General features: G+C 35.2%; 1 pseudogene; it reads left to right on the top strand.

The window, feature by feature from the left end:
• The first annotated feature begins 95,602 nt into the window (after window positions 1–95,602).
• Window positions 95,603–215,512, top strand: LOC123583462 (annotated as a pseudogene).
• The last annotated feature ends 72,846 nt before the right edge of the window (window positions 215,513–288,358 follow it).

Here is a 288,358-nt window from a genome sequence, read left to right as displayed (position 1 = left end):
CCCCTCAGCCCAGGGCAGCCTGTTCTAGCATCTTCAAATATAGGGAAATGAGATCGGTTCTGTGAGATGGCAGGGGAAAGAGGAAATTGGAATGAACAAGTACTGAACACAGCTGCCACTGTCAGGGTAAAGAACATTAGCTTGGGTAATGCTGAAAGAAATAGACAGCAAAGAGCCCTCTGTTCCTAGTATTGCCTCCTATTGGAAGAACCTTTGGTTGAGTCAGTTGACATAGGACAAACACGATATGGAAAGTCCCAGGCTGACCATCACAAAACAGTATAAAAAGGTGATTTGCAGGTTAGAGAAAGTTGCTGTCGAACCTGCACACTAATCAAGCTTTCAACATATCAGGGAAATTCATGCTGAGTTGTATACTGCATATATATTTGAAATGTTATTCTTGCTTAGAAACACAGCAGACAATGCCAAGTACATTTTGATTAAACCCATGTATTTGTAAAAATTTACAAAATCAAAAGATGACTTATAAAAATAATTACATTTTCCATATAAGCTGCTGATTAACAAATTGACTTACATGCGTCATATATCTTTCAGGCTGTTTAGTGGGTATTCGTCAAGATCAATCACTCCCTAAACTAACTCTCTATGTTATTTAGATTTATATATACCTTGATTATCTTGATTTCGTGTTTGAATAGATGATGCAATTGTGTTAACATTTACATTTGAAATCAAGTTTTTAAAATTACTCCAAGAGTACATATATCACTAATTATTGTCCCACCCTTACTGGAGATTTCCAGACGTACCATCTAAACTACTCTCAGCAAATTGTAACATTTTGCATTACTGCATATTCAGCATTTTAAGCATATCAGCAGCACATGCCCATAGGGACTATATATTTTAAGATGCAATATTAAATCATTCAAGGCAATAAAATTATATTAATGTTTTAATTAGAGCATTAAATGGCTTCATTTGGTATTCCTGCTGTCACAAGGTCATTTAATCATCCTCTAACAACCTGACATTATGTCATTTTAGTCTATCTACTATGTGTAGTCTAAAATAAACACTTCCAAATTTTGGATTTCACCCCAAATCTAAGTGGATAAACCAAGGTAAGAATTATAGCTCTTTGTATGACTCAGAGATCTCTAAAGCAACAGAACCAGTAGGATATAGAAAAAGATTTATTATAATGAATCAGCTTATGCAGTTATAGAGGCCAAGAAGGCCTAATATCTGCTGTCTGCAAGCTAGAGACCTTGGAGAGCTAGTGATATACATGCTGGTCTGAAAGGCAGCAGGCTCTAGACCTAAGAGCTGATGTTTCAGTTTAAGTCCAAAGGCCAGAAAAGATCAATGTCCAGATCATGCAGTCAGATAGGAGGAGTTTCCTCTTATTGCAGAGCCATCCTTTTTGTTCTATTCAGGCTTCAAATGATTGGATGAGCTCTTCCCCCATTATTGAGGGCAATTTTCTTTCTTTCTTTCTTTCTTTCTTTCTTTCTTTCTTTCTTTCTTTCTTTTTAAGTTTATTTATTTATTTTGACAGAGAGACAGCATGCCAGCTGAGGAGGGGTAGAGAGAGAGAATGCCAAGCAGGCTCTGTGCTGTCAGCATGGAGCCTCATGTGGGGCTTGATTCCATAAATCCCGAGATCATGACCTGAGCCAAAATCCAGAGTCAGAAGCCCCCCCAGGCACCCCTTGAGGGCAATTTTCTTTACTCAGTCTAATTCAAATGTTAATTTCATCTAGAAACACCTTCACAGAGGATGTTTCCCAAATACCTGGGCACCCTGTGGCCTAATCAGGTTGACACATGATATGGACTGAATGTTTGTGTCCCTTAAAAATTAATATACTGAAGACTTAATTTCCAAGGTAACCACATTTTGAGGTGTGGCTTTGGGAAATTAATTAAGTTAGATGAGATCATGAGAGTGGGGACCTCATGATAGGGTTAGTGCTCTAATTAGAAGAGACACCAGAGAACTTTCTCTCTCTCTTCCATGTGTGGACACAGCAAGAAGGCAGCCATCTGCAATAGGAACTAGGTCAGCCAGCTCTTTGACATTGGACTTCACAGCCTCCAACCTGTGAGAAATAAATTTCTGTCGTTTAGTCCATCTGGTCTATGGTACTTTGTTAATACAGCCTGAGCAAACTAACACAAAAATTAACCATCAAAATATGTAATCGTATGTAAATAAGAAGAGGAAGAGGGGAGCCTGGGTGGCTCAGTCGGTTAAGTGTCGAACTTTGGCTTAGGTCATGATCTCACACTTCATGGGTTCGAGCCCTGTGTCGGGCTCTGTGCTGACATTTTGGAGCCTAGAGCCTGCTTCATATTCTATGTCTCCCTCTCTTTCTGCCCCTCCCCTGCTCACGTGTTGTCACTCTCTCTCTCTCAAGAATGAATAAAACATTGAAAATTAAAAAAAAAAAAAAAGAAGAGGAAGAAAATGCTGAAAACAGAAACGCTAGTGGGTTCCATAGAAAGGGTACTTACTGGGTAATCTAAACTGCAAAATAAGATTGCTTGAAGGATTTTAAAGGAGGAATTTAGAAGCTGCCTTTAGAAGGCAGGTGCTCTTTCCTGCCTCAACATCAAAGCTGCAAGCAGTAGATGAAAAGTTACAGGTTCTGTTGGTTATAGACTCAACACAATCAAAACTTTAATCATATGGAGTTGTTGATTCAGATATGTTCTGGGCTTACCGCAACAGATACACTGAAACTGATGGTGTGGTGCCGTCGTGAAAACGGGATCTACACATAGAAATGAATGCAGTTTGCCCTAGTCTAGTTCCCAGGATGTCTGCAAATAGCTCTATGCCCTAGCTACATTTCCCAAGGCAAGAGATTGGAAGATATTTTTCTGTAAAATTTTATTGGCCAATGGGAAATAACTCCAAAAAATGGCATTTGGGCCCCTCTGTTAAAACAGTAAATCCAGGGCGCCTGGATGGCTTAGTTAGTTGAGTGCCAGATTCTTGATTTCCCAGGGTCATGAGATCGAGCTGCATCAGGCTCCTTGCTGAGCTTGGAGCCTGCTTGAGAGTCTCTCTCTCTCTCTCTCTCTCTCTCTCTCTCTCTCTCTCTGCCTCTTCTCCTGCTTGCACGCTCTCTCTTTCTAAAATAAAATAAATAAATAAAAAAGAAAACGCTCCTGCTGGGTTCTCATATTGCCCGATTAGCATCTTTGTGTTACATTATTAACTGTGAAGGCACAACTATGCAATTTTTAATGTTTTCATGAACTTCTTAGTTTTTTCCCTGCTTGGTACAAGGCAGGGTTGTATTTTCCTACTGATTGAATTTAGGCATGGAGCAGGACTGCTTTGGTTAGTAGACTGTGAGTCGAGTAGATTTTTTTCTTTCTGGACTGAAACATTAAGAGCTTATTTCTGTCATAGTCACTGGCCATGATCTATAACTGCCACCCCATCAGCCAGGTCACTGAGTGAACATAATGATAACACAGAGCAGATCCCCAAAGCCAACTTTGATGAACAGATAGTAAGAGACCTAAATTAAACTTTACCTTATTGCTAAGAATGTGGAGACATTTTTTTATTTCAATATAATGTACTTATCCTTACTGACATAACAATGAAAATTCCCAAAGACATTAGAGGAAAGCCTTTAATGAAAGACATATATCAAAGCAAATAAAAGGGAAAAGAAATAATTTACAGAAAAAGCAGATATACTTTGAGAAAAAGAAATTTCAAAATAGAAATCTTAGAGTCATAGAAAAATACAAAACATGTTGGGCATTAAAATAAAGAATATTTAGATAACGAGTATCTCTTTGAAAATTAAAATAAAAAAGGAGACATACAAAATATGCTAAGATGTAAGTTGGGAAATTCTCAATGGACTAGGGAAAAGTAAAGATTCTTTTAAAGGTAAGAATAAACTTACAATGTTAGCATTCTGCAACATTCTCATGAGTTGCACAATACAATTAAAGAAAGAGGAAATATAAATAAAATAAATAAGAAAACTTTCCAAAATTAAATAATACAAATGATTCCATATTGAAATGAAATGGCAATTGAAACATAAATAGTTTATCCTGAATAAACAAAGGATAAAAAAAACAATTTACAACCTCATATCAAGACACATCAGTGCGAAATTTGAAATTATCGAGGCAGGAAAATTTAACTGGCTTCAAACTTCTTAAGAGCACAACTGAAGTATACAATGTCAAAGAAAAGAAGCCTGTATACAACTCTGAGAGAATATTCTTTACAATTCTAATGTGGTAAAGCCATCAGTCATGGGAAAGTGTTAACTACCTCCAGTGTAAGTATTCTCAGGAAGTTACTGGAGATGGTGTTTGATCCACTTGAGGGAATAAATTAAGAAAGAGGAAGATAAGGAATACTGTCTTTGGGGACAGGTGATCCAGCAAAGGTGGAGGCAAATGAACTTTCAGAGAGATGGACAATGAAAATGCTCAGGAAGAAAGCTGTATAGAATGACAAAGGAAGACACCAGGAGATATAGCGCAAGGGGGAGTAAAAAAGAAAAAAAAGGAGGGAGGAATATAAGGACAGAAGGAAGAAGAAAAGCTTTAAAACATTGTCTTTGAAAGTAATGAGATTTTTCATATCTACCCATGTTTTAAAGTTGATTCATAATAAGTACATAAAATTAGCAAATGAAAGAAATGAAACAATTATAAACTTTATTGAAGAAAATAGATCAATAGGAACAATGTAATCATAGCATTCCCTGTGACTAAAATTCGAATATTTACTCAGAAAAGATAATAAAAACATTGAACATTGATATCAAAAAGGTGGTATAATTTTGGGGGGAAGAATTAGAAAAATGAAATAAATACATGCATGTAGGCAATACATCTTTAATACATCTTTTAAAATTTTTAAAAAAATGTTTATTCATTTTTTGAGAGAGAGAGAGGGAGAGAGAGAGAGAGGGACTGCAAATGGTTGAGGGGCAGAGACAGAGGGAGACACAGAATCCAAAGCAGGCTGAGCTGAAGTCAGACACTTAACAGACTGAGCCACCCAGGCGTCCCGAGAATTTAATACATCTTAAACCTCATTACATATTAATATCAATATGTAACATGTAAACATGTGATGAAAAGCGAGAAATAGTAGTAAATTTAGAAGTATGGAAGCACATAGCAGGAAAAGGAAGTTGGTGATTTTAAAGTGATTGTGGGGAAAATGAATTTAAAATGAGATCAAAAGTGAGTGGGGAAAATGAATTTAAAATGAGACAGAAAGAAAAAAAAAAAAAAGAAAAAAAAATTAAAAATAAATAAATAAATAAAATGAGACAGAAAGTGAGTGGTGGATTCTTATAATTTTAAGCAAAAAAGTATTGTTTTTGATTTTTTATATTCTGAATATTCATTCCTCTAATAAAAATGCCATATGATAATTGAAATAACTAAACAGCCTAAAAGTTTTTTGAATATATAAATAAAAATATACTTATTATTCACCTTTGGGAAGAGATTTTGATAGAATTTGAATAAAATAAAAATAATGGTATTACTTAATGGAATAAATCAATCAATCATGAATTTATTTGTGCATGCTTATAATATATTATTTTAATTTTTTTTTTACTTTTCATTTACTGGAAAAATAATATGCACAAAGTCCAATAAAATAAAACTCTGTCAAAAAATTATATTATAGCGACAATTTTAGGATATTTAGGACAATTTAGGACATTTATAGGATATTTTACTTAAAATATTTTTTGAATGTTGTTATACAACTATTTTAGTAATGGAGTCAAACTGAAAACCATTTTAAGAAAAATAGAGATAGAATTATTGAACAAAAGTCATAAAAGTATCTATACAGAATATCCGTAATTTGGTTAATTCACAGACAAAAGATCTGAAAATGTGGGCTCCAACTATTCATGTTTACCAGCGCTTGAAGTTCACACTTACTATTCTATACAGTTCTTAATATTGTATATTTCTTTACAAAGAAGTTTTACACCTCAAGAAATCATATTAAATCTTTTAAGGATCAAAATGAAAACCATAAACAAAAAGTTTAATTTTCACATTTTGGAGGATCTTGTGCCCACATTAAAGGCTCAAAATTCAGGAAAACATAGTGGCCTTGAAAAGAGCAATGGGCATCCCAATAATTACGACTAAAGTCTCTGACTAAAGTCTTAGATGTAGCCTCAGTCCTTCCTCTGAATTTCTGATGGTCTGTAGTAACTCCTCTGAATTTCTGATGGTCTGTAGTAACTCCAGAGGATAGACACATCCCTGTGGAATACAAATTTTACCACAATGGAATAGAAATATGTTTCTGTTGTGTCCAAAAGAAACTAAACGGCTATAGTATAATAAAATATAATAAATTATACATTTACCTTTTGCGATATAGAATCTTACTTGATAAATATTATTAAATTTGATCTGTAATTATTCATCTGAGTGTATAAACAATGAATACATTCAGATTGTGTATAAATAAAACTATAGATGATTACAATAAAATATTCTGGATATAAATTCATACAGTGTCTGTGTTATGTTAAAATTTGCCTGCATGTACGTACTTATAAAAGCAAATATGGTTTATCATTTGCATACTAGCAATTAAATCGTAAAATGCATGTCAGTGTTGTATATGAAGGATTGTCTCTAAGGACTACTACTGGTTAGCCTGGTTTCATAATTATATATGCTTAATGTGACAATACAATAATTAGCACACTTGGTAATTTAGCTAATATTTCCCCTGGTCAGCCTGATTAAGGACATATACCATATATATTAGTTGTACTATGTCCAGTAATTATAATTTATGCAATGTGTAAATACACATAGTTTAAAGGATGCAATGCAGAGTTACATAATGAGTTATAGAAGAGAAGGGTAATAGAAATCAGAACCCAACAAGGAACTATACTTAATTCTGCCCTAATAATATTTTTTGCTGCAGATATTGAGTTCTAGTAAATCTTTTGCATGCCATTATACTATTACAAATATGAAATTAAATACTTCTAGTATTTGTAAATGCAATATATTTACATTTATTCATCTTAATGTTAATGAGAAACACATATATATTTTAGATCTGTTTCTAACAAGCCTTAATAAAAATTTAGTACAGAAATACCTTGAGATTATTTTTCCAAGCTCAACAGGCAAATTTGCAAGTTTTATGAATCTGTTCAGACACAGCACTGGTAATGCAGATGTTTTATACAAAAGATATCCTGATCTTTCATTTATATTTTTCTTTTTCATCAATATCTATAAATATATTTCTTCCACTTACGATTCTGTTTTTGAAGCTAAACTTTTTTAAAAGTGTGTTTTACTTTTTGTGTTGTATGTTTTGTTTGTTTGTTTACTTATTTATTTTTTTAATTTGAAAGCGAGAGAGCACATCTGGGTAAAAGGGCAGAGGAAGAGAGAGAGAATCTTAAGCCAGCTCTACACTATGCGGAGCCTGACGCGGGGTCTGATCTCAAAGACCCTGGGATCCTGACCTGAACTGTAATCAAGAGTCAGATGCTTACCTGACTGAGCCATCCAGACACCCTTGTGTTGCATTTTAATAGTATATTTATTATCACCAGCTCAGGACTCGTTCTTCAGGATCCCAGAGGGCCCTATTTTAGGGATGTAATCTACCCCAGGACAGTTACTGAAGCTACAGAATTTGGCATAACTCTAACCTATGTGGAAGAACAAGGATCAGTTTCATATATTTCCTAACTAATTAGTAGTGTAAAAATATCAAATGAGTGGTTAGATGAAGACTATTTTGCATACCGTTAAGAAATACTCATAGCCCATTGCTTGGGACCAGCAAAGAATAATTAGGTAAAGTCCTACCATTGACCTCTATTAGCCTTAGAATGTATAATGATGCATATCTTTTTTAATGAATTAGGGGAGTATTGTGTTTCAGAAATGATCAAGAGGTTTCTGATAAGAAGTTGATAAGAGGTCCAGGAAGATGATGGCTTACGATTGTTTGTAACTGCATTTAATTACAATTATTTGTAACTGCAATTAGATTTGACAGTATGGATATGATTGGTAGTCTCAGCTAAAACTTTGTAAAGGAAACATGGCTATAAAAAAAATCACCCACCCAAAAAGATGGTTAAAGAAAATAATGACAAATTTAATACAATATTCTAGGTAGAATTCTAAGATGACCCCTCACATTTCGTTCAGTGCTGAGGTGTACCTTTAATGTATAATCACTTCCCTTTAAGTGTGAATGAGGTCTTCAAATATGATGCAGTAGTCACTCTCATACTTAGGTTATATTATATAACAATAAAGGATAATCAGATCTATAATTACATTTTGGTATATAAGACTACTTAGCAGCAGACTAGAGAGAATTGCAACACTGCCAGTCTTGAAAAGGTAAACTATCATATCGTGAGTGGTTCTATGGAGAAGGGCACATGGCAAAGACTTCACTGCAGTCTTTAGGAGTTGAGGACATCTAGGAAGAAAATGGGACTTCGGTCATGCAGACACAGAAACTGAACTCTGCCAACAATTGCATGAACTTGGAAGAGGATCCCAGGCCTCAGGTGAGATCTCAACCCAGTTACTCACCACTTGGATTCCTAAACCCTAGAAATTGAGAAATAGCAAATCTGTGGTTTTATTCAAGCTCTGAAATCTGTAATAATTTGTTACGCAGAAATGGAAAACTTTGAAGTATCCAATATAAACAATGGACACTCAAAGGATAAGTTTCCTGAGAAGAGAATCACCCATTGCTCAGGTGGAAATATTTTCTTTGAGTAGAAAAAAGGATAAAATTTCTATTATTAAATGAGTAAAGGAAGACAAAGCGGGTGCTATGACTTTGTCTACTTGAGATATGGAATGGAGAAAGGCAGGGTAAAGTTAGAGAAAGCTCTTTTGAAAAGCTTCAAAGACTTACTTATAGCAACTTTGAGAAATTAAACCAACTATCTAATTGGAGCATCAGAACCATAGCAAGAATCATAAAAGAAAATATCCTATAACGTTGAAGCAGACTTTTGGGACCCTGATTATTTTCTCCATAGCACAAAAAGAGAAATACCTATGTGTGCCAAAATAGTGGACACTGTAATATATCATTCAAATTCTACTTCAGCGTGGAAGCAACTTTCTCCCAGTTGCTGGGAGTGAAACCGGATGACATGTCTAGGCTTTCAGCCCTCTTTTTGAATTGTCATTTGCTAAAGAAATTTACTTTGCTCAATTGACCCCTCATTTCTGCATCCAGTGATTGATCTTTATGGAAGGACAAGATCTAGTCTCTTGTTCCACGCAACACATGTCTCCCTGAAGTGCTATCCATTTTCAGTATCCCTGCACAGTCAGCTAAAATATCTCTACTGCATTGACATCAAGTTTCTCCCTCTGTCCAATCATGTTTTTTTTTCTTCCCCATACATGTTGATATTTAAAGCACTGGCTAATAAATATACTGGATGCTTATTTTCATCTCAGATTGTTCTTTCTACAGAAACAGATAGATTGTGAGATTGTTCCAGAAGTGGGCCGAGAAATCATACACCATGATAGGATATTGGAACTGGATCACTATTTGTTGGCTGGTAATAAGGGCATCACTAGGTGGTTAAACATGGACAGTGCTTGTTCCTGATGTATGTTAGCAGTGTACTTGTTAAAATTTTCACCAGTATCAAAATATGATGTTATGCCATTGGAAAGACATGCACTAACAATTGTACTGTATCGGTGATTTGAGAAATATTGCAGAGATAGTAATTATAAGGACAATGGAAATGGATGGCTAATGAAGAGAGAGAAAAAAAAAACAGACTGAGGATGCTTAATCATTACTTGAAGTCTTTATGTAATTGCCAATGATAAATTTGGCAGCTTATTAAGAGACATTCATCTCCATCAGCTAGAGAGCAAACAAAGTTCAGGACTAGGCTCACAGAAAAAGCTGAGTTTTAGAGAAGTTTAAATTCTCAACCTAAACATACATGTTATGCTAAGGTCCAGGCTTGAATGGGAAAGAATGAGACCCTGTGACAAGAAATGGGGACATCTGTGATAATGCATTCGATATTCTTGAATCCCCAGAATAGCTTGAGTCTTCTGAATCTCAAGAAATGGCTCATCCCTTCCTTTGAATGCACAGTAGTCTCTCCTTGCTGGAAGAAAACACAAATGCCTCTTTCCTGAGAGTCAAAATGTTCTCCTCAAGATCTACCCTCCCAGTCATATGCTCCATAATTGGATTAAGCCAAAACTTAACCTGTCTGCTGAAGTTCTGGGTCTACTAAGGGCACAAGGGACTCTGAAGGAAATATTAATATAGATATATAGAAACATAATTTACAAAATATACCACCAGGAGAGGACCTTAGACACAGTACAAATATGCTGCTAAGTGTTGTCAAAACTCAGGCAGGCAATGGCCCAGACTAAGTGAAGTAGATGTATGAGATATTCCAGTGCAAAAATTGGAAGTATAGACCAAAATGTTCAGAGATAGGATATAGCAGAATGATTACGTTACGAAAGACTGGACCACCTACCAGATGACTCTGTCCTGAAGGGTGGCCCAGGAGATATTATAGTGACCAAATTAATACAGAATGCCCTGGTGAGAGGGTCCCCAGTGTCACTGAGAAGTTGAGTGATCAATCTGCAACTGGATTCCTTGTGTGGGTGGTATACTCTGTAAATTCAATATTTATATACCTGTATCTATGTCTCTATCTGTATCTCCTTTGATCAACTTTATGTTTCATTTGTCCCTTTTCAGACCTACATTTGCTCTCTTGGATCCTACCAGCACATATTGGATGGAGAGAAAGTAAGAGATGCCATTTCAAAACTTGGCTTACTGATCGCAGTAAGGAAGATACAATTAATTACAGAAGCCAGGTGGTAGTTCTTAACTGACAAAATCAAGGAGAGCGCAATCATTACTAGTGACAAGATTGGAGTGACAACCAAGGGCATCTGACCCTCCAAGAAACAGTAGAGGTAATCAAAAAACCAGCATCCCTGGAAGGAAGATAGGAAGCCAACAAGGAAACTGGTCAATCTATACAACCAACAGCTGCTAGTGATTGACAGCTTGCACTGAGCCATACTAATAAAAAGTCATAATCTCTTGAGAAGGTAAGGGAAGCCAGCAAAAGCAGATAAAAATAAAATAAAATAAAATAAAAAAGCCAGATGTCCGAGGCCAGATACTGCCCTTGCATGCTTTTGGTACTTCTATAATCTTGCTTGCCTCTTGCATCAGCAGACTACCAGAGTAGCACAACCGATAAGTGCCCCCCGCCCCCGTTTTTCCTTGAACCCCTGCAATCCCGCCCACCTACCCAGAAGCTGGCCAGGCATAAAAGTAGGCCAGCGCCAGGGCTCGGAGCTCAGCCTTTGGAGATGATCCGCTGGGCCGACACCGGTGCAGAATAAACAGTCTTTTCTGATTCCCAGAGTGCGTGTCGCTTGTCTCTTCCTGGGCACCGAGTATTTGCTGAAACAACTAGTTTACAGATCTGAGACAAAAATAATTCAGTTCCTTCCAAAAGAATGGCCCTGAAACTTTAAAGTCAGTGGATATAACCATGATTTCCTTAGTTCTTCCCCAGTTGGAGTTAGGGTCATTTTGTCAGGAATATACTGGCGGCAATATACTGCGAAAGGAAGACATTTGAAACATTGATGGACTATTATACAATTTTAATTGATACTGATAGCAGAAAAATGGAGCTTCCTCAAAATCCTTTGTTAGAAAGAGAAATATATGGAAACTGAATAATAAATAGAATCTGCCTAGCCCTACCTCATCCTTGGTTCACTGGGTCCATAGACCCACCTGTTGATTTTTTTTTTTCTCTCAGCCCCTAAAGGACAACTTTAGTAGGTAGCACAACCTACATATTGGTTTCTTGGATGGTGGGATAAGGGTGGGGAAGACCAAAGCAGCAGTCCTGTTAAGATTGTAAATTAAAAACAAATAAAAGATACTACACACAAATAAAAGATATTTGTGCTACCCTGAAAGACTTGAGAAGGATGCAAAGGTAATTCTCCTTAACATACCTTGATTTAGTTCATCAGAGGTGTCTTCAAAAGCCAAACACAAGAGAAAATGACAGTACATTACTAAAGATTCAACTAATTAGTATCCCTAGTTGCAGTTTCTATGCTAAATATATGGTATCTTTGCTACAGAATAGTATCTTAACCTCAGATACATGGTGTGCGAACATTTTACTTGTTAGATGCAAACTTTTTCATCTCTATCAAAAAGGGGGATCAAAAACAGCTCAAATTTATGCAGGTAGGAAAATGGCGTATATATCCAATCTTGCACCAGAGCAATGCTAACTCTCCTACTCTGTCTAAAGAGAATTGTTCTGTGTGGACATTCCAAAGCATATCAAAATGATCCACTATATCGATGACATTTTGCAAATAAGGTGGGATGTGTAGGAAACAAGTGGATTGTAGGTCTTTGCAGGACAAATACACTGCAAAATCCTCTGAAGTTTCAAGGCTGCCATACCAGTGAAATGTTTAGAAAGCCAGTGGTCTGGGTCATGTAGTCCCATGTAAAGGAAGAATCACTGTGGCTCACATTTGCACCAGATGAAAGTCACAATGCTCTGGGGTACACGCTGGGTTTTAAAGACTATATATTTTACACTTGGGATTTTGTCCTAATCCATATGTATGGTGTAATAAGAGCTGCCATGCTTGATGTATGTACATATATATCTTTTTCAGAAAACAGAAAAGTGTTGGAAACAGTAGGTTGTACACCAAGCTAGCACAAGTTTCTGCTATTTATCTTTGTCTTTGTCAGTCTCTCTTCCTGTCCTGTCTGGTGCTCGCTTTTCCTTTCCTCTTCCTTCTCTCTTTTTCAAACAGGCGGGGTGGGGGTTGGGGGTAGAGGTGCCTTGAAAAAACTCCCTGGGAGTTTCATGGGAGCTTTGAAAACTCCATGGGAAGAGTTAATCTAACGTTGATATTGTTTAGAATTGCCATTGCTTAGGTGGAAATGTAAACAAGGGTTAGCATTTTAAACTGTTTTCATTGTTGTTTTGTTTACTGTTTGCAAATAATCTTTTAAGTAGTCCATCTACCAGTCATTCTGGAAGTGTGGGTGGTAACTGCATCACCTGGAAACCTTTGGGAAATGCAAATTCTTGGGTGCCACCCTAGAGCTACTGAATCAACACTGTGTGGACGGGGCCTAACAATCTCTTTTAAATAAGGCCTCCAGGTGGTTTGATGCAATACCAAAATTTGAGAGGATTGACATATTAACACAAAACTTTCCTCATTGTTTCTTATTATTTTAAAAGTAACCTGCTTTTTCCTATTAAGATAGAAATAACATTAGTCCAAATTATTAAATTCTCATTGTAGATTGTTAATCTAAAAGTTTAATACTGATTTATGCCCAACATGAGATTTTATTTTCCTGAACAAAAGCAATATCAGGATCATTATATTTTCGTGTAATTGAGAACGTTATTTGAGTTTCCTCAAATACATTCCAAATCATTGCGCAATACTTGTTTTTTTTTTTTTTTTTCTATCATTCTATAATTAGCTCATTCCAGAGACTAAGTTTTTTAATGGTTCATAAAAATAAATGTAATTACACTCAGGTAAAGAAACAGGTTCAATTACTATCAATATTACCTTGACTTACAAAAAAATAAAGAATAGTAATTAAAGGAAAGCAATTTAGATTTTTAGTTTATGAGTTTAAATATCTTGGAAACAAAGTGGGAATGAAAATACCTTATAGAGAAATTGAGGTTGAAAACAAAGAAAGTGCCTTTCAGTTCCACAACACAGATCCTGCAGAAGTAGTGTATATAACCACCACCACCACCAACAACAACACCACCAACAACAACAAAAAACCAGGAAAAAAAGTCACCTTTGTTATCCACTGGAAAAAGTTCATGCTGTGTCACATCAAGACAAGCCGCTATTACTGCACAGTAATTGGCAGCCGGTAGTGTGATCCTACTGTTTGTAATCCTTGTTATTTTATAGGCACTTTTGTGAGCTTTCAAATTATTTAAAAAAAAGTTTTAAATCTTAACATGTTGTGTAAAATGCTCTTATTGGACCATTGTATGATTTAAGGTTTTTTTTTTTTTTTTTTTTATTTCTGTAGTTGCATTAGAAGACATCATAATTCCTTTTATTTTCCTTTTCACAATAGCCAAAGGAGCTCATATTTCCTCAAGACTCCGTTTCTTTCAATTCAAATCCACCCTACATACATTTTGGGAAACCGTAGGGGGATATTCTTTTTGATCCCATGTTTTTATACTTTTGTCAACCCTTACTTCATATTTTAAAATATTTAAAGAAGCTCATGTGTCTTTCAGCCCAGTTAAAAGGTGAACTACTTTTATGGAGAACCCATGTCTTTGACTGTGTTTTTCATTTTTTGTGCACTTGGTTATTGATAAGCACGATTATTTGCATAAGAAGAATTGATTAAAAGTTGGGTTTACCTGCAGTCTCTCCAACAGTCTTCCCTTCTTGAAATATAGATACTCTTATTCATGGGAAGGTGACAGGATTCAAAGTTCCCCACATTTGCTCCCAGAAACCCACTGATCTAGCCAAAGAGCAGTAAGAACATTGAGAAGATTCATCAGCATCACAGTGATAGCCGGGCTCAGGAGAGGCTGTGGTATAATTAAGTAGTATATTCTGGTGCTCAGACCACCAGAAGGTATGCTACATGCTGAGATTTACCTCTAATGAATCTACAGGGAACTGGAGGTTCTCTGTGCCATTCTAAATAAGCCTCCTCAGATTTGCACGTACATTTACGACAAAGGTTGAAAAACATCATGCTGACAATTATAACTACGCAAATATTATTAAAATTCAGGGCTAAAATTGCGTGCTTCTTTTTTTCTTTTTTTTCTTTTTTCTTTTTTGCCCCCAAATACAATAAAATTTAGCTGGTCCATGTGCAGAGTTTTTTTTCATAGTAACAGAACAACAACCTATATTAAGAAGGCTTAATATTAAATTCACACATTTGGGAAAATTAGACACATCAAAGAGAAAATCTTCGTAATAAAATAACACATCCAATCTTTCATGGATTGGACTGGATCTCTGGACAGTTTTTATCTGTAGATGAAAACTTTTTCAAAAATTCCACAGAGATTCTGGTAGGCCTGGGCTTTATAAGGGGTTGAGGCCGAATCTGTATTGAGGCATGTTGTGGGACATAGTAATTGCCAGACAGTACAACTAGGAGTCGGGTTTCGTAAACTGTTAAATCTATAGTGTTTGAGATAATAAAATCGATATTTCACAGTCTGTATAAGCAAACAAGAAACAGCAAAGGTAGCTATTAGAACGTGAAGCTGATGTCATAGCTGTTTTTTTTTTTCCTGCCTTATTGAGATATTATTGATATATAACATGGTGTGAGTCTGAAGTGTTCAACCTGTTGATTTGTTACACCTATATATTGCAGTATGATTAACCGCTTTTATTTTTAATTTTTATTCATTTTTTGAGAGAGAGAATGTAAGTGGGGGAGGGCAGAGAGAGACACACACACACACACACAATCCGAAGCAGGCTCCTGGCTCTGAGCTGTCAGCCCAGAGCGCAATACAGGGCTCCAACTCCCAAACCATGAGACCATGACCTGAGTCAAAGTCAGACGCTTAACAGACTGAGCCACCCAGGTGCCCCTGATTAGCTACTTTTAAAAAGACAATAGCTTCTTTTGATGAGTGTAGGGAAAATTTTATTCAGTATATGTTTCATATTTATGGTTTGGATGAATCTTTGAACATTTACCAACAAACTTAAAATGGGGAAGGGCTTTGCAGGTTGCCCTTTTTCAGGCAGGCCAGCTGTTGCAGAGAGCAAGCCTCTTTTTCGGATTTCTGTGTCACACTCCCTGTTCTCATGTCTCCTTTGGAAAGCTACCGTGTGGGTCATAAGCTGCCTACTTCTCAACTGCAACCACTGTGGGCAGAGACCTTTGAGGCTCTTTTCTGAGGTTACAATTGGGTTTATTGGGTTCATTCCTTTTAAGCACTGGTCCTCATCTTGAGATCTTGTGACCGTATCAACAATCCTGAAAGTCTCTGGAGATTAACCTGTAGTTTTCACCCCAGATCCTGGGGGTAGCACCTCTACTGCTTCTGTGGGTAGCTTCATTAACTATGAATTCCATGTAACAGTAATCTTATATTAATCACCTATTTGATTTTACTGCTATAGCAAACTTATTCTATAGCATCATTTTAAATCTGAATCATTTTAAATGAAGTAAAGTATAATTATTTTCAGACCCTATAAATCACTTGCTTTTCTGTCACTTGGATTTGTGTACACAGGGTACCCAGAAGTCATAAAAAATCTTGGGATTCAAATAAGACAAAATCCCTTTAGTGACTGCGGTGATCAAAAAAATAAGCATGCTTCAAGTGCTTTTAGGGAGAGAAACAGAGATATTCAATGAGTTACTGAAGGTCATCTGTAACACAGCACAAAAACTGATAGACTATTACCTGGAAATTGTTGTGAAGGGGTTAAAATGCATATATATACTGTCAACTAAGCATATAATGTGATTCAAATAAAAAATAGTCTTTTATTAATACAGCAATCTCACTTTTCACACTGAAATGCTTCCTATTATATGCACATCTATTTCACCTGTTTTATGTCTATGCTCCATTGAAAAATAGGTATGGAAATGGGGTCAGATATTTATAATTACATATGTTTTTTTATTGTTATAATACTAAATGGGTTTTTCTATAACACTAATAATTCCTGAAGATAGCTTGATTTCCTCTACTTATAAATATTTTTCAATGTTATTTATATTATGAATATGTACATATCTTTATGTAAAAATTCCAAATCAGTAACATACGAGACAGACATATAATGCAGTTGCTTTCATTAGATAATTAAGAGCTTTCTAATGAAAATATTATCTCATTTGTTAGCATACTTTCAGTTTAAGAATCCACTGTCGTCATAGCTGAAAATACAAGAGAATTTGAAAATGTGTTTTAAGGAAAAAAATAAAAACTGTCAATGTACCACTTAAATTAAATACAGATGTCAATAGATTTTATACGTATGATACAGTCAACTTATCTTGAAAGTTATTTATTCAACAGATAAAGCGGAGAAACGTGGTAGCAACATACTTAAAAAAAAAACTTAATGAGTTAAAATTTATTGCTCATAAAGAGTAAGGCAAAAATATTATTTCCATGAAGTGGTTCATACTCTGTAGAGTAAGGATCCAAAAGATACACTTTATTGTGTCTAGTGCCATAGCTGGAATTCCAATAAAATGAAAACATCTTTAGAATGATGAACATTTACACCCTGAATGAGGTTTTATTCAAGAGCAGTCACCATTGCAACACAAGGACCAATAATGCATTGCAGTTATTTCCTTCCAGAAGGACTTTTGTGTGAAGGCACAGTAAACATAATTGACCACAATGGTCACACCAAAAACAATATTAAAATAAGAACTGCTGGGAATGATAAATGGCAACTTAAAAAAAAAAAAAAAAACTTATAATTTCATTATGCAATGTGTTCCTGAATAGATAAACACTGAGAAAGAGAACATAATATTTGGCAATGACTTTTTGTGTCTTTTTTATATAGTACTAACTCTCCAATGTAATTTAATTTTAAGGCTTTAACCATTAATTTTTTTAATGTTTTTATTTTACTTTTGAGAGAGAGACAGAATGTAAGCAGGGGAGGGACAGAGAGAGAAGGAGACATAGAATCTGAAGCAGACTCCAGGCTCCTAGCTGACGGCATAGAGCCAGATGCGGGGTTTGAACTCACAGAGTGTGAGATCATGACCTGAGCTGAAATCGGAAGCTAACTAGACTGAGCCATCCAGGCGCTCCAAGTCTCTAATCATTTTAACACAATGTCAACCTCAATGGGCCGTGGACCTGGGGCGGTGAAGGAACTGAAAAAAAGAGAAGACAGTATAGCGAGGCACAGGGGACCCCGAGCCAACAGCCCGAGGTACCGAGGTTTATTGTACATCTTCTTACCTACATTTGCAAGAAAAACAGACCAGCAATGATCAACAACAGAAGCTTAGCAAAGCATGTCAACAATGTACATCTGATTCAGCTATGGTATGTATCTTGCCCACGAGTCTTGTAGATACATATGTTCCGATAAGAATCTTTACAACAGAAGCAAAGACAAAGAAGGGAGTGAATGCACTGAGCTATATACAGCTGGCTTCCTTTAAGCAAAACATCCCTATCTGTGTACTAAAGAACAGGCCACATTTCCCAAGGGCAATTCACTCAAATCCTTTGAGGTTATTTTTAACCTTATGGTCTTGAGTTTTCTAAGAGATCTTGGAGCCTGAACGAATATGCACCTGTGGTCATTGTGGTGTTCTGTTTCCCACGAATGTTGTTGGTTTAATTGAAGTGTCTATTTTAGTATGCTTATTTTTACTTCATAACCCCACATAGATAAGCAGGACCTTAAGCCATTCATTTAAACAAGTATGCCTACTTTAGATGATTGTTTTTATTCAGAAACATAAATGTAAATAATGTTTAAATGAATGCAAAACTTAAAATAGTTATTATAGTTGTATAGTACTCACCTCCTGACCCACAGGGGATACTTCCCAAAACCTCAAGATGCCTAAAGTCATGGAGAGTTCCAAACCCTACATATACTGTTTTTTCCTATACATACAAACCTATGATAAAGTTTAATTTATAAATTAGGCATGGCAGAAATGAACAACAATAACCACTGATAAAATAGAACAATTATAACAATATACTATAACAAAAATTATGTGAATGTGGTCTCTCTCAAAATATCTTATTGTACTGGATACACTCTTGTTCTTATGAAGATGTAAGATAATAAAATGCTTATGTGATGAGATGAAGTGAAGTAAACGAGGTAGGCACCGTGACATAACATTATGCTACTCTTGACATTTTGATGTAAGTCACAAGGAGGATCATCTGTTTCTGGACTGTGATTGACCATGGAAAACAAAACTGTGAATAAAGGAGGACTATCATATGGGCAATTTCATGGGTTGCCATATTTTTTTAAACACAGTTATTCCTAATAGAATCCGTTCTACACCTCACAGAAACTTCGTTATACTAGAATTAAAGGGCTAAAAGGATTGTCTGTCTTGTCTTCATTTTGACAGATGATATTAAAACTGGATTAAAGACAAATTAGGCTGCCAAATATGCTATTTGTAACCTTGTTGAGAGATGGGCGCAGGAATCCTGAATCACAGTGAGTGCCATTTTTTTCTAGCCATTGTAGATGTTATTATTTGAAAAGTCTAAAGACAACTAAGGACAGAATGATAGAATCCCTATGGGTAGGCCAAGATTTATATTAGCATAATAATGTTGAAAGCTTTCTCAGAAATCTCCTTCCTAAGTACAACTCATTTGTTACAAAGTGTTGATAGACTGACCCAAGGATGGAAATCCCTTCAGGAAGCTCAGTGAGTGTCAAGTTCCAGACAGAGCTAATGGATTACAGAATGAGATCTAAGTCCAGAATTTTAAGCCCCTACTTTTTGAAAATGTCTTATTAATCATTTTTAGACTTTAACAGTTTCATCACTGTCGAAAACAAGTTATACTAAAATTAAATGGAAGGCTGGAATCATCAGCAGAATGTAGAATTCATCCAGTTCATAAACAATGGAGAGTCAATTTCAAGACAGCCAGCTAGACTAATTCTTGAGAAACCTTTAGAAAGCTGTGGCTAACGTATCCGCCAAATGGTGATTTTAAAACTTAATTAAGTATAAACATTCACCAGGGTAGTCTGAATAATGCAGATCCTCAGGATCCAATCCCCCTCATTCAGTTTTGCAGTGAGGGCCAGGGAGTCTGCATGTTTCATAATCATCACAGGTAATTATGGTGCAAGTGTCCAGTAGGTCACAGCTTGAGGAATGCTTTGTGACATGTCTATTTAAGTTTAAACAATTGACTTATATATAATCTTGTCTGTACTATGACCCACAGATACTACCTATCTCTCCACCTATCACTTCTGGTAACCCTTTCCTAACTAATTTTCTTGCTCAGGATTTTTGAAAGCAAGATTGTTATTTTCTGTAGAAGTTTTCTTGCTAATTGACATGACTAGTGAAAGTGATAATAGTTTATGATATTTATAAGGGGATGTTTTGGTCTCACTTAGAACATAGTTGAGACAGGCCTAGGAAAAGAGATGAGAAGCATAATGGATCCTGAATCCATAATATGAAGGGAAATAAGTTCAGAAAACGTTAAATGTACTTAACAAAGAGATTTGCATATGTGAGTTGAGATGATGAAGAGAAAAAGGAGAGAATTCTATCAGCTTACCTAGTATAATGGATTTACTGGTGTTTGTTAGAAATCAAGTAGATCTGGGGAGAAAGAGAAATTAGTAATTTGTTTTCAGAGTCTTCAATTGAGGCCATTAGCCTAAACATATTTTTTTTTCATAAATTTGAAAACTAGTTATGGAAAGTGCATAAGGAATATATATATATATATATAGGGAGAGAGAGAGAGAGAGAGATTCTCTCTGAGAATATATATATATATATTCAGAATGTTATAAACCTATGCTTGTTTAGAATTTGTTTTCTTTGAAAAAATCAATAATGCTCAATTTCAGGTGAGTTTAAATGCCTTAGTATTATGTGTCACTTTGTATTTTACAAAGTATTTTATATTTTATAACAGGTGCATGTTATGCACAGTGATAAATATAAACACACACACGGACAGAGATACAACATAGATATAAGTCAAATCCCAGGCATAAAGTACTTCCAATTAAGCTAATTAGCTATTGAATAAGACTGTTTAATTATCACAATGTAATGAAATTAGTAGAGGAGATATTTAAAGTATTTAACAGCCAGTGGGTATTGACCAGTCAGAATAAACGCCCATCATCACTTAGAATTCAAATATTAATTGGCTGCATGTTACTATAAAGATGTAAAGAAAATTTTCTGCAAATAAAAGGATTTAGTTTGTTTGTATAATGTGGAGAAAATGGAGAAAGCTAGAACAAAAAGAAAAGGACAATACCAAATAGGAATAATGAGAGAACAATGTGAACAAAACCAAAATTATTGAGGGGCGCCTGGGTGGCTCAGTCGATTAAGTGTCCCGACTCTTTATTTTGGCTCAGGTCATGATCTCACAGTTTCATGGGTTTGAGCCCTGCCTCTGTATGGCTTTGAACACTGACTACAGGGAGCCTGCTTGGGATTCTCCCTCTCCTCTCTCTCTCTCTCTCTCTCTCTGTCCCTCCCCCACCCAGACTCTCTCTGTCTCTCTGAAAACAAAGAAATAAACTGTAAAAAAAAATTATTGAAGGACAATGCACATTTTAGAAATGTATATTTGGTGGATTTCTGTCATCAGTTTTATGTGGTTTGTAATGAATGGCGAGAGGGCAAACTAACAGCTTATTGGATCCTCACCTTAACCTCAGAGGCAGGAGTAGCAAATCCTACAGGAGGAAGATGCTTATAGCTCGTGTTTCATATTTCCATGGAAAGGAAGTAAAAGAAATGAGAAAAAGGGCAAGTGTGGGAGTTATACTTCCAGCTCCTCCAAACTCTGTCATTGACCCCCAAAGAGGGTTATCTGGTAGGGGAGACCGATTGAGAGAAAAACTCCATTCTCTGGCAGGTGGTTTCCAGCTTCTCTCTTTTATGCCTGCCAACTTTACAACAGGGTGTGTTCTACTCTTTTTTGAAGATGTAAACTTGCTGCGTCAGGTTTGCCTTGGAGAGACCTGTACGATGTGATACGGTTGACTTTAATTCAGGAAAAGTTATTAGCACATCCACTTGACAGAGTTTCTAAACATCTTTTATCCAGTTAGTTTTCCTATTATAAGTACATATTCATCAACATTTCCCCCCAACTCATATTTTTTATTGAATTACAACTGGAGGATGAGGTTACAGTTTGAACCCTGAAAACTTATACGTTATCCCTAGTTTATTAATCAAGAAATAAAGACCCAAGATCATATCTCCTATATTCCATAAAAACTGAACTTGAGCTTATGTCTTCAACTTATGGTTGGTATTCAAAGAGATGAAAGGTTTGTAAAGCAATAAATCCATACAAATCACTGAAGTGAAGATGAACTTCATATTACATAAATGCTTCTTTCAGAAAAAAAAAAGTCAGATTTACAAGTATCATCCAAAAAAAGTACTTTTAATATGTGGTCAAAGCGGGACATGATCTTGGACTCTCACTGTGCGGTATTTTTGTTGAACTAACAAACGAATTGCAAATAGCCACAATAGGGTCTCTGATTTTCAAAGAGATCCTAAAAAATTAGGATACATTTACAGAGAATTAAGTTGTAGGGACTAATATATCTCAAGGCAAATGAAATATCCCAAGGCAAATGAAAATTTCTGTTTCTAGTCTTTTCTTGTGGTTTTATTGTGACTGTGTTTGTGCCTACAAAGCATAATATGCTATGTAAATGTTTAAGAAAATGAATAAAATAAGTGTAGTGAATGATGCTGAAGATATACAGCCATTCGATAATTTATAACATATCATTCCAAAAGTAAGTCACAGTAATCTGAGAACATTTGGAAAACGTAAAGGGAAACACAAAGGAAAAAAGATAAACATATAATCCTCACTGCCTTGAGATCACCCATATTACTATCATTTCTTTGTATTGCTTTCCAATAATTTATATATAAAGTACTTACTGCATAATATATGCACACATATCCAAAACAACTCCACAGTGTACTTATAATCTATGTGCTTTTTTAGTGGACTATTCTACAATACATGCATTCCCTTATTGTTAATACTACTCAGAACCTTTAAAACCTGTATTATATTGTACTGGTAAAGATTGAATAACAGCCCCCAAAATATATGTCCTGTGAATGTGGCATTATTTGAAAAGGAGCCTTTGCGGATATAATTTATGTAAGGGTCTTGAGATGAGATTATTATGGAATAACTGGGTGGGCTCTAAATCCAGAGGCACAGGTCCTAGGAGAAAGAAGACAAGGAAAAACACAAAAGGGGAAGAATTGCAAAGATTGGAGTTGAGTTTGGAGTCAGGCAGGTAGAAATCAAGAACACTAAGGATTGCAGATTCCCCTAGAAGCTAAGAGAGAGGCCTGGGACAAGTTCTTCCTCTGAGCCATTGGGAGGAACTAAGCCTGCCAATGTCTTGATTTTGGAACTCTGGGTTCTAGAAACATTAGAGAATAAACTTCTGTGTTGAGCCATACAGTTTGTGATGATTTGTTAGAGCAGCCCCAGTGAACTAATATACATGCTATGGTATTGTTGTACCAGTATTTGTTGTACCTAAATTTATTTTCAACATGTTATCTGTTAACCTTACAATGTTGCCACACAAAAAGCTTTGTGAGCATTTCTGATCGTGCCTATAAATTACGTATCTAAACACTGAATTTGAATACTTTTTGACAATAATAGAGATTCCCAAATTGCTCCTCAGGACATGACAGCATTTGTACTCCAGCTCGTAGTTAATTATGACAGATCTTTTTTTTTTTTTTTTCAACGTTTATTTATTTTTGGGACAGAGAGAGACAGAGCATGAACGGGGGAGGGGCAGAGAGAGAGGGAGACACAGAATCAGAAACAGGCTCCAGGCTCCGAGCCATCAGCCCAGAGCCTGACGCGGGGCTCGAACTCAAGGACCGCGAGATCGTGACCTGGCTGAAGTCGGACGCTTAACCGACTGCGCCACCCAGGCGCCCCATGACAGATCTTTGTAAAAGACCAGGTGATGCTTCTTCAAATAGCACAGATTAGAAATATGAAAGGGGCGGAGCACCTGGGTGGTTTGGTGGGTTGAGTGCCTGACTCTTGATTTCGGCTCAGGTCATGACCTCATAAAGATTTGTGGGTTCGAGATCTGCGTCGGGCCCAATGCTGACAGCTCAGCCTGCTGGGGATTCTTTCTCTCTCTCCCTCTCTCTCTGTCCCTCTTCCACTCTTGCCCGCTCCCTCTCTCTCAAAAATAAATAAATAAAAACTTTTAAAAAAGGAAGTATGAAAGGGGTGCTTTTGGAAATGAAAGTTATTATATAATTTATGTCTGTACTTCTATCAAGATCTTACTATTTAAAAAAAATTTCCTATTCCTATATCTTATAATGTAGTCTGAGAATCAGTGAAAACTTACTCCTCAGTATATATAATTCCCACTAACACTTCTCATCATTAGTGTAAACAGAAATTAAAAATAAAATGTATGTATCTTTGATTAATCTCATAAGTGTGTAGAGATAATACAATTTAAACATGTTTCTCATAACTTCCCTTGAACATTGACCTCTGAGATTTCAGTAAGAAAAAGGATTGTATGATAAGATATGATAATTGTATTTTCATCAAACCCATTTAAATAATTCACAATAAGATTATCAAGTTAAATTTTTAAAATTCAAATATTTATTCTAGATGTCACTCAGTAATCGTAAAAAAGCAATTTATGAAAATCTTATTTCTTTTTTTTTTTTTTTTTTTAATTTTTTTTTTTTAACGTTTATTTATTTTGGGGACAGAGAGAGACAGAGCATGAACGGGGGAGGGACAGAGAGAGAGTGGGAGACACAGAATCGGAAACAGGCTCCAGGCTCTGAGCCATCAGCCCAGAGCCTGACGCGGGGCTCGAACTCACGGACCGCGAGATCGTGACCTGGCTGAAGTCGGACGCTTAACCGACTGCGCCACCCAGGCGCCCTATGAAAATCTTATTTCTAAGCAAATACTATCTCTGCTTTTTTGTATTGGATCTTCAAGGTGAAATAAAATAATGAATATAAGTAGTTTAAGAGATAAAATTGTTAATGTTCTGATTTAAGAAATGATCAATATGGTTGCATTCACACAATAGGGAATAATAGCACGGACATATTTTGGTTATTTTTGACTTTTAATTTCATTTTTAATGACACCTCGTCAGTTCACATAAAATATCTAATCTCAAATTCTTTTAAGAATGTATAAAAATTTGCTTCTTAAAGGAAAGCCAATTCTGAAAGACAATTGCTAGGCTTACAAATCCATAAGAAATTGGGATTTTGCCCATATGACAGAATGCAATATAAGAACAATCTCAGAATTGTCCTACTTCTGTCACTTTTGTAAAGGAAAATGGGAAAATACACTGTGGCCAATTACAGAATTAGACCCTTTAGGACGGCTGTCATTTATGCAGCCCAAGTCACTTTTAATTGTGTTGTAAGCCGTGTCAAAAAATGTAAACATACATTTTTCAAGTAAAAAAAAAATCAGTGTAGTCTGTGGTGATTTCTAAGAAATTTAATCTTTATTAAAAGACTTTTCTTTGGAAGCGCCTGGGTGGCTGAGTCAGTTAAGCGACCAACTCTTGATTTCAGCTCAGGTTATGATCTCATGTTTCCTGGGATCAAGCCCTGCATCCTGCTTTGTGCTGGCTACATGGAGCTTGCTTGGGATCTTCTCTCTCCTCTCTCTGCCCCTCTTTGACTCACATGCGTGCTCTCTCTTTCTTTCTCAAAATAAATAAAACTGAAAAAAAAAAGTTTTTCTTATGAGGAAAATATTTCAGCCCTATAGGCAAGACAATCACTCAAAACCAAAGTGGCACGAAACTATAAGCATTAGTACTATAACTTCAGGACACATAATACCAGTTATCTCTTGTTTTTTGGATTTACCTTGTTACAATAGCTTGATGGGTATGAAGACCAGGTAGGATGTATTTAAGGAAAAGGTCATATATTCTATTTGGTAAAAATGATACCAAATGATTACTTTCATAGTTCAAAAAAATTTTTAAAATACATTATATATAAGTCAATACATAACTCATGATTTTAAGAATACCTGAAATGTCCTAAGAATTAAATTTGATTAATATTGGATATTAATTGCTTGATCTTGCAAAAAAAGGAAATAGATGAAGATATTCCTATCCACCAAACAAGCATAATATTTACAAAAAAGGTATAACTATGAAAAATCTTATATTTGTATAACTAATACATACACACTACACGTACAGAATATCTCTTTGAGCTCATCAGGGAACTTTGAAGATAATGAAGACTTCAGGGAGCAAGAGACTCAAAAGATGGAAAGTAAAAGATAAGTTCAACCTTTGTTTCCTCTGGGGAACTTCACTGATTTACAAAATGACCTGAGTGGTTGGCAAGTTGAACACAACTTCCAAGAGGGACATAGGGATAAGAAATAACAAATTAAAGTTTAGGATTCCCCCAAAATAATATGCCTGCATAAACAACTGCCAATTAAAAGTAGGTAAATTAGAGCTAGGTAAATTAGAAATAGACAAGCTCTCATGAAGACTGAAATCCAAATCCAAATTATATCTCTTGCTCAGTGAACCTGAGCAACCTAATAACCTAATTTCCTGGCTTTTATCCTAAACTTCCTAACAGAGTCAAACACAAACACAAAAATTTTGTGGAGGAAGATACCATCATCAGTGTCTCAATATTATTCTTTTTCATATTTAATCCCAGAATTAGATTAAAAAATCAATAGGTTAATATTATTAACATTACTCTTATTTTGTTAAATACTAGACATGTTGCATGAGCTAGTACATTCCTACCTGAGTGGATCAGGACCCCATTTGCCTCAAGGTAGCTTTAAATTCGCCACATGGGAGAGATACAGTCATTGTTGCTATAGAATGTGACACCTAACTCACTACCAGCAATATGTCCTTGTTGTTATTTGGCTGGCAAGAAATTCAATTCCAAAATTTTATCATGATATTACGATTTCTTGGATCACTTCCTATACCAACCATAGTCTGGAATTTCCCAGAAGCAGACTTTGATAAAAAGATTGAAGTAGTTTACTAGGATGGTGTTCCCAGGAAATACTAACAGGGGAATAAGTGGGATATGTAAGGAAAGAAGCAAGTACAGGTTTATCAAATGAGGAAAATTACAACTGGAGCTTAGTCCCATTGAAGAAACCTGAGAAATGTTGTTCAACATACTCTTCAGACTCATTCATCCTGAGAGTCAAGGAATTGGAACATTAGCACCCAGGCCACTATACGTTGTAGCATGCAGGTTGCTCTCAGAAAAGGTTAAGTCTCCCACATCTGGTCTGACTCACACAGGGACCGCGTGGGTTCCAGGGCCTCCCATAAGGTGCTGGCAAGTGAAAGATGAGCCAAGGTGTATTAACATAGTAATGGCAAAGGGGATGTGGGTAGAATATTGGTAGAATCTGTTCCATACTCCCAAATGCCCATTGTTTCAAACTGTTTCTTTCATATTATACCTGACACAAGGATATAGTCAGCTATATTTAGTCAGATATATTTAAAAAGAGAGAGAGAGAGAGAAAAAAACTTACTGAAAATAATCAATCCATTCCAAAGTTTTATCAGTGGGTATCATGGCCATATGATTTTTGGATCCTGTGATAAGACTTAGTCATAAGGCTCAAAGACATTCTCAGTTTAATTTTTTACTGACTGAGATTAAGAATTGGTCTTTTTGTTCAATCCTATATATCTAGAATGTCTCTACTTCCTTTCCATCATCTATTTCCAAACTATTCTTTCTTCCTTTCTCTTTCTTTCTGTCTCTCTCCCCCTCTTTCTCTCTCTCTCCCTCTTTTTCTCTTTCTTTCTTCTTTCTTTCTTTCTTTCTTTCTTTCTTTCTTTCTTTCTTTCTTTCTCAGAGTCCCTCTTTCTTATTATACCTTGTATTATAAACTGACTGAAGTTGCCAATGATGCTAAAATTCTGCTTTCCACCTTTTACCCCCAAATCTACAAGTTCTTCTTAGTTTAAGATTTAGTATTTGCCTCTCAATTTAACACAGGTAAGAATATATCCAAATATTTCACCATGGCATAAAATTAATTACCATTCTTCTACCCCCAAATATTATCATGTTTGTATCTGACACTTATCAATACAGCCAATTAAACATTTAATTTATTTTTTGTTTATTATTTTTTTTTTTTGCTGAAACCATGCTACTGCATACAAAAGGGTGGAACAGATGCAACAGGTACTAAGACACTGCAACAGTGCCCACTGGGTACAATGAAGGATTGGATTAAAGAAAAAAACAGGGAAAGATGAGACATTGTCATGTGGGAGGTTTTCAGTAGGAAATGTTGACTAACTGGATTGTAGCAAAAAGGGAAAAGGGGTATTAAAAGTGAATGTTGGGTTTTTCTTTGTCACCTTGGAAGCCAATGGCGCCAATTACCATAATGGGAAGATTGGGAGAAGAGTGGAGGTTGAAGGTGTGGAAAAATGTAGACGCCTTTAAGGAGTCCTCAATTTTGGCATCTAAGTAGATATTTCAAATAGGTAGAGATAGGTACTTATAGATCAAAAGAGGTATAAATATAGACACATAAGTTTGGGGAGCTGTCATCCATCAGTAGAGATCTTTTAAAACCATTTCACTTTATGAGACCTTATAGAAAGAAACTATAGATGAAGAAGTGTGGTAAACCAATCCCAAATCCTAGCCCTTCAAAATTACAAGTTCTAGCAGAGAAGGAAGGAATAGAAAAAAACAACAACAAAAAAGTTATAATAAATAGTCATTGAAACTAAGGAAAAATAGGGTGCTGAGAAATGTTTTTGTTTTGTTTTATTTTCTCAAAATAGCTGTATAGGAATGTCTCCTTTACATTCAGAAAAATGAGGTATTTCATATTAGATGTAAAATTTTAAAGTTCGTCACAATACCCCTTTAAGTAAAAGTGCAAATCCTTTAAACCATTAATTGCTATCCATTTCCTTCGAACATAATATTATTTTTAAATGAACTATGGAATTAATATGAAGAGATTAAAAACAGATAAAAAAGAAAGAAGAAAAAAACAGATAAAAGAACAAAAGAGTTAATCAACAGAAATTGTATAAGGGAAAATTTGTGCAATTGCTTGCCTGTGACATAGAAACACCAGTATTTATGTTTTAGATTAGAATTTAGTGTACAAATTTCAAAGACGTGAAAATTGTACCTAATTTTTACATACTCAGAAACTGCAAAGTTTTAGGTAAATATAAATATCGTAAATTTTATCATATGTGGAGAAGATGAATAAAATTTTGTTCCAGTACACATGACACAAGGATTATAAACCGATTTGTATGTGTGCACGTATGTTTGCATATACATAAACATGAACACACACACAGTTTCGTTTCTCTCTGCGTGACCTTTCTTGCCACAACTTCAAAATCCACATGAAAAACTCTGCCTTTAAATTCTCTGACTATCCTGACTTTTCCTGTTGCTTATGGTGCCAAGTTTTCTACTTTACAACTCCCTTCAGAATCCAGATATCTAATATACAACTATGGCTAGTGGTGGTAAGTGCAACGAATTGTTCTCTGTTAATTCATTAGCCAGATAATGTGTTACCTCTCTAAGGAAATGTAATGCCTAACTCTCTCTATACTTCTCCTACAAAAAGACCACAGGGAAAACTACTAATGCTGGAAATTTAAAAGATCCAACGGGGAGTTAATTTATTCATGGGAGACTTCCTTAGATTTCTTTAAATTACATTAATAGAGCAGCTGCCTGCTCCAATAATGCATAAATCAATCCCTTAAGCTACAAGTTGCTCAAGGAATGGAAATATTTTCAGTTCAATTTCTTCTAAGAAAGATAGCAAACAAAATACTTTTTGTCATTATTGGTGGTGGTGTTTTCACTGGCAAGGTTGTAATAAATAGAATTAGATTTGAAATTTAAGTGATGTGCGAGACTTCTAAATAGACTCCTTCCCTTTTATAATCATGCATACTGATCTATGCATAATGGTTTATGTGGCAAATATGAAATGGAAGAGAAAATCATCCCTAATTGACTCTTGATTAATAGGTAATATATAACCATCCTCATGGTGGCAAAATCTGACTATAATAACTATTATTTGTGAAGAATGAATGAATACAAGGAGTATGGTTATATTGATATTCTGGTTTTACTATTTATTCTCTAATTTCAGTATTTCCCCCACTCTCAAAACTTCAATAACCATCTCTATGCAAATGATCTCTAATCTGAATTCAGGTTTGTTGTTGTTGTTTTGTTTTGTTTTTTCAAATTGTGCCTGGACAATCCTACTTATGCTATACACCAGAACTTATAGACAATATACATAAAACTTACCATGTCATTAAGCATTTTAAAATCAACTTTACTCTTTTGCTATACTAATCTTAAAGTTACTCACTGCTGACTTTTTTTGCACTTCTGCTCCTGTCCTATATCTGGAGAGTTCTTAAATCAGATTGGAATTGTGGTTTAAATACATAGCCTCCCTCTTTCCACTCTATCTCACTCCAATTACCATCATGCTCTGTGTTCTGTGGGTGATGTCCCCTACTTGTGTGCTTTTTCAATTAGATCTACCCTTCAGACTGTACTTTGTGACATAATTAAATGTGAGTTCTTAAACCAACATTCTCCAACTCTAAAGAAGAGGACTATATATGTCAGTCCCGATTAATGATATAAGTGACAGTGTAGTGCTATAAGGAAATGATGGTGTTTTCAGTAAATAGAGCTGAGTCAATCAGATATCTATCAGGCAAAAATCAAAAAAATCAATCTTGGCCACTACTTCATACCAGACGCAAAAAATTAATTTCAGATGGATTTAGACCTAGACGTGAAAAGCAAACAATGATGACTTGGAGGAAAAGATAATATTTTTGTGGTCTTGGAGTAGGCAAAATGTTCTTTTTCTTTTCTTTTTTTTTTTAATATTTTTTTTTCAACGTTTATTTTATTTTTGGGACAGAGAGAGACAGAGCATGAATGGGGGAGGGGCAGAGAGAGAGGGAGACACAGAATCGGAAACAGGCTCCAGGCTCTGAGCCATCAGCCCAGAGCCCGACGCGGGGCTCGAACTCACGGACCGCGAGATCGTGACCTGGCTGAAGTCGGACGCTTAACCGACTGCGCCACCCAGGCGCCCCAAAATGTTCTTTTTCTTAAGTAGGCTTCATGCCCAGTGAGGAGCCCAATGTGGAACTTGAACTCACAACCATGAGATCAAGACCTGAGATGATATCAAGAGTTCTATGTTTAACCAAATGAGCCACCCAGGCGCCCAGTAGGCAAAATGTTCTTAAACAAGAAACAAAATGCGTTGACCTGGATAGAAAAAGGATTGATAAATTGCATTGCATTAAGGTTACAAACTTCTTGTATCAAAAGACACAACTAAAAGAGTAATAGGTAAGGTACAGTTTAGGGACAATGACACTGTTCACGTTTCCTGTAAAGTATCCAGACCATACAAACAATTGGAAAAAGTGAATGAGAAAGAAAATCCAATATGGACACGGGCAAAAGACGAAAATGGTTAACAGAGTTGTGAGGAAAGGGAAAATTTCAACTACAACAATGTACTCATCAGAATGGCAAAAACGAAAAAGAAAGCCAATGCCAAGTAAGGTGATGAGGTGGAAAAGCCAAAATTCTACTTTGGTGGTGGGAGTATCTAAAACAACATGGAAAGTCTCCCTGGCTGCATCTATTAAAGCAGAACATATGACACAAAATTCCACATGGAGATAGAGATCCACAAGAAAAATGTGTTTACAATTAGGTATATTTTAGAATGTCCATAGTGGCCAAAGCATTGCAAATTCTCCAAATGCCCGCCAGTAAAAGACACTAATTATTCCTAGAATGGGATGCTATACATCAATCAAATAAATGACCTATTACTACATATGTCAATAGAAGTAGATATCCCAAATATAACACTGAACAAAATGAACCAGACATGAAAGAGAAAATGAGTATGGTTTCATTTATGTAAAGACGATATCCTGTGTTTGAGGCACTGTTTGTCCATTACGTGAGAATTGAGGCCTAAAAACAAACAAAAATTTACCAACAGCAACATGAAAATCCAAACAACAAAATAGAAGCTAAAAAGACTCATAGATCAAGGAGAGATAGAAAAAAACAACATCAAGAAAGAAGAGAAGTGGCTAAAGAGGTAAGAGGCCAATTGAAAGAGATGTTGTCATAGAAACTGAAAGAACACTGTGGTTTAAGATGCTGCTGCCTTATGGATAGTTAAGTGTGCATATATATCAGTTGGCAAACCGACATGTGCATCCTGAAACAAAAAACACAAAGTCACCCTATTTATATAGGTCTTTCAGTCAATGCAACTTGGCACCTTTGATTGAGGATCGAGGTTAGACTCCATAAACCAACTTTATTCTTACTTTTGTGATGTTGATGTCTAAAATTTGTTGAACACCGATACAGATGTGATACAATGTCAGAAATCCTTATTTTCATCATGAACAATTCTTACAAACCTGCTAACTTTGGAAATCTTGTGACTGCTATTTTAAATAAAAATTGAATTTTTGGGGCGCCTGGGTGGCGCAGTCGGTTGAGCGTCCGACTTCAGCCAGGTCGCGATCTCGCGGTCCGGGAGTTCGAGCCCCGCGTCAGGCTCTGGGCTGATGGCTCAGAGCCTGGAGCCTGTTTCTGATTCTGTGTCTCCCTCTCTCTCTGCCCCTCCCCCGTTCATGCTCTGTCTCTCTCTGTCCCAAAAATAAACGTTGAAAAAAAAAAAAAAAATTTTAAAAAATTGAATTTTTAAGAATTTGATTGGGGCCATCTTGTTCGCTTCTCAGCCTTTCTTTGCAAGCAAATTGCTACCCAACGTACTCTTCCCCAATGATCACCCTATTCTTCCACAGGTGTTCTGAAATCCCCAGGTGCACACAACTACCGGAGCTGATTAGCTTCTGTTTTCTCATCAGGGCCACTAAAAAGCTGCTCCCCCCACAGCTGTGTGCTTCACATGGCTTTCTTGTGACAAAAGAGCTCTTACACTCCTGAACTGAATTTCGTACTATTCAAAAATGGCCCCTTCACTAAAATAAACAACTCCGTTTATTTTAATGTGAATATTTATATCCAAGAAGTATTGTTAATATTTTAAGTGGTTGCAAAAATGTTTGTTGGTGACTGAAAATAGACAACATTGGAATTTTGCAGAAAGTCACTTGACTGGCTTTAAGATACTTTGAAATGTAATTATTTGCAAAGTTGAAAGATTTCATATTCATCGACACAAATTATTTTCATTTTTTTATTAAACAAACATTTCATTAAATGTGCTGATAAATATTTATAAAAGCAATCTGTTTTCAAATTTTTAATTTGTTTTTAGTAATGGTACTTAACTCTGTGTGGTTAGAAATACTGTAGTATTTTTTCCACAAAAATTACTACTCATTACTCTTAAATGTTTTATTTTTTGTCTAATTTGAAAGACAAGATCTTATTTAAAAGATCTCTCCTTAAAATTAATATTCAAAGATATACTGAACACTGTGGGGTAATATTTTCATTCTGTCTTATAAATTATGTACTACATTTTTTATTTTAAATGTGTAAGTAATAAAAATAGTCTAAAATCTTCACTACAAGAAATGAATATGTTGCAAACAATAGTCTTCATATTAAATACATATTTTCTCACCACCCCATATACACCGTTGTCTGGATGGGAAGTCTTTTACCAATTTCAATCAGGAAAAAGTAATATTCCCTGCTATTTCCTTTCACTTGTCAAAAAATTTTCTGAAAGTAAGTTGTTTTTGGCTAAATTGAAGATTAAGTTCCAGAAAAAATAGAATGGATGCCCAAAACACCACATTATCAGTGCTTTAAAACCCTAAGCCTCCTTAACATGAATGAATGAATGAATGAATGAATGAATGAATGAATATGTGAATAAATGACTCTTCCAATTATTATTCCCAAGGTCTTGTTTGAAAGAAACAACAGAATGAAAAAAATGAAAATACTTTAAATGAGTTTTACAGGGTATCACATACAATTTGACCTGAAAAGTGTCTTTAAGTTTCAGGTGTGATTTGCACAGGAACCTAATCATAGTTACTAAAATTTTACATTAGATTATGAGATACAGTACATAAATCACTCTATACTGTAATTAATATGAAATGAAACTATGCAATTTCTATTCGAATATTTCAGGTTCTATTGGTTATAAAGCTTTACTTATATAAGATGCTGATACTAATAATATTATTTTTAATGTTAATACAACAATAATAAAGTAATTAGATGGAGGAACATTTTTCTGGTAAAGGGAGGTGATGCGTACAACATCTTTTCCTTTTTAAAGTGACTCTCTATTGTACAAAAATTGTCTCCTGAGACACTTATTTATAGATCTGTGCACCTAGTTTTAGGAAATGCAATCTGTTTTTTATTATGTGGATTTCAGAAGACACCGAGTTTATATTAGGGCTGCCAAAAAAGAATGAAAACAGAAATATTCTGAGGCATAATTTTTCACCTAAGATCACCTGCATTACAAAACAATTTGGCCTGCAGTGTATTAATTTCTCAAAGTCTTCCTCCTCACACGGTAAGTATGCAGTAGCTCCATACATTTCTAAGCACAAGTGCCAAAGGAGGAGAGAGCATGGAGACCACTGAAACACATGCGGCAACAACAAAAGCCTCAGCTCTTTCTCCTTTCAGGGATACGAATTATGAGCTATTATGTGTCATTGGAAATATCCTGTGGTGATTTGTTAGGGCCATCATGGCTTGTAACTACCAGAAAGTTTAATGTTTCAATTTCCTGTGGTTTAACACCACCTTAAAGTTGTCAGATATCAAATGGTTCACCTGATTCGATGAGTTACTGTCATTTAGAACCTTCATTGTGAGTTCCGATACTGGTCTTGTGCTTAAAGCTGATGTCTTTTTACATTTTCTCTGCATTGAACATTATAGAAGCAACTGCTCTTGATATTGAATAGTGAAATCCTTTCTACCTATTTCACCAGTAATAAGGGTCACACTGCCTGGCTAGGGATATATATATATATATATATATATCCATTAAAAACCCCATGAAGCACAGATGTCTATGTCTATTTGGGTCTGATGATGGCAAGCATGTGATAGCATTGTCCAGTAAGAGAATTCGAAAATGTGATTTCACATGTGAGCTCTGCACACATTTAATAGAAAATAAAACATTTCATCTTGATGGATCTATGCTGCAGAATTTTCTCTCTGCCTAAAACTATATAGTGCTAATGTGTGAACATGATATTTATAATGCAAGGTGTTTTGGTAGACTGCACCTCCCATTAGAAAAGAGTTCAGAGGCCTCACTCAGTAACCAGAGTAAGTGTCAGTACTAGTGAGTTAAACAATACTAGTAATAAATGCTAATTTAAGTATATTTAAGTATTAAATTATACAGTTGAATTATATGATAATTAAATATTAAGTTAAATATTTAACTTAGCTCTGGTAATTTAGTATGTCCTTACTACTACAGCAAACCTTAGGCAGCTTAAAAATATTATTTCATTTAATTCATTGTACAGTTCTATAGTGTAAGTTTTATCACTATTAACATTTTATAGATGAGGAATATAAGGCTTAAGGAAATTAAGTAGTATTTTTGAAAAGTTTTAGGAGTTTATTTATGTTGAGAGAGAGATAGAGAGAGAGGGGGAGGAAGAGAGGGAGGGTGAGAGCAGGGTAGGGGCAGAGAAAGAGAGAGGGAAAGAGAGAATCCCAAGCAGGTTCTACCTGTCAGCACAGAGCCTGATGCGGGGATCCATTCCACAAACCATGAAATCATGGCCTGAGCTGATTTCAAAGTCAGATGCTTAACCAACTGAGCCACCCATGTGCCCCTTAAGTAGTATTCCAATAGTTACATATCTGATAAATTATGATTTCCAGGTTCCAGTTACACTATATCACCTCTAGAACAAATAGATTGTTTTCAGTACTCCTCAGAATACTCTTTTAAGATATAATTTTATTTATCTATTCTATTAATTACCAGACAGATTTTCATGGCACATATATTCAAGAAAACACTCCATGTGACTTAACTGTAAATGGTTTAAGGCTACTATTTTTTAAGTGTTTATTTATTTTTAGAGGGAGAGAGAGAGAGAGCGAGCTTGAGTAGGGGAGGGGCAGAGGGCAGGGGAGAGAGAATCCCAAGCAGGCACTGTACTGTCAGCACAGAGCCCAATGTGGGGCTCAAACTCACAAACTGTGAGATCATGACCTGAGCTGAAATCAAGAGACTGATGGACGCTTAACTGACTGAACCACTGAGGTGCTCCTTAATGCTACTATTACGTTGGAATAAAGCTTATTATCATATACAAAAATAATTCGAATTTAAAGAGAATAATGTAATGAAGATCGTGTACCTGAACATGTTGACTAGAATACGCAGAATTACCTTTGGGAGATAATCACATTATGATGATGGAGCCCTCAGGAATGAAACCAATGCCCTTTTATTTTATTTTTAATGTTTTATTTATTTTTGAGAGAGAAAGAGAGAAAGAGAGAGCAGGGGAGGGGCTGAGAGAGAGAGGGAAACACAGAATCTGAAGCTGGCTCCAGGATCTGAGCTGTGAGCACAGAGCCTGATGTGGGGCTCACACCCATGGGAGTCATGAGATCATCACCTGAGCTGAAGTTGGATGCTTAAGTGACTGAGCCCCTAAATCAGTGCCCTTTTAAAAGAGACCCGAGGGAGCTTCCTCAGCCTTTCCCCTGTGTGAGGATCCAGTGAGAAGTTGGCAACCCTGGAGAGGGCTCTCATCACAAACAGACCATGCTGGTGCCATGTTTTTGTACCTCCACCCTCTAGAATTGTGAGAACTAAATTTCTGTTCTTTTTAAGTCACCTGGATAGTCTATGGCACTTTGTCATGAAACAGGCAGAATTGACCAAGACAACGGTTATGTATATACAGATATACCAACTCCATAATAACCTATTACTGAGTTTCAGTACAATACATATAACAGCACGTATGACAGTTAAATCACATGACTCAATCGGGTATGGTCAGATTCTGTCCCTCTCTCCTGGGAATCCTGAGTTGGGCTGAACATGAGTTCAGATGGTAGATGAAGGTGAGTCACGCTGACCCCAGTACCAAAAAGAAATTAATTCCTTTCTCACACAGTTTATACGTCCTTCCTGAAACGATGTGTAATACAATTTACCTACTTTTTTTGGAAGGGTTTCCTATTCTCTGTCATTCCAATGTTTTGTTTTTAGGAAGCCTTGTTTTCTTTTACTTAAATCCAAAGCATCTTACTACAACATACCTTAGAACACAGTCTTATTATTTTCACTTAAATTATCCTCAAGTTCCTTTAATCAACACTTACTAAGCACTTCCTATAGGCAAAAAGATAAAATAAAAACTAAGCTTAAATCTATAAATTGAAAATAAGGCATGAAACAAACAATTACTAAGCCTTTACTTTGGGCCAGTAATATATTTAACCTATACTTTTGGGCAAAGCAATTTGTAAAACAGATGTTCGGTGTTAGAGATAGTATGGAAATAAATGACTATGAAATCAGTTTAGTATGCTTTGAGTTAAAATTACTCTATTCCAACAAACATTCATTAAATATCTATGGTATAGTCCAGAATTGTAAATTAGCTTATGTTAAAAGCGCACTCTAAGTCGTGTATTTTATTATGAATTTAATTTTATAAGGGAAGGGAATGTTACTTCCACAATACTCTGTAATGAACTTTTCACCAAAATGTAGGAACTGTGTGCCTATCATTATCTTACCTCTGTGTTATAATTTTATGCCTTTTGAATTTGTTTTGCATGCTCAAAGCTAAAGGGAAATGAGGAATGGAACAGACGTCTAAGCAGAAACAACTGAAAAATAACATATACTGTTAAGCACACTCATCGTGAAGTTCACATCCCTGAAGTCCTACGGGTCCACTCTCCCGGAGGGAAGGGAAGCCCAGATTGCTGAGGCAGCCTCCTGACTCCACTTTTCCAATCAAGGATTCACTCTAAGGAGGATGGGACTCTGAGAAGCTGAAGTCACCCGAAGTGGGGAGACTGAGGAACTTGACAGAGTTTTGAACAGTTGCACAGTGTTGATGAGAGAAGAGAAATTGGAATTCAAGGCCAGTCTAAGAGAAGGGTCCTGGATTACATACCAAAATTTTGATTGGGACCCTCCAGTGATATGCGTTAGATTGGATGAATGGAAAGGAGCCCAGGACTCTGTAATTGACGCCAGCTTCAGATCGTGTCAGTGTCAGTTCAGGTTAACTGCAGATGCTTAATTGACTCTTTAAACAAACATTTTTAAAGGAAAAAACAATTAGAGTTTTAAATTGTCATGCAATGTTTCAAATGTAATTTCTTGGTCTTAGGCAAAAATAGGCAGGCATGCAACAAGAAAATAACCAAAAGCAAACCGAAAGGGAGGGAAAAAACCCAGAAACCAAAATATCATAGTGAAACTGCCAGAAACAAAGACAAAGGAAAATTATAAAGGCATCCAGAAAATAAAATAAAGAAGCCAGTAAAAAGGCAATTACCTTCAAAGACTCCCCCAAAGAAACAATAGAAGCGGCACACAATGGACTGGCATCTTTGAAATGCCGACCTCGAATTCAATACCCCGTGAAAACATCATTCATAAATGAAGACAAAGTAAATTCTCAGGAAGACAAAAGCTGGGAGAAGTCAGCCGTGTAAGGCTCTGATGAAAGGAAATGCTGCTGGAAGATTTTCTAGCATTGGAAAACAATGACAGAGAGAACCGTGGGGATAGAGAAAGACATGAGGAATGATATTCTGAGTAGATAAGAGGGTGGGTCAAAAAATTAGCAAGAAATATTCATGTCTTATGGAGCTTTATATACACTTATGCATACACTATATGCATACACTATATATACAGTGGACCCTTGAACAACTTAGATTTGAACTGTGAGTCCACGTGTATGCAGATTTTCTTTCAATAAACACCGTTCAGTAGTGTAAATGTATTTTCTCGTTCTTTTGGTTAATATTTTTTCTGTTGCTTACCTTATTGTAAGAATACAGCATGTAATACATATAATGTACAAAATATGTGTCAGTCGACTGTTTACGTTACTGGTAAAGCTCTGGTCAACACTAGGCTGTTAGTAAAGTTTTTCAGGAGTCAAATGTTATATGCACATTTTCAACTGCACTGCAGTCAACACCCCTAACCCCCACATTGTTCAAGGATCAACTGTATATGTATGTATATACAGACACACATTAATTAAAGTACATATATAAGAACAAAAGGTATGGGGAAATATTTGGAAATAAAGTGTTCTAAGAATTCTAATACACCTGCATTGTCTGCAATGTGGAAACATTTTAATTTTATTTTACTTTAAATGACTCAAGGTTGTATCTTATAAGTTTTAGGTAAATAATTAAGTAAAAATAAAACAATCAATAACTAACAAGTTATCAGAAAGGAAAATGGAAAACTTTTAAAAAATAGTACATCTGAAAGAATGGAGGGAAGGAGGGGAAAATCATAAAAATAAAAGTGTATTTGAACACAAGTGTATCAGTAATTAGAATAATTATAAATGAATTAAACCACTAACTAAAATAAAAAAGGTTGCCATAGTGGATTTTAAAAACAAAGCAATTTTATGCTGCCTATAACGATTACAACTTCCATATAAATCTAAAATATGTTAAATGGGGTGGAAAAAAAGATATGTAATAAAAACACTAATCAAAATAGATCATGCTTAGCTATATATAAAAGCACTTTAAATTACATTGGCATATGGCAAGCATTCAGTAAATAATAACAATTATATGTATTACATGTCATGATCGACCTTGAGACATTTTTTATTTGGATTTTTTTTTCTTTCTGTACTCTTCACAGTGTTCAATTTTTTCCCCACATTGTTTATCACAGAATTTCCTCATTGCAGAATTATCTAACACTGATGTTATTGTTGACGTATTTTTTTAGGTGTGTACAATGATAATGTTTCACAACAAATCCCAAATCTCAATGGCACACAACTACAAGCATTTATATTTCTCACTTATGGTTACATATTCGGTTTAGGTGTGCTCCATAAGTCACCCATTTTGGGATTCGCAGCCCCTTGGGTTATATTCTTTTCAAGGTAGTTGGTGGAAAGATAAGAGCTAAGCCAAAGCAAAAAATAAAAGCTACAAAAGCATATTTTAAGCAGAAGTTCATGCCATGTCTCCGAACATCCTATAATTGGCCACAGTAATCATCTGGCCAGGCCCTCATCAATGTGATGTGGTTTTAATATTTGCATTCTCTCCTGGAGGCACTTTAAAGTCATAAGGCAAATGTTAAGAATTTTATTACAAAAAGGGAGTGAAGACTTGGGGCAATAATTTAATCTATCACGCCAGGCAAACTCACATTATTATTGGACTCATTGTCACTTTCATAAGGAATCCTACCCATGATTCCACTGTCTAGATACTACATTGCAATATGTTCAAGAAGAATAACATTTTATCCTCTATTAAAACCATGCGCCATTTTATCACAGCTGGTTTATTATCTTTCTTGCCTATTAATATATGCTTGTTCGAGACAAGCTCTGAAAATATGCATAAATTGTATGTAATTTACGTATAAATTTGTATAAATTACATATTTTTAAATTTTAGTCGAATATATGATTCATAATAAGTGCTCATTAAATATTTGTAGAAGGAATGAATAGAAGAATCCTGGGCTATTTCAATATGCTTTTCGTCTGGATGGACAGCTCTAGAAAACCACACTCTTCTATAAATCATTTTCTTTAACTTACAGAAATATCTATACAGAAATGCCAGCTACATTTGATTTCGCAGATTTCAGGTAAAACACGGAAGGTCTGAACAGGTGATCCAAACACATAAAATAATAAATATAATATCCAAAATTAGAGAGAGAGGGATTTTCTTAAAACGAATTATCTCATACTTTTCATAGCTTATGGGGCATCTGGAAAAAATTATAGTGTAGTGTAATGTACATATAATTTCCCTCAACTTCAAAAATAAAATCTAAAAATCCTCATCAGAAGACTAACAATATAGAATAACAAAATTGACATGTCCACTATTTAAAAAAAAAAATAAAAAGAATTTAAATATTTGTGATTTAATGGAATGCTCTCGTACATCTATACACTCAGGGTTTTGCTGTTGTTTATTAATTGATTAAAAGAAGGGATGAAATTCTTGGAGCATAAAACTTTACCACGGTATCCTGATGTTATGCATTATACTTTTTTTTATTTAAAATATTTTGTTTTATCTTTCGCTCTTTTTTGTCCTTATGATTTAATGCAGTGGTACCTAGAAGACTATATATAATTGATTATTCCTACAAAGATCTCTACACTTTAGTATATGTGCTGCCGAAGCAAGCACTTACACTTCATTTTTTAAATCCTTATTATTTATTTATTTAAACAATTTTTAATGTTTTTATTTATTTTTGAGACAGAGAGAGACAGAGCATGAACAGGGGAGGGGCAGAGAGTGGGGGAGGCACAGAATCCAAAGCAGGCTCCAGTCTCCGAGCTGGTAGCACAGAGCCCAATGCCAGGCTCGAACCCACCAACCCCGAGATCATGACCTGAGCTGAAGTCCGGCGCTCAACCGAGTCACCCAGGCACCCCAGCACTATACACTTTAAAGAGTGACAATTCCTTGGGCATCTGGGTAGCTCAGGCTGTAGAGCACAGGGAACTTCCGCTCAGGTCAGGATCTCAAGGTTTGTGAGTTCAAATCCTGCATCTGGCTGGCTATAGTCAACATGGGGCCTGCTTCAGCTACTCTGTCCCCTCTGCCTCTGCCCGTCCGCTGCTTGCACACTCTACGTAAAAATAAACATTTAAAAAAGAATGAAGATCGTTCTGTCTGTGATTTAGTATTTTTTTATATTTGAATTTGAAGATTGCATTGAAAACATGGTGAAAAATAAACGAGATCTCATATTACCTATAGGTTTTTATAGACCTCTCAGTTTATATATATATATAAATATATATACTATATATATATATATATTTTGTATATTTTTGTATATTTTTATATATATATTTGTTTTCTTTTGTTTTGTTTTGTTTTGTTTTGTTTTTTTGATGTTAATTTTTGAGAGAGAGAGAGAGAGAGTGAGCGGGCTAGGGGCGGAGAGAGCTGGAGACACAGAATCTGAAACAGTCTCTGGGCTCTGAGCTGTCAGCACAAAGCCTGACATGGGGCTTGAACCCATGAACTGTGAGATCATGACCTGAGCTGAAGTCTGACACTTAACCGACTGAGCCACCCAGGCACGCCCCTCAGTTTATATATTTTTTTTTTTTTAATTTTTTTTTTTTCAACGTTTATTTATTTTTGGGACAGAGAGAGACAGAGCATGAACGGGGGAGGGGCAGAGAGAAAGGGAAACACAGAATCGGAAACAGGCTCCAGGCTCTGAGCCATCAGCCCAGAGCCCGACGCGGGGCTCGAACTCACGGACCGCGAGATCGTGACCTGGCTGAAGTCGGACGCTTAACCAACTGCGCCACCCAGGCGCCCCCCCTCAGTTTATATTTTTATACTTCTGAGATTAGTCATTAATATCTCATGCTATCTCATTAGGCTATCTCTTAGACTCTTAGCTTCATGAGGACAGGGACAGGGAACTCTTGGGAACTCAATGACCAGCACTGAAACAGCTTCACAAGAGGGGCTCAGTATTAGCCTTCATAAGAGGGCTTCATAAGAGGGGCCCCTTCATAAGAAGGGCTCAGGGGCTCATATATTAATCAGGTGATTAAACCTGGGGACTTGTTTCAGGATGAATCTAAAAATGCTGACTGGGATGCCTGGGTGGCTTAGTCAAGTAAGTGTGATTAAATGTCTGACCCTAGTTTCAGCTCAGGTCATGATCTTATGGTTCTTGGGTTGGAGCCCTGCATTGGACTCCGTGCTGGCAGTGCAGAGGCTGCTTGGGATTCTCTCTCTCTCTCTCCCTGTCTCTCTCTGCCCCTCCCCCTCTCTAAATAAATAAATAAACTTTTAAAAAAATAATAAAAAGTGGGTGCCTGAGTGGTTCAGTCGGTTGAGCCTCTGACTTCTGTCTAGGTCATGCTCTCACGGTTTGTGGGTTCGAGCCCTATGTAGAGCTCTGTACTGACAGATGAAAGGCTGGAGCCTGCTTCAGATTCTGGGTCTCCTTCTCTCTCTGCCCCTCCCCTGCTCATGCTCTGTCTCTCGAAAATGAATAAACACTTACAAAAATTAACAAAAAATAAAAGTCCTGATACATTCAACACTTTTATGTGTAAAATGAATTTTTAAAATTCAGAGAATCAGTTTAGTAAAAAAAAATATTCCATTTATATCTTCCTTAAATATTTTCATTTTATAAAAATCAGTTTCTATCTTTTAAGGTTTTTACTGCACTTTTTTTTTTTTTTTTTTTTTTGCAGCTGCCAATGATGTGTCAGGTCATTTTTCAGTATATTGGTGGTGAGATCCCTGACTGACCAATCAGAATAGTCTTGAACTTGACACCATAATCACAGAAAACAGACCAGCACAAAAGCAGAAAGATATTTTTAAAATATATAGCTAGCAAAAGCTGAGCCTCCATAATTTATAAATAGCTCCTCAAAGTGATTAGAAAAATAAAAACTAACAAAAAATTGGAAGGACATTTTTAAAAAGCTTATATACATAGAAACCTGAATTTCTAATAAACACATAATTTTATCAGTAATCAGCATAATGTCGCTTAAAAATGAGGTATTATTCCACATCAGTATCCCAAAACTTAAAAGTCAGCCAAAATAAAATTTTCATGAGACTGTAGTAATGTGAACTGTCATATGCTGCTGAGGGAAGCATAAATATGTATAATTTTGGAGGCCTATCACCAACATTTAGTAAAGTTGAATTGTGCACATTTGTGAAACAGCAAATCCATAACTATGTATATAGCCAGATATATCTGATACACAAAATGTCCACTGTCTCAATGTCCATAGCAATCAAAGGTGGAAGCAACTTTAAATTCCTCACATAAAGCATTGACCAGTATGTTGTGATTTTTGAATATAAAGGTAGTATAAAGCCATTAAAAGGAGTGAACAGAAGCTCTTTGTATGAACAAAGATACAGAAAACACAGTAATGAACCACAGCACGTTGACCCATGCTGATACTATTCACATCAAGTTTGATACATTGTGGATGAATTGGTATGAATTAGCCTTATTGAAATACTCATGGAAACCATAGAGATGAAACAGAATAGTTCTGTCCTGAATCTTGGAAAGGCGAAAGGCAGTGGGATGAAAAGAAGAGCTTAAACTCTCGACCATCAGTAGCAAGTGTGGTAAGGGGCTGCAACTCAATAAATTTATGTCACATACATCAGATGGTTCCCCTCCTTCTCATAATTTGAATAGCTTATTAAAATATAAGAAAAATGTAGATGCACATATGGATTGTATGTGGCAGGGAAAGATCAGTAAGGAAGATAGGATCCAGTTTTGAAAAGTATGGGTGGCTTAGTTGGTTAGGCAACTCTTGATTTTAGCTCTGGTCATGATCTCATGGTTTGTGAGATTGAGTCTCATATCAGTCTCTGCACTGACAGTGTCGAGCCTGATTGGGACTCTCTCTCTATCCCCCCCAAAATAAATTAATTAAAAAAATAAAAGTGGGGGCGCCTGGGTGGCTCGGTCGGTTAAGCGTCCGACTTCGGCTCAGGTAATGATCTCACGGTCCGTGAGTTCGAGCCCCGCGTCAGGCTCTGTGCTGACAGCTCAGAGCCTGGAGCCTGTTTCAGATTCTGTGTCTCCCCCTCTCTCTTCCCCTCCCCTGTTCATGCTCTGTCTCTCTCTGCCTCAAAAATAAATAAACGTTAAAAAAAATTAAAAAAAAATTAAAAATAAAAGTGTAATTCTAAATAGATTGATTAAATGAGAGAAATGGGTGAAAATAGATTAATGCATTTTCTTTCAGACACTTTGTTCAAAAAGATAATATAATACCATCACACCCACAATCACCATCACCGCTGGCAACAATAACCACTTTTTCAATAAATTTTTATGATAAAAGCTATAAGAAAAATGCATCACTAAGCAGAAATCCTCCAACTGAAGTGTGCAGTAGGCAGCTGTGGTGAACATCTGAGGATTTTATCTTCCTTTTGTCCTTGCTACCAAGAACTACAGTTCCTAGTTCTCTAGAGGTGTACGTTTTTCTCTGTGTGCTTTGTAATTTTTGCAGTCCTCTCTCTTTCTCTCTTCCCCTCCCTCCCTCTTGCTCTCTGAATGGATCTCTCTCCTCACTCCCCTCTCCCAAGCTTTCTATATCATTTATCCTCTATCAACTAAACTTTTATTTCTCTAATAGGCAATTTACAGTTTGTAGATAAAACCTACCAACTTCTATTTTCAAGAATTTAAAACTTAACTAGTTCATTTCTTTTATTTTCATCATAAAAATAATTTTATAATCAATCCTTCTGTATTACTACAGATAGCATTACAATTCTATTTATTTGTGGTCAATAATATGATAGCAGGTTTTCATTCTTACCAGCAAGGATTGGAAATGTTATATTAATTTTGTGTGCATTTGAGTAGTATTAAATTTACAGCTGTTTTCTTCCAACCTCTCTGGTCGGTGTTGAACAAAAATGGTCCTCCAGTGTTGTTTTCTAGAGTATTTTGAGACATGTACTCCTATAATCAAGTTTCTTAGCTCCCATTTTGGGGTATATGAATCAGAATCTCTGAAGAATGCGTTTCCTTTTCCTCCATTTGAAAGCAGCATCCACAAAGATCCCTGTGTACGCTGAAGTGTGAGACAATTGTTTTAAGTCTTGAATTTAAATTTTTATAATACCGTGTTTATTCTTTCAAAGTTATATTCGCCAACTTTATTGATTATTTTCCTTGCCATTCTGCCACATTCACTGAGGTATTCACATCATTTGCTATTGCTAGAACTATAAATGCAATTTCCTCAACATTTTGAAGAGATAATATTTTCAAGAAGATTGTTATTTCCTGTGCTTTCTCAATTTTCATAATATTCTTATTATACTAAGGTGGCGAGAATTCAAATAGCTTTTCAGATGTGGCTTCAATTACTTGTCACCTATGTGGCTTTGAGTGAATTTTCAATAAAGTAGATTTACTGTTTGCATTTTTAAAATCTATCATCAAATTAACTCGATTATGTTTTTTTTTTTTTAAAGAAAATAAAGACAGTGGCCTTAAAGTGGAAATATACAACATATAGATGCAATCCTAAATTAGCCTATCAGGATCATAGCAGAGAAGGTGCGGTATTCAGAAAATTATTGCTTAAAATAGCCTGCAGAAAGAATAGGGAAAATCATAGAATCGTTGGACACAGAAACTATATTGGCCTCTGTGTGTGTATGTGTGTGAAAACACATGTTTTAATTATTTGTACATTTTTCTTGAAGTTATGGAAGGTTGTAAACAAACATCACAATAACCAAGAGAATTGACAAAGATCATCCGCATTTAAAAGTTATTTAAAAAATCTAAAATAAAAAATTATGTAAGATTAAAAATATTCAATTTTCCAATATTAACAATAAATATGTTAATTTTTTGTGAATTTTAAAGTTTTGGTGACTGGCCTGTCCTCTTTAGTCAATAAAATAATTTTCTTTTTCCCTTCTTTACCAAGCATATGATGTAAATGATACCAAATTGTATTTCACATTTGAATGCCCAAAAAAATAATTTAATTTTGTGTCCCTGTGGCAGGTTGAGCACATTTTGCTTTGATGGCATCTTCTTGGCTAAAAGTTAAAGTTCTCTTGTTAGATCTTGGCAATAAGCCCTTTTCTTATTTAGCCACAAACTGTTCCCAGCCCTTCTCATCCACTGCTAATTAAATGTATCCACATCAACGCCAAAAAACAGGAATAGCTTCTGCTGGTGAACCACTATTAGGAAGAATCGTGAAAGTGAGAGAACACAGTAGGTTAGTGTAATAGGCTGATTGCTATTTTATTTTATTTTATTAATTTGGGAGAGAGAGAGATAGCATGAGTGGGGGGGAGGGGCAGAGAGAGAGAGAGAGAAAGAGAGATAGAATCTTAGGCAGGCTCCATGCTCAGCCCGGATCCCAATATGGGGCTCAATTCTATGACCCTGGGATCATAACCTGAGTTAAAATCAAGAGTAGGTTGGGTTCGGGCAACCAGCTGAGCCACTGAGCCTCCCCGAGAGGCGGAATTTCTAATTTTTTTTTTTTTTCAACGTTTATTTATTTTTGGGACAGAGAGAGACAGAGCATGAACGGGGGAGGGGCAGAGAGAGAGGGAGACACAGAATCGGAAGCAGGCTCCAGGCTCTGAGCCATCAGCCCAGAGCCCGACGCGGGGCTCGAACTCACGGGCCGCGAGATCGTGACCTGGCTGAAGTCGGACGCTTAACCGACTGCGCCACCCAGGCGCCCCGAGGCGGAATTTCTAAATTGCCCACTCAAAGATGCCCCATCATAATCTCCAGCATCTATGAATAAGATATCATCCCCATAATTGTGTCATTATGCTGTATGATGCAGTTGATCAGAAATAAAAAGGATTATCCTGGGTGCATCCATGGCAATTTTCTGAACCCTTAAAAGCAGTAAACTTTCTCTTTCTTGTGGCAGAAGACAGTGTCTAGGCGATTGGGAGCACACAAAAGATTCGAGGTACCATTAGTGATTTTGAAGATGAACAGAGTCATGATTCAAAGAAAATAGGTGATTTCTTAAGGCTGAGAATGACCATGAATGGTTTACAGAGAGTGAATGGGGGCCTCAGTCCTAAACCTCATGGAATCATATTTTGCCAACTGCCTGAATGAGTTGGGAAGGGGATTCTTCCTCAGAAAGAAAGAACATGACTTAGCTGACACGTTGATTTTAGCCTTGCAAGACCCAAAGCTGAGTATCCAGTCAGACCTAGTCAGACTTCTGAACAATAAAATTTTGAGATAATAAATGGTTGGTTTTTAAGTGACGAAGTATATGGCAATCTGTTATGTAGCCTTAGAAAACAGTATAATCCAATCCATGGAGGAAGTCCCTCTATAAGGCATGCACAGCTGAAGAAAGAGAGAGAGGGATGCTGAGTTCCAAAGGCACACAGCTTGTTTAATAGTGGATATAAGATCAGAACAGTGCCCTGGGGCAACTATCAATATTTATGTGGGCCTTTATGGGCAGATAGGTTATTTGGCCTTATTTTAGACACTATTCCCATTGCTACAATACCAGAATATAGATCATACTTGTCCTATTTCTGAGAAACCAACACGAATCTTGAGATAAAGAGGGATCCTGGCCTGTGAATGCCTGGAAACAAGCAGGAAAAATGAGGTACCTGCACCAAATGAATAATCAGTCATGATCATGCTCTTCTTGGCAATATAGGATATCCCTATTTCTGTAAGCAGAAATAGAGACCAAGTCGAGCAATCTCTAACCATAAATTCAGAGTGAACAATCATGTTCAAAGAAAAGCTATAATTTTCCCTTCAATATCCAACAAAACTAAGGTTAAAGAAAATTTCAATTGTGTTATTTTCTTGAATAAACAATATCTTTACAAGCATACTAGAGAATGTAGGAGTGTAACAGGTTATAAGAAAGATAACTAATTAAACACACAAAATGATTTTTGGATTGAAAGTCAAAACAAAACAAGATAAACAAATAAAACCTACAAGCATGTAGGTTGACTGACAATGTTTTCAGAAAGAAGACTAAGAATCAGTACAATAATTTTCCGTACAGCCAAATTATGCTGCAATTACAAGAGTAACAGCATGAGGGCAGCAGATGGAGAGAATTCACATGAGGAGAGGTAGGAAGGAAAGAGGTGAAGAGGGTGTCATTTCTTTTGTGGGGGTCTTCATGGGTGCAGTCCTGGAGAATGTTTAATGAAATGTTTATAACTGAACGGTAAACAGCCACCTAGAGAATCTTCTCCCAGCATATATCTGAAAAATGCCTCACTTGGCATGGACAAAGTTAACTGACAGCCAGTACCACTCTCTTGATGTACATTAATTCCCTAAAGCTGGAAAAGTATCAAGGTGAAGTTTCTTTGAAATTTCACAGTCAGGTTGAGGATTCCACTAAATCATGTCACTTCCAAATTAGCCTTGAAAAATGCCTCTGCTTCCATGTAATTCTTTCGCCCATTATTCTTCACATGATAGATATTTGGTCAATGCACAATGTGCTAAAAGACATGAGCAGCTTTCTCTTATCTTTGACAGGAGTCTTCGTGCTGGGACATTTCTGCCATGGGCTCCCACCCAATTGATGTCTTCTATATGATGAATACAGTGTGTGTTTGATATGAAACTGTATTTTCTAAAATTGATTTCTACTATAGATCTAGTAGAAAACTTTGGGGTATAATTTTGCATTTTTTTCCTAGTTTTAACTATGATGTAATAAAGTTGACTTCATTTCCATTCAACTCAACCATTAGGCTTGTGTTATATATCTCTTAATCACTTTGTTGTGCTTTAGCTATAGGTTAACTGAAGGGGCTCAAGGTAGATAATAATATCCTGGCTACCACTTTTATGGTAATGAGCTGAACATCTCATGTAATAAGGATAACTATAACATGTGAATAAAAATACGGCAGGACATAATAAGAATAACTATAATATGTGAATAATAATACGGCAGGAAAAGAGAGAGATATAAGGATTCAAATTTACCAAATATAAATCTCTGAAAAATTATTACAGGACGTACTCCAGCAAAATAAAACAAAATGTGAAAACTGAGTCCAAGATGAATCATGAGGTAAAAGAAATGGTACTGAACAGGGGCGCCTGGGTGGCGCAGTCGGTTGAGCGTCCGACTTCAGCTAGGTCACGATCTCGCGGTCCGTGAGTTCGAGCCCCGCGTCGGGCTCTGGGCTGATGGCTCAGAGCCTGGAGCCTGTTTCCGATTCTGTGTCTCCCTCTCTCTCTGCCCCTCCCCCGTTCATGCTCTGTCTCTCTCTGTCCCAAAAATAAATAAACATTGAAAAAAAAAAAAAAAAGAAATGGTACTGAACAAACAGTACCAAACTAACAGTACTAAAATGATTAATGTTAATATATCATCAGGAAATAATGCCCTAAAAACTTCCCAGCCAAGGAGAAAGGATGCTGATAAGCCTTCCTTGGTTTATTATTTTGCTCAATTAAAAGATGCAGATGTTGATTCTCTTTCAATTTGACTTGTAAATTTTCATATCTGTCTTATAAGCAAATAAATCTATACAATTTACACCTATTTTAGTTTTTCTGGGTGTTTACAGTTATAAATAAAGTTTTGATGTATTCTAGAATGATTTAGTTGAGGTTATTTATACAAGATACATATTTTAAAATGTTAGGTGAGAGAATACGTGTATATTACATGATTATGAATGTGGAGGTATTCTGAAGGCATAGCTGTTTGCCTGTATCCAAATGTTACTATGAGTATGGTCATATATTGGCCTTTTGTCCACTCCATCTTTCTCCACTGGCTTTTTTAAAATAAAGAGGAAAATTGTGTTCCAAAGTAATTTTCCAAAACATAAGAATATTCTCAATTGTATGTTTGATTAAAATAGTGGGCAATAAAGTTGACAGTTTGGTAACATAAAACATTGAAAAACAGTTTTTAAAAAACCTACTATAGGGGTGCCTGGGTGGCTCAGTCAGTTGAGCATCCCACTTCAGCTCAGGTCATGATCTCACGGTTCGTGGGTTAGAACCCCATGTTGGGCTCTGTGATGACAGCTGGGAGCTCGGAGCCTGGAGCCTGCTTCAGATTCTGTGTCTCCCTCTCTCTCTGCCCCTCCCCCACTCATGCTCTGTCTCTCTCTCTCTCTCTCTCTTTCTCTCTCCCTCTGTCAAAAATAAACATTAAATTTTTTTAAATACTACTATATAATGAAAGACATTTTTCAAGATGAAATATTAGAGTCTGAAAGAAAATATTGACAATATTTTTGAAGGCAAAATTGATGAACCTGAATATATAAAAAGCTAATATAAAGCAAAGCCCAAATATGAGTTATGAAGAAATCAGTTTATCAAAGAAGGAAGACATGTGGCAAATGAATTTATAACAAAGATCCTCAATTTCTCCATAATCAGAGAAGTGTAAATGAGGACGAAACAGACAACATTGTTCTATTGGATCATCAAATATTATAAAGTTGGATAACATCAAGACATTGATGATAAACAGTCACCCTGAGATCATGACCTGAGCCAAAGTCAGATGCTTAATCGACAGAGTCACTCAGGTGCCCCTCTACTGATTTAGAATTCTTTAGAAAACAGTATAAACCAATTCTTCAAAAAATATCTATTAGATTACATGGTTTATCATACAGTGAACTATAACATTGCATGTTTCTTTTTTTAAAATGTTTTATTTATTCTTGAGAGAGAGAGAAAGAAAGAGAGCATGAGCAAAGGGTGGGGGGGGGGGGGTTGAAGAGCAAGCAAGGGACACAGAATCTGAAGCAGACTCTAGGCTCTGAGTCACAAACCATGAGATCATGACCTGAGCCAAAGTCAGATGCTCAACTGACTGAGCCACACAGGAGCCCCATAACATTGCATGTTTCTTTTGCTTCTCCACTTACATCACAAACAAGTTTTGCAGAGTAATGGTCTGTTTTGACTCAAGAACTATGTAAATGCTTAGAGAAGAAAAGTTATTTCAAGGAGAAAGGAAAAAGAAAAAGAAAAACGGAAGTAGATTTGATTGACAAATTCAAACTCTATTGAGGAAATATTTTCTTTAAAAGAAAATTAAGTTCAGGGGTTTATAGCTTCACTTCAGGTTCAATAGAACTTAAATTTAGACTATTAAATCTCCATCAACTTGGAGAAAAAAATATATAAACCTTGGTTAGGTCATGTAGTAGCCTATGAATCTCTCAGGATCAAAAGAAAGTTTAAAATTAGGTACAGATAAATTTGAGTTGCACATATAGTTATTAGAGAAAATAAACCATATGCTTGAACATATAATTTTTTCAAGCATATTTCCAGATAATTTATATAATAGCAGTTGAAGAGAAAACAGAAATTGAAAGGAAAAAAAAGGGGCAAAATGTAGCCAAATTAGCTTTCGCCAGTTCAAAGCATCTATGCACTTTGCAACTTATGTAAAATAATTAAATTAGCTTGTTTGAAAGACTGACCTTCTGATATTTTAAGTTTGACTTTGGGTTTGTTTTAACTTTCTAAGTCACTAAAAATATAATTTCTTGTAAGGTGTTTATTTACAAAAAGCCAAATTGTTATGGGATTCCTTCATTTAAAGTCAAGCAAAATACATAGCCAGCATACAAATGTGGGTATCTCCTGGTCCTACAATAAAAGAGTCAACCACAACTTCACTAAAACATTGTTTTTCTGTTTTAAAGGGGTAAACTTAATTCTTGCTCCTTGTGTGAATACATTCCAGAAATAAAATTAGTTTTTGAGATTTACTGTAGTTTATTTTCTTATCTTTAATATAAAAAAAGTTATTAGACTGATAAGCTTACTTGACTGCAAAGGCATGTGTGAAAGAGAGACAGAGAGATAGAGAAACAGAGAGACAGTGAGACAGAGACAGAGAGAAGGATAACTCTGTTAAAGCAAAGAACTGAACATCTCAACATAATTTTATAGCATTTTAGCAAGGAGACCATTTCCATTATTAGCAAGGAGACCATTTCTCCTCCTACCTGAAATCTTTATTTAGAAATTGTGTAAAGTTCAGTTTATCCTTTTCCCAATGCCATTGCTTTGATTAGTCTTTGTCATCTCACCTTCATTTCTGATTCTGGTTCTGGAACTTTCAGATCACTTTCAGAATCAGCCTGTTTGATGTCTGTTCCTAGCCAAACTGTCTTGCCACTTTCATTTGACTTCTGTTAGTCTTTTTGGGGGGTGGATTTTGATGCTAAAGTTGCTTTTATGTCTCTTAGAGGAGTCATACCCACTAGTTTATCCTTTTCATTTTTATTTTGAATCATAGTCATGGTCTTTTGGCAGTCCCTGCTGCTATAGCTTGATCACCATATCGTTTATTCCTTTATTCCTCTTTTTAACTGAATCTTGATTTTCTACAAAGCTTTCATCATATATGTCCTTTTACTTGTTCCAGAATCATTCAATGGAGCTAAAGTTGATATATATATATATATATATATATATATATATATATATATGTGTGTGTGTGTGTGTGTGTGTGTGTATACACATATATATGTGTGTGTGTGTGTGTGTGTGTGTGTGTGTGTATAAACACACACACAGGAGACAGAGGCACATGCATATGTATATATTAATAACTACAAATGAATTATACATTATAATTCAAATTTCTTAAATTGTGGGGTTAATCTTTATTATTACCTTATGGTTGGTGCCGTAATCTCCCATGGAAGATGAGCAATTGGTCTTATGTTTTAAAATAACGGTTTTAGCAATGAAAAAGTACTATAATTTTGTTTCTGCTGGTATCTCTGGTTGTATTCAAATAGTCCAATTCTTGTCACTAGTTTTCCTGTCATCAATGCTTACTTTTTTTAGATTTTCACTTTGAAATAAACTCAGATGTACAAAAAGGAACAAAAGGATTACAAAGAATTTCCATTTAGTCCTTCATTTAATTTCTTCAAAATTTAACGTTATGTTACCAATTATCAACACTTAAATTAATATAATAGTAATAATAATAATAACTAATCTGCTGATATTATTCAAATGAATTTAATTGTCCAACTAACTCATTTTTTCTGATTCAGGATTTGAACCAGGATCAAATAAAGCATTTAGTTTTATGTCTCCTTAGTGTCTTTCAACACAGTTCCTCATTGTTTCTTTGCTTTTCATGACCTTAAAACTTTTGAAGAGTATTTTGTGAACTGTTCTTTAATGAAGGCTTATGTTGTGTTTTCTCCTTATCATGTTAGGAATCTTTAAATAAGAATACAGCAGAAGTAACAGTGCGCCTTTTTTCGTACATCACTTCAGCAGGTAGATGATGTCGTTGCTGGTCATGGTAACTTTGTATGCTTAATTAAGTTGATGTATGACAGGTTTTTCAACTGCATTTATGGTTTTCCTTCATAATTAGTAAATATCATGTAGCAAGAAACTTTGAGAGTCTACAAACAGACTGCTTTTTTGTCATACTTATGCTAACTAATTTTAGCAACCATTGATCTGAAATTGTTTTTGTTTTTCCTTTTAATAAAAAAATAGTAATTTAGCTTTCCTCGTTGGATCGCCTGTGATAATCAAATTATCACTTTTATTTTTCTTGAGTATGTTGGGATATTTAATCCATATTTTATAATAAATAATAAGTTCAATAAATTAGAGTCTAAGATCAGTGGGATGAAGGATACAGCTTTTGGTTTTAGACAGCGGCAATGTGCATGGCTTCTAGGGACGTTTTGAGAACATGTTCAAAACAGACAATAAAAAGTCTTGATGAGAATGAAAATGAATATTGGTACCCATGTGATATAAAAGAAATAAACATAATAGCTTACTATATTTTTCTACTGCCCAATGGAACATTAACAAAACTGAATTACTCTATAAAGAGAATAATGATTTGGAAATGTCTATGGAAAATAAGATGTTCAGTAATTTTTGTTATATAAAAACTTTTTTCCTAATAATAAATATAAAAATTTTATTTATAAATAAAAAGATGCCAAATTTTCCATATACTTCTGCAATATTAGTAAAGGGAAAAGTTTTTAAATTTATTTCAAATCTTAAGATCTAGATTTATGCTTTAAGGCTATGATCACACATTAAAGATGGGTGCCAGTATAACTTAAAATTAGCCGAACAGCTGAAAATTATCCACTACCTGAATGCCCTAAGTGATAATGATATCCTTATAGAGAGCAAATCTAATTGCAAATTTTAACATTTCTCATAGTTATGAAAAGGCATGCCAACATACAATTCAATCACTTTAATTACTATCAGTTTTTTCATTCATTTTCCATTTTATTGAAAGCAACTGAGAAAGTTAAGCTGCTCTTGACTTCTTTATGATCATTGGAAATCTGATCCATGTTTTGCTTTTTTAATCAAGATTTGAGGAAATTAAATGGGGCCAGTTCCTGAACTATCCAAGTCTGGAAGAGTGAAGGAGCATACATCATAGGCAGTGCATAGGTAACATATGGCTGTTACAAATTATTTATATTTTTGTTTTCAAACCAAAAGCAACTCCCACCATCTCATTTCAGGTTAATGGCTTGAAGCAATCATAGCCAAATATAAGGGACATACTTTTGGATAAATTGTGTTCCATTGCATAGTTTAATACCCAGGCAGGTGAGAGTAACTGTTTTGCCTATATAGAGAAGTGTTTCTTGGTATACTCCTAATTTTGGGCTTTCTCCATGAAAGCGCAGATCTTAATACTTAGTGCTGTGAAATGAACATAGTCTGTAAGAAAGAAAATGTCATAGAAAAAAAGACTGAAAAAAAAGATTGCATGTGGACCAGAATTAAGATCGATTAGGGTAAGATCAGTCACACTAGAGAGAATTCACAGCAATGAGGATGGAAAATCAACTATGTTACTTTAAAACATAATATGACATTTTATAATAAGGAATTTCATGGTTGTTTCCTTAAAATAATTTTCTATAATTTTGTAACAGTTTGAGTAGTGTCCTCCTGAAAATTCATGTCCATCCAGAACCTCAGAATGTTACCTTATTTGGAAATGGATTCTTTGCAGATCTAATTAGTTAAGGAATTTGAGATAAAATCATCCCGGATCTAGAATGGGCCCTAAATCCAATGACTGGTGTTCTTATAAGAAAGGGAAAATACACAAAAAGACAGTTTGAAGATGTAGACAATTTGAAGATGGAGGAAAACATTGAAGTTTTGCTGCCACAGGCCAAAGAATGCCAGGGATCATTAGAAGCCGAGAGAGGCAAAGATTCTTCCTAAAACCCTCAGAGAGAGCAGGTCACTGCTGACATCTTGATTTTGGATTTTAAGCCTCCAGAACTGTGGGAGCACATATTGTTTTTGTTTTAAACACCCAGATTTTGATATTTTGTTACAGTAGCCCTAAGGATATCTTCCTAAGGAATGGATAGAGATTTTATATTGTGACTGGGGCTCTGCTGAAACAAACACTTAAAAATGTGGAAATGAGGTAGGAATTGAGCAATGGGGAGAGGCTAGAGGAATTGTGAGGCACTCAGAATAAGCCTAGATTTCCTTGAAGAGTCAGTTGGTAGAAATGTGTATGCGCAATGTAATATTGGTGAGGGCTCATGCGTTGTGAGCAGCATGGTAGAGTTTGATTCCATTATCTTAGATATATATGTATATACAGATATAGAGATATCTATATATCTCTATATATCTATATCTCTATATATCTATATCTATATATCTATATATAGATATCTGTATATGTAGATATATAGATATCTATATATCTATATGTAGATATACAGATATCTATATCTATCTATCTATCTATATATATATATAATCATCAAGAGTATGTTGGTAAAAAATTCTTGTGAGGTCAAAAGAAAATGAAATACATGCTGTGGGAGTTGGAGGAAAGGAAGTTCTTATTGTAAAATGGCAGAAACCTTGGCTATATTGGATTCTATCATGGGTGGAAAGCAGAACTTGTAAGCAATAAACTGGGATATTTAGCTAAGGAGATTTCCAAGCAAAGTGTGAAAGATATGGCCTGATTTCTCCTTGCTGTCACAGATGGCCTTGGAACCCCAGATGAGAGTTTTAATAATTTCAGTGTAAATTCCTATAATGATGTATAACAGCCAAGTCTCTGATGGCTAATCAAGACCATAACATATCTATCATTTTAAGATCTAAAAAGCAAAGTTATTGTGTTTACTTTTAGGTCTGCTTTGATACAAGATGAATGCCAAGTCAGACAAATGATCTGTTGAACAAAATCATTTCTGAGAATTATTCCATTTTACTTTGTCACAAAAAGATTTTGTTAGCTTGAATTTTATACATGATTGACATACCTTCAGCATGAATTGTCAAGATTTCTATTTTTTTCCCTCCAACATACTATATATTTGCCAGGCTGAATAAATCATTTGAGGAATAGCTATCCATATGAAAAATGTAAACTGAAGATCATTTTCAATCTTCTCACTTGCTTTAGTGTAATAATGCCAGCGTAGAAACTTACCTACACTCTTAACTATGACAAATATGTTTGTACATGCAGGCCACAACCAACATATTCAAACTGTATGTGTAGAATGTATGGCATACTGAATACACTAAAGAATATAATTTTACAATTTCTCAACTTTCTCAGTTATTATTCATCGACTGAGAAGAAATTGGCTGTCTAAGAGAATACAGAAAAATAAGAGGCAGTATTTGTCAAAATCAGGTAATATAGGAGAAAATTATTTTACATATTAAGTTTGGATTGACTTAATCTATCTCTTTAAATGGAATAATCATAGAAGTACTATAATTCCAAAATATATGCATCTCTTATCCAATTATTTCTGCAGTACGATGTCATTCAGATTTATTAAATTATTTGCTCACGTTAATATATCTCAAACATCTTTCTTTCACCTTTACTTTAGAATGTTAGCTTAGTCATCTTCAGATTTCCTGTTAGACCAATCTGTAATTTGCTCTCTTTAACCATATTATTCTATTGATCTCTGCCATTTGTTGTTCTGGATTAGAAATCTGTGTTTGTCATTCTATCATAGATAATCTCTATATATGTTTTGTCATTTAGCACTTTTTTCTATTGTTTTTGATATTGTTTTCTTATAGGATTTATTTTCAATTATGTAAGTTTGTTCATTTATTTTTTTAAAGTTTATTTATATTGAGAGAGAGAGGGAGAGAGAGAGGACAAGTGGGGGAGGGGCCCAGAGAGAGAGGAAGAGAGAGAATCCCAAGCAGGCTCAAAGTCATGAACTAAGAGATCATGACCTGAGCCAAAGTCAGACTCTCAACTGTCTGAGCCACCCCGACACCCCTGGAATTTTAAAAAATTCCACTATAAGAATAGTTTTACCTGCTATGGCACACATCCTTTACATTTGCATCCATTACACCTTTACCACCGTGAACTATGTGGTGATTTTTCTGTTCATTTCATCATTAAGACTAATAAGAAATTGTTCATATATAGCATATAGGCGTAAATATTTCACTTAGTAGAAAGGGCATATTTTATTTTTCTTGTCACGTAGTTAGAAAAAGTAAAGTAGCATTATTGACAGAGAGTCAAACATGAACACAGATATTAACGTGCCACAGCATATAATGAAGAGGTAGTTCTTATAAATATTAGTTTTTTCCCTCTATTTGTTAGGACATGACAAGAAAGCATTTCCAACTCCCTTACATCTAGGTGGTGATACGTGAAGTGTTCTCACCATTGGAATGTGTGCAGGAATGACAGGGGTTACTGCAAGGTCAAAGGAGTTAAAAGCAGGGGTGCCTTTTTCCTCACATTCTTCCCCACCTGCCTGTTTCCAACAGTGAAAACTGTTGTTAGAACATAACAAAGCCTTCAGATAGAAGAATTTTAGGCTGAATTATTACATTGAGCAGTAATCCATCACTGACCCTCACTGGACTGTAACATGAGCAAAAACTAAAATCTTTACTTGGTGAACCCACTGAGATGTTGGAATGTGCTTATTTTAGTACCTAGAATCCCTTAAGCTATCAATTACAGAGTGCTTAGCGACAATGTCGCTATTCAAAGATTAATATTGAATGTTCTTACAGGACTTTTAAAAATTAAAATCTAATGAAAACAGAAAAGTTTTAATTTTGTAGATAGATTCCATATATGGAAGAAACTGATAAAATTAAAAAAAAACAAATGAGACTAGACCGACTAATGAGGAATTAGATTTGTAGAAAATGGAAACCTGTGTCAGATTTTGCGAATAAAATGACTAAAAATGATTTAATTATGGTATACAAGAAGAGGAGATGAGACCCAGAGAAATAGACTGAACAAATTACTGAAAAATTAATAAGTATTTAATGCACATAATGCATTTAAGAGTCAAATGTCAAATGTCAAAGAGTCTTTGACAAAGAGTCAAAGAGTGGGGGAGGGGCAGAGAGAGAGGGAGACACAGAATCTGAAGTAGGCTCCAGATCCGAGCTGTCAGCACAGAGCCCCACGCGGAGGTCAAACTCACAGATCTCGAGATCATGACCTGAGCTGAAGTCGGACACTTAACCAACTGAGCCACCCAGGCGCCCTGAAGAGTCAAATTTAAGAAATGTGATAAGGGGAGCTTCCAGGCTGGTGTACACCTCAAGGTGCCGGGAGGGTGGTCTGCCTGCAAAGGGCATGGGCACCACTCCCCCTTCCCTAATACCTTGCCTTTTGCATCTACTCCATTTGGCTCTTCCTGGGTTGTATCTTTTGTATCATACAAGTAACTTGATCAAGGACCAAGGCTGCACTTCCAAGTGCCGGACGCAGAAATGATTGCTAAGCCAGAAATAGTTTTTTTTTTTTAATTTTTATAACGTTTTTTTAAATTTATTTTTGAGACAGAGAGAGACAGAGCATGAACGGGAGACAGAGCATTCTCTCTCCTCAGAGAGGGAGACACAGAATCTGAAACAGGCTCCAGGCTCTGAGCTGTCAGCACAGAGCCCCACGCAGGGCTCAAGCTCATGGACCGGGAGATCATGACCTGAGCCGAAGGCCCACGCTCAACCGACTGAGTCACCCAGGCGCCCCCAGAAATAGTTTTTAAGTCAATCCTCACACATGTATGACTTTTTGGTTGCTCGTGTGGGCCATTCTATTCACAAATGTTGCTATTTCAGCCCGGCAATATTTTTCAGGAACTTCATGGGGAAGGCAGGTTGCACATACACACGCTTGCATTGGGGTACCTCTCACATTCTCGGGCTTCTTTTTAATCATAGGTAACAGGAAGGCCATTCCTTTGAGCCTTACATTTCCATGGATGGAATATCAGGTATGCAAAATATGCATGACAAGGGGATATGGAAAACAATGTCAATATTTCTACAGAGTTATGGAAAACAATGTCAATATTTCTGAAATACATGCTCCTGGTACACTGCTCACCATTCAAGAAGCCCATGGCTGCAGAAGAGCCTCTGGGGTTCCTTACACATTCCTGAAATATAGCAAGAAGGAACTAGGCACCTTGTCTCATCTTCCCTCCATTTACAATTGTTCAAGGTCTGCCTACAGTGATTCAACCCTGAATCCTAAAACTTGCCTTTCAAGTGTAACTTTTTCTTTAAACTGAGAACTTTTAGATGCAGATCTTGAAAAGTTTTGCTTTTGGAGAAGGTATCATTATATTGCTCTTGGACATTTCAAATGATGAGGGTGGTGAGATGGGGGGATAAAAGCAATGTTCCTGGTCGGTGGTGTAAAATTTAGTCTCTGCTTGTAGCCCAGCAGGATTTAAGGAAGTTCTTGATCATCCTTGAGGTTGGTAACTGAGTTTCCCTAATCAATGACAGAAGGTGGCCACATTCTTCAGACCTAAATCAAGGCAGAGATTCTGCTCTTACTTTTCAAATGCAGTGGAAAGCTGGAGAGCTTTAAATCTAGTATTCTCCTCTTCAATGCATGCCTGATTTTTACCCATCTCACTCACACTTCGGTGTTAGTTGGTAACATTCCTGTCACCATTATGGTGCATCATGCCAGCCCTGGATGAGACGTGTATATCTGTCTTCCCACTGTCTGTGCCTTTCTGATAAAGTTGTGTTTGATATGCTTACACTGGGTCTACTTTGAAAACTAATTTGATTTTTGTTTGTGAACTACTTGATTGGTACTCCTAGGAACCGGGAAGTAAAAGAAGAAGAGGGAACATAAAAAGGCTAGGGACCGAGGTGATGATGGTAACTTCTGCCCACAGAGCAAAATAAATCTTTTAATCTCACAAAAGGTGATTGTGTCACTTATAAAAGAACAGGAAAAAAAAAAAGAGAGAGAGAGAGAGAGAGAGAGAGAGAGAGATGCAATAAAGGCAGAATATTTAGGATATGTGACGTATTTAGTTAAACTACTGTATTACAAATCAGGAAAATAGGTTTTTATCAAATTCTTTAAGATGTTACAGTAAAACACATTTTCAATTAAAAAAAAATTCAATATGGAACTTCAGAGTTACTGTCTCTAAAATAAATGAAAATAAAGCTTTGGGAGGAAAAACTGATACAAATTTTAACAAATTTCCTAAAACTTGTAATTATAGCATTAGAATTATAACAGCAAAAATAATGAGCTTGTTTATACTAGCAACAAAAAACAACAACAACAAAAAGAAAAGAGCTATTTATTATTATCTTTTAAGCTTAATATAAAAGGAAATGTGTAGGACCTATGTGAATAAAATAATAAAAATAATGAAAACCTTTATAAAATAAAATAAAATAAAATGAAAACATATTTCATGCTCCTTTATGGAAAACCAAAAATAAAACATTTAAGTTCTGTCCCAATTAAAATGTTTTAATAAATTTTAACAAAAATTATATTGAAAATGAATTTTTGAAGTTGTCAATCAAATAAACTTCATCTGGAATGTATACATTGTTATAAATAGCTTGGGAGTCTTAAAAATATAGAAAAAGTCTTGCATTAGCAGATAATAAAAATATTATAAAATCATAAAAATTTATATACCTTGATGCTAGCAAAAGAATGGAAGAAACAAATAACAAGAAAAAAATGAGTGTATATTGAAATCAGTGGGAAAAGAATGTATTTTAAAAAGAAAGAGCGAAAGAGTGGTGGGGTGCCTGGGTACCTCGGCCAATTAAGCATCAGACTTCAAGTCAGGTCATGATCTCATGGTTCATGGGTTCAAGCCCTGCATTGGGCTCTCAGATGTCAGCATAGATTCTCTGTTTCCTTTTCTCTCTGCCCTTCCCCCCTCTCAAAAGTAAATAAACATTTAAAAATGTATTAAAAACAGAGAGGTCATCTCTCTTTAAATATAAATAGTAAACTTGAAGCCATAGTTCCCCCCAACACCAACATAAATTCCAAATGAGTTAGCCTACAGTACAACCAATTTCCATACTTTCTTCCATATTATAATGTAACCACCTGTGATCGTGAAGAATGTGGTACATTTAAATCTGGACAACAACTACCAATTTATTTTTAGAGAAGACATTTAAGAAGTCATTTAACTTAAAAGGATAAGTGGGGTGGAGTACAGTGCCAAAAGCACACATATTTTTTTTTTAAGGTTTAAAGAAACTTCAATAAAAATGTTCTTTCAGGTACAAGGCATTCCTGATACTATTCAAATCCAACCCCTGTCTCCATTCCCAGAGTTCTAGAATAAAAGGTTTAGTTTCCTACACTATTACTGACAGATCAGTTGAAAATACTGAGAAGAACTGACAAAGGTCAAAATTAGATCAAATGTGGAGTGAATAAAATTCAAATTGGGACACAAAGCAGAAAAGATGACAAGAGACATGTTTGAAACATTTGCCTTAACAAAAATTAAAGACAACCGTGTATCAACAATCACATGCAACAAATAAAAAATGAAATGGTATACTGAAAGAAAAATTCAACAAAATTCAATAAGAAGAAATTAAAATAAGAAACAGAAAAATAGAGTACTTGGAAAGAAAAAAAAATAGTATTTGTAATTATTTCTGGACAAGGGAAACAATAAGAAAATTGCTACGCAAGGAAAAAAGCACATTCACACAATTCATATATATTTTCCATCAATTTCGTAAAACATTTTAGTGACAATACTAAACATTTTCATATATGTAGAAAATAGTGATTCTTCCTAAAGAAGTGAAAATGTATAAGGTATCTTATGGAAAGATGTATTGCATTCTTTTAAGATGAAAACTATATCAATTGAGCAATCATTGCCATTCATTATGAATGAATGAATTTAACACAAAGTTAAATAAGTAGTTTCATGAAAGTGAAATTCCAAGTTTCAAATAAATTGACTTAACCACACTATAATTGGAGTTCAGTTAAATACATAGTCTGCAACTATATATGAGAATGCACCTTGTAGTAATGAGAAATTATGATTTAATTTAATGAATAATATGCAGGCAGCACTTAGAATAATGTTAGAAAATGTGAAATACTACATATTGATACCAATATGTGAATAGTATATATTTATATAGTTATATGTAATTATATATATAACTTGTATATGTATATAGTTTATATATAAATACATATATACATATATATACATACATATATACATATATATACAATATATAATGATATAATGATATATATATATATATATATCACTGGCTATATACATGCATAGGTAGAAATAAAGTCTGATCATATAATGGTATAAGAGTAAGTGATATAACCTTTCTGGATATACATGTCCCAATCTATATCACATCTTAAAATTAATGTGATTATTTAGTTTAGTATCCATTTTTAGTGTTCTTCCAAGAGAAATAAACATATATTTTTAAATGTGTGATTCTTATTGCAATGTTATATGCAAAATAAAAAACAAAAACAATAAATAAATTAGTTAAATAAATGATAAGAGAAATGTTACATTATGGTCCAACCTTACAATAAAATTAAAGAGCAAATTAGACTACATGGAGACTAATGTCATAAAATATTTTAATAAGGAAATGCTCATTATATAAATCTGTATTTCAAAACCAAGATTAAAAATTGCATATACATAATTTATAATTGCACATATTTAAATACACACAAAGAATTGGGAAGGTGACATTTCTTTAAAGAAGATAATAATGATCAACAGGAATATATTAAAAAAAAAAAAAAGATGCTCCATATCACCAATCACCAGAGAGTGCAAACAAAAAACAGGGGTTGTTATCTCAGACCTGTTAAGATGATCTTTATTTAAAAAAAGAAAGTATTGGCAGGGATGTGGAGGAATTGGAACCTTTTTGTGCTATTTGCAGCAGTGTAAATTGATCCAGCCACTATGGAAAACAGTATGGAGGCTCTTCAAATAATAATAATAATAATAATAATAATAATAATAACCTAAAAATAGAACTACCCTGTGATTCAGCAATCCTATTTCTTTGTGTTTATGCAGAAGAATTGAAGTCAGAATCTCAACGAGATATTTGCAATGCCATGTTTATTGAGCATTACCCATAAAAACCAAGAGGTGAAAAAATCTAAATGTACACTCATGGATGAATGGATAAAAAAAATATGGTATACACACACAATGGAATATCATTCAGCTGTAAAAAAGAAGGAAATCCTGTCATATGCTGCAACATGGATGTAATTTGAAGACATTATGCTACATGAGACAAGAAAATTACATAAACGTATACAGTAAATATGGAAGTATTTACTTACATGCATTTTCTAAAGAAGTCAAACTCAAAAGTAGAATGATCATTTTCAAGGGATTGTGGGAGGGGGAAATGGGGAGTTGTACAGTTTTAATTATGCAAGATAAGGAAGTTCTAGAGATCTGCTGTACAACATTGCACTTAGAGTTAACAATATTGTACTGCACTCTTAGAATTTGTTGAAAATGTAGATCTCATACTATGTGTTTGTACCACCAGAAAGAAGGAATGAAAGAAGGAAAGGAAGGAAGGAAGGAAAGAAAGGATGGAGAGAGAAAGAGAGTGAAGAAAACAAGAAAGAAAGAAAGAAAGAAAGAAAGAAAGAAAGAAAGAAAGAAAGAAAGAAAGAAAGAAAGAAGGAAAGAAAGAAAGAAAGGAAGGAAGGAAGGAAGGAAGGAAGGAAGGAAGGAAGGAAGAAAGAAAAGAAGGAAAGAAAGAACTTAATACGAAAGTTAGGCAGTATTAAGATACTGTGTCTGGAAAGAAACTCTCTGGGTTGTTAGTCTAGAAATATTCAGCAGAAGAGCAGTCATATCTTCTCCAATCCACTTAATCATGGCTCATGTGCCTTTACTTTAATTGGATTCTTCAGAATCACCTTCACATTTTTATTCTCACTAAAAAATAGTGTTTTTGGTTGTTGTCAGGCTTTGCCGATTCCTGCTACATGAAAATTGTGGGTTTTGTTTTTGCTTGGTTTTTCTGTTAACTGTTGTTTGAGCCTGAAAACATTTCTCATTATTTTCTTTAACATTCAATTGAGATTTTCATACAAGTTCACTGAACTCAAGATGAAATCTCGTGTTCTTTTTGCTGTGCCAAAACAAATGTTTTGTCTCTTTTCTGGTAGATGACCTGTTAAAACTTTTTATTTAAAAATAAAAGCATATAAATTATTTGTCAAAATAAGCTTTACTTTCCAAATAAATTAGCATGATACCCACAGAAGCTTGAGGATTTGGGGGGCATTTTTACTGTTTCATCTTGATGATATTATTTATAAAGAAATAGGCACTCATTTAGTATGTATAATTTTATTTAAAGAAAGAATATTTTTTGCTGAACTAAGAAGTATAGCAGAAAACTAAAAGAAAAAAATATTAACTAACTAAACTAAAACTAAAAGAAAAAAATATTAACTAATATTAACTAAAAGAAAAAAACATTAAAATATTAATGTTAATACATTACAGATATTGTCATAAATATTTACGATATTCTTTATCTTTACACAGTAACCTCAAATCACTTTGAAAATAATTCTTTTTTTTGATATAACAATAATAGAATATTGGGTACTGAAACGAAATGGCAACATGGTTTAGCTACTTAATTTTACATGGAAGTTAAAGCTTCATAATGAATTTGAGAGCCAGATTTTTAAAATATTTTTTTCAGTTTTCATAGTATTTAAACCAATGCAATAATATATTCACATTTCCAAAACATAATACAATAAACATTTGATTTTATATTTGTAAGATTGTGCCACAAAAAAAAATAGCATCCCATTATCTTGTATTTTGAAAGTAAAAATAATTAACATTATTGTGGTATAATTTCCATAAAAAATACATAAATTTTAGGTGTCCACTTTGATGAAGGGTAAAAACAGCTATAACCTTGGAACTATCATCTTAGTTATTATTATAACCATTTCTGTAACCCATAGAGTTTTCTTTCCAATTATCCTCATCCTTCACATCTCATTCTTCAGCCTAGGCAACCCACTGCTCTGGTTTCTCTAATTAAAGGTTAGTTTTTTTCTGTCCTAAAATTTCATATAAAGCCTTAGAGGTTGTGTTCTTTTGTATCTGGCTTCTTTCACTCAGCAGGCTGTTTTTCAGTTTCATCTTTGCTTTCATGATTATTAGGAGTTCATTCTTTCACATTACCAAGTAGTATTCCTGCATATACATCACAATGTTTATTCATTTGCTTGATAGATACTTGTATTTTTTCCAGTTTGGATTTTTTTTTATAAATAAAACCACTATGAACATTCATATGCAAGTCACGCTTTATATGTCGGCTTGTTTCCCTCGGTTAAATACATAGAAATGAAATTAATTCACTATACAGGCAGTGTATACCTAAAGTTTATACAAAACTTCCAATCTGTTATACACTCTGACCAGCAATATATGAGAGATTATATCCCCACCAACACCTGATGAGTCTCGATATTCGCCATTCCAGTGGTTATGTAGTGGTATTCCACTGTGGCTTTAATTCGCATTTTTCTGGTGACTGTTGATGTTGAGTTTCTTCGTGATGATGTGATATTCATACATCTTCTTTGGAGAAGTATGTGTTCAAATATTTGCCCATGTTTTATTGGACTGTTGACCTTGAAGTTGAAGAGATCTTGTAAAGTGTGTACCCAAGCCCTTTATCTAATAATGTATGTCAATTATGTTCTCTCCATCTCAGGCTTACTTTGCATTTAAAAAAAGTGTCTTACAGGAATGAATAATAAGGTTAGATAAATTGTATCATATTTTTGAATGTTTAGTGCTTTTGCATCCTATCTAGAAATTGCACCCTATCTAGAATATTTGCTCAACCTAAGTTCACAACGTTTTTGTTTTTGTTTACTTATTCTTCATGGACATCTTTCTTATGTTTTCCTATATATTTCCTCTTCTCTATGTTTATGGTCTCCGTGTTTTATACCACTGATCTTTTTTTAAAAAAAATTTAATGTTTATTTTTGAGAGAGAGAGATAGGGAGAGACAGAGACAGAGAGAGAGAATGAGCAGGACAGGGGCAGAGAGAGGGAGACACAGAATCTGAAGGAGGCTCCAGGCTCTGAGCTATAAGCACAGAGCCTAATGTGGGGCTCGAACTCATAAACCACCAGATCGTGACCTGAGCTGAAGTCAGTTGCCTAACTGACCAAACCACCCAGGTGCCCCAACACCACTGATGTTTATGTCGCTCCTTACACAGATAACACTTTATTTAGATTAATGTGGTTTAAGAGGAAGTCTTAAAATCAAGCAGTGTAAATGCTTCAAACTTGCTTATTATTAAAAAAAATCATCTAAGTATTCTCTATCATTTATATCTAACTATAAGTTTTAGAATTAGTGTCAATTTCCTAAATAAAAAAGCGTGCTGTGGTTTTCCTTGAGATTGTGTTGGATTCATGTAAGTCAGTTTGGAGGAACTGACATCTTAATATTGAGGGTTGCAGTCTTTGAAAATGACACATCCCTCCATTTATAGTATTTAGTTCAATTTTAATTTCTCCCAGCCATGTTATTTAGTTTTATATATATAGTATTTGAATAAATTTTGTTAACTTTATTCCTATGTACCTATTATTTCTGGATGGTGTTGCCAATGACATTGATACTTATTTTCTATTTGTTTAGGGCTATTGTCTACAAACTACCTTTGATTTTGGTATATTGACCAATATCTTATGGAGTCATTAAATGAAATATATCCTAATACATTTTTAGATCCTTTATGATATTTTATCCCTACATCATATCCTCATAAACAAAGAAAATTTAGCATTTTACTTTTAGTTTTTATGTGTATTCTTCTATGTCTTTCTTTCTTGTAGTTGCTAGGACTTCAACAGAATGATTTAAAGTGATGGAGGCACCCATCTTTGCCTTGTTATTGATCTTAGGTAAAAAAAAAAGTTATTTTTTTTTTTTTACGATTAAGTGTGATCTTAGATCTAGGATTTTGATAGATGCCATTTATCTAGCTTAAGGAATTTATCTTACATTCCTATGCATTTTTTAAATATGAATGGTTCATTTTGTTAAAAATTTTAAAGGTGATTTTGGGGAAACTATATGGATTTTCTTCTTCCTTCTGTTAACACAATGAAATCCATTATATAATGTTTAAATGTTAACCAACTTTATCTTCTTAGGATAAACCACAGTTGTTTATTTTGGCAGTCAAATACATTGCTCAAATCTCCTTCAAGAGGGACCTGTTTCCAGGGGCTCAGCTGAATGAAAGGCCACACTCACTCTGGCCCACTCCAAGCTGATCAATGAACGCTGGAAAGGTTCTAGCACAGGCACATTCTGACCTGGTGTAGAAATCTTTTCATGGCCAACTCTTGTTCAGTAAATTCTTACCCAATTCATCAAGATTTTGTAAAAGTTTTGCTGTAGTTTGAAGTTCTTACCATCCAAATTTCCCCTCCGTTTCTTCTTTAATAGATGATAGACTGTCTTAATAATTTTCCTGTTTATTCCTTTTTCCTTCACTTTTATTCTTAGTGGCTGGTGTTCCTAAATAAATGTCTTGCATGCTTAATATATTTCATTACTCTATTATTGTAATATTTTATATTATATATGATTATATTAATATAATAGGCATGCATATATGTATGTATATATATGAAATTTCATTTTTATTTCATTTTTAATTTATGATAATAATATAACAATGTGTTTGTATATATATGTATGTATATATATGAAATACCTGTTTCATTTTTGTTGTAGTGTTTGCTATGTCCAGAATGGATTGCATAACCTTTTCTGAAAGAATTTGTACAGAATTAATGTTTATTGCTCTTAGAATATTTGATAGAATTCACCAAAGAAGACATTTAGGCAAAGAGTTTTCTTTACAATAAAGTTTTATGTTTTCTAATGTTTGTTTGTTTTTGAAAGAGAGAGAGACAGAGACAAAGTGTGAGTGAGGGAGCGGCAGAGAGAGAGGGAGACACAGAATCTGAAGAAGGCTCCAGGCTCTGAGCTGTCAGCACAGAGCCGGACATGGGGCTCAAACCCACGAACCACAAGATCATGACCTGAGCCGAAGTCGGACGCTTCACCGACTGAGCCACCCAGGAGCCCCAATAATAAAGTTCTAAATGTAAATTCAATACATAATAAATATGGGTATATTCAGAATTTCTATTTCTTTTTGTTCAATTTTGGTGACTGTGACATCAACAAATCTGCACAGTATATTGGCATACATTTGTTCATAATGCTTTTGTTCTTTCAGTGTTGTTAGGACCTACAGTTATGACTCTTTGTTCATTCCTTATACTTGCAGTTTGTGGTTTTTTTTGTTTTTTTTTGTTTTTTTGCTCGGTCCACTATAGGTTTATCAATTTTGTTTATTATTTTAATACAATGTTTTTTTTTTGTTTCAATAGTTGTTTTCTATTGTTTGTTCTCTAGTTTATATATTTTATCATTTACCTTTACTATTTCCTTTCTTTTACTTATACTGGATTTAATTTGCTTTGTTTTTATTCAGCTTTTTACAGAAGAGCTTATACAGTTGACGTTGAGTATATATTCTCTTAACATTTTAACACGATAGTTTCACCTAATCACTTCTTTAGCTGCATTACAAGTATTTTGATTGTATGTGTTATTGTAATTATTATTCAACTAGAATATTTTCCCATTGCTATTGTGATTTTTTTCCTTTGATCAGTAAGTTGTCGATAATTATGTTGGCTTAATTTCCAACTGTTTCCTTATAGTCTAGATAACTTTTTAATTATATTTAATTATATTTTGGTCAGAAAGCATGTACTCTGCTTTCTGATTTCAATCATTTTAATGTTTGGAGACTTATATGATAGCCCATAATATAGCCAAATAAACATGCATAACACCTGTGATTGAAAGGAGTGCACACTTTCCTATAATTTGGTGGAGCATTCTCCGAATGTCAGTCGGGTCAAGTTAAATGATAGTGTGGCTTGCATTTTCTATATGCATATTTATTTTCTCTATGTTTATTCTAGTCATAAGTAGGAGGGGCCTGTGGAAATCTCTAACCAAAATTATAAACCTGTCTACTTTTATTTCTTTTTTTCAGCAGGTTCAGTTGATGTTTTGTGCATTTTAAAGCTCTATTAATAGGTATAAAAATTTTAGGATTCTTGTAATTTCTTGCTGAATTCATCCTGTTTTAATAATGACATCCTCTCACCTCCACTTTTCTTATAATTAGATTTCTCATTGTGTATCTCTTTATATCCTTTTACTTTGTAGATTAAGTGAGTTTAATGTAGATAAAATTCTGACAACTTTTGTCTTTTACTAGCTTTTAAATATAAAATCATTTATATTTAATGCAATCATTGATACATATGGGGTAGGTCTACCATCCTATTCATTTTAAATTTAGTCAATTTCTTCTTTGTTCTCTTTTATCTTTTTCTGCCTTTTTAAAAAGTAATTGAGCCAGTTGAATCTCTTATATTGGTTTATATTATATACTCTGGGTATTTTTTGACTTACGGTTTATGATATATATTTTTAACGTATTACAGTCTCCCTAAAAACTATACTTTAACACTCTATATGTAATGTAAGAAACTTAAAAAAAATTTCATTTGTTCCTTATTATTCTATGTGCTATTGTTCTTTAATGTTTGTAATTTTTTCTCATGATTATGGATCACATGTTTTCTATGCATGTTTTATAATTTTTTATTGGATGCAGAGAACACTGATGCTATAATGTTGAGAGCCTGAATTTTGTTTCTTTCTTTTATTTTTTAATTTATTTGTATTTTTACAGTTTTTCGTTTCTTTCTTTTAAAAACTGATAAAGTTTTTGGCAAGCAATTAAGATAATTGTGAGTGACCCTAGTTTTTTTCAAGGATTTCATTTAAGTTTTATTAAGGCAAATCTAAAGTAATTTTTTTTCTTTAAAGCTTGTTTTGCTCAACTGATAAACTATGACTTTTCTGGGATCTTATCTGAATTGTCCTGGTTTCCAAAAAACATTTTTTAGTCCTGCTTAGTCTTCAGCAAATTCCTGAAGAGCTTTCATTCTCTGTTTAGCTTGCTTTTCTGCAATACTGTACCCCTCACATTTAGCTTCCTCAACATCAAAACTCATATATTATTCTCCTCAACTCAACAAGACTGCTGTCTTCTCGCTTGTATTTTCCTTGAAATATGTTTGTTGAGAAAACCAGATACAGAGCTTCCTTCACTCTGTTTTGCAAATTGCATCTCAGAATATAGTTTAACATATTTCTCTGGTCATTATTTTTACCTATAAATTGATAGATTTTTTTCCTAAAATTATTTAATGTTTTTTTTTAATTTTTTTTTATATTTGAGAGAAGACAGACACGAGTGGCGGGGGGGGGGGGGGGCGGGCAGAGAGAGAGGGAGACACAGAATCCGAAGCAGGCTCCAGGCTCTGAGCTGTCAGCACAAAGCCCGACGCGGGGCTCTAACTCGTGAACCTGTGAGATCATGACCAGAGCCAAAGTCTGACGTTTAACCGACTGAGCCACCCAGGCGCCCCTAAATTGATAGTTTTGACTAGAGACTCAATCATATTCATGTATTATATTTTGACAATACTACTTCATCGGTGGTATTGTTTTCTTTTAATGGAAGTGATCTGAGGCTCACTCTACCTCTTCTTGTGATATTAACTGATTCCCAATGGCTAGATCCATTAATTCATTAATTATTTCTATTACAAAATGATCTTACATTAATTGAAATTTATAATGAATCTTCCTTCATTATAAATTATAAATTATATTATATTATACTATTTATATTATTTTATATTTATTATATTATTATAAATTAATACTCACATAGCGAGAACTTTCACCTTACAGACCTGGAGTTACCTTATGGTTTAATTCACATAAACTTTTTTTGATGCTTACTTTTCCATTTTTCTCCAGTGAACGTTGCTTCATTTTCTCCTTAGTTTACTTGATAAATCCCTAATAGCTATTATAACTTCTGTGCTAATTGGTAATAAAAATAGTCGAGGCTCACTTTGTTCAAATTATGCCCTAAACATAGAATAAACTGTTTGTTTGGGGAGCCCTGTTTATGTGTTTCTGGTATTTCAAGACCACAATTTCCACACTAGTAGTGATCTTTAACACTGAGTATTTGCTAGAAGAGGCTTCTTTCACTTTTCTAAGGCTTTCCAGGGCTGTGATAAGAAAAATATTACACAAAACGATTCATAAATTCCAAATAAAATTCAGTATTACCAAAAAATTAACTAATTGTGTATAATATCTGTATTCCCTTTCTTACCACATCAAGAATCTTGGTGGTCAAAGACTAATGATTAAATTAAAATATTTCATGATTTTAAATTTTCATTTTCCCACATTTAACATAAATATCCTTAGGTAAACAATACTGACATTCTTACTAACAGGCCTCACTGAATTTTTTTCTTCATGGTACCCCTCTTTGAGAAGTCCTTTGTTCTAAGGTAAGTTTCTGACTGCTATGCCTGGGATATATAGGGAAGATCAATTTGGGGGGAAATTTCCTAAAAGCTTATGTTAGCTTTGCCCCATAGCATTTAGCAATCTGTACTTGTCCATAAATGAAATTAACAATATAGATAGGACTCCTGTGTTGATTTTTCAAATACATCACAAAACAGAGGATAGTGGTATAACTAGCAACTCAAGACTTCCAAATATATAGTAGCTCTAAAACTGAAATATATTCAAATAATAGTAAGGTTAAAAAACAAAGACTAGGAGCCAGATGTTATTTTCTTTGTTATATACATATTTGCTTTATTCTTATAAACAACCTGCTTAATTCTGCACAGTTTTCAGAGAAGAAAGCAATCTGCTGAAATATATCGTTAGTAAACTGAGGTTTGTATCTGCAGGCACATTGCCCTGCATTCTTTATGCTTCACAAGCTACAAGATTAATCTTCATGGAGCACATATCTTGTCAAAGGTTGCCAATTGTCTGCAAACAAATGAGAATTGCTACCTACAATCTGCCTTGCGTTCTCACCGCTCTCCCATTTATACTCTATGCCCAGTTTCTCCTGAATCTCAGCCTTCATACACTGTGCTCCCACCGCCTGATAATGCTCCTCCCAGCTCTGTTTTTTTCTTTACTTTTATTTTTCTTTCCTTATTCTTAATATTTTTATTTATTTATTTTGAGAGAGCACATGCAGCTGAGTGGGGGAGAGGCAGAGAGAGAGAGAGAGAGAGAGACTGAGAATCCCAAGCAGGTTCTGTGTTGTCAGTGTAGAGTCTGACATGGGGCTTGATCTCATAAACTGTGAGACAATGACCTGAGCTGAAATCAAGAGTTGGATGCTGAGCCTACCCAGGTGCCCCCCCACCCAAGTCCTGTTTTGAGCTAACTTCTGCTTGACTTTCAGGATTCAGTTTTATGCCACTTTTTCCAAAGTGATTGGGGGTCTCTCTTATGTCATCCCGTAACATTCTGAATGTGCACCTATCTTAGCATTTATTCTACTCTAGGAAAATCACTAGTTAAGCTTTCTGTACCTAGCATTATAATGTAAATTCCTTAAAGAAAGGATCATGTTTTATTTATTCTGTATCCAGATTGCTTGGAACACAGTGAGGTTTTGACAAATATTTCTCAATTCAATGGAAAAGTATTTTTGGATTAGAAGCTAACATTGGGCAGCAAACTTCATGTTGTCAATAGTCTTATCTTTATTTGTCTAACTCCAACTTTTTATTTCAGACCCCACCAGCCCTATCCCCGTCATGAAGTAAGCAGTGCTTATATGATGCAAAATCTCCTGAATTTATAGCACTTTCCTGAGAGCAGTTCCAGTTCACCTTTCCCTGTTTGCTCTTCAAAACTCACCTGTCAATTATATAGTTTTCACCAAATCCTAAGATTTATTGCCAAAAATGTATTTCTATAATTATTGAGAATTTCTGTAGGCACAACATATCTATATTTCAATGGGCATTTAGCATGTTATAGAATGTACAGCTTGATATTATTTTATACTCTGAATTTACATAATGCACTTATCCTGGGTGCAAGAGAGAATAAAAATGGTAAAATAATCTGTATTTATCCGTAAAAATCATCTTATCAATATAAATGATAATATAGCCATCATGACACTTTGTAGGTGAAAATCCAATGGAACAATTTTATGTGTCTTCGGTATGAAAATAAGGGAAGTATTATTTCCTGGACAAATGCCAAGAAATGAACAAAACAAATAACACTTTTCCACAAAGTGATTCACCAGAATGTACTCTTTCAAAAAATTTTCCACTAAGAACATATCCTGCATTAAAAAATGCATATCCCGTGTGTGTAGCCAGAAGCAAAATCTGTAGTGGGAAAGAAATCCCTGCATTCTAATGAGAGCACATATTAACACTGACTCAGGCTTCTTTCTGTGTCATTTCATTCAATCATCAGAGGGCATCTTTGCAGCTGACTGAAAAACTTACAGAAACGTTAACATATTTCACCTTTTTGAATGAATATCTGTGTGACATGAATCATACACCAAAGAAGGAGACTGAAGGAGACGAACATGTTAAAATACTTCACACATCTAATCTTAGATCTGGATCTCATTGGATTAATATCCTGTGCATTGAAGAGAGTAATATAAATGTTCTAAGTTGAGCTTCTCGATGTGACCCCAAACAACAAGGTTTCCTCTCTTTTTCATATTCTCAGACATAGGGTTCCCAACTTCCCCCCAGAATCCCCTGACGTTGTGGGACAGTGGTTCCAGTTGGGAGAAACTACCAGGACACTTATTTCTATGTTTATTATTTCATCATTTTAGATTATATTTTGTGAAATTTAAAATTTACGTCATTGGTTGGTTCATTATTCCATGCATATAATTCATACACAAAAATATATACATACATTAGAGATAAATGTGTGTCTTTTTTCTAATAGCATACCTGTCCACAAAGTATGAGGAGACTTCTGCTGAAGAAGTGTCCATCAGGAATATCCAATTAATTTTATAACGGGTAGACTCTCTCAAAAGATCCACATAGCAGATTTTGCCAAACCTATGTACGAAAATAAAGTATTACAGGGATGCCTGGGTGGCTTAGTTGGTTAAGCATCCGACTTTGGCTCAGGTCATGATCTCATGGTTCTTGAGTTCAAGTCCTGCATCAGGCTCTCTGCTGTCAGCACAGAGCCCGCTTTAGATCCTCTGTCTCCCTCTCTCTGTGCTCCTTCCCCACTGATGCATGCTTTCTCTCTTTATCAAAAATAAATAAATATTTTAAAAAATTTAAAAAAAAGAAAGTATTACAATTAATGAGTGAATTAAACTTGCTTAGAGTAAGATGTACTGTTTATCTGGTCTGTTCTACACCAAAATCTTAAAATAATATTTACATTAACTTAAGATTATTCATTCAACAGATATTTATGGGGTGCCCAGTATGAATAAAGCACTACATATGCACTGAACATACATGTAGATAAGATTGTCCCTCCTCTTACTCTAATGGAGCATAATAATCATACTTAGAAAGATTTTTACCTTGTGGATTTCTGAATAAAACAAAAAGAATTAGTTGAGGATGCTTCAAACTATGTTATCTAAAGGTAAATGGATACCTAGGAATTATTATTTTATTACATATTAGTTAGTATTCAAGAGGTTTCCAATAGAATTAAAATTTTTTTTAATGTTTATTTCCGGGGCAGAGAGAGACAGAACATGAGTGGGAGAGGGGCAGAGATCAAGACACACACAGATCCGAAGCAGGCTCTAGGCAGAGCCTGACACAGGGCTCGAACTCACAAACCGTGAGATCATGATCTGAGCTGAAGTAGGTCGCTCAACCGACTGAGCCACCCAGGCACCCCTCTAATAGAATTATATACCATTAGTAGCTACTGCCATGACACAGATGAGAATATCTCTACAGCTGGATCCCAGTATATAAAAAGGTTAGGGCTAGGGTTAGGGTTAGGGTTACGGTTAGGGCTCGAAAAAAGACTTGGATTCAACTTCTAATGAACACATGATGTCAGAGAGGAACTAAAATATGTGACTACAAATCGCTGAGAATTTTGTCTCCATGATTACTTTACCATTGTTTAACCTCAGCTGAGTGTTGTAGAAATGATTTGTATCTCCCTGAAATTTACCCATTTACATTATCATTTCTACAGGTTAACTTTTATTCTTGCAGCATATGAATATATTGGGAAAGATCTTGAGTCGTATTTTATATCTAATTAGAAGTCAGTGGAGAATTTTATTTGGAGACTATGACAGGATATCTTCACATTTTACAGCAATCTTTCCGACTCCTGTGTCAGAAGACATGGTAGAAGGACATGAGTGTAAACAATGAATTTGTTAAGGTCAACCCAATGAGCCCTGATGGGAGCCTGGTTTGCCGTAACTCTAGTGGGTGTTGTGGGTGTATTAGAGAAATAGATAAATTAGAAACATGTTTTAGAAATAAAACGGACAAAAATTGCTGTTGTATTATGCAAAAGTTCTTCTGCTAATACTCCCTGAGGCAGAGTCCTGATATCTAAAGATTGCATGTACAGAGAGTGAATATATTTTGTCTTGATTTCTTATTCCTGAACTCTTACCAATTGTAAAGAGAACCTAGACATCCAGACGTCTTAGGATCATTTTTTTTTTTTTTTACTAACCAGGATTATTTTTATTTTTATAAAATCCTACAGAATACTACTATTTTTAAATAAGGCCCTTAGCTTTTGACTCATATTTTTTAAAGTGTCCTCTTTTGTTAGCATAAATACTGCCAGGCATGATTTACAGCCATGGAAAGCTGAGTTCACTTGAATTTCTGAGACCTGTCTTCACGGTTAAATCTATTCAAATTCTATTAAAAATTTTCTAGCAGCAGGACTCTAGTTTCATTTGGTCTTTAATTAGTAAAACTTAAGTACTATGGTGAGCAGCGAGGGCAAAATTAGAGAAAAGAAACTATTTTCAGATGCTGGAATGCTTGACATTGCAAGCGGTTTTGTATGTCAGGCCAAACACTATGCGGTAGAACTTAGAGCTTCAACATTATTGGATTTACATGTTTCATTCCTTATTAAAAGATGAAGATCATTAATAAAGTGAGTCTTTTAACTGGGGAGTTCTACCTCTGATGAAAGAGTTGATTTGGTATTTTGAAAGCTACATGCTCATTTCAAAAGACAAACTTCCTAAATGTGACTTTTAAAACAGCAAAGGGAAAGCTGAGCAGTGTGTGTTCAAGGTTCCGAATAAGAATTGGTCTTACTGTTCTATGTCAAAGTCTTGACATAGAAAAGATAGCTCACTGTGGAGGATTACAAAATAAGGGCTTGTATCAGTGGAGGAAGGAGGGGGTATTTGTGGCGGGGTGTGATAAAAGTCAAAAAAGACCAGGAGTTATGGGAAGAGTCATAGAGGGTCATCTTCGAAGGGACATGTGGTTATCCTTTGTAGCAAAGATTTTATTTTTATGTTTTAAAATTATACAAGGATTGCGTGAATACGTTTTGTACTTAATTATTCTAACTGTCCTAAGTGGGAATTTTTTGGGGGGAGGGAGCTTGGGCAGTGAAATTGAAACTTTAGCCCTCTACTCAATCATCCTCTTCTATCCTGAGATGATTTTCATAAACAGTTTGGTAAATATCTTTGCAGACCTTTTTTTTTTAATTCATTAAAGAGAGAATAATAAAATCAAAACTTACAGCCCTTTCCAAAAAAAAAAAGAATCGGTCTTACTGAGACACTTGATTTCTTCATTTAATTTGCTAACAGCAGTGTGCTGCATATCTTGGTACACACTAATGTAATTTGTTTGCTTTTGTTAGTAGCATACTTTCTTAAATAAAATCACTTTGCCCTTGTATCATTATTTTCTCTTTGAAATAATTTAACTCACTGGACATTGATTTAATAATTATCACACTGTTAGTACTTTAAAAAAGAACGGGAAAACTTGAAAATTATACTTCAAATATGTTCCGCAACGAGGGTAGAAATTAAATATCTGCTAACCAAGAGAAAGGTTTTACTAAATGAATGAGTATCCTTTCTAAATATTTTAATTGGTTCATAAAAATATGCTGAATAAGGAAAAAATGAGGGTCATCCTGAAAATTCTAAAGGGTTTCTTTGCACCGATTTGGATCCAAGTTCTCCTTATTTTACTCCTCTTCCTCCTTCCTTTTCCATGTAGATAGGTTATTCTACAAATAATAACCCATGATTTGATTCATTTTCCTAAAGTATATGAAAGTGTTTGACATAGATGCATCCTTAAAAGTGGTAGTTTCTAGCAAAAGTTAGAATTCCTATAAAAATGTATATACTCATATATTTATTAGCAAAACATTTCTGGAGGACTTCACATGAGCTAAGGACTGTGTGGATCAGTAACAACAGTGTTATCCGTTTCTGTATCTGGGCATGGGCATTTAAATTTTTTTCAACATTTATTTATTTTGAGAGACAGAGACAGAACATGAGCAGGGGAGGAGCAGAAGAGAGGGAAACACAGGATTCAAACCAGGCTCCAGGCTTCTAGCTGTCAGCAGTAAGCATGATTTTAAAATAAAAAAAAAAAAGACGTTAAAATAAATTGCTTATGCTGAAAATCTGATTTAAACATATGGTTTCATTAGACCATTGGGGAGTTGTGATTCCAAGAATGTAAATCAAACACTAATAAATATTCAATTGTAAATAAAGCAGGAAAGGAAAAATTCCCACATAATAGACACATGAGATCAAAATCTAACATAAATAAAACACATAACTGAAGATGTCAATAACTTCAATATTCTTAATAATAATCAAATTTAAAATTGTAAGATAGAAAGCTGTTCTCTTTCTTCAAAATACAGGTTTTTATTCAGTATTAATGTTTGTCGGAGGTGATATTCGGATGAAACATTAAATTGAAGTTCCCTCTGCCTGAATTTGGAAGTTATTAACAATGCTAAAATTTCTTATTGCTCTGATTTAGAAAAAGCCGAAGTATATACATGTGTCCTGGCTGACATTGCTTTTTTTTTCTGAAATAAAATTATGGGTGAATTGTCACTAATAGAAATGTTCACTGCAGAAAACAGAATGTTGCTGAATGCACCAAGGCATTCACAACTGCCTATCAGAAATGTAAAATATCACTCTAGAAAATGCCATTTTAATGTAGCATAAAATAGCGCAATTTAATCTCTAAGCAGGTGTGACACTAATGGGAAGTGAGCATAGTTACTTCTCGATCTCATTTAGTTGACAATCTCTATAATATTTACTTTATTGTGAAATTGTTATTTTATTACACAAACTGACTTATTCATTTTTAAGCCTTGCCTTTTCATTTCCCTATAAACTGTACAGCATATTTACAATTAAGGGAAAAAGGGTTTGATGAATAAGCCTTTTTTTATACATTAAAATTTTGAAATGGAAAATAAGAATATCCTATACCAGATGGTGAAAGTGGCCAAAAAAGCCTTCTCTGAGCTACACTAGGGATGCAGTTATGAAGGGGAGATCTACAGTCAGCTGGCAGTCCAATATCATATTTCAATACATAAAACTTCAGATTGGCAAATTGTTTTCTTTAATATCCGGCATACTTTTATACATTTTGGGACATATTTTTTTCCAACCAAGAAGTCAACACACACTTAAAGCTGGTATTTTTGTCAAATACCTTCACATAATAATTTTAGTTTAACGTTTGTGTATGTCAAATTTATCGTAGAGGAAGCACATGTTAACACAACAGATTTTTAAAACTGTATTTATTGTTTGAAAAATATAAATGGATTGCATTTATTTATGTCATTAATAACTTTCTGTATTTCATAAAAATGAAAATGACCTCAAACATATTTGGAATTTTACATTTTAACAAGTATTTATACTTTGCGTATATCTATATCTGTATCTATATCTATATCTATCTATCTATATATATGTATTAACATTTAAAATACAATACTTTATGGGGCGCCTGGGTGGCTCAGTCAGTTAAACGTCCAGCTACATCTTGAGTCATGATCTCATGGTTCATGGGTTCGATCCCCATGTTGGACTCTGTGCTGACTGCTCAAAGCCTGGAGCCTGCTTTGGATTCTGTGTCTCCCTCTCTCTCTGCTCCTCCCCCACTCACCCTTTCTCTCTCTCTTTCAAAAATAAACATTAAAAGAAATTTAAAAAATACTTTAGAAAACTAATATATATATATATATATATATATATATATATATATATGTATACACACACACACACACACACACACACATTTTTGATACAAAAAAAATTAGATGAGAATGCCCAGAATTAACAAATTCTTACATTTATAAAAATAGGGATCAAATATACCATAGCATTGAAATACCAATATAAGAATTTTTAAAAAATTAAAAAAAATTGAGATAATATTTTAAGATATGTACTCCTCTTACCAAACACTTTTTAATAACAGAAAAAGAGTACTTTGGGTAAGACTATTTTTTCCCTTTATTCCCTACATATATATATATATATATATATATATATGTGTATGTGTATGTGTACATATATATATATATATGTATGTATATATATATGTATGTATATATATATGTATGTATATATATATATACACATACATATATATATATATATATACACACACACACACACACACACACACACACACACACACATATCTGTTTTGGGGAGATAATTCTCTATTAATGTCCTGCATTTCTGCATGTCTTGTGAGCACAGACATTGTCTGAACTTCATTCTAAATTGCCTTTCAAGAATGTTCACAGAATAATCAGCTTTGGGAGACAGACACCCTCTCCTTTCAGAACAAAGGGCAGGGGTCTTTATAGTCCAGTATAGTAAAGTTTATATCTCTCCCTAGGGCAAAATGCAGACATGCTTATTACCCATTATAAAGGATTCAGATAGTCCAAACTCTGGGTTTCTGTCTCTTAATGCAACCCAGTGTTTATGTTGGCATTTATATAGGTCTATCTGCATCTCTACCTTGGGACTTGGGAGGCAAGGGAAACTGATGCAACTATGTCATGTTCATGATGCTTGTTGTACCCTGAGTAATAAAGGCCTTTTTTTGCCTCTGACCTCAAAGTTTTGTCTCTCATACCAGCATCCATGAAGCTGTTTCAGACTAAATTGCTAGATTGAAAATAGATAAGATATCAGATCCTTCACAGAATTGACTTTGTCAATGAGGATGAGATGCCGGTAGAGGCGTGACTTTCAGGAAGAGAACAACTTTTTGGAATCTGCTAGTGAATACTCTCACCTAAATGAAAGGTGCATGTAGGGGGAGGGGCGGGGGACTCCATTGTCTTATTTGTTAATGAATAAGCATTAAATTCGTGTACACAGGTTGAGCAGTGAGAAGTATGATTGAAATGTGCTGCCCAGATGGTATCTTTGGTTCTGTTTACTCTTCTCTAAGTAGACAGAAAAAGTATGTTATCATGAAACTAGGTTAGCAAGTTCAGTGGCCCAAACTAAAAGGTATTACGACTATGGCTGCTGACCCAAGGAATCTCCAAAACTGGAATAAATATGGAAAGCTATTAGTATTCAATACAGAGTTTGAGTGGATACAAAACTTTACAAGTTTATTTGGTTGAGATGTAGGCAGTGTACATGCAAATAAAAACTGGAAAAAAATGTGCCATGCCAATTTGCATGAAGCCTCATCTTTTTGTTATTATATGTTACTGTTCTAATGCCCATCGCTGAATATACCACTAGTGTTGATGTGGTATATCAGGGAATATACCCCCATTCAGGGAATGCCACTTACAGAGGGGTGCTGGTGAAGTGTCACCCTTTGCTCCCCACCACCACCTTCTACCTGTTCCCTCCCCAGTGGTCAGAAAGAATCAATGGTGTATCTAAGAAACAGAGATATGAATTAGGTTTATTTAAATTCTTAATGGCTGCTGGAGTATTGAGGGCCATTTCCCGATGCAACATTGCCACCTATTGGACGCAGCCACCATTTACTCTATCACCCATAAAAAAAAAAAAAAAAAAAAAAAAAGTTAGGCCTGGCCTCAGTGACTCCTTAATTTACATGAAAAAGACACAGCTATCTCTGGGAGAAATGTTTACCCCCACTGCACTACAAGAATCAGTAGAGCCCTTGATTCACAGTTTCCCTTAACTGCCTGTGCCTGGTTCACAGGTGGTTTAGCTTAGCTGAGACCCAAGGTCATCAATGGGACTGTCAGAGCAATTTAACTTCCACTCCACGTATACAGAGCCACAAACTGATTTGGGTTCACTGCTCAGTCAGCAAAACTTAAGGTTGTTCTCCTAACCCTGGTCCGTACTCCATCTGGCAAACCTTGTTATGGTTTGACTCACTCTTGCATATCACCATTCTGCCACTTGAAAAACTATAGACTGGCCAATTAAACATTCCCCTGTTTGGAGCTGCAGACTGAAAACAGATCATTGCTACTGATTAGATTGTCCGTGTTACTTCTGTAGATGCCCACAAAAAAGGTCGCTTTCCAATGAAACTGACTAGAATCAAGTTGCTCTTGGAGTCTGCACCACCCAGATTGTTTCCGTGGCTGACTAGATCCATCATCATAAAGGACATGGCAGCACATCAATCATAGCAAAGACTCTATGATTCAGAGGCAGAGGCCATGACTGCATGCCAGCCTTGCAACTCCTGCCAAAAGCTGACCAGCTGCCTTGCAGTGAACGATGACACATTACATGAGGAATTATGCTCTTCCACTTTGGCAGTCTCTGACCTCCTCTTGGGACTCTCACTGGTACCTTTCCAATATGAATACTGTTCCAGGTTGCAGTGTTATTATTTTTTTTCCCCTATTCAACCAGCTAATTTCAGCCAATCCTCTGGTTCTTCACATTTATCTGTATTTTGATTTTGACTCTCTGGATCACTTTCAGCCTCACTATTGTATGTGTTTTATCATAAATGCCCCTGAAAAATGGGCTGATAGTGAAAGGTAAGGAAGAGATACAAACATCTGATATTGTTGAAGGTTGGAAGGATCTCAAAATTTGACCCAAAATGATTACTGACTCTATCACCCTCAGATCCTCCTTTCCCCCACATCACAGAAGGACTGCTTTGTCAGTGAACGCACTATCCCCAGATAAGGATGGCCTGCTCTTAATTAGTAAATGTGTTATCGTTTTTCCTCATTCTACTCTCTCACTTTCTCCCACTTTTTGTACTCCTGGGTCTGCCAGGCAGGAGGGACTCTGGTAAGTACCCTAGATTTTCTGTAGGGAATCCAAAAGATTACACATTTAGAAAAGAGTACAGCAGAACTAAAACAATCTCACTGGCTCTGAGGTCCATGTTCAAATCATTTCCATATGTGTTTGGATTAAAGTGGCCTTAATATAATATCATGTCTTCAACAAAATTACTTTAAATAGATAAAACAGATGAAGAATTATTATCTAGACTATATAAAGACCTCCTACATATCAATAAGAAAAATCTAGACAAATAGAAGAAATAACAAAAAACTTCTACAAATATTTCTCAAAAGATGGCCACTTAGCCAATAAAAATATGAAAAGGTAATTAACCAATGGTTAAGAGAAAAGAAAATTAAATATCTAAATACTATCACAAAGTAGAATTAGAAGAAGGAGGAGGAGGAGAAGCAACAAAAGGGGAAGAAAAAGGAGGAATAGGGAAAAGGAAAAGGAAGAGGAAGAAGAAGAAAGAGGAGGAGGAGGAGGAGGAGGAGGAGGAGAAGAGGAAGAAGAAGAAGAAGAAGAAGAAGAAGAAGAAGAAGAAGAAGGCGGAGGAGGAGGAGAAGGAGAAGGAGAAGGAGAAGAAGAAGGAGAAGGAGAAGAAGGAGAAGAAATAAGACTTAATACCAGTCTGGAAAGGATAAATTATTAGAAAGGTAAATTCAAAACCACCTTAGAAAAATGTTTGAAATTACCTACTAAAGTTCAACATATGCATATTCGTTACCTACTAAAGTTCAACATATGCAAATAATTTCATCTTGGCTATATTCTCCAAAGATATGTGACATATATGTACATATGTATTTCACAAAAGATATGCATATTAGCATTCATACCATAATTATTCATAATTGTCAAAACTGGAACAATATTTCCATCAAACAAAATCAATATGGCGTATACATAAAATAAAATTGCATGCAGCAGTGAAAATGGACACACTATTGCTGCTTACGACAACATGAATGACCTTCAGACACATAAAATGAAGTGAAAGAAAGCACGCACACACCAAGGAATGCTTACTGTGTGATTTCACTTATCTATGGTTCAAAAAGTGGAAGAACCCATGCATGATTTTTGAAGGTCAGCATACTTGTGTTTGGGGTGAAAGGAGAAGTAGATTTTTGGAAAGAAAATAAGGGTTGATTGCTGAGATCCCAATAATAGTCTAAGTGTGGATGTGGGCAGTAGTTACAAAAGTGTGTTTGTTCTGTGATTATCGAGCTGTCATTTATGATTTCTGCAATTACTTTTTACAAGTTATCCAGGAATTAAATAATGCACATTAAAGGCGAAAACTGTCAGAAGTTTCAGAAAGTAGCTAAGGCCTGAATTTTATGTAGGGCACACAATAGAGATCTTAATGCATAGTCTCAGATTTGAGCTTTCACAGAAATCACACTTTATAAAAACAATATGGGAGAGTCAAAATGTATGAAAAGTGGATGTATCTGCAAGTGGATGTATCTGGAATGCACTTGGTGTGATGGTTCAGAAGGAGACTGTCTCTGACCTGCTATTGTCACAGGAAAAGATTGTAAAGTATGTAAAATCCTGAAAGGCCAATTAAAAATTGAGAAGACTGTTGAGCTCTGGAGACTTCTTCCATGGCTATATGAGGCTGACCTATTTGTCAAGTGCTAAATAAGCATATCAGATTTATAGTGATACTAACACTAATGTTAGCGTTTATTAAGTCCTTACTATGTGACAAACATATTAATAGAGAATAAATTACAAATTCTATGTGGCTGGCTACCTTATAAAGCAGTTATTAGTAATATTCCCATTTTATTGATAAATAAGGGCACAATGACAGTAAACAAAAAAAAATTACTGGGTAAAAATAGTGGAAAAGAAAAACAAAGGGTACATTAATTATGTCAAGAAGTTTTGGCAATATTTAAATGTTTTTTAAAAATTGTGTTGTATTGCAGCCCAGTGTAGCCCAGCATGCCAAATGACAGAAAATTACCCAAGGCAGTCTTTTGACTAATTTCATCGCTTTTAGTTTTAAAGTTATATAATTCTGGTTGAACAATAAAATGTCAATATTTTCTATTTGTTTTACAATACCAAAATATCAAATAAAGTTAAATTAATATTCACATAATAAAAAAAATTACTGGTAAATAAGTAAAAAGAAAATAATTACTGTAATATTCTTGAAGGCAAAAGTAATGCCACCATTATTGTCAACAAATACAAACTTAGCAAAAAAAAAAAAGCTGATACTTTTTTCCTTTCTATATTCTCGATCATTTTCTAAATGCCATTGTACTTTTAAGCAGATAGGTTGCTTTATTCTTTCTCTTGAGCTAGTATTGTTACTTGTAATTAACTCTGTTGTACATCCTTAACATTAATAAACCAGTGTCCTTTTGGATAGGATATTACTTAATAAATAGTTTCGTGAGAAGGCCAAGTGAGGTTGGACTCATTGCTTTCACATATTGTTCATATGTAGCATAAATATTAAATACTATTATATATGTGAAAATAGGGGTAAATCAGCATCGAGTGGAATTACACACATGAACACACGGACCAGTTTTTATCTTTCTTAATAGCAGAATTTTGGTAAGGACAGCTAGTTTTTCTTGAATATTATGCAGACTACATCATTTGGAATAGCACTTCTATGGGCTGCGTAGGTTTGGGGGCACAGGGACCCGAGGGCAGAGTAACCTAAAAATGGAGAGAAGGATTTTACACAGTACTATTGTCCAGATAATTGTGGGCAAGTTATTTAGGTGTTAATATAAGCCATGTGCATAATAGATACAACCTTTTTTTCTCTTTTGCACTATAATTAATCAGTAATGTGGCTTATCACAAAAATGCAATAATTTCCCCAGTAACTTTGTTTATTGCAAGAATAATCAGATTAAAGCACACCACTTGCTATTGCAGGGTAGTCGGGCTTTATTTCTGTATCAAAGTAAATTTATGTCTTTTTATCCTTTTCCATTATTCAGTTTCCAACAGAATTAAGAAAAAGGAAATCTTTGTTATTGTCCTGCTGCTTCTGCTGGGTGATGGGGATGTTTATTTTAAAAGTGTACTTTCTTCCAAGTGGGTCATTATTTATCAGACTTTGCCATTCAGTGGAGAGTGACTCACTGGAGAGCTAAAACTTTAAGACTGTTTTGAAACCATTTCATCTCAAGCCAAATATGACTGAAAATCATGCATCTTTGATCCCAGTAGAAGACCTGAACTTGTGTGTGTTCAGTGCCCTTGAAATGACTACTTGGGTGTTTAAGGACCACCCACCTGGTTGTACAACATGGATAGAGTGAGAAAAAGGCTAATTGTGCACTTAAACCACCATGCGGTGGCTAATACATTTCCTTAAGGGAGCATAGAGAGCTGCAATTGAAAATTATTTCTGACTTACAAGAATGAAAACAACTTGCCTAAGATTCAAACATAGTCTGCAGTAAAAATGTGTTTGATAGAAATACAGCAGGAAGAAGAAAACAACTCTGTTGTTTTGCCCCCTCGAGCAAAAAAAAAAAAAAATCAATTTGCTTCTGTGCTAATTGAGTAGAGACATCAGCAATCAGGCAGCAGTGTTTTTATTGTGTATTTTTATCTGCAAGGAAAAACACAGATAAATAATACAGCTTCATTCCATCTCAACATAGTTTGCATCATGTTTACAAAATGACTGATGAAACCAGATGTCACCATACCATAATATTCTCTAATTGTTCACATTATATAAATATGTGTGTGTGTGTGTGTGTGTGTGTATGTGCGTGTGCCTTTGTAGCTTGCTTTTTCAAGTAAAATGAGCAATACTTTCTATGAAATTAAAATATAATGTCAGTATAGAAACAAGTAGCCTATCTACCTTATGTAAAATTTTTCATGTTGTTTTTGGAGGCAGTAAAGTGAGAAAACATACTCTTTTCTTCTTTGACCACCTATTTGTTTTCTTTTATCACCTCACCTATATCCCTATAATAGTTAAAACATATTTATTTTAACATCTGAGGTGTTTAAGCAGGTTCAAATTAATGGGTGATTTGTAATTCATGTTTACAAGGAACGAGTTGATCATCCTCAATATTCTAATCAAACTTTGGATTTAGCACTGCATAAATATGTTTTGCTCATTATTTTATTAGTTTTAGAATTTTAGGTAGAAAAATGGAAGATGATCATTGGCAGTTACCATAAAATTGTAGATATATGTGAAAAAAAATCAGGAATGATTCTGAATGCCTACTTAGACCCTTACTGCAGGCTGCTTTGAAGTTAAATCTGGTAAAATATTTTGAGGTATTTAACTTTGCTTTTCTTACATAGCTTTGAGTATATTTTTAAAAAAATTATCTCAGTCTGAGGTCTATCAATAGTTTTATTAAGTCTTAATGAGCTACAACAATATCTTACATGCTTTCTAAGTTTCTTTTTGTTTTAATAACCAACAAAAAAACCAGAGTGGAGAACACTACAAACCAACCAAGCAAAAAAGAAAAACTGTAATAAACATTACCCACTGTAGCACTTATCCTTTCTTCCTATTGAATTTTGCATGCTTTTTAAAAAAATCATGGCCACTTAACCACAATACACATGAGCAGTATATAAAATGGGTAATATCCCAATTCATAGGGTGACAAAGATGTCCAATGCATTCCTAGAAATTATGTTTTCAGATGGGTCTTTATAAGATGAATTTCAGACTCGCTGGTACTTTCCTTCCCTCAGAGATTTGTCACTCAAAAATGTAGATGAAGAGCTGGAAGCTTCTAGTGAACAGAAAAACAAAATAAAACTTCTGAAATGGAAAGTAGTGGAAGATAGAGTCTGCATATGTGTTTCTTCCTTTAAAGTTTATTTTTATTATTTTTCATTAAAATTTTAAAAATATTTATTTATTTTTGAGAGAGAGAGAGGGGTGAGAGAGAGAGAGAGAGAAAGAGAGAGAGAAGACGGAGCGTGAGCAGGAGAGGGGCAGAGAGAGAGGGAGAAACAGAATTGGAAGCAGGCTCCAGGCTCTGAACTGTCAGCACAAAGCCTGAAGTGGAGCTCGAACTCGTGAACCCTGAGATCATGACCTGAGCCAAAGTCAGACTCTTAACCAACTGAGACACCCAGGCGCCCACATATATGTGTTTTTTTTTTCATATATGTGTTTTTAAATAGTGTTCCTCTTTAGTTAATTTGGGCAAGCACCAAAGTTTAATGCCATAATAAATGTCTGACTTATTTTTAGATTTGCTTTTGGCCTTTATTCCAGTAAAGATCTTTCTTAGTCCTTCATATTTTTTTCCTTTTCTTTTTTTTCCCTAATGGCTTTCATCTAGTATAGCTTTTACAATATGATTTGATAACAAATGCTAACCTTTCAATGTATCGTCCTTTTTACTCCAAGTCAACCTCAGAAATGATGACATTTCCAAACAATCAGATCTTTCTACCAATCCCAGGATCTAATAATTGTTTCTCTTTCTATTAAGCACCAAAAGAAGAAAACCCAAAACTTTCAGAGATAATTTGTTGAAAATTATTGGTACTCTCATTTAGTCTTATTAATGTTTGTTGTACATAAAGTAACATGCATTGTTCTGTGTATTTCATACTGATAGGGTGTACTTCATTTCTCTTATTCCTTGTTTTTATGAGGGACCTTTTGCTAGATTCCAACTTTTCTATGTCTTAATTTTTTCCGCATTGGGAAGAAGGAACTAAGCATCCTTGGCTGAGATTCTCTTGTTCCCTCTCTGTGGTTTGACTGTTCACAAAGAGGGGGCTTAAGGTTTGCTCACCACCATTTGGTAACTATTGGACTTAAGATTTCTATCTTTCTGCCTGTGACTTAATAAGAAAGTTTAATGTTGCGATGGGACAAAGAAGGTCATCTTGACTTCATATATAGGTCATTCCCCACACTCTGATTTTGTCATAATGAAACTAATATTTTGGGGGCAGCTGGGGGGCTCAGTCGGTTGAGCATCCTACTCTTGATTTTGGCTCAGGTCATGATCTTGCAGTTCATGAGTTCGAGCCCAGCATCCGGTTCCATAATGACAGCACCAGAGCCTGCTTTGGATTCTCTGTCTCCCTCTCTCTCTGCCCCTCCTCTACTTGTGGTTTCTCTCTCTTTTTCAAAAATAAATAAACATTGAAAAAAAACACTAGTATTTTGAACTGATTTCTCTGCCTGTTTCTCAGATAGTTCTAAACATGATGGATGAATCAATCACTAGGTAGCATTCCCTCTACATGCATTATTAAAAGTAGTTCAAAGCATGCAATAAATGGTGTTGATGTAATAAATCACCTTTAGGCCAAAATGGTAGCACAAATTTTAAGGTTAATTATATTTATTTATATGTCTTGTTCATTTATTCATGATTTATCTCATTTTGGTAAATGATTCTTTTGTGAGAAAATTTGAAGCTATGAACCAAAAGTGGTATTTTGTGCGTTGATGATATTTTATTTCCAAATTATAACTATTTATCATCATCAACTTTATGAAAATATATATTGTACTGAAAAGATCTTCAAAAAGAGATTTTAATAAGTCAGGGCATAAAATGTGTTATATATAGTAAAAGAAGTTTGTGGAACAGGATCAGTCTATTCTCCTTATTACAGATTTTGCATTAGTTTCCTATGACTGCTATAACAAATCACCACAAATATAGTGGCTTAAAATAACACGACCTGATTATTTTACAGTGCTAATGGTCAGAAGTCCAAAATGGGTTTCGCTGGGCTAAAGTCAAGGTAGGTAGTACCGAGCTCCTTCTCGAGTCGCTAGGGGAAAATCCATTCATTTGTCTTTTCCACTTACCATAAGCCACTTGCGTTATTTTGCGCCTGGCCTCCTCCTCAACCTTCAAAACCAACAATGGTCAGTTGAGTCTGTTTCAGATGACATCCCTTTGACTTTGCTTTCTTTGCCTGATTTTTTCACTTATAAGGAGTCAAGTGATCACACTGGGCTTATCCAGATAATCCGGGCACTCTTCCCTTTGAAAATCCTTAATTAGGGGCGCCTGGGTGGCTCAGTGGGTAAGTGTCCCAGGTCAGGTCATGATCTCCAGGTCCATGGGTTTGTGTCTCCCTCTCTCTCTGACCCTCCCCCACTGATGCTCTGTCTCTTTCTGTCTCTCAAAAATAAATAAACATAAAAAAAAATAAGTAAAAAAAAAGAAAAAAAGAAAAATAACATTCTTGATCACATCTGCAAAGGTTTTTGTTGTGGTTTTAGGTTTTTTTTCATATAAAATAACATATTCACAGCACAGGTTTTGGGTATCAGGATATGGACAAACTATGGGGAAGTGCACTTTCTTGCGGACAATGTTTATAATACGTACTCTCAAATTTCCTCTACCCCAAATCCATTGTTCCTTACATATCCTCCATTACAGAAGCCAGAAAAGCGAACACTGCCTTGCCTGATCTTTAACCATTGAACTGGTAGTGTGACCCACTTCTGGTCCATACAAAGCACATGAGAACTAGCTTTGAGAAGGATTATATTCTCCCAATACGAAAGAAGAATATAAAGCAAGGGTCCACCTTGGATTGGCTCCTATATCCTGCCTTTGACTCACCCTGAGGGCAGGACACTTCCAGGATGTAAGCATACATAAGAAACCCAGAGACATGGCTACTGAGCCCTGACCTTCAGTCTGAATTGACATCAGCAACCATATACATTTGTACCTGCTATTGTTGGAAACAGACAAAAACTTATTTTTTTCTCCAGTGTGGTCAATTTTTGCTGTCATTTTCAGCCTACATATTTTCAAAATTAATTTTTACTGTTCTAATATGCACAGTGATTTTTCACGATGGAAAGGGTTAGCAGACTAGGAAGGTAAGAATATTTGATTCCAATATAGTTGATAGTGGAATACATTTATTTGACTTACCCCTACAGAAAAGAGACACATGTTGGGAAATGCTGTATCAGATTCAGACAAGGAGATTGAGAGTTTATCTTGTTATACCATTTATGACATATTCAAAATTGTAACCTTCATTTTTCTAAATTGTAAGCTAAGAACTCAATGAGCTAATCTATTATCATAGAATTGTTATAGAGCTCATCGATGTCACTCAAAGTTAAACATGTTTTAAATCATTGCAATTTTTCAACACACTTTAAAAACTGATGTATTTTGTTGGTTGGGTTAATAGATTTTTCTCTTTTGTTTCATTCATTGGCAATATATACCTACCTTGTAGCCTGTGATGAACACATACCATTTGAATTAGAAGCATAAATAAGAAATAAGTCAATAAATAAAATAAAATGCACTTTCATATGCAAGGAGATTGGCAAATTTAGGCATTGTATGGTTTTAAATCCAATACCAAATACTTTAACATTCATCACACTAAGACTGAAAGGCTTCTGGGGACTCCATTAATGAAACATCCGTTTAAATGATGCTGTGTGTCTTCTGAAGCTGTTGTTAAAGCCCATACAGCTTCTGACTCAGTCTGATGAAATCCTTGCCCTTAAGGACTGTCCTCAATTGGCTCTCTCTCAGAATACAGTTGTCCTATTATAATAGCCCAAACCTCGCAGCTGCAATGTCATGTACACACAGATGAGCTGAATGCAGAAGCCTGACATGTGAGTGGGAGAAGCCAAGATTGAAACAGATTCACTAGCTTCAAATTTTCCTTCCCTACATGTTCACATTCTCCTAGTAGAAGTCCCAGATATCATGGCACCCAGACAAACCATCCCTGTTATATCCTTTTGGAAATCCTCTTGGAATGTGTGACCATATTAAAATGGTTCCTGCTGTGTGCCATTAAGTTGTGGGCTGGTTTGTTATGGAGCGATTTATAACTAAAATATACATATAATATATAATATTAAATACAGATGCCTTTATCGAAGTGAAGTTTTAAATTCTGCCCTTTAAATTTTGAAATAAATTATTTTAGTTTAAAAATGTAGTGTGATTGGGGCGCCTGGGTGGCGCAGTCGGTTGAGCGTCCGACTTCAGCCAGGTCACAGTCTCGCGGTCCGTGAGTTCGAGCCCCGCGTCGGGCTCTGGGCTGATGGCTCAGAGCCTGGAGCCTGTTTCCGATTCTGTGTCTCCCTCTCTCTCTGCCCCTCCCCCGCTCATGCTCTGTCTCTCTCTGTCCCAAAAATAAATAAACGTTGAAAAAAAAAAAAAAATTTAAAAATGTAGTGTGATTACCAAAATATATAATTGCCTTGATTTCTTCCTGTTACTCAGCACATCTGTGCTTTCAATGTTGTTTATAGGATAATTCGGATTTTTTTCAAATAAGCATGGTGTTTTAGTCATCTTTGCAGTCCCATTGTCTAACATGCTGATGTGCACAAAACAGGTCCCAAAGATGTGTTTGGTAATGCCAGTAAAAGATACTTGCATGTAAAATAGTGGTAATAGTTTACCAATAGTGACTTGTGCCAATCAAGTTACTAAGTGGATGTATTCCTGCTTTCAAGAAATAGTAGTAAATAACATAAAAACATAAGAAAATAAGCATGCACATAATTGTATACCCTAACTCTAGCCACTAAATGTATGTGGGACTTCTAGGGCATCTGGATGGCTCATTTGATTAAGCAACTGACTTTGGCTCAGGTTCATGAGTTCAAGCCGCATATCGGGCTCTGCTCTCTGAGTGTGGAGTCTGCTTGGGATTCCTGCTCTCTCCCCTCTCTCTGTTCCTCCCCATCTTGTACTTTCTGTCTCTCAAAATAAATAAACTTAAAAAAAATAATAAAAGAAATATGTGTGGGACTTCTAAGCCAGATTCTGAAGACCACATCCACACATACACTCACTCTCTATTAAGGTGCAGAGACAACCTACCCTGAGTGACAACGTTATCATTTGCTCCTTGTTTTACATTAAGCTATCCTGTTGAAGGAAGTCAGAAATGACCTGGTTAAATAATGGGATTTCAAATGAAATCCATAGTTTGGGAATGAAGATAAAGTATATGCAAGAAATCTAAGAAGAATTCTGAGATGAAGTTTATGTGTGTGTGTGTGTGTGTGTGTGTGTGTGTGTGTTTGCGTGGTCTTCTACAGAATTCTATTTAAGGGAAGCCCCATGTATATATTTTATCCTCACCAAAAAACTGTGGATTTTATTTGAAATTGTGGCCAGTGACCCAGATGTCTCATTCTTTAACCCAGGCAGCTTCTGTTTTCCTTCAACAGGACAGCTTAGTGTAACACAAAGAGCAAATGAATTACAGGGTCACTCTGAAGATAGGTCACCTCTCCATCTTAGTGGCAGTAAAATGATTACTTGCTCAGTCAATGAAGAGCAGCAGCTGATCAAGACCAAGCGTCAGGGAGAGTTTTCAGACTCATTCCAGCTGGCAAAATGAAAATCTATATTGGGACCCCCGGGACTTGAAGAGAGAACAAAATTGCTTTGAGCCACTGTGGTGGCTGATAAATGGCACACTAAGAGAAAAACATTAGTCTCTTGACCCACCTGCCTAAGTCTAGCTAAATTCAAAGGAAATATGCACCTCTCTGGTATGCAATTGAGTACCTAATTTATTCCCTTTCACCAGCACAAATATTCTTGTGTTCATAATTCATTGTGCACGAAGGGATAAAATAATGTGATTTGACAATGTTGAGTATGGATAAATTCTCAAAAAAATTACATGTTGAACAAGAACATAACATGAAAAATTATGTGTGAATATAATTAATTTTTAAAGGGCAAGTTGCATATAAAGGAAATATCTTTGAGATTACAAAAAAGAAACAGAGGGATACTTTATCTTTCCAGACTTTTCAGAGGTATGAGATTCAAAGAAGACATAATCAGGAAAATACCCAAGGTTGTATTCAATGAAAGTTTTTTAAAAGATATATTCAGTATGTGCAATGAATCATTCAGTGCAATTGTTAAATAAGTCTAAATCAGCCAGAAACAGTAAAATCAATCTAAGTTTTGGGCTAATTTAGATGTTTTTAGGGACTAAATCAGCTTTGATAGAGACAATAAGTCTCTTTGATTATTATTTTTCATATAAAATATTGTCCCAATCTAATATTAATATAAAACAATAGTTAAAATTGTCTACCTGCATGTAAACTTAAAGAAGTAACAGGTGCTCCAGGGTGGCTCAGTTGGTTAAACATCCGATTTCAGCTCAGGTCATGATCCCCCAGTTCTCAGGTTCAAACCCTGCTTTGGGTTCACTGCTCTCAGCGTGGAGCCCACTTCGGATTCCCCTGTCCCTCCTCTCTCTGCCTGTCACCTGCTTGCACTCTCCCTCTCTCTCAAAAATAAATAAACATTTAAAAATAAAAAAATAAGCGACCTAAGGTTACTATTTTCTTTTTCTATTGAGCACTCCCTTTCTCTAACTTTTAGAAGAAATATGTAGTTTAATGATTAATGATTGCATAAAGAAAACATTGTTGCTGGAGTTTAAAACTTTTTCACGTAAAGTACATTAGATACTTTACAAAAACCCTCAATATGTTTTTATTGTTGTAAAACTTTTTTTATATACTTTATTTAATATTTGAGAGAGACAGAGAGAGAGAGAGACAGAGACAGAGCATGAGCAGGGGAGAGGCAGAGAGAGAGAGGGAGACAAAGAATCCGAAGCAGGCTCCAGGCTCCAAGCTGTCAGCACAGAGCCTGACGCAGGGATGCAACTCTCCAACTGCGAGATTCTGACCTGAGCGGAAGTCAGATGCTTAACCTACAGAGCCACCCAGGTGCCCCTGTTTTTATTGTTATAGAGCCAGAAAGCATATTTCATAAGCACTGATGAAATGCGTCAGGAGAATGAAGATGTGACCCCTGCTTTCCTTCTTTTTGAAGAATGTTTGTAGCAGTTAGGCGTTTCTTAACTTCAAATATTGGCTGAGGGGACAGGAGATGAGCTAATTTTTCTCTTTATTTATTACTTTATTATTTTTTTTAATTTACTTTATTCTCTATATATTTACCTTATTCACTATTTACCCACAGATCAACAAAGCTATACTTGAGAAGTTGTACTTCAGGTATGACAACAGAGGAAACTTGCTCACACTTGGACTTCATTTAGATGATGAGATTCTAGATTTTGAGCTCCTGTCGCCATGAGGCGCTTCGAGAATGGGCGAGTGTGCTTTGTGTGTGGGAAGAACATAGAGCATTTGGAGCAGGTGGAGGATAATAGCAGCCACCTTTCACCTCCAAAACTCCCCGGCTTCCCGTACTCACACCCTCGCCTCCTGTCACTTCGGCGATAGTCTCAGGAGAGACCAAAACCACAATCCCAAATGAATCATTCCGGGACTCCTGACCCTTAGTAATTATGTGACATAATAAATATTTGTTAGTTTAAGCTGTTGTGTTTCAGAGAAATTTATCATAAAACAACAATCAAGCAACTTTGCTTCCAACTCCATTCTGTCTTCCAGATAAAGTTTGGCTGAATTAATTCTGATGCCCACCTATATCTGTGGTCACAGAGAAGAGTTCAGTGAGAACAATGCAATTCTAGAAACATAAAATCCTCCAAATTGTGAAGTACGGCAGTATGTGACCCTTTGCTTTTTCAAAATTTCATTCCTTGAGGGAAAATAAAGTCTCAGGAGGAAATTAAAAATTTCTATAAATGAAAACATTTTCTTTTTCTTAAAGAAAAACAAAATAAAACAAAGAATGAAAACTCTCCTCGGTCTCAGATATACTAAAGTTACAAAAAAGAAAAAAAAAAAAAAGAAAGAAAGAAAAACATCTACTCCTCCATTTCTAATTCTACCCTGGACCTGATGAATTTCATTCATTCCTCCGCAGTCTCACATATTCCAACTCAAATCTCTCATGTGTCATATTTTTTCCCCAAATTATTGGACTGTTGATAGGATAAAAAACAGTTCCATAGACAAGCCTTACAGTCATAACATTTAGAAAGAACGAACAAATCCCAGAACCACTATTGTAGCTTAAAACCAAAGCAACATTGCCCTTAATCAATTACCATTTCACAAGATAAAGCAGTAACCCTGGAATGTTATACATGTTATAACCCACATCCACATTGCTTTTGCTCAACTTTCGCTTGAACTTATAAATAATATTATTCAAGGAAAGGGAATAGACTAATAGAGGTAAAGCAACTATAGCAAAAAAAGCAAGAGAAAGGCATTTTGTTTTAACTTTGTAAGGAGGCAGGTCAATCTGTTTTGTTTGTTTGTTTGTTTGTTTGTTTTGTTGGTTTTGGTTTTTGACCGATGCTTTTAAGATTCCTTAGATAAGAATCTTTTATAAAACAAACAAGAGGGCTTTTTCCCCCAACAAATTAGGGTAACTCTAGTTGCTGTAACCAACCCCAAATTTCAGTGAATTAATGTGATAGGGTTTATTTCCCATCAGATTATAGTCCAACGTGGTGCCTTCCAATTCACAGGTGACTTTTCTGCACATAATGATTTGGGAATCAAGGCTTCTTCCTTGTATCTTGTAGCTCCCCCACCCCATAGGAACCTCAGGGTCACCAGTCAAAAAGAAAATATGATTATGTAGAGGGAGAACTCATTATTTACCTGTCTTAGCATCAATAAATATACTTCATTTGTACTCACATGACCACTTCTAGATGCTTTGAAAGTCTGAAGGAAAATATGCTCTTCTACTTGCTGGGGAACTTTTGCTCAATGACAGTGCCTAATTGTGGAAGCACTAATGTTAATGAATATTGGCCTCTCTCAGCTTCACTATGTTTCTTGTATTATAGTAGTGGTGGTGTTTGTTGAATGCTTACATTTTCCACTTATATTATAGATATTAACAAAATTAATCTTCAGGACAATCTTATCAGTTCAGTATTAGTTTGCCCCACTTTATATGTATGAATGCACTAAGGCATTGAGAAATTAGCTTTCCCCAGGCACCTTTCTAAAGATGAAAAAGCTGGGAGTCAAAATCTTGCAGTCTAGTTCCAACAACAACAACAACAACAACAACAAACAACAACAACACCTTCTCTTGATGTCTATTATATATAATTAAAATATGGTGTATAATTCTCTTTATACCATTGCCTTTCCAGATGCCCAAGGATGAATTAAGACTCCTCTCACATTTGCAGACTACATGCTCTGTATTTGCAATTATAAACTCTGTAAGCCAAGTTCAAGTTCATAGACCCACAATAACATTTTCAACCTACTCATTATGATTTTCTACATCCTTTGCTAGATTACAGGGTCCTTATGGATTTTGCTATGGTGACTATTTCTGACTAACTCCTCCCCTGGGGAGAATCTCTCCTAATTTCTGAACATGAACAGCCCTTAAGTTTGCTTCCAAATTCAAAGGCTTTGGGAGTCTAGTAAGGACAAATGGGCCTTAGCTTTGAATCTCTTGGTCCTTAACCAATCCTCTGTCTTTCAGTGGCTTCAGAAATAATGCTTTTCTTTGCATTGAATCCAAGACTGGGTTTATATTTTGAATTTCTGTCAGAAATTGTCTACTGTCAGATTTTTGTCTACTTATTTATTGTAGGTCCATGAGAATTGTTAAGTGTCAAACATTTACGTTGTTCCTTTCTGCTGCATATAAACACAGGTCTGTGGTTTTTGCTAAATATTGAGTTCCCCCCTCTTTTTTTAACTTGCTGTTATTCTGCATCACATTTTTTCCTGTGTATTTCTCTCTAAAATTTGACTTGTATGTTTACATTTTTAGACACAGCAAGTCAATGGATTTGCTTTTTAAAAATACATTGTTGGGGCGCCTGGGTGGCGCAGTCGGTTAAGCTTCCGACTTCAGCCAGGTCACGATCTCGCGGTCCGTGAGTTCGAGCCCCGCGTCAGGCTCTGGGCTGATGGCTCAGAGCCTGGAGTCTGTTTCTGATTCTGTGTCTCCCTCTCTCTCTGCCCCTCCCCCATTCATGCTCTGTCTCTCTCTGTCCCAAAAATAAATAAACGTTGAAAAAAAATTATAAAAAAAAATAAAAATACATTGTTGTAGCAAACTTTGCCCATTTGCAAACTCCTGTCTAGGGTGAATTGACCACAGAGGGATTTTTTAAACAGCAGAAATCTTTTCAAAATGTAAACCTGATCACATGAATCTCTGCTTCCCCTTGTCTTTAATAATTTTCACACAGGTTTAAAACCCACATGATTAGCTCTCTGTCTACTTCACCAACAACAAACTCTCACTGAGGAGTAACACATAGGGAAATATCAAAATCAAGGTAGAAGACAAAAAACAAAGATGCTACAGAAATTTGAAGATTCTGGTACCTGTAACTAGAAAAATATTAGGTGTGACCCATTTTCTGAGATAATGGGGATGAGATCTTTAACATATCTTCTTAGGGGAGACCCAAGTTAATCCATAACACTCTCAGACCATATGAAATCAAATTAGATAGTAATAACAGAAAGACAGCTAGAAAGTTTGCAAATATTTGGAACTTACAAAATATACTGAAAATATAGCTTTATAAAATGTAAGAGCATGCAGCAAAAACTGGGCTTAGCAGAAAATTTATGTGATTAAAATGCATATATTAGAAAATAAAAAATCTATAATCAATAAACTAAGCTTCCACATTCAGCAACTAGAGAAGGAAAAATAATTTAAGCCTCAAGCAAGAAGGAAAACAAAAGAAACTAAAATGGAAATCAATGAAATTAAAAATGGGAAAACAAGAGAAAATTGATGTAACCAGAGGCTGGTTCTCAAAACGCAAAATATCAAAATTCAATTGTATTTCTCTCTATCGAAAGATATCAAGACTCTCCAAACTGATCCATAGGGTCAATGTAATCCCAGCATCATTGTTTCTTAATTGAAATGCTTTTATATTTATAAGACCATGGCTTAACACACCCTTCTGAAAAACCAAGGTGAGAACACATTACTGGATACTATGCTAAATGAGACAGTGAGAATTTGTACAAATATGAAAACAGTGACCAATGAAACATAATAAAGATTCAGAAATAAATAATACACCTAGAAATGATTGACTTATGATAGAGCTGCCTTGAAGAGAGATGGGAAAGAATGGTATTTTTTAAAGAATTATTTTTTTAATAAAATGCAATGTGTAGAATAATCATAAATGGGCACTGGGAATTGCCAAACCGGTTAAAAGAATATCTGCGTGTGAATTAAAGAGCATCCTTTTAGATCCGCTTGAAGATGCTGGTAAGCCATGCTAGGTACCTGTTAACATTTTGCCCACTTATTTCCTTTGTAAACTGGCCTTTACTCATATAAACCACAATGATTTTGGTCTGTTGGCTTTCAGTCTATAAAACAAACTCAGTTTTCTAAAACTGATCTTCAAAAACATACAGAAAATCAATTCAAATCTGGAAAACTTTCATTAAAGGCATGAATTTTGGAAGTGTTACATTTTCTAAGGGATATTTCTAGCATCTTTTGGGTAATATAATAAATACGTCACAGTGGCTCTTCTGTTTTGTTGTTTTGTTTTGCCTATTTAAATAACCTTTCAGATGAATTCTGTATCATTGTAATAGCAATTTCCTGGCTAAAGTTTTCAAATGTAAGAAGGTGAAGCAAATGGCTAAAGGCCATGTCTTAAACTAGCAAATAAAATAGTCTGGCAGCTGCCTAAATTATTTTCAAGCATTTTGGCACATCTCTATGTAAAAAAATGGTTATGGTTCCAAGGGTTTTCTGCAGACAGAATCGTTTGTCAAACTGTAACAAAACTTTTTCAATTTTTATTAGGAAAGTTATGAAGCTGAACTACCGAAGTCACTTGCACTATCTGGCGGTTAAAAAATATCTAGGGAGAGTGAATGCTTTCATATCTCTGTACAAGTGTAAGCATATGTGTATGCTCACGAATGCATTTTAAGCACCATTAATGCCGATAAAGGGTGGCACTGCAGTCATTTTTCATGAGTGGTGGTTTCATTGATGCGGTCTCTCTTGAACAACCCTCCTTAGCTCATGTGCCTTGCAGAAATAGCTCAGTATGTTCATTCATCATTTGAATGATGGTGGTAAAACCTCCACTCTTTTTTTCCCCTATAGAACTAGTGTATTTTCATGGGCTGTGCTTTTTAAGCTCATTAATAGCAATGATGTTGTATGGTTGTCTCCAATTCTTTCCATGGGCCATTGCTCACATCATAGGAAGCAATAAAAGGCAGGAGGTAGAATATGGAAAAGGAGGGGACCCCTGGTGTGTTGGAGTGGTTGAGGTGACAACCAACCACTTTACATTATCATTAAGAAGCCAAGGAATATACAAAGGGAAGATGAAAGGTGAGTAAAATGAAGCAATAGAATAGATCTCTCTCTCTCTCTCTCTCTCTCTCTCTCTCTCAATTTAGACTACTGTGTAGCTACCACATTTTCTGTGGCAGAGCAATCACTGCAGGTGGGACATTACTTTCAGCACTCCAGACTAGATCGCTGCAATATGCTCTATTTGGAGTTCCCTTGGAAGACCTCCCAGAAGCCTCAGATAATGCAGAGTGCAGCTGTTGGAGATCGTTAGCATAAATAGATTTGGCTTAGCTGGAAGCCTAAGGCTTGGAACCAAAAATATATGTTTGAACTCAAATGTTAGCTCAAAAGCTGGGAAATTAAAAATAAATAAAATAATAAAAAATTAAAACATTCAGATTGTACATTTGGCAGATAAAAGACTTAGGGGCCATTCACTTTGCTTTATTCCTAAAATAAAAAGTAGAATTCTTAGGGAAAGGTGGAAATTGTATGCAGTGTTTTTAGTCAGATAATCGTGAGCTTTTCTGTCACGATTTTGAGTTTGAGTGTGTGTGTGTGTGTGTGTGTATTATAAGATTTATGTAAAATATGTATAGAAATTGACAAGTAATAGTAATTCAAAGTCATTCTTATTAGAAATACAATAAGCAATGTTCTTATTTAAATTATACTAAAATCAATAACACTTATGTTTTTAAAAATGATTCACCAAAGAACACCTTATTCCTTAAAATCTTAGTTTTTTTTAAAAGGAGGTCATATTAAATCAATTGGTTTTACAGTAAAAATAACATTTAAAAAATTTTAAGCCTTTAAAAGATCTTAGTGCCATTGATTCACTTACATTAAATCGACAAAGACAAACATTATTTAAGTACTATATAGTGCTAGGTATGTATCACTAAGGTGACTAACGGCAGGAATTTAAGAGCACAGACAAAACAAAGTACAAGAATACATCCTGGTCCTCTTTTCGAAATTGCTGAGATAAGAAAAGAAAATAAATTTTTAAAAATTTTATTATAAAATGTGTAAGGCTTGATTTGAAACATTTATAATTATATAACATACAGAACACTAAAATCTTCAGACTGCAGTATTTGTACTCAAGGTTTTCTGTTGTCTACAGCTGAACACTTATTTTAATTGAGATTTTACTGGTGTATCTTTCAATTTGACAGTGACTATTTTGTGAGTAGGCATTATTATTTTTTTCATAAATATGTAATGGATGACACTTATAATTAAAAATAAAAAAATGGGTAAGTCAGCCTCAAAATTGAGGTTCTGTATTTATAAATCTAAGTTGTAGAAAACTAAAAATGTCTCCAGAAATCTGAATTAATCTTATCTGATTAGACATAACTGTGAAAAAGTTTCCAATTAATCCTATGTGGATTATAAATTGAAGAACACAGTAGCAGTGACAGGGACTTGTTATTAATTGAAATATTTATGATATTTACATTATAATAAATCCAATCATAATATTGTTTCTGACTCACCACCACCACCACCAATATAAAGACAAAGCAAAAATTGACTAGAATATTCATTTTTAGGAATTATCAAAATTAATATATTTTGTTTGCATTGAAAGCCTTTGGGTAACTTTAATGATTGTTTTCCTTTCCAGGGTTCTTTTTCCCCTGCCCTTTCCAATGTTCGTAAGACCTCCACATGGTTCTTATCTAATAGCTCACCACCATAAGTCAATATATATTAAGGACAAAGAGATGCCCTAAAGGGCTATTAATTACTTACTATTTTGACATTGACATTTCAATAATTTTTGAAAAAATGTTTCTATTCAGTTAAAATTTATCTTTTTTTCCACTTCCTTAAATATTAAACTATATCCTAAATACTTTAACCTATCATCAAAAAGTACAATTATTATGCATATGAAGAATTAAATATTTCAGTTTTAATTATGAACAACATAAAGGTCTTAATTTCATTTTTCTTCAAATTTTACTAATATGTTTCAAATTATCTTTAAAATGCTCTGGTTAGCGATGTGGTAAAGAATCTGTACCCTAAAAGCTATAAAACACTGATGGAAGAAATTGAAGAAGACATAAAGAAATGGAAAAACTTTCCATGTTCATGGATTGGAAGAACAGATATTGTTAAAGTGTCTATATTACCAAAATCAATCTACATATTTAATGCATCTCCATCAAAATACCACCAGCATTTTTTTCACAGAGCAACGCAAAGCTGGAAGGATCACAATTCTGGACTTTGAGTTATATTACAAAGCTATAGTAATCAAAACAGTATGGTTCTGCCACAAAAATGACACATAGCTTAATAGAACAAAAGAGAAAACCCAGAAATGAACCCACAACGATATAGTAAACTACTCTTTGACAAAGTAGGAAAAAGTATTCAATGGAAAAATGGCAGTCTTTACAACAAATGGTGTTAGGAAAACTGGACAGCAACCTGCAAAAGAATGAAACTGGACCACTCTCTTACATCATATCAAAAAATAAACTCAAAGTGCTTTAAAGACCTTGAGACAGGGGTGCCTGGGTGGCTCAGTCGGTTAAGCTTCCGACTTCGGCTCAGGTCATGATCTCGCGGTCCGTGAGTTCAAGCCCTGTGTCGGGCTCTGGGCCGATGGCTCAGAGCCTGGAGCCTGCTTCCGATTCTGTGTCTCCCTCTCTCTCTGCCCCTCCCCCATTCATGCTCTGTCTCTGTCTGTCTCAAAAAAATAAATAAATGTTAAAAAAAATTAATAAAAAAAAAGACCTTGAGACAGAAAATCATCAAAATCCTAGGAGAGAGCACCAAGAAGAGACCTTAGCCATAGTGACATCTTACTTGATATGTCTCCTGAGGCAAGAGAAACAAAAGGAAACATAAACTAATGGGACTTCATCAAGAAAGAAAGCCTTTGCACAGCGAAGGAAATAATCAACAAAACTAAAAGGCAACCTATGGAATGAGAGAAGATATTCACAAATGACATAATGGACAAATGGTTAGTATCCAAAATATATAAAGAACTTATAAAACTCAACACCCAAAAAACAAATAATCCCGTTAAAAGTGGGCAGAATACATGAATAGCCATTTTTCCAAAGAAGACTTACCAGTGGCCAACAAACACAAGAAAAGATTCTCAACATCACTGATCATCTGGGAAATACAAACCAAAACTACAGTGAGTGATGTGTATACAATCAACTATTATTCAGCCATAAAAAAATGAAATCTCACCATTTGCGACGATGTGGATGGAGCTGCAGAGTAATATGCAAGACAAAATATGTCAGAGAAAGACAAATACCATATGATTTTACTCATAGGTGCAATTTCTGACACAAAACAAATGCTCATGGGGATAAAAAGAGAGAAGCAAACCAAGAAGTAGATGCTTAACTATAGAGAACAAACTAATGGTTACCAGATGGGAGGTGAGTGGAGGGATGGGGATTAAGGAAGGCACTTGTGATGAGCATGAGTTGTCGTATGGAAGTGTTGGCTCACCAAACTGTACACCTGAAACTAATATTACAATGTTTAATTGGAATTCAAATAAAAAACACTCTAGTTAATATATTCCAATTATGCCTCTTTGATTATGTCCTTAAGTATTAATATCATATCATATGTATGAGTCTTTTTACATTTTTCATATTTGAGACTGACTAATCTCACATTACACACATGGATAGAATTGCATTTTCCAAATATTTGTTTTTAAATAGTAATAGTCATACTTTGGACCAAAGAAGTCAGAATTATAAGCATTTAACAACTAAAATTTTCAATGTTGAAATGAACTCATTCTGCAAAAATAATTAAAAGCTCTGAATAAAATTTCAAAATTATTTTACAAGGCACAATCATGTGTGTTATTTTGAGGCCAAAGAATGGAGATAAATCTGAATAATTGAGGGCAATATATTCCTCTCTATGTCTCTTGAATATGGAGATGAGTTTGTACATAGATTTAAAAATAATAGAAAACAAAAAAGAGGTAATTTGCCCAAGGTGTGAAACAACTGGTTCCACAGAGGATCATTCCATTCAGAATATATTAACAAAACAGTTGATAATCAAATATGAGATCCATTTCTTACTGTGCAAAATGCTCTGTTTTAGTTTTATATGTGGAAATGTGTTTCATCCCTCTTTAATAAAACCATGTTTTCTTAAATAAAAACAAGAATTTGTATTTAGAAAACCATGCAAATTAAGCTTAACATAAAAGATGTCCTCTGAGAAAGCAGGACTTTAATGAAAATAAAAATTACAACTTCCAAGACTTTCTGTGGGACCTCTTGGGCCGTGTCTGCTTGTCAATGTTAGTAAGTAAGGGATGGTATTATGTATATTTGTTGGCTGACAAAATCTTAAGATTATAAGAATATTTGGATCTATTTTTCAACAAATATTTAATGGCTAAGTGAAGATAAGTTCCCTAGAAGGATATTCTTCTTCATTTTTTAAAAATCAGATTCCAACTTGTAAAAACTGGCATGTGCTCTTTTCCCAAGGTAGTGGACTCTCTGCAGCAATCTCTGTTTTTTTCACTGATTTAATTTCACTAATTTAACAAGCTGTACATTTGCGAAATCCCAAGGAAGCCTATTTGGTAAGCTTCAATATCCTACTAATAGAGCAAACCTCATTTAGCAGAACACCCTCTCATTTTACAGTGGGAGACATAGAATTACTACTAACCAAAATATAAAGGGACAAGCTGCCTATCAGTTTCACTTTGTGTACAAGTCAAAGATAAATATACACATTTATCTAGTCATGCATTACTAATCTAGCAAATTGGAGACACACACACACAGAATATATTGAACATATCATACACACATACACAATATTATAATGGCAATTCTGAAAAGCATAAGTTTATGTTGATCTCTCTGATACCACTATTCAATTAATACTTTCATAGAGATTCATATAAATTGGGTCTTCCTCAAATTAGAGAAAAGCTTAAGTATCTGTGATCTGTTATCCCAAATAGTCTTGTATACTTAATATATGTGTTCCTGTGAATTGAAGATTTTCCTACTTGTATTATTTGTGCCCTCATTCTCTATTTGTTTTAAGACTTTGAGCAAATTGTCTCACCTATCTAATTCCTTGTTACATAATGTATGAAACAAAGCCACCATACATTACCTGATACAAGTAATTGCTTTGGGGATGAGAGAAGGACATTTAAAAAAATATGCTCTTTTGGGGCGCCTGGCTGGCTCAGTCAGTTCAGCGTCCAACTTCTTCCACTCAGGCCATGATCTAGGGGTTTGTGAGTTCGAGCTCCCCATCTGGCTCTGTGTTGAGGGCTCAGAGCCTGGAGCCTGCTGCAGATTCTATGTCTCCCCCTCTCTCTGTCCCTCCCATGCTCATGCTCTGTCTTTCTCTGTCTCTCAATAATAAATAAATGTTATTTTTTTTAATATGCTCTTTTGATTTCAATGAAGAAGTACTACATTTAAAAAGCTCTGGTTTCATGGGGTGCCCGGGGGGCTCAGTCCATTAAACGTGGGCCTCCTGATATTTGTTCAGGTCATGATACCAAGGTTCCTGGGTTGGAACCCCACGTGGAGCCCCACATGAAGCCTGCTTGGGATTCTCTCTCTCCCTCTCTCTCTCTGGTCCTCCCCTGCTCATTCTCTCCAAACAAACAAACAAACAAGCAAACAAAAAACACCTGGCCTCTTTTCCATCTCTCATTCCTTCCCAAGGAGGAGGACTGAATTCTTGATTGGTGACTTTTAGCTGTGGTGGCTTAGCATTTTTCTTCCTCCCATTGTTCAGGAGCCATCTGTCTCTAGATAATGCATATTTTCTGGCATTATCTGGTACATTCTGGTTTGCTCCTCTTCTATAAGTTTTATCAGGGTGGGTCCTTACATGGAGGGCCTATGGATTTCTAAAGCCACCTGTGACAGAATGACTCAGTCATTATGTTTAAGGGCTTCAGAATGGGAAGGAGTAAGTAAATCAGCTTCATCAGTAATTTGCATTATTTTTGGTTCTTTGTAAACTTGATATATTTGATATTGTCTATTTAATAGGTAGTCAACAAATATTTGAGCTTTCAAATTGTATGAAAAGCAGTTCCAAATAAGACCTATAACTTCGGAATGCTCACACTAGTGAATTGCCTATTAAAACAGATAGATGATAATACAACTTCTGTATTGATGTATATGTACATCTATCCTTGAGATTTAAAAACTTATAGTGCCTAGATCATAATTATTAAATATATTGCTACATAATTACAGAACTACAAAATTATTATAAAAGTGAATAGTGCATTCAGCATTGCTGAGTGTTTCTTGAATGGCGTGCAAAAAATTGGCAACAATGAAGTGAAATCCTCAACTAATTTGAAGTAACAATAAACATTAAACTCATTTAAAAATAAATAACAGTGATATCTACACTATACTACAAATAGCATTTCTATGATGCTATTATCAAACATACAACAAATCAAATCTCCTTGGGAAAATAGTGGGTTCTAGCACTAGGGCAATAAATATATAAAATGAGCCTAGGGCATCTTGCAATGCCAAAAAGTAATACTGCTCAAGCACACCTCCCCCACGCCCAACACACACACATATACAATGATGGGGATATGTCAAGAGATACAGGAACAAAAACTGCAGTAATTTGAGCAATAATATATGATAAAGGAGTATTTTTTAAAACTTTTTAATGTTTATTTTTGAGAGAAAGAGACATAGCACGAGTGGGAGAGGGGCTGAGACAGACCAAGACACAATCCAAAGCAGGCTCTAGGCTCTGAACTGTCAGCACAGAGCCTGATGCGGGGCTTAAACTCACAAACCATGAGATCATGACCTGAACCAAAGTCGGATGCTTAACCAGAGCCACCCAGGCGCCCCCATAAAGTAGTATTAAATTGTAACTCAACCTATAAAGTAAATACCCATGAATCCATATGAATACAAATAAATGACTGGATAAATAAATACAGAAGAATAGACTAAATTTCCATATAGAATTTCAATTAATTCTTGTAAGTACTTTATCCTCATGCAGGTGAAACACAACTCCCCACTCCTTAAGGGCTATTCGTAGTGATTTCTTTTCAAAAGGGAATATGGAAGTGGGAAAAATTAGTAAATTGACCATGAAGGGACTTGAAAAACACTAGCCTGGCCACGTGAGCAAGGTTAATATCAAGATTGGTAAGTGATGTCCATACCTTTGATATAATGTAATGGATTGCTATTTCACCTTTGTGTTCTTCCTCCCCAAAACATATATTCCCCTTCTAATAATGAAGAAATACGAAATAAATCCCAATGGAGAGACATTAGGCAAGCTGTTTAAACAGTACTTTCTATAGATTGAATTGTGTCCCCCCAAAATTCATATTTTGAGGTCCTAATACTCATATGACTATATTTGGAGGTAGCATCTTTGAGAAATAATTAAGGTTAAATGAGATCATAAGGGTGGAGCCCTGGTGCAATGGGACCAAGGCCTTATGAGAGGAAATCTCTCCCCATCAATTGACTGCACAATGAGAAGACAGCCATTTGCAAATGAGGAAAAGAGTTCTCATCTGGATCTAACCATGCTGGCAGCCTGATCTCAGCCTTCCAGCCTCTAGAACTGTGGGAAAAAAATTGTTTTTTAAAGCCACCCAGTATATGAAATCTTGTTAGGGCAGTCCTAACAGACTAATACAGTACTCCTCAAAAGTGTCGAGGTTATGGAAAAGAAGGAAAGTCTGAGAAACTCAAGGCTAAGAGGAACCTAAAGAGAAATAAAGACTAAGTGTAATGTGGTATCCTGGATAGGTCCCTGGAAAAGAAAGGAACATTGGAAAGGAAATCCGAATAAAGTATGGATTTCAATTAATAATAAGATATCTGTAGTTGTTCATTAGTTGTGACAAATGTACCATGCTAATGTGAGATATTAACAACGGGAAATCTGATATGGAAATCATGATGATTCTTTTACTATTGTCAGCATTTCTTTAAATCTAAAATCATTCTAAAGTACAATTTTCTTTAGAAAATATAAATTATTTAATTCATGTATACATATGTGCTTATAGAAGGTATGAAAGCTGTTATGATCATTCAATTAACCTCTTCATGACAATTATTGAAGAAACAAAAAATACTGAAGTGAATTAGAGGCGAATAAGAATGTCTTTTGGAGATCTCATAGTATAATGAAAAAAATAATTCCCATATTTTATTGTACCATACATTTTTATATTACTTTATTTTTATTTTAGCAACTTTCTATCAAACATCTAAAATGTACTCTTTGGCTTATTATTTTACAATCCACTTACAGAGAAGAAAGTAAACTATTTCAATTGATTAATCTGTAAAAATAAGACAGTTGGGTTGATAAGCACAAATAGAATTTCTAGCTGTAAATACTATAATTTTACATGATTAAAGAATAGCAGATAGAATAGTATCTACAAATCATTTCATATTTTCACTTTTTGTCAGAAGCCAGCAAATTTATAGCATATCTATAGACAGAATAGTCCTATGTTTAAAAAAAAAAAATTCAGAGAAAGGATCTTTTCCTGTGTCGTCCCTGGTTCAAAGTGTAAGAAACCTCTCTGGTCCAAGAAAATCAAGTTAGGAATTTTGGCAATTTTAAATATATGTTTAACTAACAAAAGAAGAAACTACTTTCGCTGATTTGCATTGCACTCGTAAATAAATATAAAAATAATGACTTTAAATGTTGCTATCTCTGAAATATATTTCTCATTTAATTATAATAAATTATACACATTATGTGATTTGCATAAACCTTTACAGCAATATATTTAACCTCACTTCAATTACTTTTCATTTTCTGTAAATTAAAAACTTTCAGTATTTAGAATAGCAATTTATAAGGACAGTAAACTTAGCTACATATCCTAATACTCTTTTACCTGCTGCATTCTCTGCAAGAAATTCATATTTGATTGTCCAGAACCTCTGGATTAGGAAATAAACACCCTTAAGCCAGCTACTGACAATTTTAAGAGAATTGATGGCTCCATTCTTTGGTCAAAGAGAAAAAGTAATAAGATGTTGAGGCTGAATCCCCAAGGCACAGACCATGGCCGTTTTTCCCAGGTTCTGGGAGTTAAAGATATCATGTGTTTTATGTTAAAAACAATTCTCTTTGAACTGGAGTGTTAGTTCCATGGTTAATGATGTGTCAAGATCAAAGCAATTTCCAAGTGGAAAAATAGGAAAGTGACTGGATTTGAAAAGTTATCCAGATCTAGAAACATCATTCAAATCGAACTCTAACATGCTTCTCATATAGTATACATATGATACTTATACAATTATACATACATAATATTATATAAATCTTTCAAACATACCTATTATATACATTTTATACATTATACATCACACATTATATATAAACAATAAACAGTATATGTAATATGTATCTTTTATATATACTTATTACATATATTTATATGATATACTAAATATATATTATTCATTATAGATTATATACATTATATACTTCACACATATGCTTGTTATATATGTATATATCTGTATGTGCATATATGTGTATACATATTTTTTATGTATTTATATATACACACACATATATAAACTTCTAATACCTCAAAATTTTACCTTATTTGGAAATAGGGTCTTTGCAGATGTAATCAAGTTAAGATGAGGTGATTAGGGTGGACTCTAATCCAATATGACGGGTGTTCTTAAAGGAAGAGGAAAATCCGTGAGGAGACGGGGACACGTATGTAAAATGCCATGGGAGAAGAGACCCTTAGATTGAAGTACTTCAGCTGCAAGCCACAAATACCTAAGATTGCCTGGGAACCACCATCAACTAGGAGGAAGTGGCAAGAAAGCAATCTTCCTACAGATTTCAGGATCATGGTACTACTGATACCTTGATTTTATGCTTCTTGCCTCCAGAACTGTGAAACAATAACTTTGTGTTGTTTTAAGCCATCCAGTTTGTAGTCCTTAGTTACGCCAGCTCTAGGAAAACTAATAAAGCATTGACGGATGTTGTTTAATAGGATGGGATTCGATAACCTAACATATCAGAGGTGGTTCTTCACCTTCCTCAAGTGCTTTTTTCCCATCACTTATTTAGCTGAAGAGGCAGAATCCTTTTAGAATTGGAAAAAATTAGTTTTTAGCAGATTCTAAGATAAGAGAAGCAGCACGTTCTCTGGTCTAAATGTATCTTTGTCTATCAGTGGGTTTACCGGTGACTTTTCTGTTATTGACTAAACACTACTTAGTTTCCTAGATGGGGAACAAATGAAGAAATAAGTTAAATATGTACCAATCCAAAATGCTCCAAATTCCTAAGCTATTAAATTATTAGGTAGTGGAATAATGCATAATGATATATAGCATTTGTTATTTCCAGCTCATTTTTAAATGTATTTACTCCGTATATTACAGCAAAACATAAGATGAAAAAATAAGTTTTTCTCCTTTAATCTGCCACTTCCTAATTCAATTTGTAATCATGTAGTGTCTTTCGAGGTTTGTTCTCTAGTTACTTTCTTTAGAAGAGGGATATTATGATTTATTTCTCAATCATCAGCTCTTAGTATGGAGCCCAGCAATATTAGGAATCCAAAATATTTTAATAAATACATTAATGAATGTATAAATACATAAAAGATAAACATATTACATTTGTAGGCAATGAGGCTAAGTTATCATTATTTACCACTTGAGAAAATGTAATGGCATTACCTCTATTGACAGAGAAACTCACCACAGGATGGACTTGTGTGGATAGATCTTGAGTTTTGTTTGACTTTCCAAAGCATGGATTAAGTGTTCACAAGAAATTAACTTCTAATTTCTAACTTCCACAATTATTTTATTAATTATCCAGCATTCACCAAATTTAACATGTATATGTATATGTATATATATGTATATACATATATGTGTGTATATATGTATATGTATGTATGTATATACATATATGTATGTATGTATATACATATATGTGTATATATATGTATACATATACATATGTATATATATATATATATAGGCTCAATCCTGTCATCCACAACTGACACCCGTCTCATACTTCACTGATGAGACAGTGGCAGTGAGTACCCAGGTGCAGACTTCAGATGGAAATGTCAATAAGTGTCCAAAATCTAGGTTGTCATGTGACATCTTCAATGTTGGCCCAGAGGACAGGAAAAAAAGATGTTCGTAAATAGATCCAAGGCTCCTGTTTCCACTCGGAGAAAGTGATAAATGTGTCACCACTACCACACCACACAAGCCTTTATTTTCACTTGCTATCTTAGAGATGGCAGAAGAGGAAATTTGAGGGATGCATTTATTCAAAAGAGGATAAACTATTGGACTAAACCAGAGGAAACTTCTATCGATTTTCAACTTTTGTGACTCCATGTTCTCCAGCAAAGTTAGGATTCATAAGACATATTAGTCAAAAATAAAAGGAAAACCTCACTTTCCGTTGTATATGTGATAAGTAGCTGTCCTTTTCCACTTGGGTTTCAATATACAAATTTATTCTAAGGGTTAACTGCACACACCATCATCTGTCCCTCAAGCATCTTTCATACTGACCATACTGACCACTCCATACTGACTGCATCACTCAAGTAAAATTGTCCTTACTACCGTCAACTGGGACCTTAATTTGCCAGTAGGTAGTTATTAGTCATTATCTTCCTCAATTTTACTCTAACATTGGTCGCAGAAGATTATTGTTTTAAAAAAAATACCTTTCTCCTGACTTCTCTGATATTACCTTCTACTTTTTCCTTTTATGTCTCAAGTCATTCCTTCTCATTCTTTGTTTATAATTCCTTCACTACCTTTTACCTAAGTATTCGTGTGTCAGATCTTGCCTCTTCTTCTACATCATCTCTCTAGGCAATCTATTAATTCTCAGGATTTTACACACCCCACCTTGTTAATAACTCACTGTTTATGGGCTATACTTCTCATTTCCTATCCAGATGTATATTTTAAACTGATGACTTAACTTTTCCACTCAGCTAGTTCATAGAGGAGAGCATTCCAGTAACAAAACAGAGCCTAATATGTCCAAACATAACATGTCCAAAATGAAACTCTTGATGTAGCCCTAGCCATAATTCAATTCTCTTTATTATGTTCTCTACATTAATAAATTATCCTTCCTCCAGTGACTCAATCTGGAGACACAGAAACATCGTTTAACACTAACCTCTACTTAAACCAGTAGATCCAATTCATCATAAAGTCCTGTAAATTATAACTCCTACATATATCTCAAAGCTGTCTATTTCTCTCCAGCTCGGTGACAACCACATGCGTCTAACCCAACATCTGTCATATGGATTATTATAAGAGTTTCCAAATTGGTTTTCCTTCTCCATTATTTACTCTGGCAAAAAAATATCTTCTTACAGCAGCCAGAGTGATATATTTTTTTTAAAAAACATTCCAAATTGGTTTATTGCTCCCCTCTATGATTACAATAAAATCTAACTTCTGTGAATTCTGTACTTTTGTCCAGAGATCTTGGATGATTCAATCTTTTCTCAATGCCCTTGTCACATGGTCTTCTTTTTTATTACATTATACAATCCATGGCCTCCAAAAGGAATGATTCTTCTTGAAATAACAAACCATGCTTATTAACCATTTTTACTTAAAAAAAATTAAAAACCTGTAATATACACATACACAAAAGAGAGCACATTATTTTCCACCACTCCACTTAAAATAGAACAGATGAAGTCTTTTGAAAACTTTTCCCAATTTACATCCCTGGCTACGCTGTCTGCTACAGAAAACTATGATCATGTTAACAATCGTCTTGCATGTCTTTGTAGGCTCACCACATTTTGCAAGTCTGTAAAAACGTGTTGCTCAGAATTGTCTATTTTGTGTAGCTTTGTCTTCCCCAGTGGAGTCACATGTATATGTTCTCCAGTGGATTTTTATTCATTTACTATCATGTTTTTGCAATTCATTCATTAGATGAAATTATAGTTAATTAATTAATTAATTAATTTGATGAACATCCTTTATTGAATAAATACACCACAATGCAGTTTCCCATTTTATTTTTTTAAAAAATTATATATTTATTTTGAGAGAAGGGGAGAGAGAGAGAGAGGGAGAGAGGAGTGAAAGCAGGGGAGGGGCACAGAGAGAGAGAGAGAGAGAGAGAGAGGGAATCTCAAGCAGGATCTGAACTATCAGCATAAAGCCCAATGCAAGGTTCAATCTCACAAACCTTGAGATCATGACTTGAGCAGAAAATCAAGAGCCAGATGCTTAACCGACTGAGCCACCCAAGTGCCCTCTGTTTTATTTTTGATACATTACTGAGTTATTGCTAGATCTTTATTTATAGATAGTACTATTAAGAAAATTTTTGCACACGGGTCCTAGTGGTTTTACAATTACAACAATTCCTCTACTGAAAGTACCTAAGAGAAAAAATCTCATACATAAAACATAGATGTTAAAACATGGGGAATTGACAATATTTTACCATTTATTAACTTGCAACTTTTAAAATTTTATGTGATTCAAAATTATGTATATATGTGTGTGTGTATGTGTGTGTGTATATATATATATATATATATATATATATATATACACACACACATATATATATTTGTATTCAACTTGAATAAACATGTCGAAATCAATTCCAATGTATATATTACCAGTTTACACTCCAATTATTTTCACTCATTCTGGGGCTAATCTTTGCAAGGTATGCTTTTATAAAATGTTAATGTGATTGAATGTATCACTGCATATCATTTTTTTTGTATTTTTTTACAAAACATTTATTTAAAACTAGGTCATAAAGATATTCTTTTACAGTTTAAAAGTTTTAACATTGACAATGACATTTTAGTCATTAATTTGTGTATGTGAGGCGGAATGAATTTTAAAAAATCCATTTTTATTTTTTGAAAGTGGATAACCAGTTTTTCCAGCATCATTAGTGGAAAGGTCCATCTGTCTTCCACAGACCTCTCACATATCAATCAAAATTTGATATATGTCAGCTTCTGTATCTGAAGTCTCTATTATAGTACTGCTAAAATATTTTAAGAAGTCAAAATAGGGGCGCCTGGGTGGCGCAGTCGGCTAAGCGTCCGACTTCACCCAGGTCATGATCTCGCGGTCCGTGAGTTCGAGCCCCGCGTCAGGTTCTGGGCTGATGGCTCAGAGCCTGGAGCCTGTTTCCGATTCTGTGTCTCCCTCTCTCTCTGCCCCTCCCCCGTTCATGCTCTGTCTCTCTCTGTCCCAAAAATAAATAAACGTTGAAAAAAAAAAAAAAAAAAAGAAGTCAAAATATCTGCTGTATATACTTTTCAACCTTATTTTTCTTCTCAGTGCCTGGAATTGCTTAAAATATATATGTTTTCAGCCTTTAGTTTTTGCTGATACATATAGTGGTGTTGATATTTTTGCTTCTAAGGGATCATAATTTGTCTTGGGAGCTTTAAGAATTTTTTCAATGTCTTTGATAGTCCAAAATTTCACCAAAATGTTTCTTGGTGAGGACATTTTCTTCTTTCACTTTCTTGATGTTCTATGGGTCCCTGTTTATTTCTGAGAAATTTATCTCTGTTATTTCTTCAAATACTTCCTCTTCACTATTATTTTCTTTATATCTTTGATTTAAAAAAAAAAATAGTTACTAGTATTTCTGTGTCTATTTAAAACAATATTTATTTTTTTTTTGCTATTTAAATGTATTAATCCTTTTATGCATCCTCTTTTAAGTACTTAAATTTGTTCCTTCAATCTGTACAGTTCATTAGAGCTGCTGTGAAAATACCACCGACTGCGTGGCTTAACCAACACAAGTATATTTCTCATAGTTTAAGAGGTTAGAAGTTCCAGATCAAAGTGCCCCCAAGTTTTGTTTTTTTCAGAGACCTCTCTCCTTGGCTAATAGATGGCCACTTTCTCTAAGTGTCCAACATGCTTTTTTCCCTGTGTGCAACCTGGTGTCTTTGTTTCCAATTTTTCTCTTCTAATAAGGAAGGACACCAGTCAGATTCAATTCGGGCCCACCCTAAATTCCTTATTTTAATTTTTTAAAGTTTATTTATTCTGAGAGGAAGAGAGAGAGACAGTGAGAGAGACAGAGAGAGAGAGAGGAGAGAGAGAGAAAGAGAGAGAGAGAGAGAGAGAGAGAGAGAGAGAGAGAGAGAAAATCCCAAGCAAGCTCTGTGCTGCAAGCTTAAAGCCCAGTGTGGGGCTGGAACTCATAAACAGTGAGATCATGACCTGAGCTGAAACCAAGAGTTGGGCACTTAACTGACTAAGCCACCCAGGTGCCCCATAAATGCCTTATAATCACCTCTCTTGTACATGACTTCATGAAGAATAAACACACACACACACACACACACACACACACAACCATTTACTCATTTTTCTTTGCTAAAACTCCAGCAAATTCTCGTTGAGGTAAAAGCATCCCCTTCATCTCCCCAGGAGAGGCAGTTTGGGGCAGTGAAATGTGAACTACTACTTGGTGTCGGAAAGGGAACATGCATCAGGGTTAATGTCTGAGGCTAGTCAATCAACCAACGGTTTTCAGCAACACTTGAACAGATCAAGATTTCTGGGTTACCTATCCGGAATACAAGTTTTTGCTAGTGTTGCTGATTTATGCAACCAGGGACAGGTATTGATTTTCCCAGGGAGATGGATTTTTTAATTCTAATTTGTCCTCTGAGACTACTTCTGGATGACTTCTGCTCCAGGTTGAATCAACCCCTTCCTTGGCCAACAAAGCACACAAATTTCTTCAATGCTTCTTTACAGTTTTTGTTGTTGTTGTCCAGGATCTCGGATGCTTCATTTTTAAGAGTTGATCTTATTTGAGGGAGACTACAGAATGGATAATTCACCATCTTTGCAGAAACTTGAAAATCTAAACCTCATGTTATTGTTGTTATTATTGTAATTATTATGTTAATCTAGAATTTCAAATGTACTATGACACTTTCTTCCAACATATACTCCAACCTTTAGTGAGCAAATGAAATAAATCAGGCCTATAGGGTCACCATTTTTTCCCATATATCTGTCAATTAGCTGGTACTTACAACGTGCTGGATAATGCTATTAAAAAATGAAGTATTTATTGAATAAAAATACCCCTTGGGATATCATCTATTCATATTTACATGAAAATAAGTGCTAAATTTCCATGTTTTATTATGCATTTTCTCTGACTACAATCTGCTTTTGAAAGTGAAATATAATCTCTGACGAATGCTGTGGATCTGATAGACATTGTTAATGGAAGATTTTTATATTATTTCCATAAATGTTATATAAATATTTAAATGTAAACTATTGCATATGTTTATATCCTCTACCGGACAGTGAGTCAATTAACATCAGGAGCTATTTGTCATTCAACAAATGAAAAAATTGACATCAAATATTTACTTGGTTTCTTAGATACCACATACATTTTTGACTGAGATGATTTCAACTCAGTCCTGTCTTCAATGCAAGAATGCTCTATAAGGATGGAGAACCACGAAAACAAAGTCTCATAAATAATAAGTGTTGAGAAGTGAAGATTACTTCATTGGAAACAACTTTAACTGGAGACAACAGGAAGCCTGTCTAGGTAGGTCCTTGTTATAAAAATTTAACTGAATCTATGTTTAGCTGATCAATTAGCATTCAGAGAGAAAAACCTGTTTAAATACTTAGAAGCATACTAGACATGAATCAAAAGTTAAACCAGAAAGATGTAAAGTTATAGATGGTAGTTCAAAAAACTTGTATCTGTTTTAGCCTATAGCTAAATGGTTACCAGATTTAGTCATTATAGGAAGCAAAAATTACATGGGTGAATGATATAAATGCAAATTCATGTTACAGAAAATCAATCATAAAAAATTAAACTTCGAAAAGTTGTGGTTATAATAGAATTTGTCAGAGAAAAATACTTTGAAAGAAGATTGCTTAATGAAATTTAATAGTATACCTGATTCATTTATGCTTCGAAAATATAACCACCAAAATTTGAAATATTTATGGTCGGTTTAGAGACAAGAATTAAGATTTGTTGCAATGAAATGCTACACATGGTGTGTAATACATGTTGAAGTAGATACTTATACCTAACAGCCACTTGTTTTTCATTCTTTTCTGGCATTTGGGTTTTGCTGCCTTTTAAATAACTTGGGTGGGGAGGGGGGACGACACATGTATGGATCAGAAAATCACACCATGGCTTCAGACTCTGCCTTCTCTCTACTTTCACTGTGAAAACCACCTCTGCTATTGGCAGCTCATGAATATACTGCTTAACTTGAGGCTGAGCAAAGAGACAGGCATTAAGGGTACTATTCTCACTGTTGAGAATAGAGAAGAACACAAAGGTCCCTACTTCCATAGAGCATAGCTTTTATTAAGGAAACAAAATAAATAAATAACAAAATGAATATATAATATGTCTGGTAGCCAAAGGGTTTAGGAAGAAAAATAATTCAGGGTAAGGGGAAAGGTCAGGATGAAGAAATGTAATGTTATTTAAGAGAGCAGGGTCAGAGAAGGCTCCCTGTTAATGTTGGACAGAGACATAAACATAGTGATGAACTGCCATATTTTGGTGGAAATGATTCCTGGAAGTGGTAGCAGTAAGAGAATGTCTCAAAGCAAGGATACATTTGGTGGGCTGAGAAGGCAAAATGGCTGTGGGTATGGAAGGTCAGATGGGAGGCTATGGGAATAGTTCAGGATTTGACTAGGGCCGTAGGAAGAGGCAATAAACAATAGACAGATTCTGTACATGTTTCAAAGGAAGAAAAAAAGGGCTAGATATGTTATGGAGGGAAATAGGACCAAAAGTCTAAAAAACAAAACCTTCATATTGTCTAAGGACTGCATTACAGTAAGAAAGAAATAGATAAACTCAGTCAGCATCTGGGTAACCAACCAGTCCTTGTAAAAAAAAAAAAAGTGTACAGACTTTTATTTACACAATTGCTTAAGAAGACCCCTCTCTACTTTTTGATCTGCAGGAAAAGAATTTGGGAGAGGAGGCTTAGAGACACTAAAGACAAGGGAAGATGAACCATTGGTAACAACTTAGCTAAAAATGCACAGTATGCTTATAGTTTCTATTTGACAGTGCTTACTGTACTATGGAAAAAGTAAGAATCCATAAAGGTCCACGTCTTTCCCGAGGGGACAAAAATATCAAAGAGTTTTCGGTGTCAATCTTCCCCAGCCCTGGGTATTCATGCCCTTGTGTAATCACTTCACATACTGTTTTTAGGTCAGTATGCCTGGTCAACAGAACACAACAACAGTGTTGGTATATTACTTTTGAGGCCAGGTAATAAGGGATATTATTGCTCTCTCTCTTGCTTGCTCTCTCTGTCTCTCAGATAACTCTCTCTAGGAAAAGAAGGCTGCCATATTATGCGATCACTCAAGCAGCTCCATGGGAAGACACACCAGAGAGAAACTGAGGCCTCCTGCAAATAGCCAACAAAGAACTGTAACCTCCAGTCAATGTGTTTGAATCGTCTCGGAAGCAGTTTCTTCAGCTACAGTCAAGCCTTCAGACATCTGCAGCGCTAGCTACCATCTTGGCTGCAACTTTGTAACATCCTACCTAAGACCCATCCAACTAACACACTCCTGAATTTCTGACCCACAGAAATGGGAAACATCAGTATTTATTTTCCAAGCTGCTAAAGTTTGGAATAATGATGCTGCAATGATTAAGTAAGGCAGATTTTAGGACTTTTAGTGCCATGCTGCTATAACAAAACTTGAATGCGTAAGGCTGGCTTCGGAGCTAGAGAGTGAGAGTAAGCTGGAAGAACTTTGAACAAGCATTGATTAAATGCTTCAAGACATCTGAAGAGATTGAAGAGAAAGTCAGAATGAAATCATTGAGTTTCTTATCTGCCAATCAGTACAGTTAGCATCCAAAGCTAAATACATCTTCTTCAAGAGTGCCCATCTCCTACTCGCTATATACATTTGTCCAGGGGAAATTTTAGGGGCTTTCTTATACTGCTTATGCAATTCCACACAATTGCTCAGATGGTGAGGCAAGATGGTGAGTGTGCCCTTGCCTCCTGATTTGTATTCCAGCATTAGGCAGGTTGTCTATTGGCTCTATACCTTTATGTTTTTTCTCTCTGGTAGTTGTTATGGAAATGAGGTCAAGAGTGTGGAAGAGTGGGGTGTGTACCCTCTGTCTTCATGCCTGGATGCTTTATGAGAAGTATTTTGGAATTTTTGAAAAAAGAAAAAGGAAATATTTTTTCCTACATAGTTTAGATCTATATGTTTGAAGAATGCAAATAATAAATGGGTTTTTGAAATCAACTACATTGTACAAAGAAGCTAGTAAGAAATTGCTGATAATTTAGAGGCATCATAAATAAAAGAGAGAAATCTTTATCTGTATCCAAGCCACATTTCTTTTCTCCCATATTATGAACATCCACTTCTGAGTGTTTTCATTGTACCATGAGAAGGGCAACATGTTTTCTCCCTCTCGATCTGAGTGTTCTGTATCTGTGTACCATCTGCCATGTCTGAAATCATTGCTGGAGACATACACACTTTGTTGTGGTGATGAATGGTGTGTTCCCCACTTTGTTTTGGCAGTAGAGTCATTTTCTACTTGGATTTGATGATTTAAATGTGAATTCGGTTTCCAATATCACTATACTGCTTAACAGCGTCAATCTGCTTCCAGCCATCCATGGCTCAGGGACGCTACCATAAAGTAATAAGTGGAATAAGTATCCTACTTATTATTTTATCAGGTGGGTACAAAAGGCCAAAAGCCAAGGGCAACAAAAGGAAAGATGATTAAATGTCATACTAGGTTTCACACTCCTTCTTTCTACTTCTCATAAATACTTTTTACATTACCAAGGACTTTACTTAAAAGAATTAACAAATAATTGTTTTCCTACCAACTAAAACAGATGTGCTTTTATTCTTGATCCTGAAGAAGAATCACGGTTTCTTTAGTGTAACAACTTTGTGCTCAGAGATGCTCCTTGGCGATGCAATTTGATACGATCCAATGAGTTAAGAAACCTTAGTACTCAGCATGAGTAAACTGCTGATAAAAATGTATCCTCGAATTGACTAGTAAATATTTCCCTGATGACAATACAGATATGCTTGTTTTTCCTCAACTTGACGTGGACTATTTTGGTTACATGTGTTTCAACAGGTTGAAAGGCATGTAAATAAATATGGATCTTTTAAGAAGCAATTTTTTTCTCCAACAGTGTTAGGTAAATATGTTCTCCCCTTTTGCTTTGCTAATAAAGGAAACAAAGAAAAGAGGATAGTATTCTTCCAGGAAATTTCTTGAATCTTGGAATTCAATTTATTTTATTCAAAATACACTTTCTTTGGAACATACTACCTTTAGTTAACTCGTTTTTATTATATATCTGTCATACATTCGTTATTTTTTAATTTTTGCTACATGCATATTAAAGGCTTTATTTAAATATTTGTGGAACTTGCAGAAAAATCTAGGGTATTTTCAATTTTTTTGAGGTGATGGAAAAAATAGCATGTCTTTTTTTCATATCCTCATGAACCAGTGGGTTCGAGAATATTCCATTGAAACTGAGATAGAGAAATAAAAGAAAATGGGAAATATTTGTAGTAAAAATGTAGATGAGCAGACTTTAAAAAAAAGTAAATTAAATTGGAGATGTACGGCGAAAGTGAATTTCAGGCTCTTTATTTTAGCTATTTGCATGCAAAAGTAATAGAGCATTAACAAACTATTGTGCAATCTGGTGTAATTGCCGCACCAACATAACCCTCATATGCCATGGATGTATTTGTACGCAAAATAACTATGATACTGGCATAACAAAGGAATAAAATTTAAAGCTGGATTTTATGTGATAAGGAAGAGAAATCAAAGAAATTATGGAACTCAGGTAGCGTTTTTACTATCTTGTCTTCTTTCAGGAGCTACCAGCTGTTATGCTCACACAAATAGATTAGTTGAAAAATACATTAACATGTACAAATTATGTCTTTACAGTGAAATTAATGACCAGCTCATTCAGCATAAAAGATAATTTTACAAAGGAAATACTGCGTCATTAAAGTTAGCATTTATGCAACCCAAATGTGCAGAGTAATATGACAGCAGCTTTCTCAAAACGGTGTTATATCCTACTAAAGTGCCTATCGTTTAAAATGAAGAGCAATAACACAACTCCATTCTTTTAAGAAGGAAAGAAAGGGTGTTGATAAATTCATTCCTCTTGTTCTAAAGAATAAGATTTTAATGGTGTTTAAAATCTTAGAACACATTTTTGTTTCAGTGTTGTATTATATATCAAAATTATGCCTTAAACAGAGTAATGGCTTGGTAGTATACTAAAATTGTTTAATTTAAGAAAAAAATTTTAATGCTTTATTTATTTTTGAGAGAGAGAGAGAGAGAGAGAGAGAGAATCTGAAGCAGGCTCCAGGCTCCAAGCTGTTAGCACAGAGCCCGATGTCGGGCTCCAGCCCACGAAACATGAGATCATGACCTGAGTCAAAGTCAGACACTTAACCAACTGAGCCACCCAGGCACCCCTAAAATTGTTTAATTTGAAGACAAACAGGAATAATTATATACAGATATTTTATTTATTATATTAAAATATTTTGCTACTCTTATAAAATTGTGAAGTCCCACTGAGTTCGAAAAACCAGACTGGAATCTAGTGTTCCATCCTACAACTAATCGAATCAGCTCTAGTTAATCACCTTCAAGTCAATGCTTGCAACAGAGAGACATATTAGCATGAAATAGAAAAGTTTTATAGCTAGTTTATCAAGAATCTTGAAAAAGAAATGGGACTAATCTTTTGCTTCATATCAGTGCTAAAGATGATGAATCAAACTTCTGATTAAAATAAGCCTCTTAGGGCCAAATAATTTTTCCATTAGTTTCAGAGAGCTAGAACCCATTCTTACTATTCTTGCCATTTGACTAGTCTGTTATAAGGAGCATTAAACAGTGCTTTTTTAAAAAAAAATTCTAATGTTTATTTATTCTTGAGACAGAGACAGAGCGTGAACAGGGGAGGGGCAAGGAGAGAGGGAGACACAGAATCTTAAACAGGCTCCAGGCTCTGAGCTGTCAGCACAGAGCTCCACGTGGGGCTCGAACCCACAAACTGTGAGATCATGACCTGAGCCGAAGTCAGACGCTCAACCGACTGAGCCACCCAGGTGCCCCAAAATAGTGCTTTTATACACGTATGTTCTCCTTTCTATTGGAGAAAATGATGGAATTTAAATTTAGCATGCATTTTGACTCTTGAAAAAAGGAGGCAGTTTCCAACAGTAAGTAGATGACTTATATGAGACATATCTGATTATAGATTAAAAGGAAATAAAAGTTTACAATGTAAAAATTGAATACACTGTGATGTGCTGTTTGTCTATAAATGTTCTAGGTTACCTTTGACATTCACACCTTAACTTCTGTTCAGAATAGCCTCTGTCTACTATTAGTATGATTAAGTAGCTATCTGAGCACGGAACATACATTTCTTGGGAATGTATACTAAATGATATAAGTATTATGGGTATAGAAGCATGACTTAAGGAAATTTGGTGCTTCCATAAGGGGAGAGGGTGATTGTGTGGTCTTATAAGGCACGTTGTCCCTCTGAAAAGTTGCATTGCTAATCGACTATGGAAAACTGGCTTCTTGGTACATACTGAGGTAAGCAGTGGTAGACCTTATTTCTCTTATACTCTATCTATTTATAGTATGGATTTTATAGGGTTTAGAAAACAACATGCATACATTAGATGCAGAAATAAGTAAAGAAGAAATTTTAACAAGTAAATAAAAGGCAGAGGTTCACCTGCAGGCAGCAATGTACATTTTGAAGGTCTACCCTCTTGATAAAAGCATGTGGTAAAATTGGATCTGAACAGGTTAGTAACTAATTGAAGCAATGATTTAAAAACTGTTATTTACAAATTTTCAACAGTGTGTTTTCCATATGAATTGCTGAATAAAAACACTAAAACTCCCTAAAGCCAAGAGCAGTTTCAAATGGTTATAACAATGCAAATTGAAGGCACATTGCTAGGGGCACTGGGGTGGCTCAGTTGGTTAAGACTCTGACTTTGACTCAGGTCATAATCCTGTGGTCTGTGAGTTCGAGTTCCCCATTGGGTTCCATGGGCTGACAGTTCAGAACCCAGAGCCAGCTTTGGATTCTGTGTCTTCCTACCCACCCCCCTCTCTCTCTGCTCCTCCCCTGCTCATTCTCTATCTCTGTCTCTCAAAAATAAATACACAGTAAAAAAAATTTTTTGAAGGCACAATTGCTGATGAGTCAGTGGCCAGAGAGATGGTTTAATATCATTCTCCTGGTGACTGACATAATCCATTTATAAGAAGGTATACCTGCAAAGTGAATATAATTTATAATTGCAACTCTCAACTCTCACCCCTTAGAAACTTTATAATAGTTGACAGTAGACAGTTTTAAGTTATATTCCTTGGAAATGTATATATTATACAAAAATTTCTGTGGAGAATTAAGGGTGTGTGTCTATAGTAACTTAAATGTGAAAACTAGTGGCAAATGAAGCTGATATAATGTAACTTAAGTGAATATTTTTTAATAATATTAGTGACCTGGGGACTCCCCTGGCTGGCTGACCAGAGGTCCCAGCACCATTAAATCGCTTCTCCAAAATGATTAGTAGTGCAAAGGATTCCATTCAAATTATTAGTTATCCCATTAAGTAATTATACATCTCACATGATGGAGAAATTTAAGGCATGAATAAAATGATTCAAGATTTTATATTTTACTATATCTTCACCTAACAGTATATTTTATTATGACATAGTTATTCCATGTATCAAATACATTTAGTATTATGAACGTTTTATATTTTGAATTAATCATGCCACTTAAAACATTTTATTGGTTAAGTTAGGTGTTAATAGTAATGACTGTTTAAGAATTTTATTTTATATAATTGTTATATATTAGTAGGTTATACATCTATTACATCTACTATATTTTTTCATGAACCATCTCATTATTTTATAATATTTTAATGTAACTCCAGCTTCACAAGATTGCAGGATTAGTACAAGAATATATTAGTGATCTTTTACCTAAATACATTAATTGTTTGCATTTTGTCCCACTTGCTTTCCCTTATTGTTTGTTTCTCTACTTATCCATTTACGTGTGTGTGTGTGTTTGTGTGAAACTTATTTTCTTGAAATATGTGAGATTAAGTTGGAGATATCATGTCCCTTTACCCCTAAATACTCTTGCATGCTGTGCATAAGAACAAGGTTTTTCTCTTACACATTTACATTATACTTATTAAAATGAAGAAATATAAAATATTGTTAACTAGCATGTACTCCATACTGTAAGTTCAACACTTTGCCAAAAGAGTCATTTATGCTTATTTTTCCTCAGCCAAAAACCAAGCATGTTTGGTTGTAAGGTCTCTTTAGTCTCCATAAGTTTTGAATAAAATATATTTTAAAATATGTAAAAATTATTAAGTGGATATCACTTAAAGATTTTTGTATTTTACGGTAATTTCTCTTATACAAAATTTTATTTTATTTAAAAAAATTTTTTTATGATTATTTATTTATTTTTTGAGGGAGAGAGAGAGCCAGCCAGGGAGGGAACAAAGAGAGAGGGAGAGAGAGAATCTCAAGCAGGCTCCACCCTGTCAGTGCAGAACCGACGTGAGGCATGAACTCACAAACTGTGAGGTCATGACCTGGGCTGAAACTAAGAGTCGGGCACTTAATGACTGAGCCACCCAGGTACCCCTCTTATACAAAATTTTATAAGAGAATTATTTTCATCAAACATGTTGACAAGACAAACTTTTCAAAAAAAATCTCTGAACTGACATTTGAACAACAAAACCTGGTGAGTGCTGGGGAGGAATCAGAAATAACTAAATCAACACCATTATCTTTGGTAAGATTCAGATTCCTCTACTTAATTATTGCAAACTCTGAGTGTTAGATGCTAGACCAAGTGATCTCAGACACCTTGCCTCATGTATTTGGATCTACAACCCTTTCCCTCATATACTAATATTGTCAATGAATAGAAGCAAACTGACATACCATGAGGATCCCAAATGTTAATTTCCAGTGTACTTAGTTAGTACTGTTGAACCTGGAATTTGAATCCAGTTTCAGAGCTCTAAACAAATCAGTACAACATATAACAGAAAATAACAAGAATTGGAAATAAATGCAGACTAAGTTCCAGGAGTGAGTGATAACACTAATCTTGAATATGAGAAATGAGTGAGAAATTAGACTTCAAATGTAGATGTGCATAAGCATATATAAATGCAAATGCTCATCCAAAGCAATAGTACTGAATGTAATACATTCTATCCCTAAGTTACAACTGTGCTAACTTTAATGATCACATATCTGGGTCTCATCAGGAACAGGTTCATTATTCAGGGCTGAGAATAACATATTATGTCTACTTCTGGAGAAATCATGTTTGTGTTGGGTGGGATGCTAGTCCACAAATGTGGCATAGTTTTGCCCCCTAAGTATGCAGGGTGTATTCATTTTCTATTGCTGTAAACACAAACTATCACAAATTTCGTGGTTTCCAACAGCACTCACTTAGTAGCTCACAGTTCTGTAGACCTAAAATCATTTGGGGTTGGGAGGGGGTGTTCTCAACTGAGTTCTAAATTCAGAGAATCCCAAAGCTGACATCAAGGTCTTGACCAGGCTAAACAATGATCAAGAGGCTCTGGAAAAGAATCTGCTTCCTTCCTGCCTCATTCAAGTAGATGGCAGATTGCTGTTCAGTACAGCTGTAGGTCTGAGGTCCCACCTTCCCTGCTGGCTGTAAGGCAGACATTGTTTACACTATGAGAGGCCTCCTATGTCCCTTCTCACATGGCCCACTCCATCTTCAAAGCCAGCAACTGTGTATTCAGTCTTTCTCACACTTTAAATCCCTCCTGATTCCCCTTCTGCCATGGGCTGGAGAAAATACTCTGGTTTTAAAAAGCTCTTGATTACTTTGGGCCAGGGTAATGACTCCAATCTTAAAGTCAACTGATGATAAACTTAACTACATTTGGCAAACCCCTGTGGTCACGTAAAGCAACATTTTCATGAGCATGATATTCATTGTATTAACATTCACTGGGATTATATTAAAAATTTTTGGCTGTGTGTGCAAGGGTACTTTTTGATTTCTGTCTCGCTCCTGGGAGATGTTAAAATATGTCCTAGACATATTTCATTTTAGCCTTTTTTCAAGACAGCACTGCCACAGTTAGAACAAATCTGCCTATTTGGGGTGACGATCTTTGGAAATCAAACATTTATGGGTTTTTTCTTTTTCACTAAGGATTCTACTTGACTTCACGGTATTATTTAATATAGTATTGACAAACCATAACTTTTATACTTTTACTTTCTTGGTTTTCACAAAGCAACTTTTCTAATTTAATTATATCTATTTGGCCACATATTTGTCCAACTTTTGTTGTTGGTGGTGGAGGTGGTGTTTCTCACGTGAAGTTTTATTTTCTTTGTTTTACTTTTCTTTCACCAGCCATGAAATGTCCGCCAAGGCTCTTGAATACAATCTTTTTCATAGTGCAGTTTTGTTTTTTTTTTCTGCTGGGTATTTGCTTTCATGTATTTCAATATCATACCTCAAGATTTATTTCTACTACTGATTTGCATCTCGCTATGTAGTCTTCTGCTTTTTTTGATAGATTCTTCTAAATTCTTCCACCTCAAATGCCCGAACCCTTTTGTTTATCCCCAGTATGAGTCAGTTAGATAAAGCACAATATATCTAGGCACCCAAGCCAGAAATTTCAAATGGATTTTTTTTTTGCTTTTTCTTTTTGTCAATTGTAACCAAAAAATATCTGCTGAATATATCCTTTTTTGTTACTATTAGAAATTAGATCATGAATTTATTACCTATACACTTAAACTGCTCAGAAAATATTCTTATCTAATTCCTACGCTCTACTCTAAGTTACTCCATTAACCCTAGAGAAGTTAGTCCAAAAGTCATTATATCTGTGGATTACAAACAAAAATGAGCACCTAAAATATGATATTCTACTAATGCAACTGGAAGTAGACTGTTAGTATTGAAGAAAATGGACAGAGAAAATGGATCATCTTTTTGTCCTTACTCATAACATTGAATAAACTTTTCTTTTTTTTATTTTTTAACGTTTAATCATTTTTGAGCGACAGAGCGTGAGTGGGGGAGAGGCAGAGAGAGAGGGAGACACAGAATCTGAAGCAGGTTCCAGGCTCCAAGCTGTCAGCACAGAGCCTGATATGGGGCTCGAACCCACGAACCGTGAGATCATGACCTGAGCTGCAGTCGGATGCCCAGGCGAGACACCCAGGTGCCCCCACATTGAATAAACTTTCATAAAAAGTTTAAAAAATAGATCAAAGAGTAATTATTTATAAATCATAAAATATCTCTGCTGTATGGCCCGAGGGTTGTCACAAACTTTTTTATGATGCATTTCTGAAAAAGTAAATAGTACTTCATCCTTTATTTTGCATTCCAAATTGTATTGGAGGTGGTAAGGGAGATTCTGGATTTGTACAAAAGTAAATTATCGGAAGTGCATGTTGGGGCTTCTGGTAAGCGACAGCTCTCAGATGAAATCCTCTCCAGGAAATTCCCTTAGCTGAAGAATGCTTCCTTGCCCAATTTCTCGCTCATTTCTAGGCAACTGCCCATATCCAGTGATTGAAGGATAAGCAGTTATAGAGAGGGTCAGCATATGCCTCAAGGCGGGATAATTCTGAAGAACCATTCATACTCTAGAGTCCCTGTGATCAACCGTGGTCTTGGCTGAAAATATATCACTGCTTTCAGTCCAACAACTCCCCCATGACCAAGCCTCCTTCTTTCACTATTTCATAGGTGTTAAGAACCTTTTGCTACTACTTTAGCTCTGCCTTAAATATTTTAATAATTATTGAATAATAGACTAGGGCTTTTCTCTATCTCAAGATACCTGCCAGAAAGAAAACCTCTTTCAATGCAATCTGCCAATTTAGTTGTTTTCATTCAATTACCATAATCCTCAAAAAGAGTGCTTCCAAATTATTTTCAACCAGACTGCATAATTTATGGTTTTATTTAAAAAAATGTTTTGACATAAACCATGTCTCAGTTATGTATCATTTAAAATAATGGTAACCTAGACCATTCTCTGTGTCTCTAAGACTTTAGTTTGTGATTTTTTTTTCTCAAAAGAATGAATTCCCTAATGCAAGCTATTTAACAGAATCACCATCTGCCTGCCCTAAGGTGTAACATCAAGAGTCTACTGGGGAAATTTCCACATGCCTTTCAGTTGAAAAGAGAAGACTCTCTAACTTCTTGTTGTCCTTTGCGCTTGGGGAAATGGAGTACCATTCAACACTGCTGGTTAAAGATACAGCTAGCTGATTCTGACCTCCTGGATTGCGGCCAGCAGCTGTTCAATCTGTGATCTGCAGCCAAGAGATTTGAAGTTCAGGCATCCTCTCCTGCACTGCCAGTTTCACCCTAATTATCTCAATCCCCCATAATCCAATCCTAATTATCTCAAAGTTTTTTGTTTTTTTGTTTTTTTTTTCTTCCAAGATAACTTGGGTTGTATTTCCTCTATCAAATTTGTAGCATTTACTTATTACTAATAGCTAAATAGATGATTTGAGTGGCGATATTCATACACTCAGTAAGGATATTGTCAATATTGTGTAGTTTTTAAAGAAAGCACAATTTGAAAATGTTCCAGTTATGAAAACAACAACAGTAAGCCACAGTTAACAAATATTAGGGGGACTTGTATATTTAGTTATTAAATAAGAATAGAAGGGGTGTATAACTATCGCTAATTTTATCAGATCTACAGTAATTTTGAGTAATATCTTTTGACTACAATAACCTTCTAAACATTGGCTGAGAGAATTATTTTAAGTAAGAAAAGTTGAACTAAATGTTCTATTTTATTTATTTATTTATTTATTTATTTATTTATTTATTTTTTCTTTCAGGCAATGGGACAATTAAAAGGGTTAGGTACTTGGAGAAGCCTGGTGTACTAAGACATTGGGTTCCTATTTAATAAGTTGAAGAAAGAAATGTGTACTTTTTTTGTTCTATTTTAAAGTATTTTCTGTAACTCATACTCCCTAATGTGTTTCTGTTTCTTAAAGTATTTTCACAATTTTTCCCCTTAAATTCCCAAAAGAAATGAGAAATGTGTGTGCCACTTTTCCATAAGTCAGAAACCACCACGTATGACTTTTCCAATTTTTTTTTTCGGTAATGGCAATGAAAATGAGCCACATTGTGCTTATTCTTTCCCACTATCCTGTGACAAACATCATCACTGAGTTGCATTATGAAGTAGAATAAAGGTAACAGAATCACATGTTTATTTACACCTCTTACTTTGGAGTAATTAACTACGAGACCATCATATTATGATGCTTACCTTTATTACTTTAATCTTTATACAATTGTGTCCTATCTGGTACACTGGCAGGGAAAATACTCAATTGTTATTGCCTGTAATTGGTTAGAACAGGGTGATACTTTGGCTAACTTTTATTTTCTAGATGAAAACTTGTGTTGCCTATATTATAGACTGAATTTTCTAGGAAACAGACCTGGAGATTGAAGTTTACATGTAAGAATTTTGTTGAGGGGTATTATAAAGATTAAGTACGGAGTCAGGAAGGAATTAGGATTGAGCTAAGGGAGGATTTGAACTGCAATGTGGTCTCAAATGGAGGTGTTGGCCACTCCCATCGGCACCTCTGCTGAGCTGGCCCTTTCAGAATATTCCTCCTTTGAGGTAGGGATCAAGCATTTATACCATCACACCAACCAGTTATTGAGTGTCCCAGGGAAGGAGTGTCTCCATAGGTAAGACAGCTTTCTTTGACTGAGGAGAGTTTCGTAGTGTGGGATCCAGTAGAAAGATGTCAGCCACCCAAACACTCAGTGGTTAGGTGAATGAGAGCTTCAGAAATGACAGGTAAATTTTGGTAGCACAACAGCACAGCCATTGCCGTCCATCTTTTTCTCTCTTTCAATTACACATGCTTTATATAATAAGTTGTGAAAACTCTTTCTGTAGGATTTTTGTTGGCCACACTTCCTGAACTAAATTGCAACAGTAAGTTTAGTGCAAGAAGCTTTAGCCCCACCTCTGCAAGTGGTCTTGAAGATGCACCTGAAATCAACTCTCTCCTTTTTTTTTTTTTTTATAATACTAATTTTAGATTCTCCTCACTTTCACACAGCATCTCCACTGTCTCAGGGACTTACTGGTATTTTGACCCAGAAGCTCTTCAGTGGGATCCAAACTCCTAGAAAACATGCTCTCTCAGCCTCCTGAACCCCTGCATTTGCAATCAACATTGGGTAAGAAAATAACAAGATGTACAACAGAGGATCACATGGCTTCCAAGCATGTCATTTTCCATCATTACATAACAGCATTCCAACCTCCTTCTAATGATCAAGATCAACGACTCCTGCAGAGATAGTGACACATTTCCTTGATTTTAGCTTAAAGTTTAAAGGGACTCTTGCTTAATACCCTGGCAAAAGGCTTCTCCCTCAGGAAACTCAGATCTCTAAAGTTAAAAAAGAGAAATAAGGAAAAATCCCCTAATTGTTCATTGGAAGTAAGACTAAGGTTCAATTCTGCTTTTAAACTTCCATTCTCAAATCCATATATCTCACTTCTGCGATCACAGTACCATAGAAGGATTGTTGATTTAGGGAATAATTACATACTAGAGGATATTGCTCTGACCCTAGCAAGCTGTTATCTTCAGAACTTCAGAATGGCACATTAGTTGGACCTTCCATAAGCTGTTACATTTAGCTCCCATAAACTGTTTTACAAGCTACTCTGTTTTGTTAGCAGGTTGTGGGTGGTATGTACATGAGGATAGGTGTGTGTGCGCGCGCGCGTGTGTGTGTGTGTGTGTGTGTGTGTGATGAGACCAGTTGATTTCATAGTAAAGCAAATACAACCTGCTTTGTTCTGCAGTGGGTTCTGAGGCAATCCCGTATCACTTTATAAGTCTTTGAGTGATAGTGCTGATTGAAGCCCTCAGGCAGAAACTGTACCCTGAAATGAGCTTTGATGTTAGCCAAGAAGACTTGTTTCCTCTTCTAGGGTGGCAGGATGCCATTGTAATTAACTTGCCCAGAGGACAGGTGGTCTCCATACACGATGTCATATCAGAGGTTCAGTACTGGGCTTCTGTGCTTGTGGTAGAAGCTAGGTCTGCCTTAGTTAGAGACTACGTAATTGGGTTTATTACTGGACTCCAGTCTGTCACCTTAGCTACTCCATTTATGCAGTTTTAATTCCAGCTGTAGAGTAGTCAATGACAGAGGCTGTCTGATGTCAAATGCCTGATGTCTGTGTGATGTCATTCTATCTCCCTGGTTGTTCAGTGCACTGTCAATGGTGCATGCATTTTGCTGGGTATTATCATTCATATACCAGAAAGATCATATAGTATATCCATTACCAAAGTTTCAGTGACATATATGTTCCTAGACATCCTTGTCCTTGATCTCATTTTTTTTTTTTTTTTTTTTTTGCAGGGATAGAGGGGGCAGACTCCTGACAAACTTGTTAAGCTATTTGCTCATGATTCTGTTTGTATTCTTTCACCGGTGTGCTTCTTTCCACATAAAGTGAATGACCAAAGTTTTGCTTATTTGGGTGAATTTCTTTTCTCCTTTAATTTTCAGGACCACCCCTGAGTGGAGCTCTAATATAGGAGCAGCAGACTTTTATTGGCTTGCAACCAAATACTGAGTCTCACTTATCCAAAGTCCGAGAAAGACACAAATTAGCAAAACTAATTCAAGAAAAGATAGAAAATATGAGCAGACTTACATCAAGGAAAGAAATTTAATTTGAAATTAAAAATTCTCCCAAGCATAAGTGTTCCCTTCCTTCTCAAAGAACAACAACAACAAAAAAAAAAACGGCTCAATAGCTTCAATAGTGATTTTTATCAAACAGTGGCCAACCAGTTCTGGAAACTTAGATTCATGGCAAAAGGCATAAACCCCTCTCTCAAAATGAAGAATGCCAAAGAATTTTAAGGCCATATTTAAAATTCCCTACAGTGTGATCATAACAATATTAAATCTGCTTCTGAAAACCTTCTGAAGGCATCCTTTTTCTAGACTGTACCCAGCTTCAGATTATGGTGTTTCTTAAAGGACATGGTCTCTAAGTCCAAAAGTTGAAGACAATTTAAGTCTTTAATTTTATTATTATCAGAAAGCAAATAAAGCTTATGAATTTGTGGCTCTCTATGGACAAAAATAGACAAATGTCATTTTATTCTCTGCCAAACTGATGTAAAACTGAATGTTTTCTTATTACTGTGTATTCACATTATAGTGACCAAGAGCAATCAACAAGGTTTCTTTTTTAAAATTTTTTAACGTTTATTTATTCTTGAGAGAGAGAGAGACAGAGAGACAGAGAGAACGAGCTAGGGAGGGGTAATGAAAGAGGGAGACAAAGAATTCAAAGCAGGCTCTAGGCTCTGAGCTGTCAGCACAGAGCCTGATGGGGCTCAAACCCACGAACTGTGAGATCATGACAGGAGCCGAAGTTGGTCGCTTAACCAACTCAGCCACCCAAACGCTTCAAGAACTTTATTTCTGTACACTCCAATATTACAGTCTAAAATGTAACTTCTACCTTTTGAATACTGAATTTGCAATAATTCATTAGTTTTGCTAAAATTTAGGTTTGCATTTGTATATCATGCAAGGAAGCTACCAAACTAATTACGGACATTTTTGCATTGATGTTGGTTTATATATGAGCTTCTGTGTAGATGCCACTAAATTAGACATACACAGACAAAATTTGGTGTATATCAATATCATGAAGAGTTTTTTTCTGCTTCTTTCCTTACATTATGCTCTGGCACATTAAACAATTTAACCACTCATAGTAGAGACTTATATTAAGAAAGCAAGTTTGCAGAGATCCCTAGGTGAGAGCGAAGCCTAGATAATACATTGAGCTATATTCCAGATTAAGTATAAATTCCCTCTCGTTGTTAAAGTTCACATAGCGATGTCTAAATCAATGTGACATTTTCTTCTATTTTTGGAAAAATCCTAAATAAATTGAAATATACCATTTTGCATCTTCAATTTTGTATTCTTCCTGGACTCAGCAGATTAACCTCAGTTGTTTTTCTACAAAGGAAGGAAGGAGTGACTCTGGGTTTCTTCTTTGATGTCTACAGCTTTGGCACTCAAAGCTCCTTCAGGAACTCAGAGACTATGTGCATAGAGTCGGATGGAATTGCTGAAGACATTATAAATTAAGTCTTCGCATGTGCCAGTTTCTAAAGTTGCAAATAATAGAGTAAATAAAAGAACTCTGGATAGCATGTCACTTGGGAAAATTTCAAGATACATTTGGTAATATAGCATGTACCATTTCTCTTTGCTATTATCTGTCATATATAGTATACATGTATATGTACATGTATATGTGTGTGTGTCTTCAGCTCTGGGTAGTGTTCCAAAAGAAGTTAATGGAAGCTTTCCCAGATGAAAGCTTTTAACTGGGGGCAAGGATGGGATAGGTGAGAATAGGGAGGGTATTAATAACATCGGTGAATGATGGCAAAGTGGTAGCTCTAAGAGCCTGTCCTTCCACAGAAATGCTTCCTCACTCCCATGCCTCCCTCAACCAGAAACAAACAAACAAACAAACAAAAACAGAACAAAAACTATCAGATTCAAAATGTCAGAACTTTGGAAAGCAGTCAAAGGTTTACAACAACCAAGCAAGTACTGAATCAGAAATCAGTTGACTTAAAAATCTTAGGAAAGCTTTGTACTATGTTTTCGTACCTTTATTCCTATCCTTCTCCCAGGTTGGTCGTGGTATCAAAGAGAGCAGCCGGCTTTTCCTGTGTAGGACCATGGTCTCTGGTTCCAGAGGGAACAGAGCAGACCTTGGTTTCTAAGAACTGAATGTGTGTGTTTTCACCAGTTTGGGGGAGTGCTGGAAGGATTGAAGCAAAGAGCTTGCATTTGTTTTACCTAACTTAGAAGTCTCTCAGGGTAGAAAAGTAGCTTTCTATGCACAGGGCATTCTTCAAAAACAGTGAAAAGCAAAAGAATAATCCGTGGCTGCCTGGGGCAAAGATTACAATTGAGGCAAACAATAAATATACTGGAAGCCTAGGAGGCAAAGCTGTGAAGAGAGATCCTTTGGAGAATTAGGGCCCTGTAAAGCACCGCTGTATACTGGGAACTTAGACAGCCTTGTATAACCCAGGAAAAGATGCATGCTAAAAAGAAAAAAAAGAAGAAAAAAAACACAACAAACACAAAACCCTGAGAAGACACTAAATTTTTCATCTGTGGCTGATCTTTATGCTGAATACAAGCAGGAAATAAAGGCTGAGGCAGATTTGTAAATAGCCTAGCTAAGCATTGAAAAAGTGTCCCAGCACAGAGCCAACCTGCAAAGATGTGAGAGAGTTTTTATTTTTTCATTTTTTATTTGTTATTTTTTGTTTGAGATATTCAAGGAAATCTCTATCCACAAGTGTAGGGAGTTAGCTAGATATGAGCAGGGAACAAGTACTTTCTGCCTGATAACAGGGCTGAGACCAAGTTCCAAATAGTCAGGACAGACCCATGGGGTATGCTCCGTGACCTATGATCGCTGCCCTACAGTAACCTATAGCTTCATCATAATACATTTACATTGCGTACATAATACATACATTTACATCTCTACCCCACAGAGAATGGCTGTCAGGACAGTTCCCACAAGGACCATGTAAGGCCAAAAACTCCCCTCCCAAATTATAGGAGGGGTCCCTTAGATGATTGGCTGCAACCTTAGTCAGACACCTCCATAGCTATGACTCACAACCCATCCAAACATAAAAAGAAAAGACAACTCTGCCATCCTCCAACTCCCCGGGAAGCTGCCACCTCTGGGCCTGCTGGCTCTCCTATTTGAGACGGTAATTTCACTGCAACTGCTATTAAACCCCTGCTTGCCCAAGTTTGGATCTGAATTCATTCTTGACCGAACTCAAGAACTGAGGCTGCACATCAGACTTGCCTTTGACAATACTAGTTGGTCACAATTTAAAGAAACAGACTTTAGAGACCACATAATGACAAATACCACAGTCTCTACAATTTATGAAAGTCGCTAAACAATCAAACAACTATTTTCCAGAGCAAGCAAAAACCAAACCAAAACAAAACACTGAGGAGGGGGAAGGCTGATTTCCAGAGTTAGCACTTTGTGGTATTTAATTGTATGCTTTGTCAACACCAGCAAAAAATGAAACATATGAAGACATACGAAAGTAATGCCCATTCACATGAGAAATGAACGGAAACTGTCTCTGAGAAGACATAGACCATAAACTTACTAAACAAAGACTTTAAATCAACTCTCTCCTCCAAAAATGTAAATAGAAGTATTGACTCCTCAAAAGTTAAAGGATTATCATGTGACCTAGCCACTCCATTCCTAGATATGAACACAGAAGAATTGAAAACAAGTACTCAAATACTTGTACACAGATGTTCACGGCAGCACAATTTACATTGGCCAAAAGGTGCCAACAACCCAAATGCCCATCATCAGAAGAATAGATAAATAAAACGTGACAAATACATACGATGGGATTCAGCACCAAAAGGAATGAAGTTCTAATACTTGTTACATTGATAAACCTTGAAAACATTAGCTAGATGAGAAAGCCACGCATGAAAAGTCACTTACTGTGTGATTACATTTAAATGAAATGTCCTTAATAGGTAAATTCATAAAGACAACAAGTAGATTGGTGCCGACTGGAAGGGGAAAGGGGGGTTGACTTGTTAAAGAATAGGAGGTTTGTTTTGGGGTGATAAAAATATTGTGGGACTTGACAGAGGTGGTAATTGCATGACATTCAAAACATACTAAATACCACTGAATTGTTCTCTTTAAGATGGTTAATTATGTTCTGTGAATTTTATCCCCCAAAAATATTTAAGAAAAATAATTGGGCGATCTGTGCTACCGAGTAGGATCCAGTAGGTGGTGGGAAGCTACTGCAAGAACCAGAGAAAAAATGTCATATACATGATAAGCAATAAAAACATATTGTTTTGGGACTTAACAGAGGTCTTCAGAAGTTATGAATACCAGCTGGACTAAAACTACAGAGAAGAACTTTTCTAGATAGAGTGCAGTGTTGCTGGCTAGTTTTTTTTTTTTTTCCCCAAACTAGGACACTGGTCAAAGCTGGGAGAAAGCTGAGTAACTCTTAGCCAAGGCAGAGATCCACTGTCAGGGGAAAGAAAAACCAACAAACCTCTAAATGTAGAGCAGGGCTGAAGGAAAACTCAACAGCTTTCACACAGACAATAAGGATTACCAACGGTAATTTCCTGAGTTCTGGAACACACAGAAGGCTCAAGAGTGGCCAATGATTCAAAAGGGTACAATAAAATCTCCTGCAGTCAGTAGACGCCTAGAAAATAAAGACCTGCTGGGGCGCCTGGGTGGCACAGTCGGTTAAGCGTCCGACTTCAGCTCAGGTCACGATCTCGCGGTCCGTGAGTTGGAGCCCCATGTCGGGCTCTGTGCTGACAGCTCAGAGCCTGGAGCCTGTTTCAGATTCTGTGTCTTCCTCTCTCTCTGCTCCTCCCCTGTTCATGCTCTGTCTCTCTCTGTCTCAAAAATAAAAATAAACGTTAAAAAAATTAAAAAAAAAAAAAGAAAATAAAGACCTGCTGAGGCTGGTGCATACTGCAAAGTCAGATATTTGGATTCTGTGCTCCTCGCCAGACTTTTGGATTTTGAAGTGCATGTAATGGGGAGTGGAGTAATGATGGGGGATGATAAAGTGCAGAGCTGGATCTCCCTTCATGGTCAAGGTGAAGGATAACTTTGCACTCACAGTGAAAAGTCTTAGGAGGTGACATCCTGGAGAGAACAGAATAAGCCAGAGGCAGCTGGATTTTTACTAAGGCTGACACTCATTCTAACCCTGTCCCAAGTATGATAGGGTGGAAATAATCTGATCCTCATGCTGTCTAATGGAGGGCTTAGCCATTGTGATAAGGATAAAAAGGGGGAAAAAGGCATAAGAATTGGGAAATGGAGTTTAAAACTGTCATTTTTAACCAATTATGTGATTATATACTCTGTACAAATCAAAAGAATCTAAAGACAAATGTTTGAGTCCATAATTTAATTTTATAGCATCACAGGCACAATGCCTATATTCAAAAATACATAGTTAAAAAAATTTGTAAATGTTTTTTTAATGTTTATTTTTGAGACAGGGAGAGAGACAGCATGTGAGTGGGGGAGGGGCAGAGAGAGAGGGAGACACAGAATCTGAAGCAGGCTCCAGGTTGAGCTGTCAGCATAGGGCCTGACAAGGGGCTCAAACTTATGAGCTGTGAGATCATGACCTGAGCTAAAGTCGTACTCTTAACCGACTGAGCCACAGAGGCACCCCCCAAAATACATATTTTAAATAAACCATGGGCTAAAAAAATAAAATGAAAAATTAGAACATATTTTCGAAGTGAATGATAGTTAAGATATTATACAGAAATTTTAAGATAAAGCTAAAGGAGTGCTTATAGAAAAATGTATAGCCATAAACATTTAAATTGGAGAAAAAGGCCAAAATTAAATGATGTAGTTTTCACTACATGACAGGCTGATTCTGTAGCTCTTATGGTAATTTGAAAGGCAAAAATGGTCAAGGCAGTCTGAAAAAAGAACAAAGCAGAAGGGCTAAAATATTAAATATCAAACTGAGTAATGGAACAAAATTAAAGTTCATAAATAGACCAATATATGCATACTTACCTGATATATAACAAACACAACAGCCTATTACAATGGGGAAAGGATGGTCTTTTTATTATTTATTTATTTATTTAAAAAATTTTATTTTAATGTTTATTTCTTTTTGAGAGAGAGACAGAGTGTGAGCGGGGAGAGGAGCAGAGAGAGAGGGAGACACAGAATCGGAAGCAGGCTCCAGGCTCTGAGCTGTCAGCACAGAGCCTGACGTGGGGCAGGAACTCACTAACCATGAAATCATGACCTGAGCTGAACTCGGACGCTTACCGACTGAGCCACCCAGGCGCCCCAAGGATGGTCTTTTTAATGCATGGTATTGGGTGTATTGAATATAGGTAAGGAAAAACACATTTCTGCCTCTTACCCCCGCCCTTCTGCTCCCCAAAATTCTAACCCTGGGCATGCACTATACATGAAAAACAATAAAACAAAAACAAACAAACACATATTTTCACACACACACACACACACACACACACACACACACACTGTACAGAAGTATCCACAGCAGATTTATTCACAATTGTCCAAGAATATGAAACTACTCAAATGCTTATTTACAGTTCATAGATAAACAAATTGAGTTATATTTACACAATATGACACAAACATTAATGAAAATAATCTACAACCACACGGAGCAATGTGGACAAATCACATAAAAATACTACTGAGGGAGAAAAACCCAGATGTAAAAGACTACTGATCATGTGATTTCATTCACAGTAGTACCTAGGTAGATAAAATCACTCTGGCAATTAGAAGTCAGGACAGGTGTCACCCTTGTAAGGCAGTGGATGCAAGGGGACACAAGGAGAATTCCTTTGTGTGTTCTGTTTATTTCTTGATCTCGGTGCAAGCTTTCCAGGTGTGTTCAGTGTGTGAAATTTATCAAACTGTACATTGAAAATATGAGTACTTTACTGTAAGTATATTATACTTCCACAAAAGGCCATAAAAATAAAAGTGACTGTTCAGTTGGATTGCCAAGTGATTTTCTCCATATTTTCAGAAACCTGAGGGTTACTGTTATTCTCTATATGAAAAAGCCCAATTCAAAAAAAAAAAAAAAAGAAAAAGAAATATATATGCACATATTTAATTTTTACCACTGCTTTCATCCAAGGGAGATTTAGCCCTCAAAGGGACACTTGGTAATGTCTAAAGTCATTTTTTTATTCCATCATAGGAGGATAAGGAAAGGTGATGTTGATAAACAGCAGGTAGAGGCCAGTGATGTCGCTAAACATCTTAAAAGACATATAACAGGGGCGCCTGGGTGGCTCAGCTGGTTAAGTATCTGACTTCACCTTACGTCATGGTCTCATGGTTCCTGAGTTCGAGCCCTGCCTCAGGATCTGTGCAGACAGCTCAGAGCCTGGAGCCCATTTCAGATTCTGTGTCTCCCTCACTCTCGGCCCCTCCCCCACTCACACTCTGTTTCTCTAGCTCAAAAAACAAAACAAAACAAAACAAAACAAATAAATAAATAAACATTAAAATGCACATAACAGCCCCTACACAAAAATAATTTGACCCAAAATGTCAATGACACCAAAGTTGAGAAACTCTGACTTAAAGGATATTTTTTTTTTTTTTTACTAAATGCGTGTTTAGTAAAACAATGAAGCTTTCTTTAGCTTTATTCTGTTGCTGATGGAATTCCCAGGATGCTCTCTTTAAGAGTCAGTGGATGTCTAGGGCTTTTTGCCATATGCTGTTTGACAAAATCTTGCCTCCCCTCAGCTTTTAATTCCCTGAATATTAATTAACCTTCACGACTGCATGTTAATTCCGCATTACCGCTACATTGCTTTTTCTCCTTTCTCTGACCTGACTTTATCTACAGAAGCTTATCATTTCCTCAGACCCAAATAAAAGTCAGATTAGAGAGAAAAACAAGCAAAACTTTGTTCAAATCAAGGTAAATAGGCACAGAGAATTTTTCCAGCTGCCAACCATCTAAAGGACCAAGATCTCAAATTATTTTCAGCTTTACTATCTTATTTTCATCGCTGTAAGGAAAAAAAAAGTTTGAGACAAGGTTTTCCTGACTCTAGCAAAATTGTTCATTCTGAAGTTCACAAGAAGCGTGTTGCACTAGAAATTTAAGGTCTCCGCGGAGGCTAAAACAAAACAAGGAAGACTTCATTTCCATCAAAACTAGGCCTCTCCTCTCTGTTTTATGCATTGAGAGCCATTTCTTAGTCACAAAAATGCCTGTTTTTTGAATTCCAGCCATCAAACTGTCCCTCTGACTCTTCTCATGAGACCATACAATAGATTACAAACCGTGGTGAATTTTTAGTGCGATTTGACACCAATAAAGTCAAGAAAACAGGGATTCCTGCAAATCACTTTCCTTCACTGCTTCGTGAATTTTTAGAGATGGTTCTATGAAAAAAGGAGCAATCTAACATGCATCAAAGTATAAATTTATTATTTGCTATGGAAGTCTGCCAAACCTCAATTGTAAATTTTCTTATGAAAGTCAGTTAGTAATCGGCAGTTTGGTGTGTAGAATAAGCAGAAAGTTTATGAGACAGACTATATCAGCAAGGGGATTATGGAGAAAGGGACAGCAAACATCTATTCTCTCAAAAGGGCCATCACTTATATTCCCCACCCAGCTGGAGACAGTGGCAAGAGTGACACATAAGAGCTTCTGCCTTATAAGACTCAGTGATCTCAATTACTTCTCAAGGTGACCCAGCTCATTGTCCTAAATTTCTAGCATTCAGATCATTCTGTAATTTTTCTGGTACAATTAAGTTTTGTTTTGTGTTTTCTAATCTGATCGTGGTAGGTGGTTTGCAAAAAATAGTTGCAATCGGTTAAGCTCCAGCCTGAGGCAGGAGATGAGGAGCTTGTGCCTGGGGAGAGAGTGGGTCTCCTGAGCACTAAAGAGTTGGGGAAGAGCATGGGGCAGCCACTGTGGCAGAACATGGCACGTTCCACTGCCTTAGAAGATATAGCTGCAAGGCTAGTGGACTTGGTGGATGAATAGGAGCTGGAGGACAAACACTGGTGTGACCGGAACATCTCCAACACCGGTCTCCAGGTTGCTATTAAGCTTATAAACACATACTGAATTAAACATAGAAACACAGAATTCCTTTAGGAGTCAACAACCAATCAGGAATACTTATAGGAAACCGAGTAATTGACTAAGTAGGTGGAACTTCTTTAGCAGATGTATGAACCACATGCTGTTTTATCAGCAACTGGATGTCCTAGCAAGGTAGTGGGAAGAAACAAATCCAAAACTAGTTGGCTGATAGCAATTTCTCACAGCAGAATGTTCTTAGTCTTTCTCAAACAACTCAATTCCTACAAATAAACACCAATAAACTCCAGGGCCAGATGGAAAAACTGAAGGCATTTGAAGAAAGAGGAGAAACCAGAAGAAATATCGCCAGTAGAAATTGGTGCATGACATCTCACATTGATGCTACATGTCTGTGGACAAAAAATACATTGCTCCATTCTTATTTGTCCATACAGAAGAAGGGAGAATATCTTGTGAATTAGATTATCTACAGAGATCATTTTCAGAGGTTTAAATGGAAAACTTGGAAGAAAGCTATAACCAAAAAAAAAATTATAAAAATTTATTTTCAAAACTTTTTGCTCAACAAAATGCCTGAGGTCCAGGAGAGATCTAATTTTGCTCTCTGACAGAAGGATTACATCAGAATTTCTCCTATGAGAAATTTCTCCTATGAAGCACTGTCAAGTGCCTCACACTGAATAGGCCTGTATCACAAAGGTAGACAGCGGCAAGAATGGTGATGACAACAGAAAATGCTTGGACATTGAGTATCATTATCAGGTTACTAGATGAGGCCACAGAAAAGAACACTGGTATGTCATTTAGTATCACTGAATGTCCCTATGTGATCCTAGGCAGGCAAGCTGTTTTGCAATGTTTCTTCATTTCTTATGCTTGGAAAAGTAGTCATAACTCATTATATTTTTAATCCCTGTTCTTTTAGTGTTTATGAGAAGTAGTGAAAAATTTTTCTGTTTCCACTCTCAATAGGCTGATTTTCTGGACCCAAGTGATAAACATCATCAATATAAACTATAGAGGCACCTGGGTGGCTCAGTCGGTTAAGCGTCTGACTTCGGCTCAGGTCATGATCTCATGGATCGTGAGTTCGAGCCCCACGTCGGGCTCTGGGCTGACAGCTTGCAGCCTGGAACCTGCTTCAGATTCTGTGTCTCCCACTCTCTCTCCTCCTCCCCTGCTCACGCTGTGTCTCTCTCTCTCAAAAGTAAAATAAAAAAAAATTAAAAAAAATATAAACTATAGTTAGCTTTCCATTCAAGGATAAGGATGAGGATCTGTCATACCCCATCTTGAAGCCATAGCAAACAAGGTCCATGTTTATTTACCATAACCATTCTATTAAGTCCCCCTTATGTACAGCAGCTTCTCTGTGTTTTCATTAGTTTTAAGGAAAGTAAATATTTTAGGGAAAAAAAAAACATCTACATAAGGATACAGGATTTGTTTTGACAATGGAAAGTCATATGGGATCTTAACCAACTCTCAGAAGTCCCTAGTGTTTCTTTCTCTCTCACTCAGCATCTCTGTTTCTCTGTAGATGACTTTACTATTTCAAATAGGCAATTCACTTATTTCAAATAGGCAATTCATCTTCCTTCCTAATTAAAGAGAAAGTTAATTTCATTAGCCGAACTAATTACCATCATCCCTCTTAGATGGACCAATTTAATCCAGACCACCTTGTGATTTTCTTGGCCCCATTGTTCATTTGTTCATCTTCATTGAGTCAGTAACTGACCTCATGTTACTTCTTGGGACTCCAGCACATGAGAAAAGGACTTCTGTGAGAGAAAGACTTAGGTATGGTACACTCCACTTGTGATATGTTCAGTATACAAGGAAAGCAAAGAGGAATCCTGTGTACAAACGAAGCTGTAGATCATCTATTGTGATACAAACACCCACAGGTGAATGATATTGTTTAAGCAAAGTTTATCAGCTTACATGTAGTTGTGAAATCAACATATATTTGTATCAACACATTCAAGAGAAATTCTTGTATACAAGGAATACTGCTGGTAACTTCCTTCACAAGCTTAATTATTACAAAATTCCTCCATTAGGATAGTCAAGTACCTGCTCTGCATTCTTAACAGCACCGCTGGTGTCCTGATAATTGCACTCTGATTGCTCCCTGTACAATGTTACACACAGACCTCTTCACTAATACGGGTTGGTTCCATATACCTTCCCTCGCTAGCCAATGAATGCACTCAGAGTTTGAAAAAGAATCTAGATGAGGTTATATGCCATTATAGAAGCCCCTCATGTTCTTCTAGGAAATTTCACATTTTACAACATACTTTTTCAGGTATTATCTTCCTTGTTTTCAAAATAGCCAAGTGAAGAAATAAGTACATTTTTAAAATGTTTAAGCTAGACCAGAAAGATTTAAATAACTACATCATTTGGAATCAGCTTTGCTCATGAGAAGCAGACATCAAAGTAACATAGGATTAGTTTTGTTTTGTTTTGTTTTTTTGTTTTAAATTGTTTTTCATGTTGAAAAATAGAGGGAGGATCTCTAAGACTGTTCTGGTAGCTCTGCTCTACAGAGTCCTGAGGGACTGAAACATCCCCAAGTTTCTGCTTTTTCTTTGTAATATAATTCAGGACGAGACTGCAGCCACATACACATTCTACGTACAAGCATAAAAAGAAGTAGAAGATACATATATAAGTTGTCTCTTAAGATTCCTGGAACCTGCCATATGACACAATTTCTATCTATTGGCTATAACTGGGACACTCGGGTCTGCTTAGCTTCAAGGAATGTTGAGAGTTATAATGTTTATTCTGGGTGCCCTTATGATCCACCTAAAAATCCAGGTTTCTGTCAATTTAGAAGGAAAGTTTATATAGAATACTGAGGAATAAATCCCATTCCCTCATAAGAATCAAACTTACATAAGCAATTATTAATACTACTTTCTATAGGAATAAAAATATAAATATTAGTTAATTTTTTCCATTATTTTTTACTTTTTTTAAGTTTATTGATTTTGAGAGACAGTGTGGGTGGCAATGGGGCAGAGAGAGTGAGGGAGAATCTCAAGCAGACTCCACACTGTCAGCGCGGAGCCCAGTGTGGTGCTTGAACTCATGAAATTGTGAGATCATGGCCTGAGCCAAAATCAAGAGTCAGATGCTTAATTGACTGAGCCACACAGGCGCCCCAATTTTTACTTTCAATATTAATTTAATATTAATTTTGTTACAGTTCTCTTAATTGAGGGCAACTATACCTCGGAACCTGTGAAAGGTACAGAAATTGCACCAGGCTTAGCAGGATAACATTGCTTTGAACTTGAAAATTCTCTTCACTGAGAACTACACAGAATGGGCCACATTGAAGAAGGTGACCCATATTGACATGAAAACCCTACAGAAATGTTGCTCTTTACTTGGGTCCTGGTGTGATGGTGCTGACCAAAATGAAATGTTATACCCAGCCTTTCAGCGTAAAGTATGCTGAAATTAAAGGGACAAGAATTAAAATTTCGACACAGCACTCTGATTGCATGACTGCATTCTTCATAGCAACGTGTTCTACAGATTACTATAATTTCAGTAATTTGCAAAGTAAATATTCTAATCCTGTTAATCATCCTTTGTTTTATTTAATATTCCTCTGATGGAAATATGTTTTGCAGGATGATGCATTTCCTGAGAAAACTGGAAAAGACTGTATTTGTGTGCTCTCACCAGGGTGCTAAAATGTGACAATTTCAATTAAATGAAGCAATTATCTATTCCTCTCACTTGTTTAATTTTTTTCCCAGTTTAATTTCAAAATGAATACTAATTATAAGGAGTTTATCTTTGTTTATTCAGTGACCTATCTAAAATTTAATTTATTGTCAGTAGAGTTAGAATTTCATTAACAGGGAAAAAAAAAAAGGAATTCTTACCCATGTGTCTATCTGTAGAGATAAAGTACCTTTGATGTAAATGAGAGACATGTACTTTGGTAGAGGAGGCTGTCAGTTGGGGGTGCTTTTCTAGGCAAATTATAAATGATGCCTCTATAAATTATTTTGAGGGGACATTGAGTACACGGGCATGGATACGATTGTTATCGATATAAATGTTTAAAACTCATGAATGACTGTATTTTTTTGTTTATGTATTTATTTTGAGGGAAAGAGAGAGAGGGAGAGACAGAGAGAGAGAGAATTCCAAACAGGCTCTGCATTGTCAGTGCGGAGCCAGATGCGGGGCTTGAACTCATGAACCTTGAGATCATGACCTGAGCCAAAAACAAGAGTTGGATGCTTAACTGACTGAGCCACACAAGCGTCCCAACTTTCTATCTTTCCATCTTTATGCTTATGTCTCAATTAGGAAAAAATAACGGCCTTCAGTAGATATAATGTTTTTTGTGTTTTTTTTTTTTTTCTAGGCATTCTACACACATGAATGGGTTCTGATTCATGTAGGCTGTCCTTACTTTGCTCAACAACATTGGAGAAATTAGAACTCAAAGGGTGAAATACGGTAGTCACAAGATAAATCAGGTAATGGCAGACAGAATATTGAAGATAAAGTGGTTTTAGCAATTGCTTTGCTTTGTTTGGCTTTCGTGTGGGGGTTTGTGTCAATTTTGTGGGTGGTGATGTTTGCATGAGTGTTTTTCTGCCTGCATGCTTGGAGGAGTTTGTGTTTGAAGAGATAAATACATCCATAGGTTCAAAATGAAAGGTTTTAAGAATTAAGGAAAATCTCATGTGTCTGCTTTGCTTGAAATGTCTTGTTATAATAGCTTCCGCACAGGGGAAAGGTCAACGAACCAGTTTCATAGGCATTGGCTGATTTTGCTCAGTTGTATCATTTTAGAAGAGACTTTTCAAGTAAAAAACATGAAAAGGTTTTTTTCTTTTTTACTTAATGCTGAATAGAAATTAAAAGGCACAGGTAAAAGATCAGTTATGTTTGGATATCTCTCTACATGTCATTTGTTTACCTGAGAAGTGTGAAAAACTGTCATCTGGCTAAAAATTCCATAGGCAAAGTGTTTACCACAGCAAAACTGAAAGTAAATTTACAGTGTATTCTAATTATTTCCTACTTTACTAGAAGGTAAATTATCTTTCTTTATTTGAATCTTTTAGATCTTTCATACACACACACACACGCATGCACACACACACACACACACATATATATGTAGTTGAAGTTATTAAGGGCCTTATGGAGACTCAACACGTCTATGTTGTTAAAAAAATAAAAAAAGCTGAGACTACCAAATATTTGGGTCTTTCCAATTAGAAGTACCCTGTTACCACTTTAACTAATTAATCAGCAAGAAAATTATATATTTGAAGCACAGCTTATAAAAATAAATAGAATATAAATAATCAAACTAGTAGTAAAATGCCTTATTTAGTTTTAGAAAATTCTCTGGGAAGGGTCATGTTACTTCTTAGTGTCTTTAAAATTTATTTTGGATAGGAATATTAACATAGCACATCTTGAAGCGTTGTTTATATAAATCATGATAATATCAAAGCAACTTGTCTTAATATTAGCTTGTTTCTTTAGTAAAAATTGGTATTTTTGGCCTAAGCATTCACCTATATGGATACATATTAGAGGCCGTGGTTTTCTTGCTAATTTGAATTTGGCAGGTTATACCATGTTTCTAAAACATTTTAATTAACTGGCGTAATCCACACACAACTCTTCCACAATTTTTGCGCTTACAAATGTAAGCACATCTTTTGACAACTGACAGATGAGTGTAGTTATAATTCAGAGTAAACATCACATCTGTCTCTGTGAATTCTTGTCCCAAAAAGTGACATTCTTTGTATCTAGTAGGTGTTCAATAAATTCTAAGTGTCTGAATTATACCAAAAATCTTGAAAAACAGATGCATTCTTTTAGTTTATTGACAAATTTAGAAATCAATAAAAATAGTGAAAATTTAATGTCTCATATATATGGAATTATACAATATTTGTCTTTTTTTGACTGGCTTATTTCACTTAGCATTATGCCCTCAAGGCTCCTCCCTGTTATAACATGTGACATGACATTTCTTCTTCTTCTTCTTCTTCTTCTTCTTCTTCTTTTTTTAAATGTTTATTTATGTAAGACGGGGGGGAGGGGTAGAGAGAGAGGGAGACACAGAATCCGAAGCAGGCTCTAGACTCTGAGCTGTGAGCACAGAGCCCGATGCAGGGCTCAAACCCAGGAACCGTGAGCTGAAGTCGGATGCTTAACCGACTGAGCCACCCAGGCACCCAACTTTCTTTTTTCTTAAGGCTGAATAATATTTCATTGTATTTATAGACCATATTTTCATTTTGTAGTTATCCACCTATGAACGTTTGGGCTGCTTCCACCTCTTAGCTACTGTGACTAATGCTCTAATGTGTCGAAAGTAGTCAAGCGCATAGTTGAAGAAAGTATAACTGTGGTTTCCAGGGGCTTGGGAAAAGAAAAAGGGGAGTTGTTCTACAGGTGTAGAGCCTTGGTTTTGCAAGATGAAAAAGTGCTAGAAATCTGTTAAACAACAGTGTAAATATAATAGTTAACACTACTGTACTTAACATTTAAAAATGGTTAAGATAGTCTGGGGTGCCCAGATGGCTCAGTCGGTTAAGTGTCTGACTCTAAATTTTGGCTTAGGTCATGATCTCACGGTTCATGGGATGGAGCTCCGCATACGGCCCTCACTGAGGACGGAGACTGCTTGGGATTCTCTCTCTCCCTCTCTCTGCACCTCCCCAACTTGTGCTCTCTCTCTCTCTCTCTCTCAAAATAAATCAATAAACAAAAAGTGATTAAGAGAGTAAATTTTATGTTGTGTGCTTTTACCATATTTTTAAAAAGTCTTATGCAGACATTTTTAGAAACCAAAATTTGAAGAGCATTCTTAAGTATAGCTGAGATTAAGGTTAATGCAACCACCTGTGCTACCACCTGTGACGGTCTAATTTCAAACACAGCGATCTCTTCTTCCACTTGTTGACTTGGAAAACAATCTGACAGGGAAGCAGTATTGAAGAAGATGAGGATCAAGTGTTGCTCTGCAGTTCGGATAGATTTTTCATGCTTTGAATGAAAGGATCCAATTTTGTGTTGCCCTTTGGAGTAGCACACCATCATCTTAATAAAAACCTGATCTCCATATTGCTGTCTTGTGCAGTCACGTTTCATTCAGCTGGAGATGTACTGAGCTGAGAGTAATATGAACTCAAAAGGAATTGCAGTAGTGCATACATATTATTGTAAAAAAAATATTTTTTTTCATAATTTAAACCCAATCTCTCTATACCATTTTGAAACGCTATCTAGAGTAACAGTGGTCTCACACTGTTTCAGTGTTTGGCAGCATGTATTTTTGAAGAGCATCTTTTGAAACTTGGTGATTCACCCAGTTGATCATCATGTTAGAATGGCTCATAATGGGTTTGTAGTTTTAAGGTTAAACTAATGCCAAATGACATGGCAAGGTGTGCTGTCTTCCCCAGAGCCTAAAAAAAATAATCATGTTACTTATTCAGTTGTAGAAATCGTCACATAAGAAATCACGCGTGTCTATTGAGAAAAAAGAGCAGGAAATAATAATTCCATAATAAGTTATGGAAATATAAGTCATTATGGAGTATTCTCCATATTAAGCATAGCACAAAATTAGGCACTTAATACAAACTCTGCTTATAGTGTCATGATAATCATTTGCTTACATTAATTTTCAAGTATTTTTGACATATCACAGATGAATATTTGATTTGGACTCTGTTCAAAGTGCAAAGTATATCTTGATTAAAAGTAACGTTAAGAAACAGAATGTAAGTATTTACATCTAAGGCCATCAAGGACGACTTGGTGGAGATTATTTTATTCCTGATAACAGAGGATGGAAGGAGTAACAGGGGACTCTGTTAAATCTATTAACTCAGTTTGCTGGTAAGGACTTGAAGGCCTACCTGGCTAGAAATTTGAATAACATTTAATGAAGGGTCTGTTCAAGGAGGTCTGGCAACATCAAGGTGACCAGCAAGGCTATTTCAATAGCCAGGACCTATCAAGAATGCAAAGCATTTTCGGGGCGCCTGGGTGGCGCAGTCGGTTAAGCCTCCGACTTCAGCCAGGTCACGATCTCGCGGTCCGTGAGTTCGAGCCCCGCGTCAGGCTCTGTGCTGGCAGCTCAGAGCCTGGAGCCTGCTTCCGATTCTGTGTCTCCCTCTCTCTGACCCTCCCCCGTTCATGCTCTATCTCTCTCTGTCCCAAAAATAAATAAACGTTGAAAAAAAATTTAAAAAAAAAGAATGCAAAGCATTTTATACCACCCATAGGTATGTGGGGGCAAGAGAGAAATGAGAGGACAAATTCTGGTAGTTGTCACCTATGCACTCTGATCTGTAACTCCCCTTGAATGAACCTTAAGAATAAGCCAATGCGCAAAGGCATATGGGCTGATGCTCTTTGAAAAAGTCAAAATTCCCTTTCTCTTCAGGACAATGAAAGGTGAATGTATCTAAGAAAAAGCAAATAAGGATTAATAATGAATATAATACTATTATTATATTCTTCTAGAGTATAATGATGTAATATTACATAATGACATTTTTCATCTCCATATCATTGACAAAGAATACCTAAGTAGTACAAGAACATTAGAGACAAAAGTTTAAAACAATTAGATTCTTTTGTCTTTTTTTTTTAATTATTTTTGAGAGAGAGAGAGAGAGAGCATGAGCAGGGGAGACGGGCCGAGGGAGAGAATCTCAAGCAGGCTCCTTGGGCTTAGCAAGGAATCCTATAATGAGAGATCCTACGTGGGCCAGACCCTAGGATCCTGGGGTCATGATCTGAGTGAGCCAAAATCAAGAGTCAGATGCTTAACCAACTGTGCCACCCAGGTGACCCTGGATTCTTTTGTCTTTAAGTTCACTGAGAGATGAGTCATAGTAAGTACAGCATGTTGCATTTCCACTACCGTAGGGAATACCATCGCAGATTACAGGTTTCAAGAGGCAAATAATAAATGGTTCATATTGTAAGTGTTAAATGTAAACAATCTGCAGCAACAAATTATTTCACATGAGACACTGGAGTTGTCAATGAAATATGTGAGAATGGTTTCAGATTCAAATACTGGATGTCTAAGAAAGAAAAGGCTATAAGTTTTTGATTCCTAAAACATGGCAAGAAGAGTAAAATACAGAATTTGAAATATTTTAAAATTATCTTCCAAATTTTATATTATAGAATTCACATGCCTATGAGATTTTTCTTAAAGATAGCTATACAGTACTATATTTGATTTTCAATATTTTAACCCAGTTAAATCCCAAAATTAGAAGTTACTGGAATCAGAAAATGAGGATTGAAGTAACTGTAGAAAGTTGAAAATATATATTTTTTCATTTCCCAACCCTTTATTATCAACAATCCATGTTCCCAAATACTCACCTTTATCCTACTTATATGAATTATATTGAACTATATTAATATTTAGTTAATAAAATAAATGATCTGGGGGGGGGGCCTGGGTGGCTCAGTCGGTTAAGCATTTGACTCTTGATCTCTACTCAGGTCATGATCTCACAGTGAGTTTGAACCCCATGTGTAGTTCTGCACTGACAGTGAAGAGCCTGCTTGGGATTTTCTGTCTCCCTCTCTCTCTCTCTCTCTCTCTGCCCTTCCCCTACTTGCTCTCTCTCTCTCAAAAGTAATATATATTTTTTAGAAATTATTAGAAATAATTGCATAAGCTACTAGAAATGAAAACAGTGTTATAAGAGGAAATAACAGGGGTGCCTAGGTGGCTCAGGTGGTTAAGCATCCGACTTCTGTTCAGGTCATGATCTCGCCATTCCCTAGTCCAAGCCCTGCATCAGGCTCTGTTCTGAAAGCTCAGAGTCTGGAGCCTGTTTCAGATTCTGAAACAGTCTCCTTCTCTTTCTCTGCCCTCCCCTTGCTAGCACTGTCTTCTCTCAGAAATAAATAAACATTAAAAAAACTTTTTTTTTGGGGCGCCTGGGTGGCGCAGTCGGTTAAGCGTCCGACTTCAGCCAGGTCACGATCTCGCGGTCCGTGAGTTCGAGCCCCACGTCAGGCTCTGGGCTGATGGCTCAGAGCCTGGAACCTGTTTCCGATTCTGTGTCTCCCTCTCTCTCTGCCCCTCCCCCGTTCATGCTCTGTCTCTCTCTGTCCCAAAAATAAATAAACGTTGAAAAAAAAAAAAAAAAACTTTTTTTTTAAAAGATGAGATGCTGTTTCATGTTAAATTCCAACAACTTTCTGTCTCTAAAAGTAAATGAATGTTAACATTGATACAACTCATTGGAAAGACATCAATATTCGTAGACCATTATTAAAGGCACTGAAGTGATAAGAAACTGAATCACACTCTTCATCTTTATCATCTGTAAAATCTAGTGTTGCTTTAATTTAAAATATGTCATCCAGAAAAAAGGTAACTCTAGTATCATCATTGTCATTACAAGTTTTCATATTTTATATGTTCAATATTTTCTTGAAGTGTAAGTATTATTTAATTATTTGCACAGAAAATGCAACAAATAATTTTACATGTACTCTGCACACCTACCTCTTTCCCCACGGAAGACGTTGCAAACCAAATGATCAAAACAATAAGGGTTAAAATATGTAGTAGCATTTTTTGAAAAGCATGGATATAATGTAACTTATAACTTGACAGAAGCAGAAAAAAGTCAAAAAACATTTACCAGAATATGAAAACTCATTAAGAAAAAAAAAGCATGAATTAGCAAATATTAACCATCGTAAACAAAGCATGGAAGAATTATAAAAAATATATAAGTAATTACAATAAATTTAAATGTATGTATTTTGCCAATTAAAATGGTAGATATGTTTGATAGGTAAATGAATTTCTATGCTGTCTATCAGAGACAAATTAATGCAAAAACAGAAGAGTTATGCAAGGAAGAAGTAACAAATGTTGAGAAAAGATTTAAATTATGATTTAACCCTAAAACTTTTTACACATATGAAACACCCAAAGCTACTTACAGAATGCTTTGTGGAAGAAAAAATATATATATATAATAATTTTTATTCTTAGTTCAGGAAATTCCTTAAAAGTGGCCCATGAGACTTGTCTAGTAACTTGTCTCTTGGGCATATATGGAAGTTGAATGAAACTATTTTTTCCTTGTTTACAAAAAGGTATTTGCAAAAATTACTATTCTTGTTAATAACATGATGTGCCCATCCTTCCAAAAGATTACAGTGGCATGTGTTAATAAACAATCAAGACATACATTTGCCTACACAAAGAATTATGTGTCCTATCAGCTCCTTTCAGACTCTTTTCCATATGATTTAAGAAAATCAGAATTATTGAAATAATTCCACCCCTTACATACCCATTGCTATAGTACATTGATATTTTCTCGGTGTTGCAAAATGAATATTAGAAAAAAATGTAAGCTAGTATTTTTACAGCTTGGGTAAAAAAATATTTACAATTTACAATTGAAAATAGTCTCTTGTTTCTCGGTATTATATAAAATTTTCACGAACACTGAATTAGGGAATAATAAGCTATATGTCCTAGAGAATGTGTGTGGATATATATGAAAAAAACCTGTAGATATATATGCACATCTTACTCAGATTGTGATATTACATCCCCAAAACAACTCATCCTATTGCTGTTTGTTTTGCGAAAGAGAAAATGAAGTTCAGAAGCGATGTGTGATTTACCTGAGGATTTCTCACTCATAGTTGCCGGAGTTGTGATTTAAATCCTTTCCAACTAACAAAGTAGAGCTTCTTGCCCTCCACCACTTGTTTCCTCCCATCTTCATTGCCAAGTCCTCTCTGTATGAAACTGAACCGAGAAGGCAGAATATCACCCAGTTCATCCTCAGCTGGGACTGTGCCAGTCATTCAACTTCCTGAGTGGGGAAGCAGCCTGAGTATATGCTGAGCTATCACTCCCACCATTGTGTTATCTTATCAAACAAAGGGTTTTTGCATATGCAATTAAAGTCCCTAGTCAGTTAAGGATAAATTAATCAAAAGTGCTTTGGGCCCAACTAGCTCTGACCTAATCAGTTGAGCATTGAAAAAGAATAGCCTGGAAGCAACAGAATTGATCTCCTCTTGTCCTTAAAGGAAGAGTCATTAGGAGTTCCACAGTTTCAAGGCCCTAAATTCTGCCAACTGAGAGGATCCTGAACCCAGGGTGAGACCCAAACTCAGCTAACATCTTGAATACAATCCTGTGAGATCCTGAGCAGGGGATCAGGGAAATTGAGGGATAGAAATATATGTATATTGCTGTAAGATGTTAAGTTTATGGTAATTAGTTAAGCAGCAAGACAAATGAAATGTCCCCACTTTTTAAAACAGAAATAGTCATGCTATTCAGTGGAAAAAATCTTCCTGGAATGTGATAATTTGATTTTAACTGCTTATGTGGCCTTAAGCAAGAGATTTAATTTCTCCAGGTGTAAAAAAAGTTTTTACAATAGAAGTTTCCAAATCCCTTAAAGACTTAAACATTCTCTGAGGTTAAAAAAAAAAAAAAAAAGAAGAAGAAAGGAAGAAAGAAAGAGAGAAAAGGAAAGAAGAACGAGAAACATTGTCACATTTAAGGCAGGCAGGCATTTTCCAAGTAGTGTGCATTTCCAAGTATTAGTAGATTAATTAGTAGATTAGTAGATTATTGGAACAGCATTAACTATGTGATTAATTAAGATGGTAGTAAGTTAATTTGATTATAGTGTGATTTAGCAAATATTTAAATATTTATCACACAAGCTAGATGATAAAGACAGACCAGCAGATAAGCAGTCACTTCTATCTTTATTGTGATTAATTACAGAGGGTAATACGTTGGATGAGCAGTCAGTGGAGATGCAGAGAACGAAGGCTTTCTCTTAGAAAGCTGTTTCTTAGAAGGCTTTTTCTTAGAAGGCTTTCTAAATGCAGGCTGATCAATGAAAATGTACAAAATAAAGATGGGGCACTGGGGAGCATGAGGGAGATTTCACACCAGGGGAAGCTGATACCCTAAAGTTCTCAGTTATAAGTGAACTTTGTAAAAGTAAGAACTCGCTGCTCCCTTTGATTTGAGCAAACAACTAGAATAGAAGAATACTGGGGTGCCTGGGTGGCTCAGTGGGTTGAGTGTCCAACTTCAGCTCAGGTCATGATCTCACACTCAGTGAGTTCGAGCCCCGCGCCTCTGTGCTGACAGCTCAGGGCCTGGAGCCCACTTCAGATTCTGTGTCTCCCACTCTTTCTGTCCCCGCCCCCATGCTCTGTCTCTCTGTCTCAAAAATAAATAAAAACATTGAAAAATTTTGAATACAAGAATACTCAAAGGAAAAAACGAAAATAAAACAAAATAAAAAAAAAAAACACCAAGACAAGATTATAAAAGGTCTTGTAAATAATTTTAAGGAATGTAGGTCTTACCATAAACAATAATAATATTTTTAGATGTTATTTTGGCATGTGTTGCTTGTTTTAATGAACTCTCCATGTTAGGGAGAATTATTAGTGGATTGTAAATCTATATACAACAAAATAAATTATCTTACTAAAGTAGCTGCAGATATCTGTGAAATGATAGATTATTAAAGATCAGGGATTAATCTACTTTAATAATTTGTATATCAGGAGATGTGCCCTAGAATGACCTCAGTGATAGTAGGAATGGAGAAGAAAGAAGGCATTGAGGAAATAATGAGGGAAAAAAATTGATGACAGAGTGGATAGTTATTGAATTATCAAGACAAGGAGAAAAAGAAATTAGCCCTAGTTTACTTGTAAATAAGACAAAAATTGGGAAACTGTAGGCAAGCCAAAGCATAAGAGACTCTTAAAAACTGAGAACAAACTGAGGGTTGATGGGGGGTGGGGAGGGTGGGTGATGGGTATTGAGAAGGGCACCTTTTGGGATGAGCACTGGGTGTTGTATGGAAACCAATTGGACAATAAACTTCATATATTGAAAAAAAAAAAAAAGGAAAAGTGTAGGCAGATTTAGAGACAAGGTTTATCTAGTTTAGAACATGATTGATTTGAGGTTCCTTTGAGACATTTAAGTCAAGCATTTAAACGCTTTTACATAGAGTGCACAGCATGTCAACAATTTACTTAGTATTTCCTCACAAAAGGGTTAAAGACTGAGCCACTTAATGTTTCTAGCAAGGCCAGGGTTCCCAGAGCAGCCAAAGTTGGGTCCAGGGAGAGGGGAGAATTTACATGTTTCTGGACACGACACCCGTATAAATTGGCCTCTAATTTAAATGCCTAAAGGGTAAACATTTAATTCAATACCCAATATGTGTGTTAGGAGAGAGCAAAATATGTGTTTTTTTTGTTTCTTATTTTTGCTACAGGCTCAAGACTTGTCAGGATGTTTGTACAGACCCAGGACTTAGGTTCTGATGACACACTGGGGAAGAAAGTGGCTTCAGTCCCTTGGGTAAAACAGAAAGTGAACACAGTGAAATCTGGGACAGAGAGTTCCGTGTGTGCTCATTATATCGGGCATGGAATGTTTCGTTTATATGTTGCTGCTTAATAAACCATCCTAAGACAGGGATTAAAACAACCATTTAATTTTGTTCACCACACAGCAAAATTTAGGAAGGGATTGCTTCGCCATTAATCTCCGATTGACCTGCCATCACTGAGGCGGTTAGGGTTGGAGTTTCCTCATCCGAAACGGCTTCTTCACTTTCTTGGTAGAAACTGAGTATCCACTGATCTTTCTATCCACATGGTGTCTGCTATTCCATGCCTTGTTCAGGGGCTTGAGCTTCTCACAGTCTGGGGTTCTCAGGTTGGTCACATTTTTTCTATGGAGGCTGTTTCCTCAAAAGCTGGCACTGAGCGACACCTGGGTGGCTCAGTTGTTTAAGCATTGACTCTTAATTTCAGCTCAGGTCATGATCTCACAGCTGTAAGATTGAGCCTTGTGTTGGGCTCTGTGGTGAGAGCACAGAGCCTGCTTAGGACTCTCTCTCTCCCTCTCTCTCTCTCTCTCTCTGCCCCTCTCCCAGTTGTGCTCTGTCTCTCTCAAAATAAGTAAATAAACATTGTATATATACATATGTATACATACATGCATATATATATATATACATAAATATACATATATATACATGTATGCATATATCTATATGTATGTATATAAACCTGGCATTGAGAGAGTGAAAGGAGAAAAACCTAATTCAAGGATACTTAATACATAAATATGAAATATAAAATACATAATGCATATGTCCTTTATTATATGAAAAGTAAATATATCTAATTTCAGAAAGAGTTTGAGAGTCGAATCATTTTGAATAATAAACTAAAGAATATGAAAGGTGGAAACCCTGTACAAAACAAAAGCATAATTTGTTATATAAAGATGATCATTAGAAAATAATATGAGTATCCAAAATGGTGCCAAAACTAATTTGTAAATGTCTAAGACTAGAGATGCTAAATGTTTATGTAAGATAAAGCCAGACAAGTAAATTTTGAGGAAGATCCACAGGAATTTATTTTTTTACTGATTTTACTAACTTGTGGGTTTACTCATTCTTCTTTTTGTCTTAATATACATATTTCTCCACGGGAATTGGCTAACCATTGTTTAACCTACTTCTGTTAGCCAGAAAAATAAAGGACAATGTTTTCAAATAATGGGCTGAAGCCAGTGTGTATGCAGGTATGTATTCGATGATTTGTCTTCTTAGATTGCCATTCTACATCAATTATTTGGCTTTGGTGTTATTTCTGAGCTTTGCTTTTATTGTTGTGATTGATTGATTGATACATTTATTTATTGATTTTGAGAGAGAGATAGAGGGTAAGTGACCACAGGTGGGATTGGCAGAGAGAAAGGGAGAGAGAGAATCCCAAGCAGGCTGTCAGCAGGACTCAGGGCTAGATCTCATGAACCATGAGATCATGACCTGAGCTGAAATCAAGAGTCGGATGTTTAACTAACTGAACCACCCAGGCAACACTATTGTGTGTTTTTTCTTAATTTGACTCTGACACAGAAGACAAAACTGAAATTTCTCTTCTTTACCAGGCACTAAATGTAAATTATCATTTATTTCAGGTGAGTGATTTCCCTTATAAAATTGGTAACAGAAAATTCCTTTATTTCTTTAAAAAGTGACAATTTCTTAGCTGTGTAAAAACAATTCATTGATGTAAGGGAGATTTACATACCCAATGAAAACATTGTTTCCCCAAGGTTATGTAGATGACAGTTGCTTCATTATTCCCTGGCAACAGTACTCTCCCAAAATGCTACTGAAAACACTTCAGGTATTAAATAAACTCTTACCCACTCTTCTATAGTGACAGGATGTATGATATCATATATATGAAACTCAGCTGAGAAATCACTAATAATAATTCATTGCATTGTTCTCTTTCCCCTTATTGCATCTTGTTATCTGTGGCCATAACATATGCACACATTCTTACAGTCTATATCAAACTGTAAAGGAAACATTTAGGAAATATGCAGGTACTTTGTAACACTGTTTCATCAATGATGAAAGTATGAAACCAAGAGCAAACTGAGATCTTTCAATTCTCAAAAGCGCCTCTGTTTTATTGATGATATGGAAGTGGAGTAAGAAGAGATTGAGTACTAATGTATGCAATCAACCTATTCTATTTACATATTTTTTCAGCTATGGTAACATATGATCAAGTGTACATGCCAGAGTGCATTTTCTGTTTTTTTTTTTTCTTAGGAAAAACTATAAACATAAATTTTCTAAGCTAAAAATGAAAATGTCACTTTGCATTTGGAGAAGACAAATATACCTTCAAAATGTACCGAGGACTTGCTATTTCCATAACACTGAGTGAGTTTCATTATATCCTAACCTCTTTATGAAATACACAATTACTGAGTTTTTTGTTTGTAGTTGTTCCAGATCTAAGGATTGAAAAAGTAATAAGTCAAACCTTCAGCATAAAGCAGATCATTCTATTCAGGCTAGATTTGCAAAACCTCACCACCATCCATGCCAATACCACCATTATTTGCTCTCCATATATATGCAGTATATTCATCAGAATGCCTATTCTCACCTACCACCAGAATGAATATTACACATAGTATATGTATTTGATTAGTACCCACCTGTTCCCATCTAACTTTCATGAGAAAAGAAACTTAGTTCCGAAAAACTTCTTTTATGAAGTTATTTTTAGATTACAGTTAACTACATTCTTGCGGACCCAGTAACAAAGTGAATGTAACTGTGGAGTAAATTTAGTGCAAGAGTAAACTATAACTTTGTCTTCTGGTCACCGTAGTCACATCCATTTGGCTTAACTGATGCTAGCTGTGGCTCCTGTGGTCAGTTCCTGCAAGTTCAGCCTCACATTGACAATCTTGCCTCAAGTACACACCATGTGTCTTTTCACATTTTGTCACAGGGCTTTCTTTGAACCCGTGGAAAACTACTCATCGCACAGGAAAACACAACTTGGAACCTGAGACTTAATATCCTCAGAAACAAACTTCCTTATGATTAGCATATTCAGTTTTCCTGAAATTTTTATTGGGGAATAGATTTATATGGAAATAAAAACATCTTCATTGTTTGGGAAGGAAAATATATTGCAGATAAGAATATTAAATATGAAGTTGAAGAACAGAGTTGATGTTCAGTCTTCCCTAAAGTAAGTCTTCAAATAAACCCAAACAAAAAATTTCCTCTAATGTGACTGGGCTATTAGACCCTCCCATAGCTGTTGAAAGATGGTAGCAAAACTTGTATTCCTTAAAGGATGTAATCCTTAATATTTTTAATTTGGGCATTATTAGAAGAAAGCATATCACTTGATTATACATTTATATTTCAGGTAACTTGGAGAAATGGCTATTCATCCACATGGAACTTCATGACCTAATTTGTTATTTATATGATACAAGTGACACATGAAACATTTATGTAACATTAACTGAATACTCTCTCCATGAAAACTATATACAAATAAAGAAGATGAAGTGTTTTTATAGCACACTATGGGAACATTTTACCTAAAATTGGTTTTCAAAATTAAGATCTGAAATGCCCTAGTAAATCACTTCTCCATAACTTTAGTGCCATATGCACATTTATACACATAATTACTGGTAAGTTTTAAAACTTTTTTAACTTGTCGTTTTTACTTGGATGTGTAGTTAGCATTTTACACAATCTTCCCTAACTGTTTAAGTTTGTAATTCAAGTCTCATCATGTCAAACTCTGAAAGCAATACATTAAAGGTGTGAACACACATTTTGTTTAAATATTTCAAGTAACATGTGGCTACAAATACTCTTCAAATTTGTTGGTAACAGTTCTCCACGGTCTTTTGGTTTCTATGGTCTTCATGGCCTCTGTGCCTCTTGAGAGGAAGTAACGCCTGCCTTGGTCTGGGCTGTCATTCAAAGGATTTGTTCAAAGTGAACCATCTTGGAAGATAGACACAGTGTCTCCAAATAGAGCAAATCATAGTTTCAAATAAAATAAAAATAAAGCCTACTTAGAAGCAAAATGTATGCTGGTTAATATCTTATGATGGTTAATTTTGTGTGTCAACTTAAATTGGCCATAAATGCCCAGATATTTGGTCAAACATTATTCTGGGTATGTCTGTGAGAGTATTTGTGGAGGAGACAAACATGTGAATCAGAATGGGACGACATCATCTGCTTTCCTGATTCCCCAGCACATAGACTCATCCTGTAAGTCTTGGGATGTGTCAGCCACCGTAATTATGTGAGTCAATCTTTACAATAAATCATAAGTCACTCTGTCTATACCTATATCTAATCTCCTATTGGTTCTGTTTTTCTAGGGAACTCTGATGAATATACAGTTCATTTTAAAAGATTCATGTTCCCTAAACTTGGGGTTTGTCTCCTGGAATTCCCTTCATTGTGTGTATACAGGATCATTTGGTCCTCTTCACGTCTCCCTGAGGGACTTAGAACTTGAGGAACTGATACAAATACTGATACTGTGTCTACTGCTATTTCAGGGAATAATAAAGTCATTTGTCTCTGACCTAGGAGTTCCAAGTATTCTGTCAGAATCTATGATATTGTAGAAAGCTAACTTGTTAGTTTGCAGATATGGGAAAAAAAAATTCAATTCTTGCATAAATGTTGACAAAATTTTACTTAGAATTTATACTTTTATAACATTGAGAAAAATAAATAAATCTAATACTCATTCTTAGCTTATGTACTTATGTGCAATGCGTCATGACTATTTTGCAACCAAGAGTCTAACAGTTAAATTTGATGATTTGGGGACCCCTGGATGGCTCAGTCAGTTAAGAGCCCGACTCTTGGTTTCACCTCAGGTCATGATCTCACGGTTGTTGAGTTCGAGCCCTGCATCGGGTTCTGTGCTGACAGTTAAGAGCCTGCTTGGGATATTCTCTCTTCTCTCTTTCTGCCCCTCCCTGCTCACTTTCTCTGTTTCTCTTTCAAAAAAAAAAAAAAAAAAAAAAAAACCCTTAAAAAACTTATAAAATGAATTTGATGATTTTATTCTGTAGAGTATATTTATAATTCCTGTATTAAAATAATCACACCACCCTCACTAATGACAAAAGAAAGTTGTACTTATTTCTCCATTTTCATTGACCAACAGTTCAACTTGAGATGATTTATTCTCTTAGCTCTTTTCCTTTCTCTTCTTTTCAATATCATTGTTCATTATGTTTTCCTCTGTTCAGGAGGCCAGATGAGGAGGGTAAGACTGTAACTGCCACAACTCCTACCGTCACACCTGAGAACCAGTCCAGTAGTCAGAAAGCAAGAGGGAAGCAGGCCATCTAAAACACGCTAGAGTTCCACACAATGTATAGAGTAGCAGCTCTGAAAGAAGGGGTCAGTATACTTATTGATGATGATTCCTTTATTAAACTTTAAAACAATTTTTAGAACAGTTTTAAATTAAAAAAAAATAATGTTCATGTTTGAGAGAGAAACAGAGGGTGAGTGGAGGAGGGGCAGAGAAAGAGGGAAACAAAATCCCAAAGCGGGCTCTAGGCTCTGAGCTGTCAGCACAGAGCCTGATGCAGGACTTGAACTCATGAACCATGAAATCATGATCTGAGGTGAAGCTGAATGCTCAGCTGACTGAGTCACCCAGGTGCCCCAATTTTTAGAAAGGTTTTAGATTTACAGAATTATTGCAAAGATAGTATAAATAGTTCCTGTATAACCAATACTCAGTTTCACCTATTATAATCATTTAACTAATTATGGTAAATTTGCCATAACTAATGAGCCAATAACACCACTTTACTATTATTTTTTTTTTTAACGTTTATTTATTTTTGGGACAGAGAGAGACAGAGCATGAACGAGGGAGGGGCAGAGAGAGAGGGAGACACAGAATCAGAAACAGGCTCCAGGCTCTGAGCCATCAGCCCAGAGCCCGACGCAGGGCTCGAACTCACAGACCGCGAGATCGTGACCTGGCTGAAGTCGGATGCTTAACCGACTGTGCCACCCAGGTGCCCCAACACCACTTTACTATTAACTGAAATCCATACCTTACACAAGTTTCCTCATCTTTTCCTTAATTTCTTTCCTTTCCCATGTGAATCTCATTCAGGGTACCACATTACATTCAGTACTCATGTGACCTTGATCCTCTTGGTTGTGACAGTTTCTCAGCCTTATCCTGTTATTTGTGACCTTGATGATTAGTAGATTACTGGTAAATGTTCCTGAGTTGGTGTTTGTCTATGTTTTACTCATGATTAAACTTTATGTTGTGGGGGGTCTGAGTGGCTCAGGCAGTTGAGTGTCTCACTCTTGATTTCGGCTCAGGTCATGATCCCAAGGTCGTGAGATCAAGCCTTGCATCAGGCTCTGCACTAAACATTAAACATGGAGCCTGCTTGGGATTCTCATTCTCTGTCTCCCCCCACCCCTGGCCCATCCTCCTCTCTCTGTCTCTCTGTTTCTCTCTCTCAAATAAAAATAAAATAAAACTTTATATTGTAAGTTGAATAAGAGCTATCCAAAGATACTAGGTCTTAACCACTGAAACCTGTAAATATCATCTAATAAAGAGAAAATTCTTGGCAGACTTGATTATATTAAGGATCTTGGCATGGGAAACTATCCTGGGTCTCTTTTACTGACAAGAAAAACTCACCAAAACACACAATAAACAGAATGATCAGGTTCTGAATACAGTAAAATCTTGGTTTGTGAGCAAAATTTGTTTCAGAAACATGCTTGTCATCCAAAGCACTTGTATATCAAGGTGAATTTCCCCATAAGAAATCATGGAAATTCAGATGATTCATTCCACAACCCAAAAATATTCATATAAAAATGATTCCAATATAGTAACTAATACAAAATAGTAAAGAAGATACAATATATAAGGAGAAATAAATGAATTAACCTGCATTTACCTTTGAAAAGCTTCGAGCTGGTGTGAGGGAGACAAGAGAGAGGAGTGTTACTGTGTAGGATGACTTTCGCTAACACTAATGGAATCACTGCTATCTACTGGCTCAATGGAATCTTTTTCTTTTTGTACGATTTTAACAAGGAACCTATCCAGTGACCTAGAAAGCAAAGCTTTCCTAAGCTCACCCTTGTGTGGAAAACCAAAGGGCTGTCCATAGGTGCTCTGAAGTAACAATAAAATACACTAGTGCCAGATGTCGGCACCTTCCGACATTCTGAAAAATCACTGATTTCTGCCAAACACTGTGGCCTGAGACTGAGCATCTGAGCATGGGAGACAATCACCCACAATCTCTCAGTGAAAGAGAGAGAGAGAGTCTGAGAGAGAAGAACCATTGCTCAGCTGTGATCATGTGACGCTCAGCATCACGGACTACTTGTATTGCAAGACATCGCTCATTTATCAAGTTAAAATTTATTAGAAATGTTTGCTAGTCTTGTGGAATACTCATGGAACAAGTTACTTGCAGTCCAAGGTTTTATTGTATTATATACAGGGTACTACTTTATTTTAAAAGGGTAGGTGAAAAAAACACATACTTTCATTTGTTTGTGATATTTAGGGAAAATAAAAGAAATGATAAATACTATGCACATGGGAGTGAGTGAACAGAAAAGGAGAGAAAAAGGTGAGGGAAGTGCATAACTTCTCAGTTTATTCTCCTTTGTATATTGTGATATAAATTATGCTTGCATTCAGGAAAGAATACTTTATATTTCAGAAAAATACCCAGAATAAATAGTGAAACAATGATAAATATTCACTGGAATCTACCATGAGTCAGCTATTGCTCTAGATATTTGGAGCAAAATGGTGAAAAACAGACAGAAGGGAGGTTGGGTCTTTTGGAACCAAGGTTTTATTATTAACTTACGGGTTATTTATGCTCACTGATAAGTCTTCTATCAACATTTTTTAATCTTATTTTTACCTCTTATTATACAATTCTTTTTTTTTAGCCATCTTGGAATTAGTTATTCAATATGATGAAATGTTTTGAGAGGCTGGATATAGTGATTATCTAGAGGTGTTATTATTGCCATTCTTCATTAAGCTAAGAAAACAAGAATTTTATATTTGTTTTTTTATCCCAGAGATAGTCTCACTTTCTGCCCCATTTATTGCTCAGCTTTACAAATACGCATTGACAAGAATCAGGAGCCTTTCTCACTGACACATTATGTACCTGACAAAAATCAGTGGGGGATGATGATAGCTAATTTTAATGAGTGGCTTTCTACTTTCCATGGATGACCTATAAATCATGAATTAAGAGCTAAGAGTTGAGGAACGCTTGCGTGACTAAGTCTGTCAAGCATCCGACTCTTGGTTTTATTTGACTCAGATCACGGCCTCAGGGTTTCATGAGTTCGAGCCCTGTGTCAGTCTCTGCACTGGCAGCATGAAGCCTGCTTGGGATTCTCTCTCTCTGCTCTCTCTGCCCCTCCCCCACTTGCACTGTCTCTATTCCAAAATAAATAAATAAACTTTAAAAAAGTTAAAAAAAAAAGAGCTAACTGTTGACATAAGGAACACAACAAACTCTCCAACTCACTAGTAAAATTTGAACTGGACAAAAAAAATCCAGTGGGAAAACACACATTGCAAAAAGATTATAAAATGATACATTTTTTGAGTAGGTATCTCCACATAGACATATTATCATACACTGTATAAAGTTATTAACATTGAAATATGTCTATTTTATTAAACAGAGAACATACAATCTCAGCATTCAATCAAATATGTAAAAAAATAATGCACTTATTCAAAGTATCTGTGACACAGTCTTAGATTAAGGGAAGATGGCCGCTAACTTCAGGTAGCATTGGAATTGACGGGGTGTGTTCCCACTGCCCTTTAGTTCCCATCCTTAAATGGGTTATGAGAGTATGAGAACATGCACGTGTACCTTTGGCCTTAAGAAATAATTTACTCTTGGGGCTCCTGGGTGGCTCAGTCGGTGGAGCGTCCGACTATGTTTCAGGTTTGTGAGTTCCAGCCCCGCGTGGGATTGCTGACAGCATGGGGCCTGTTTGGGATCCTACCTCTCCTTCTCTCTCTGCCCCTTCCCAGCTCATGCTCTCTCTCTCAAAAATAAATAAAACATTAAAAGAAAAAATAATTTACTTTTTAAAATTGTATTTCTCAATCAGAAAGGTATAATCATGTAGAGATACAAATGAGGTAATACTTTGTAAATAAATAAGTATTTATGAGAAAAAAAAAAATGGATGTGGTAAAGGAGGGTGAAAGATCTGTGTTCTGATTTATTTTATATGACGACCGAGCTGCCAGATAAGATACCAGACTCCACTGGAGATATGCTTGTTGATCTGGGAAGAGAATTTAAGTAAGGGATTATTCATCATGTTGATTAGTCCAAATGAGTGAGCCTTACAAATAAAGTAACCATAAGTAGGCAAGCGCAAAAGGAATACCTTTATCTTATTTTGCTGCAAGTACGTGTGTGTTTTAGGAAAAGTTATTTTACCTTTGGCCAGGTCAGCAGGGGAATATATGTATCTACCATGACCATACTTCAAAGTCTTAGTTGTCAATTGTGAGCTGACTGATACCTGAAGCAAATTATAATTCATAAATATTCCACTATTTTTAAAAGTTTTAGTGTATAGTGAACCTGAACTCAATCTCTCTTTAAATGCAAATTCTATGCCAATTTAGTGAGAACCTGCTGTAAACAAATTGTTATTTTAAGGACTGTTGGGGAAACAAAAAATAAAGGGGACATCATATTCTTGACATACTATTCACTAGGTGAAATAATATATTTAAATAAAACAGTAATTAAACCCTTTAGTTAATTGCCTTTAGTTTTTCAAATGAAGAGTAAACGTGCTTTCATGCTTATAATTGCTACTACTTTATATGTGAGGTTCAAGTTTTAAAAACTGAAAAATTTTTAGATTAAATTTCAATACATTTTATAAAAATCCTGCTGCATTTAAGTGAATTTGTGCAAAGTGGTGTTGGCAAACATGGCTTGTATATTGTTTTTATGTAACTTTCATTTACATGAGAGTAAGCTTCTACTAGCTCAGTTTTCCTGCAACTGCTATGAGCTGACTGAAATATCTGTTTTTCCTCATCTCCATTTCTGTGTGTCCTAGAAGAATTACTCTTCTTACAAGAGCAAAGGCAGGATAATGCTCTTAGTGTACTACGTTGGGAGAGGAAGGATGGGCACACCAGGAAAGGGAGATTTCAGACCATGCTTTTCATCTCTTTTGTAACAGTGTCCTCAGAAAGCAGAGTATATAAAGATAATAAATATCCTTCAAATTATTACCTTCTAAATCTGTCCTGTCAGCTAAAGCTGGAAATTTCTTCTAAAGACGAGAAAAAAATATTACTCTCAGACCTAAATATCAAAAGCCTTAGATTACAAATGCCATATTGTGGAACATCTTGAATGAATTGAGAAATAAATTTTTATTGCTCTAAGATAAGAATGCAGTATGTAAGATAAGTGTGAGTAAGTGAGGGTGAAAGGTGGGCAGTAATCTCAAAACACAGGAAGTAGAGGAATCAACAGAATTTTGAGACCAATTAGGTATGGAAAATAAAGGAAAGGTATAATGAAGTACGATCCATGGTTCCATCATGGCTAACCACTTGGACAATATTTTCTAGAAATAGAATGCAAAAAAAGAGGAGGTATGTAAGCATTAGTTGTTTCAAATACTTGTATAGCAGACTTATATGCTTAGTAAATTTAATGCTTAATAAATAGTTGCGTACAGAGAAACACCGGAAGTCATTTATTTATTTATTAAGTTAGCAATTTAGTTCAAATATTTTCCAAATATTTTATTGCACTCTTACTATGTAGCAGGCATTGGTTTTGTTTTGAGGAATAAATGGAAAATGGAGTCATCAATTCTCTTCTATTTACATTGCTTGCCTACTCGGCGATATTAATAGAAATCAAATCATCACCCTAAGATACTTGTGGGAAGTGCTGTGAGTGAAAAGCATACATTGTATTGATAGTTTGTAGCTGAAGGAACCCGATCCAGTGTGGAGGGAAGAAGGGTACGGGATGCCTCTCCTTTTCCTTTTCCAGAGAAAGTGGTATTTCATCCGTGCTTGGAACAGGATAATAGCCTACTCAGTGGATCTGCTTTGCGGGGAGGTGGGGAAGGAGGTACAACACATTCCACACAGAGAGAACCGCACTTGTTATGATGTGTGCCTGGGAAAAAGAAAACAGGGTGCACCTGATAAACTGCAAGAAGACTCAAGGCGCGCCTGGGTGGCGCAGTCGGTTAAGCGTCCGACTTCAGCCAGGTCACGATCTCGCGGTCCGTGAGTTCGAGCCCCGCGTCGGGCTCTGGGCTGATGGCTCAGAACCTGGAGCCTGTTTCCGATTCTGTGTCTCCCTCTCTCTCTGCCCCTCCCCCGTTCATGCTCTGTCTCTCTCTGTCCCAAAAATAAATAAACGTTAAAAAAAAATTAATAAAAAAAAAAAAAACAGAAGACTCAAAAGCGAGGGGGTATAGAAAGTGACAAAATAAACAGGCAATGAAGGCTGGAGCATGTGGAGATATGCAGGCTCCAGTCTCACTCAGTTGTATTCCAACATGTACTTTCGACAGAGAGAGTAATACTCATAATTGCAGGTTATAAATGTCAGAAACTGTAATGGGGGTAGGTCTCACCCCAAATTCATTTGTAATCAAGTTTTTTTTTTTTTTTTTCTGGAGAAAACTAGAGAATTCCCTCTCCCTCTTCCTACATTTTCAAATAATGCTTAACCCTTTCTGCTTAAAATCATATGTAAGACTCTTTAAAAGGTGTTCTAAAAATATGAATTCTTTCTGCATGTTCAACCAAAAAAAAAGAATTAAAATTTGATGAATGGCAGGTGAAAAAGTAGGGATAGTTAAAGCAACTAAAGAAAGATTTTTAAATACCTACTTAACAAGTTCATATATTTTATTTAAAACTACATCTGTAAAGGAATGCTGTAAATCATTTACTTAAATTGTCAGTTAGACAACTGTTTATGAAACATGACTTAACTAGTATGTTTGGTCAGAGTGAGCACTGCATATGTGCTTTAGATGTAAGATGTAATCATTTTCTCTTTTTTTCAAAAACTATTTTATGCTTCTTTTATATCATCCAACCACCTTCTACAGAAGGAATGACATATGGCTGTACTTTAACCAAAAGAATTACTACCAACCTAAAATTGTCTAGTATTAAACTTTTACAGGAATACGTACTCAAGACTTGTTAACTGACAACTGTATAGAATGTATTTTCATGTTACTTAATTCAAAACCAAAAAGCGAAGAGAAATCAAGCAAGACTAAATTATTTTTTTCAACTTCTTATTCACACAGCTAATATGTACACAGAGCTAATTCCCCATCCAATTCTTCTTCATTTCATTTATTTTCATTCACTTGGTGAGGCAATATTTACTGAGAGGTTTCTACATGCTGAGGACTGTCACTGGTGTAGATGGTTCTACTCTGATAGAGGTACAGGAACTAATGAATAATTTCACATAGTGACAAATTCTATGAGGAAAAATCCATTATAGGAATGTGAAAGAGCATAATGGAGGGCCTAACCTGAGCGCCCTTATAGCACCCGCCACCTTATAGTGGGTGTCAGGGGAGGCCTCTCTTGTGATCTTCTGAGTTGAGATCAAGCACCAAGAAACAAGCACCCTCATGAAGATTTGGGAAAGAATATTCCAGGGAGGTAGTACAAACATCCACTGTTCAAGGAACACAAGTAAAGTGAATGTAACTAGAATATACTGAGCTATTGAGTGGTCTGAGGTCGTGAGGAATCTGATTGCGGAGGCGTTTGGATATCTCCATTGGGAATGTGGACCTCCTTGAAGGGCCATGTTGACTCCTATGCAGGGAATGAACATAGGGTGACAAAAGTGAGACCGGAAAAACAACTAGAAGGCTATTATTTTGTCCCTAAAGAGACAATAGGCTGTTCTTTTAGAAATGTAAATTCCTATAAAACCCCCAAAAAATGTAGAATAGGGAAACCTAAAAATTTTTTCTCAAAAAAAAAAAAAATTGTCTTTGAGTGTTTTCTTAAGTTTCATGTTACTAAGTACTATGTCCTGAATATCTTTGAACAAGTTGTGGCAATTAAATAAGAGAGAAGATTTACTATAGTTTACAAATCTGAAAAAAATCCAGACACTGCTGTTTAATTAGTGAAGAAGATATGTATTCTCAGAACATATTTATATTTACAAGAAAGTAGAATTTATTTAAATGGTATATATCATAACTCATGTTTAAAAAGTCAAGCTGTATTTCAAGTATATATATAGTTTGGGATTATTGCTTACTTTGCACACTTAACTTTTATCTGTAGAATACTAAGAAGGTAACATTTTGTTCACATACACAGATGTTGCTAATAGCATTTGGGAATGCAATGTGAGCTATTATGCTAGCTAAACTTTCTCTGCATTATTTGTTTCTAGCATCATGGATCTCTGTGTTTTAAATGTTATCCTATTTTACATCACAGTTACTATGCTCTGCATTAATGTAATTATTATAACTCACATCATAAATTACTCATGCTTCATAGGTACATTTATAAAAATTATTTGGTTATTTGGTCCCTTTTTTCTTATGTTTTAAATAATTAAAAACTGAGCTTAAGAATCTTTTGGGTCATAACTTTGCCATGTTATATAATTTTAGTAAACCTTTAATTGCAGATTTTCAGAAACAGGAAAGTTTTGAAACAAAAAATGTGTGAAAAATAGAGTTTATTGGCTCATGTGAATTGTTTTTTAAATCCATCTAATTTTTAAGTGAATTATTTGTCCTTGTTCAATAATATTGTTTCTAGTTTTAAATTTACAGGTTATGGGGGGTATGTTAAGTTGTAAAATTTCAAAGCTTCAAATAACAATCAAAGCCAAAGTTACTTTTTTGACTTCAGAAAATGTATTCAATTATAGAATACTTATTACTCAACAAAAATCTTAAATTACTATTTGATTTGGATAATAAATCTAATTTATTTATTATAACTCATGAAAGGAACTGGGTAAGCCTATGATCCTTCTTCCTAGCTAATGATATCTACGACAAAGGAGATTTGCAGAGCTTTAAAAGCTCTTACCAATTACAGGTGTAGAAACACAGAATTACAAATTACATATATTTCATTTATTTAAAGGTGAAAAGGAAGTCTAAGTAATAGCCTCTCATATTCTCCCAATGGCCACCAAAAATTTAGCTTGTATTTTTCCTCTGTTCAGTTACATTTAGAAAGGGAGTTTAAAAATGAAAGTTGTTGATTTCTTCTAATAGATACTGTCCCAACTAAGTTGTTATATAATACATAACAGAAATATCACAAAATATGTAGTTGGAAGAAGACACTATAATTCTGCAACTTATCAATTTAATCAATTTTATCATTTTAAGAACATATCAGTGGGTGTGCAGGAATTAGCCAGTTACAGAGCTATAAGCAGGTCATAAAATCATTAAGAATTCTAAATGCATTAGTTCAAAGTCATTCGATTATGATAATCAGAGAAAGTATTTACTTCGGATCAGATCTTTAGATGCAACATATTGTTACATATTTCATTGTCTTTCTTGTCCCACTACTTCTTACTTTTTTCTTTATATAAATAAGATTTTGGATAAATATTATCAATGCTACATTATTGCTTTTATTATGTATTATTAGACTTTTCAAAGTTTAATTTTCAAATTTTCTTTCTATGTTTCAATCCTGAATAAACATTTTAACTTTAAATAAAACTTGCTTCGGGGCGCCTGGGTGGCGCAGTCGGTTAAGCGTCCGACTTCAGCCAGGTCACGATCTCGCGGTCCGTGAGTTCGAGCCCCGCGTCGGGCTCTGGGCTGATGGCTCAGAGCCTGGAGCCTGTTTCCGATTCTGTGTCTACCTCTCTCTCTGCCCCTCCCCCGTTCATGCTCTGGCTCTCTCTGTCCCAAAAATAAATAAACGTTGAAAAAAAAAATTTTAAAAAAAAATAAATAAAAAATTAAAAAAAAAATTGCTTCAATGATCATCATCTTTGCAACAAAATGTCTGTTTTCTTCCCTTATTTGTTTTGATTTGTATTTGTTATTGGTATATATCCTTTGAGTGACAGAAGTTATCCACCAATAATAAATGCTTATTGTGTGCAAAGCATTATATTAGATAGCTCATGTCCATTATCTTCTTTCATGGGATGAATCTATGGAGTAGCTATTATTATTTCCATGTTCTAGAGAAGAAAACTGATGTGTACAGAGGTTAATTAACTTCTGTAAGTAAACAGAACTACGGGTTATTAAATCAGATTTGAAACCTGGAATTATTTGGTAATCATAGGTTAGATTCTGGGTTCTGAAATATGTACCATTTAGGTCATACTTTCTTCCCTCTCCTTATTTTGTTCTTTTTATTTCCTTGCCCTGTTTTGCCTGATCCTCCCACATACCTGGGATATAAACAACTTTTTTTTTTAATTTTTTTTTAACATTTATTTATTTTTGAGACAGAGAGAGACAGAGCATGAACAGGGGAGGAACAGAGAGAGAGGGAGACACAGAATCTGAAACAGGCTCCAGGCTCTAAGCGGTCAGCAGAGAGCCGGACGCGGGCTCGAACACATGGATTACGAGATCATGACCTGAGCTGAAGTCGGATGCTCAACCAACTGAGCCACTCAGACGCCCCCCGCCCCTTTTTTTAAGGTTTATTTATTTTTGAGACAGAGAGAGACACAACATGAATGGGGGAGGGTCAGAGAGAGAGGGAGACACAGAATCTGAAACAGGCTCCAGGCTCTGAGCTGTCAGCACAGAGCCCGACGCGTGGCTCGAACTCTCGAACCATGAGATCATGACCTGAGCCTAAGTCGGACGCTTAACCGACCAAGCCACCCAGGCGCCCCTATAAACAACTTTTAAAAACATGAAAATTGCAAATGAAAGGAAAGCAGATATTACCATGTGCCTGCAGAGAGGATGAGAGTTTGACAATTATGTTGGTATAAATTTTTTTATGAGCCAAATTGAAGAAGGAATAAGAATCAATTTACCATTGCAGGAAATGGACTGTTGAGTTAATGAGATAAAGTATTTTGGATGACATTGGTTATAATTTATTTCCCTGAAGATTCAGTTCAGTGAAATTTATAATTTATAGCAATTTATGTCAGTCCCTGGCAGCAATATTCTTTGTTGTGTCTTCAGGGGTGTTTCCTTGCAGTGACAGATCATGGTATGCTATACAGATTCTAGCATGAACCAAAAGGCCTCAGTTTTGTTTTCAAATATCTCCGTAAGTCAAAGGCAGAATTCTACATTGAGGTACAAATAGTGTTCATGTTTTCTTTTCATGTACTTTGTACATTTGCTTTCCTTGTTTTGTTACAAGAATGGATTAAACTTAATGGTTGTGAGATTCTTTCTCCCCTTTTGCACGAGTAAAATGAACCTGGAACATTGTTATCAGTTTCTCTATCCTGTTGGTAGGAGGTCATCTAGGACCTCAAAGCCAGAAATTTCTTTCTTTGTTTTTTTTAAAAAAATTAACATTTATTGATTTTTGAGAGACAGAAAGAGACAGAGTGCGAGAGGGAGAGGGGAAAAGAGAGGGAAACACAGAATCTGAAGCAGGCTCCAGGCTCTGAGCTATCTGCACAGAGCCTGACACGGGGCTTGAACCCATGAACTGTGAGATCATGACCTGAGCCGAAGTAGAACGAATGCTTAACTGACTGAGCCACTCAGGAACCCCCAGAAATTTACTTCTAAAATAAGGCATAACATTCTAAAAAGACCAAAATATTTTACATAGCTGCTCAGTATACTAAATAGTCTTGAAACATATGTACATTTTGTTGCTAAACACTGATCATTAAAAATATAACCTGACATATCCATTTTGTCAAATGGATTTGCCTTTGTCTGAGATTTCAGGTTGTCTCTCCAACAAGCATCATTCCAACAACGTAGTTCTTTATGCACTTAGCATGGCTAGTGGAAGTTAAGAGTATGTACATAGAGTCTTCCACAAGATTTTCATAAAAGCAGTTGTTCCCCACCATATGCATATCCTGAGGAAGCATAAAATATTCAGGTACTGGAAGAGGCATTAAGGATCTAGTCAAAAAATGAAGCCAATCATTGAAGTCTGATGAGTTCATAACGATGCTTCAATAAGAAAACTGATTCATTCATTGTTATGTCATATCACATTCAAAAGTATATATGGTAGAAACATTGCACCAAATGAAATACATCAAAAGTGTACTAGAAAATGTTAACATATTCAGTTATAATAATATTCCTAGAGAACATGTGCATGTCAACTAATGGTTCTGAAGTTTTAGCCAGAAACTCTTCAAACCCCTGTAATTTGCTCCATAATGATATGACTGGTAATAGTTTTCAGGAATAACTCCCGATGAGAAATGTACAGAGTATAATTAGAGTATAATTAGAAAGTACAAAACATGTGAGACAATTTTGAGTTTCAAGCAGAGTCCACACCACAGGAAATAACATTAAGAGTTTAAGGAAGAGTAACTCTATGTGGAGAAAGAAGGGAAGGGAAGTTTGGCATAGGTGGAGAAAAGAGAAAAATTTGTAGGTTAAAAGTGTTAATATCATTTTGTTTTTGTTGTTTGCTTGCAGAAACTGGTTGCCTAAATTACCTACCAACATCGAGGCCATGGTAGGAAGGGCAGACTTAGCATGAACATGTGACGATTCCAGTGGTTGGTGCCTACAAGGTCTGTCAGGCAACTCTAAGAGTGGGTGATATGGATGTATGAAAAAAATATAATTGAAAGTCAGTGTTCCAGAAACTTCCTGATCTTTCTTTCAGTTATCTCAGAATCCTCTATTTTTCAACTTTGTTCCGAACTTCATTTCCTTTGCTTCAAATACCATCTTACTAGTATTCTCAACTCTCTTTCAACGTTGCAAACTCCTGTCAAGACAACTTCATATATTTTTATGCTACTGCATGCTAGTATTTAAGAATTGCTGGAGGAAACCCTTTTGGTGTGACAATAAAAACAGATAAATGTCACAGTTGATTCATGGTCTTTAATGACTCTTGGATTCAAATTACAAAAAACAGTAAATTCTTTTTTTTTTTTTTTTAATTTTTTTTTTCAACGTTTATTTTATTTTTGGGACAGAGAGAGACAGAGCATGAACGGGGGAGGGGCAGAGAGAGAGGGAGACACAGAATCGGAAACAGGCTCCAGGCTCTGAGCCATTAGCCCAGAGCCCGACGCGGGGCTCGAACTCACGGACCGCGAGATCGTGACCTGGCTGAAGTCGGACGCCCAACCGACTGCGCCACCCAGGCGCCCCCAAAAAACAGTAAATTCTATCTTGTCTCTTCTTCATGGAGTTATTTCAACCTCTATCTACATCCCCCCCCCCAATTTACTTTCCTTTCTGTCCTTAGCGTTATAGATGACTTCTGTGACTTTAAACAAAGCTAAACACTATGAAGTGGAAACACCTATGACTATTTGTTACCTACACTAGAGCTTTATTTGCATTCTTGTCTTTTCTACATATGCTCTTTCTGTTTCCATGGAACAGATGTTTTTCTCCCTTGTGTGTCAAACTAGTTATTTTAATTATCTAAATTCCATCCTAACCTTAATCCTCAGAGACTAATTTTAATTCATATGTATAAATTATTACTTCAGCTTAATAATATCAAACGTTCTTTAATAATCCATCCAATCATCATATATCTTTATCTAAATCTATTTATATTCCGATGACACCATAAATTATATCTCCATCTTTGAGCTCCCTCTTGAGCTTCCATATCATCAGATACCTACTTACATCGTCATTTAGATATTTTACAACGATGCTAAATTAAACATGTCAAAAACATACTTAGCGTTTCTTCCCTCTAATCCTGACTTCCAAAACTGCTCGGCTCCTCTTCTTATTCCCTTTTCCTGTGACTGGCACATGTTGTGCAAAGCAGACATTTTATTGCTGAATGCAACTGTCCTCACTTCTTCATTCCCCAAACTTAATAGTAACATTCTCCTGTTTGGTTTTCCCTGTACCCAGCCTTGCCCACTTTAATCTAGTTTCCAATGTTAGTTAGATACATTATTCATTAAAAAAATATATATATATAATATTATATTATATATATTATATATTATTTATTATATATTATATATTATATATATATAGGGGTGCCTGGGTGGCTCAGTCGGTTGGGCGACGGACTTCGGCTCAGGTCATGATCTGGCAGTTTGTGAGTTGAAGCCCCGCGTCAGACTCTGTGCTGACAGCTCAGAGCCTGGAGCCTGTTTCAGATTCTGTGTCTCCCCCTTCTCTCTACCCCTCCCCTGATCACGCTCTGTGTCTGTCTCTCAATAATAAATAAATGTTAAATATATATATATATATTAATCATATATATATGATTAATTTACCTTCCTAATGAAAACCTTTCAGTGAGTTCCAGTTACCTTCTGTTAAAAATCCAAGTCATAATGCACAGCCCCATTTCACCATTCCCATAACTTTTTTCCAATCCCTCCAAACACCCTTGAATGGTTACACATGCGATTCCGTCTCTCACTTCCTTAACCTTTCCAAAGGCTGTTTCTTCAACCTACCTTTCAATGTTGGCCAAACCGTGTTCAACGTTTATTAACCTAGTTAGCTATCACTTACTCTCTTTAGCTTTCTCTGACTACCGCAAGAATGATTACACGCCCATCGAGAACTCGCACGGTCATCTGTACTTCTGTTGCATAGAATTTCTTAAATATTTTCTTCTTATACTTCCATGTATAAAAAGATGTTTCATGTTCATTTTCTAGTAGCCTATGCTTTCATACCTTGGTTGAAACCATTAAAAAACAGTTTCATGAGCAGGGTGAGGAAATTAAGCATGATTCCTGCCACCTAATTTCTCGTCCTGCTGTTTTTGAAACGGATTTTCTCAATCATTCTGACTTCTACGCCTGCTGCTCATATAGAAAGTACTCTTCTACATCAAGGCAATTTTAAACTGATTAGGGGCTTTCTCTCCAGTGAATAATAAGTTAGGTCATTTTAGAGAAATAACGGTGATAAATATAAACAGAACGTATCCCCCTCAGCGAATCATTTAAGTGATGTGCCGCTGTGTTTCTGCCTCATTCAACATGAAGGTTGCAGGGGACCTGTTGGCAGCTTACGCTACCAGTAATGGAAAAATGGCTTTCTTCTTTGGCTTAGAAAGAACTCTGTGGCACATAAATAAAGCAAATAAATTTCCATTAAAATATACCTGAAAATGACCTTAGAGGACTACCATTTATTGTTTACCCTTATGGAGTACCTCCACATCATCAGCACAGCTCAGTTCCTCCAGCATTTTTTTTTTTTTTTAATGTCCAATAGCAAAGTCTTTCATGCTTATCTAATGGTCATATACTATCTCATGGTGTATCCCATTCTCTTAAATTGGTATAATATATCCCTCCAAAATAGTGTTTTCATATTTATAGTGATAACAACCAAGTATGAAATCTCTTTATTTAGCCACTCGGTAATGGAAAGAATCCTCATTTATCACTTATGTTTTCCCTATCCTCTTGTTTCAAATTGATTTTTAAAAGTTTACATGTAACATAGAATGATTTTCAGCCATTCTAATTCAGGCAGACTGTGATTAGGCATATTGCTTTCAAATTTATTCTGACCAGTGGTTAGTTATAATATCAAATTTCACTATAAATTGCATCAATTGAAATCACAGATGCAATTTTGAAACACAAATATTTTCTCCAGCAATTTAGATAATGTCTTATTTTGTTGAAAGGTGAAAAAAAATGGTATGGGGTTCATATTTTCAATCTGAAACTCTAATTCTGTAATGTATACACTCTCAGAATAATTACTGTCACTAAAGGTTTAAAAGCTGCCACAAATGTAATGTTATCCTGGAATAAAATGTGTTCTTTAGGTAACAAGAGAATTACTGGTCACTGCCAATAGAATGGAGCTTCTGTCATAAGGCAAGAAGACTTTTGGGAAAGTGATAAAATTGGTTACAAGTGTTGGGCAAAGAATAGAAGAGAGAAAAAGCAAAATCCACGTATGGAACAAGTCATTGTGAGGTGGAGCTCAAGAAAGAGCATAACTTGCTTCATGGAGAAGAACAAAGTATACAGAATGTTGACGTTGTCAAATAGAATTAAATGGTGTCACAGTAAAGAATATGGCATCACGTTTATTCTAAAAAAACTTTCAAAAAATAAATAAAAAATTAAAAAGCTTTTCATGGGAAGTTTATATCAATACAGGGACTTTTTTTGATGTAGAAATGTCTGTGTATTTTGTTATATTGTCAAAAAGAAAACTATAGGAAAAGGTTACATTTATAAACCAGAGAGAGTAGACACATACTATTAGCTGAAATTGTGTCAATTAAAAATTTATTATTTTTTAATATAGGTCTCTCTCACTGTCATCCTTTTCTTCTAATCTAAGGTTATCACACCTTGTTACATATCAAGCATGAAAAATCATTCTTGTTTACTGATAAGTCAGATTGTTTTTTTCAAGTTCATAAGTGATACATTTTCAATAATATAGTAATATTTTACAACTTCCAAAAAAACACAACCAATGTATATAAATATATAATGCCAATTTCCGGGATTCATGTCATTTATATTTTCTCCAAGAGGTCCTATTATTTCTTTATTTTGAAGGGTAAAACAGTAATATTATTAGCCTTCATATTTATATATTACAATTTCTTATTTTCGATTGTATATATGTCTGTGTTCATTGACAGTAGAACCTTTCAATAGTGAAGACGGTCTTAGGAAAAAAAATCTGATGGACTTAATTTAATATTGTAAAATATATTTATGTTTGATTGCAACAAGACAACTTTATTTTTAAAATAATTTCTATTATTCAGATCATTATTTTTATTTTGGGGAGAAAGAAAATCAAAGTAAAGAAGATATCTATAAATCAATTAAGCAGAAACAAATTCTATCATTTTTTTCTATAATATTAGACTTTTATGTACAACTGTCACATTAGTTATCTACTGATACATAGCAAATCACCCCAACTTTAGTGGCTTAAAACAACAAACATTTATCATCTCACAGTTTCCAGGAGGAGCAGAGCATATTCTTGGTGTTTGAGGTTCAGAATCTCCAGTGACGCTACAATCAAGGTGTCATCTGGGATTGTAGTTGTCTCAAGGCTCAACTGGGGGAGGGTTTATTTCCAAGATCCCTCACTTGGCTTTTGGCAGACAATCGAAGTTAAGCTTCCAAGCTTCACATGCCTCTTTCCACACACTGGCTTCATGGTATGTCATCTGGCTTCCCACAGAGTAAATGATCCAAGAGAGAATAAGTACCTCCAATGACAACCAAGTTCTTCATAATCTAATCTCAGATAGGAGAACCCATTACTACCACCATAGTCCATTTGGTAAAGTGAGTCACTAATTATAGCCCACAAGCAAGGGAGGGAGATTCCACAAGAGTGTGAATACAAGGAGCCAGTGATCTTTGCGGCCCTCGTTAGAGGTTGCATATCTACCACCTGTGTATGTGTGTTTGTATGAGTTTGGGTATATGCATATTTATTTAAATAAATTATAAACAAACAATAACTAACTAGCATCTTCTAATTAAAATGCTATAAATATAATAAATGTAAATAACAATGCTATTTTATCAAACAACATCCCAAATATATGCATAATTTCTTATTTCTGATGCTGTGATAGATATAATAATGGTCCCACTAAAGATGTCCATGTTCTAATCCCCAGAACATAAGGGGGAAAAGATGAGGCTAGAGCTGAGTTGGGTAGTTCCCTTCCCCCAGGTGAGATAAGTTCAGATAATACCCAAGCAAGCTAGGCATTACTTAATTGGTTTCTCCTGAGGGGAGGCTTTACTTAAGAAGAACAGAGTAGTCTGACTTGTTTCAGAAAGGTTGCTTCCCTCCTTCCCTTTCAGGTAGAACAAGGAGATTAGTCTCTAGTATTCAGTGTAGGAACCAGGTTGAGCTCTTGGAGGTGAATCTCACAAAATTGTGGGAGCTGCCATATAACTGGATTCTCCTAGCGTTTTTCAGTCAGACTTACTCTGAGCCTTCAGCAATTTATAAATTACACTTCAGATTTTCCTGGCTTGGCACTAGATTTTTTAAAAAAGTATTTATTTATTTTTTTGGGGGGGAAGGGGCAGAGAGAGAGGAAGAGAGAATCCCAAGCAGACTCCATGCTGTCAGTGCAGAGCCCCATGCTGGGCTCAAACCCATGAACTGTGAGATCATGACCGGAGCCAGAACCAAGAATCAGACACTGAACTGACTGAGCAACCCTGGTGCCCCTTGGCACTAGCTTCTGTGGAGGCTCCCACTCATCTGCTTATACTCTGGTAAGTGTGAATTTTTAAAACATTTTTATGCCTTCTTCTGAACTGATTATTTTTTTAGGATTCCATTTTCTCTTTTTTTTTTTTTTGATTATTATAATTCTATAATTCTTGTACTGCAATTTTACTGGTGATTTTAGGATTTATAGTATACAACTTTAACTTACTAGAGTCTACCTTCATATGATATTAGTTAATTTATGTATATTAAAAAAAACTCATAATAGCATATTTCTATTTTTTCAATCTGTTATTTTGTTTGATTGTCATATTTTACTTTGGCATACATTATAAATTTCAAAATACATAATTATTTGATTTAAGCATTGTTATCTGAATTATAAAACAAAAATATTAATAAGAAATGTTTTATGTATTTTTAATGTAATTATCATTTTTTGTGCTCTAATTCCATTGGTTTGATCTATATTTACATCTGATATATCTGATATCATTATTTCATTCTGGAGGGCTTCTTTTAACTTTTCATGCAGTATGATGGTGATGAATTCTTTTAGCTTTGTGTGTGTGTGTGTGTGTGTGTGTGTGTATGTATGTATGTATGTTTGAAATGTCTATATTTTACCTTGATTTTTGAAAGAAATATTCACTGGGTACAGAATCCTAGGTTTTGTTTTTTGTTTTCTTCCAGAATGTTAAATATGTCCTTCCACTGTCTTCTTGCTTATATTTTTTTCTAAAATGAAATTTCTCATTCTTATCTCTGTTCCTTTCCCTTACATATGTCTTTTTTTCTCTCTCTGCTTTTAAGATTTTCTGTTGACTACTGGTTTTGATCAATTTGATTATAATTATTTTCTCCATACCTTGTGTTTATGATTCAGTGAGCTTGTTGAATTGATGAAATTATAGCTTTCTTTAATCAGTGTGGAAAGTTTTCAGCCATATTTTATTCAAATGTATTGTTTTCTCTGCTCTCTCTTCCTTCTATTCTCCTGGAAAGTCTCCAAAAATTTATACTAGTCCACTAGAGTTTGTCCAATTATGTCTTGTATCTTTCTCCTCCACCTTTCTCTTGACTCTTATCCATATTTCATTTTTAACGGTTACTATTATTATGTCTTCAAGTTAACTAGTCTTTTCTGCAAAGTCCAATCTGTCACATCTGCCATTAATTCTACTTGGAGTAGCTTTTAAAAAAATCCTCAGTCATTTCAGTTTTCATCTGTAGATATTTGACACAGAATTCAGTTTCAATTATCGTTATATGGATCTATGCTGAACCTTAACTGCTTCCAAAGATCCCAGAGGAACCATAAGACGAAAGACTAGTTTCCTTGGATGTGCAGTCAATCTATAATTAACTTCTTAGTGGAGTTCTTATTGTATTGATTAGTTACATGATCGATGTATATTTATGTATGTTTATATACATATGTGTGTGCTTGTGTGTATATCCTATATATTACATGTATATATTTTATTATAAGTATTTAATTCCTTATACATTTGACACCAATGAAGAATATATTTTTCATTTGTAATAAAAGTGTATAAAATACAATTTTCCCTGCTTTATGAAATGGTATATCATATTCAAGCTGAAGGGTAAGACTTTATTTACTTGAAATAAAATTCTTTGGTGTACATTTTCTGGAAGGCACAGAATGTGTTGAATCTATTAGGAATGTGTGATATGTACATCTTTTGTAAGTATATGTTGGCCTTCCACCTTGAAAGTCTATATGCTGTTATTAGGGGACGATTTTACTATTTATTTCTTTTTTGTTTCTTAACATGTTGATTTTTAATTTTTTTTTCAACGTTTATTTATTTTTGGGACAGAGAGAGCCAGAGCATGAACGGGGGAGGGGCAGAGAGAGAGGGAGACACAGAATCGGAAACAGGCTCCAGGCTCTGAGCCATCAGCCCAGAGCCTGACGCGGGGCTCGAACTCACGGACCGCGAGATCGTGACCTGGCTGAAGTCGGACGCTTAACCGACTGCGCCACCCAGGTGCCCCAACATGTTGATTTTTAAAATACCGCTTTTAGGAGTTTCTGGGAATATTCCATTGCACATACTTGTTTTCCAGATTAGATCTTATTCAACCTTTTTGAATCAATCTCTATCTCTTTTTAACTCTCCTTTTGAAAAACATGATTCAGTTGCTTTGTTAATAATCATCAGAGAAGTTTTATTTCTAGTGACATGCTCCATGGAATTTTACCTGCTGCACAATGTCCTATTTTTCAGGGAAGGAAAAATAATGAAATACATTAAGGCAAATATTGACTCTCAAGGTTGGCTCTGCTGGCATAAAATTTTTTGATTAAGGTACCTAACAAGTTTGCAAGCCCACATGGATAGGAAGTGCGATAGGCGTGAAATTTCCCTAATATTATAGTAAACAACAATTGCAGCACTTCTGCCGAAGACTTCAAGTTTCATTGATTAAATATTAATGCTTATGATAATTAACAAGGAATAAATTTTCAATGTGTAATTAAACCAGTGCATTACAAAAATGTGAACGTACATATGGCTCCAGAAATTAATGAATATTTCAATGCTTAAACAATAGTTTCAGGAAAAAAAAACCCAGCTGTACCAGGTATCATCAATTGAGTAGGTAATTTGTAATTAATTATAACCACATATGGCCAATGCCACTCATGCAAAGAACAAGCATTTCTTAGGTAATAAAGGAGGCAAATGTTAAATTGTCTGTAACTATTGCAGGCTATTCTTGTTGCCGTATTGTGAATTAATTTGATATAATAGTTGGTTCCACATTTTACAGGAGTCACTTTAAAAAAAACTGATAGTTTTGATTTGGGAAAAAATAAAGCACATTTACATGGGGAGGGGACAAATTTCTTTTGATTCACATGTTAATATTTGAGCAATAGTTCCATGATGAAAAGTAGTCTCCCAAAGGCATTTCGCTATCTTACCAAGATGTTGTTGAACTTTTTGGTTGGAAGGAGATAAAGATAATATCCAGGTCAATTGGATATTTATTTTTTGTAGCTGTGAACCATGTTTTAATTAATGTTTATATGTCTTATTTATCCTCATTGGAGAAAACTTTTTCTCTTTCACTTTTTCCTGTGCATTATGATCATCTAACAAAATCCTTGATATGTCATGGCTATTCTCCTTAAATCATCGGTTTACTCTCCTTTTGCCTTGCTAACTTCATGTATATACTTGGCTACATTGTCACATTAAACTCTGTGTGTGTGTGTGTGTGTGTGTGTGTGTGTGTGTGCATGTGTATACACACACAGGAATATTTATATATACCCAGGTGCCCCAACATTTTATTTTAAATACATTATTTATTTTAAATGCATTTTGCTTTCATAGGCAACAATAATAATAATGTTTCTAGCACCTATTGTTAGGAAGTGAGCTCTGTGCTTAGTATAGTTTAACTTTTGTTTATAAATGCAAAATTTCAATTTTGGTTTTAGAAAGGACTCTGAATATTCAAGGTTCATTTTGTCTTCAGTTTTCATTGGATTGAATGACATCAGTCTAACCATTTGAAATAATGATATTACTTATAACTAAACTTCTTATACATGTGCCACTTAGTATAGTCTGAAAACCAAGTACTTCATATAATCTCTTTCAGTTTTTATATTGTCACAAAATAAAATTATATCAACATTTGCACAGAAAATTATTAGGCATCAGATAGTATAACTGAGTTGCTACTCAGCTAGTTACTGCTTCCACCTCTACATCTGAAAACCCATATATGATCTGTTATCTCCCAATTCCATTATTCAAACTGGATAAACCAGTAGATATGCCTTGCAACAAAGAGTAAAAGAAGTTCTTAAGAGAGAAAAAACTGACATAGCTCAGAAACGTTGATCCACATAAAGGAAAAGCATCAGGAAAGAATAGTGATTTTTATTTTTCTTAAATTAATTGGTCTAAATCTATATATTTTTTCAAAATTATAATAGCAATGTATTTGATTATATAGGCTATATATGTATATGTATATGTATATGTATATGTATATGTATATGTGTAAGTAAATGAATGACAGCAAGGATGCAAGGGATAAGAAGGAAGAATTGGATTATTTTATTATTATAAGGGACTTGTATCATTTGTGAAGTAGAATAATGTTATTTTAAAGTGGACGTGGATTAGTTTTAAAAGTATGTTGTAAACTCAAAGGCAACATCTAAAATGTCAAAAGAAGTACAACTGATATGCTTAAAAAAGAGATAAAATGCTCAATTAAAACCACAAAAGACAAAGAGTAGAAGACAATAATTGGAAGAAAGAAAACAGTAGTAGCCATATTAATTTCTGACAGAGAGCAGCATATGTATAAAATTCTTCTGAGCAGAACATATGTCTCTTCTTCTTATATACTTCTTCATCATTTATTTACATTATTATAGACTTATGGATATCTGTTTTACACTTTGATTTATAACTCAGTACAACTTTATTTCTTTTGTTTGCTCAAATTGCTTTAAACTTTTGGGAGTTCTTTCATTTGACTCTTGTTCTTCTTTGACATATCCCTATATTAGTTTGTTTGTTTATTTTTGAGCAATTTCTTACTGTGGTGCAGAAAGATGTTTCAGACTCATTTGGCACACTTCTTGTCTCACTTTAGAATTAGTCATGTGTCCACAGAGTCCTACTCCCTTTTATTGGAAAATTATATTACAAATAATGAACAGGACTTTACTCATTGTTACTGGTATATTTTTGTTCTATGTTCTCTCTGCTGACAGAGAAAGGAAATATATGTGTGTATATTAATGGTATTATATACATAGACCTATAAATATTTCTATATGTAACTATCTGTATTAAGCTAGACCTGAGTTCATAATAATGTCTCCAACTTTAATCTATTACTGTATACATCATTCAAGCTTCCTCTCCTTGTCTGTGAATTTCCACTCAAGCTGTAAGAAACTTGGCTCCCACCACACCCTATCAATTCACTTAATTGTTCACTTCCAATATACATGCACAGCAGCATCAGCATTTTTAACCCATACCCTTTGTGATGCAACTTTATTGCTTATATATAGTTTCTCTTGTCTTTAGTTTCAAATTCTACTTATTTGTAAAGTTACTTAGGTCAGCGACTTTTCTCCCCATCTACCTCATTGAGGTTGTTTCGTATATTTGCAATATTTTACAATCCACCCTGGAATTCCTTCAACCTCCTGAATGATTTTTTTAAACTTTTATAATTAAGATACACTCTTTGTATTATAAAGCATTTTGGAAAATGCAGTGTTGTATATCCAAAATTATAGTATCATATAGAATAGTTTTACCACCCTTAAAATAAATCCCATGTTCGCCTATTAAATCCCTTCTTTTTCCCTACCCTAAGCCCGTACTTACCACTAGTGTTTCTACCATCTTTATACTTTGCGTTTTCCAGAATGTCACGTGTTGAAAATAATCATGCATGTAGCCTTTTCAGACTGGTTTCTTCAATTTATATAAATTAATTAACATGCATTTAAGATTTATCCATGCCTTTTTTGTGGGTTGATAGCTCTTTTTCTTAAAAAAAAAAAGTGGTTAAATATATCTAAATATATCTAACCATTTGTAAGTATATAATTCAATGGCATTAAATAAATTTACAGTGTGGTGTAACTGTCACATCTGTTTGGCTTTCTCCATCATCATCATGTTTTTGTAATATTTCAAAATCTCCATGAGACCTAACCTGACCACCTTATTTAATATGGCATCCTACTATCAATTGTTGCACACCAAAAACGTCTTTTAAAACACTACTATTACTCGCTGTTATTTACAAGATCTTAGAGCATCCTATACATAGTAAGCACTCAATGTATATGTGTGCTTTAGTAAATAATTGGAAGAATAAATATAAGAATCTCTGTATGAGTCACTAGGGCACAGACAAAGAGATTTATTTTAGGTATGTTTTGGCTAGGAGCTGTCATCAGAGCTGGGGAAAATTAGATGTCACTGTTTTGTATTAATTCTTCCCTGGGGTGAATTTTTGCAGCAAGTGGCTTTAAATCCATGGGGGAAGATGACTGGATGGCCAGTCTGGTTATCGCTTATGGTTCTATAAAGCACCCTATGACCTATTTAATTTTATAACTCTCCCTCAGCTTCGTAAATCTAAGAGCTCTTGCAGTTTCTTTGAGAAGGGATCTTTAACCCAAAAAATATCATCTAATTTTTTGGGGGATTAAGAGATTTTAGGCTTAATTATATTGTCATCAGCCAGTTTCTACTATTTTTCTCTCTTTCCAAGAAACTTCTCAAATATTTTGTCTTATAGCACACTTGCCATTTCCTTAAGTTCTAATGGATTTATTTGGTTTTGTTTTAGTATCTAATTTTAGTTAATTCTGATTGTAGATAAACTGATGGAATCACTCATGCCATGTGAATTGGAAGACCCTGGATGTTCAATTTTATTATAAGCAGAATATAAACCTATAAGTTCATAAGACATAGCACATAGTCCCCCCAAATAATATGATCCACAGATATCTTAGTCTATGTAAAATGATGTTATGAAGAAAATGAATAAGAATTAACAAATTTTTAATAAGTGTTAATACATTTGTAGTGTTAATAAATTTTGTAGAAATTCAAAGTGTTAAGTTTGTGGAAGCAGTGTGTGTATATATGCCAATTAGTGAAATTCTCATTATGAGATGATCCTCATATATTTTGACATTAAAAATGATTTTTATATAGAAAGTAGGTAGAGAAACAATAGAACCTAATTTATATGGACACCAATTTTAGAACTGCATTTATTAAAATAAAGAATTGAAACAATTTGACTTCTGGGGAAGATGGTGGAATAGGAGGGCCCTAAGCTCACCTCGTTCCATGGATACAATTACATAACAGCCACATTGGTGTCAATAAGTCAGAAAACAACCTGAAGATTAGCGAAACAAACTCTCCATTGCTAAATGAAGAGACTGCATTGAAGAGGGTAAGAAGGGTGGAGACATGGTGACTAAATGGACCTGTGACTGTTCACACAGGGAGGGAGTGGCTCAGAGCAGAAAGAGAAACTGATTCTCACACCAGGGAGCCCACATGGAGGATGAATCCCCATAACATTTGGCTTTGAAAACCAGAGAGCCAAGTTCTTACAACCAGTGGGGCTTAAAACCTGGAACTTTAAAATCAGTAGGCTTGGCTCTGGGAGAACCTGCAGGGTGATAGGAAGCTGAGTCCCTGTCCTTAAAGAGGAGGCACAAGAAACAGCCCCATGGGATACATTATACAAATAGCAGTTTGAAAAATGCCTGGGATATATGGAAGAGAGATTGAACCAGTAATCAAAAAACCTCCAAAGAACAAAATTCCTGGACCAGATGGCTTCACAGGTGAATTCTACCAAACATTTAGAGAAGAGTTGATAGCTATTCTCAAACTGTTCCAAAGATAAAAAAAAAAAAAAAAAAAGTGGGGGGGAAGGAAAGATTTCAAACTCATTCTATGAGGCCAGCATTGCCCTGATACCAAAACCAGATAAAGACACTACAAACAAGAATTATAGACCAATATCTCTGATGAACATATATGCAAAATTCCTCAGCAAAATATTAGCAAACTGAATACAAAAATACATTTAAAAAATCATTCACCATAATCAAGTGGGACTTAATCCTGGGATGGGGAGTGGGTTCAATATTTGAAAATCTATCAACCTGATACTTCACATCAGGAGAAGGGTTAAAAAAAAACAGAAAACAAAAAACATGATCACTTCAATAGATGCAAAAAAAAAAAAAAAACACACATATTTTTGAAGAAAAAGGAGCTCTGCTAAAAAAAAAAAAAAAAAAAAAGGTAAAATGTCAAGATTGCTCATGCTTCTAAACAAATTTGTTCTGGACTATTTGGTTAACTGGAATATTTCTTTAAAACAGTAGTTCATTGGATGATATACATAGATAGTATTTTGTGTTTTTTCTTTTCACTTTTTCTCCTTTATAAACGGTTCAAAACATACAGAAAAAAATACTATTGCAATTTATAAAAGTCTTGCCCAATAGTGAGAAAATTGGACTGTATAGGAAAGAGCTATTTCATATCTTGCTGGTATAGCTGTATGATTATCTCTAGAGATACCAGAAGTCCACTACTGACTGGCTCTTAACCAAGATAAGGATAAGGTAGGGTACTAGTGATTTACAACGTGCTAGTTGAAGTTTGAAACTTCCTTGGAGGAGCTTTAGGGCTAGACTCTGTATGTCGTTTTTGAGATAAACAGATGAATTGCAAGTCCAAACAAGTATTATCCAGTGTCTGAATTACTAGAGTTGCCCACACAAAAATTTTCCTGCTTCTGTCATTGCTTTCCTATATTCTATTTTTCAGCACAGCAACCAATGTGTCATAATATAACATTATTCTGCTCAAAGCCCTGCAGTGAGTTCCCAACTCACTCAGGAAAACCAGGTCTTTACAAGGGTCTGTGAAGGCCCTTGTTATCTGCCTCCAGTTCCCTCTCTTACTTCAATGCTTCGTCATCTCCTGATTGCATAGGTGCTTCTGCTTATACTGGCTTGCACATAGCTCTTGGAACAAGCCAGTATGTCCCAATTCAAGGTCTTTAGAGTTGTTGTTTCCTCAACCTGGAATGTTCTTCCTCCCAACAAAAGCAAGCCTTACTCCCTCACTTTCTTCTTGTTTTTACTCACTATTTGCAAGTTGGGTCTTTCCAGTCACCACATCTAAAATAACAATTGCATCACTTGTGACAACACATATTTATTCCTCTTGTATTATTAAATATAGCATTCCTACTATCTAGTTTAATATATACTTACTTATTTAACTTATTTATTTTGCGTTCTCCTGGTAGACAAGGAAGTTTATCTCTTTTGTTTATTGCTGCATCATCTGGGTTGAAAATGATGCCTCACTCATTGTGGGACCGCAAGAGAGTCAATTTATGGAGCTGTAATTCATGTCTCTGGGTCTCTTGGATATTTGGCTTTAATCCTTGGCTAATATAAGAATGATGAGCTTTTTTATCACATGCTGTTTAAAGTCCAAAACACTCGGGAAACAGTTGGTTTACTAATAGTTTTAAACTAGCTTACTAGTTAGGAAGCCCTGGCTTCACCACATCACCAAAGGCACATGAAAATTTCACCTCTTTGAGATTTCCTAGAGTCAAATTGTATAGATCTTGATGGCCAAAGTCAGAATAAGAATACTGGTGTTTTGTGACTGGCAGATTGACGAAACCCCTTAATGTTTGCTGGCACTCTCTTTTATTAATTAACTAATTAATTATTTACTTATTTACTTAAGAGAAAGAGAGAGGCAGAGGGAGAGAGAGAGACATTACCAAGCAGATTCCATGCTCAGCACAGAGCCTGACGCGAGGATAGATCCCATGACCGTGAGATCATCACCTGAGCTAAAATCAAGATTGGGACACTCAACTGACAGCTATCCAGGCATCCCTCTTTTTATTTCTGTTCCTTATATTTTGCCTTTAATTATTTTTCCTGTGGGTATGCTTTTTAGGGTCCAATATTTTCAAATATCTAATATCCTGAAATTTTTGTGGTGATGCTCAATAAATATTTCTTGAATGAGTAAATGAGTGAATGATAAAATTCCATTTAGTTCTACTTCATGAATATTAAGACTTTGAAATATTCCATAGCAGAATCATCAAAAATATAGGTCCATTAGGATTGTGTAGCCATTTTCTTTATGTGTGTCAGAAAATCCTTGGAATTATCTTGCTTACAGTAAATTTAGAATCATTGTCAAGTCAGGATAAAAGAAAGCGTCTCCTAGAGACTTAACTTATTTTATAGCAGGTCAATTAAGATTCATTTTCTGGAATCACTTCAGGTCTTTTTCTTTACTTAAGGAATATCAAGAACAAAAAAAGAGAGTTTGGGGCGCCTGGGTGGCGCAGTCGGTTAAGCGTCCGACTTCAGCCAGGTCACAATCTCGCGGTCCGTGAGTTCGAGCCCCGCGTCGGGCTCTGGGCTGATGGCTCAGAGCCTGGAGCCTGTTTCCGATTCTGTGTCTCCCTCTCTCTCTGCCCCTCCCCCGTTCATGCTCTGTCTCACTCTGTCCCAAAAATAAATAAACGTTGAAAAAAAAAAAAAAAAAAAAAAGAGAGTTTAAATAGAATAAAAAATGTTTTCTACCGGTACAGTTTGTATTAACTATTTCCTAAGGCTAATTATCCAGAATAGATCAGTTCTAAATTCCCAAGCAAATGGCCAAACTAAGGACACCTGTTATGAAACTTAAAAATAGAAGCTTGTTCACCAATTCAAATGTATACTTGTACCCCTATGTTTATCGCAGCATTATTTATAATAGCTAAATTATGGAAGCAGCCAAAGAATCCATCGACAGATGAATGGATAAAGAAGATGTGATGTATCCATACATTGAAATATTATTAAGCCATAAAAAGAATGAATTCTTGCCATTTAGAACAAGATGGATGGAACTAGACAGTACAGTGCTACATGAAATAAGTCAGAGAAAGAAAACATCATATGATTTCACTCATGTTGAATTAAGAAACAAAACAAATGAGCAAAATGAAAGAGAAAGAGATAGGCAAACAAAGAAACAGGCTCTTAACTATAGAGAACAAACTGATGATTTCCAGAGGATAGATGGGTGGGGGGATGGGTTGGATAGATGATGGGGAAGGAGTGCACTTGTGATGAACACGGAGTATTGTACAGAAGTGCTGAATCATTGTGTTGTGCACTTGAAGCTAACATTACACTGTGTGTTAGTCTACTGGAATTTAAATAAAAGCAAAAAAAAAAAAAACTCTAAAAGTCTTATTTTGTTTTAATTCCAGAGTGTCTGGACAGGAGTACAGTGAGAAATTGTATGCCCTATATTTGTGAATATATTTTTGTCTTTTTCTCTTTATTTTTTTGTTCAGTGCGTGTCCTTTTTATTAACTCATCTATTTTTGCATCATTGTGTATCAAAAAATTTTATTCCACTTACATATATTCCCAGGCTTACTTCAAGGGGAGGATATTTAATCTTCAGTATCCATAAGGAGATTTGTCAGTGTTGACTGGTAGAGGAGGGTGGACTCACAAATGCTGCATAAGTTAAGGCAGTACAAGTGTGTGTGTTTATTTGTAAATCTATCAATTTGTGTATGTCTACTCAAACAATATAAAAATAATGTCAACAATATCACTCACAGAAGTTGTATTCCTTCTTTCTCACTTCCTGGCCCTTGAAAAACAATAAATTTAGGACTTTCTTATGAGTCTTGTAATTCATTCTGCTAAGAATATTGGAGGGTCATCAATTAAAAACACATATCTACTGTCATGTTTTCATTTTCATTGTCGTTCATGTACTTTTGAATTTCCTCTTCAATTTCTTGGTTAACTCATTCATTCTTTAGTAAGATAGTTTTTAATCTCCAAGTATTCATGGTCTTTCCAAATTATTTTCTTGTGGTTGATTTCAAGTTTTATAGTGTTGTGGTTTGAAAATATGCATGGTATGATCTTGATCTTTTTTGCATTTAGTGAGGGCTGATTTATGACCCAGCATGTGATCTATTCTGGAGAAATTTCCATGTGCACTGGAGGAGAATGTGTATTCTGTTGCATTAGGATGAAATGTTCTGACTATATCTGTTAAGTCCATCTGGTCCAGTTTGTCATTCAAAGCCATTGTTTCTTTGTTGATTTTCTCTTAGATGATTGCTGTAAGTGAGGTTTTGAAGTCCCTTACTATTGTTGTATTATTATTATCAGTGAGGTTTTTTTTTAACTTTTTAATGTTTATTTATTTTGAGAGAGAGAGAGGCAGAGAGCGAGCAGGGGAGGGACAGTGAGAGAGGGAGACACAGAATCTGAAGTAGGCTCCAGGCTCTGAGCTGTCAGCACAGAGCCCGATGTGGGGCTTGAACTCACGAACCATGAAATTATGACCCGAGCTGAAGTCGGATGCTCAACTGACTGAGCTACCCAGGCACCCCTCAATGAGTTTTTTATGTATGTGATAAATTGATTTATATTTGGGTGCTTTCAAGTTGGGGGCCTAAATGTTTACCATTGTTAGATCTTGGTGGATAGACACCTTAATTATGATATAATGCCCTTCTTCATCTCTTGTTATAGTCTTTATTTTAAAATCCAGTTTGTCTGATATAAGTATGGCTACTCTAGCTTTCTTTTGACATCCATTAGCATGATAGGTGGTTCTCCATCCCCTTACTTTCAATCTGCAGTTGTCTTTAGGTCTAAAGTAAGTCTCTTGAAGGCAGCATATAGATAGGTCTTATTTTCTTTTCCAGTCTGATACCCTATGCCTTTGTTGGGGCATTTAGTCCACTTATATTTAAAGTGTTTATTGAAAGATATGAATTTAATGCTATTGTGTTACCTGTAGAGTCGGTGTTTCTGTTGATATTCTCTGGTCCTTTCTAGTCTTTGTTGCTTTTAGCCATTTTTGTTTTGTTTTGTCTTTTCTCCACTCAAAGAGTCCGCTTAAAATTTCTTGCAGGGCTGGTTTAGTGATCACAAACTCCTTTACTTTTTGTCTGGGAAACTATTTCTCCTTCTATTTTGAATGACAGCCTTGCTGGATAAAGAATTGCAGCCTTGACTGCATATTTTTTCCAATTCAGCACATTGAATATATCCTGCCACTCCTTTCTGGCTGGCCAAGTTTCTGTGGGCAGATCTGCTGTGAACCTCTTCTGTCTTCCCATGTTGGTTAAGGACATTTTCCCCCCTGCTCCCTTTATAAAATTGATTACCCCTAGCCACACTGATCAAAAAGAAAAAGGAAAGAACCCAACTAAATTAAATCGTGTATAAAATAGGAGAGATCACAACCAATACCACAGAAATAGATACAATAAGACAATATTATGAGCAATTATATGCAAACAAATTGGGCAATCTGGAAGAAATGGACAAATGCCAAACTTATAATCCACCAAAACTAAAAGAGGAAGAAATAGAAAATTTGAACAGACCCATAACCAATATAGAAATTTAATTAACAATAAAAAATCTCCCTACAAACTAGAGTCCAGGGCCAGATGGCTTTCCAGGGGAATTATACCAAACTTTTAAAGAAGAGTTAACACCTATTCTTTTGAAGTTGTTCCAAAAAATAGAAATGAAAGGAAAACTTCCAAACTCATTCTACAAGGCCAGCGTTACATTGATTACAAAACCAGAAAGAGATCCCACCAAGAAAGAGAACTACAGACCAACTTCCCTGATTGACATGGATGCAAAAATTCTCAACAAGATTCTGGCAAAACAGATCCAACAATACATGAAAAGAATTATTCACCATGATTTAGTGGGATTTATTCCTGGGTTTCAGGGCTGGTTCAATATCTACAAATCAATCAGGGGGATATATCACATTAATAAAGGAAAGGAAAGGAACCACATGATCCCCTTAATAGATGCAGAAAAAGCATTTGAAAAAATACAGCATCCTTTCTGGATAAACACCCTCAAGAAAGTAGGGTTAGAAGGACCATACCTCAACATGATAAAGGCCATATATGAAAGACTCACAGTTGATGTCATCCTCAGTGGGAAAAATGGACAGCTTTCCCCCTAAGGTCAGGAATGAGACAGGGATGCACATTCTCACTACTGTTATTCAACATATTGTTGGAGATCCTCTCCTCAGCAATCAGACAACAAAAAGAAATAAAAGGCATCCACACCGACAAGGAGGAAGTCAAACTTTCACTCTTCACAGAAAACATGATACTCTATGTGGAAAACCCAAAACATTACACCAAAAAAAAAAAAAAAAAAAAAAAAAAAAAAAACTGGTAGAGCTGATACATGAATTCAGCACTTGCAGGATATAAAATCAATGTACAGAAATTTGTTGCATTAGAAATGCACCACCACACCAATAACGAAGCAGCAGAAAGCAAGGAATCTATCTCATTTACCATTGCACCAAAACCCATAAAATACCTAGGAATAAATCTAACCAATTCAACAAAGAGGTGAAAAATCTACAAAGTGAAAACTATAGAAAGCTCATGAAAAAATCTGAAGAGGACACACACACACACACACACATAAATAGAAAAATATTCCATGCTCATGGTTAGGAAGAACAAATATTGTTAAAATGTCAATACTACCCAAAGCAATGTGTGTATTCATGCAATCTCTATCAAAGTACTACCAGCATTTTTCACAGAACTAGAATAAACAATTCTAAAATTTGTATGGAAAAGAAAAGACCCCGCATAGCCAAAGTAATGTTGAAAAAGAAAACCAAAGCTGGAGGTGTCACAATTCCAGACTTCAAGCTGTATTGCAAAGCTGTAGTAATCAAGACAGTATGGTACTGACACAAAAACAGACACATAGATCAGTGGAACAGAATAGAGAACCCAGAAATGGACCCACAAATGTATACCAACTAACCTTTGACAAAGAAGGTTGAAAGAGTATCCAATGGAAAAGACAGTCTTCTCAGCAAATGGTATTGGAAAACTGGACAGTCACATGCAGAAAAATGAACCTGGACTAGTTTCCTATACCACACACAACAATAAACTCAACATAGATGAAAGAACTAAGACAGGAAGCCATCAAAATCCTAGAGGAGGAAACGGCAGCAACCCCTTTGGCCTCAGCCACAGCAGCTTCTTAGTTGACATGTCCCTGGAGGCCAGGGAAATAAAAGCAAAAATGAACTATTGGGACCTCATCAAGATAAAAAGCTTCTGCACAGTGAAGGAAACAATCAGAAAAACTAAAAGGCAATCAAGAGAATGGGAGAAGATATTTGCAAATGAGATATCAGATAAAGGGTTAGTATCCAAAATCTATAAAGAACTCATCCAACTAAACATCCCAAAACCAAATAATCCAGTGAAGAAATGGGAAAAAGGCAAGAATAGACACGTTTCCAAAGAAGACATCCAGGTGGCTAACAGACACATGAAAAGATGTTCACTATCACTCAATCATCAGGGAAATACAAATCAAAACCACAATGAGATACCATCTCCCACCTGTCAGAATGGCTAACATTAACAACTCAGGAAATAACAGATGTTGGTGAGGACTCAGAGAAAGGGGAACCCTTTCACGCTGTTGGTGGGAATGCAAACTGGTGTAGTCACTCTGGACAACAGTATGGAGAGTCCTCAAAAAATTAAAAAATAGAACTACCCTATGACCCAGCAATTGCACTACTAGGTATTTATCCAAAGGATACAAAATGTTTATTTGAAGAGGTGCATGCACTCCAATGTTTATAGCAGTATTATCAACAATACCAAATTATTGGAGGAGCCCAAATGTCCATTGATTGATGAATAAAGAAAATGTGAGATATATATATATATATATATATATATACATATATATATATATATATATCTCCATACACACACACACACACACACACACACACACACACACACGCACACACACAATGGAATATTACTCAGCATTCAAAAGAATGAAATCTTGCCATTTGCAACAACATGGATGGAACTAGAGTATATTATGCTAAGTAAGATAAGTCAGAGAAAGACAATATATGATTTCACTCATAGGTAGAATTTAAGCAACAAAACAGATGAACATAGGGGAAAAGAAGCAAAAATAAAAACAGAGAGTGAGACAAACCATAAGAGACTCTTAAATACAGAGAACAAACTGAGGTTTGGAGGGATTTGGGGTGGAGAGATGGGCTAAATAGATGATGGGCATTAAGGAGGGTGTGATATGTAAGTGATGAATCACTAACTTATACTCCTGAAATCATTATTACACTACATGTTAACTAACTTGGATTTAAATAATAAAAAAGGAACATGCAAACACACACACAAACACACACACACAAACACATCTACTTTCAAAGTCAGCTTTTCCTCTGAACTTTTGTGCCATATAATACATTTCTTTCGTTCTCAGTCTGTGAAAGTACTAATTAAGTAACACTATTATGTATCCCCATACAAATGTTTTTTGATTGGTAAAAAGAAAAGAAAGTTGTAAATATGAGATCAATCTGTGATTTTTATAGCAGATAAAAATTTCCATATGAATTATTTCATATCAATAAGAAGATATACAATTACTCAGTTCTAAATTAATTCCAATTATAATAATTAAAATTTGTACACCTGTACCATTCAGAGAGATAAATTGCAAATTACCTTTATCTGCTTCCTTGCTGATTATAATTATAGTATGTTAACTACGATTTTGCTAACCCACCTACCAAAGTAAGTTTCACAGATATTCCTGTTAATCATAGGAATGGATATATTTAAGAGTTAAAATCATATTTATTTCTTTTCTACTAATAAAATTGGTATTCCTATAGATACTATACAATTTAAATATTTTGAAAAAAAATTAAGCATTTCAATTTCTTGTATTAGAGACTAACACAGAATTTGAGAGTTTAGTGATCCTAATAACTACCATTTTTGAAACAAGACAAGTGTTTTCAAAAGTCCCAAATCCAGGAGTTTTGGTTATATTACAGAAAAGGATTGCACTTATATATAATATTTGCTCTTTCTCTGTCTATTATTTATTCAAATTCAGACTTGTTTAACATGGGTGTGGGAATGTTAAAGCTGAAGCTAAAAATATTAAATATTTTGGTTAAATCTATAGGAAATATGAATGTATTCACTCCACCCAAAGAAATGAATATGTGAGTGTGTGTGTGTGTGTGTGTGTGTGTGTGTGCGCGCGTGCGTGTGTGTGTGTGTGTGAAATTTTACTGCATATTCAGAAGCATCTCTTAGATCTCCATTAGATCCCACATTTCATACGTGACAATTAGATCCCATGTTTCCCTCATTTACTGGCTCAATGTAATAGCTTAATTGATGTCATTTTCTAAGCAGGCTCACCCACCATATTCCCCATAATGTGTATAGGCCAGGAATTAAGGAGAAATGAGGCCAGAAAGAGAACTTTGGTACTTCCCACTGCAGACTGATTAGAACTCCTCTTTCTCTATAGAAAGGTGATGACAAAAAGGTAAACAAATTCCTATAGTAAAGTAAAAATTTGTGATTCATATGGTTATGTTTTCAGGTAGATATTTGAAATAAATAAAGAAAAGTATTACTTAATATTTTTCTCTTATTATTTACTGACTTCATTTCTTATTATTTACTTCACTTCGTATGAAGTGTGACTTCATATGAGACTGTTTGGGCTACATTGGTGGGCCTGCCATTTTTATGATATATCCACAGTCCTTTCAAAGTCCATCACTTGGTAAATCACCTTAACATCTACCCCCTCAAACATCTATCACAAAAGACTCATCAATGTTTTATTAAGTCTATATTCTCTGTTCTAGATGCAGACTCTTCATTTAAAAAAGGGTAGCTGTGGGGTGCCTGGGTGGCTTAGTCAGTTGAGCATCCAACTCTTGAATCTGGCTCAGGTCATGATTCTGGGGTGTGGAATCAGAGCACATCGGTCTTACACTGAGCATGGAACCTGCTTGAGCTTCTCTCTCTCTCTCTCTCTCTCTCTCTCTCTCTCTCTCTCCCCCCACCCCGCTTGCATGCTCTATATAAAATTTAAAAAAAAACTTAAAAAAATGAAATAAATAAAAAGAGTAGCTATTATTTTATGGAGAATAAAATGTATAAATGTAGCTCTAAATATATTTTTAATATTCAGTCATACATAAGGCATGAGAAATGTACAATGAAATGTACATAAGGAACTGAATCACCTTATAAAATATATTAACAAATACCTGCAGTTTTACATAATTTTATCATCCAAAGCATATATAATATCATTTTCACACACTTGGACACAAACTGATGGGTATTAAGGTGATTATCAAAGAACAGAGCAAATACTAAGAAAAGATTACCTGTCCACATATAACAGTGGCCTACCAGTAGAAAAATATGTATACAGAAGCCTGATTATTACCTAAAAGAAAGAAGTGCAATTACATGTCTCATGTGTGATTCCTACTCAGTGATGAGTTATTAAGAATAAACCTGAGCACATTCAAGCAAGAGTTGGGCCTTCCAAAATAGGGAAAAAGGAGAATCATTAACGTGTTAAGGTATTAATAGATGGTTTTGTATAATATACAGGTATATTATAAGGTATCATATAAGTACATGCTCAGGGATCTCATAATGAAATAGAATAGTAAATGACCTCCTAAGAATTCTTCAATTTTTTACCTTCTCTCCACTATCAACTTGAGCTGTTATAATGGGATAATATTAAATGAATATACCATTGCCTGATATGATTTCATTTTGCTCTTTCTTCAGTGCCTCCGTAAAACTTATATGTCACCAGGCCTTTTCAAAGATAGCATACTCCTTTAATGAGGATATGTACAAGAATATGAAGGACGTCTACCTCCTTAATGTTAGCATTTGTTAGATTTATATATTTTTTTCTTTTTGCCGGTTAGTGAGACAGGAGACCAAGTTACTGGATTGCACCTAGAACTTGTTTTTGTAAATAAGGACATAGAGCATAACAGAAAAGAACATAGCACAGTAAAACAACAAAAACAACAACGACAACAACAACAAAACAATAGGAAAGAGTGCAATAGAAGACAAAACACTATAGGGTTACTCTTCTTTGTAAGAATTTCATATATGTTCTACAGGAAATTGAGAGCATGGAGTGTATAGACAGCAGAGATGATGTAACAAATTTGTCCCCTGGAATCTCATATTTTATGGTTTATGATGCTTATGGGTGAGGTCACCTTCGACCCTCCAGCTCTGGCATATCCACCAGATGAATGTGGCTGCACATGTGAACCTAGGTGATTCTGGCAGAGCAGTCTCCCAGACAATGGACAAAGTTTGGAAAATAAAATATTGGTGATATTTTACTCATGGTACTAACTATGATTTATAGAGAAAAAATACACATATATTTGCAATTCCATTAAACCTTTTTATTTATTTTGTTTTCAAGCAGGCCAAGGATGAAAATCCTACTTTAAATAATGTGTACATGGTAAATAGTATTGATAAGAATACACACTTTCAAATTATCAGTGGAAATTTTTCTTATAGCGTAGTCTAATTTGATAAGGTATAGTTATTATAATCAACCTTAGTTTTTTTTTTCTTTTTTTAATTTTAGAATGAGCATGAGCAGGGGAAAAGGCAGAGGAAGAGAGAGAACATTAAGCAGGATCCAAGCTCAGCATGGAGCCCACGACCCTGAGATCATGACCTGAACTGAAGCCGAGTCAGATGCTTAACCTACTAAGCCACTCAGGCATCCCAATCAACCTTAATTTTTTGAAAAATAAGAATGCAAATATATTTTTTCTGTAGAAGCAATGTTAACCTAAATATTATCTCTGATTTTTAAAAAGAGATCATTCTTTCTTCAATATTTCAATATTCTCTGCTGGAAATAATAATTCATATTTTTAGGTGGAGAAATGAAATAAGAGTAATATTTCACCTAAACTTGTATTATTTATCATCATCAGTAGTAATGTTTTCTTCACATCACTGCAGCAATATTAAGAATATATAGTAACTAGGGCAATTAATTTAGAGTCTTACTTTCTATGGCAATAATGTGCTTTTTTAAATGTTTATTTTGGGTTTTTTTGTTCATTTACTTGTTTATTTATTTAGAGAGATCAATTACGAGCAGGGGAGGGGTAGAAGGAGAGGAAGAGAGAGGCTCCTAAGCAGGCTCTGTGCTGTCACTAACAGGCTGATGCAGGGCTTGAACTCATGAACCGTGAGATAATGACCTGAACCAAAATCAAGAGTCCAACGCTTACCCAATGGACCCATCCAGACACCTCAATAGTGTGGGGTTTGTTTTTCTTTTTTTTTTTTTTTTGACATTTTGAGTCCTTTAGTGTAATAAATGTGTTAGAAAATATCATTTTTTCTCCACAGAGTTTCAAATTTAGCCTGCTAAGTATTCTGAAAATGCCAGATGGGAACATGACAGAGGAACTCTGGCACCAGCTGGAAGGAGCTTACATTGGCCAAATTGACAATTTGAACCTCAAAAAGAATAATGATACTAATGGGTTATAACACATGGAGTAAAACTTACAAATGAATCTTTGTGAAAACAAATAATAAGTACATATTATTCCTTCAAAAATGCTGAATGTCTAAATTTAGAAAGCAGGTACTATGTCAGATGATGAGTTCTGATCAGCAATATCTGTGGCTACTTAGTTAGCTTACATATGATTTGTCACCTAATTGAAAATTTTACTCGTTTATAAAGTTAAGCCAATGCATATCTTCTGGAATAATCACACACTAAACAAAACCACACAAAGAGTTTATTGCCTACACTAAATGCATAATGGCTACTTGTATGCAATGGATAAAAACTATATAGGTATATATGTCATAATTGTTGAAAGAGAATATTCAGTGATAATATTTTATTCTAGGCAACAAGAACGGATAATTAGTGGTTAAAGACAGATTCCTGGGTTCAGTTTTGGTGTGTCTGTATACAAATGTGTGAGCCTCATGCCTCATCTCCAAAATATTTAAAATAGGAATGGTTACTGTAGCTAATTCAAAGGGATTTGTGAAGAATACACCTTTCCATACTTAGACAGGGCCTATTATGTGATAAATCTTCAGTAAGACCTCAACGAGCAAAATAATTGAGCAATAAATAGTGACCTTTGTATGTAACAGACACCATGTTAAATCTTTACATTATTCAATACATTTTCTCTTCATCCTCACCTCTGTTCACTATCAATGGGACTCTTCCAGTTGTAAGTGAAACAGAAGTAATATAACTGTCCTAATTTTTCTTAATGAATAATTGGGTTACCTGGGCCCCAAATTCACATGTGTATAATGGCAGACTTTGACTCTTAAGTACAATGAACTGTTCTAAGTGGGTGGGTTCAGTTTTTAATACGACAACTTTGGGTACTGGCAGGGCCATCCTAATTGTAAATTGTGAAACACATCGTCTTATATTTTTTTTCTAGAAGATTTCAAAAAACTATATGCCAAATCCTAAAACTAACAGATAATTTCTCCACCTCATCTGCATAGAAGATTAATTGGCATTTGGCAATTTTGGGCCAGCATTACTGAAAGCGGGACTTTTGGTTTTTGTTTTTTGAGTATTTTTTTTAAGCACAATACACACAAGAGTATCTGATTCCTCTGGGTGTTGTTAGCTGCAAGCCTGGAAAATCGATATGATAACTAAAACTGTAAAATGTAGTTTTTAATTTGTTCTTATGGTCTGTTGAGCAAGACATTCATCCATGACAAACACCCACCTGTCCATACCTAAAGTTTCTGTAGCTATTTACAGTTACTACACAAGATACAGCAAGACATAAATCATCGTTTTACTCTCTGGGGATTTAAATGCATATACTCAAACAGAATCATTATTCATACTTACAGTTAAATAATTATGGAGAGGAATTCTTTACAATGATGACCAATGTAGGTGATGTGAACAGAAATGACTAATTTCTTTGTTCTGAAGAAATATATGGTCAGTTGATAAGCTAAGGCATTAATTTGATTTTTAGGTCATGAATTAGTTAAAATGCATTTACTCCAGAACACACGGAATTATGTACTTTGTACATTTTGAAACTAAAGAAAGAATCATACAAAAGAATTAGAAATCTCTTAGTTCCATGCTATCCTTTGAGTTATAGTAGTGATGTACTAGATTGGATTATCACTCCCTTTTGTTTTACTTCTTTATAATAGCACACCCCTTCATCAGAGGTATGAATTTTTCAGTGACTCCAACTGTAGGCAGAGTATTATCTCTGTCCCATTGATGCTGTGCATGTCAGTATACCTAGCTTACCAAAATCAGTCAAATCACAACTGAACTTCAGGCCTGTGTGTGGAAAATAGTTTTTATAGAAAGACATTTAAACTTTATGTTATTTTTTTCCAAGCAAAAGTTACTCATACAGATAATTTAACATGTGTTGCTTCTTAGTTGTTAAACATCTCTTCCTCTATTTTACCAATTATTTGTCTCATATATTCATCATGTTTTCAATGTTTTTCTTTCTCTCTCTCATTGGTTAATTAATTAACAGCTTTCTCTGTTTGGACTACTACTTGGGAAAGATCTAACGTTATTGGGGAATTTTGAAGATTAATGTTTTTGGTAGTGATGAGTTTAAGTTGAGAGGATACACCGGAAATAATGTGATAACTCATTTTAATATTTAATATAATGTTCTTAATAGCACTAACCTTTTTTTTAGGTGAGATCGCTTCCATAGTATCTCTACATTTCTGGTACCGCTCATTACAAATGAGCAGCAGTGATTACAATTCCTTCAATAGTAAAACATCAACCTTTCATCTGTTTCTGGAGGCCTATGTTTGAAAGAGGAATTCATCAATATATGAGATGCTATTTTAAGTTTTAATGAATACAGTTTTGTGCAACTTAGCTATCTCACAGTAGCAATAAATATTTAATCCAATTGAGATAGCAAAGAGCAAAAAGATCCATGTATTCCTTGGGGAAAGATGAAATATAAACTGATATGAAGATAAACCCATTTCTATAGGTTAAAATTCTTCTTGTAAAGTTACTTGGATTTATTTATCAGTTGTTTACAGTTTTGCTTAGAGAATCACTTAAATCAGTTGTGGTTCCAAGGAAAACAGTAATTATTTGATTGAAATGAACGTGATCCTGTGGGACTCTGAATACTTTTTAATATTTCTTTCCATGTCTATATTTATGAGAAGTAGTGTAACTTCAAAAAGAAGAATGGCTCTGTATAAATGGATGTGGTTTCAATAAATGACTAAAAATGTTCACCAGACTTGCAGGGGCTCTTTTTCAAGGCCCATTCCTACCTGCATAATTAACTCACTTGGAATTTCAGGTTCCTATGTTGAAGTTTACTAGAGAGAAAACTTATATTATTTAATAATTAACAAATATATATCCTCATGTACTACTACTATTTTTATTATTATAATTTTATTATAAACTACTAAAAGCAAACATTTGGGGTCAACTTCAAAGGAGTAATGGTAGTGATCACGCTCATTATCTAAATTAGGAACAACACCAGCATGAACAGCATTACATTATCTCACACACTTAAACTCTTTGGGAGTTTTCTTCAGTTTTGTGGAAAAGTTGAATTTTCTAAAATGTCCTTTGTAGTCAGTTTTTAAATATAATTTTGGTCAATTAATTCCTTTATTTTACACATTAAATTTCTCCCATATTATTCTCTTTTCTCACATCTGGTAACATATCTCCAGAGAGAAACAGTGATACATCTTTTCACAGAAATTTCTCAAATTTGTCACATGTAAGCTTCTCTTCTTTATAAATAATTCCTTTAATATGTGCCACAGCCCAACTTCTATTTATCATATTAGTTAGGTTCTTTTTCATTGAATCATGACTATTTTCTCTATTTGGTCTTAAAATACCACAAGTAGAATTAGATGCTACTGACAGGCGCACACCATTTATAGCATAGGTCATTTTCAAGAAAGAAGTCAGTAAAAATGAAGGCAGAAAAGAAGTGAGGGGATTGTTTTCAACCTTGAACATTCCCTTGTGTTTTTTATTGTCTTTTTTTTTTTTAAATTGAACTTTCCCATCTTAATGAGACTAAGTGTTATTTGCACAGTTTGAGTCATCTGCACATACTTATTTTATTTTTTTTAATGTTTATTTATTTTTGAGACAGACAGAGTATGAGCAGGGGAGGGGCAGAGAGAGAGGGAGACACGGAATCCGAAGCAGGCTCTAGGCTCTGAGCTGTCAGCACAGAGCCCCATGCAGGGCTTGAACCCATGAACCGTGAGATCATGACCTGAGCCGAAGTCGGGCTCTCAACGACTGAGCCACCCAGGCAGCCCATCAACTGCACATACTTGTACCTGGAACACAAAAATGGTAGTATTACAGAGCTGATGGGAATAACAGAAGAAATTTTCTTTCAAAATTTTAAGGGCTATTTAAGAAAAAACACAAAGAAAAAAGAGAGAGAGGGAGAGAGAAATCACAAAACAGACTCATAACTATAAGGGACATAATGATTACCAGAGGTGAGGTGGGTGAGGGATGGGTAAATGGGTAATGTGGATTAAGGACTGCAGTTGTGAGGAGCATAGGGTGATGTATGGAAGTGTTGAACCACTGTGTTGCACACCCCAATCTAATATAACACTGTAGGTTAACAATACTGCAATTAAAAGAAAAATTAAAAAATAATTGAAGCTAGGGAAAAAAAGAACCCAAATTTTAAGGATTAATTTTTAAAATTAAATTGCCCGAGAAGCTAGGTATTAAAAATTGTTTAAATACTTTTAAAAACATATTAATAATTAATTTATAAAGCATAGATAATAATGCCAACTTTTCTATTCATGGCCCCAGTTTAATAAACAAGCAGGGTATTATTAAGTTTGAAGCATTTTTTGTATACACATTTATCAATTAATGGAAATGATCTACCTTTCTTCGGGTGATTGAGTGCAGTAAAGAAATGATATTAATCCTAAATAACGTAATTCTCTTTATGACTTTTCAGAATTGACATTAGTAATACTTGTTTCTTTAAAACATTACCACTGAAGCCTTTCCAAATCTCTATTTCTTCATTCACTCTACTATTATTTAGTTAAATCTATTTCATCATGTTTCAATTTAGTTGTTACACAAATTTGAAAGATTTTGAATTGGAGGATTAATGTAACTTACTTAGAATATTATACATATGCAGGTGACCCTTGAATTTCATGAATCTGAACTATGCTGATCTCCTTATATGTGAATATTTTCCAATAAATACAGTACAGTGCTATAGGCATATTTTGTCTTCCTTATGATTTTCTTAATAATGTTTTCTTTCTTCTAGCCTACTTTATTATAAGAATAACATACAAAATATGTGTTAATTGACTATGTTATCAGTAAAGCTTATGGTCAACAGTAGGCTATTAATAATTAAGATTTGGGAGAGTCAGTGTATTTTGGGAGTAAATATCCAGTAGTGCAATTACCTGATTATAGGGCAGTTCTATTTTTAACTTTTTGAGAAAATGTTATACTGTTTTCCAGAGTGGATACACTAGTTGGCATTCCCACTAACAGTGCAAGAGGATTCCTTTTTCTCCACTTCCTTGCTAATACTTGTTGTTTCTTGTGTTGTTGATTTTAGCCATTCTGACAGGTGTGAGGTGATATCTCATTGTAGTTTTGATTTGCAATTCCCTGATGATGAGTGATGTTGAATATATTTTCATGTGTTTGTTATCCATCTGTATATCTTCTTTGGAGAAATGTCTGTTTCTGTCTTCTGCACATGTTTAATTGAATTATTGTGTGTGTGTGTGTGTGTGTGTGTGTGTGTGTGTGTGTGTGTGTAGTTATTTAGGTTCTTTTTCAAAAGGATACATGCACCCCTGTGTTTGTAGCACCCCTGTGCTATTATTTACAATAGTCAAATTATGGAAGCAGTCAGAGTGTCTATTGATAGATGAATGGATAAAGAAGATGTGAAATATATGCACACAATGGAATATTATTCAGCCATAAAAATGAAATATTGCCATTTGCAATAACATGGATGGAACCAGAGAGTATAATGCTAAGCAAAATATGTAAGAACAAGACACATACCATATGATTTAATTCACATGTGGAATTTAAGAAACAAAACAAAAGAGCACAGTGGAAAAAGAGAGAAGCCAAGAAATGCATTCTTGACTGTAGAGAACAAACTGATGGTTACCAGAGGGGAAGTGGGTAGGGGTTGGGGGAAATAGGTGATGAGCACTGATTGCTGTATAAATTCTTAAATCTTAAATTTACCTGAAACCAATATAACATAGTAGGTTAACTATACTGGAATTTAAAATAAAAAATAAAATAAGAATATAAAGTTTTGGGGAGGCAAAGGTTATATACAGATTTTTAGATGTGGGGGGTGGGTGTCCCTAACCCTGCATTATTCAATAGACAACTATAATTCGTATTTATAATATCAAACTACCATTAATCTACAGTGATTTTATTCATCCTGAGGTTTGTCTATTGGTATCAAATACACTGTAAACTTTCAAATGTCGTTTTCAAAATAAGGTGACGCTATCAGAGATAGGATGTGGCATGTCATTAATTTTGTCTCCATAACAATTTGGTGGAGAGTAAGATTAGACCAAATGTAAAAACTACAGAATACAAGATTATTTATGTGGCACATTATCAAAATTTTGGTATGACATGGGATTTTACACATAATATTGCCCCATTCATGTATTTAAAAAATAGTTCTTGGGGCACCTGGGTGGCTCAGTCAGTTAAGCATCCGACTTCAGCTCAGGTTATGATCTCATGATTTGTGGGTATGAGCCCCACGTTGGGCTCTGTGCTGACAGCTTGGAGCCTGGAGCCTGCTTTGGATTCTGTGTCTCCCTCTCTCTCTGCCCCCCCACCCCCCACAGTTGTGCTCTCAACAGTGTTGAGAGAATTTCTCTCTCTCAAGAATAAATAAACATTAAAAAAAAATCTTAATGGTTCTTGAATTTGTACCATGTGGAAAGTGTTATTTTAGATTTTGTGAATATTATAATTAATTGTTTTAAATCCTTAGATTTATATTCTTTCTAACCAAAATGGTATTACAATATATTTGTAATTAACATTAACTAAAACATCAAAATAAATTTTGAAACCATCAAACTATTCTCTAATATTTTTAACATAAATTAGCGTTAGTTGATAAAATTACCAATTATCAGGGGCACCTGGGTGGCTCAGTTCATTCAGTGTCCAGTTTGACTCAGGTCATGATCTCGTGGTTCATGGGTTTGCGTGCCATATCCGACTCCCTGCTGTCAGCTCAGAGCCTGCTTTAGATCCTCTGTCCCCCTCTCCCTCTGCCCCTCCCCTGCTCATGCTCTCTCCCTCAAAAAATCATTAAACATTTTTAAAAAATACTGGTATCAGATATATCTTATTATTTCTTCAAAAATTAATTTTAGATCACACAAAACTAGACTACGTGTCAGAATTTTAAAAAATTAAAGTTCTAAGTAGAAATGTAAAAATGTTCTTTTCCAATCTCCACTCTGAGCTCTTTGAAATATTTTCCATCTCTTTAGCTCATGCATCACTGACGTTGTATGGTATAATTTGGCTTATAGTTGGAGAGAGAGCAGTATCTATAGCAATATATATAGAGAGATGATAGATAGATAGATAGATAGATAGATAGATAGATAGATAGATAGATAAAATTCTACTTCCTAGTGAAGTTATTAATTTACAAATATTATTGAATAATATTTCTTTCTGTGCTAAAATGCAAGACTACTTTGGAAACTATTATTTAGTAAACATTTTCCATCTTTTGAAGTTTCAGTATAATCCTCATATATTTTATTTTATCCGTGGGAGTTTTGTGAAATGAGTCCTGCCATCCTTTTTGAATTTTCGTTTTTCATCTAAAAATGACTAATCACTGGGGTAATTGTTAATTTAATTGATTAAATTATAAACAAAACCAGGATTGTAGTGTAGTCATCATGGGGACGGGTTTTGAAGTCAGACAACTGGTTGGAAACTCAGAGTTTGGAAATAAGTAGCTGTTCCATCTTGGATAAATTATTTATTTATTCTATAACTCAATTTACTTAACTGTTCAAAATGAATCATAATGAGAGTAATATCTACCCAAAAAGATTATTCTGAGAATTACAAAAGTTAATATATGAACACTTAGAAGAGCACTTAGTGTTTATAAATTGATTAAAAAAATAATAAATTTTAAGCTAATTGAGTAAATCAATAATGGATATTGAAATAATTGTCAAGACAAACAAAAATCCCATCAGAGCCATGGCAAGAGATCATTAACCTGTACAAGGGACGCTTAGTAGGGTAAATTGTATTAGTGCAAATGTCTAGGAAATACACTGGAATGGATTACACCTCAGCATACGTTTTACAATTAGATTCAGTGATTTTTCTTTATTTAAAATGAACAATATGTCTCCTTCTCACTTTAATGGGCAATTATGTCAAATATATAAATCTTAACTCTATGATGTTCATAGTTCTCATGCAATAAAAATGTCTAAATTAAGTTTTACTCTGTATTAGAGAGGGAATTTCTTGCTTGACATATTTAATTTCAAGATAATATAGCTGTTAAAGTAACAAGAGAATTCTCAATATACAAAGCTCTGTAAATTCACAATGACAAACTAATTATAATGGTGGATGCAGTTCCTTGACAAAGGTTATTCTGACACTCTGTAAATCTGCAGTTCATAAATCCCTGTAGTTTAGATTACAACTCAATAATAGAGGGAGGACTAATCAAACAATACTTATGACAGCCAATATTTGCTCATTTCCTTCTTTACCCATGCACGAGAAGTCAATAATTAGTCTTTGCCATAATTATTCTGTCTATGAACCAAGATTATTATTGTAGCAGGATTATACCTTTGGATAAGTATTTCATAAATAAAGGGTTCCCCAGACACTATTCTATATTATATTTTAAATGCCTACTAAAAAAAAGTTTGTTGTATCAAGAAGTTTAAGAATTATGGGGTAAATTTATCTTAAGTAATTGTTTTTGGTAGAGAATTTCTTAATGTTTCTACTATAGGGGACATAATATGCCTCACTTTCCAAACTTGTATGAACACAGAGAACTTCATTTTGGAATGCTATGAACATTCACTAGTGTTCATAGTTCCACTATATGGGGAACACTATCATACACTGAAAAATAGTGAATTAGTCTATCACCAAAGTGAGTTAACGGTATGTATGTAAAAAAAAATCTATTTTAGCTGAAAATCTGTCTCTTGCTGGATTTAACAAATGTTTAAATAAAAATGCAATACTAAAATAGTAACATTTTTTAAACACAGTTTTTCAATCCATTTCAATGGTGTCTAGAATATTCTCTCTCTCTAACACTACTTGTAATTTAATTCTTGATGATTTTATTATCCATAGAATATTATCTTTTGGCTTTGTCAAAAGCCCAAACAGAGTTGACCTCCCTGTTTCTAAAATCTATTCTATAGTCTTCTCTCATTTTACTTGAGATATTTGAATACTTGGTTGCTCCATTCTCTTCTATGTCTACACTGAGTTCCTGAATTCCATGTTTTCAAATGACATCAATGTAAGTTCAACTTCCAAATATATATATAGCTGCGGCCAACCTAGGCCTCCCCTCTGAATAACAGAATTGTATATCCAATTCCCATTTTGGATTTCACAAAATGATCTTTAACTTACTGTGTCCAAATTTAACTTCTTAATCCTATCTAACTCTGTTCTTCACACTGCCTTCTGTATTTCACTAAATGGCAATTTTCTTCTAATAAATTAGTACCAGACTTTGGAGTTGTTATGAACTCCTCTCTTTCTCTGAATCCATAAATAAATATTGAGGACTCTTTTTCAAAATAAATCAAGAGTCTAGGGGCACCTGAGTGGCTCAGTCAGGTAAGCATCTGACTCTTGATTTTGGCTGAAGTCATGATCTCACCATTTAGGGGTTCAAGCCCCACATCAGGCTCCACACTCACAGTGCAAAGCCTGCTTGGGATTCTCTCTCTCTACCTCTCTCTCTTCACCCTGCCACTCATGCTCTCTCCCTCTCTCTCTCTAAGAATAAACAAATAAACTTTAAAGGAATGAAAATTTAAAAAAATAAATAAATATCCCTCCCTTAAAAATAAAACAAATAATAGTCTGACCACTTGTCACTTTGCCCACCATTATCATCATGGTCAATGATCCTACCATGTACTGTAGGATAATTGACTCTCCTTTTTGATATCTCAGTTTCAAATGTATAGTCCATATCTAGTACATCAGTCAGAAAAGACATTTTTATTAAATGTATGTCATATTGGGAAAATCGTTTGCTAAAATTCTACAATGGTTGTGAACTCAGAGTAAAACGCAATACCTCTACCTTCTTTAGATCTGTATCTAATGACATTTCTGTGACATTATCTACCACCCTCTACACTGTTTTTCTTACTTATTCACCTTATATTTGTTACTACTACTACTACTGCTGCTGAGTGACTAATTTCCCCCAAATTCAATGGCTTTAAACAATGCACATATATGCTCTCAGAGTTTCTGGTCTAGAAGTCTACAATGTAGCTGTCCTCTGTTTCAGGTCCTTTCACCAGACTACAATCCAGATATTGGCCAGGGGTGAGGCTTGACTGAGGAAGGATCCACTTCCAAGTTGACTCATGTGTTTTTTCATAGAATTCACTTCTTTGAATTCAAAGAAGTGTCAAATTGTAAAGGTCAGTTCCCTTTTGGCCGTTAACCAAAAGCCACACTTAGTTCCTTGCTGCATGGCCTTCCCTATAGGCCTACTCACAATATGACAGATTGTACCATCAAAGCAAAGCTAAGAGAGAGAGAAAGGAAGAAGGAGCAAGAAGGGGAGGAGGCAGGAAAATGAGGAGGAAGAAAAGAAGGGGGGAGAAAGAGAAGTGGGAAGAAGGAAGAGACGAGATGGACAGAAAGCAAAACAATCATTTATAAGCTAATCTTGAAAATTACAGCCCATCACTTTTGCCACCTGGTGTTCTTGGAAGCCAAGTCACTAGGCCCAATTCTGACCTAAGTGGAGGGGACTGTGCAGGGTTATGAATACTGAGAGTCTGGGATCCTTGGAAGTCCTTTTAGAAGGATGCCTACCACACAGCTCACCTCCACTAAAAACCTGTCAGTTCTTCAAAATTATCAAGGATGGTCCCTTCTGAGTGCTTTATAATTGCTACTTCTGTCAGAATCCTCTTTCCTCAGATTATGAAAATTTTGATCCTTTATACCAATTATGAAAATGTTAGCAAGAGCTTTGTAGATGGTAATAATTTAATAACTAAAATGATTTCTATGACCCCAACCATTGTTTTATTCTCTTTCCCATACCCTGCCATAGTTTTATAGTACTTAATATCACCTGATATATTTTACATTTACCTGCATATGGTAACTCTAAGAGCACAGAAACATCAGCTGTTTAATTCATTGCTGGATCCTCACTAATAAAATTACTGACTGAATAAATGAAAAAAAAATTCTTAAACATTTACAGTCTTTTTCCAGCAATTATTATTCAGAAATATTGCACAAAATAAATGACTCAAGTTTTTTTAGATGTATAAACTCATAATTTTGTCTTTGTACAATGTAGAAACTTTAGGATAATTTAAAATGTGTATATTAACTGTGATGCATGCAGCGATTCAAAAACCTCCATAAATTCTATTACCAGAAAATTTTCATGATATAGTAAATACAAATATTTAAGAAAATTTTTGTAGAAATATCACTTATTTATATAGATAAAGATATTTAAATATGGGTTTATTTGGGAGATAGATCATGGATTTAAAAACATTATCTGTGTTTTCTCTTTTCTCTAGTTGCATGATTTGCAGTGGGTATTGAAATGAGTAACATTTACATTTTAGTTGCCATAGAAAAGTATTTTTAATTTTTTTGATGTTAATGTAATTTTATATATGATATAAAAAATGTAGGGAAAGGAAAAAATATGAAAATTAAATATAGGACTAATATGTGTGAAATTTCTGAGTATATTCTGAGCACTAGTATATACTTTATGAGCATCTCTTTTAAAATCAAACATCACCCTTTGAAGTTAATATTATCAGGGCGCCTGGGTGGCTCAGTCGGTTGAGCGTCCGACTTTAGCTCAGGTCACGATCTCGCGGTCCGTGAGTTCGAACCCCGCTTCAGGCTCTGGGCTGATGGCTCAGAGCCTGTAGCCTGCTTCGGATTCTGTGTCTCCCTCTCTCTGTGCCCCTCCCCCGTTCATGCTCTGTCTCTCTCTGTCTCAAAAATAAATAAATGTTAAAAAAAAATGAAGTTAATATTATCTACTTAAGTTGATGAAGAAATTGGAGCTTAAGCAAATTGAAACTTTTTTCCAAGCTGGTAAAATAACTATATCTTTATAAAATAATGTATTATTTATATGTAATATATCTAATGTTACATATCTCTATCATCTTATTATCTGTATATCTTTTTGTTGTTGTTAAAGTTTATTTTGAGAGAGCATGAGTGGGAGGGGGGCAGAGAAGGAGACAGAGAATCCTAAGCAGGCTCCATGCTGTCAGTACAGAGCCCAATGCTGGGCTTGAACTCACTAACCGAACTGAGATCATGACTTGAGCAAAAACCAAGTGTTGGATGCTCAATCCAATGATGCACGTAGGCACCCCTGTTTTTTTTTCTTTCTTAATGTTTTTCAAAATTTATTTTGAGAGAGAGAGGGAAAGAGCACAGGGGGGATGCAAACAGAGAGGGAGAGAGAACCCCAAGCAGGCTCTGTGCTGTCAGAGCAGAGCCCAATGCAGGGCCGATCCCATGAACCGAAGACCGAGATCATGATTGAGCTGAAATCAAGTCAGAAACTTAACTGCCTGAGTCACCCAGGCACCCCTATCTTTCTTTCCATAACCTTTTACCTAATATTTATTCAGAAGATTAATGTTAAACTAAAATACATCTTTCACGGCATAAAGCACAATAAAATTAACTACAAATTGATGAATAATTCCATAAAAATGGTTTTCAACCTGAAAATAATTTTAACAATTATTAAATTTAAATTATTTTAATTATTTTCAGGTTGAAAATTAAAACATTTAAATTTTATATTTAATTTTACATAATTAAAACTAAACTCTAACTTCCTTAAAGGAAACACATTTAAATATAAGCACACAGAACATAAAGAACACAACAAAATAAAATGGAAATATATGCTATGTTTATCGGTCAGGGTCCAGTCAAGAGAATGAAATCACTTAAGATATTTTAATGGAAAATTTAATAAAAAGAATTCTTAACTAGTTTTAAGGTTATTAATTAGTTAATTTGACTTAGAGAAAAGAAAAAAAAAAAAAAAAGAGTCCCGTTACATCCCCAAACTTATAGCAGCTATCAAACTTAAGGCAGGGAAAAAAAAAAAAAAAAAGGAAAGATTTGACATTATTAAAACTTAGAAGTCCAAGAAAGCAATTCAGTGGAGGTAAAAGTCAGACTCCAAAGAGCCTCTGTGGAACGTCAGTTTATTTACGGGATTCCAATACACTGGTGTTAAAAAAAAATTGTTGCTGCAGAAAACGACTGACTTCCAAGGTAAGGAAATATTGTGAGGGTGAATCTCAGAGGAACAGGAAACAGATGAGAAGCCAAAAGGAAATAAACAGTAATGCAATTTTCTAAAAAGTGTCAACATTCATGAAACCTACCATAAAGAGTTTTCACAGGGCTCTGAATCAAATAAGACTTAAAGTCTCTAATTAAAAACGTTTTATAAAATGAATGGAATTTAGTAATTATGCAAATTTACCCCAAATTTCTTGTTTTTCTGGCTTCTAAGGTTCACAGCATTTGTCATGTTCCCCTAGAATTTTCTTTAATTAAAAACTAGCTGGAGGTATAAATATTATCTGACATATCATTGAAGTAATAATAAAAGTTTTTATTATTTTATTATTAACACAGAGCTTCTATAAATATATTACAAAATGGGTTTTTACTTTATATGTTTTTAAATAGTGAAAGGACCTAGTAAAAAGTATTACATACTGTTCAATCTGGGAAATTACTCAACTACATAATGTTTATATTTGAGTTAACATATAAAATTACAAATAAACACAGCGTCATCATATAACATATAAGAAGACAAAGATTGCAAAAAGTAATCTCCAGATTGTTTTTAGTGAATACATAAAATTGTGTGACTCTAGTGAATTTATTCTAAACTTATAATCATTCACTGTTCTGTTTTTTCTAGAATACTTTATCTCTTTATTTCTATCATTGTTTTAAATTTCACAACAGTATGGAAAACATTTTCAGCAGACTATTTTGTCTATAGTTCCCAGTTAACTAAATATTAACCTCTTCGTAGTATAATTTTTGTCAGTTATATCAAAGAAAAAATTTCATCAGATTTGAAATTGGTTATCCTCAATCTTAACTTCTTCTCTATTTTTATATCTTAGAAGAACTAGAATAAAATAAATTCATTGAAAACCACTTCAATTATTTCCTATTTACCATTAAATTAAAAAAAATTAAAAAAAATAAAAAATGGTCTGTTCTCATAGGATTGATAGATAACATTTTCTGATAGCTTGTAAGAGCTTTTTGTAATATAATTCATTCTTCCATAGATAATATGAATCTTGTTATATGTACACACACATTCCTGTATATATGTACACTTAAATAAGTCAATTTTGTCCATATGACAGTTTCAGAGAATATAATTAAAATAATTTTTCCAACTTTAATGCCAATAACCTATACCTGCCATTTCTAGTTTTATGCTTCCTATTGTTTTAAATTTTGAACAAAAAACAATGTAAGGAAAGATATCTATAAAATATTTCCAAAAGGATTGAAATACAGTATAGTTGAGGCCACCACTATCTACTTAAAGTGAGTGCTTGGTGATTTTTTGTAAGTCATCACACCCTTAGAGCCATTCTTCAGATCAAGAAAGAGAACAGGACAAGCACAACAGAAGTTCCTGTGGAAGGCAGTTACCTCCTTCTTTGTAACAGATAGCTGTACTATTCCAACTTCTATCGCTGTGGATCAGTACTGCTTGTTTTGATCTCAATGTAAAGAGAATCAAAGTGTAAGCATTTTTTTGTGTGTCTCAGTTCTTCTATTCAGGGGTATGTTTGTGAGATTCTTCTATGGTATTATGTGTGGCAGGGGTTTGTTAATTTACATTAATATACAGTATTGCATTTTATAAAACTGCCACACTTTATTCATTCTATCATTGACTGATACTTGGATTATTGCTATTTTTTGGCTGCTACTAATATTTCTTCCATGCATGTTCTTGCTTTTTTGCCGCATAGAAGTATTTATTCTCTTGACTATATACATAGTAATCAACCTCTGAGATCAGATAGTACACTTATGCTTATTATTAACTAAAGACTTCAAAGTGTTTGTACTAATTTGTACTCCAACCAGCAATGATAAAGGGCCTAGTTGTTCCAAACTCCAGCTAATACACTTTGTAAAATTTTCAGTTCCTTTCATTTTTTTCAGTCTAAGTGGCATCTTATGTTGTAGGTAATTTTGATATATTTTCTTGGTGTGAAATGCTTGTTCAAAAACCATGCCGGTGTCTTGCCCTTGGGATATAGGGCGTACCTCAGTTTCTGGGGGACCAAGACCCCGCCTCCCGGTTTGTGCACTCTTGAGTACCAGAGTCGACCCTGGGGAAAGCGGTTCGGTGCAGACCTAGTGTACCTTTCTGTCCGGGAATGGAGACAGAAAACAATGCAGACGGACTTAAGGCAACTAGTGTCTTTGGATTGGATTGGCTTTGGCTAAGCCGCACCAGTTGCTTCTGGTGGGATCATTGACTATGCAAAAGCAGGTAGTGTCCCATCACTGGACGCTGGGCTTCTTTGAGGTGATTTAGCAGGCCTGGGTGCTTATCAGCTGTCTCAGAAACCAGGAAACGTGTAGTTTTCCCTACCTAGATCTGGAACTGGCATTATGGGAATGAGATTCCACCACTCTGGAAAATGTATGCCTGGGGCTCAATCGTGGCTGCCAGTTTGCTGCTGGTGGTCACCAAATTTGGAATTAGTGTGTTCAAAAGACCCTATGAGTAGTAGTCATATCCCAGCTTGGACTCCTGAAGAATTTAAAAACTTCCAGTATTTTTAGTGCATTAAGAGAAATAAGCAGCATTTTCACATATTCTGACATTTTACTTAAAACAAAACAAAACAAAACAAAACAAAACAAAACAAAACAATACAAAACAAAACAATTGGGGAACCTGGGTGGCTCAGTCGGTTGCGCGTCCGACTTTGGCTCGGGTCATGATCTCAGTTTGTGAGTTCAAGCCCCGCATCAGGCTCTATGCTGACAGCCCAGAGCCTGGAGCCTGCTTCTGATTCTGTGTCTCCCTCTCTCTCTCTCTGTCCCTCCCCTGCTCACGCTGTATCTCTCTCTCCTTCAAAAATTAATAAACTTAAAACAAATTTTAAACAAAACAAAATAAGACATTAAACTTCCCAGAAGAGAAATCAGTTATTATCATTACAACCTTAAAGAAGTAGGTGGTATAAAGTCAAGAACTTACTATTATAATCTCATACAGTTTGATTTTTATATGTTGATGTTATCTCTTCCTTCTGTATCTGTAGATAAACTCTCAGGGGGTAAAATGTTTGGGGGCCCTGAACCTCCATGTCCTACTCAGAACAGTGTGAAAAAAGTCTTTTCTGAAATTTAGGATTCTGTTCTTTGGCTCATGTTAGAGCACACACCTACTTTGAAATTATGTCAAATGATATATCAATGAAAACAAAGTTTACTTTAAATAATAAAAAAATACCCTTTGGGGCACCTGTGTGGCTCAGTTGGTTAAGTGTCTGATCAGGTTATGATCTCACAGCTCATGAGTTTGAACCCCACGTCGGACTCAGTGCTGACAGCTCAGAGCTGAGAGCCTGTTTCAGATTCTGTGTCTCCCTCTCTCTCTGCCCCTCCCTGCTCACACTCTGTCTCTCTCCTTCAACAATAAATAAACATTTTTAAAAAGTTTTTTAAATAAAAAAATTACAAATGCCCTTTTCTCATAGGATTTATGGATACCATTTTCTCATTTGTAAGATTTTTTTGTAATCACTTGGTATAATTCATTCTTCCATAGAGAATATAAATCTTGTTATATATACACACACAGTCCTGTCTATATGTATAATTAAACATCAGTTATTTTCTCACTAAGTGGTTTGCTATTTAACTCTTCTAATGATGAATTCTGATGAGCAAAGTCCTTAATTCAAAAGTAGTTCAAATTAGCAGTCTCTTCCTGCTGTGAAGATATTTTCTGAGGTTTGTGTCTTGTTTAAGAACTCTACTCCTACTCCAAGTAATCAAGAAAGTCTCCAGTGATGTTTTCAAATGTTTCATTGTCTCAGTATTTATATTTTTAACCACCCTCCATATAAAATTTTGTTTCTGTGGTATGATTTTGAGAGTTAGTATTATTATTATTTTTCTTATGGATAACCAATTGCCCCGGTATCATTAATTGAAAAGACATTTGCCACATATTGTACCTTTATTATTAATCAAATATTTTTATATGTGTGAGACTATTTTCACTCTCTCTGTTCTGCTCCACTCTTATATCACCGGTTTGGTTGCTCATATTTTCTTGTAATTATATAATGTTCTTGATTAGGAATGACATAATTTTCTTTTCTTTGAAAATCCTAGTCAGACTTTGGTGTTGGCCTCATAAAACAATTTAGGGACTTTGTCTTATACTCTTTTCCTTAGTAATTGGTTTTAGATTGGGGCAGGTGGGTGGCTCTGTCAGTTGAGCGCCTGACTTCAGCTCAGGTTATGATCTCGGGGTTTGTGAGTTTGAGCCTCACATTGGGCTCATTGCTGTCAGCCTGTCAGCACAGAGCCTGCTTCTGATCCTGTCCCCCTCTCCCTGCCCTCTCACACTTGTGCTCTTCCAAAATTAAATATTAAAAAAAAATGGTTTGTGATTGTTTTATCTTTTTTGATGTTTGGAAGAATTTGAAAAATTCTTCAAAAAATTTGAAAACTTTTTTTAAATGTTTATTTATTTTTGAAGGAGGGAGACAGCGCGTGAGCGTGGAGGGGGAGAGAGAGAGAGAGACACAGAATCTGAAATCAGATCCTTGAAAGTTGTATAAATATATATTCAAATTATTGATATATATATTGATATATACTGATATTTCATAATGAACTTTATATGTATATTTATATCTTATGGATCAATAATGATGTTTCTGTTCTTTTTCTTCAACCTTTTTTTTTGTTTTTTCAACGTTTATTTATTTTTGGGACAGAGAGAGACAGAGCATGAACGGGGGAGGGGCAGAGAGAGAGGGAGACACAGAATCGGAAACAGGCTCCAGGCTCTGAGCCATCAGCCCAGAGCCCGACGCGGGGCTCGAACTCACGGACCGCGAGATCGTGACCTGGCTGAAGTCGGACGCTCAACCGACTGCGCCACCCAGGCGCCCCTCTTTAACCTTTTTTAAGTTGTTATTTCACTCTTCTTAATAAGTCTTGCTAGATGTTTATCAATTCTACTAGCTTTTTCAGAGATTCAAATTTTGGTTTTGTTGATTTTTTCTAATATCTATCCATTTTCTCATATAATGTATAATATGTATCTTATATCTAGTATATAGCTTTACATTAACTTCTCATTGTTGCTTTTATATTAATTCTGTTTGCATTTAATTTTTGTTTAATTCACACTTTTTCTATCTTTGATTTTAAGCCATTTTCTTATTCTGAATTTAGATTTACAACTATACTTAATTGAAATTTACAACTATATATCAAAAATTATCATTTTGTTTATTATCCAGTTTTCTAATATGATTCCTTATTTTATTTGTACTACCTAAAAATAATTGCTAGCTCTCAAAACATTTTTATTCATCATTTAGTCATTGATATCTCATCAGGAGTTTGTATGATTTACTCTTCATTCTCTTAGAATAGGAAGTACAAAATTTTCTTACTATTTATTATCATAAAAGATGTGAAGGCAGAAAGGGAAAATACTTGAAAAAAAACTTTGTATTTTACAAACAAAGATTTTTGATGATATGAAAACACAACTTGCAATTATTGACTTAATCTAATTTTATCTCAGAGGGCTTTCAAATCATCAGGGAATTTCATTTACTTATATAAAAGTTTAGGTGAAATTTCATATTAATGACTATATTAATTACCATAAAATCAATATAAAAGAGCCTCAATTTTACTTGAAACATAAGATATTTTCTTATTTCTTGAAATCTACAGAAATTCATTACTTTCCAACTCTATTAATTATGGAACCCATAAAATAGGAGACCTTTAAAATTCATCATTTTGACAAAAACAGTGTAGTGACACAATTTTTAAAATGCTTGAAAATGTATTTTCAATGTCTGTTATCAATCATAATGAGTCAAACACAACGAACCAGAATTAACCTACCATAATAAACATCTAGAAAATTTGCCATATGACATATAAAACAATCATTTTCAGACACTGGAAAAAAGTACTTTACAGACCTGTGATCCCCAGTTGGATAGAAACAAAGTGAGAGCTCTATGGGACTTTCCGCCTAGAAACTCTTTTTTGGGTCATAGTACAGGAAGGGCTATCTGAAGCAAAACCTACTTCTTACACAGACGACACAGTAGAGACCCAATTTCAATGGACTGTGAGTAACTTGTTACCTGCACTTCACAGAGGAGAGTGACATACAATGAAAGAGCTCCAGAAATCGATACTATTCCCTTTGAATCTGTTGCTAAATGTTAAGGTATCATGAAACTCCACAAGGCTAGTAAAGAACAGCAGGTAGCTATAGTCTGAACAATTTACAAATTTCACAAACAGCTTGAAAAAATATCAGTTTTTTTCATCTATAGTGGACAGTCCTCATTTACCATCCAGAGTATTTAGAAGGCCCAAGAACAGCCATGCATTAGTAGCAATATTAAATTATTTCTAGAATAAAGGCTACTTTAAAAAACTTACTAATATGTATTTTTAAAAAACATGCACAAATTGAGGGGCACCTGGGTGGCTCAGAGGGTTAAGCATCTGACTTCAGTTCAGGTCATGATCTCATGGTTCATGGGTTCAAACCCTGCATGGGGCTCTGTGGTGATAGCTCAGAGCCTGAAGCCTGCTTCGAATTCTGTGCCTCCCTCGGTCTCTGTCCCCTCCCCACTCATGCTCTGTCTCTCTCAAAACTAAAAAAAAAATAAAAATGAAAAAATAAATGCACAAATCGATCATACTTACCAGATATGATGTAACTACTTTTAAGTGTTATGTATAATAATAAGGAGGAAAAACAGTTTAAAAATCCAGATACAATAATATAAAGATCACCATATGGAGGATCTAGACATGCAATAAAGCAATGATATTGGGATGCAGTTAGGAGCAAAAGAGTCAATGGCAGAAATGGTGGAATTAGCAGAAAAAGTCCATAAAATGCTATTATAAACATGGCTATTAGGCTGAATATACAAAAGAAAGCATGGATATAAATAGGAAATTAATGGAAAATGTTGGAAAAAACAAAAATGGCATTTCAGGAGAGGAAATATATGCTATTGGAAATTTCAATTATGCTAACTGGAATGAAGAGCAGCTTAAACATTACAAAGAGAATAATCAGTGAACTTGTAGACATAGCTATCAAAATTATGCAAATGAAGACAGAGTGAGAGGAAGAACAAAGCTGAATAAATGAACAGAATCTCAGTAACTTTTGAGATAATATCAAGAGTTCTAACATAATTTTATTAGAGTACCAGATAGAAAGGGAGGAGAGGGGCACCAGGGTGACTCATTTGGTTGAGCATCCTGTTGATGTTGGCTAGGTGGAGCCTGCTTGGAATCCTCCCTCTGCCTCTCTCTCTGCCCCTCCCCTGCTCACACACTCATGATTTATCAAAAAAATAAATAAACTTAAAAAAATGAAAGAGGGGCACCTGAGTGGCTCAGCTGGTTGAACCTCTGCCTTTGGCTCAGCTCATGATCTCAGGGTTATTGAGTTAGAAACCTGCATATGGCTCGCCACTTTCAGCGTGGAGCCTGCTTGGATCATATCCTCTGTCCCCCTCTGTCTTTGCCCCTCCCCTGCTAGTGCGTGCTCTCTCTCTCTCAAAAATAAAAAACAAACAATAAAAAAGAGAGACAAGAGAAATTCTATCACTTTAGTTATTTGTTTCAAGGCAATTCAGGTTTTGGGGCATCTCAGTGGCTTAGTCAGTTAAGTGTTCTACCTCAGCTCAGGTCATGATCTCACAGTTCATGGGTTTGAGCCCCGCATCAGGCTCTGTGCTGACAGCTCAGAGCCTGGAGCCTGCTTCAGATTCTGTGTCTCACTCTCTCTCTGCCCCTCCCCTGCTCATACTCTGTCTCTATCTAAAAAATAAAATTTACATTGAAAAAAAATTTTTAAAAATAAAGGCAGTTCAGTTTTTAAACAGGATTAATAGCAGTGTATTTAAAACTACTAACATATATAGAAGGACATTATATAACAATAAGAATACAAGTGATCAGAGAAGAAAAATAAAAGGATATTGTTATAAGTATCCTATATTAAATTAGTATAATAACATTCAAGAGCATAAAATAAGTTAGAGATATATATTTTAAATAGTAAGGTAACTAATGAAGAAGTAAATAACTCCTAGTGATATAACAAAAGATATAATAGTGAAAATACAAATGGAATCCTAAAATATATACAGGCTGAGTTTTATGCCCTCCAAACCTCACGTGTTGAAGTTCTTTTTTTAATTTTTTTATTTAAAATTTTTTTTAAGTTTATTTATTTTTGACAGAGACAAAGTGTAGAAATGAGCTGGGGAGGGGCAGAGAGAGAGGGAGACACAGAATCCGAAGCAGGCTCCAGGCTCCAAGCTGCAGCATAGAGCCTGACGCGGGGCTCAAATTCACGGTTTGTGAGATCATGACCTGGGCCGAAGTCGGACGCTTAACCGACTGAGCCACCCAGGTGCCCCTCACATGTTGAAGTTCTAACTCAGAACACAACATATTTGGAGATAGGGTCTTTAAAGATGCACTTTGGTTAAATGGCATTGGCAGGGTGTGCCCTAATGCAAATGACTGGTGTTCTTACAAGAAGAAGAAATGAGGACAAATTCATTAGGAAAAAGAAAATCAAGAAAACACGTTAAAAAATAGAACTTAAAAAAATCAATGAGATGCAAGGCTCATTTTTTTAAGGTTAAATTAAATTGATCTTCTGTCTTAATTCATCAAGCAAAAACAGAAGAAACAAATTGTTCTATATTGTACTGAAGATCTTGAACATAGCAATAAGACAAATAAATAAATGATGTACATATTGCAAAGGACAATGATATGATTGTGCATGCAGAAAATCCTAAAGAATGGGAAAAATTGGGGCAGGATTAATCATTGTAAAGTTGCAGGCTACCACATTATTATATAAACTCAACTCTATTTCTCTAAAACAAAAGTAAAACCTTTGCCAGCGTAATTAAAACCATGTGATTTAGAGAATCATCTGAAAAAACGAAATGCTAAGGGTATATGTGCAAATTATATGCATGATTTACACATTTACTCTGAAGCATTGATGAGTGAATTTAAAGAATGCCTACATTAATGAAAAGATGTATATCTACCTATATATCCAATAGATAGATATAGATATCTAAATTGAATGGCCATGAAATAAGGGAATCAAATAAAGTATAAATACTCCACATTAATCTGTACATTTAATGCAATGTCAATCAATATCCTAGCAAGCTTATTTGGAATGCTGTGTAGTGGACAAATGAAGTAGATGCTGAATTATCCTTTTTTTTATTGTCAATTTTGGCCTCATTAAACCAAATACAAGAGGTGAAACCTTAATAATCAGAACCCATTTCTAATGAATTCATCTGAGGACTGCATATATAATTAGCTATGTTTCACTGCTTGCGTTAAAGAAAATTTGGGGTGGTTCATATAAGCAGCTGTGAAAAGACTATTAAAATCTCCAACCTTGCTTCGAGGCTGGGGTTGCATAGCATGCTCTAAGGCATCTTATGTTTACTAAATGATGCTTTGACTTCATTAGTGAAAACAAAAACTGCATGGCAATAATTACAATATGTTCCAAGGGTGTTCGCTCACAGCACCATTGCTGCCAACTTAATAGATGGAAGGAAGAGTGCCTGAAATATGCCATATTCTGTTTTAGGATGAGAGGCGGCAGGTAAGGGTGGTGGGGATTTTCTGCCTGCTTAGAGAACCTAGATGTTGTAGTTTCTCAGCTGTAAAATCCACATGGCTGGGCTAGAGCAGAGAAGGGCTGAACCAACCGCATTTCTGTCTCCACTGTCTGTCTGGATGGAAGCCCTGGAGCCTCTGTAGGTCCTTCCTTCTCCTGCTCTGCCCCAATCCTTTGTGGACTCCTGAGCATGTGGTAAGGACGCTGAATCCCTGGAGAAGATCTGTCTCAGCTTTCTTGCCATGTCCTGTCCTTTGGTAATCCGTGATCTTATACATAGAGGCCTGGTCACCTGTGGGTGAGGTTTCTCCCAGCCCTCCCACCCTGTCTTTGGGCTTCAATGCACTAAAGCCATATACCTGCTGAAGGCCCTGGGAAAGAACTGGCACAGAGATATGGATGCACTTTGTAACTGTAGGTTCTCAGAATCCCATGCCTCATAGTAGGCCACTGGTGGCTATTACAAGGATGTTAAATTTGGCTATTACCCCTTACCCCTCTCCATGGTGTGTTTGCCCTTCAGTTCATCCAGTAGCCAGAGGAATGGAAACTCCTCTCTCCAAGAATCTGCACATCCCATTTTGGAATTTATGTATGTGAGTTTCTCTATCCTCAGCATTATGATGGTAAAAATAAACAGATAAGCAAATAAAAGTAAGTGTGACATAAAAAGTAAGATTTCGTAACTTGTATTGCTCGTAGTCTGTGTGAGGATGAAAATATTGATCCTTGCAACTTTTACTTTCTAACCCACATTGGAAGACCCTTAGCGATGCGTCTATTTCTGTTTATTGGAGTTTAAATATTTAAATATACATAATTCCCCTCTTTCATATTCTCCTTTTGGAGTTTAGATTGAGTACCTTTTATTAACTATATATTTATAAAGAATATTTTATATATGTGTGCACATTAAGCTGTCCCAGAATTGTTTAAGGAATATTTTAAATTGTGTTCTTTATCCTTGCCAGTCTCATAATACTGTGATTCTGAGAGAATATTAGCTAATTCAGAAAACTGAATCTAATTATTTAGGTTTAAAGGGTTGAATCAAACAATAATAGAGTTAAATTACAATAAACCCAGGATTGAATTGTTAAGATAATTGAAATAAACAAAGTCACTTCTATTGGACTAATCTGATTCTGAAGCTTCTCTGGGCAAAAGATAGATTTGATTTTGCTCTGTTATACACTTAAGCATTTGTGATAGAAACAATTATTTTGGCAAGATGAATATAGTCAACTTCATTTTAGTAATCTGTCATCTTTAGTGGTCACCTTTGAAGCTGATTTAGAGGATTTTAGAAAAAATAAATGATATGCCGTAAAAAGATCTTTATCAATTTCTTTGCTAGCATTCAGATGGAGTATTTATTAGTAGGCTCACACAGGTTAACACATACTGTGATAGAAGCGTCCTGATTACACAGCCGAGGAAGGACTGGGTATCCTTGATTGTGCAACCAGACAGATTCTCCTCTATATACAGATTCCTAATATATTTTATTTCTTGGAACATGATGCTAAGAATTTGATAATTATTTGAAAAAAAAAACTGAAGGCATGATGGAGGCCTATTCCTATTTATTTTGTTGATCTAAAAAATTTAATCAATTGCCAACTATGTACCATAGTATTCAGCAGTAGAGTTCTGACATTAATTTTCTTTTCCTCTCATAACTCATAAAAATTACGTTTTACATCTTTAAGGACATAAAATCATTTTTCTTCCTGTTGGAAGAAGTCACCCAAGGGATGTGACTTCAGGTTGACCCACAAGCTGGTGTTAATTGGAGACTCCTCTCCACCTCCACTGTCCTTGGAATGTGTGTTCCACTCACCATTCCCAGACATGGAGCCATTTCAAAGATGCAGCCTTGAGAGAGCGAGGTGTTGTTGAGACCATCTTGACAGTGTATAATGGCACTCTATACACATTTTGTTTAAAAAATTAAGTTTATGCATTTATTTTGAGAGAGACAGACGGACAGAGAGAGGATGAGAACACAAGCAGGGGAGGAGAGGGGCAGGGAGAAGGAGACAGAATCCCAAGCAGCCTCCACGCCATCCGTGCAGGACCCATTGTGGGGCTCAAACTCATGAACTGTGGGATCATGACCTCAGCTGAGATCAAGGTGGGATGCCTAACCAACTGTGCCACCCAGGCACACCTAAATTTTTAAGATTCTGGACATCTACTCGTTTTGCAGGGGCCCCTGTGCAGCCTCCTCTGTATGTTCTTTTCCTTATTAAACATGGCACCTACCAGTATGAAGTAGCCTGCCTCTTTCTTGGTTTCTGCTTTCCCTCTGCCTACAGGGATCGGTTTCAGATTTTACCAGGGGAAATCCCAAGGTTACAAACCAAGAGTTCCATTTTATAATTTTTTCTTCTTCCATTACTGAGCTTTTCTGATTTCTTAGCTTAGGAATCCCACATTGTGCTTGAACTACTTTGGTCAATGGCAAGACGCTATTTTCTTATCAGATTTTAATACTATTTCCATGATATCACTCTTCTCTCTGTCTCTCTTTTTTCCTCTTCTCTCATTTTTAGTTGCTGATAATTCACTTGGAGTACAGAACCATTATTAACTGCATTGTAAAAGAAACTCTATTTCCTTCCATTACGCTTTAAAAATGCTCACTGCAATACCGATATTAAAGTTTCGTTTTTCTTTGTCTTCTGCCTGTGTGTTCTGTGATCTCTCTTCACCCTTCTGATATGAAATATATGTTGGTTTTATATGACACAGCACTCAGTGTTATGTAAATGTATCCCTTGTTGGACAGAAACAAAATCTATGACAGTTCCTGTGTAACATAAATGCATATCATCTCTAGTTACAGCTACTGGGGGCTGTTTCTAATGTTTAAAGATGGTGCATTCACTGAATTTTGCATTACGTTAAATCTGTTTGACTAATAGTTCCACACATACCTGGCACATAAAAGATATGAAAAGTGTATCAATTATGATATGTACACATTATGCCAGAAATGTTCTCTTTTTAAAATTATTTTCGTTAAGAATTTAAAAAGGGGGGGGTGTGCTGGGTGGCGGTTGAATATCGACTTCAGCTCAGGTCAGGTCTTGTGGTTCACCAGTTCGAGCCCCGCCTCGGGCTCTGTGCTGACAGCTCAGAGCCTGGAACCTGCTTCGGATTCTGTGTCTCCCTCTCTCTCTGCCCACCCCGGCCACTCGTGCTCTGTCTCTCTCACTGCCTCAAGAATAAATAATAAACATTAAAAAATAAATAAAAATGTATTTATTTTTGAGGGGGAGAGAGAGAGAGGGAGGGAGGGCGAGAGGGAGGATGAGTGGGGGTGGGGGAGGGACAGGCAGAGAAAGGGACAGATTCCCAAGCAGGTTCCATGCTGTCAGCACACAGCCTGATGTGGGGCTCTATCTCATGAACTGTGAAATCATGATCTGAGCCAAAATCAAGAGTCAGACTTAACTGACTGAGCCACATAGGCAACCAACACTTTTTGTTTTTATAGCACTTTTAGGTTCACAATTACTTCTCTTTTGTTTTCAATAATATATAATAGGTAAAAAGTTAAATTAATGAAACTGATATATGATGTGAGACATAACTAATGATTAAGTCTAACGCAATTAAAAAATACATTTCCATATTTACAGAATACTTAGTACATGCCAATGTTTTCCTCAATCCTGAGAATGCAAAACCAAACAACAACAAAAAGTTACAGTCACCATTATATTAGTGATTACATCCTAGAAGAAGAAGATAAGAAGACAGGGAGTTAAAAAAAAATTTGCTAGAAAGTGTGTGCTTCCAGATGATGCTGAAGAAATTAGTCTGAGTGCTAGATAAAATAATTCTACCAGACAAGTCTAAAGTGCTGTTATCATATTTCTAACAGGCTCATTACTGAGAATACTTTCATGTAAGGTGTTTTGTAGTGCTAAAATCTGTTTCATTAAGGAAATCTTCTATTTGGCGTGTTGAATAAATGTTAGTAGGAAAGACACATACTTTAGTTTGGTCTCGATGAGAGGTTCAGAAATTCTGTTCAATAGATCACTCTTATTTGTGAAAAGTAATATTCATCACTGATATGAAGTGAGAAAAATACAGGCATTATTTTAGATGTTTCATAAATATGAAACAATTTGATTAAAGAGTTATTTTTTTAATCATTTTTCCCTGTATTTTTTATAATAAACTTTGCTTGCTTTATGAAACCATAGTGATAATCGGTAGTTATTCTTTTAATACTGATAACTGAGAGAATTAAAATAGAAAACCCATTGTTACTTTTGAAATTTATAAGTCTAGAAACACCTAGAAATATTTTAGAGCACACTAACATGCTCCAACCACTCCTTGAAAACTTGGCAAATTTGTTAAACAACTTATTAGTCTAGTTGATTGAGCAATGTGACCAATAATTTTTCTGAAGTGCCAAAACGGTGTGACTACTTAGTGAAATCTACACAATTATTCGTGCTGTTTATTGAAGTCTAATAGTGTGAAATTTTGGGTGCCCTCAGAATATGCATTCAAACCATGAAAAAATAGGTTGCAAGAGGGTATACATCTTTTTATGTGGCAAAAATATCATGTGTATCCTATAATCTATATTCTTTTTTTTTAATTTTTTTTTTTTTTCAACTTTTATTTATTTTTAGGACAGAGAGAGACAGAGCATGAACGGGGGAGGGGCAGAGAGAGAGGAAGACACAGAATCGGAAACAGGCTCCAGGCTCTGAGCCATCCGCCCAGAGCCCGATGCGGGGCTCGAACTCACGGACCGCGAGATCGTGACCTGGCTGAAGTCGGACGCTTAACCGACTGCGCCACCCAGGCGCCCCTATATTCTATAGTTGTAGCTAAAAACAATGTTGAAAAATGTCCAATACCAGATAACACCAAAGCTGACAGAAAGTTGTTTGTTTACTAAGATGCATGAGTCCATGTCTAAGATGCAGACTTACTATGTTCTAACTCTTGACGATCATGATATTTAAAAAATGGAAAAAGGTGGATTAGAAGCTATGTGTGTCTTATCCTAAGGTGAGTTTTCTTTCACTTCGTTATTTAAATTTCTAATTTTGCTGCAGCTAAAGTAAACGATACTGGTTTCATAAAAGCAAGCCTGTCTATCAAAGGTAAATACTATTATATTGTAAATATCTAAAGGGCATGTAGTATGTAAGATGTTTGGGTGATCTCTGTTCAGCTACAGGGTTGTAAACATATGTCTTGGCTTTCTTATTCTGGTGAATCTAGTATAAACTACCATAAGGTCCTTTTGCACACTGGTTGCCACAAAAAAAAGAGATCTGTCATGAAGAGGTTGAGTACAGTGCACTGACATGGTCTGTAGTAAAGCTGGGGGAGAGAACAAATCACGTATATTGAAGTATATCCTTTTTCTTATCATAAGTCTTATAAGAATGGTTGAAATTTGGTTTTAGATTTGTTTCTATTCCATTTACAAGAACATATTGCTTTGAGGTGAATGCAATCCTGTATTCACAGGTTTCCATTAAGGGTGAAATTGTGTGTCTTCCATTCCTAAGTAAACCTAAAATAGTATTTTCTCCACATGTTTAAGCAAGCTTTGTTCAGAAACAATAATCATAAGATATTTTCATATTAGGTACGTTCATATGTGGCATTGATTATTATAGCAGAAAAGAAGAACCCTAATAATTATTTAATATTCAAAAATAGCTTTTTTGTCAATTTGATATTAACTGATTCTTTAGTAACTTGCATTTTGCAAATTACACGTTTAATTCTTTGGTTATTTCAATCACAGTGTGCATTTAGTTAAGAACTAATTCTGAATAAATTTGCAAGACGATGGGATTTAAATTAAGCCCTTGATATTGTTTCCCTTACCCAGTTATCTACATACTAACACAGATTTTAAAGTGTCAGAAGGACTAAATTTCTATGTGGTATATTCACATATTAATAATGCATTGAGATTATCATTTGGATACTACAAATAAAATCCTATTGTTAAAGAGTAACAAAAAACAGTCATTTTAATATTGTTCTATAAAGATACAGTAGTTAACAATTATGTTTTGGGATTTGAGGATCCTGTGCTGTTTGCTTATGCAGTTATCCAAATGTTAACCACACATACTAGCTATTTTCAATTCTTTTCATCTGGGTTCATTTGCATGAGGCATGCTACATGGAGAAGAGCCAATTTTAGAAATTCAGCTGCTAGGTTTGGCTGAAAAACTAACATTGGAAGATGATCATAAAACGCTTGGTTTGAAAACTGAAAATTTTTAGGTAATTCTCTTGGTTATACACTCATTTACGAATACAATGGAAAGTAGGTCTTATGCATTTTCTTTAATATCAAACATTGCATTTCTATGAACTCCAATTATCTCCAAATAAAAGAAAAAAAAGTCTCCATATGCAAATTATTACCATAAATATTTTTTATCAGTTATTATTGAAAATATAGCTATAGATTAATATTTCTGTTCTAAGCATATGCGTACCTCTAGAGCACTAACAATAATAAATTTTAGCTTAATTATTTTTACCATTTATTCCTACTTTCTCCTGTATTTGTCATTAAATTTTACTTATTATTCCTGATTAAACTAGGTCAAACAACAGCAAAATATTTGTTCACAATAGCCTTTGAAATATATATTTTATTTGCATTTGGATATATTTCCAAAATTTCACATAAAATAATGACAATGTATTTGCATTTGCGTGGCACTTATAGCCTTTTCTTCCTTTTTTCTCAATCCACCTAACCTGGATCCCACTATATGGTAATGATAAACATCCTTATATATGATGATTAACAATGAGCAGATTTTTACATTCAAAACATGTTTGTTGGCTCATAGAATCATTGTTCTAATATTTTTATGAAGCTACTTTCTATTTTTAAATTTTAGTTTGAAATAATTTGAGGTACAAAAAGTTGCAAAATCAAGTATTGGATTCTTCAAAAAGTCCTCATGGCAAGAGAATGCACTATGTTTTTGTATATAGAAAATAATTTTTCTTAGAGCTTTGATCCTTGAAGGATAGGTGGACTGGTTATAAAATTATTTGGTTCACATTTGTTTCATGGAGTTAAGAATTCTGCTACACTTGAATGTCCTTTGGTCATAGTTGCTTTTGAAAAGTCTGATGACAGGCATACCTGGGCGTCTGACTTCAGCTCAGGTCATGATCTCACGGTTTGTGGGTTCAAGCCCCGCATCAGGCTCTGTGCTGATAGCTCAGAGCCTGGAGCCTGCTTCCGATTCTGTGTCTCCCTCTCTTTCTCTGCCCCTCCCTTGCTCGTGCTGTGTCTCTCTCTGTCTCTCAACAATAAATAAAAAATGTTAACAATTTTTGGAAAGTCTGATGTTAGAATAATTGTTTTGTCTTCATAAGTTGTTTCATCATTTTGCCTGGGACTTTAGGATCTTTTCATGTATCTTTACATTTTTTTAATATTTATTTATTTTTGAGAGACAGAGTATGAGCGGGTGAGGGGCAGAGAAAGAGGGAGACACAGAATCTGAAGCTGGCTTCAGGCTCTGAGCTGTCAGCACAGAGCTAGATCCAGGGCTGGAATCCACAAACCGTGAGATCATGACCTGAGCCAAGGTTGGACACTTAACTGACTGAGCCACCCAGGTGTCCCTTTATCTTTAAAATGTAGTAACTTTACTGAGATAGGCCTTGAAGTTGATTGTGCTGGTTAATTTTCTCAACTATCCAGTGAAACATTTTAATATATAAATCCAGGCCCCTTGCTTTCCCCTAAGAAGATCTTCTTAGATTATAATTTTAAATGTTAATTCTGTTCTATTACTTTGTTTTTGTTCTTCAGAAGAGCCAGTAACACAAATGTTACTTCCTCTTGCCTATCTTCCACTACCTGTACTTTCTCTTGAACCTTTTTCTTTCTCTATTTCATTGTCATCCCTTTGATTGGTTTCCTGTCTTCCGTCAATTTTCCATATTAACTTTTTCGAGTCTATACTGTTTTAGGCACCTGCATTATAATCTTGACTTAAAGAAAATTATTTACTTGGAGAGAGATAGAGGTGGGGAGTAGCAAACTGAGGGGCAAGAAAGAATCTCAAGTAGGCTCCACACTGCCCAACTGTGAGATCGAACTCACAGACTGTGAGAGATAATGACCTGAGCTGAAATCCAGATTCGGAAGCTTAACCAACTGTGATGCCCAGGTGCCCCTATATTCTCGACTCTAAGAAGATGGTCTATTCTTCCACTTCTTACTTGAATTTCATAAAGCCTTTTTCTAAGTTTAAGTTTATTTATTTATTTTGAGAGAGAGAAAGAGAGAACAAGAGAAAGAGAGAGAAAGAACGAAAGAGCAAGCAGGGGAGTGGCAGAGAGAAAGAGGGAGAAAGAGAATCTGCACTGTGAGTGCAGAGCCCTACTCGGGGCTCGAACTCATGAATCATGACCTTAGCTGAAATGAAGAGCCCAATGCTTAACTGACTGAGTCACCCAGAAACCCCATCAATTACATATTTTTCTAATTTTTTGTCTGTTTATATTCCTAGTTTTTGAATTTCTTATTTATGGTTACTTTTTATACTTGATTATTTGCTTGAGAATATTTAAATCCATTTGGAGTAGTGTCTTCAAGTTTTCTTCTGTTTTATGCTTGCATTTCTAGGGAACTTTGTACTCAATTGATAAATGATAGTTTGTTTTCTGATTTTTGCGAGAGATCTGTCAATTGTTTTGTTATTGTTCGTGTTTGTGTTATTGGGCTGTATATAGGCTTCTTAATTTGAGCATCCTCATGTCTGAGTACAGCAAAGCCAGTTATTTAGTGTTTATTTTGTTTTTGTTTATTTTATTTGTTTTGGTAATGGAAGAGGGTTATGTCCCCTCTAAGTCTTTAGGTCTCCTACGATGTGCAGAACCTAAAATTTTCACTTTTGCTTCTTACTCCTATACCATCTAATGACCAGAGAATACTGTCCCTTAGTTTTTGACTTGTCTCCCATGAGTTTCCGTAGGTGTCATTCCAAATCACGTGGATGTTTTCATCCTATCCTTGGGGATATATTTCGTCCATGCACTGAACCACTAGATGCAGTTAGCATTTCAAACTGAAATACCTACAGCCATAGTCTTTCTGGTGATAACTCAAGATCACTCTTGGGACCCGCTGCTCACTCTCTCTTTCATTCAGCGTAGGGCAGTCTCTGTTTGCCACGCACACTGTCATGGGGTGGAATTGGTGTCAGTCTGTGAGAAATTGCACCCTGTGATTTCTTCTTTTATTTCTGTTTTTACCTATATTATTTTAAAGTTCAGCCATTCTCTTCATTTAAGTTAAGCTGAAGGCATGGTTTTATGTGCTTTTCTTTTTCCCTCAGTATTACTTTTCGAGAAAATACGGGAGATTGAGTCCTGGTGGCTGCCATTGTCTTTAGCCCCCAGAAATCCTTTATTCCTTTATTTTTAATATTTTAAATTCAAGACATATTACAGTATTATTTCTGTTTTTGAATGATTTGCATATATTATCCGCAATTGATTTACATGCAATTTACAAATTTTAATGCATAACTTTTGTTATATTGTTTAAATGTCTCTCAAATATTCTTGCTTTCATATAGAAGGAAACAAATACTGTCAAGGATTATCATACACTAAGACCTCTATATAAGTTATTACTTACACCACAGAACAACCTTGCATAGTGCATACTATTGTTCTATTCTCAGATATTAAAAGATTATAATTCAACAGCATAATTGTGCATTTCAATATAATTTTATATAACTTCAATGATAATAAAGTTTCATCAATATTTTCTCCAAATTTCAAGTTCTAGTTAAAATTATATATTTCAAGTTCTAGTTAAAATCAAATAACAGAAACATACAACCTTAGATCATCCAAATCCATAAGAGTACAAAGAATTTTTAGGACAACAATTTGTTTCAACACTTTATATTACAATTTCATACATAAATGTATATATGTTGGTATCAGCAGGTGGTCTGTCGTATAGTGCCAGACACATTTTATAGTTTTTTTGAATTGGTTTTTACATAATTTTTCTTGATCATTATTTGTGCACTTGAAGGCAATGTATAGCTTCTATTGCATCAAACAAGATGTTAAGTTGAATTTTCTAACTGTAATGCAGTATTATAAATGAAATGAATTTAAAATTGATTTTGACAAATTAAATTTAAATCTATTTTGTGGAACTAGAAATATAAGCAGTTTAATTAGAAGTAAAAATAGATATGTCTCTTTTATCTCACTTATGACCATTATATCAGTTAATAGGTAATCCTACTGATTGGGTAAATAAACTAGTTAAAACTTGAAAGTAGAACAGAAAAGAGTGCTATATGAAGATAAAACTCAAACTAGTTCTGTAAAATTGATTAGGTTTATGTTTACAGACTGACCATTCCCCCATATAATTGCATGCCATATCCTAAACCATCAAAAGGCAAAATAAATTGAGTAGATCGGCGAAGGGTTGAATTGGTAGCAATGGAAGTTCAGACATTGGCTTTTTTGTACAATGTAGAGGTGGAGCCAGTCAAGTATGATAAATCTCCATTTTGCTTTTATAGTTTTCTTCAGGGTCTTGGTCTACATAGAAGGAAGTGAATTTGTCCTGGTGAGAGTGTGAATTCACCAAATTATATTTTTAAAACTCATGTTCAAGGCACTCTTTAAATTGTAGTTTGGACAGCTTAAAGTGTATTCTAAAATAGCACTCAGTAATAAAAAAAATTTTGGATGTGTGTAAGCACATGTATATTGAAAATATGTAATCTATCACCTCTGTTGAGGCATATTTGTTAAATGAAAGAAAATTTCCTGAGCTTCTAGTTTGCACTCTGTGTTTTGTTTTGATTTGTTTTGTTTTGTTTTGTTTTTCTCTTTCCTATCATCTCCTTTCCCATTCCGGTAAGAAAGCCCACCTAGTGGGAAAAGTAAGCAGCACCTTTGCACATAATGTCAATTTCTTACAGTGAATACATTAATCTATTAGATGGTCCTAGATTAATATCTACAGACAAAATTTTAGCCTGAATTACACACAATTGCTCAGGCCAACTGCAATTCATAGGGTAGGGGGAAAAATGAGGAAAGTGATGGAAAGGAAAAAGATATCACATGTTTTGCATTTATTATGTGTTTTACTGAGGGCTAAACAATTTAAATACATGGACTCATTTCATCAACTAAGTCTCTTATTATCTCCCTTTGCCACGTAACTAACAGGCTCAGTGAAGTCCAAGTCACTGTTGAAAATCACACAGTTCTTAGATGATAGAACAAATGTTTAAATCCACATTTACTTTAGAATAAAAATATATTTAATTTTAATATGAATAACTTAGATACAGGACAATTTTGTAAAAACAAAATGCAGTTTTGTATTATTTAAATGGTAGATGTTTGATGTATACATTAGGATGATTTCTGAAAATATGCACTAAGCTAGGTATTGGGACACTGTCCATAGTGAGGAGCCTAAGGAGGGAGCATAGGGCAGCCATTCCCAAGCTGTGAGCTAAGGCACCTCAGAGCACCACAGCTAGCTCACGGGGGTACTGCAGGGTATTTTAAAGTTTCAGGGGAAACTGAGATATTTAACATTTGTCAGTCACTGTACAAAATACTAGCTAGAGGGTGTTCAGTGTTTTAATATTTGATTCTACGACCTACTTTCAATGATGACATATCTTTGTGAATTTGAGTTTTCATAGTTACTATTGATAAAAAGAAAGTACTGTATGAAAATCAGTGTAGAACTGTAGATCAGGGTGGTGGTGTCCAATCTGATTCCAAGTTGTACATGCCCAATAATTGCACAGATCCTATCAGTGAATCATTGTAATTTTTGAAGACAGAAATGAAAATGTTCCTATTTGTCTTTCAAATAACGTGTGTTGTTATTTCAGGTGACTGCTACGTTTTAAGATGTACATATTTGTTGAGGTTTTGGACTTTAGCAATTAAAAATTGAAACCTTTAGATACTCATTTAGCAAAGTGGCAATGCACTTAGACATGGTGAACCAAGAACATTTTGGAGCTCCGACACAGGGTTTGTTTCAGTATCCTTGGGAGGGAATCCCAGTTTGAGTGACCTCAGATATAATCTCACTTAGTTTTTTTACCTGAAAAATGTGAACAAAATATTCAGTATCTCAAAGCTTATTTTTTTTCCTCCAGAATTAAATGCTTTAATACACATTAATTGTGGGGTGCCTGAGTGTCTCAGCTGATTAAGCGTCCAACTTCATCTCAGGTCATGATCTAATGGTTCCTTGGTTTGAGCCCTGCATTGGGCTCTCTGCTGTCAGCACAGAGTTCACCTCAGATCCTCTGTCCCCTTTTGTTTCTGCCCTTCCCCTGTTCATTCGCTCTCTCAAAAATAAACATTAGTGTGTGTATACATATATATATATATATATATATATATATATATGTATACACACACACACACACACACACACAAAGCATATGAAGCAGCATAATAAGCCACATTAGTATTAGTGCAATAAGTGTTAACTATATACATAAGTAAACTATGATTTTGGTGGTCAAGAAACTGAAAAAAAGTTTTTTAGTTAATTTATTTACATAGAGGGTGCGAGCAGGAAGGGGCAGAGAGAGAGGGAGGGAGAGAATCTCAAGGAGGCTCTGCATTCTCAGTGCAGAGCCTGACACAGTGCTCAATCTCACTAACCGCAAGATCATGACCTGAGCTGAAACCAAGAGTTGGACGCTTAACCAACTGAATCACCCAGGCACCCCGGGACTGAAAATTTTTGAAGAACGAACTGGCAACTGCTCAAGTAGCTATAAGTCAGATGGTATAAGCTTCATTATAATAAATAAATTCATATGGAAGTGGGGAGAAAAATCTGAGCAGTCTATTACTTAATCTACAAGAACATTTTGTTTAGGGGAATCTCTGTTCCGCAATCACACGCCTAAGTTAAAAACACTGGTTAAGTTCACAAGATTACATGAGATAATTTAAAATGTTAGGTTTTAAGCCTCAATCTACATTTTTATAAAATATCCTTAAAAAATTAACAGGCAAATCTACACAATGTGGTAGTTTATGGATGCAGACATGCATGAAAGCTATTTCAAAGTGTAAGAGAAAGGTTAATATTGAACCCAGTACACTGGTGACTGCTTTGTAGTACTGTGTCTGGGGAGGTCACAAAGCCCACCTAGGGTATAGATGACACTGTATGATATGATATGATATGATATGATATGATATGATATGATATATGATATGATATGATATGATACAATATCATTGCATAGCACATCACATATCACATCACATTATCATATCATCATATCATATCATATCATATCATATCATATCGGACTGAGAATACTGATGTTAATTTTATTATTTTTAAACTACATTCTATAGTTTGATTCTTCTTATATTTCAAAATATAAAGAGAGATTATAAAACATAACACCCGCTTTTGAAATGTAGAAAAGCCTAGCAATCCATCTGTTCTACAGATGATCTTACTTTACATTCACACCACATCCCTTTTTGATAAGTCAACACCACTGGAACATAGGAATTTCAACTGCAGAAAACTGAAGAAGCAACTGGATCTCTGCTAACGTCTTTAACAGTGTAAGCTAACTTTTTCTGTTAATAATCATGTAAGTACTTGCCTTTGAAAAATAACACTGACTAAATTACCATAATATTAAAACATGAAATAGTTTTAATGAATGCTACCTTAAAATGATCTCACATAGTGAGATTTATGAGGAACCAAAAATAATGTGGTGACATTTCGTGAGACACATTTATGACTGTCCTAGGAACACACACCAATTTTCCTCATATGACTCTGCAAGACAGTGTCTAAATGACAATGCTCACTCCTATTAGAATATTAAACTTAAAAGGATTGCCTTAAAAATAACAAAGCCATGCTACGAGCCTACTTTGGGACATGCAGTGAACTAGAGACACAGAAAATGACAGATTTTTCCTGATTAGTCTGACAGGGCAGCAGGCCTAACTGATACTTATTCTTGGCACCATCATCCTGAAATACAGTTGTCAGAAAATAGAATATCTGCCAAATTTTATTATGCTGGCAAGCTTTTTTCTACTCTCTCAACCCTCATCTGCTCTTAAAAGTTAGGGTAAAGAAAAGTCTGACAAAATTTAACAGCTCTAACGTTAAGATTCTTCTTCCCTCCCTCCATACTTCCTTTCTTCCTTCCTTTCTTTCATTCATTCATTCATTCATTCATTCATTGTGGAACTTAGTGGTCCATCAGTATGAACTATCAAATGGTCTCTCTTCTCCCTTAAACTCTTTGTTCAGTACTAAGTCATTTTTAATATCATTACTTTATAAAAATCAACACCATACATTATTAGTTTTTGTTATATAATTCAAAAGTTAGATAAATTGTTAATAGAGTATTTGAGAACAAGTTCCAGTGAGAATCCACAAATGACACAACTGTGAACACTGAGGATGGAACTGCACCTCATCAAAACAGATCAGGTTAGCAACTTCATTATATAGTACCAATTTTAGGGTAAAAAATACAGTATGAACATAAATCTACAAATCAAATATATTAATAAAGTAATTATGCATTATTAAATTACTACTGTGTGCCAGAAATTTAATGTAGTTATACTTCCTGCCTTTGGGAAATTTATAATATTGTGGGAAAAATTGACTTGTAAACATATAAAGTAAACTGTAACATAATGCCATATGTGGAGCTGTATCCCTGAGATTTATCAAGAGTAGAGCTATGAATATTCCTATATTCATAGGTATATTTCCTATACCTATGGAAATAGGTAGGGAGATATCAGGAGGTGTCAATGATGCAATAATTTTTACAGTCTGAGGGGCAGAAAAACAACCATTTATGAAATTTGAAAACTTCTAGAAAATTCTCAGAAAGATACTAGCCATAATGTGTATGTTCAGCTTTATGTGATTGGTTATATATCCAGAAAAGTGTTGGAAATATATATTTGAAGCCTCATATGGTCAAGTGTTGTGAAGAGTAAGTTATTTTTTAAATATAAATTATTGTCAAGTTAGCTAACATACATTATATACAGTGTGCTCTTGGTTTCAAGAGAACTTGGTTTAGTGAGAACTAAGTTATGATGTAGAGACATTTAGGTGATATATTTTACCTTGCTACTGATGATAGTTAGATTATTAGAATTTTCTCTAGCCCAGTGAGTTGTTTCTAGACCTGTAAGTTGCAGGTAGTGATATCACCAAGAAAACTAGTTAAAAAAAAAAAAAAAAAAGCACTAGGTAAATAACTGGAAAAGTGAGCTGAAAAATAAGCCTAGGAACTTGGAAGCCATCAAGTTATACTTCAACTTCAACAGGCAGGTGGATAAATAAACTGATATATCCATACATTGGAATATTATATAGCACTAAAATTAAGTATTGATATCAAGCCATGATAATGAGATATTAAGCCATGGAAAAACATATAGGAAACTTAAATGCATATTGCTAAGGAAAAGAAGCCAATCTGAAAAAGCTGCATTACTATGGTTCCAATTATATGACATTCTGGAAAAATCAAAACTATTGGAGACTATAAAAAGATTAATGGTTGCCAGGAGTTGGGAGGAATGGAGCAAGGGCTAGGTATTATTTAGCAGGTGAACCATATTCAGTATAATACTACTCTCATAGTGGATACATGCCATTATATATTTGCCAAACCCACAAAATGCACACCACCAAGAGGGAATTCTAATATAAACTACAGATTTTAAATAATAATACTATATAATAATATATAATATTATGCCAGCATTGGCTCATCAATTGCAACAAATATACCATCCTAATACAAGAAGTTAAAAATAGGAAAAATTCTACATGTGTATGCATGTAAATGCATAGGGACTTTCCATTCAATATTTCAGTTAACCTAAAGCTACTATAAAGAATATAATTGATTACTTTTAAATATAGGCCAAATAATCAGGGAGATTTGAGAAAAAAGAGAGTAGGAATATTTTGTCTCTTAATTCAACAAATATTCATGCAATGATGTCTATGTACCATGCATTGTGCCAATTACTGAAGGAGAAATGAAAATAACACAAACACAATTCTTTCACAAAGCTTATAGTCGATTGTGGCCACTAAGTCCATTGTGAAATTAAAACAATGAGACTATAGCACTATGTAGATTATTTCTTGTGGATATATGAACTTTAAAATAGCATGTAGTCCTCTTCTTCAACACTAATATTTGTGATTACTTGTATCTACAGAAGAGCATTTTTTTTTAAACCATGTCACTGAATGTTGATTGGAGATCTTTACAGTTAGGACATCTCAGTTAAGTTCGTTAAATTATGTTGCACCAGCAGAAAACCATTGGTTATCCATAAGCTTTTCCCCAGCATCGTTCAACACTGAATAGCAATGGAACAAAACCAGTTTTCTTGCAGAGAAAAATTGTAGCTTTAATATATGTGACCATAGCACATTTTCTTAACATAAAATACGAGAGCCATACAGAGAAAGACAGATACCATATGTTTTCATTCTTATGTGGATCCTGAGAAACTTAACAGAAACCCGTGGTGGGAGGGGAAGGAAAAAAAAAAAAAAGAGGTTAGAGTGGGAGAGAGAGCCAAAGCATAAGAGACTCTTAAAAACTGAGAACAAACTGAGGGTTGATGGGGGGTGGGAGGGAGGGGAGGGTAGGTGATGGGCATTGAAGAGGGCATCTTTTGGGATGAGCATTGGGTGTTGTATGGAAACTAATTGACAATAAAATTCATATAATGAAATTAAAAAAAAATACGAGAGACCATTGTCAAATATGAAAGATTTCAAATATAAAACACTCATGAACTTTTTACACCAAATGCATTTTTAAGTTTTTCTCCCTAGCACCATGACCATATTCATTGTTTCTGAAGTTTTCATTTGAAGAATGTGTAAGATTTATAACTCTTAAAATTTTATGGAATGATTACTATTTGGTGGTACTATTTTGCCTTCTTAATGAATTTAACAGAATGATCTTAAAACATTATGGCAAGTACAGTAATTGTCCATATTTTATATCAGGGCCATATTTGAAGGAACCATGATAGATGGCTTATCAGGATAACAAGCTATTAAGTGGTAAAAGCAAGACTTGAACTCAGGAAGTCTGATTCTAAATTCTATTTTCCCTACTACTGTGCCCTGTCTCTCTCATGGATTAGTATAAATAGATTTACATAGTTGAAAAATCCAAAATCTTAAGGGAAAGCAATAGATTATTTCTTTTCAAAAATGAATATGTTAAAAATTTTTTTTCAATTGCCTGTCTGTCTAGGGACAAAAGTCCTCCATCTTTGTTCAATAACTTCTTACTGTAGTTATTCAAATATCCAATTATAAAACCTATTCTTATTTTGATCCAACATAGCCTTTTCAGAATTTAATCTGTTAACCCTAACTCCCTCTCTAGAGGTGGAGGTAGGGAAACTTGTGCTATCCTTATAAAAATACTTTACACAAGTGAAAAATATAATCTAAGATTTTATAAATGTGCAAGGGGAAATGAAGGAAACCACAGTGGAACTGGAAAGAATTAGGTTGATTCAAGCTCAATATAATAGCTCAGTGTCCTTTGACACTTTTCCTCAAGTGAATATGAGGATACTTTTAAAAGCATATTAATTCATTCCTAGTAAATGTGATAATTTTTTGACTCATGATAAAAATATGCTGTGGAACTTCGGGGCATATGTCTCAGTTACATTCAGACAGTTATTTACACTGCTGAAGCATCACCCATGCAATCAATTATTTTTGGGAATGGCAAAAAATGTTAGAGACCACTTTGCTATGTTGATGAGGACTTCCAAATGCCCCTTTTCAATATAAATCACGACTATTGGAGACGGGGTTTTGAGAAGCACAAAACAACAACAAGTTAAAATTAGCAAGTATGGAGCAATGGTTGTCAATGTTTGTGGGAAAGAAGTAGCTGGGTCCTTCTGGGGTGGATTATTGCATAAAATATCTAATGGAAACAAAAACCATAGGAGACTACAGTACAAGGAGAACACTGTGCTGGATGAAGCATAGAGAAGGTAATTACTAGAGGAAGAAAATTATAAATTCACTAGGTATCTTGTATCCTTTTATCTCTTTCAGAAGCACGCAGTGCAAAAGCACACAACAGAAAGAGCATCTTTCTTTTAAGGTATTGCACTTCTTTCCTTTTCCAAGGATGTGGTAGGAGGAACTTTCTACAAAGGTAAAGATCACAAATGCAAAGAAACAAGAGGTAAAAATTGTCCACCGTCAGGCATAATGAAGTAAGTTACATACAAATACAAAAATCAACACTTCTTTGAATAGTAGACTTAAACTGGTTTGAAAAGTGCAAGGTCAACTTTATGGGGGATAATAAGGCTTAATGTACTGTTCTACATGAATAGCTTCCTCCCTTACTTTCGTGTATTTGAATGAAAACAACCTTTTCCTTTCACCTTCAACGACCTCCCCTGACCCATGTTCTGTGAATCAAATTTTGACTCCTACTTCACAACTTAACTCTAGGCTCATTATCCTACTTATAAGACTCTTCTTCGCAATAACTGCACAATTAGTCTTTATATAAACGTTAAGATGCCCAAAAGCGTAGTGTATGTCTGTCAGTGCAATAGAATTAGCCTAGAGTATAGATTTAAATTGTCCACTGAATAAAAGATAAAGTAAGGTGTCTAAAACATAAGCTTTCATGACTACCAGTACTTTCATATACTTCTAGTACACATTTCCCACTCCAAAGAAGGTTGAGATACCCAAATTAAATGTCATGTTCTCCGGTCTTCCCAGGTGACAAGTGTGCCTTCGTGTTTATGAAAGTGAGCTACTGGGCACCTGGGTGGCTCAGTCGGTTAAGCATCTGACTCTTGATTTGGGCTCAGGCATGATGTCACGGTTCATGAGTTCAAGTCCCACGTCAGGCTCTATACTGACAATGCGGAGCCTGCTTCGGATTCTCTCCCTCTTCTGTCTCTCTTTCTGCCCCTCCCCTGCTCTCTTTTTCTGTCTCTCAAAATAAGTAAATTAACTAATTAATTTAAAAAGTGAGCTACCTATGCTAACTTAAGGAATTCATGTTGAGGGAAATAAAGTAAGCAAATATGATAGCCAAAATTAAAACAAACATAAAAAATTGTTATTTGCCTTTACCTTCAAAGAGAAGTTTTGACTGGAAAATATTAGGTGGAGAGAACAAAATTTGTTCATCTAATTTATAACAAGATTTCAAAAAATATAAGAAATTCTCTGCACAGTATGTCTTTAAATATTATAGAAGAATAACATGTCCTAATATGTGATATGTATGAATGATCTTCAAAGTACAAATTTCTAACTGGAGTTTGACAGCAAGGAAAAAATTATTTCTAAGTACATGTATGTTGAAAAGCTTTCAGAAAGTATGATTTTGCACTTTCAGATTAACAGAATATGTGTGAATTGTAGTTGATGAGACAAAATAAAAAGTATTCATGGAAAAGTGACAGTTTCAAATCAGATTCATAGGATGAATGGATGCAATTCTGAAAGGATTTTACAAAAAATAAAAATGAAAAGAGATTCATGAGGGAGGAGCCAAGATGGCAGAACAGCACGGAAGTTTTTTTGTGTGTCTCACGTCCATGAAATGGAGCCAGACCAACACTAAACCATCCTACAGGCCTAGAAAACTGATTGGAGGATTAACACAACAATCTACACAACCTGACCCACAGAATTCATCAGGTACGTGGCACGGAGAGGTGAACTTGGAGAGAGAGCAGCTGGCAGCAGGCAGGGAGCCGCCTTTGCAGGTGGAGAGAGGACGGTGTCTAGGGTGGGGGAGAGTGTGGGAAAAGTACCCCTCCCCAAAAGCAGCTGGAGAGAAAGTGGAAAACTGGAAACAGCCGCAGGAACTAAACTGAGAAAGGAGAAAGGAGAGGGTTTAAATTCCATGAAGACTGTAAACAAGGGGAGCGCAAAGGCTGCAACTCCGCAGCTCCATACCTGGCGGTGCTCTGGTGGGAAGGGCGAATCCCCAGGAACAGAGTGGGGTCCGGGAGGTTCTCGGGCCACACAGGGAAAAGCGGTTCCACTGCTGGAAGGACATGTGGTAGAGACTGTTGAAGCCACCTGGTCCCAGCAGACCCCAGAAAACAGCCACATTCACTGGTGCTGGAACAAGGTCCTGGTGCCAGATGTATGTTGTGATTTTCCATAATCCCTGAAAAGCTGCTGTTACACTATCTCGCGAACTTTTTCTGGGACGGGCTGGCACCTGGCCGCAGTCTTGGGGCTCAGGCAGCAGCTGGGTCCAGCAGGAGTTCCTGGGTGCAGCCAGAATTTGGCCGTTGCTCGGTGAGACCCTCCCACAGAGGGGCAGAACAGTCAAAGCCAGCAGTCCTTCAAAAGTAAGGGGCCAGGGAAAACAGCCGCATCTGAGATAAGACTCAGGAGAGAGGTGCTGCCTGGGGCTTGGTCACGGACAGTGAAGAAGCAGGGAGTGGGCGAAAGCTGAAGACAGAGGATGGGTGTGCAATTGCTGATTAGAGAGAACAGAGTTCCCATATTACAGAGACTGGGTAACTGGGCGATGCCATGTTCACTGCCTCCGCGCATGCACATAGGCACCTACAAGCGCTGCAACGATCCACCCCAGTAGGCTAGCAGTGCCATCTGGTGGAGAGCGGAGCCATTACACTGAGCCTCGCCCAACTGAGCCAACCTCACTCTTCAAGAACACAAGTCTCACCGCCTACTTAGTTTATGGACTATAAAGCACTACATTAGTCTGACTTCTAGGGAAAAACGAAATAATTTCAGTCCTATTTCAATCTGTTAGTAGGTCCATCTTTTTTTTTCTCTTTTACACTATTTTTTCTTGAATACAGAAAGGGAAAAAATTCTTTTTATTTTCAATTTTTATTAAAAATGTGTTTCTTTGATTTTTTACTATTTTTTTACTTTTGTGTATTTTTTTTCAAATTCTGTCTTACTTCCATCATTCTATTTTAGTCTATTTCAGTGTATTCACCTTTTCAAATTTTCAAACGATTTCCTTGTTTTCTCTTTTCTCTTTTTTGTTTCTTTTCTTTTTCTTGAATGCAGAAATGAAAAACTTCATTTTTACTTTCAATTTCTATTAAAAATATTTTTCCTTAATTATTTTACTATTTTTTCTTTTATGTAAATTTTTTCAAATTCTATTTTACTTCCATCATTTTATTTTAGTCTACTACAGTGTATTCACTTTTTCAAATTTTCAAATGATTTATTTTCTTTTTTTTTGTTCTTTTTTCTTGAATACAGAAAGAGAAAAAATTCATTTTTATTTTTAATTTTTATTAAAAATGTTTTTCTTTAATTTTTTCCTACTATATTCTTTACTTTTGTGTAAATTTTTTCAAATTCTATTTTACTCCCATCCTCTAATTTTAGTCTACTTCAGTGTATTCATTTTTTCAAATTCTCAAACGATTTCCTTTCCTCCCACCTTTTTCCCCCCTAATCTGTCAAACCACTTTCAACACCCAGACCAAAACACACCTAGGATCTAGCATCATTTATTAGATTTGTGTGCGTGCGTGTGTGTGTTTAATTTTTTAATTTTAATTTTTTTTAATTTTAATTTTTCTACCTCATTAATTCCTTTTCTCCATTCAAAATGACAAAACGAAGGAATTCACCCCAAAATAAAGAGCACAAAGAAACGACAGCCAGGGATTTAACCAACACAGATACAAGCAAGATGTCTGAACCAGAATTTAGAATCACGATAATAAGAAAACTAGCTGGAGTCGAAAATAGATTAGAATTCCTTTCTGCAGAGATAAAAGTGTTAAAAAATAGTCAAAATGAAATTAAAAATGCTATAACTGAGCTGCAATCACGGATGGATGCAGCGGCGGCAAGGATGGATGAGGCAGAACAGAGAATCCATGATATAGAAGACAAACTTAGAATAAGGAAGCAGGAAAAAAGAGGGAGATTAAGGCAAAAGAGCACAATTTAAGAATGAGAGAAATCAGTGACTCATTAAAAAGGAACAACATCAGAATCATAGGAGTCCCAGAAGAGGAAGAGAGAGAAAAAGGGGTAGAAGGGTTATGTGAGTAAGTCATAGTGGAAAACTTTCCTAACCTGGGGAAAGACACAGATATCAAAACCCAGGAAGCACAGAAGACTCCCATTAGATTCAACAAAAGCCAACCATCAACCAGGCATATCCTAGTCAAATTCACAAAATACTCAGGCAAGGAGAGAATCATGAAAGCAGGAAGGGGAAAAAAAGTCCGTAACCTACAAGGGAAGACAGATCAGGTTTGCAGCAGACCTATCCACAGAAACTTGGCAAGACAGAAAGGAATGGCAGGATATATTCAATGTGCTGAATCAGAAAAATATGCAGCCAAGAATTCTTTATCCAGAAAGGCTGTCATTCAAAATAGAAGGAGAGATAAAAAGTTTCCCAGACAAACAAAAATTAAAGGAGTTTGTGACCACTAAACCAGCCCTGTGAGAAATTTTAAGGGGGACTCTCTGAGGGGAGAAAAGATGAAAAAAAATATATATATATGTATATATACCAAAGCAACAAAGATTAGAAAGGACCAGAGAACACCACCAGAAACTCCAACTCTACAAGCATAATAATGGCAATAAATTCATATCTTTTGGTACTCTAAAAAAAATTAGAAGAATGATGTACATGTTTTGCATGAAAGGAGAGTTGATCATTATAATTAACACCGGAATTGATGAATAAGGAAGCATAATTACATCATGCTTGTCTATGTATTTTGGATGATTCTCTAACATATTAGCATTCTCAAGAGAAAAAGGACCAATTATGTGCATGTGTGTGTGTGTGTGTGTATGCATATATGTATATATATATATATATATATATATATATATATATATCTCAATATATTTGATGCTATATGCCATATATATATACACATTCTGTATACAGTGTGTTGCTATATTTATGCATAATGTATAATCATAGATATAATATATAGTAGGGTATGTATAATAGCATATATATCATTAAAACACATATATTACTATATACAGTATATGTACACACTATATATATATACTATATATACTATATTTAATAGTATATATGTGTATAATAGCATATTTTATATCTAGATATTCTACATGTAATAGATATATTGTTAGATACACCATTATAGATATATACACTATTATATATAGTGGGTATATATAGATTGCAAGAGAGAAAAAATTATAAAACAAGTGGGGTAAAATGTCAACAAGAAATAAGCCTGGATAAAGATATACTATGCAAGCAACTTCTCTGTAGGTGTAAAAAATAAATAACAATAATAATAACAATCAAAAAAAATAAAAAAAGGGCTAGAGTAGGAATAGTCATGGAAGAAATTAAGAGGAATTAAAGTCTGAGAGGAAGAAGGAGAGGCTTACCTAAGGTGTTGATAGGTTAGATCAGACTTAAATTAAAGGATGGCCAGTAGTAAAGAAAATACTTTAAGTAGACAAACATATGAAACATCCTGAAAGTGAGTGATAAAGGTAATTTTAAGAAACTAAAGGGAGCAAAAGAGCTAAGTTGAGTGGAGGGGGACCAACAAGCAAAGGTGGTCAGCAGCACAGTCATATATGTGTATTTCATCCAATATGAGGAATCAGACTTTATTTGCTGGGATCAACAGGATTTTTAGCAGAGGATTTACTTGGAAACTAGATTAGGTTAGTCTTTTGAGATCATTAAAAGTGGACCATTCTGGATCAACAGGACCACTTATATTCTTGCAGTTTTGAGATAAAATGTATCACTGATTTGAAGTAGTTTATGGTCACACTGATACTTGGAATGAAGATAAAGAGATAGACTGAGTAAGAGATTAAGAAGCTGAGCCAATGGACATTTGGCATAGGGTTCATGAGAAGGATGAGTCAAAGATATGGCAGCTGAGTTAGGTTCCATGCGCTCTGTTAGCTGCAATGGGTTAGAAAGAAGGATTCACTTTAAGGGTGATTTTTGGATGGTAGCAAGCAAAATTTTTCACCCCAAATACCCAGACATCATCCTGGATAACTCTAACCAAAAGGAAAAAAACAAGAAAACAACACTAATTCTCATATAGTAACGTGTCTCCAACAACCAACTTTCAGAGCCAGATATTGGACTACTTGATCACTAAAAAATACCCCAATTCAAAAATCTGCAATTGTTTGTTATGACCTCAATTTCCTCCTTTGCCAACTTCCTAGCTCAGTTACTTCCACCATATTTTTTCTAACTGAAAAGTTTTACTCAATATTTTTTTCTGAAAATTCCATACTGGATCTTTTCTATGCTTTCCATGTTTATTGGTGTTCTTCTGTTATCTCTTGATAGCATGGACTCTGGAGCCACACTGCTCAAGAGTTTAAATATTCCTTTCCTACTTACGGAGCAAGTTCATTAACTTCTTTGCACATGGGTTCTCTCATTTGCAAATGGTGATCACTATAGGACCTACTTAAGAGGGTTATGGGAAGGAAAATAGGCCAACAACCTGAAGACTCTGCAACTGAAAGTTGTTTTTACAAACCATCTGTGATTTATAGCAGTCTTGGTTTAGTACTTTTGCAAAATATGGATTAAACTGCATTAAAATTAGCCTTTAATAGATTTTAAGTTCCTTGATGAAACTACCAAATTTTTATCTCTCTGTCTTTTGGGCCTTGTCTTTTCCTGGCCATATACGTAGTCAATAACTGTGTTGAATAGACACATTATCAAAGCTAAGTCCATCCTCAATGGACTAATTTTTATCTAGATGACTTGTCCCAAGCCATTGCTGCATGTGTTATAATGGTTACTAAGCCTTTTAAGAATGCCTGACATCCCAGTATGTCCCAGGATTAAGTTTAATGATGTCAAGAGAACTTCCACAGTGGCTTATGTATATGTGTTAGTCTCCTTCATTAGATTGTAAATCCCTGTATTGGAGAAACTCTATTTTATTCACTTCTGTATGCTTCACGGCACCATCACAGAGTAACGTGAATTTAATAAGTCTTCAATACATATTGACTTGAACTGGTTATTTGCTCCTTCAAAATCCAGCCCTGATATCACTCCTTAGGCAAGACTTCCCCGAGCCTTCCATCCAGAACTGATTATTCCCCATGCTATAGCAAGGATTGACTTTTGACTGTGAAGTGGCCTTTTAAATATGAACATTTTCCACCTATACACAGAAGTATACATATGATCACAGTGATCAAACTATACTTCCCTTCACCAAACATACAGATTCATTAGTCCAGAACTGGCATTTTACCACAAATAGTCCTCTTGAAAAGCTTCACAAGAAAACAGAAAAAAAATCACTAAAGAAATTCCATCAAGAGAAACAGTATTCAATACCCTGAAACTTGTGTTTCCTGCAGTTCTGAATTTGTTTCTGTACACTGTCCAGGAAAATTAAATTTATTCAAATAAAGTGTAACTTACAACCAACAAAAGGTACACCAATACATCTTATCTCATCAATAACCTAAAAATGTTGTCTGTCTTTTTTTGTTCTCTTCCTTTCCTTTCCTTCTTCCTCCTGTCTCTTCCTTTCAATCATTTCCTCTCCCTCCCTGTTCCTGCTCCAGCTCTCACTCTCTCCTTCTTCCTAGTATGTTTTTTTTTATCTTTCTTAAAATGTTAACAAAATATAATTCATCCCTATTCATTTTAACTTAGAATAATTTTCCAAATTTACTTACTTATAGTTATCTCCACTTCTTCTATTCAAGGAAAAGCTGAATCCTGAGTTAGAAGGGGGGGTGGGTGGGTGGCTGGGTAGATAGATAGGTAGGTAGGTAGGTAGGTAGGTAGGTAGATAGGTAGAGGATAGGTAGATAGATAGATAGATAGATAGATAGATAGATACTGTATTATGTATCACCCTTTCTCAAAATCCTCATTAGCTTTTTGTTTTGTTCAGAATGAAATCAAAATTTTTTGTATGAATTACTTAGCTCTACACAATACCAGATCAGATCCTTCCCTATCTACAACTTCACCTACTTCCCCTGACCCTTTGTTTAAAATTATTCAACCACATTCGTCTCTCCTTGTACCTTATGCACACAGAGCTCACCTCTGCCATGGATCTTGGAACTATTTTTCCTCTTTGGTGTGCTTCTCATGGCTGAATTATTCTTTCATTCTCCATAATTCTTACCTTCTCAGAGATCCTTACCTTGAACTCTCAATATCAAGGAGTTCTTCTTTTCCTTCCTAGTATCACATAATTTTATTTTCATTACAGCCCTTATCATCAACTGTTATTTATTTATTTGCTTATTACCTGTCTTCCTTACACTTCATGAGGTAGAAATCCTGTCTGTCTTGTTCACCTTTGTAAGACAAAGCACAATGATTGGCTTGTTTGTTTCCAATAAATGTTTATTGAATTAATTTTTCTAAGTTAATAAAAACAAGGCCTAAAGAATACAAATGCACAAAAATATACCACTTTCAATTGCCATGCTAAAATTATAATCAAGATTTTTTTTAATTTCAAAACAGATGTTTTGTTTCCTATATAACATTGTTCCTTTATTTTTTAACATGTTATTTACTTTTTAATTTAAATTTTAGTTAATATACAGTAAAATATTGGTTTCAGGAGTAGAAATCAGTGATTCATCACTTACATACGATACCCAGTGCTCATCACAACAAGTGCCCTCCTTAATACCCATAACTCATCTAGCCCATCTCCCACCCATACTCCCTCTGACAACCCAGAATTTGTTCTCTATCATTAAGAGTCTCTTGTACTTTGTTTCTCTCTCTTCTCTTTTGTTCCCTCTTTCCCATATGTTCATCTGTTTTGTTTCTTAAATTCCACATATTAGTGAAATCATATGGAATTTGTATTTCTCTGATTGGCTTATTTTGATACCACATCTTCTTTATCTATTCATCAGTCGATGGACATTTGGGCTCTCTCCATACTTTGGATATTGTTGATAATGCTGCTTAAATATTGGGGTGCATATACCCATTCAAATCTGTATTTTTGTGTCCTTTGGGTAAATACCTAATAGTGTAATTGCTGGATCATAAGGTAGTTCTATTTCAGTTTTTTGAGGAACCTCCATACTGTTCTCCAGAGGCTGCACCAGTTTGCAATCCTACCAACAATACAAGAGGATTCCCCTTCTCTGCATCCTTTCTAACACCTGTTGTTGTTGTTGTTGTGTGTGTGTGTGTGTGTGTGTATGTGTGTGTGTTGTTAATTTTAGCCATTCTGACAGGTGTGAGGTGGTATCTCATCATGGTTTTGATATGTATTTTCCTGATGATGGGTGATGTTAAGCATCTTTTCATGTTTCTGTTAACCATCTGGATATCTTCTTTGGAAAAGTATTCATGTCTTCTGCCCATTTCTTTGTTTTTTTAATTTTTTTAACATTTATTATTTTTTTTTAGAGACAGAGAGAGACAAAGCATGAGCAGGGGAGAGACAGAGAAACAGGGAGACATAGAATCTGAAGCAGACTCCAGGCTCTGAGCTGTCAGCACAGAACCTGACGTGAGGCTTGATCACCTGAACCATGAGATCATGAGCTGAGCCTAAGTCAGACACTTAACTGACTAAGCCACTCAGGTGCCACTCTTCTGCCCATTTCTTAACCGGGTTACTTGTTTGTTTGGATGCTGAGTTTGATACATTCTTTATAGATTTTGGATACTAACCCTTTATCCAATATGTCATTTGCAAATATCTTCTCCCAAACTGGCTGCCTTTTCATTTTGTTGATTATTTCTTTCTGTGTGTAGAAGCTTGTTATCTTAATGAAGTCCCAATAGTTCATGTTTGCTTTTGTTTCCCTTGTCTTAGGCTATGTTTTAGTAAGAAGTTGCTATGGCTGAGGTCAAAGAGGTTGCTGCCTGTGTTCCCTTCCAGGTTTTTGATGGTTTCCTGTCTCACCTTTAGGCCTTTTATTCATTTTGAATTTATTTTCATATATGATGTAAGAAAGTGGTCTGGTTTCATTCTTCTGCATGTCACTGTCCAGTTTTCCCAGCACCAACTGTTGAAGAGACTGTCCTTTTTCCATTGTATATTCTTTACTGCTTTGTGAAGATTGGTTGACCATAGAGCCATGGGTTCATTTCTGGGTTTTCTATTCTGTTCCATTGATCTATGTGTCGGTTTTTGTGCCAGTACCATACTGTCTTGATAACTACAGTTTTGGAATATAGCTTGGAATCTGGAATTATGATGCCTACAGTTTTGTATTTCTTTTTCAGAATTGCTTTGGCTCTTCTGGGTCTTTTGTGGCTCCATACAAATCTTAGGATTGTGTATTATAGCTCTGCGAAAAATGTTGGTGGCCTTTTGATAGGGATTGCATTAGATGTGAATTTGCTTTGTGTTCTGTAGACATTTTAATGATGTCTGTTCTCCCAATCCACAAGTTTGGAATGCTTTTCCATTTCTTTGTGCTTTCTTCAAATTCTTTCATAAGTGTTCTATAGTTTTTGGAGTTAAGTCTTTTATCTCTTTAGTTAGGTTTATTCCTAAGTATCTTAGTGTTTTTGGTGAAATTGAAAATGGAATCGATTCCTTGATTTCTTCTTCTGCTGCTTCATTATTGCTATATAGAAATGGAACAGATTTCTGCACATTGATTTTTATACCCTGGTACTTTGCTGAATTCATGTATTAGTTCTAGCAATTTTTAATGGAGCCTTTTGGGGTTTCTACATAGAGTATCATGTTGTCTGCAAATAGTGAAAGTTTGACTACTTCCTTGCTGATTTGGATGCCTTTTATTTATTTTGGTTGTCTGATTACTTAGGCTAAGACTTTCAGCACTATGTTAAATAATAATGGTGAGAGTGGACATCTTTGACTTGACCCTGACCAAGGGGGAAAGTCTCTTAGGTTTCCCCATTGAGGATGATATTAGCTGTTGGTCTTCCAGATATGGCCTTTATGATGTTGAGGTATGGTCCATCCATCTCTACTTTGTTGAGGGTTTTTGTCAAGAATGGCTGCTGTCTTTTGTCAAATGCTTTTTCTTCATTTATTAGCAGAATCATATAGTTCTTTTCTTATATTAATATAGTGTAGCACATTCATTGATTTGTGAATATTGAACGAGCCCTGCAGTTCAGGAATAAATCCCACTTGATTATGATGAATAATTCTTTTAATGTATTGTTGAGTTCAATTTGCTAATATCTTGTTGAGAATTTTTGCATCCATGCCCATCAAGGATATTGGCCTATAATTCTTCTTTTTACAGGGGTCTTTGTCTGGGTTTGGAATCAAGGTAATGCTGGCTTTGTAGAATGCATTTGGAAATGTCCCTTCTATTTCTATTTTTTGGAACATTTTGATAAGAGTAGGTATCAACTCTTCTTCAAATGGCTGGTAGAATTCCCCTGGGAAGCGATTTTGCCCAGGCCTCTTGTTCGTAGGGAGATTTTTGATTACTGATTCAATTTCTTCACTGGTATGGGTCTGTTCAAATTTTCTCTTTCTTCATGTTTCATTTTGGACAGTGTGAGTTTCTAGGAATTTGTCCATTTCTTCCTTTAAACTTACCTACCTCTTTCAAATTATTAAAGTTCTAATATATTCTTATATTTTCATTCTACACTATTCTTATCTTGTGTACCCATTGTATATAAGCTGTCTAAAATAATATCAGAGAATATTGTTTGGGTATGATGATTTTCCATGAAGTATTCTGAGGGGATCTGAATAGCCTGGACACATAGTGTTGACATTCCTAAATGCTGCTATGCAATCTGATTTTACAAGTGAGTTAGCTAATTAAATCAAAGTGGATTGACTCTAGTTTCATAGATATACTTGTAGGACAAAAAAAATCTTAGAAAAAAAGGTACCATTTCTTCACTTTACATTACTGTTAAAATTAATAGACTAGCTTTCAATGTTAATAAAATAACAATATAAAACTATGACAAATTAGCATCTTTGAAAAATTGTTGAAAAGTGATTATATCACAGATTTGAAACTCAGATATTTACCAGGAGTCCTGGGTCTACTCCACTTCTAGATTGTGTAACCTTGAGAAAATTATTTAACATTCCTGGATCTTTAGATTTTTCCATGTGCAGTGTGAATAATAGTGGAACCAATGTCACCAGGATTTTACAAGTATTATATAAGGTATGAGTTTGGGGGGTCATACCTGCCAGAATTAAATCTATAACTGTTTCAATTTTCTTATGATTTTTGGTCATACTTCCGGTAGTCAGTGCCACATCATTGTATGACAGATATCCTGGCTTGCTGAAACCCACACTGTGAATCTACAAGTAGGGCAGAGGTGACTGGAAAAAAATTGTACGGCAGAGAATAGACCTTCATTAGTACCAGAGAGGTGTGGGGTTACTAGTATTCTTATTCTCATTCCTCTTGGCCACAATACATCTAAAGCATGTATTGTGCACCATTTCCCAGAGTGATCCAATAGGATTACTCCATGTCACTGCCTACAGAATGTACTCCTCTTGTCTGCATTCCCTTTCCTGTACCACCCTCCTTCTCGCCTGCCAGTGCATAATGACCCCTCCAAATAAACTATCTTAGCTTCAGCTTCTGCTTCCAAGGAGAAGTGGACAAGGACAGAAAATAAAACTATTGAAAACTCAGCACAAAAGGCTCTTGCAACAATTTGCCATCTCCCCTCTACCCAACAGACCCATCTTGTTTAAATACAGACTTTACCATAACTAACTCTATGACTTTGGGCAAATCATCTAATTTCACTGAATTGTAACCTCATCTGGAAACCAAAGCATTAATGTTTAAAATTATAGTAGTTTAAATCTTCAGAAGAAAAATAAATGTAATACAACTGAGAAAAGTCATATAAATCTCAATTAGGTGTTTCATAAAGTTATTACAAAAGGGAAAAAAATCTGAGTACAAGTAAAAGCATGATAAATAGAAAGATGAGAATATCTTTCCCATTTGTACATCAAATCTGCAGTTGCTTACCAACACTTGTTGCTGATTATCTTTCTTTTCATTACTCAAGTGTCACCAAATGCTGAATCACATCTATAGAATGCCGGGTGCATCAGAGTGAACACCAACTTCAAAATAGTGAAAGAATTTCGGAAGCTGGGGCAGAAAGATACTTTCATGTGCATGACTAGATGCGGCTTCTCTCTGTTTCTGAAATGATTACTTTTGGCCTATCCTTTCTAGTTTCATTAAGTTGGTATCCTCTGTATTTTTACCTTGATCTTCAGAAAAATTGCCTCATTTGGCAATGCTTATTGAACTTCTACAACATCTGAGTGTCTTAAACCTTAACTGGACACAGATAATTAACACATGGAGGTAACTTCTGGATAATATATAACATTATATGTACATATATATATTTACATAATATATATTATACATATAATATACATATACATATATGTATATACAATACATATATACAATACATATATGTATACAACATGTATACAATATGTACGTAGTATACATATATATATACACACAATGTACACACACGTATACACAGTATACATATATATACAATACATATATACAATACACATATACACATGTATACACAGTATACATATATATACATATATATACAATACATATATACAATACATATATACAATACATATATGTATACAATATGTATACAATATGTATACAGTGTACAATATACATATAATATAAATATATTATATGTACATATAAATCATGAAAAACAAATGTTAAAACCTTGAATGTGATTTGACTATTTATATCTTTATGACTGATGAAATAATAAGCTAAAAATAGTCTAATGACTAGAATTTCTTCTCTGTCTGCCTCACAGTTTATTCACAAATTTAATATGTTCAAGAAGTTGTATTTTTTTCAAATAAACAAAGATAGATAAAAGATCATGATTAACTTAAGTGATCTCATTATAACAGCAGTATGCAAGCAGTCAGTTTAAGAATTTGTCTTGATCTTTTTGCCCCATCAAAAACAAATGGTCATCATTCACAGTTCCAGAATATAAATTCTTTAATTGGACTAAAGTTTCACTGGGAATGATACTGTGTCTAGCTTGTTTTCATACATCCTTGCAAATGTTTGCTTTGTAGAAAATTCCCATCCTGAGAAATTTTAGTTTTGAAAATAAATACAAAATTTCTTCCATTGTTTGGTTATAGTATCTTCAATAACACTCAACTTCCAGAGTCAACCTGTGCTCTCTGTCAAAGTGGCAGAAAGAGAATGAGAATGGAAATGTGCCAAATGTGGGTGTCCCACAACTCTCCTTCCATTGGGTATAATTTAACATATGACTTCATCAACTTCTGAGGGAGCCCAGTAAATATAGTTTAACTTGTGCCAGGTAGAAAAGAAAAATAGTTTCGATAAACAGTAACCTTTAGTGCATTCCCTAAATTTCTCCTAGATTTTAATCAGAAATAACCGGGCCCTGCTTGCACTAGAATCTCAGCTAACTATTGGTGAGGACTTTATCCCTTCAAAGATACTTTGTTTGTGTTTTTTTTTTTTTTTTTTTTTTTTTGGCGGTGGGGAGGGGGGGATTAAAAATAATTTATACACACTAAAATTCATTATTTCTATTGTGTACTTTTTAAAGGTGTATTTATTTATTTTTGAGAGAGGGAGAGAGAGAGAGGGAGAGTGAGCGAGGGAGACAGAGAATCCCAAGCAGGCTCTGCTCTGTCAGCACAGAGCCTGATGTGGGCTTGAACTCATGAACCGAGAGATCATGACCTGATCAAAACCTAGAGCCAGATCCTTAACAGACTGAGCCACCCAGGTGCCCCTCTATTGTACATTTTAGTGGGTTTTTACAATCACAATATATAATCTAAATCAACTAAAAAAACTCCATTGTGCTCCTTTGCCGGCAATCCCCTGTCCCATCTGCAAGACCCTCTCAACCACTGATCAATTTTGTGTTTTTACAGTTTTGCTTTGCAAGAAATTTGTAAGAATGGGATCATGCAATGAGTAGTATTTCATGTTTAGCTCCTTTTACTTAGGATAATGCATCGGAGACTCATCTGTTTTGTGTGTCTCACACAACAGTTTATTTATTTTTTTAATTTTTAAATTTTTTTTTTAAATTTTTTTTTCAACATTTATTTATTTTTTTTGGGACAGACAGAGACAGAGCATGAACGGGGGAGGGGCAGAGAGAGAGGGAGACACAGAATCGGAAACAGGCTCCAGGCTCTGAGCCATCAGCCCAGAGCCCGACGCGGGGCTCGAACTCACGGACCGCGAGATCGTAACCCGGCTGAAGTCGGACGCTTAACCGACTGCGCCACCCAGGCGCCCCAACTCTGGGTATTATTTTTATCACTGAGTAGTACTCAATTACATGAATCACTGTCTGATTACCCATACACCAGTGAAGGGATTGACAGTTATGAATAGAGGTATTAAAAAAATTTACACATAAGTTTTCTGTGCACTTGGATAGCCAGTAAGATCACCCTTTAATATGCTACATACATGTTCATCTCCATAAGAAATCACCAAACAGTTTTCCAAGGTAATTCATGGTCTTTACAGGCAATAATTTTAATGCAAAAAAGTAAAATGTCTAACAATATATTATTTCTACTTAAAGTATGCTATTTCTTAAACATGTTAAATTTAGAAATCACACAATTCCCTCCAAAATCACCATTTAGTTTTTATTCTGTTAAATATATAAATATATTTATTAAATATATAAATTTGTTAAATATATAAATTACACAATTCCCTCCAATATCACCATTTAGTTTTTATTCTGTTGTCTGATCTTGGGATTTAACCTTATTTTAAAATATATGGATTCATTTGTCGTTGATTTTAAATGTACGCAATACCTGTATAAAAGGAAAATGTACTTCCTAGGCAGTTTGAAACATCTTTTACAGGTCAATCCCGATTAAATACATACAAAATGAGGGTCACAGAAGTAAACCAATACTCAGTAAAATTAGTCATAGGACTAATGTTACCATGTCAACTTAAACTTATTTACCAAATATCCAACAAACTAAAGAAGCATTTGCATTAGCACATTAGCTCGGCAGGCAAATTCACTAGGGCTGTTAATGGTGTCACACTAATTGAGGAATAAAGATCTCTGTCACATTTATAGCTTATGAGTAATAATAAGAGGAAAAAATAAAATGTGTGTGGAAATGATTAGGGTGGAGATAACAGTCTATATATGGTTTTAGGGTTTGCCCTTCTTTCCTTCCTTCCTTTAAGCTAAAGTTATGAAAACTGGCAAACTTTGATAGAGAATTAGCTATCATCTGCTTACCAGACTTTATTTTACTTCTTAGCGCTTCTCATGTCTGAGAAAATTTGACTCTGTGAGTTTAGTTAGTTTATTAATTGTCTTGTGTAGCTTCCCTTCACCTACCTTTGCGAATTCGTGAGTTTGCAAGTTCATGGACCTGCAGCACTTTGAACTACCGTGCAAGCTCAGAAGTTAAACACTGCCGTGTTGTTTATTCTCTTTGAATTAGTGGATAAACAAGTACAATAAATATTCAATATGTAAATAAATAATTTCTGGCCATATAAAAGTAAATTTATACAATTATGGCTACTTTACAGCTAAAACTGCATTTTTCTGATACGACAAACTCTGCCCAACCCAGCCATTGAATCGACTTCCAGTAATACTTGAAAGATATTTGTTCAGTGTCCATACCATTTGCAAGATACTGGTTGCTCCAATGGGATACAGAACGAACAAAAGAGTCACATTTTAGCCAGACATATGATTACACAGTTAATTATAATAAATTTTGAAAGTTGCTAAGAAGGGAAATGTTCAAATTGCTATGAAGGAGCCATGGAGATGATGTGATTTTACTTATTACTATAAGGGAAAACACGATAACAGACTTTATGTTGTATTAGGCAAAAATGGAGTAAGTCAGAAAGAGGATAGATTAAAAGCATTGCAGTGAAGACCATGTCTGAGAGGGGGGACTGAATGGAGATCAGTGGGGTGAGGTCTATTGAGTGTGAGCACACAGAGCATTGTGAGAAGGCAGGAAGTATAGGGCTTTGTGTACCAAGAGAAATACTCTCTCATCCCAAGAGCCACTGAATGGATTCAGTTGATTTGAACAGAGGATGTCCGTGTGAAGGTGTGCAAGCTGTACTCAGGCAGAAAAGCAGGAGCTGTTGAATGTGGCACTGTGGTGGTAGTGGAGTTTGAAAAAAGTAATAATATTAAAAATATAGTTTGTGAAAAAATAAAAGTACCTTGGAGAAAACTAATCTGATTTAAAAAAGGGAAGAAACCATTACAAAAAATATCCAATACCACTTAGATGTTTTCTAAGTTTTTCAACAAATGCCAAAATGAAAGTTATAATATATTTTTAAAACACCATGTACTCACCACTGGATTTCCACAACTCTTACCTCATAGTCTGTCGTATTTCATTTATACCTATTCTAACATGACCCATCCCGCAAAGGAATTAATGTGAAACAAGTCTCAGGAAAGATATTTATTCATTCTGTCTATCTCTAGTATACACATACAATTTATTTTAGAAATCTGACACCTTATGATTGAAAATAAAACATATGCGGGATATTGCTGTTTCTGTAGATAAACATTTATATGACTTGTTCATTCTTCTATAGAAGAAATGCAGCCCCCCCAAACTGTAATTAAAAATTCCATTTAAGATCCCAAAATGGAGTGTGAAACAATATTTTTACCCTGCTTAATTTATCCTCATTTAAGATTGAAGGGAATATTTAAAATCCACTGATTTGGGGGATGAAGCTTATTGAATATAATATATAGTGTCCACTTTTATAAAATACATTCCTTTTAGAATGTGGGAAGAGCATTTTCCTTCCAGGAAAAGTATATCCAGATATACTTTTATGACTTTTCCAAACTGATATGATAATTATGGATTGCATTCAATTTTTAATACAGAGAAATTAATATTAATTTCATTCAAAAGTTGAAATTGTAACATTATATTTTTTAAACTCTGTGGGGACAATATAGCATTAATTAAGTATTGAGAAAAAATTCTAAAATTTGAACAAACAGGTAATATAAATCTAAAATGGTTCTATACATCAAATTTTCAATATTCATGCAAATTATTAATCATGTTAAGATTTAAAGAGCACAACTGCTTTCCAGTCATTCACATAGGTTGAGAAAGATGGGAACTGTCATGAGTGGTCAGACATGTTTATCTAGAACTGAAATAAGTCTTCTAAAATAAGTATGTGATCTTTCAAAAGTAAATGTAGAGGCATAAGAAATTAGTATCATAAAACTATTGTCTTTCTAATTTTCTTCTTAGATTGTCATTTGTTCTTTTTAAGCTTTGATTGATCTTAATCAACCAAACTTCCTAGGGTATTCTCCATGCCTTGCCTCCCTTTCCTTTAATCATGTATTTATGAGCATAATGTATGGTTGAGTACTTCCTGTCATCTACTGCCCTCCTCTGCCAATGAGCTCTGGTCACATCTACCCTGGTTCACACAGATCAGTTTCACTAGCCAATGAATGCTAGCCAATTTGAATGCTAGCCAATATAATTGTCATTTTAATATTTTTTTTGCTCTCATATGGACTGTATCATCATTATAAAAATGCGCCTAGTACTTTTTTCCAGAAACATTTAGCCTCTGTGTTTGTAGTTGCCTAATAATCTTAACATCTGTAGACAAAAAAATATTCTGACACTTCAGACAACTTGTATCGAGGACTCCTCATGATGGTTGTGACAGGTGTCAAGACTGTCACAAAATGGGAGAGAGATTGAATTCAACTCCAGATAAAACAAGCACAAGGGGGTATTTATGTCCAAGGACCATGTAGGGGGTGTCAGTGAATGGAAAATTACTAAGAGAGAGAGAGACATCAAGGATAAGGAGAATTGTTGCTACACTGACCTAGCAGGATTCTTGTGAAGGGTAGGCTAGGGTGATCAGATGTGAGTGTAGGGGAGGATTCCCTCTAAACTGACTTAACAGGAGTTTTGCTAAAACTGGGCTATGCATACCTGGCAAGGAATGGGACCAAGGTCAGGTCTAGTTGAAAAGAGGGCTTAGAGGAGCCTGATTAAAGTTTGGTCAAGGAGTGTCTGTCACACCATATGCAATATCATTATAAATTAATTCCGCAAAATGAATTTTTTTAAGTAGGCTCGATGCCCGACGTGGGGCTTGAACTCATAACCCCGAGATCAAGAGTTGAGTGTTCCGTTGACTGAGCCAGCCAGATGCTCCCCCCCGACACCCAAAATGAATTTTAAATTATTTTTGACATAAAAATAGCATGTAAATGTGAATTACATTCATGTTTGGATAATCTAATTTTGGTAATCAGCCTTTAATGGAAATATGGTTGAATTAGCTTTTCATGTCATTTCAGAGTCCTATCTGTAATGCATATTGTCAACTGAGTTTTCTGGAAAGACTGTTTCTTCCTTTGGTATGAAAATCTGAATCAGAAGACAGTCATTTACTAGGCACATATGCCTTTTTCTTTGAATCACAGAACTCTAAAACATCAGATTGCATATAGTGGTCTTAATCAGCCACCAGTATATATATAGAATAAAGATACAATCTTTATTACATATATAATTGCATAATTATTTTTAGTGTTTTAGGATATTACTGCTACTCTTGTATTACTCAAGTGTTACTGAAAAATATATGAACAAAAACCACAAGAAAAATGTTCATGCATTAAGAAAAACAACAACAATGAAAAAACAAATACTTTGAAAGCCTAATAAGTCCTAGGGACTATGCTAAGAGGTGGAGAAATGTAAACTAGTAAGTTAGACTGCTTACTGCCCACGAGCACTTCACACCCTGCTGAAGATCATATAATAAGCATTTGCATATACTTTTTGATATTATTGTTTACCTTCTTAATTTTAAGTTTACCTGACTCTATCTGAGGATCTAAAATCTCATGAGCTTTCTGTATAATGGCGCAGTGTGCCCTCTGTGTTAACAACCTTTGCAATTGTGTGTATCTGCTGAGAGGTTGTTTACTTGCTCTATCTAAAAGACAGGAAATCACCTATTTAGAGAAAAACCCTGCTGTTCCTGTCTCTTACTTTGCTCTTGCTCTCAAACTCACTTTCCATCTTTAACTATTTGATTATAGAGCGTAAACTTAGTCAAATCTGGGTGCAAATGAAGAAACATTTTATTTATAAATAATTTCTTTTGAAAAATACCATCTTTTGGTCTCCATATTCTTATCTGTGAAAGAAGAGGAAAAATACCTAATCCATAGAATCATTTTAAAAACTAAATGAGGTAATACCTATAAAGGGATGTAGACAAGTAATCCAAGAAATATGATCCCAAATGATAGTTAAATTCCATTTCTTTTTTTATAAAACTGATTAGAACTTCTTTGTTACTAGTATTTCATTTAAGAAGTTGTGCTATAGTGGAAAGGTATCACATTGAGGATAAAAAAAATTAAATAGAGAGATAAAAGCAAATATTCTGAATACCTACTATGTTCCAAACACTGTGCAATGCTCTTCTGGTTCTAACTTTCTCTGTGATCTTGGGCAAATACCCTAATATATTAAGCCTAATATAAGTTGATTTGTCTTCAAAATGAGTAAGTTAAAAATAATTTTCATTTCCCCAAGAACATTCCATGGACACCTCTACAGGGTATTAATAAGGATTATTGGGGTGTAGAAAAAGTTTTCATAGTTAAGTAATTTGGGGAATGATGGATTAAACCTAGTTAGGCATTGTTTCTCTTTATCTCTCTTTTATTTTTCCCTTGGATTTGGATATAGATAGACGTAGATCTGATTACTGGTTTCCCACTTATTAGCTACATAAACTTGGTTAACTTTCTTAGCATCTTACTTTAATTATCATTAAAATAGAGATGAATGAATAACTGAAGAATGTTGTACAGAAAGGAAAGTGTTAGGTCAAATCTCTAAAGTGCACAGAATGGCTAGAACATAGTAAAAGGGTAGTTATTATTGTTATTATTTTAATTAGCCTCATTTCTTCAAATGTATAAAATATTAAGTTTTTTTTATTTTTTTAATCTTTATTTATTCTTGAGAGACAGAGTGGGAGCAGGGGAGGAGCATAGACAGAGGGAGACACAGAATCTGAAGCAGGCTCCAGGCTCTGAGCTGTCAGCACAGAGCCTGACACGGGGCTCGAACCCACCAACCGTTGAGATCATGACCTGAGCCGAAGTCAGATGCTTAACCGACTGAGGCACCCAGGTGCCCCTAAAATGTTAAGATTTATTTTCTGCTTTCCTTTCTGGAATTGATTAGGCAACTTTTTAAAAAGGAAGAACAGATTCCTTCTCATGTGAGATTCTCTCTCCTTCAAGTTCCAATTCTGTAGGTAACTTCTCAGCAGAAGTTATATCATCACCATAAAAAGAATAACTAGTTATTCTTTCTACAACATCAGCCAGGTAGGAATTCGTTTACATAACAGTACACAGGAGAATAGATAGCTAGAACCTACTGGCTCTGAATTAAAACCAATTAGTAATTAAAACCAATTAGTTTTTCACACCCAATTGTACTGTATTTTACCGTGTACAATTTAGTGCATAAACAGGTAGATAAAAGTGCATGACTAATTATAGAAGAGCTTTTTTTTTTTTTGTAATTTAGAATGTACAACTTTATATTCAAATGTGAAATGTGAATACAAATTTCTGAATAATTTTTATAGGTAATAAACCATCAGATTAGACAAATCTGAAAAATGATGAGCAAAAATACTTAGGCCAAGGAGCATTATTGGGATATATACATATCTCCCACAATGACTATATTGAAAGACAATATTTGAATGCAAACATACATAAACATTCAAAAATTTCAATGCTTTAAATTGTACCTAAATTTTTATTTTTGCATTAACAATTTTAAAAAATATATTTATTTATTTTTGGGAAGGAGAGATAGTGAGACAGCAGGGGAGGGGCAGAGAGCGAGGGAGAGAGAATCCCAAGCAGGCTCCACAACTGTCAGTGCAGAACCCTGACTCGAACTCACAAACTGTGAGATCATGACCTGAGCAGAAACCAAGAGTCAGACACTAAACTAAGACACCTAGATGCTCCATATTTTTGCATATTTATTTATTTACTCATTTATGTAGCATTTTTTAATGTTTATTTATTTTTGAGAGAGATACAGAGTGCCAGCAAAAGAGAAGCAGAGAGAGAGGGAGACACAGAATCCAAAGCAAGCTCCAGGCTCTGAGCTGTCAGCACAGAACCCGATGCAGGACTTGAACTCACAAGTCGTGAGATCATTCCTTGAGCCAAAGTCAGATCTTAACCACCTGGGCCACCCAGGTGCCCCAGTTTTTGCATTTTAATTAAAAACTCTGTAATTATAATAATTTCTAAGTGTTTTAGATCTTCAGAGCAGAATAATTCTTTAAAAAATACATATGCTATAATTTTGATCCTTTAAAAAACCAAAACCAAGCATACCCTTATGCAATGAGGAGCTTGAAATGTTTTGAGCAATGGAATAATTACTGGAATAAATGCCCAGAAACCCAGGTGCCTCACTTGAAGGGAAAAATGAATTTGAAATTGCAAGTCATATTATGTTTCTTTTAAAATCTGTTACACCAAAATTTTTATATAATTATTATTGGAAAGTAGCATGGGAGCTAAGTGTTTTGAGGTAAAATCTATGTGATCTTGGAATGTTTTCTAAAGACTTCTGACCAACAAGCTCCCAGTTTTTAAAATGAGAATGAGTATATCTAACTTGAAAAGTTGTATGTTGTGAAAATAGTGAAATATTCAAAACACCTGGCACACAGCTAGTAAGCAAAATATCTCTAGCTGAACAACTGTGTAAATGGCAATGACATTTATTGAAATGGGGAAAGAAGACTGAGACATGGGTAGTTGTTAAAAAAAAAAAAAGAGGCACAATTCTGGATATCTTAAATTTAATGTGCTGTGGAACAAACATTCAAGACAAGAAATAAGCAATTTGGTATAAAAAGAGCCAAAAGTTTAGATCTAAAATATCTATTTTTCAGAAGCCATCAACATGTAGGTAAATATATAAAATATGGAAAATGATGGGATCAATAAAAAAGAAAGTATATATAGAGAAAATATGTGGCTCATGTGAAAAGCCTGGGAAAATAGTCATTAGAGGTCAAGTGATTGAGGAGTGTGAAAAAGTGACTGAGAAGAAACATCCAGAAGTGAATAGTTCAAACCAGGATGAGGAGTCCAGAGAACTGCATGGTTCATAGGGAATGGAGTAGTGATGAATACTCCTGAGAGCTCAGAAAATTGAGAAGTGACATAAAGTAAGGAAGAAAGTTTGATGATTTTGATATGAAAATTAAAGCAATAAAGGGGTAACTGAAGAGACAGGGGGTGTTTTCCTTTCCTTTTTGGTGTTTTTATTTTGTATATTTGTTTGTTTAATTATTGGTTATTTTAGAGGAGATCAATGAACAATACTTTCATGCCACTAGACTTGAGTTAAAGATGTGGAGATCAGTATGTGGAATGCAGAGGGAACAGCAGAAAGGGGAAGATAGAATAAATCGGCAGGGCAAGAGGATTTTTAGGGCAGGGGAACTATTCTGCGTGATACTGCAGTGGTGGATACATGTCAGTATACATTGGTCAAAATCCATGAAATGTATGGCAAGAGTGAACCCTAATGTAAACTGTAGGCTTTGGGTGATAATCGTGCATCATTCCAGGTTCATTAACTGTAAGAAATGTACGGCTGCAGTGTGGTATATGGACAGCAAGTGGGTCCAGGCTGTGCATGCATGGGGGAGGAGTTTATATGGGAATTCCCTGTACTTTCTATTCAGTTTTTCTGTGAACCTAAAACTGCTCTAAAAACAACTTCCATTTAAACAATTCAGGAGTGGAATGTGAAGCTGATCATTTGTATAAAACTCTGTGTCACAAGGAATGATGATGGAAGTTGGTGTGTTACATATGGTAACACCAACTACTATGAAAGAACACTTTTAATTTCCAGCTCTAGAATTTTCATTTGGTATTTATATTTCCCCCATACTTTGGTGATAAATTGTGTAATTGCCCCCTAAGGTGTCCATGTACTAATCCTCAGAACCTAAGAATATTATATCACATGGCTAAAAGGAATTTGCATATGTGATTTAACTGAGCATTTTGAGATGGAGAATTTCCTGAATTACCTGTGTAGGCCCTAATTCTAACCACCAGTGTCCTTATAGAAGATAAGTAAGGGAGATTTGACATATTAAAGGAGAAGGCTATGTGAAATCAGGAGCAGAGATTTGAGTGATATGGCCAAGAGCCACAGAATCCTGATAGCCTCTAGAAGTGGAAGAAGTGAGAAAAGGAATTTGCCTGATGCATGCAGAGGAACCAGGTCTCCTGACATCCTGACTTTATCCCAGTAAACTAATTTCAGATTAGTAATCCCACAACGATAAAATAATAAATTTGTATTGTTTTAAGTTACTGAGTTTGGAGTAATTTGTTACAGCAACAGTAAGAAACTAATACAAACTTTCATAGCTCTACTCATATGATATCATCTTTATCAATATTTTATATTTATCTGTGAAATCCAAAATCTGGGGGCACATGGAGTCACTGACTACTTTCTTTCCTGATTACAAGTGGTAATCTCCTGTGTCTTTTCATGTCTATTATTTTCTGGTTGAGGACTGGACATTGTAGATAACACATCAATAACCATGACTTGTTTTCTGTGAATTGCGATACTAGAAAGTGCCCCGAATGATCTCAAACTATAAAATCTGTTTCCTCTGCCATGTGTGGGATATAATACTTGTCCTTATCTAACTAATTTTACCTCTTTATGTGGGTGTCTCCCCTGCCACTCCTTAGCCTCCCAGTAAATTAAAGATTTGTACAGCTTCAAGACTTTTGGACTTAGTCTTTCTGTAGTTCTCTTGTTGCTGTGTCCTCCCTGTATTTTCATGTCCTTTAAGAAGCAAGAACAGTTATTTGCCATCTCAATCCAGGAAGGCTTTCACATTCTGCCACCTGAGATGTGAGTGGGTTGCTGGTTTTCACCAGGCTCCCTGGGTTCTCCCATGGCACACAAAATTTAACAATCAGCCAGGGATTGGAATAGAGTGTATACTTAAATTTCAGATTTCCAACGTCTGTAGCTCTCTCGCTTCAAGAATGTTAAATTTCCAGTGGCTCAGCTGTTCTAAAATCTATTATCTTCCCCAGACCTTGTAAGACTACAGGTTTCCACATGAGGGGAATCTGGGAAGATCCCAGACATGATCATACAATTTACAGTTCTTACCTGATACACATTATAAATTCTTTTAAAGTTCTGCCTTTACTCTGCTCATGTTATAGGCCCTTCAAATATGTTATCAATTTCTTTGTGAATTTTAATTGTTTTCTGAAAGAGTAAATACTCAGTCTCTCCATGCCCTATTACCAGATAATCTCTGCCAAATTTTATGAACATATTTGATAGAGTTGAAATAGTATTAAAATGAGGTCAACTCTTTTAAGATTAACGGGATTATCATTACCTTGATACCAGAATGTTACAAATAAGAACTTAGTCATTTAAAGTATATAAGGACATTAACATTTTTAACAACTAGTGTAAACTCTCAGCATCAAGTTTACACTTAATTTTTAATATTTACTTATTTTGTAAAAAAAATTTTAAATATGTTTTAAATAAAAACATTGAGAGAATGAAACTGCATAGTTTCACCAATATTATTATTATTTTTTAAATATATGAAATTTATTGTCAAATTGGTTTCCATACAACACCCAGTGCTCATCCCAACAGGTGCCCTCCTCAAAGCCCACCACCCACTTGCCCCTCCCTCCCACCCCCCCATCAACCCTCAGTTTGTACTCAGTTTTTAAGAGTCCCTTATGCTTTGGCTCTCTCCCACTCTAACCTCTCGTTTGTGAGAAACTTGACCAATTAAAACAACACTAAAATATTATTATTTTTACACCATTTTTATTTTTACACCATCATAGATTTTGCAGCTAACTTTTCTGACATTTAGACTTTCTTTACAAAAAACAGTCACCAATGATAAGGTTACAAAGTTCACCCATCCCCAGGAATTTAATCTATTGCACGTCCCCAGATCCACTCATTCAGTCAATTATTCTCAGTCAAGAGTCACAGTGGGATGATTTCCCACCAGCATCCAGATGCCATGATTATATTTATCTTCTTCACATCTAAACACATAGCATACTTTTTTTTTACTTTCCTAATGTTAATTCAAAAATTTTCAAGCTGTGGCATCCTGAATGCCTTGAAGAATGAAGAGATGTTAATTGTCCTAAAGCTGTATTTCATGGACTTCTAGAGTTTACACAAATTAATGTGGTCTATGTAAGTCACTTATTCTACTTATCAGCACAGATTATTACATATTTCAAAAATAATAGATTTCCTATATCCAAGCAATGAAACATCGATTTAGAAACAAATAAACATAAAACAAATCAATGCCTTTATAGCCCAGAACACAGAAATCTTCAATAAATGAAAGAGATATTTTATGTAACTGGCAATAGATAGTCAATTATTATTTAGTCAATTATGAATCGAGTCATAAGGGTAGATAAATGGCGTTTTTGTTATCTGTAATCACAGATCTTAAAAAGTAGAGGAAGTTTCATTTTAAAAATTGAGAGGTATGTATCTTTTTGTTAGTATCCCAAATAGGCACAAACTTTTTCCAATTACTGTGTCTGAAACTCAAAAGAAGATGGAAAAAGGGAATTGGTTGATGCCTTTAGGACTCAAGGTTTTTATTTAAAATGAAAATCAATAAACTACCACTCTTCTCCTTTCAATTTTAAACCCTTTCATTTTGATTCTTTTAGTTTCTAAAATAGTATGGAACGTCAAAGCCATGTACTGGAAACTATAAAAAGGGTAAGTTCTTTAAAAAGTTGTTGCTTGCAACATTTCATATATTTGACTTCCTTTTTATATAAAATCCACTATCATATCATTAAGTCTAGAATTGAAACACCTACCATAATGGTTTTTACTATATTACGTATAATTTTCACCAAATAGTAATAGATTAGAAAGTAATCACTTTATAACTCTATACATACTATAAATGAAATTAATATAATAACATGTTTATATTGAAAATATATTGTGAAATTTACTACTGTTAGTAGTTTCTCAATGAACTACTATCTATAAATTGAGTGCACAATAATATACATGAATTTATTTATTTAAAGATTTTTTTGAAGTTTTTATTATTGATAGAGAGAGACAGAGCGCAAGTAGGGGAGGGGCAGAGAGAGAGTGAGGGAGACAGAATCTGAAACAGGCTACAGGCTCCAGGCTCTGAGCTGACAGCACAGAGCCTGATGTGGGGCTTGAACTCAAGAACCGTGAGATCATGACCCAAGCTGAAGTCATTAACCAACTGAGCCACCCAGGCGCCCCTACATGAATTTAAATAGGATAAGTTTTGCTATTATAATTCTGTGTACTCATTTCAATATTACTCTATTTCCTTTTTCATGTTTTTAATCTAACACTTAAGGAAAATAATCTAAAAATTCAAATATTGTTGAAAATTTCAAATAAACCTTCCAATGTCCCTGTTATTTCATCTGCTTCCAGAATCAAATACTTTGACTGGTACATACAAGTATTTTCAGTTGTATTTGCTTCCATATGTCTAAATATTTTTTCTCTTGATTCAATTGTAATAGAACATTTTTCTTACCATTATGACAATTTTAGCTCAGATGCTATGAGTCCCCTGATTTTTGATTCATATTACATTGTGAAGCACAAAAAAACTGATTAGAATTTCTGCCAAATGTATCAGTGTGTGTGTGTGTGTGTGTGTGTGTGCGCGCGCGCGCGCGTGTGTGTGTGAGCGCGTGGGCGGGCACACGCCTGCACATGCTACTGAATGTTTGGGAGAGCTAATGGTATACTGGCTGGTCTTCAATGTAAGATATTTAATGAATTTAATGATTCTATCAGTTAGGTTCGATGCAGGTTATATAAACTTAAAGTGGGAAGGGATTTCAGAAGGGATTAGTAGTTGAAGTTTTGGTTGAGGGTCTAACGGAGAAAAAGGCACGCTGATATTTTCGACTGTTTAGTTCAAGGGCACATGATGATACTTGCAATATAGGTCAAGAAGTCACCGCTGCTATTACAAGAAATTTGCACATCTGTGGTGATGGTGATTAGACACCGTGCCCCTGGATCAAGATGCCATGAACTTTCCCAACAATCTTATTTTTTAACTAGCATTGCCTATCAGCACCAGAAAGATAATTTCACCCTATTTCTACTTTGCAAAATTTAGTAAATTGTGAGGTTACATTTTAATCCAGAAACTTATTTACAAGGGAATCTGAGGAATGTGGTTTATAATTCTTGGAGAAGAGAGCCAGAATACTACATTTTACGCTTTATAATTAAAGTGGAGTTATCATTACTTATTGATCTTTTCTCTTGAGCAATTTAGATCATTCATTAAAGTATCCTCCAATATCCTGCCTGTGAAGGTAAGACCTTATGTGGATAAGAAAACTTGTTTCCTCAAATGTGAAAGGAACCTCATTCCTGTTTTCCTCATGGCGCATTATCACTGTCATCCTCAGAGCCTTCTCTCTTCCTTAGTAGAGGAGCTTTTCCTTACTTGTAGTGTAAGTGTTAAGCGTGAATATAAAAGTCAGACTTTATGCTTTTTAAAACTGTTCTTTCCCATCACCACGCTCTCCTTATCTTCATTTTCTTGTGTGCACGATGCCTCTGGTTCCTGAAATATTACTTAGTTCCATGGTATAAACCATTTTATACACACATACCAGTTTTACCTTCCTCATCTCATTGTTATTTGTTCTTTCTCCTTCCCTCCATTTTTTATCTTCATGTAGAATGATTTGGAAAAAGAGACATCTCTAATTTTCATCAAATATGGAACAAATGTTTCTCTTTTAATGCTTTGTTTTAGGATGATGAGGAAAATCTATATACAATTTGTGTGTTGTCACTTTGAACTCAAAATCTTAACATTTTTCTTGACGAAACTGTCATTTTATGAACTTACTGAGTGAATTAGTAGTCCAAATGAAAAACATAAATTAGAGGTAATCCACACGCACTTGTCAAATCATTGGGTTGGTTGTCTCTTTTACTTACAGTCTCTTTTACTCTTTTACTTAGGTGTGGATTTGTTTTGTTGACTTTGATGGGAGTTCTCTGTGTCTCCTGATTTTGGATAAATGTTTCCTTCCCCGGATTGGGAAAGTTTTCAGCTATTCTTTAATTTTCTGCCCCATTTTCTCTCTTCTTCTGGGATTCCTATAAAATGTATGTTATTATGTTTGATGGAGTCACTGGGTTTCTTGTCTACTCTCATTTTGCATTCTTCTTTTTCTCTTTCTTTTGTTCAGCTAACTCACTTTCCATTACTCTTCTAGATCACTGATTTGTCCTCTGTTTTTTCCAACCTGCCACTCGTTCTCCCAAGCAGGTTTCTCATTTCATTTATTGAGCCCTTTATCTCTGCAGTGTTACTGCTATCTCTCACTCATATCTTGCACTCTTTTCTCAAGTCTAGTGAGTATCCTTATGATCATTAATTTAAATTATCTCTCAGACATGTTACTTATATCTGTTTCACACAGATCTTTGACCATAGCCTTGTCCTGTTCTTTCATTTTGGATAAATTTCTTTGTCTTCTCATTTTGTCTAGGTTTCTGTGTCTGTTTCTGTATGCTAGGAAAACCAACCATGTCTCCTCATTTTGAGGGCAATGGACCCTTCCACGCACTTCCATGTAGTGTCCCCTGTTTCCCAGGGCCTGGTGCTTCCAGGAGCATCTCTAATGTGTGCTGTGTGCTCTGCTGTTTTATCCTGGCTACTCTATCCTTCAGGCCAGTCATCTGCAGAGGCTCTCTTTGCCTGTTGTGGGCAGTGTTTTGTTCCTGACCTGAATGTAGTGCATTTTAACTAAGTGTGCTCCAGTCTATTTGTGAAATGAGACGTGCCACCACTGCCACTGAAACCAAGACTCTGCAGAACTCTGCTGCCAGGGCATGTGGTATGAGCAGGGGTTTGCACTAGTCTTTTTGGGGAGGGAGCCCACATCACTGGGACTGAAGCAAGCATGACTGGGAGCAGGGGTTCCACAGAAACATGGGGATGAGCTTGGTGTAAATAAGTTAGGTAGCAAGTGTTAATTCTGTGCTCTTCCCATGGATGGGCATATGCTTATGCTGAGGGGTAGGGGAAGAAATGGTGCTAGCCAGTTCTTTTGTTCCCAGTGGGGGACTCTCTGTGATGGCTATCCCTCTGGGATGCACTCTGAGATGAGCAAATAACCTCCCCACTGTGTGTCCCAGGCACTCTTCAGACCACTGTTTCCAGCTGTACGTCCACAGTTATTTGCCTGCCTTCTCTCCAAGAACAGCACAATGCTCTCTGGGCTCTATTCTAGCCAAGCCCATTGACTTTTAAAACTTTTTAAAAACCTGACTTTCAGGTTTTATACCCTGCTGGTTGCAAGAGCTCATGAAATTCGGCCCCTCTCACTTTCATTTTCCCCATGTGCTCCCCTGTGTGCTAGTCTGTCTCTAATCTTTCTCTGTGATCACAGCTCTCTCCCCACAACAGTGGCCACAATCCATTTCTCTTACAAAGTGTGTCTCCACACTTCCTACCTTCTTTGATGTGGCCTCTTCTTTACCTTTAGTTGTGGAGTTTGTTTTGCCAGTCTTCAGGTCAATTTCTGGGGTATTTAGGATGATTTGATAGTTATCTAGTTGTACTCCAGGCATGAGGTGAGCCTAGGGTCCTTCTACTCCATTGTCATCTTCCCCACACCTTGTCTAATTTAAATAATTCTAAATGTTGTTATATATGCTCTAATGGTCTCATTAAAAATTACCTTGTTTGAATTTTTAAGTTACTATATCAGATCTCAAAAGTTTTTATAAAATATATATTTTATACACTCATGTCAGAAAAGGACAAACAGTCTGAGTATCCTTGAACCAGCAAAGCCAAACACAGTTTTTAAATCAATATTATTTTTCAAAGTTGTGTTTAATGATTTCATCTAGTAGGGGAATTTGCAATTCAATTTGAAATTCAGTTTGCCAGACACAAGTAGTCCATTTACCTCTTCCTAAAACTTTAATCATAGGGTTTAACTCTTAAAGAATTTTGGATTACAAGTATCAAACTTATCCTCAAATCATTTTATTGCTTTATTGTTTCCCCTTCATTTAATTGGATTCTCTTGAGTTTAATTAGGTTTAAAGCATAGTGATTATAGAAAGACTATGCTTGTTTAATGCACACATTCTCCCAAGTGGTCTTTACAAATTCTCCCACTTTATTTAGTGGATATTCAATCACCTTACTAATTACTGGAAGAAAACAGCTCAAAGCACATTCCCTACTGATGGTTGTTTAGTATTATCATCCTATTATAGAAAATACAGCATAATTAAGCTAAGAAGTTAGTAAAGCTTACAACATAATTATTATTCAATGTTTTTAAAGAAATGCAGTGATATCCTACTTATCTTGTACTTACGTTCTTGTCCAAGTGTAAAATCAATTTAATTGCTAATATGCTTTCAGAAAATCAAATCCAAACAAATTGAAATAATCTAAATAGCTTACAAAATTATAATTCTTTTATGAAGACTATATTCTGTGAGATTCGTATTTTAATATTTCAAATATATATGAACAAGCTTAATTTCACATCTCTCTCTTTTTTTAATGAATATACACTGGAGAATAGCAATTGGTATGATGAGTAGGCTCATTAAGTAAGACCTGGAAATTCAAATAAATTTCTATTTTGCTCAGGCCACTTTTAACCATGTTCTTGGATCTGGATCCTTGTTTACTTGTTTTCGATTTTATTTAATGATGCAATTTTATGCCAAAAATGGTAATACAACTTATCATTGAAGTGGTTCTGTGACAGTTAGATAATTATATTTTTAAAAATAAATAAATGTATATCCTGACAGTAAATACAATTTTAAAGAGTCAACTCATATTGATTAAAGAACAAAGTAATAAAATTTGAAATCTAAAGAGAAACAGGAAAAACAGTACATGTTTTGATTTTTAGAATGTTTTGTCATTTTATTCTAAAAAAATTACCCCCTCACCACCACATTTTTTTTTTCCTTTTTCTCTATCTATGATTGGTAATGTATTATGGTATAATTTTTCTAAAATGTCATCTATTGTTCACTTTTTTTGTTACAGTTTTATAGATGTATAGTTCATAGGAAAAATACATACATACTTTTAGTTTCTTGAGTTTTCCTTTGTAGCTTACTAATTTAATTGAATTGAATTGGTAATATTGCTTGAAAGTGGGAAAATGTCTGTTCCCAAACATGTGACTACAAAGGAATGTAATATCAAAAAGATCATACTTATTTATATTTGTTCAAAGCTTACATCACCATTACTAAACTTTATGAACTAAACCCAATGATTTCTGAGATTTTAAAATTCTCTTTCTCTCTTTCTGTATGTGCGTCATGTATTTTAAGAGTGCATATTTATGAGGTTCAATGTTAAGATTTTAATATTTTATTTGTGAAATTTTCCCTTTTATTGTGAAATCATTTTCTTCCATGCAGTTATAATTTGTTTGTTCTCCAATTTTTCCAATTGCATCCAAGACAGAGTAATAGGCAAGGGATCTCCCCTGCCATTGAAACAAAGAAATTGAAAGACATGTGAGATAACAGTTATCAGACATCGCAGATGAAGCAGTGCAGAATGGTGATCCCTGAGACAGTGGAAATAAAATAGATGAGCTCCGTGATTGTTCAAGCCTATTTCTCAAAAAGAGTTTTCAGACTAAGTCAAAAGAAAGATTTTTGAAACCAACCCTACTGGTATTCCTGAGTTAAGAAGATGGAGCTGTGAATCAGGGTGGGAAGTTTGGAGTGACCTGTCTATTACTACAGAGGTGAACAACTTTAGACTTAGATCAAGTTTGCTGTGCTCTTGCCCATCAATGTTTAAAAACAGATTTTGAAAAGATCAAATTTCTTCCATGTGATTTATCGCATATCAGAACAAAACCATAGGATTTATAGGAATACAAAAATATTCTGCATCCACAAGTTGAAATATATAATGTCTACCATCCAATCAAAATTGCCAGGCATGCAAGGAATTTGGGAAATATGACACATGTTGATGGGAAAAGTCAATCCGTAGGAACAAACCTAGAAATGACAGAATTATTAGACAAGATTATTCAACACATTTCATATGTGCGAGAAAGTAAAGAGAAAAAAATCGGCAAGAAGAGCTATGCAAGATATAAAAGAGACCCACATTGAACACCTAGAAATAAATAATACAATATGTGAGGTGAAAAATACCCTAGGTGGGATTAATATCAGATACTGAACTGAAAGACCTATCAGAAGAAGCTGTCTGAATCAATGATAGAGAAAAAGCTAAAAAAGTAAATTAATCAACCATCAGTTAACTGTGGGACAAATTGAAGTGGTCAAATATCTGTGTAATGGAAAGTCTGAAAGAAAGGGGTGGGGAGAAAAATATTTGAAACTTAATAGCCAGACATTTAAAAGTTCATGAAACTACAAACCCACCTATCCAAAATGTTCAATAAACCCCAACCACAAGAACCACGAAGAAGATTTCAACAAGGAATGTCATCAACAAATTGCTAAAAGTCAGTGTTAGCAAGAAAATCTTGCAAGCAGGCAGAGGAAAAAAAAACAAAGGACATATTAGATATAGAGAGAGGGAAGGGATGAAAGAAAACTTCAACTTGGAAACAAGGTAAGACAGAAGAGAGTAGAAGTACTTCTTAAAATACTGAAAGACAAAAAGTTCCCAGCCTAGAACGCTTATGCAAATATCATTCAAAAACAAAGACAAAATAGATGAGCAGCAGACATGCACTAAAAGAGATATCAGAGGAATTCCTGATGGCAGAGGGAAAATGATAGATGGAAATGTTAATCTATACGCAAGATTAAGAATGCTAGAAATGGTAAGCATATAGGCAAACATAAATGATATTTTATCTTTAAAATGTTTTATGTTGTTTCTTTTTGTTTTTAAAGAGTAAATGGTCAAGGAAGGAAAGGCAACTCTTGCTTTAGAATTCTACTAGCCGTGTCCTTATTTCAGTGTTAATATAAAGAAGAGTTTAGGGGAAAAAAAGGAAGACAACATGGAGTCTCATTTATAGAACTACTGAAATATATTCTATAATACACATAAAATTGATCTCAAAAGTTACAAGTTGTGTTTAAGATAGGGAACAGAGGGGCATCTGAGTGGCTCTGTTGGTTAAGTGTCCGAGTCTTGTTTTTGGCTCAGGTCATGGTCTCACAGTCCTGAGATTGAGCCCCATGTTGGGCTCTGCCATGGGCATTGGAGCCTGCTTAAAATTCTCTCTCTCCCTCCACCCCTCTCCTCTGCTTGCACTGTTTCTTAAAACAACAACAACAACAACAAAAAAAAAAAAAAAAAAAAACAAGCAAAAAAACCATGAAATAACACAAAGGGTATGATTTTGGTATACAGAAATATTTTCTTACTATATCATTAGAACAAATAATATTATTTAGAAAATAAGTTATGCATTGATTCTAATATACTACACAATATTCAATAAATAAAGGGAATTTTATTCACTCACTTATTCTTTCAATAAATATTAATAATGATTATCTAATGGGAAAACAAAAACAAATATTTCTCCTCCATGTATCTTCTAGTCAGAGAGGATAGAATGAATTCTAATGAACTAGTATACAGATAAATAATTTGTCAGTAAGTGCTATAGAGACGAATAGAGCAGAGTAACATATAATGGTCAGGGGAGGTCTCTCTGGAGAGGTTGCACTGGGGTAGGCAGAGACCTTAAAGAAGACTGGGATTGGGGCGCCTGGGTGGCGCAGTCGGTTGGGCGTCCGACTTCAGCCAGGTCACGATCTCACGGTCCGTGAGTTCGAGCCCCGCATCGGGCTCTGGGCTGATGGCTCAGAGCCTGGAGCCTGTTTCTGATTCTGTGTCTCCCTCTCTCTCTGCCCCTCCCCCGTTCATGCTCTGTCTCTCTCTGTCCCAAAAATAAATAAACGTTGAAAAAAAAAATAAAAAAAAAAAAAAAAAACAACAGAAGACTGGGATTAAGCTTTGGAGAAATAAGATGAGCTTTTCAAGAAAGGGGAATATTATATGTGAAGATCCTAAAGCACGAATAGTATAGCAAACGGAAAACAGTAAGACTGGAGAAATAAGGAGAGAGGTGAACAGGGTATAGTCCAGATGTAGTGATAGGTGTTGTCGGGGCCAGAGAGGGGAAGGAGGGGCATACTGTAAGGTCTATTGATCATGATGAAGATTTTGAGCTTTACCTTGAGTGAAATGGGTAGTATTTGAATACTTTGATCAGAATTACTATGATCTTATCTTTATGTGAAAAGATTCACCTTGTTTTCTTCTAGTAAATATATCTGAATGTCTACAATATTCTGGGGCCGGTTCCCAGCTCAAAGAATGCAATCCAGGCGAAGTGGTGATGTGAGCTATGGTGGCCCCGGCTGCCACTTGAGCCATGTAGTCTCTGACAAAAATTCTATAGGTACAGAAGGATCAGGGGTTGGGATGTGGACCATAAATTCCTTGATCTTCCATTTAATCCACATGCCAGTCTCCTCCCCAGACTTCTCTTTAACCAAACATTAATTACAAGCCAGAGGGTAGGGGTGCCAGAATGATGAAACCCACAGAAATAATCTTTGCAGACCACAGAATGGAGAAGAAAAGATGGACGATGGATCTGGCAGAATGGAGATTATCTGGCACAATTACTACTGACTATATGCTTCATAACAACAGAACCACAAAATCATCATACATCGTTATATTCCCAGCTCCAAAGACAATGCACAGTAAATAAGTCATGTCATGCATCACACGTTTCTGTGCTTGACAGCATCCTCTGCCTAGACATCTATATACAAACCCCTGCTCTGTTCCTTGAGACACAATATAAGTACCATTTCTATTTGAAATCTCCTTAGCTTCTCCCTCTTCCTTCTTTCCCTCTCCACATCACCCAAGACCTCTCTAGGTGGAAATATGATACATCTTTGTTCTGTTGTTATATATAGTCTCATACCTAACTCCATTTTATTATGTACCCTTTAGCATGTTGTAGACTATTTCTGCAAGGCAAATTTATTTTGTAGCCTATTTCTGAACGCTGTAAGAAGTGAAAAAAAATTATTTTAGTCTTTGAATTTTCAGGACCTTCTATAGTTAATTGAGTACAATAGCAGCTCAATAAATATTTAGTGAATTATGGGGGTGTTAAAGAATGAATGAACAAATGGATGAGTGAATATGGAAAAAATATTTTAAAATCTAAGGATGTCCTACCTCCATATCCTTCTGATTCTACTTATGACTTTCTTGCTATTTTATTGTACAGTTTAGTGATCTAGCATATTCTCAAGAGAATTCAACTCGATTCTCACCTGCAGAACAATTTTAAATTAAAGTTTGCATCCTTATTTGATGTTCTTGTCTCTTTGCCCCAGACCCTCCCATGTGATCATGAGACTGCGTTTAGGGAATGTGGTATGATTGATTGTATTCATTTTACATAGCAAGTATCCTCCCACATACATATGCCACTACCTGAGGAAAAGCCAAGTGACTAAAAGAGGCACAGAGTTTTTTACTCTAAACAATCACCATATATAATGGATAAAAGTGGAACTGAAATTATATGTGAAAACAGGACAATGCAAAACATTTTGACAAGCACTAACTACCAACAAATAAAATAAATGAAACATCTACATTGTAAAAACCATTCGGCTATATTCCAGAATAATGCTACTGAGGGAATTACGTGTCACAAAGTTTATTTGCATTATCTACTCTTAGGCACCAAACTGATCTACTTAAAGACAACAACCTTATAGTCAATAAAACCAAAAATTTTTATTTGGAGTTTTCATTGTATAAGTGCATGGATATGTCAACATTTCCAGTGCAAACTTTGGAGCTAAGAGTGTTTAAAATCGAAATCAAATGAGGTCCTATCACTAACAGTCACTTTAACAAATATGTAAAGGTTAACACATAAAAGTCCTGATTAAAAAAAAAAAGTTTTTGAATATTCTGTTGAAAATTCTTATTTTCAATTTTTTTCTTTGTATTACTGTGTACTATTATTATGTACTATAAGAATAAAAGTCCATAGGGGCTCCTGGGTGGCTCAGTCAGTTAAGCATCCAACTTCGTCTCAGGTCATGATCTCACGGTTCATGAGTTCGAGCCCCAAGTCGGGCTCTGTACTGACAGCTCAGAGCCTGGAGCCTGCTTCGGATCCTGTGTCTCCCTCTTTCTGTGCCCCTTCCCTGCTTGTGCTCTGTCTCTCTCACAAAAATAAAATAAAAAATTAAAAAATTAAAAAAAGAATATAAGTCCATAAAAAGCAGGAATAATGATTTTATTGAAATTTTAGTATAATGCCTATACTATAACATTATTGAAACCTAAGACAGAATTGGTTCTGACCAGACACAGTCACGAATCAACCCTGAATTTTGAATGTAAGTGTCTTCTTGCCTAAGAGAAGGGGAGGGAGGGAAGAAAATGCAATAGTTCCTACCTCACAGAGGCAATAGACCAATATATATGTATACACACACACATTTATATATATATATATATATATATATATATATATATATATATACACACACACACACACTATATATATATATATATATATATATACACACATTTATATATTATATTTTAGAGAGAGAGCATGAGCAGGGGAGAGGGGCAGAGTGAGAGAGACAGAGAATCCCAAGAGGCTACATGCTCAGCACGGAGCCTGACATGGGGCTCTATCCCATGACCTTGGTATCATGACCTGAGCTGAAATCAAGAGTCAGTTTCTCAACCATCTGAGACACCCAAGCAGCCCACAGAGTCAGTGTTCAGTTAAACATAACAATGTTTAATCTTTACTAATACAATGAATGACCAATATTATACACATAATAAATGTGTATCTCCTTTTGAGATAACTAACTTCTCCAAATAGGACTTGAATTATATTTTCTTAGATTAACGTTTTCCTTTACTATTTTTAGAAAACTTTCTAAGTCTTATATTTACATTATTTTATTATTTCTTTTTTTCATTTTCAGTTATCAGTCAAACATATTAATAAAAGTCGTATCTTTGTTCATGTGAGTGAACAATCGAGGTTTATATTTAAATAAGTTAAATAGCTTCTGAAACGATTATTATTAAGTTACAGTGATTGTTTGTAGCATATTTTGGGGGTACCATCATTAATATTAGTTAGTAACTATTCTGTGATTAATGAGAAAATTACCTATGGGTAGTAATTACTTCAATACTACGTAAGTAGAACATCTACAAAATAAGTTGCTTTTAAATAAATTGTTTTTGCCATCATTGCATAAGTTACATATTTGTGCAATTGTTATAAGCTCCCAAGTAATGACAACCTTATCTGTAAGGCCTCAAGACATAATTCTCTTTCCCATATCACATAGCACTTCAGTGTTGAACCGCTTCAGCCCCAGTAGTCATGCACATCAGAGGTTATCATTCCTGTTTTGAACCTAGGAAAAAATTAAAGTCAGAGACAGCAAATGGAAACAGTAGCAAACCCTCATGGGCCAAGCACAGTCCCATGTATCTAGGTATTACAACTGCCCTTTAAGGTGATTACTATTATTATGCCCACTCTACAGATGAAGAAACTGATAGAAGTTACATTCTTTTCCTCAGGTCATACAACTTTGGCATGTTACTAGAGGGCTTCAAACTCAGTCTGTTAACTGAATTATTTTACTTTTCATCTTTTAACATATCTTATTGTTTACCCACTGCCCCCCCCCCACCATTTATACTGCTTTCTTTATTTTTACTGCTACTTTTTACCAAGTAATACAGATTCCTAATATGTTGGGCTTAAGCTCTTATAAATTTAATACTTGTAATGCAGTGGCATGGGTAGTTTGGAAGCAAATGCTCTCCTTCGTGACTCTGGTAAAATAGCCAACTGTCCGATGAAGTCAAAGGGTGGATGGTGAGTTTGAGGGCAATATGTTTACTGTCTACAAAATTTACCAGAAGACTGCAGAGAAAATGTCTGCATGAGTATAGTTGTTGGAGACATTCATGCAAAAAGCAGTAGCTAGATTATATTTAGATTCCAGGACTTTACTTCTGTGCTACTTATCCAGAAGATATGCCAACAGGGTAAAAATACTCTCTTCTAAACTGAACCAGGAATAATTGGAACACCTTCAACCACTTCCTCTAACAGGGCAGCAAGGGGTATACACCAGGGATGGGGCATGGTGTGGTACCTGACATGTAGCAGGGAAACAGGTTAACAGATATTGCAACCATGTGTATATGGGCTATTGGAAGACTGAGTGAAATTAATCACCCATGCCATGTGAACCCTCAAAAACAAACTGGATAGTTGAGGCATTGCTTCACCAAACAATCTACAATTGGATATACTATACTTTCTCAAGCTTGGAGAAGGGGGTTGGGGCTCGGTAATTGAGTCAGCTAAAAATGAAAGCCTCTGGGACACGAGATTTCAGGCCCCACCCAGGAAATTTCATACTGGGCTGTGGGATCTGAATCTTCCCATATAAGACAGTCCTTTATTCCAGTATTTCTCATACCACAGCAGTTTCTGGAGACTCAGACCATTTTCCTGGGCAGTTCAATCATAAAACAAAACACTGAATGCCTTCCTTAGAGAAGATTCTCAGGGGAAGGAAGCTTTGACAAGTAAAGTCTTTAAGTTGTGTTGGAATCTAGGAGGTTATTACAGTTTTTTGGGTAGGAGGGCCTCCATTCTACCAGCTCTGAGTCCTGGGTCTCCTGAGATTCTCTGGATCACAGAAGGCAAGAAATAGAGAGTGAGTGATGGGGACTATACCAGTTTTATTAAAAAAAAAAAAAAGCTGAGACCTTAGGCTTTATTTTTTAAAAATAAAGGGAAAAAGTCCCCCCCACCCACCCAAATTCCCAAGTTGAGGAGGCAAGCAGACAAGTCTTCAGAGTAAAACAGTATTGGATGTAGTCATCCTAGAAAGCAGGATCCAAGTGATCACTGTATTGAATTTGTTTTATGACAAGTGTCTGAGCCACTTCCCACTGTAGAAATTAGCTATGCTGAAATAATGTTTAGTCTTTACATTTGAGGGTATGCCTTTATCTTTCTGATGTAATTATTTGCCTGGACCAGTGATAAGTATTGAAGTGGGTTGATTCTGCTACTTTCTTATCACTCAGAGATGATGATTAGAGCTTATTCCAATCAGCTAGTTCTTTACTGTTTGCTTCTGGTAAACACTGGATAGCTAGAAGACCTCTTTATTTACTTTCTATATGCCTGTGCCTGTTGAAATATAACTTCTGAGCAGATGTACAAGCCTTCAGCTTTCATTTTCCTGCCTGGGGTTGTACACAAGGGGCACTCTTTTGGAACTGTATAATAACCGTGAAGTGAAATAATAAATTATAGAGAACATTCCAAGATACTTGTCAAATTGTGAGGTATGAATCTGCAAGAACAATTAGGATAGATTTAAGTGATATTCTATTTTCCATGACAGATCTATAGAGCATTGAAAAATATATAAATAATTCATGGTACACTAAGGAATTATATTTTTGGCATCATATCTAAATCCCAAAAGTATCAATCACTCATTGCGGTGGTGCAAAAGACAATGTCAAGATATACATGTGTGGTGTCTACTATACTCTTAATAACATCAAAAATTTGATAAGTATACTATCCAGGATTCTCAAAATGGATTATTTTCTGGATGACACTGTTTTTCATCATTGGATTTGTGTGTTATTATTAAATGTATATGACTTGTAGGAATATAGATCAAAGCTGTCAACATATATCACCTGAGTTGTATCAATGTGAGAGTGTCAGAGAGCCCTGAGCTGTCAGGTTTTAAGGTGGTCAATTAAGATCATAAACTAAAAGTTACCATCAAGCCTTTATTCACTCCACAAAAATGCAAGTGAGAAACCAAAAGAGAAGGTACTGGCCTCTTCAATGTTCCATTTTCCCCCAACAGATCTAAGGGTTTGCTATATCAGTGCAGAGGGGGGCAGGGAAGTGAGTCCTTGAGTATGAGTTTTTGGCTGAGTTTTGTCTGAGATCACAGAGGTGAACTGTCACACATCTCTCATTATTCTGCAGGCCATATCATGGCTCTTCACAGGATGGTCATGACAGGGCTTCCTCATCACAGCAAGAGATGATGTCCCAACGAACAAGTAAGTGCTTTTGGAGTTTTTGCTTTGGTCATGTTTGGTCATTGACCAAAACTCTGTGTGGCATTTCAAACTTAAGAGGTGGAGAAAAAAATCATAACTTTTGTTAGGAGAGGAAAAACTGTAGGCATTTTTTGTTTAATCTACCAAAAAGTAAACAGGCTACTTATAGAAGGAAATGGAAGGTCAGATATAAAATCATTTGACCAGGATAAGTGGAAGATACAGAAAGATGTTAATAAGCACACTTGATTATTACCAGTAAAGAGGTGGTTTATTTAAAACCGATGCTTAAAGACTATGTCTTGGGATGCCTGGATGGCTCAGTTGGTTAAGGATCTGACTCTTGATTTCAGTTCAGGTTATGATCTCATGGTCATGAGATCAGGTTCTGCCCTGAGCATGGAGCCTGTTTAACATTCTCTGTCTCCCTCTTCCTCTGCCCCTCCCCTGTTCTCTCTCTCTCTCTCTCTGAAATTATATATATATATATATATATATATATATATACACACACATATATATATATACATATATATATACACACATATATATGTATATATATGTATATATGTATAATTTATAGAATCTATAAATTTATAAATTTATAGAATATATATATTATATAATTATATTATATCATACTATATTTATTATTATATTATATTATTATATTATATAATATATAATATATTATATATAATTTATATATAAATTATAATTATATAAATATAATTATATATATTTATTAAATATATATAATATAATATATAATAATAATTTATTATATATATATATATACACATATAGAAAGGACAAAAAAGACTATGTCTTATCACTCCGAATGAACATAATTTTGTTTATGCAAAAGGAAAAAAAATAGCAATTCTTTTCACTGTCAGGTAAGAGCATTCTCTTAATAATTGCCTATGTATACCTTGAGTTCATGAAGCAAAAGGAAATAGATTAAGTCCTGAGACTTTGCTAAGCTACCTGATTTTAAAGTTCAAGAGCCTAATAGGACTCTACTGCTTTTTAAAAACCCATGGCAAATATAAACCATTACAAGATTATGCATTTATTATTAATATCTGGATGCAGTGGAGATAAAAATGTGAAAGTTATAATAACAGTTCTTGGGTTTGGTTGAACATGGTTAAAATACAATTTTATATTTTCTTTGTAGAATCATTAGATAAACTAAAAAATTAGGCAGAATACATACTATGAATAACAATCATTCTGATTTCTCACTCTTTGAAAAATATGAATAGGAAAACCTGAACATTTTCAGTACTATTGTTTTAGGTATAGAATCTTGCTGTTTAACCATGCCTTTTATAACCATCAAATACCAGTACATTGCAGCGCATATGATAACTGAGTTGCTCTTTCATTTTTAGAAATCAGTTCAGCATTTTCTCATGCATACAGTCATTTCCATTCATAAAATTTGCATTTTCTAGTCACAAAATTATTAGAGTTAAATTAGATGACACAGAGGACTAGAGCTAGAGGGCATTAATATTGTACACCAAGTATGCTCTGTGCTTTTGCTTTCTTCCATATGATAAGAAGATATTTCTCCACCACTTTGCATTTCATAATTGCCATTTGTTTTTTTTTTGTTTTTTTTTTAATTTTTTTTTAATTTTTTTTCAACGTTTTTATTTATTTTTGGGACAGAGAGAGACAGAGCATGAACGGGGGAGGGGCAGAGAGAGAGGGAGACACAGAATCGGAAACAGGCTCCAGGCTCTGAGCCATCAGCCCAGAGCCTGACGCGGGGCTCGAACTCACGGACTGCGAGATCGTGACCTGGCTGAAGTCGGACGCTTAACCGACTGCGCCACCCAGGCGCCCCTCATAATTGCCATTTGAATTGCTCTGCCAAGTGAAATATGAACAGAAAGTATATGTGTGTCTTCTTGGCTGAAAGTGGAATAGGCAGGGCATGGGCTATCATGTTTTCTTCCCATGCTTCCCATGGAAGCACCACACAGATGAAACCCCTTTTCCCTGGTTACTTGAGTGACTTTGGTGATCAAAGATACTTGCTCTCCTCACTACTCCCCCATACCCACCTGAATTAGACATTTAATATGCTAGATAAATAAACTTTCTGGATTAATTCCCTGGGATTTGGGAGTGGTTTGTTACCACAGTATATCATACCCCATCTTGACTAAAATAGACTTTGGCTTCTAGAAGTCTGGTGTTGTCATAACGCAACAACAACATAACAGCAGTTGGCTAAGAAACTCTTTTGAAGTCTTGAAGAATGGTCAATAGAATTCAGTGGCTTTTGTATTTGGTAAAATAGTCACTAGTAATCACTAGGAAAGCAGATAAAATACGTAATAAACTTGGCAAACTTACAGAATAAGACTGGAAAATAGGAAATCATTGCTACACGTTTGTTTCTGTGCGAGGTAATACAAGAAAGTGTTAATTAAGTGCTCAAAATAATTGAGCCATTTGCAAGCAGAGTTGAACAGGACTAGAAAGTATACATACATTTCAGGAATTACAGAGCACGTAGCAGCAGGTACTATTGTACAAAAACCAGTAAAATATAAAATGGAATAATTTTTGGAGCTACTGATTCATGAAGCAGGAATTAGTAATTTGACCTTTACCCCCATTGTTAAAATGCCTGTACTGACTATGGTGGCATACATTCAATACTTCATCTGAAAAACACCGCTCAGGGAAAGTCATTAAAAGTGTGGTTCTCCCACGGAAGTCCATAGAGTCCCAAAGTACCCCAAATTAAGTCAAAATATGTAAAGACATGATGCAAAAATATATAAAATTCCTAGGACGTAGGTCTAGTAATACCTAGGAGTGTGGCTCTGGGAACAAATTGGAATCAAAGTAGGGGGCGGATACTTGTCTTTTTTTGTTCATGAGCATCCAAGTCCAGAAAAGCTACCTCAAGACATAACATATAGGCCACGCTATATTTCACCAGATGTAGAAACTTTCTTTTTTTAAATATTTTCTTTCTTTATTTTTTGAGAGACAGAGAGAGAGAGAGAGAGAGAGAGAGGGAGAGAGAGAGAGGGAGACACAATCCAAAGCAGGGTCTGAGTTGTCAGCGCAGAGCCCCACGTGGGGGCGCCAACACACCAACCATGAGGTCATGACCTGAGCCCACTGAGCCACCCAGGCATCCCCAGACTCTTTCATTATTCCAGAGCTAATAGACTCTAAGCTTGATGATCTGAGTGGATGGGAAGAACACTTTTGCGGAAAGCCTGAGTTAAAGTTTTGTAGGATCAATTTGAAAATGACGTTGTGACTTGATCGGAGTTCCGTGGAAATGATGTATTAATTTGATCTCGAGTCTACAAGCCACTGTCTGACTTGCGGGCTCCTACTCCCGCTCCGTCAGTGGCAATGGGAGGGATGAAGGATGCACTTGGGTTTTTGTTTTCGTTTCTGCTTTTTCATCGCTGCAAAATAAACCTGTTTGAGGGCAAACTGCCTTGCACAAGGTCAGAGGCGATCTGAGATCCCAGACCGAGCTTGTCTCTTGAAAGGATCCCACCACGTTGCCCGATTTCATGTCTGCTTTTAACCCCGCACATTTCTGAATCACTGTTTACACAGCAAGCTCAGCATCTGTGGCCAAGCTTCCCTCTCTGGGGGCCCTGGCGCTGCGGCCCTCAGGCGCAGGAGGGCCTGACTCAGGCCGCTGTGGCCACAGGCTGTAAGTGGACAGGTCCCGGCACCTTGCAGAAGCAGGTTGCACACCACGACCCGCCTCCTGAGCCAGAGGTCTCTGCCCAGTTTCCAGCCGCGTGGCCGCGTGCAGACAGCACAGAGCGGGCCCTCCCGACGCCCCCTGGCCGGCCAACGGGAGTCTGAGCGGGCGGCCTCGCCTGGGCCTCACCCTGCAGCCCAGGCGGGGGCCGAAGAAGTGAGGCTCCTGCGCATGGCAGCGCCGGGCCTGGCCGCGGCGCGTCCTGAGGATCTGGGCGGCGCGCGCACCCGGGGCAAGTGGGTCGCCTCAGCCAGCCGGGCCCTCCCTCCGGGTGCCAGTCCCTTGTGCTCGGCATGGGCGCCTGGAGGCCTCCTCCTGTAGCCGCGAAAATCCGTGCACGACCCGCCACCCCTATTACTTGGCCGTGTCTGGCGGGAGCACCACCTGGCAGCTTGGTGAACATCTTCGGGAAGTTCTCTGGGAGCAGGTCCTGGCTGCCGCCGTCTCTGGACTCCCCGGGGCGGCACCTGAACTTGCTGAAGCTGACCTGGTCGCCCTGCTGTGGGGACTGAGTGAGCAGCAGATGCCTCTTCCTGAAAGTTCTCCAGGACGAGGTAGGCCCGTGGCGCGGGGGTCGGTCTGGGTGCTTTCGAGGTGTTTTTATTTATGTACATGCAAACATTTATCACAATTATAGTAACTACGAGAGATGTAGTCTAAATTGTGTTTATACTAATGTAACATCTACATATATGTGTAAGTTCATATACATATATTATGTGGGTATATATATATAATATATATTATATATAATATATATATTATATAATTATATAATATATATATTATATAATTATATAATATATATAATGAGTATATATATAATAAATATATTTTGGGTATGTAATACACATTTTAGCATATATATAATGTATGTGTTATATAATGTATAATACATACATAGTTTTGTATGTATGCATTATCCATATATAAAATCTTTCTATATCTGTTTACATATAATTTTTTCAGTTCATTTTTTATTTATTTTGAGCGAGAGAGAGAGGGAAGAGAAGAGAGAGAGGAGAGAGAGAATCCCAAGCAGGCTCCTTGCTATCAGTACAGAGCCCAACTTGGGGCTTGAACTCACAAACTGTGAGATCATGACCTGAGCTGAAAGCAAGAGCCCCCGGCTTAACTAACTGAGCCACAGAGGCACCCCTATTTATACATATAATTATGTACAACCCAGGACCCTGACTTCTTCCGTGAGCAAAAGAGAAATTTTACTGTGCTATACCTTGAGATTTGGGGATGATGGTTACTGTGCTATACCTTGAGATTTTGGGGATGATGGTTACTACAGAATGACCTGGCTCACAATTTATTATTTGACAATATATTATTTATTATATATTATGTATCATTTATTATTTTCCCTCAGTGCATAAGAGTAGCTCTAAGCAAATCTCAAATTCTCTAACCCTCCTTGTGCATATTCTAATTAAAGAAAATAATGCCTGTCCTTCCTGTGTATATGAGATGATGCATGTGAAAATTCCTTTTATTTTTAATGCTTTGAAAATTATATCGTTATAGAATAATCATTGAGAAGAGTAAGAAAATTAAAAAGTGAAATTTTGCAAATAATCAAAATTTCAAAAATTCAAAACTGCAGTTGTAATTCTGTAAGAACATTTCCCTGAATTTCATAATCTGAGTTCATAAGGTTTCTGTCATAAATTCCCTATATCTGAGCAATATAAAACCAGTCACTTCATCTTTTTATTTGACAGAGACTACTAACGAGAAAAAATAAAAGATAAGGTTGAAAATACTATATATGCAAATTTTCAGCTAAAGTAATATTTTTAAATAAAAATAAGGATATACATATTTATTTACAGATATGAAAAACATTATTTAAATATGGGCACATAAATTTGAGTGCAGTATCACTGTAGAAATATCTTCTAAATATCACAGTATGGTTTTTAACCAAATATAGTGTATAAGAAATGTTTATGTGATATTATAATATTCAGAGTTGTTCCCAGCACTAATCCCATAGTCCTGGATATTGTGTGTAATATTATTCTCTGTACGTCTGACACATTCACCACCCAGGAGAAATTATTTTGAAGCTGTGCAGAGAGATGTTTTCCTAGTTTGATTTATTATTTACTCAAATATATTCCTTAGGCATTCTTTGTTTCATGTTGAAAACAAATAACATAGACTATTCCCTTTTTTTGAACTCAAAACTTGCAATTCTAATGGACAGATACCAATTTTTCAATAATTTTTAGAATTAATCTTAAATACACTTTTATACATTATCTATGTTATACACA

Source organism: Leopardus geoffroyi, chromosome A1 (assembly GCF_018350155.1).
Source record: "Leopardus geoffroyi isolate Oge1 chromosome A1, O.geoffroyi_Oge1_pat1.0, whole genome shotgun sequence".
Classification (NCBI taxonomy): Eukaryota; Metazoa; Chordata; class Mammalia; order Carnivora; family Felidae; genus Leopardus; species Leopardus geoffroyi.
This window is presented reverse-complemented; position numbering and strand designations above follow the sequence as displayed.